This window comes from Oryctolagus cuniculus, chromosome 11 (assembly GCF_051225735.1).
Source record: "Oryctolagus cuniculus isolate XC-2025 breed Fujian yellow rabbit chromosome 11, ASM5122573v1, whole genome shotgun sequence".
Lineage (NCBI taxonomy): Eukaryota > Metazoa > Chordata > Mammalia > Lagomorpha > Leporidae > Oryctolagus > Oryctolagus cuniculus.
Window position 1 is genome coordinate 75,880,527 of NC_142877.1, and position 288,358 is coordinate 76,168,884.

General features: G+C 37.6%; 1 long non-coding RNA gene and 1 pseudogene across 2 annotated transcripts; both read right to left on the minus strand.

Annotated features, from left to right (window-relative positions):
* Positions 1-73,704: 73,704 nt before the first annotated feature.
* Positions 73,705-192,826, minus strand: LOC149123532 (uncharacterized). 2 transcript variants are annotated; one of them, XR_016217148.1, is made up of 3 exons: positions 192,671-192,826; positions 188,936-189,012; positions 73,705-74,207 (listed from the first exon to the last, which is right to left on the minus strand). It is a non-coding gene; the product is annotated as an uncharacterized LOC149123532 (long non-coding RNA). The 2 variants fall into 2 exon arrangements; XR_016217147.1 differs by lacking the exon at positions 73,705-74,207 and adding an exon at positions 94,642-94,857.
* A 12,092-nt stretch (positions 192,827-204,918) lies between these two features.
* On the minus strand, positions 204,919-224,286 carry LOC100352751 (alpha-ketoglutarate dehydrogenase component 4 pseudogene; annotated as a pseudogene).
* Between the last annotated feature and the right edge of the window lie 64,072 nt (positions 224,287-288,358).

Consider the following 288,358-nt stretch of genomic DNA (forward strand, 5'->3'; position numbering starts at 1 on the left):
AGGATCACAGTAGCAACTTCCATAACACAGGTCCTTTTGACTACTTAAAGAAGGTAGATAATGTTCAATGACATGAATGGTTTTCCCACTCAAGTTGACCCTCTGGGCAATGGCTTTGTTCATTCACTCAATAAATGTTTATTGATCATTCACAGAGTGAGTCAGAGAGGGGTCTGCTAGAGAGAGTGTGCAGAGTAATGATAAACCTCCTCATAGGCCTCTTTTTTAATGGAAGAAAAACACAATAAAATGATATGTAAGTTAATGATGCACTAGTTTGAGAAAAAAAGTGAAGTAGAAATTTTGGGTGGGACTTGATTGGAAATTTCAGATACGACCTAGGGTTACTTCAATGAAACATCTGAAGTTCATTCTTAAAATACCCACAACAGCAGGGGTCAAGCCAGGCTGAAAGCAAAAACTGGAAACTCAATCTGGGTCTCTCATGTGAGTGGCAGGAACCAGTCATTGAGCCATCACCTGACTGTACTTGCCCATGCACTCTGATATGGGATATGAACATCTTAATAGCTATGCCAAACTGGACCCAAAGCAGTTGTTTTTTTAGTCAAGACTTAGAAAGAAGGGAAGAAGAAAGGTATGAGGATATGCATTTCTTGTAGAGAAAACCAGCACAAAGCCTTGGAAATGAGAGTATGACAAGGTGTTCAAAAGAACATAGAGAAGGTGTGGTACAATTGACAGACATAGGAAGCCAACCTCCTTAAACATTGCTTCCTTTCATGCCACATCGGTTTACAGAGGAAGCTCTGTGGAGAATGGCTGTGAATATTCCACGAGACAATTGTTACAAGTAGTTGGCATGATGCCAGGCATGTAGTAAGTACTTAATGAATGTTAGGCTTTTGTGTGATGCTTCACAGATATGGCACTGAAGGGTTATCAGTTCCTGAAGTCACCTGTCAATCTTTAACTGAGTTCCCTAACCCTATGCCCACGATTGCACCATTAGACTATAACTTCATTTTCTATGTGTCTCTGCCTACATGAGGTGGATATGGCAGTGTCAACTAGGTGACTGTAAGAGTTCTTTCTCTGAACTGACAGATTTTTGACTTTGCCACTGTGAGCTTAAGTGATATGAGGTTGTCTATGAGAAACAATCTAGTTTCATTCATTTTACTTGCAAAATCTAGTTTCTAATTCAGATCATCAGACTCTCTGCCATAAAAAACCCCCTAAGGTGATTCAATTCTGTGAGGCAGCCTGGGGGAAAGTTAGCAAGACTCCTGGCAGCACTATCTTACCTCATTTTGTATTTGAATATTGGGAACACCTAGCCATCATTTGCCCTTACTCCATACTCTTGCATAAATCATCTTTTTGCATTCGCTACATATTCTTTTGTGAACAAGTAGAAGAACTGCTATGACTCTTACTGTATAAATGCAAAAGTATGATCTAAAGAGTTCAAGGGACCAACCTGGTTATATGAACCCAGGTATTCTGTCCCCTCACCATGCGCTCCTTCTTACTGGAAACAGGAAAATGGAGCTCTAACCGTAGATTTTCAACTCTCACATGTGTAATCTTGAAAGAGCCTTCCCCGTTGAGTCCCAGTTTCCTTTGGTAGTTGAACTAAAACATGAATATATTACCATTTAAAAAATAATAGTGATGTGAGCAGATTAATAGAACTAGTGAGGAAGAAATTCAATGAGACCAGGGATTAGCGAAAGAATATAAGTGCATGCTAAATGTGAGTAGAAACGCCTCTGCCATATATTTCAGTTGGAGGTGGGAAGAAAGGGAAAGCAGGCCCTAAACACTTACCCTGGCAAAGAGATCCCAGACACAGGGACAGCTACCGCTTAGTGTTATGTGTGTTCCTTGGAGTTATTTCATGGAAAAAGAATTTTAACAAGACTGATACATGCTAATGAGAAATCTAAAGCTGATCTGAGCACAATAAAATTACCTGTTTTTAATTATTTGTCCATTTTTTTTTAAAAAAAAAGCATGTATACGGAGGCCATCATGAAACCTGCAGTGATCTGTTCATGCTGGAGACTCCAGCCTGTTATCTCGTGGATCATTGATCTGTGTTTTATTGGATGCGCAGGGCTCTGGCAGCCCGACCCCCCCTAGCGATGTTCTACCCTGTCCTCTTAACAGAGAACTGCGCTGCATCATAGGAAGTCACCCTCCCGAGTGCAGGGAAGTGACAGAGAAAAGCAGGGCAGTCGACTCGCCTCAAAAGAGAGAGAATGTGTTATGGAAAATTGCCTGCCTCATTTTCTTAATTTTCTTGATGAACCCATACCAGCCATCTGAATAAAACAGAGGTTTCAAGAAACTACAATTTTCCTGCTACACACTACACTGATACTTCTGTTATAGGCACGCATTTGGGGCAAGAAAATTGAAATGATCACAAATTAATTGCACCTGTTTCAAGCCAAGAAGAACTAAAACCTCTTGCATATACTATGCATTAAAGTGTCATTTCTCACAGAAAATATACCAGTGCACTTAAAATCAGATTAGGACCCTCTTATTGGGGTAGGGAGACAGGGAAAGAGGTTCACTTACTTCTTAGAGAATAGATATTTCTGTAACTGTACACAAAGCAATCTTGTCTTTTGGTAGCACACTTTTAGTTATATCCAAGGGAGAGAGAGACTTACATTGATTATTTGCTGGTGGAATGCTGGGAGCATAAAAGAATGTGATTCACTTCACTCCAAAGACCAACAACATTCAAGCCTATTTATTCTGGCATTTGAAAATTTCCTCCTTACCCTTCTTAGGAAGCAAGATTCATTAAAGCATCATTTAAGGATCCCTCACTTTGGATAATCAAGACAGATTTAAAACATTCCTATAATAAATGAGCATATGGAAGTCACAGAAACTAAATTAGTCACATCACTGGATTCTACTACTCTATCTACTGTGGTTTTCTGAAAATGTAATCTTATATTTTGCCACAGCTTGAATTCTTATACATTACTTAAAGGTTTCTACTACAACTAAATATCCATAAATGTTATTACACCTGGAATTCTTCATTGTTCTATTTATTTAAATAAATGATGGTTATTTTCCATTGAATTTCATTTGAAATGCATTAATAAGATAAATGGGAATAAAATGTGTGCACCAAAGTAAAACAAATAAGTTTAAATAGCTTCATAATTTTATTTACTCTTCATAAAAATAAATGAGGGAATTGCAACACAATAAAATAAATCTGTCATCTTAGGTCTGGAAAACAAGAATGAAATGGTATTTACAAAAGCCTCTATATAAACATAGAAGATATAAGTGATCAAGATATAAGTAAGTGACACAATCAAATCACATTTGACTGAATATGGCAATATGAAATTGTACAAACATTGGGTAAAAAGGGAGACTTAGAAATGCGATGTTGATGATAATGCAGGCATCTGTGTGTAAATCTTATTTTCGGGGGCTGGTGTTGTGATGTAGTGGATTAAGCCACTGTCTGCAGTGCCAGCATCCCATATGGGTGCCAATTCATGTCCCAACCCTTCCACTTCTGATCCAGCTCCCAGCTAACTGCCTGGGAAAAGCAGCAGAGAATGGCCATAATGTTTGGACCTCTGCTACCCACTGGGAGACCTGGATCAAGTTCCTGCCTTCTGGCTTTTGCTTGGCCCAGCTTTGGCCATTGAGGTCATCTTGGGGTGAAGCAGCAGAAAGAAGATCTCTCTCTGTCTCTCCCCCTCTCTGTGTAATGCTAACTTAAAAGAAAATAAATAAATAAATAAATAAATCTTTAAATCATATTTTCAATATTTTTATCATTACAAAAACAACAGATTTCAAAGTTCAGTGCAGTGCTTTTCATAGGTAGAACTCAATAGATGTGCATACTTGGCACCACACCCTTTCCTATTCTACACTGAGGACGTTAAGTGATGTATCTACTGGTGGGACAGGCATTTGGCATAACAGTTAAATGCCATCTGGGACACCTGCATCCAATATCTGTGCAGCTGAGTTTGAGTCCTGTCTCCACTTCTGATTACAGCTTCCTGGTAATGTACACCCTCGGAGGCACAGATGATGGATGGTTCAAGTGGTTGCTTACCTGCTACCCACTGGGGAGACCTGAACTGAGTTCCATTATCCTGGCTTCAGCCTGGCCCAACCGGTCTTTTGCTGGCATGTGGGGAGTAAACCAACCAATAGGGAACACCTCCCCCTCTCTCTGTCTCTCTCTCTACCCTCCTCCTCCTCTCCTTCTCCAAGTAAATAACTTTTTGAAAACTTTTCAAAAGTAGGGGCCAAAACTGTAACTTGGTAAGCTAAGCCTCCACCTGTAGTTCTGGTATCCCATATGGGCACTGGTTTATGTCCCAGCTGCTCCTCTTCTGATCCAGCTCTCTGCTAATGCACTTGGGAAAGCAGTGGAAGATAGCTCAAATGCTTGGGCCCTTGAACCTGCATGGGAGACCTGAGAGAAGCTCCTAGCTTCTGGCTTTGGATAAGTTTAGCTCTGGTCATTGCAGCCATTTGGGGAGTAAGCCAGCTGCCAGCTCTATCTCTCCCTCTCTCTGTCTGTAACTCGGACTCAAATAAATAAAAAATAAAACAATAAATAAAAAAACTTTACAAAAGTAATTTGTTCAATACAAATGTTATTAGAGAAAAGATTAAAATCACAGAATCACACATTTCATGGTATCAAAAATGTAGAATTGATAGTTTATGTGGAATAGCTTTCTAAATCGTGAGTGGTATATTTTGTTAGGGGAAGAAAGACAGAATTGTATATCATTTTTCTTTTGAGCTTCAATATTTAATATTCAATCCTTTGAGCCAGGAGAAGAACAATTATGGTTTATATAAATGCTTACCAAATTCTTTAGAACTGAGCCCCATTACTGTTTACTAGATCATCCCCTTCTCTGACAAGAACCATTTATAATGCCTGTTACAAAATACATAGGGAATTAAGCATATTTGTTTTGAGTATTTGCAATTTATTTTAGGCACTTTAGGAATTAAAAAAAAAGATTACTCTTTACTATTTTATTACCTTGAGACATTTCAAAATATTTATACCAAGGATAAAAATTAATCCTGTCCTACTGGATTATCACTCTAAGAATCTCTTGCTTTCCATTGCAAACATGTTTGTAGGACACTAGATACTTAGTGGTATATTCTTTCCTTGGGAGATCATTTTTGGAAAACTGAAATAAAATGTTCCTTGATTTTTCTGTCTTTAAAAGCCTCTGTTCACAAACCACAAATCTAAAGGGAGTGAAATCAGCTGAAGAGAAATATGTGCTACAAAGTGAGCTTTAGCTCATGTTCTGGTCATTTACACAAGATTTAATGCCACCATTGATTTACACCATGCATTGTAGTTAAGGTAGTAATTGCTACATCAAACACTTTATAGTATCTATAGTACCTCTGAAAGATGTTCTTTAAAAACACTGCAGAACACTAATAAGGTATTAGACCATTACTGCTTTTGTTGTATTTTACTTTTTCACACAGCACCTTTTTAAAAATACAGTGCAAGCATGTCCCCTCCCCAAAGTTTTAACAATCCAAATCCTTCTATAAAATCCTTTCATGGGCTCACTAAAATTTTACATTCTAAATATGGTTTGAATCCAGTATTTTAAATGCTAAGTATGTCACTGAAGAGTCAGAAATGAATAAGACACAGCCTCTGCCCTTGCAAAGATTATAGTCCCTTTGACGGTAAGTACAGATGAGTTACCATGTGGTTACATTTTAATATGATAGTAACGCAGAAGTACAGTGGGTCGTAGAAGAATGAATGGCAATATCATGAAGAGTTATGAATTGATCACAGAGACTCCTGAGAGAGTTTATTGATAGGAGTTAAGTTAAGAGAAAAGGAAAGTGAAGAATATTTCTGAAACATTCAAAGGTGCAGAGTGAAAAGACTATAGCCATTTGAGGAGTCACAAGTAGTTCAGTTTTGCCAGAGCCTGTAGCATGGTGCCAAGGTGCCATTGGATGAAGATAGACAGGAAAGAGAGACCCAAAACATAAAGGGTCAAGACTTGATAAGGTGATGCGGAACAAGGAAGGGGTTTTTATATAAGACACTTCCTAGGCACCACTACTATTGACTCTTCACAAGACTTGCCTGGTGCCTCTGCAGGTGCAACTCAGGAATGTGAAGAAGTTTAAGTCTATTTATCAAAATCAAGGGCAGAAGTGGATGCATCATTTCAAGTATCTATATGTGCTCAACGTTAAGATTTGACTATCAATCCAATAATCGCTTAAAAAAAAAACAAAAAAAAAAACCATGTTCCAGCACATTACCTTGATAGCCATCTACAAGGCCAATTTGAAATTAAAACATTCAGGAGCTGGCACTGTACCACAGTGGGTAAACCTTCTGCCTACAGCGCTGGCATCCCATATGGGCACCAGTTTTAGTCCCGATTATGCCTTTTGATCCAGCTCTCTGCTATGGCCTGGGAAAGCAGTAGAAGATGGCCCAAGTCCTTTAGCCCCCTTCACCCATGTGGGAGACCTGGAAGAAGCTCCTGTCTTTGGATCGGCTCAGCTCTGGCCATTGTGGCTATTTGAGAAGTGAACCAGTGGATGGAAGACCTTTCTTTCTGTCTGTTTCTGTCTCTGTAACTCTAACTCTCAAATAAATAAATAAATCTCAAAAAAAAAAGAAATTAAAACATTCACTCTTTGTTGCTTTATGTATGTACTTTATTGCTTTGAAATAAACACTCAAATTTAGCAGTTTAATAAATAAGTATTGTCTCACTTCAAAGAGAAATGAAAAATTCAGAAGCAGCTTATTTGAGGGGCTGTGGTTTGAGGCTAAGGATCTTTCATAGATTATAGTCAATGTGTCAGTTTATGCGGTAGGCATTTGGTGTCATGGTTAAGACACCGCTTTGAACTCCCACATGTCATAACCAAGTACCCAGGTTTCAGTCCTGGCTCTGCTCCTGATTCCCAGCTTCCTGCTAAGGCACACCCCAAGAGGCAGCCATGAGGGCTCAAGTACATGGATCCCTGCCACCCTTGTGGGAGACATGGGTGGAGTACAGGGCTCCTGGCTTCATCTTGGCCCAGTCTGGGATACTGCCAGTATTTAGGGTGTGATCCAATAGGTAGAAGGTCTCTGTCTTCTGTTTCTCTCTATCTCTGTTGCTTTGGAATAAAATAAAAATACTGATTGAAGTTTAAAAAAAGGGAAGGTATCAGCCAGAGCTGCACTCTTGTGAAAGCTCAACTGGAATTGGAAGATCCACTTCCACTGTAGCTCATTCAATGGTTATTCACTAGATGCATGGAGTCCTGGCTGATTTTTGGTAAGAGGACTTAATTTCTTGCCATAAAGATGTCCCCATACCGCTCGATATCCCTGTCACATGACAACTGACTTCACCCACAGCAAATGATCCTAGAAAGAGGCATTGAGGAAAATACAAAACATTTTGCATATGGATCTCTGAAATCCCACAACATCACTCCTACCACTTTCTGCTTATTAGAAATGAGTGCCACTAAACCCAGGCCATGTTGAAACAGAAGGAGAATTAGTCTCTCTATTTTAAATAGAGAAATATCAACAAATATTTGAGCCACCATTCTATTAAAAACAGTGAAAATGCTGGTTGATGGCTCATGAGCTAACTCATGTTCTCTCTGCACCATAAGTGTCCTTGTATGTACCTCCTTGAACATCAAAATTACACATTCAAGCTTGGTCAGTGTACATATCCCCAAGAGCTGGCTCTTGGCTGATTCTCAGTCTTGGCAACACAGACATCAATGTTGTAGTCTGACATGGGAGGGAAGACTAGATAAAGAGGCATGTGTATCCTTAGGAGAATTCCTTGAGATATTTGGGAAGAGAATTGCAGTGTTCCTAGTATCCACAGTGTGATCAAGAAAGGTAGGTATGAATTCTGAATAACGAGCATTTTGGGTAGTGAAGTTGCCCTGGTCCTGTGTACCCCTCAATATGTGGGTAAAGATGCAGCCAGAGAAGAAATAAATAATGTAGAATCCTACAAAGTTTGGGACCCATAGAATTACCTCTTGCGCTTGTGTCTGAGAGGAGTATCATGGTAAACTTTGATCAGTGGAATACAGGAAGTCAAAGATAAAGTGTTCTCCATTTGTTGCCCCTGGAAGCACAATCCTGAAACCCATAATTCATGCAGCCTTTGTAAGTCATGAAGTAGAGCTGACAGTTGCTATTGATACCAAATGATAATCAGCTTTCACCCTCATTTGCCTCATCTTTCTTTGCTTACTTCCTATAATTTTCCCTCGCCTGAGCTTGCCTATGGTTGTGTTCCTTAATATGGTAATAGCAGATTACTTTGTGCCTCCAGCTTGCTTTCTGAAGTCCCAGGTTAAAACAAATTTTAAGCAGAGGAATGCATAAGCAGATTTTTCCTAATAGTTTAATGCATCCATCTAACAAATATTCCCTGGGTACTTTATAGGATAAAGGCAATGTACAAGGTGATGAGGACAAATAAATAAGACAGATATGGTCCCATCTTCATAAATCACATAAGGTAAGGAAGAAACAAAGAGGTTACCTGGCAAGTACGATAGAATGTGCTATAGTGGAAAAGTATTAAGATTTCATGAGAAGCAAAAGAAGGGTTTCTATCTCATTATTTTAGCCTGATGGAAAGTTTCTCAGGAAATAAAAGGGTGTTTTTAAAAATATTATTTATTATTTGAAAGACAGAGTGAAGAGTGATATAAAGAAGATAAAGAGGTGGGGAATGGGTGGAGAGAGATCTTTCATCTGCTGGTTCACTCCCCAAATGGTCGCAACATCCATGTCTGACCCAGGCTGAGGCCAGGAGCTAGCAACTCCATCCTTGTCTCCCACATGGGATGCAGGGGCCTAAGTACTAGAGCTATCTTCCGCTGCCTTCCAAGGAACATTATCAGGAAACAGAATTGAAGGCACCCAACTAGGACTTGAACCAGCCCTCTGATATAGGATGCTGGCAATGCAAGTGGCAGCTTAACCCATTGTACTGTGATGCCAAACTCAACAAGAGATCTTGATTGTGAAAGCCTTCCCTTCCCCTTCTTCTTTTTCTATGCATACATATTTACCTTTTGTTATATTTTCCCGATGTCTCTATTGCTTTCTTACACACACACACATACACATACATACCCCTATATAATTTCCTTGATCTGAAATGGTTTTGGACCATGCCCTATCCTCAATGGCTAATTCCAGTCCACGTGTTTGATCTCTAGAGTGCTAATAAAAAATATCAGAAAATGGACAGAGGCCATGCCACAGAGGGGTTTCTGTGCCAATGTTAGGTGTTTGGACTTCTTCCAGAAGTATACATGAGGTTGGAATATGAGGTTTGGACTTTGGAAGGATGAGTGTGACTGTAGTCGAGCAGAATGGGGTAAGAGATGCCTGCAGGCAGAGAAAGCGTCTAGGGAGCCAATAGCAACAAGGCCAAGTGGCAGATCATGAAAGTTCGATTAAAGGTTTTCATGATGAGAGAGCAAGATTTGAAGATGTTTGAAAAACATGTTGATGGCATAAACACCAAGAATAAGCAAAATAAAAGTAGAAAGCAAATAATAAGAAAAAAAGTCATATCTGGTTTGTAATTTAGGAATCAGGGTAGATATTGGAAAATTTAATGGGGTTTTCTTTGCCAGATGAATTATTTCTCTTATCTGACTATGGCCACTCAACTGAAATTGAGAACATAAGTCTCTAAGAAATACTAAAAGGAACTGGTACCATTTCTACCACCATCCTGAGCTGCATCCAGAGGAACTGACTTTTAAGTTTGGAAAATTTGGCAAGTTTATAAAATGTTACTAATGTCTCTAAATGTTAGATAACTAAAGGCAAAAAAGAGCTAACAGAAGATTGAAGTATGACTTATTATTAATTTATGAATTATGTAGTACAATATATAGTGACAACTAAGTTTTAGACAACTGAGGACTAAAATAAGAGCTAGCAGAAGATTAAAGTATGACTTCTAATTTATGGAACTGTGTAGTGTAGAACACAGTAACTCCAAAAGTATGGGCTTCTTAGGGAAAGAGGCTAAATTCTGAAGCAAGAAGAAAGAAAACAGCACTTCTTACCCAGTTTTTTAGTCCCTGGCTATTCTCTAGCAAACCTTCAAATCTGGACCTCAGAACCCAGGCACAGAGAATGATATCTTCACAGTGGCTGGAGAATAGTTACTATTGTGTATGATCAACATAGAGAAACACACACACACACACACACACACACACATCCATAATCAGAAAGATGATATAGCTGTGATAATGCTTTATAAAGAAATTAGACTAAAAAACCAGAGAGAACTTTTATAACAAGATAGTATTCAGACTCAAATTAACCATGGGAGTGAGAGTATTAATTAGATTTGAGGCAGGTGGGATTGATAAGTCTCAACATGTGGCTAAGAGGACAGAAAATCACCAACTGTGTCATGGATAGGAGCATGAGAAAAACAACAAAAGAGATGCTGGACAACAAAAGAGATGGAAAGACAAATTCAGTTAGCTTCAAGGGGACCCTACTTTTAAGATACATCAGGGACAATCAAATGAAAATGAAGCTATCCAGGTCATAGATGGCATGGGATTGTGAGCCTACGAGCATCTCTCTGTGGTGTGTGTGTGTGTGTGTGTTTTACAATGTAGAGATGCAGCTTGAATTAACTGCAGTCATATTTGTTATAAGCTCTATCTTACTCATTAGGTGACCCATAACTTGTCACAAAAATATTGGACAACAAAATCCTGAAGCTAGTCTACCGAACGTCTCCAGTCAGGCACAGGCACCTGGAATGTCCCTTAACTACCAACCAGTTAATATTTTTTGATACAGCCCCGCTGCACTCTGGTTCACAGTGGGCCACCATTATAAATTCTACCATTAAACCCCTTCCTACTGCCTCTGGGTGCAGAAATTTGTCTTTCTTGTTGCCATCCATGACTACATTTTTTGCTCGAAAAACACCCCCATTAAATTACACTTGTAAGCCTTGATTTATTTCCCTCTTTCTTCAGTCTAAAATGGGGTGGGGAAACTTTCTTCTGCCAAATGTGATTTAGATATTTATAACCTCATTCATAGGCCATTCAAAATTTGTAACTTAAGTAATAGTCTGCAAAGTAAAAGAATAGGTGAGGGAGATGGAAGAAGGGTGGAATGAAGGTGAGAAGGAGGGTAGAATGGGAAGAATCACTATGTTCTTATATTTGTGTATATGAAATGCATGATGTTTGTATACCTTAAATAAAATTTTTAAAAGATTTAAAAAATAGCCTGCAATAGATTTACTGAATTTCAGGTACCACCTGCAGTTGCCTTAGCAGCACTAGACCAAATGATTTCATGGGAACTTATATAATCTGTAGATTGGATATTCCCCAAGCCTGTAAGAACTGATATTCAAGAACGAAAAGTCTAAAAGAAAAGTAGTATTAAGAAGTAACCAGGCTGGCGCCGCGGCTCACGAGGCTAATCCTCCGCCTTGCGGCGCCGGCACACCGGGTTCTAGTCCCAGTCGGGGCGCCGGATTCTGTCCTGGTTGCCCCTCTTCCAGGCCAGCTCTCTGCTGTGGCCAGGGAGTGCAGTGGAGGATGGCCCAAGTGTCTGGGCCCTGCACCCCATGGGAGACCAGGAGAAGTACCTGGTTCCTGCCATCGGATCAGCGCGGTGCGCCGGCCGCAGTGCACTGGCCGCAGTGGCCATTGGAGGGTGAACCAACGGCAAACGAAGACCTTTCTCTCTGTCTCTCTCTCTCACTGTCCACTCTGCCTGTCAAAAAAAAAAAAAAAAAAAAAAGAAAGAAAGAAAAAGTTAAAAAAAAAAAAGGAAGTAAACAAAGAAATAAGAAGACCCAGGTAGAATGCAACATCATTGACTCTCCTGGAAGAGAGCATTATACAGAATGGAGAGGGCTTCACCAAATCAAATAGTCCAGGGAGCTCTGGAAAGAAAATTCAGGGGGTTTCCAAAATGGCTGAAGAGGGAAAAGACATGCTGATTTTCATCAGGGGAAGATTGCGGAAGAAGAGCAGAGGGAGTGCATTCCCAGGGAAGAGCTGGAGTGGAAATTCTACAGTAGAAGAGGGATAGCACGGACAGTGCAGATGTGCAGCAGTCCACGGGGACTCCCACAGCTGGAGGCTGGAGGAGCTGACAGCTTTTGAGAACGAAGTGAGGGCAGACTGTGCACCCTTGGCACTGGTGATACTGCCTGAGGGGGAGCCTTGTGGACTACACTGACTTTGAGTCTGGCCTGGAGCCAAGGTTGGGGACATGGTACCCACCTAATCCAGTGAAAGAAAAGAACATTTCTTTCCCGCCCCCCGTCCCCTGCTCCCCGACAAAGGTACTCAGCAAACAGCAGGGAGAAGGCACATTTTGACATCAGTAGAGGCTGTGACAGCTCCCGTACATGCGTGACTCGGGGCTTTTACCAGAGGGAAAAATCTGCATTCCTCCCTGACTTTGAGTCTGGCTGGGAGGGTTGACAGGGGGCTGAGTATCCACTTAGGACTGTGAGGTGCTTCCATCCTCTCAACCTATCATAGGCTCCAGTGCCAGACTGCGAAGATGGAGCACCCGCGGTGGGCAGCTGACTCCAGGAACTTCTCTGTTCTCTCCATGGACAGAGCAGGCTCACAGGGCTAAGAGTATATCCTCTGCACTCCATGACATTGAGTGACTTGCACACTGTAATTATGGGAATTCTGTGACTGCATGAAACGGCGTAGGGTATAGCCAGGTCTCTGGGTAATCGCTATGTCTGACATCAGAGGCTCAGAGCTACTTGACTGGAGTGCATAACTGCAGAAGGTTCCATGCTCACACGGAGGCCCACACAGATGCTTTGTGCAGTTCGTGGGTGGGGATTGTACCCACTGTGAATTAACCCCAGGCTTTGAGCATCTTGGAAGAGAGGTGAGGTTGTGATTACACCAATAGGCATGATCATGCCACCCACCCTGCTGACAACAGAGGAGATCAACCACGCCCACCTTGGGTGTCACCCAGAATTCTCTTCCCACATATGAGTACTGACCAGCGCACCCTTGGCCCCACCCAGCACATGCCTCTGGTTATTCACTGAAGCAGCAGGCACTCTATAAAGCAACAGAGGCATAGTTAAAAGATAAAACCCATCAGAGGAGAAAACCAACAAATGTTTCCACAAATGTCTAAAAATAAATGCAGAAATGCAAGAAACAAGAATAAGGAAGACAACATGACTCCCCAAAAGGAACAAAGCAACACTTCAATATTAGAATGTGAAGAGAAAGAGATTGATGATGTGTCTGAAAGTGAATGCAAAAGTATAATCACAAAATTACTCAGAGAGAAACAAATCAGGAATTACTGCAAACAGCTATATATAAATCAAATAAAAATCGCAATGAGATTTCAGCTCATCCCTGTTAGAATGGCTATCATATATAAATAAATATGTATATTTATACACATATACATATATATACTCACACATGCATGTGCTCACACACACACATTATATATATATATATACATATATATATATATACACATATATATATAATGACAAAGATATGGGGATAAAGTTTCCTAAACCACTATTGGTAGGAATGTCAACTAGTACAGCCAATGTGTAAGAAACTATAGAGAGTCCTCAAAAATCTGAAAAGAGATCTACCATAAACCCACTCCTCTGAAAATAGATCTATCACATAACTCAGCCATCCCATGTCTGGGAATTTACCCAGATGAAATTAAATCATCATATGTAAGAATTATCTGTACCCCTATGTTAACTGCAGCTCAATTCACAATACCAAAGATTCGGAATCAATGCAGATGCTCATCAACTGAAAACTAGATAAAGAAAATGTGGTATATATACAGGATGGAACAATACTCAGCCATAAAAAAGAATGAAATCTTATCTTTTGCAACAAAATGCATGCAACTGGAAACCATCATGCTTAGTGAAATAAGCTAGTTCTAAAAAAGAAATAACATGTTTTTCCCTTATCTATGGAAACAAATAGAGTATCTGAAATGTAATGTATGTAAGTGAAATTGATATTTTGAGATTTGATTTTTTAGAGCCTTCATCTACTGTTGAAGAACAGTTTTATTTTTCTTCTTATTATTTGTTGAATTCTTTACTTATTGGAGGGTTAAACTTATGATTATAAAATAAACTGAAAAAGTCATTGTAAAAATTAAAAGAGAATAAGAAAGTAAGGAGGAGGGAAGGTGGGAGTATGGGGGAGGGAGGATATGGTGGGAAGAGTCACTATGCTCCTAAATCTGTATATATGAAAATTTTCTACCTTATATGCATAAAAATTATAAAAAATTAAAAATAGCTTGTTAGGAAAAACAGAATGCTGAGATTATGTTTCAAATGGTTCCTTATCCCTTGCACCTGCCGGCTGATGAGGGGATTATCTCTGATATTAATGTGAGAGCCTGATTATGTTCCTGGAGATAAATTTCACAGAACTGTGGGATTTTCTCCAGGACTGGGTCTTCCTAAATTATTTAACTCTTAGTATTCCTTATTTAGCTTCAAACACTCCATCAATTAGAGTTTTGGTTTTCCTGTATCAACATTGTTTCCTGTGGTGGTTTTCTACTCATGAATCTCTGCTTTGATAAAAAAATGACTTAATGTACTGTGTTCTCTCTCTCTCCTCTCTTTCTCTCTCTCTAAATTTTGGTAGAAACCATCTGCCCTATGTCTTTGTTTCTTGTGGATCCTAGAAAGACTAGTGAGCTTTCAGTCTGTACAACTGTTAGGTGTTGTTCAGATGGAGTGGCAACTTGCAAGCCCCTTATGGAGCTAGTCATGCTCAAGATTTAGTAGCAAGATCATTCTATGTTCACATAATAAACCTATGTTTCTTTTATTTATTTCCTGAAATAATTATTATAAAGTTGGTATTTTTATCCAATTATTTTGTAGAAAATTCATCTGATGTCATCTAAACCTGGAATTTTCTTTGTGTGATGAAATTTATCAAGTTCAATGTTTTATAAATTAAAAACCTTGAGATTTCATCCAACTCTGCATGCCATTTTGGCAGAAAATGGTTTTTCATGACTTTTCTGTTTCATTTAATTGTAACTGAGGGTTTTTCTTCTGCTTTATACTTCTAAAAGCTTTTTTAAAACACTTATTCATTCCACTCAGGTAGTAGCCTTAGTTGACAGCTGACTCTGCTATATAATTACTCCCGAAAGAGGAGCTAAAGTTCAACTCTACAAGTCAAATAATCAATTTGGATTGAGGGACACACAAATTCACTGGATTAAGCTTAAAAACATTGTATAAAACAAAATAACTAATTTGGTTACTCACCACTTTGCGACTAGCCTATCCCCCAAGGGATTCATTTAATTCTGTAAGAAAACATATTGCATGGGTATTTCATTGAAATTTATTATATGTGTGTGTGACTATTTTGTTATCCTTCCAATAAAATATTCCCAAACTGAAAGCTACATTCTAGAAAACAAACCTTAGAATCTTGAGCTTCAGTTCTTATACCTACATGTGTCAATTATTTGAATGGGTTAAGGAAAGTGATCTTTTATTCAGGTATAAATCTTTGTTATATTTCTAAGTTTTAGTGTTTTTTTTTAAGCTTTCTAGAAAGAAATGTGTTTTGTCTCTTGCTTTCCCAAATTGGGAAGAATGTGGCTATTTGTGTTCCTTGGTTTTCCTGTTAAATGATTTAACTTTATTTTACAACTATTTATATAGTTTTTTTTTTTTTTTTTTTTTTTTTTTGCCAGAGTGTCTTGTCTTTCCATGCCTGAACTATTCTCATGGGCTCTTCAGCCAGATCCGAATGCCTTAAGGGCTGATTCTGAGGCCAGAGTGCTGTTTAGGATATCTGACATTCTATGAGCCTTCTGTGTATCCCACTTCCCATGTTGGATCGTTCTCTCCCTTTTTTATTCTATCAGTGAGTATTAGCAGACACTAGTCTTGTATATGTGATCTCTTTAACTCTTAGACCTATCATTATGATCAGTTATGAACTGAAACTGATCACTTTGACTAGTGAGATGGCATTGGTACATGCCACCTTGATGGGATTGAATTGGAATCCCCTGGCACATTTCTAACTCTACCATTAGGGGTAAGTCCAATTGAGCATGTGTCAAACTGTACCGGCATATGACTGGATTTCATTGTTTTTTACTGTTGTATGGTATTCTATAGAGTACATATCCCATAATTTCTTTATCCAGTCTACTGTTGATGGGCATTTAAGTTGATTCCAGGTCTTAGCTATTGTGAATTGAGCTGCAATAAACATTGAGGTGCAGACAGCTCTTGTATTTGCCAATTTAATTTCCTTTGCGTAAATTCCAAGGAGTGGGATGTCTGGGTTGTATGGTTGGGTTATATTCAGGTTTCTGAGGAATCTCCAAACTGACTTCCATAGTGGCTTTACCTGTTTGCATTCCCAAAAACAGTGGATTAGTGTCCCTTTTTCCCCACATCCTCTCCAGCATCTATTGTTGGTAGATTTCTGAATGTGAGCCATTCTCACCAGGGTGAGGTGAAACCTCATTGTGGTATTGATTTGCATTTCCCTAATTGCTATTGATCTTGAACATTTTATCATGTGTCTGTTGGCCATTTGCATTTCCTCTTTTGAAAAATTTCTATTGAGATCCTTGGCCCATCTCTTAAGTGGGTTGTTTTGTTGTTGTGCAGTTTCTTGATTTCTTTGTAGATTCTGGTTATTAATCCTTTATCTGTTGCATAGTTTGTAAATATTATTTCCCATTCTGTTGGTTGCCTCTTCACTTTCCTGACTGTTTCTTTTGCAGTACAGAGACTTCTCAGTTTAAAGAGGAGAGAACTACCATTTTGACTATGACCTTGTCTAAATAAGATCGGAGGGTGAACTCAAGAGGTTTCCATAGCCTTGGCAACTCATGACAAGAGCCTTGGGTGTTTACTGATGCCATAAACAAGAGTGTCAATTGTTAAATCAACAATAGGAATCACTGTGCACTTACTCCCCATGTAGGATCTCTGTCCTTAATGTGTTGTACTATGTGATTTAACAGTACAACTAGTACTCAAACAGTACTTTACACTTTGTGTTTCTGTGTGGGTGCAAACTGTTGAATTCTTTACTTAGTATATACTAAATTGATCTTTTGTATATAAAGAAAATTGAAAATGAATCTTGATGTGAATGGGATGGTAGAGAGAGCAGGAGATGGGATGGTTGTGTGTGGGAGGGAGGTTATGGGGGGAAAAAGCCACTATAATCCAAAAGTTGTACTTTGGAAATTTACATTTATTAAATAAAAATTAAAAAAAAGATAAATAAATCTTCAAAGATAAAAAAATCTGTTTATCTAAAATAAAATCCATAGGTAATAAATGCAAAATCTCTTGAATAGTAAGCAATGTAATCACCAATATGCCTACCATTCCAGTAAGAAAATAGAATAGTTCCATCACCCACAAAAGTCCCCTAATAGGAGTTGCTGCTGTAGTGTAGTAGGTTAAGCCTCCACTTGCACTGCCAGCATCCCATATAGGCACCGGTTCCAGTCCTGGCTGTTCCATGTCTTTTTCAGCTCCCTGCTGATAGCCTGGGAAAGCAGTAGAAGATGGCCCACGTCCTTGGGCCCCTGAACCCTTAAGGGGGACCTGGAAGAATCTCCTTGCTCCTGGCTTCAGATCCACCCCGCTTTGGTTGTTTCGGCAATTTGAAGAGTGAACCACCAAATTGAAGACCTCTCTTTCTCTGTCTCTTCTCTCTGTCTATAACTCTGACTCTCAAATAAATAAATCAATCTTTTTTAAAAAAATATCTAATATACTGTTTTTAAAGGTTTATTTATGTGGAAGAAAGATTTACAGAGAGAGGGAGAGAGAATGAGTGAGAAAGAGAATCTGCCAACTACTGTTTCACTCCCTGAATGGCCACGAGCTGGAGCTCAGCCAGGCTGAAGCCTGGAACTCGGAGCTCCATCTGTATCTTCCACATGGATAAAGGAAGCCCTAGCATTTAGGCCATCTTCCACTGCTTTCCTAGGTACTTTAGCTGGGAGCTGTAATGGAAGTGATGCAGCTAAGAATTGAAACGACTTTCCTATGAGATGCTGGCTTTGCAGGTGGTGGCTTAATCTGGTATACTATGATGCTACCCCCCCATATAATTTTTATTCAACCCATCCAATTATTGCTCTGATTTCTATTCTTTTATATCAATTTTACCTATTTTTATAAAAAATTTATTGAAATACAGAGTGATGCAGAGCCAGGGAAAAACTGAGAGGGAGGGCCTTGAACCAGTGCTCCAATATATGATGTGGATTATCTCAAGTGTCAGCTTAACTCTCTGTTCCACAACACCTTCTACCTAATTTTAAATTATGTGTAAATAGAATAAAATGATAAATACTCATACAGCATCTGGATTTTTTTTGCTGTAAATTTCTGTTGAACTTTTTTTTAGTATTGTATGATTATTCCATAATTTTATATAATTAGTTATATTATGAATGAAGCTGTTATGAAAATTATATATATAATATATATATTCCTTAAAGACAGCACATTTTATTCAAAGTACAAATTTTTTGCATGCCACATATTTGAATATAGGATCATTTTGCTTTAGAATATCTAAAAATTATCTATCTATATAAATATATATTATATATAAATATATAATATATAAAATATATATGTAATATATAAATATATATTGAAAGGCAGAGGGAATGAGAGTTTCAATTCACTGATTGACTCCCCAGATTCTTGCAATAGGCAAGGTTGGGCCAGGGCCAAAAATGGAGTTGAAATGCAATCCAGGTCTCCCATGTGGCTGGAAGGTACCCAATTACTTAAGCCATTACTGCTTTTTCCCAGGATCTACATTAGCAGAAACCTGGAATTAGGAACCAGTGCTGGGAAGCAAACACAGATATTCTGATTCGAGTTGTGGGTATCTGAACCACTAGGCTAAATATCTGCTCTGATGCCTTCTGTTTTCCCTTTTTAAACAAAATTGTGTTTATTATTTCTCATTTTATTTTATTTGAAAAAGAAGAGGGAGGGAGGGAGGGAGGGAGAGAGAAGAAAGAAGGAAGAAAAAAGAAGGAAGAAGAAAGAAGGAAGAAGGAGGAGGAGGAAGAGGAAGAAGAAGAAAGAAACAGCAGCAGCAGAAAGGTTGGAAGGATGGAAGGAAGGAAGGAAGGAAGGATCCTCTATTTGCTGGTTCACTCCCCACACATCTGCAAAAGCCAAGGCTGGGACAGTCCAAAACAAGGAGCTAGAACTACATCCAGGTCTCCTAAACGGGTGGCAGGAACGCAGGCATGTGAGCCATAACCTGCTGCTTCCCAGGATGTGCATTAAAAGGAAACTGGATAAAAAGCAGAGGAGGGGCTGGCCCTGTGGTACAGAGGGTTAACACCCTGGCCTGAAGTGCCAGCATCCTATATGGGCACCCGTTCTAGTCCTGGCTGCTCCACTTCCAATCCAGCTCTCTGCTATGGCCTGGGAAAGCAGTAGAAGATGACCCAAGTCCTTGGGCCCCTGTGCCTGCATGAGAGACCCGGAAGAAGCTCCTGGCTCCTGGCTAAGGATTGGCACAGCTCCGGCTATTGAGTCCAACTGAGGAGTGAACCAGCGGATGGAAGACCTCTCTCCCTCTCTCTGCCGCTCCTCTCTCCATGTAACTCTGACTTTCAAATAAATAACTAGATCTTAAAAAAAAAAAAAAAAAAAAAAAAAAAAAAAAAAAAAAACAACAACAGGGAAGTCAGAACTTGAACCAGGCCCTCTGATGTCGCTCCCCCTCTGCGGAGGAACGACACAGGACCCTGCGCTGTTCTTTTGTCTGCTCGGCCCTTCCCAGGTTTGCTGCTGGTTCTTCCTGGGTTGGCTACCGACCCTTCCACCTCCGTGGAAGGGCGGTTCCCCCTGCCACTTTCCCCACTTCCGCGGGGGAGCAGCACACCGCCGGCCGGCTCTCTCGGGGGCTGCTCAGATGTTCCTCAGGTGTTCCCCTTAGATGTTCCTGGTGCATGTTGTCTCTCTCCTCCTTTATAGTCCTCTTCCACCAATCCCAACTCTGCTACCCACACGCCGAGTACGCTGTTCTCCTCCAATCAGGAGCAGGATCAGCTCCTGCAGGTCATCACTCAAGTTGGCGAGAGGCAGCTGCATAGAAGCTGTTTACTCCTCTCCCAGCGCCGTATTGTGGGAGAGCAGATGCATAGAATGTCTTAATTCGAGTAACTTAGTCTAGTCCGAGTTGCTCCCCACACTCTGACATGTGAGGGATGTGAGGGTCCCAAGCAGGATATTAATTGCTGCTTAATCCTGCCTCTGCTTCCTATTTTCTATCGTCATTTCTTTGATCCATGACTTTCTTTTCTTGTTTTGGAACATATATGAAATTTTAGTAATTCTTTTCTGCTGGTATTATTTTCCTTGTGAGAAAACTTAGATTATTTAGTGTGTATTTTCTCTTAAAATTATTTAAATATTGCTCTATTTGACAATGATGCATCAATTTAATTCTTTAAAAATATATTTTAACTACATAAGGGATTTTAATTTAGTAGAGTTTTTAATCATCCTTCCAGAAATATGAATCCATTTTTTCTGGCTTCCATCATTTCCATTGGTAAGGTAGCTTTAAATTATGTTCTTATATGGAAAGATAATTTGTTAGTTTAATTTGATGCTTTAGTAACTTTGTTTTTATTTCTTTATGAAATATCATTTAGATCAGATGTATATGGAAGTTTTGTGTGGCAGAGAGAGCTCAAGCTCTCCTCAAATATGGAATTTATAGACCCTATTTAAAAATACCACAGTATTTTCTGTCTTTTAGCTTGTCCCCAGAAACTGCAATATTACTCAATGTTTAAAGTGCTATAATAGGCCGGCGCCACGGCCCAATAGGCTAATCCTCCACCTAGCGGCGCCGGCACACCGGGTTCTAGTCCTGGTCGGGGTGCCGGATTCTGTCCCGGTTGCCCCTCTTCCAGGCCAGCTCTCTGCTGTGGCCAGGGAGTACAGTGGAGGATGGCCCAAGTCCTTGGGCCCTGACCCCATGGGAGACCAGGTTAAGCACCTGGCTCCTGGCTTCAGATCAGCGTGGTGCGCCAGCTGCAGTGCGCCAGCCGTGGCGGCCATTGGAGGGTGAACCAACAGGCAAAAGGAAAACCTTTCTCTCTCTCTCTCTCTCTCACTATCCACTGCGCCTGTCAAAAAAAAAAAAAGTGCTATAATAAAGATATAGTTAATCCTTACATTTTATAATAATTTGAATATAAAACATAAGTTAGAATAAAGATTCTTAGAAACAATGATAATACCTTTGGTTTTCATATATGGAATTTAATAGTGCTACACATACATTAGGCATATAATATATTGTGAAGAAAATTGCACTTGTAAATGACAAAATATCAACGTATATGTGAGCTAGACAATTAGATTTACTTTACATATGAGGAATGCACAAATATATTTTTAGCAACAAATAGTGTGGTTAATGTTTTCCAGTACTATAAAACAATAAATTCTCACATCATTTGTTAGCTTAGAAATGTACCTAATAATGAGAGCTTTAGGAGGGATTTTGTGTTATGTTTAAATTGAAATAACTAATGATTATATCTTCTTCTATTCAGAACTAAATAAGTATTATATATGCCCTTACATTTTATAGAAGAGCTTTAGAAGTTAGAGAATACAAAATGATGAGCATGAAAACACTTTCTCATCTTAGTATTGCTTTCTTTAGGATTTCATTTCGACAGCAGTGTTAAAATGCAGTGGATAAGTGTAGTGGCATTTAATAAACTTGTTAAAGTTTGGGGACTATTGATGCTATCTTCCCACAACACATAGTAGAATTCTTCATCTTTGCAAACCTAATTCTGATTGGGGCTATATATAAGTGGTTATTTAATCATTACCTTTCATTATTTTTAATATTATCCAATTTTCTTTATCCACTTTATAACATTTAACACCTTTTGGTACTTTATTTTTTTAAAAGATTTACTTATTTATTTGAAAGGCAGAGTTACAGAGAGGCAGAGACAGACAGAAAGAGAGAGAGAGTCTTCCATCCACTGGTTTAGTCCCCAAATGGCTACAATGGCTGGAACGGGGCCAATCCAAAACCAGGATTCAAGAGCTTATTCCATGGCCAGCGCTGCAGCTCCCTGGCTAATCCTCCGCCTTGCGGCACCTGCACACCGGGTTCTAGTACCGGTCAAGGCGCCGGATTCTGTCCTGGTTGCCCCTCTTCCAGGCCAGCTCTCTGCTATGGCCCGGGAGTGCAGTGGAGGATGGCCCAAGTGCTTGGGCCCTGCACCCCATGGGAGACCAGGAGCAGTACCTGGCTCCTGCCATTGGATCAGCACGGTGCCCCGGCCACAGCGCGCCGGCTGCAGCAGCCATTGGAGGGTGAACCAACGGCAAAAAAGGAAGACCTTTCTCTCTGTCTCTCTCTCTCACTGTCCACTCTGCCTGTCAAAAAAAAAAAAAAAAAAGAGCTTATTCCAAGTCTCTCATGTGGGTGCAGAGGCTCACGGACTTGGGCCTTCTTCCACTACTTTCTCCGGCACATTAGCAGGGAGCTGGGCCAGAAGTAGAGGATCCAGGACTTGAACCCATGCCCATATGGGATACCAGCACTGTAGGTGGTGGCTTTCCCCACTATGCCACAGTGCGGCCCCACTTTTGGCACTTTGAAATTCATAATAAATAAGTTTTGGAGACAAGAAAAATATTTGTCTCATCCAATCCCGTATCCAACAGCTCTAATAAATGATTTGAAAGTGGAGTTGGGAGGAGATATAGCTTCAATATAACACAGATTCAATCTGCAAACTATATAATACTTTCTTTTTTTGATTTTACCTAGGGTTGTAGGGTTGGGGCCTTTCTATCAGCCAGTGAATTATTTGTTGTCAGTGTCTCACACATCTTGCAAATGCTGGCAGGATAGATTCTTGCTGGAACTTCAAAGGGATGATAGGAATTGTAAGCCATAAAGCTAGGACACTAGAGTTTTTTCTCTTCTTATAACAGTTCAAATTTAGATATTTCTAAAATGTATTAACATTAGATTATCACTCCATACAAACGGAATTAGATTGCTGAGAGATATTATTTTAAATGCCATAGCAGAAATAAATGCATTACAATTGAAAACTGAATTTAGTTATACAAAGTATTCTATTACTTAAAAGTTAAATATAAAGTGACATTTAATATAGAAATGTGGGTATGTAATTTATAACTTTTATAACAGTAGTCATTTTTCAGAAGTCTATTATTTACCATACTTCTAAATGTAAATATTAATTTCAAATTATGTTTTTTGTTAATTGTCTATTAGAATGTTTCTTATATTTCGTTTCACTGACTGGAAGAAAGTATTTATTCTCAATTATCATACCTTAATGTTTTTTATTCTAATTGGAATTTAATATACCAGAAACATCTTGATTCTCCCTACACATTTTGTAAATATTTTATATTACATATTTTTATAATCTTTTAGGAATCTGTGATTATTATATATCAGATTCTGATTGCTATCAAACAATATCCTATGGGGAAGAGTGCTATCTGATGAATTTATTTAATAACAGACAGAAATTTTCCTTCTTTTACAATTTTAGCAATCTCTTTTCGTGTAATTGCAATTTTTATAATACCAAATTATCAACGAAAACTTCAGAAATGAATTTTACATAATTAACTTAGTAAAAATTGTCTCAAATTTCCAGTCATTGTTACACTTAGAATAAAAGTCATTTTGATTAATATTCTGTTTAATTAGCAAATATGTTTGAGTTTCTACAACATATTGGTTAACTGTTTCATGAGTTAGGGAGACAAGGAGAACAATACATGGGTAATAGGTCACATTTTCACATCAATATATTTTTCTTAATACCTTTAAAATAAATTTAAATTTAAATTTAAATTGTCTTATAATAATAGGATTTTCATGAAAAGAAGATTCAAAAGTATTCCACAATTATAGCCTACTTTATGTGGATTTCTCCCTGACATTAGGTCATATTTCTCTAAGGTTAGTAGCTGCTTTATATATTGGAGCTTTTTGAGCTGCCTTAACTAGCTAATGTAAAATAAACTAAACAAAAAGTCATAAGTAATAGCTGGAATGCATACATCTTTATTTATATATTAAGAGTATAAATCCAGATTTATATCTTAAAATAATGGTCCAAATGATCTCACCATAGTTTCTCTAGTAAACTTCACTTCAATCCTCTAAAATGCGTCTGTCAATAAAAAATCATAACGTGATGTCAATTAGACAACAACATGGCATCCTCCTTACCTGGGTGCCCCTGCATGTGAAGTAATTACAATGATCATTGCTTCTCTTCAACTTTAAAGACATTCAATTCCTCAGTAATTCACTTAGTCAATTTGTTTATGAGATCGTTAAAATAAACTTTCAACAGTTGGAAATTTATCTAATCAAAAATGTATTAGCCACAAAGTAAAATACATTAAATTGCTAATTTGTGACTGATTAGTAAGAAATTTTGGTGTTAAATTCACATGTTCTAATGTAAATTTTTCCTTAGATTATATTATGGAATTTTGTTTGAAGTACTGTTCAACTTGTAACCATTTAGTGATATTGATTTAGCTATTTCTGTTAAAAATAAAAATAGCTTCTTAATCTTTTATTTCTTTTTATGGGAGGTCAAATTTCTGAAGAAAGAATACCAAGAAGCTAAAACATACATCCATTTCTACATCAAACATAAATTATTTTTCCTCAGATTAGATCAGATGAGGTAATAACCACAGACTTTTATCAAAACAAGATTTTTAATAATGAAAGACTTCGGGCATTATTAAGAAGTTAAACCTTAGGAACGAAGTTTGGACATTTAATAAAAATCAAGTGCCACTTTGTGGACTGAGTTATGTAAGTGGACCCTGCTGTGGCTTGAATTGAGCCCCTCAGACAGATATGTAGATGTCCTAGCCCTCAATTAGTGCCTCAGAATATGAACTTATTTGGAAACAGGGTCACATCAGATGAAATTAGTTGAGTGAAGTTCAGGGTTTACTGGAGTAGGGTTGGCCTTGAATACAATACAGCTGATAGGTGAAGAGGGAAGATAATGTAAGTGCAGAAATGCAGGAAGAAAACCGTGTGTCAGTGAGGCAGGTTAGAGTGATGCATCTTTGGGCAAAGTGTACCTGGGGTAGCAGAAGCTGGATGAGGTAAGGAAAAATTCATGTCCTAGTGGTTTCAGAAGAAGCATACCTCTGCCAGGGCATTCATCATGGGCTTCTGCTCTTCAGAATTTAGAGAGAATCAATTTCTGTTGTGTTAGGCCACTCCGTTCCAGGCACTTTGTTACAGCAGCCTCAGGAGTCTAATGTAGAGACACTAAACAGATTCTGCTGCCAGAAGAAGCCCTTGTCCCAGTGTGATACTGGGGTAACTAGTACTGCTACTATTTATCCTCGGGATGAATACTAAGGCATACTCTCCCTTAACTAGCTTAACTCCCTTAACTCTTTAATAATGAGTTAATTTGGTCTGAAACATGATTCACCACCCTTGTCTCCCAGATTCCTAGCTATTAATGCCCCTGTTTACATTGAGAGCTTTCACCATCAACTACCCCACAATCGAATACTTGCATGTGCTTCCCCTTGTAATGCATGCTCATCCCAATCATACAAACTGATGCCACAAACCTTCGCTACAGACTCACAAGCTTTGCACGTTTTTCCAATGGGACAGGGTGCTTTTTTTAGAGATTAAAAGTAAGTTTGTACTTATACATGATTTACCATAAAAAATATCAGCAGAATTGATGACTAGTAAACCTATTCATTCCTGAAATTCTAAAAAGCTCTGCACAGCCTTAACATGTAGGAAATTTACCATAGCTAAAAATTTGCATTCAGAAGCCAGTGTTGTGGCATAGCAGGTTAAGCCACCTTTAGAGACATGTGCATCCCCTATCAGAGTGCCAGGTTAAGTGCCCAGCTGCTCTGCTTCTTTCAGCTTTGTGCTAACACATCCTGGGAGGCTGTAGATGATGGCCCACATGCGTGGGGCTCTGCCACCCACAAGTGAAAACTAGTTGGAGTTCCAGTCACTTGGCTCCAGATACCCAGCTCTGGCTATTGCACACATTAGAGTATGAATCAACAGCTAAAATCTCTGTGTATTTTTTTTTTGTGGTTCTGCCTTCCAAGAAGGTTAAAATAAATAATAAATATTTTTAAAATATGCATTTATTAGTCCTAGCATAGTCACCTAGAAAACAGAATAAAGCCAATTAGGCTTTGGTAGTGCCCATTTTCAAAACTCATAGATAATCTCTTCTGGATTCTTTTGCATTAATACTCTCATGATTCCATCAAATGTCATTCTTATCTCATGATCTTTAAAATTAAATGAATACATCCCTGACCTACAACATAGTACTTTCTATTATAAGCTAAATGTGACTCTGTCCTTAAGGACAAACATTAATAATGGGAGAAAAAACATAGTTAAATACAAATCATGATCCATTAAGAAATTAAAGACCACACAAAATATAAAGCAATAGGTTCACCGGGAATAGAAAAAGAGGTTACAGATGAGGATTGGTCCTGGCCTTGAATAAAAGATCAGACTTTTAAAAAATAGAATTCTAAAATAAATAAATAAGGAAAAAAAGAGAAAAAAGGAAAAGATCAGACACTGACCGGTAAGTATGGGTACATAGAAATTTAGATACAGAGTTGATCATGAGAAAAGTCACAAAAATGGAGGTTAGCAATAATTATGTGAATTGCTAACTTTATTGTATCTTTCCTGAAACAGGATCCCATGTTTACTAAATAATCATCCAAATTAATAATAGGTCTATTATTTTCTTTGTTTAAGCGTGACAATTAAGCTATAACTTGTTGAGGTTTATATGAACAAAAGAACGGGGGTACATAAAGAGGACTGGTTTAACTAGGTGCTGATTGTGGAAGAAACAAAAATTCATAAATAAAATAACAGTCAGGATATAAATCCTCCTATCAAAATAAAGGTTTACTTTCACAAGTCTTTGAACATCACTGAATGTTTTTGTGCAGGTGTATGACAAGCTACAATTCTGCTTGGAAAAGATTAATGTAATATCTAGCAGTTGAGGTTAAAGAACTAAAAATGTAAGACTGGAAGACCAGTTAGGACACTGGTTAGATCCTTTCCCTCCACTGTCAGTGCATTAGGACCAGTCCTTATCTTTATCTGACTGGTCTACAGAAACAGACTCAGGACCAATCTAATTCCAGCAGCTTCTTTCTTTGATGTCTACTACTCATGTCACCAGAGTTAACTTTGTCAAACAAGATCCCATTTTGTAACTCCTATTAAAAGTTTCAATGGCTTATATTTAGGAAAAAATAACCCTTAGCATAGCTTATGATATCCTTTATAATTTAAATAGCTTCCTAGCCCTTTTTCAAGCCACTTTCCAATCTCCATCCCAATAGTATCTGTACATCGAAGCATACTAAATGACTCTTTCCTAACTTAGCTCATTTAAGTTGTAATATTTCACATGTTCCATAAACCTGGATTGTTTTTTCCCAAATTTTGGTAAGAATTTATCCCTACAGATCTCCATATTTACCTTAACCTCAGTGCAAGGAGACATTCTATTCTCTGGCTTTCATTTAGCATGCCTACCTTTCACTGTTATGACATTTACTACATTTCATTTGAACACTGCATGTATATGTCTGTCTTATTACGTTAAAATATATAGAAAGAAAAAAATATATAGAAAGAAGGGAAATATCTCTGGTATGGCAGGCATATATCCTAGCAGTTAAGACACTGGTTAAGATGGCTGCATTCCATCCAGGAGTACCTGAGATTAATTTCCTGCTCTGGGTCCTGATACTATCTTTCTCCTTGGCGTGCTCCTTGGAAGGCAGCAGGTGATAGAGCCAGTACTTGGGTTCCTGATACTCACATTGGAGATCTGAATTGTATTTTCAGATCCCAGCTTTGACCTGTCGCAGCCTTGGATGTTGTGGGCCTTTGGGGAGTGAACCAATAAAGGGGACATTTCTGTTTCTCTGTCTTCTTTCTCTCCCCCCCTTTCTCCTTCTCTCTTCCCCCTTCTCCCCCTCTCTTCCCACCCTCTTTTCTCCCATTCCCTCTCTCCCTGCCCTCCTCTCTTTCTCCCGGACCCCCTCTCTTTCCCCGCTCTCTCCTCCTCCCCCTCTCTTCATCTCCCTTTCCCTTTCTTCTCCCTTCTTCCCCCCACTTCCATCTCTCTATATATACCCTCCTTCTCAAATAAATAAATTAAAGCAAAATATGTCCTTGTAATTAAATTTTGGAATGTATTTCTTATCAGCAAAAATGCTCTACTCAGTCTTTACCATACGTCATCCAGGAACAAAAGAAACAAAACTCCCCTGTCCCTTGCACTTAGCATACCTCAGATCACACAGACTGATCAACCACTCTGCCTCTTTGATACTCCATTTACAAAAACTTCACATGGGAAGAATTAGCATCTTAAGAATAATCAGGAATATATGATGTTTTCCTTACAGAATGTATTTAACCATAATGTTTTCACAGCACAACATCATCCTGATTTCTTTAACAAGTGTTAGAATTCTGTAGGAAATTTAGAAAAGTGATCCATTCGGAGTAAATTTTGTGAGTTTTCCAGGACACAGCCAAGTTGAAATAATTTTGAGAATCTGAAAGAAACTTTATTTAGAAGAACAAATGAAAACTATGACATGAAGAGTGGAAGTTGCTATTGTGTTAGTTCAGATTTCAGAAGGAGGTGAATATCAAAGTGCAAGCAGGGTTGAGGCACAACAGCAATGGTAATTCTCTAAGGAAGCAAAAGTAACAGGAGACTGCACTTAGCGAGTACTCTTGTGGCAGGTAGGTCCATGTGAAAGATACATTGACCACCACACTCCTTTGAAGCTGGCATCCTTAGATGCCACACTGAAATGCTTCCTTATTTTCTACAAACCAATAGACAAATCACATGGCACACACAGACACACACACACACATACACTCTGAGTCTATTTAAAGTGCTCTAATAATTTACAAAGATTGAATAATTCAAAACTGTATTAAACTTAAAAATCTCATGAAAGGATATCCCCAAATAATAAAGCTCCACATTTGCTTATTTAATGATGGATTTTATAGTTATTATATTTAAATGCTCAAGATTGTTTCAGATATTTATTCAAAGTTTTTTTGATACAGATGTACTTATAGTTAATAAATTACTGACTTATAGTTTAAAAATTTAGTTACTCTAAGGGCTTAGAAGTAGTAATACAACTTTGAAAGCTGTACTCTATACTTCCTTTGTACTTGTAGCTTTAGCTTAATATTACTTTTAAATAAAGAAATTGCATTCATTTTTGTGTGAAATGACAGCTTTTATTTTTTGTACTCATTAAATATATATTTATTCAGAAAAAGATTGTCACAACGTAGAAATATACACATACATATTTTGAAAAATTTCTAGTGTTTTATTCATACCATGAAAAATATCATAGAATGGGGGAGGTGGATTAGAAGATTTATCAGTCTTTAATTAAGCTATAACCATTCCTGTCTTATGAATAAGAAATTCTCTTTTATTTTCAGCTTAGTCTTAGGGAATTTTTCTAATCCACATATGCACCTCTTTATCCTTACTCCTACTACACCTCATCAGCATTACAATCTACTCCTCAAGTATAATGAGCTGTGGTTCACTGCACAACATACATATTCTTCCTAGCCTGGAATGTAGGTCTCTCCCTGAACAACCTAAGTGTGCCCTTCAGAACTCAACTACAACCTGTACCTTGTAGAAAACATCCCTCTTCTACTCAGGGCTCAGGTAAATAATTTTCATATACCTGGGGGTTGTGGCACAGCAGTTTAAGCTGCCAGTTGGGATACCTGCATCCCATAACTAAGAGCTGGCTCAAGTCTTTGCCTCCCCGTGCTTCTGATCTATCTTCCTGCTAATGTACCTGGGAGGTAGTAGATGATGGTCCAAGTACTTGGATTTCTGCTATACCACTATGAATATAATATAATTTCCTCTTATTTAAATTTCTTTTTGTCATTTTCTTTATTTAGAATATCTTTGTCTTTAAAAACTCAGACCATTGTCAAACTCAGAGATAATAGTACTATCACTTGTTTAGAAAGCACTCCAGGACTGGACATTTGGCCTGGCAGTTGAGACACTCTTGTCCCATTTCAGAGTACCCAGGTTCAATTTCTGGTTCCCAATTTCAGCTTTCTGCTACTGCAGACCTTGGGAGGCAGCAAGCAATGATTCAACTAGTTGGGTTCCTGGTACCCATTGTGGGAGACCTGTGCTGAGTTCCCTGGCTCCCCACGTCTGCCTAGCCCAAGATTGAATACTCTTGCAGAGTAAGCCAGCACATAGGAACATTTTCTATATGTATGGCACCTGTCTCTTCCTGTGTCTCTGTCTCTGTATCCATTCATATTGAACTGGAAAAAGAAAACCATTGACTCACCATTGCTTATTGTAGGGGTCTGAACACTTTTCTATAATCAGCTAACTAGTCAAGAATCAAAATGATACTTTTTGGTACTAATATAAGATGAATGAAAATAAGTTTCCATGATTTTTGACTGATGAAACTTAAAAATAATAGCAACAAAAACAGAAAATTGATCATTTTTGTAACATAGGCCTACTAATAAGAAGATATGAGGATAATAAAAATTGGAATTCAAAACTAGAGTTCCCCATCATCAAGTCAATTATAAATGTTTGCATAAATAATTCTTAGCTTATAAAAACTGTGCTGTATAAAAACAAGCAATGGGTAGAACTTGATCATAATCCATTCAAATGCTATTCAGTGTCATATTGTCTTTCATAAGGTTTGCCTAGCCATCTTCCTGACTTCATTACATATGCCTTTATAGCTCATCTTACATGAAAACTGACTGGGAGAAGATTCAAATTTTATGACGTAAGCAGTAATAGGGGATTTGGAGGAGATTTCTGAGGAAATAAAATTGCAAGTAGGTATGAAAATGATATTTACAGAGAATTAAAAAAAGAGTCAATCGAAAAGGTCTCTGATAAATCTCACAAGAGACACCAAAAATACTGGGAAAAAAAACCCTAACATTTATGTCATACTTTCATGTTGTGACTTAAGATGGTTCTGTGGAATGGGCCATCAATACCCTTGGAAGCTCTTCCTACCCAAAATGATTGACAGTTACCTAACAATACACAAAAATGACTACAAATTACATAACGTGTCCCATCAAACAATATGTACTCCCATGTCGCTCCCCCATTCGCAGAGGAACAACACAGGACCCCGCGCTGTTCTTTCGTCTGCTCGGCCCTTCCCGGGTTAGCTGCTGGCCCCTCCACCTCGGTGGAGGGGCGGCACCCCCTGCCACTTTCCCCGCTTCCGCGGAGGAGCGGCACACCGCCGGCCGGCTCTCTCGGGGGCTGCTCAGATGTTCCTCAGGTGTTCCTCAGATGTTCCTGGTGCATGTTGTCTATCTCCTCCTTTATAGTCCTCTTCCACCAATCCATGCTCTGCTACCCACACTCCAAGCACGCTGCTCTCCTCCAATCAGGAGCAGGATCAGCTCCTGCAGCTTATCAGTCAAACTGATGAGGCAGCTGCATAGTTGTTTGCTCCTCCCCAGCGCCATATTGTGGGAGAGCAGATGCATAGAATAAGTCTTCATTCCAGTAACTTAGTCTAGTCTCAGTTGCTCCCCACACTCCCATTATATACTTCCTGTTATTCAAATAACGAAGATGACAATTGCTTATCTAGCACTATCTAGCAAAAGGAAGAGTGACACAAAAGATAGATTCAGAGTATGGGGAAAACAATGATCTGAACTGACTCTATTCAGATTATGATGATTCTGTAAATTTTACAAAATATAAGACCACATGACTATAATGTGGTGTCTTCAGGAATCTTGGGTTGGTCCTTAGACCAGTGAAGATCGCTGAATTGGAAGCTTTTTTTTTAAAAAAAAAAAAATCTGAAAACTAAAATCTCCCTCCCATAGAGTCATTCCCAAATAATTACCATCCATAAATACATCCTATATTCCCGGCAATGTTGCCTTTGCTTTTGTTTCGATTTTTTCTTACAACTTGTGTCATTTAAAAAACACCTACATATGGGGGCTGGCGCTGTGGCGCAGCAGGTTAACACCCTGGCCTGAAGCACCGGCATCCCATATGGGTGCTGGTTTGAGACCTGGCTGCTCCACTTCCGATCCAGCTCTCTGCTATGGCCTGGGAAAACATTAGAAGATGGCCCAAGTCCTTGGGCCCCTGCTCCCACTTGGGAGACCTGGAGGAAGCTCCTGGCTCCTGGCTTCGGATCAGTGCAGTTCCGGCTGTCGTGGCCAATTGGGGAGTGAACCAGCAGATGGAAGACCTCTCTCTCTCTCTCTGCCTCTCCTCTCTCTGGGTAACTCTTTCAAATAAATAAATCTTAAAAAAAAAAAAAAAAAAAGAACCCTACATATACTTTAATACTTAATTCAACTATGTCACTCGATTTGAATTTTAGGAAATATTTTTATGTTTCAGAATTTATTCTGATGGTCCTTATTCTCTTTCAATACTGTGTATATAGTTTTTATTGTCCTTGAAGCATAACAGCCACTCAATGAATGCTTAATTTATATACAAGTGTTGTTGAACATTAAGTATGAAAGCATTAAAGAGGAAAATCAAATGAAAAGTAATTGAACTGATTGCAAAGTATCTTTGAATAGCACTGTATTCAATGTCTAAATTTTGAACATGTTCATTCAATGTTCTGTCAGGGTTGCAAGTGGGAGGGACGTTACTGGGGGGAAGCCATTGTAACCCATAAGCTGTACTTTGGAAATTTATATTCATTAAATAAAAGTTTAAAAAAAAAAAAGAACAACACACACAAAAAAAAATTAAGGAAAGAGTATTTTCCTGCAAATAAGTAGTATGTAAATATTCTATAAGATGTAGGAATATGTCTTCTATTGATGATTGTAGAAGAAAATCATTTTTAGACTGGCAAGTTGAATCTTGTTTTTAAATCTAATTCATAATGCAGTCTATAATTCACTAATTTGATTAATCTAATGTTATATTTTAAACAGACTCACTTTTTTTCAAATCAAGCTGAAAATCTTTTTTTTTCAGTTCAATAAATGATATTTGGCAATTTGAAAAACCATTTCACAGTTATGCATAAAAACATGAAAAATGAGAGAAGTGTACTTCTTACAAGTCTCTGTTGCTGTTATTTCCTTTTTATTATCTAAATTTCACTTTCAGTAAATTAAGATATTTTAGTAAAGCTATATGAACTTCATACTTTCAGTAAATTTGGTAATAGTTAACATTTGATTGTAAAAAAGATGGTTAACAAATATTTTTATTTCTATAACATCCATCACAATTTATATATATTTCAACAATGTGAAATTGAGATTTACAAAGGTTAGATAATTTGCTCCATTCACACATAGCATACATGTACTAACAAGGATTTTTTAAAATTCAAATATTATATTTGCACTCTTTAAAATATACTTTCTCCTTTAATGCTACAAGCTAGACGTGTGTGTGTGTGTGTGGTTTATATGTGCGGACATGGTTAAAAATAGGCACATTAACATGTGGGAATTATATGCAGTTACTACACAACTACTGAAAAGAATATGTATTTGATTTTTTTCACCAGGCTCATGGCCAGGAGTCAGGAACATGTAAGAATCACTATCATATTTCTGCATAGGTTAATTCATGAGAGTACACCTCTTAGTGTGCATCTTGTAATCACACCTGGCTGGAAGAAGTCATCATCATTGAATACGCAAACAAAATCAGGTCTGCCTATGCCATTTTCCTCCTATTGACGTTGAACTAAGTACTTAGCCTCTCAGGTCCTCAGATTTTTTTACTTGTAAAATGAATAATAATATCTGCATTATAAAGTCAGTTTTAAACCAATAGATAACACATAAAACACTAAGACAACTGCCTAGAATAATCCACAGGAATGCCAAACTCAGATGAAAGACAGCCTGGTTCTTCACAAAATAGGATGCTAATCTCTCTAACAAAATTGAAAGACTTTATTTGTTTATCCTTAGATTGCATCTTCCCCAACTGGGCAAAATTGATTACTGGCTTTAAGAAACACTATAAAAATATGACTTAAGAAGATATTCTATAAAGATATTCTTGGCTGTAAATTGATTTCTTATTTTTTTCTGTGTCACTTAAAACAATTTGCAAGAGCTGAGACCTCACTAACTTCAAAGGAAGTGTGTAGTTACATGAGCTCAGCAATGTACATTAGCAAGCAATGACTCCTTTCAGTCTACAAACAGAGATGTACAGACAGCCACACAAGCTTAAAATTCCTCCATTTATTTTTTAAAAAGTCTTATATAAAGATTCAGTACTATTAATATAAATATGTAAGTATTACTCACATGGGAAAGACAAATATTTTAATGTCCTCAAGTGGACAAAATTAAAAAGTTAAAGTTAGTTCTAATATTGTTGTCCATTATATGTGAATTGCAGGTATCATGAAATTGTTAGTGTAATAAACAGAGTACTATTCTTGATAAGGCCTTATCATCTGAGTGAACAGAAATTAATGATGTATCTTTTCAGAAATTTTATATGTAGAACCCTTTTACCAAGTTGACTTCTTGTATATTTAATCCATGAAAGATACAATGAGAAATTACTAACTTAATCTGATAAATATTGCAACACAAGGATGTACCCTTTGGAGAAAGCTAGCCCACTCTCTACTAACAAATATAGGGAGAATATTAATATTGAGATTAACTGCATTTTTCTCAATAGCATATCTGTAGGAAATTAAGACAAAATTATGTCTATAACTATACTGTACACACACACACATACTAGTAAGCTTTCAGTTTAAGGAGGAGGCTTCCTTAGATTGGAACCTATATATTTTTATTGTTCAGTGATTTTCCTTTTTGCCCTTACATGTAGCCAGTACAAAATTTTTGCACAAATATGTGTATTTCAGACTTTTACTTGATCCAATTAGAAGTTTGCAAAAAATATTGATTTAGGAAATGAGTTTGGCAGGAATATGCAATTCATGCTCTAGCCCAAAATTCAGATCCTCTTTTGATGCCAAAGTACTCATTCTTTCAACTATAGCTGCTGACAGCTCACAAATGAATCCTTCTCCAGGAACAGGCCTCACTTGGAGTTAACTGCCTCATTCAAAGCCATGTTCTCCCTGAGAGCAGCTTGCACCCAGTGACTGATGAAAAACAGTCATAATATAACATCCTGATCCCCTTGTCTTGACTTAGAACAGCTCTGAAGGTCCATCTCTACTCCAGTGATCTTTACAACATCAGCTGAAGTCTGTTGAGTTGTGTCTTGCAACTGTTCCACAGCTTGCCAATGCAGTTTCTCTCACATCAGTTCAGATAGTATTCCAGAGACAATCACCTAGTAATTGACGTGCAAACCAGTCTCGTTCTCAGAATCTGTTTCTGTGACAAGCTGAATTCAGACAGGTGGACTATTTTGGGTTTTACTCTGATGATGCCATTATGTCAATAAATATTATCCTCTAGCATTTTCAGCCAGTGATTATCTTTGATAAGAAATATTTTAGGATCATCTATATCTTAACATTTTCAGGGGATAGCAGGTGTGAACTTGTAAATAAGGTCATAACTAATTTATAACTTAATAAATAAGAGAGAATTTATCAAATCCTTCCTCTGTGACACATGGTTATACATTATCTTCATTCATTGCTCATTATAAACTTCTTGTGATGAGAAAACCATGATTTGTGTTGAGCTATTTGTTCAAAATAATTTATTAAGGCTAATAATTTATACTGAGGTTTGTCTTACCTTGAAATCTTATACTGTGAACATTCTGCTATAAAAACTCCAAAGCTAAGAAAAATTCAGCAGGTACTTATTGGAAACACTGCTGAAGTATGTGGAAAAAAATACTAGATTCAGGTAGGCATTGTGGTGCAGTGGGTTAAGTTGCCATTTGGGATGCCTTCCCTATATCAGAATGTCCTACCTTCACTTCCAATCCAGTGTCCTATTATTGTGTACCCCAGGAAGCAGCAGATGGTGGTCAAGTTCTTGCGTTCCCTGCCACCAACATGGGAGACTTGAATGGAGTTGTAGGTTCCTGCTTTAGGTAGGTCCAGCTCTGGCTGTTTGACTGTTGCTGGCACTTGTAAAGTGAATGAGAAGATGGAAGATATCTAGTTCTCACTCTCTCTCTGACAAATGAGAGAGAGAGACAGAGAGACAGAGAGACAGAGAGACAGAGAGAGAGAGAGAGAGAGAACTACAACTCTGCCTTTCAAAACAAATAAGCAAAATATTTAAGAAGGAAATAGTAGATCATAAAACAGAAGCGCTGTACTGGAAAAGTGGGATCTACAAGGAAAGCATTTGCTAGGAGTTCCAGAAGAAAAGGTATCCTGGTAAAATGATTCACATGAGAAAAAGTGGTACAATTTGTGGAAAACAGCTCCCAATATAGGATTGTTCGTTGGTAACTTTAGGGCCTCTTCCAAGTGTTACAGGAATCTGAATAATTTTCACAGCTAATGTTAACTATTGCTACTTTTTCATAGTTGCAAAAAAGTCACTTTAGCTACTTTATTGTTGAAGATTGTCTAATTGGTAAACAACTCTAATGTTTAGTAAAAAATAATTTCTGTATTCGGGGATCTGATTGAAAAGAATCATGGTATTCTCCCAATTCATATATTTCACACATATTTTAAGTGTATTTAATGAAGGTCATGTAGATATGAGTTATGTTGTTTTTCTTCAATTTACATATCACTTTAAGATATTTAAAAAGCACCATGGTTAAGATGTGGCGAGTTATGCCACCTCCTGCAACACCAACAACCAATATCAGAGTGTCAGTTCAAGTCCCAGCTGCTCTGCCTCCAATCCAGCTTCCTGCTAATGAGCCTGGGAAGGCAGTGGAATATGGTCAAGTACCTGGGCTCCTGGAGCCCACACGGGAGATATGTTTGGATTCTTCTTGTCTCAGTCTTGGCCGTCATAGCCATTTGGAGAGTGAACTAGCAGACAGAAGATCTCTTTTTCACTCTCTCTCTCCTTCTTTCTCTGTGTCACTCTGCCTTTCAAATAAATTTTTAAAAATAATAAATATTTTAAAAATTGTTAGGATTAGCTAATCTAGGTCCTTTTTATAATTTAAACATCAGTAAGGAAAAGGATTTTTTTCTATGAATTAACATCTTGGTGTGTTCATGAGCCATTTTAGAAAGGGTATCCATATTATACATGTCAGAAAATAGTGAGCAGGGTTGAGAGGGGGTTTCCTGAGAAATTTCCTGCATTTTGTGTCAACCAATCAAGCATAAACACAATATCCTGTTTCTATTAAAGTACTTCAGATTTAATTTTGATGCAAACTACTTATAAAATATCCTCTGTAGGATCCCAGACACTTAACAATTCAGAGAAACATGAGTCTGTTATAGACAAAATTGAAATGCAGAAGAATATGATTCGCAGATACCAGGAAAATGTTTTTTTAAAGATTTATTTATTTACTCAAAAGTCAGTTACACAGAGAGAGGACAGGCTGAGAGAGAGAGAGGTCTTCCATCCACTGGTTCACTCCCCAGACGGCCACAACTGCTGGAGTTGTGCTGATCCGAAGCCAGGAGCCAGGAGCTTCTTCCAGGTCTCCCACATGGGTGCAGGGGCCCAAGGACTTGGGTCATCTTCTGCTGCTTTCCCAGGCCACAGTAGAGAGCTGGATTGGAAGTGGAGCAGTTGGGACTAGAACCGGCGTCCATATGGGATGCAGGCACTTCAGACCAGGACTTTAACCCGCTGTGCCACAATACCAGCCCCACGAAAATATTTTTATTATGGACATTTTGCTCATGTAAATTACATCAGAATCTGTAAGATTGATAATCTATCATTAAAATAAAAGCAGTACTTGTTCTAGAACATGTTTAAGAACAAGCTTAGGGTTGAAGACAGGTGTATGGTGTGAACTCTGTGGTCAATTGTCAAAGGAAATTACAAATGTTACTGAGATAAATTCATGCTTTGAAGTTTTTGCCAAGATTATTAAATGATGAATAGTTCATTCTCAAGATTGGCTGAAATAAAAGAGGAAAGAACTTGCCAGTAAGGAATTCACTTTGGAACAGGACCTGGTTACTCTGTGCATGGTTTTCATCTTTATTTATCAAGTCCATAAGTTAATACTCTTGGGAATAATTGTTTATGCTAAATTATTGCTGTTAGCTCATGAATTCTTTTATTTTCAACAGATACATAGAAATTGTTTATATTTATTGAGTATCATACAATGTTCCAATACATATACATGCTGTATGATGTTCAAATCAAGTTCAGCACATCTCCTCAAACATTTATCATTTTTTGTCATGGAAACATTAAAAATCCTTTCTTCTAGTTTTGCTGAAATATATATTATTATTATGTATAGTCAGCCTATTGTGCAATACAACACCAGAATTTACCTTTGACCCATCTCTCCCTTCTCATTTCTCAGACTCCAATAATCACTAATAGGGTGTCAACTTCCATCAAATCAACTTTGCAGATTTCACATACAAATTGGATTATGTGGAAATTGTCCTTGTGTGTGTGCTTTTTTTTTTTTTACTCTACATATTGTCCTCCAGTTCCATCCATGTTTCATAAAGGGAAGGATCTCATCTTTTCTGTTGCTCAATAGTTTTTCATGATGCATATATACCACATTTCCTTCATCTATTTGTCAGTTGATGAACACTTAGGCTGATTCTCTTTGATTCTTGTGGATAGTGCTGCAATGAACATGAGAGTGCAGATATCTTTTCCATATACCAGTTGTATTTTCTTTGGATATGCAATTATACTCAGTAGTGAGTTTGTGGGATCACATTATATTTTTTTAACTTTTTGAGAAACTTTTGTACTCTTTTACATACTGATTATACTAATGTACATTCCCAGCAACAACGTGCATGAGCTCCTTTATCACCACACCCTTGACAGTACTTGCTATCTTTTTTCTTTTTTTGTATTAGTCATTCTAACTGGAATAAGGTAATAGCTTTCTGTGGATTTAATTTGCATTTCCCTGATATTAGTGAAGTAGGGCCTTTTTTCATATATGTGTTGGTCATATACCTAGTTTTTTTTTTTTTTGATAACACTGATTAGTGTTATTAGAAGGTTTTTTTTTTTCCTGAGAGGGCCATTTTAATATTTATAACATCATTCATAACCCATACAAAATGATCAACTTAAAAATGAGCCTGCTATAGACTTACTGAATTTTGAGTCCTACCTACATTTGTCTTCGCAGGCCAGATCAAATGATTTTACAGGCCTTATACGGCCCAAGAGTTGGATGTTCACCACTCCTGCAGACATGAGACTCTGTTAATATGCAAGGGCTTCACAAAGAGACCATTTTAGGATAGAGCTCCATTCTAAAATAATTAAGACAAATGGGAAAAAGGTAAGCCTGACAAATAATTTCCTAGAATGAAGGTGTCCTAGATGATGTAGCAGAGTTGATATGGAATAGAGGGTATAGTTTGTAACCGGATTATATACACACTGGACACTCCCAGCAGGATCACAGGGGGTCTTTAACCACAAAAGCCAAAGTTTCAAATATGTGGACAGTAGTGAAATATGTAGCAACAGATGACTGAGAGAGAGATTTTACAGGCAGTAGAAATCTGAAAAGGAGTAGAGAGATGCACGTTAGAAACTGCTGTGGAACCAAGATGACTGACTGAATGCAGCACTTATATACATTCATTTGTCTCTTCATCAAACTAGTATCAAATATTTACTATGTGTCAGGCACTGTTACATAGTAGGGGCACAAAAAATTTTCCTCCCCTCATAAAGCTTCTATTGGAGAGAGGGCTGGAGGGAGGGAAAGAAAGAGGAAGTAAGTAAATACATGCATAAATATGTTTTGTTAGATCATGATGAATGCTAGTGAGTAAAATAAAATATAGAAAGTAAGCAACAAGTATCATAGAGAAATATAGTTTTGGTTGGAGTGGCCAAAGAATATCTCACAGAATAGTTGACATTCAAACAAAGATCAGGAGTTGAAAGAGAGCCATGCTATTTCTGTAGCAAGAATATTCCTATTAGAACTAGTAGTTCTATCTAGAACACCTAGTTGTATAAAACACCTAAGGCAAGGCACACCCTGGTCTATTGTGACCATGAAAGCATCAGCAAAGAGAAAAGCAGAGGATGAAGTTAGAGTTTAAGAAGATCATTCAGTTCTTAAAGATCTAACTGAAGGTTTTGGATTTTGATCATTTTAGAAAATTCAACAAAATATTCATGAATTTTGTGATTCTGCACAAGTAGTTTTAGATTTGAAATCTATATTTTGAGATTATTTTCTTTCAAAAGACATATGTTACGCTCCAAGCATAATAAATATTTCATGAACAACAAATACTCACTGCCTATCACTCAGCAAATATGTGAGTAATGCTGAATTCATTCTTTAAAAAGCCTTAAAATGCAGTATTCATTCTCCCATGTTTTTTTCTAGACTATCAGGAGGTATGATATAACTGCTTACCAAGATTCAAGGAGCGTCTCTGCCTCTATGTGCCAGCTATGTGACTTTGGGTAAGTACCTCCTTAGCTCCATCTGTAAAATGAAAAAAATATATATATAACACACATTCAATTTTGAAGATTAAATTGATAAAGTATGGAATCAACCCAGATCTTTCACACTGTAAATATCCAGCTAGTTTTGATATTATCATATTATCATTAAAGCATTAACAAATCATCAGATATGTGCATATATGCAAATGATACCTCTACAACTGCTGGCATATCCTAATCAGCTGTGCTGTCATGGCATATTTCTTAAAAATTAAAAATAAAAACAAACTAGGGATACAGGAAAATTTTGTTGACTCGAAGTTCCTTTGTACTCAAAACAGACTTGTCCATGTCTGCAAAAGACATATTTCTTGCAAACTCCTCTTCCACACTTTCATAATTCAGACAGACTTCCTTTGGTTTCTGGCCTATGTGCATGCTCCTGCAAACAGAGCTACAGATGGTTATGACAAGTTCTTGTTTGTGAATATTGGAGGACATGCTGGGCAGCAAATTGCATTCTTGTTTTTCTCTAGTAGATTTCAATGAATATCCTTCCTCTTTCATTTTTCCCCATGATAGGAAATCATGGGCCCATAGTGAGTAAATACAAATCTAAAGAAGCATGGCACAAAATAAAATGCCTACAAAATAACATTTCTATTGTATCAAGATTTAATAAGGCTTACATTTGGCTTTGTTACCTGACATAAGGGTCAGTGAGAAGAAGGTTGAGGGTAGTTTAGATGCAATTAAGGAGATTGTATAGAGAACTCCGGGTAGTGAATTTGTTATTAACACAGAACAAGAAGTAAAGATGACATGTCACTGGTACTAGTGCATACTCATTTGATCTGAAAGCTTAATTTGTTCTAAGAGCCAATATGAAGGAACTACTCTCAAGCTTATAAATTTAAAATAACCTCAGCACAAATGAGATGGGGTAGAAAATATATTCACAGCTCTAGGATTATTGTACTATTGATACTGATATCAATACCACATTTTACTACCAACTAACCTGCAAAAACATATAAAATCAGAAGACTCCATAGAGTCATTTAAAGGCTAACTAAATTCTAGCATAGGACCACCAGGTAGTATTTTTGAAAGAGCTTAACTGTGTATTTTGCTGACAAGGGAATATTAAGAAACAATCTGTGGCAAACTCAAAACTCCTTCCCTGTATTGGTCCTTCTCATCCCAGTAATTTCCAAGTCATTCCTGCCAGAATGGACCTAGAGTAGATCAGATTCAGAAAGCATTGTTATCAACTTTAAAGGATAACAGATGGAAGACTTTATTCCCAATGTACCATACAATATTCCCAGTGCATGCAACAGGGTATCTAAATTAAAAGCAACCCCCTTCTGCACATCCACTTTATTTCCTTAATGTAGTTTACACACAACTTCTTAATGGAGCTCAGCAAAGTTCATATGCATGTCAGTCCTCAGAACATCACCCCATTCAGACCAGTGCAACTACTGCTATTTTCTCTTCTATGTTGTGGAGAAGGGACTGAGAAAGCAAAGGTAAAAGATGTTGATAATTAAGGCGAAAATTAGAACTGAGAATTTCTAACGTTGATTTTGTATTTAGTATACTAATCTACAGTGACAGTCACTGGAGAAATTGAACAAAAATCCATAAACAGTCCACAAACTATTATGTATAAACCATTATAACTTTCAAAAACTTAATTTATAAATTTATCTGGATTTTTCTTGCACATTAAGAAGGTCCCTTTAAAAATTAACTTCTCTTGAATAATGTGAAGGCAAATAAATGCTGGAATGATTTTGTCAGAATGGGAAATTTTAGTTTTTTGTTCTTATATAAGTACAAGAAAAATAAAACTAGCTAATTGATTTAGTCCAAACATTCCAAAGTATTCAACTTTAGGCTGAATATAAAGGTTTTTTTTTTTTTGACGTTTAACAGGGGGAAAGGGGTGAGAGTAAAGCTGTAAATCATTTTCAAACTTAAATTCAATGTCCACTATTCCGAAAGCTGATATCTTAGAACAACACTTTTTATTGACTTCTGAAATAATAAAATGAAAGAAAAAAAGACAATCAATCTAAAAAACTCAACAGAAAGTTTGAGCCAGGATGATGTTTTCAAAAGACAGTATGTGCTAACTAGATTTGAGAAGGGTTACATAACCGGAAGAAAGTCTGAATATTTAAAAGAAAATGTCATTTTTACTGGTAAGAATCTATGGTAAATAATAGGATCACTAGTCAGTTTTCATTTCAATAACTCAAAATCTCATATATCAGTCACTGGTTGCAAGACACTAGATGAGACACAAAAAGTCTCTAAAGTACAGAACACTTACTCTGGTAGGAGCTTTGCTGAGTATGGGATATTAGGGAATATGGATTAAAAATGAAATAACCACAGCTTTAAAAATTAAATACCTAAAGTACTATATGCACAGACCCATGAATAATGGAATTATAAGGGACTTCAAAGACACTCAAGTTCAATGGTTCTGAATACAGTGTTCTTGGCATTTTGACTAGGCTCTTATTACATTCTCTGTTTTATGGTTAGGAAAATAAGGCATTATAAAGTTAAAAGAGATTGACAGAAAATATGAAATCATCCATTGGGCAGCACCATCTTCCACATTGCAAGTGTTGGTGGCCCTAGTCCTCTGATAGAAATGTCAATAATAACTTACTAGTCATAGAGACAACAACAAACAAAACAGATAGGCTCGTCTTCTGTCAAAATGCCACAGTGCAACACATTTCTCTCGGTGTAAAAGCTGTTGGAGCTAATTCCTTTCCTTAGTTGAGGAAACTGAATCCCAGAAAATTGGACTTCTGAAAGCTATTTTAGTACTCCCAAATCTAATAACACTTTTATATTTAGATACTAAATAGGTTAATTATATTTCAGATTTTCTTCAAATCCTGAGTTCCTTGGTTTAGAATTATTCAGCCTTTATTTATTCATATTTGCCAAGGTATACCCCATAAATATGTAGAAATAATAAAAAGAATAAGCTACAGTGAAAATGAACAAAAATATTCATTTACATTTGAATTTTATTTTTATTATTGTTAACATTAAACCTGCACTTTTTTAAAGATTTATTATTTTATTTATTTGAAAGAGTTACAGAGAGAGGTAGAACCAGAGAGAGAGAGATGTCTTCCATTTGCAACAGCCAGAGTTGAGCTGATCCAAAGTCAGGAGCCAGGAGCTTCTTCTACTCTCCAACATGGGTGCAGGGGCCCAAGGACTTGGGCCATCTTCTACTGCTTTCCCAGGACACAGCAAAGAGCTGGATCAGAAGTGGAGCAGCTGGGACTCAAACCAGCACCCATATGGGATGCCGGTGCTACCCTCTGGGACTTTAAACCACTGTGCCACAGCATCAACCCAAACCTTCACATCTTGAGCAGAGCATAAAGCAATTTCAAATGTGTACTTGGATGTGCTTTTTAAAGTGTAAAACATCACATAATTATAAGATATCTTATAATGTAGAAGACGATGTAAGTATTTAATTAAACAAATTGGTATGTTTTGAATCATCAGTCAGTTTCAAATCCCCTATGAAAACAAAGAAGTCAGTGCTGAATTAAAAGCAGCCTAGGAAAATCTGGTATTAGTCTATACCCAGAATTCACAGCATATTAATTATCTTCATTTCCTGTGTCAAACTCCCTGGACCAAGACTCCAGATTTCTGAGTTTGGGGAACACTGACACATAAAGCTTTTTGAATTTAGAGAACCTATGTTTTGGTATCAGTGATAAAGATTATAATTTGAATGATTTGGGGGTGGATTTTTAGTGTGGCATTATCCTCCTTTTTGCTAGTGTTCCTCCAGCTCTGTTATTTAGGGATCAAACTATAAAGTTTCTTGATATTCAGTTCCACATATTTCCCTTTTCATTGTCTTAACACAGAGAGAGAAATTTATTCTACATTCTATTGAATTTGTAGATAGGACTCTGACCAGCTGAGAACTCCTCCCCATGTCATCTGTTTACCTCATGGATTTTATTGAATATTGTGTGCTTTGCTATCTCTTTGGATATAAGCAATTGCCAAGTTATTCTTCATGTGAATCACTTAATTCATTTCTTAGAATATCATCTAATATCACCAAATTATTCAGGTCTTTCGGTGTATTCCATTAGCTATTCCAGACTGCCTGTAACTAATAGCTGAATCCATTTTTCCAAAGATCATTTCCATTTTTCGTTTGTGTACTATTATTCTACTACGAGAGACTTTCCTTTCTCAACTCTTTCACACTATTGTCCTCTGGAGTTCAAATTCTGTGTTTTGTTGTTGTTGTTGTTACTAAATCGATGGTGGGATTAAATTCTCATCCTAAAACTTTCAGACTGATAATGCAACACACACATGAATACACACACACATATACACATCAAGAATGTATAAAAAGGTTTACTTCTCATTTGATGGAACATTTTGGGAAGAGTAGGGCAGGTAACCAGCTATTCTTTTTTTTTTTTTTTTTTTTTTTTTTTTTTTTTTTTTTTTTTTTTGACAGGCAGAGTGGACAGTGAGAGAGAGAGACAGAGAGAGAAAGGTCTTCCTTTGCCGCTGGTTCACCCTCCAATGGCCGCCGCTGCAGCCGGCGCACCGCGCTGATCCTGGCAGGAGCCAGGAGCCAGGTGCTTTTCCTGGTCTCCCATGGGGTGCAGGGCCCAAGCACCTGGGCCATCCTCCACTGCACTCCCTGGCCATAGCAGAGAGCTGGCCTGGAAGAGGGGCAACCGGGACAGAATCCGGCGCCCCAACCGGGACTAGAACCCGGTGTGCCGGCGCCGCAAGGTGGAGGATTAGCCTATTGAGCCACGGAGCCGGCGGTAACCAGCTATTCTAAAACAAACTGAGAGTACATCAATTGAGGATTTGATTTCTATTGTGATATGTGGACAGGGCTGATTAGAATCCTAATGTGTAGGATCAGACAGTGTAATGTAATGGGTTAAGTCGCTGCTTCAGACAGTGCACATCTCACAGTGGAGAGCCTGATTGGTTTGCAGCACCTCTGCTTCTGATCCAGCTCCCTGCTCATGTGCTCGGGAAGGCAGCAGCTGATGACTCTGGTAACTTGGTCCCCTGCCATCCATGGGAGATGGAGATGGTGTCCCTTGATCCTGGCTTCTGCATGAATGAGCCCCAGCTGTTGTGTCCATTTGTGGAGTGGGCCAGTAGATAGAAACCCAAACTCTCTCTCTCTCTCTCCTTCTCTCCCTCTCTCTCTCTCTCTCTCACACACACACACACACATACTCCATCTCCCAGTAACTCTGCCTTTCAAATAAAATAAATGTCAGACTTTTTGTTCAAATTGCCTCAGATATTTGCAATAACAGAAACATATAATTGAACATATTATTCATACAATTGAATTGCTCTTAAATATGTTAAAATGTTGTATGAAGATTACAGACTAAGGATGGTAAAGATAGTGAATTTTTAGTGCAATAAATCCGTGAATATAGTGAATATCCTCTGTAAGAGCCCAAGTGTATTTTGAAAAGTGAGAAATGAGTGCCCTAATCTATTGTATAGAACTCCAAAGGGGTTAAGAATTATCTTGTGTAGTGTTGCATATTGTGACTTTAATAGATAAAGAATCACGTGTGTTAGTTTCTTGCTGCTAAAGAAAAAAAGAAGAAAACTTACCACCTTAGTGTTTTAAAATGCAAAACAACTATTATCATACAGGTCTTTTTTTAATTTGTTTTTTTTTTTAACATTTTATTTATTTATTTGAGAGGTAGAGTTCCAGTCAGTGAGAGAGAGGGAGAGAAAGAGAAAGGTCATCCATCTGCTGGTTTACTCCCCAAATGGCCACAATGGCTGGAGTTGACCCGATCTGAAGCCAGGAGCCAGGAGTCTCCTCTGGGTCTCCAATGTGGGTTCAGGGGCCCAAGGACTTGGGCCATCTTCCACTGCTTTCCCAGACCATAGCAGAGAGCTGGATCAGAGGAGGAGCACTGAGAACTCGAATTGGCGCCAATGTGGGATGCCCGTGCCGCAAGCGGAGATTTAACCTATTGTGCCACAGCTCTGACCCCATCATACAGTTTTGTACATACAAATTTCAACATAGATCTCACTGGGAAAACATCAAGGTGTTAGTGAGGCTGTGTTCCTTTCTAGGTGCTCTGAGGAGAATCAGTTTCCTTGGTTTTTCCAGCTTTTGGAAGCTGCCCATATTCCTTAGTTCTTAAAACTCTCCCTGTGTTCCAAGCCAGTAACATTACCACACTCTGCCCATGCTTTTTTAGTTAGATCTTGTCTGATTCTTTGTTTGTTTGTTTTCATTATCCATTTGTAAAGAACTTTTGCAATGTCATTGGGACTATCCAAATAATCTAGTATAATCTCATTTTAAATCTATGGAATAGAAAATTTAGTGATTTCCACAGCCTTAATTCACCTTTTCCATGTTGCCTAACATATACATTTTCTTTGGATTAAGACACAGAAATCTTAGAGAACCATTATTCTGCCTGTCACCTAATGATCCATTTTTCATTTTTTTTTTTTTTTTTTGACAGGCAGAGTGCACAGTGAGAGAGAGAGACAGAGAGAAAGGTCTTCCTTTGCCGTTGGTTCACCCTCCAATGGCCGCCGCGGCCGGCGCGCTGCGGCCGGTGCACTGCGCTGATCCGATGGCAGGAGCCAGGAGCCAGGTGCTTTTCCTGGTCTCCCATGGGGTGCAGGGCCCAAGCACCTGGGCCATCCTCCACTGCACTCCCTGGCCACAGCAGAGAGCTGGCCTGGAAGAGGGGCAACGGGGACAGAATCCGGCGCCCCGACCGGGACTAGAACCTGGTGTGCCGGCGCCGCTAGGCGGAGGATTAGCCTAATGAGCCGCGGCGCCGGCCCCATTTTTCATTTTTATAATAAAAATATTTGAGGCATACTATTTCCTGAAGAAGAGAGGCTTATTTTGGCTCTTAGTTCTGGAGATTATGAGTTCAAATAGTGTGATATAGACTTGACAAGCCCTCCATTCCCATCCCCTTGCTCCTGGCTATCCCACATCATGGTGGAAGTGCACTCTCTTGTAACTTTGTGGACTCTCTGTCCATCCTTATAATGCTAGCAGGATTTGATCCTGGAGGCCCCATTCTATTGTCCTAATCTAGTAACTCTCCAAAGGCCTCACCTCAGAACACCACAATCAAATTACATTTCTACCCTCTTAATTTCATTAATATAATCTTTCAGGATTTAACTTCTACGAGTTCATGGAGATAACTATATTCAAATCATGGCAGTATCTGTCAGGTAATAAAGTCCCAGAATTTTTTTTTTTACCCCAGAAGGGTTGCATTGGATAAAGAATTGTGGCCACTGGTTGGACCAGAGGTCCAGACTTTAGCAATGATCCAAGAGTCTACGTCAATATGCAGATAGGGCAGATGGGGGGCCAGTGTGGTTTATGTTGCTATAATGGCTGCCTAAATTGAGCCAATCAGCTCGTGTCCTTGATCAGGCACATCCTGGTTAGGAGACAGCAGCAGCACTCCAGTGCAGTATATCAAATATGATGATAGTGTTGCCGTTAGCAAAATATACCAATGAGCTCTTCACATTACTCAGGTTATACTGAGAAGATCCCTGTGTTGCCATCGATCAGAGATGACTGACCCTTTCCATCACTGTTTTATCTTAGGAAAATTACTTTATCTGTGAGTGATAGAAGTTGAAGGGGTCAGATTTGGCCCTATTTGTTAGGAGCAAGTTCATTTCAACAAGGAGATTTCATGTTAGTATCTGCAGATTCTACCTTCATAACTCATGTCATAATGAGCAACTAGATAATATGGATTACAGACTTAGGGACAGCTCCACCTCCACAAGGGTCCATTATTTGGTTGTACTACTACCACTGCTTCTACTTCTACCACCACCATCACTACTACTACTACTACTAATAATAATAATTACTCTAATCATATGCATCAGACCAAGGGGTCTCATTATCACAGGGCCAAGGAAAGTGATATAAGGTAAAATACTTGTATTTTAATAAAATGTGGTAGGTTGATCAGAAGTAGAGTCAAGGTTGCAGGTATTGCAAGTAGTGATTTAAATGCTACACCAAAACCCCAGCTTCAAAGAAGCCTAATTTTAAAAAACATAAAAATATTAATACAAAATTGGTAAAATTCATATATGGCATACAGTTTAGTCAAAAGTATTTTACTAATAGGCCAGCGCCATGGCTCAATAGGCTACTCCTCTGCCTTGCAGCGCCGGCACACCGGGTTCTAGTCCCGGTCAGGGCGCCGGATTCTGTCCCGGTTGCCCCTCTTCCAGGCCAGCTCTCTGCTGTGGCCAGGGAGTGCAGTGGAGGATGGCCCAAGTGCTTGGGCCCTGCACCCCATGGGAGACCAGGAGAAGCACCTGGCTCCTGGCTTCGGATCAGCGCGCCAGCCACAGCGCGCCGGCTGCAGCAGCCATTGGAGGGTGAACCAACGGCAAAAAAGGAAGACCTTTCTCTCTGTCTCTCTCTCTCTCACTGTCCACTCTGCCTGTCAAAAAAAAAAGTATTTTACTAATAAATATTTTTGCTGTTAATTGTACTGTGAATATAAAAGATTTCCACATCAGGACAAGTAGGGCAAGAGGCACAGGGAAATTGTATTACTTCTGTGACTTTTTGTAAGTCTAAAAGTATTTCAAAATAAAAGGCATGAAAAAATGAGATCAGATTCCATTACATAAGATCTGAGAATTTATCTTTTGGAGCTGCCCAGATGGGTATCTCTTCTTTCAACTTCCCCAGAATAAATTTTTTTTTCTAGATAAAAGCATCAATCTACAAACCAGTGTCCATAGAGAGAAAGAAAAAAAAAATGGTTAACTCCAACACACTCCTTCCTCCTTGCTGAGGTTAGCTACAAAGGACGGACCCTCAGGATGACTGAGACAAGAAGTTGTTTAGCCTAGGAACATCAAGAGGGGCTCCCACTTCTTTCTGGAGACTCTTAGTGCCAGAATATAGTAAATAATGTCTGCAGTTTTCTGATAAAAAGATTATAATAAAAGTACCAGGCAAATGTATGACATAATAATATTTAATTAATAATAATAATATGGAAAATTCTGGGAGATATATGAGAACACCTTCTCTAAAGCCAGTTTTGTTCTTTTAAACTTTCATTTATTTATTTTCATTTTTTAAATTTCAGAGAAACAAACAGACCCAAGAAGTTTTCATAATTGGAGGAGCTACATATTTTTAAATAAACAGCAATCCAGAGAATAAAACCAAGAGTCCAACTTTTAAAAAAAGTACTGGGGCCAGTGCTGTGGGGTAGTGAGTAAAGCTTCAGCTTGCAATGCCAGCATCCCATATAGGTGCCAGTTCGAGACCCAGCTGCTCCACTTCCGATCCAGCTCTCTGCTATGGCCTGGGAAAGCAGTAGAAGATGGTTCAAGTCCTTGGGCTCCTGCACCCACGTGGGAGACCTGGAGGAAGCTGCTGGCTCCTGGCTTTGGATTGACACAGCTCTTGCCATTTTTTTTCAAGTATCATTGAAAAAAATCTCAATATTCAAAAGATGAACCAAAATGGTATTCAAAAGATGAATCAAAATAAACAGATCTGGAATGAGGAAAATAAAATTTTAAGATAGGACATAAGTATGTAATAGAAGGAACTTTGGAAAATTTTGTCCATAGATAAATACAAATATAATTTTTTACCTTTTATTTTTAATTAATTTTAATTTTTTAAAGATTTATTTTATTTATTTGAAAGACAGAGTTACAGAGAGAGAGGTAGAGACAGAGAGAGAGAGAGAGGTCTTCTGTCCGCTGGTTCACTCCCCAATTGGATGCAACAGCCGGAGCTGCGCCTATCCGAAGCCAGGAGCCAGAGCTTCCTCAGGGTCTCCCACGTGGGTGCAGAGGCCCAAGGACTTGGGCTATCCTCCACTGCTATCCTAGGCTACAGCAGAGAGCTGGATAGGAAGAGGGGCAGCCAGGACTAGAACCGGCGCCCATATGGGATGCTGGCACTGCAGGCCAGGGCTTTAACCCACTGTGCCACTGCATCAGCCCCTACTTTTTTTCTTTATTTTTAAAGATTTATTTATTTATTTGAAAGTCAGAGTTACACAGAGAGAGGAGAGGCGCAGAGAGAGAGAGAGAGAGAGAGTGAGAGAGGGAGAGATTTTCCATCTGCTGGTTCACCCCCCAATTGGCCGCAATGGCCAGAGATGTGTCAATCTGAAGCCAGGAGCCAGGAGCTTCCTCTGGGTCTCCCATGTGGATGCAGGGGCTCAAGGACTTGGGCCATCTTCTACTGCATTCCTAGGCCATAGCAGAGAGCTGGATCAGAAGTGGAGCAGCCAGCTCTCGAACTGGTGCCCACATGGGATGCCAGTGTTTCAGGCCAGGGTATTAACCTGCTGGCCACAGCTCTGGCCCTATAAATTTTCAAAAGGTATTTCAAAATACCTGTATGTTAAATAGAATGTAGCAGGTAGAACAAGGAAATATGTAATATAGAAGATAACGTGCTGGTATTCTTTTAGTTACAGCACAGAATCAATAAGTATTGTAAAATTTTAAATTATGACTTAAAAGTCAAAACTATTACAACTTGTAATGATACATGATCAGAAGAACTTTTAAGTACCTGTATTTCTTTTTAAAACTAACTTATTTAGTTATTTGAAAGGCTGGATGACAGGGAAAGGGGTTCACTTCCCAAATAGCCACGACAGTCAGAACTGGGAAAATGCAGGAGGCAGAGACTCAGTTAGTTGAGCCGTCCCCTCCTGCCTGCCAGGTACATCAGCAGGAAGCTGCACTGGAAGTAGAGTAGCCAGGTTTCAACCCAAGGATTTTAATACGGAGTCTGAGTGTCCCAAGAGGACGTTAAACTGACTGAGACACAAGGTCCGCCCCAGAAATTAGTATTTCTCAGATGAATTAATCTTTATTTGATATTCAACATTGCCTCATGTTCTTGGTTTTTGTTGAATTCAAAACCATTTAAATTTAAATTTTTATTAAAATACCATGTATAATCTAATTCAATTTTTATGTAGAAGCAAATCACATCCACCAACAAACATAAATGAAAGATAAGTATCCAGAATCATGATTATAAAAGATGGTTATTTTTATATTATGGAATTTAATTCGTATTTAATGTTCTCTGCTTTATTTGTTCAGCTTAAATTTTTATGTTGTCTGAATCATTTTATAAGAAAAATACAGTTGAAAAAGTTTGTCTTTATTTAATATGGCATTTTAGTAAAAATTGAATGTAAATAGTTTTGAACTCAACAAAAAGAACAGAACATGAGGGAATCCTGAATCCCAAATAAAGATGAATTCAGCTGAGAAATGCTAATTCCCATCCTAGCACGAAATTTGTGCTGAAGTATGTGACCAGTGTCTCGGGATTTGTGTTGAGGCACAGTTCCTATTGAATAACTTCGAGAGAGTGACAGTAATTACCAATTACGGCTACTTATTATCACAAATCCCTTGGGTTACTTACTTAATTTTTAAAGGACAATATCATTAGTTCTTGAGTTTGATATCTGATATGGACAAACTCTCTCCTGCTAAAATTTGCCTGTTGAAGCCTCAGTAACCCAGAATGTAATTGTATTTGGACATAGGGCTTTTAAGGAAGTGATTAAGTTAAAACGAAAGTTATTAGCATGTGCCCCCAAAACCTTTAAAATGTTTGCAGAAAAGTAGAATTAAAAGATAAGTATATTTAGGTGCAACTTTTGAATAAAATCATGTGTATTTTTTCATCATATGCATATTTGATGAAATTTTTGAAACCCCTCCACCCCACCCACCACCCCATACAATCTGACCAATTCTTTATAAGCAAGAAATTTGGACACAGGGATGTGGGTGCACATGGGACAAACCATGTGTGGGTGCATTAAAAAGGTAGCTATCTCCCTGTGATCATTGGTTTATTGGTATTACATGAGAGTCATTATTAGTTCATGAAGAACAGGATTATTTTGTGATCTGCACACAAACGGATAACACGTAAATGAAAACTGGGGATAGGATGGGTTTCCATAATATTTTATTATCTTATTTTGTTTATTTGTATTTTCTTATCTACTTGGAAGGCAGTGGGGGAAGGAGAGAGTGAGAGAGCTAAGGCTTCCATCCACTGGCTCACTCCCCAGACGCCCATGCTCACTAAAGCCAGAGCCAGGCCAGGCTAGGCCAAAGCTGGAATTCAGGAACTCCAAATGGGTCTACCACATGGGTGGCAGGAACCCAAACACTTGAACCTATATCCACTGCTCTCAGGAGCATCAACAGCAAGATGGATGGGCAGCACAGAGTACCTGGGACTCAAAGTAGACTCTAATACAGGGTACAGGTGTCCCAAGCTGACAGCTTAACCTGCTATATCCCAGTGTCCCCCCTCTTTACAATATTTTATTCTATCACACAGCCAGCAGATAGTTCTAATGAATTGCTTCATATCTCAAAAAAATCCGAAATAAACACAGTAAATGATACATTGCCAGTCATGGGGGAGAGCAGGATGGAGTTCCTGGCTCTTGGCTTCAGTCTGGCCCCTACCTGGTTGTTGCAGTCATTTGGAAAAGTGAGCTAGCAAATGAAAGCTCTCTTTCTTGCTCTCTCTCTCCCTTCTCTTTTACTTTTCAAATAAATACATATTTTAATAAAGAATCTTACTAGTTTTTTTTAATCTGCACTTAATAAATGCACATCAGAAAATTTTCATATTTTAATTTAATGGCAAAAAGCAATATAAAATTCTATTGAATCATTCCAAAACAAATAATGCTAAATGTTAAAGACAACATATTTTAGTCCAACATGAATATTTTATTATCCTTACTTTAAAAACAGGCACATTGGAATGAAAAAAATGGAATCAAATTGCATTCTAATCAGATTTGCTTAGCATAATGTCTAGAGACCACCAAAAAACCACTACCTGAAAGGGTTGTTAAAAGTAAGGATTCTGAGCCTCATCAAGAATACATCAGTGTCTCTATGGATGACCCTGTATCTACACATGTTAAACAAATCCCTTTTGTGATGGTTACACACATTAAAATCAAAAACTACTGTTTTAAGTGTTATTTTTATCAAAAGTTAACTTTATTACAATTCACTGGGAGTGATGAGGAAAAGCTGTGTTTTGGGTGAGACAGAATACAGAGAAAAGAAATGTTAATTCAATTTATAAAACATTTTTGCATGCATTAAGTTATTAATTCAAAAGTCCAGGTATTAGGTAATGCACATTTAATTATCATCATTTCACAGATAAGATTATTTTTTTTAACTTTTATTTAATGAATATAAATTTCCAAAGTACGGCTTATGGATTACAATGGCTTCCCCCCCATATCGTCTCTCCCACCCGCATCCCTCCCCTTTCCCACTCCCTCTCCCCTTCCATTCACATGAGGATTCATTTTCGATTCTCTTTATATACAGAAGATCAGTTTAGCATACATTAAGTAAAGATTTCAACAGTTTGCTCCCACACAAACATAAAGTGAAAAATAATAGATGATTTTTTAAATGATGATGAAATCAGATCAGACCTCTTGTCATGTTTAATCCCAGTGAGAGTCAAGTTGGGAATTGATAATTACTTCTTCTTTTTTTTTTTTTTTTTTTTTTTACAGAAGATCAGTTTAGTATACATTAAGTAAAGATTTCAACAGTTTGCACCCCCATAGAAACACAAAGCGAAATATACTGTTTGAGTACTCATTATAGCATTAAGTCTCAATGTACAGCACATTAAGGACAGAGATCCTACATGAGGAGTAAGTGCACAGTGACTCCTGTTGTTGACTTAACAAATTGACACTCTTGTTTATGGCCTCAGTAATCTCCCTATGCACCAGTCATGAGTTTTCAAGGCTATGGAAGCCTTTTGAGTTTACCGACTCTTATCTTGTTTAGACAAGGTCATAGTCAAAGTGGAGGTTCTCTCCTCCCTTCAGAGAAAGGTACCTCCTTCTTTGAAGACCTGTTCTTTCCACTGGGATCTCACTCACCTCACTCAGAGATCTTTCATTTAGGGTTTTTTTTTTTTTTTTTTTTTTTTTTTTTTCCAGAGTGTCTTGGCTTTCCATGCCTGAAATACTCTCATGGGCTTTTCAGCCAAATCGGAATGCCTTTAGGGCTGATACAGATAAGATTATTGAAGGGTAGAAAATTTCAGGAAGAATTCTATATAAGTGTCCAAAAATATCTACTTGTCTTTTCTTCTATAGTGATAAAATTGTGGATGAGTTCATAACTGTCTAGCTAGACCACAATTTTCTTTCTTATGATAATCTGTGACCATGATACTAATTTATCAACTATGAATATTTGAGAAAATTATATGCAATGCTGACAGTTCCTGAAAATAGATATTATGAGGCACACACTGTGGTAAAGTGAGGTAAGCTGCTGCTTGGGACTCCCACAACCTCCTTTGGAGTGCCTGGTTCAAGTAGTGCCTATTGGCAACTCCAACTCAGCTTCTTACTAATGTACCTGGTAGGATGCAGATAATGCCCCAGGTACTTGGGTTTCTGCCATTCACATGGAAGACCAATATGGAATTCCTTGCTCATAGCTTCAGTCTGGTTCAGCCTTGGCTGTGGCAGGCATCTGGGAGGGAAACAGTAGATGGAAGGTTCTCTCTCTTTCTCTCTCTTTCTCTGATTCAAGAAGATGAAAAATCAAATAAATAAATATTAACAAAAAGAAAATAGATGTAGTCATGCATGAGGTAAGCTTTTTCTTTGTCTTTCTGGCTTGCACCACTTATAGAAGACATTAATTTCAACATGGAAAGTGATGCTCAACTTTGTATTTTTTGAAAAAAGTGAAACAAACACCTATAATCCTTAGTTCATTGTATTTCGAGTATTTTAGGAAATATCTTGGCTTTTCTCTATTGAAAACAATCTGATTTGTCAAAGTCCAGTTTTTTTATGAATTATTTAGTTATTTAAAAATCAGACTAACACAGAGAGACAGAGGGAGAGAAAAGGAAGAAAGATCTTTCACCCACTAGTTCACTCCCCAAGTGGCCACAATGGCCAGAGCTGAGTCAAGCCGAAGCCTAGAACTTCACGTGGGTCTCCCACGTGATAGGGGTCTAAGTACTTGGGCCATCTTCAATGCTTTTCCCAGTCCATCACCAGGGAGCTGGATCAGAAGCGGAGCAGCTGAGACATGAATCAGTGCCGATATGGGATGCCGGCATTGCAGGCTGCAGCTTTACATGCTACACTACAATCCGGGCCATGGCCATAGAGTTTTTAAATGGTACACATTAACATAGGCTTCAGAGGTATTTCTGTTTGACTATGTGGCTTGCTAGAGACCTGAATAAAGATTTCATTATCTGTCACAGTAATTACGACAAAAACAGCAATACTGCTTACTTTCACATTTTCAGTATCAAAATAGGCTTTATAATTATGTTGCTACTTCAAAATGTGGAAAATGGAATTCGAAGATGTTTCTTTTGTGCAACAAGTTTTTGAAATCTATACATGTGAAAGGTCCTCAAAAAGTTCAGGATATGTATATTTTGAAAAAAAGTATTCATTAAAAAAAAGTCTGCACTAAAATAAATTTACGTTTTAACTTCACCAAGAAAATTTTGAAGTGCCTTTGTAGAATAATTATACATCAAGTTATATAAAGTTCATGTTTATTAATATGGATTGAGAGTTAATCTATGTGAAGCCGTGTATGATTTTGGCAACATTGTAATATGAGAATTACCTCAGGTATATTTTCTTTAGGTTTCTTGTCTTGGTCATATTACTTGACAAATATACCCAAGATTCTGAGACAGGAAGTTGATAAAGCCAGATTTTAAAAAAATGCCCTCACAACGTATTATCAAATGGATTTTACATTTTTTTTTCTGAATGATGATGGCAGAATACAATGTGCCCTTGGCCAGCACTGTGGCACAGTAGGCTAAGCTTCTGCCTGCGGCAGCATCCTATATATCTGTATGCTTGTATCCCCGCTGCCCCTCTTCCAATTCAGCTCTCTGCCTACGGCCTAGGAAAACAGTGGAAGAAGGCCCAAGTGCTAAGACCCTGAATCCATATGGGAGGCCTGGAGGGTACTCCTTGCTTTGGATTGGCCCCGCTTTGACCATTGTGGCCAACTGGGGAGTGAACCAGCAGATAGAGGGTCCCTCTCTCTCTCTCTCTGTAGTTCTGCCTCTCAAATAGATCTTATAAAGGAAAAAACAATAGAATGTGCTCACTTACTAACTTGCACAATAATTTGGTTTGAGGAGTTCAGCAATGGGCCATGAGGGATAAAGGATTATAAGCTTGCTTAAGTCTTGTTTATATGTTCATGGTGACATGAATTGCTTCTCTTTATGTCATTTCTATTTCCTAACCTTTGTGCTTCTGATTTGGCATAAGTGGAACCCAGATTCATATTTTGAATAATTTTAAATAATTTTGAGAGCTTTGATAAGTTCTTTCTCATAAATTTTTAGATTTAATAATTTAAAAAGCATTATTTAAAATAATTTATACAATTCAGGTTAAGAGGTTAAAATGATCAAATGGCAAATGTATGCACAATACATAGATATTTAATTTTCATCATAAAAACTGATTTATGATTACAAATAAGTGAAGTAAAATCTAGGAAATGAAATTTGAGAGGAAGAAAATTGAGGAAAAGAAAAATACAAATATATCTCCTAATATTAGGTCACCAAAAGTTCTTCTTTATAACTGTCAAAATTGGAGACACATAGTCATTCACACAGAACATAAAATTCAACAGTCCACACATTACTATAAAATATACAAGTTGTCAAATTTTTTGTCACAGAATAGAGACTAAAACTGGAAGGCATGATAACTGAAGAGAAACAGGCATATTATTATTATTATTGAAATCTCCAGCTGTTGAAATAACCTATTTATTCCTGCAATTTTGTTCATCTCTGCTTCATGTATTTGGGTCCCTTGTGCTCAGTGCGTATTCATTTACGATTTTTGTTTTACCTTTGAATGAAACTTTAATCAGCTTAAATCCTCTTTCTGTACCTTGTAAAAGCTTTCATCTTAAAGTTTGTTTTGTCCGGCATCAGTAAAACCACTTCAGATCACTTTTGACTATGGCTTTTGCTTGGTATGTTTTTCCTATCCTTTTATTCTTAGACAGCTGTGTCTTAGAGTATTAAATGTGTCTCTTGTACACTAGATGTAGTTGAATACTGATCTTTTAAATCGATCTCTGCCTTTTGACTAGTGTTGATTCCATCTGCACTTAATATGATTCCTGATAAGGGGGCAGTTATACCTTTTGTATTTCTCAGTTTTGTGTACATCTTACTTCCCTTCATCTCATCTTCTACTGTACCCGTTGTTGAGTGTGTTTAAGGGGTATTTTCTAGCACAACACTCGAATGCTCTGTTACTAAGTAGTTTCCGTTGGGATTACAATGAGCCTCTAGTACATATTAGTACCACCCTAATTTCAATAATATATATTTAAAAGCACTTTAATGCAAAATATCCCCTGTCTTTGATATTTCTTTGTGCTAATATTTTCATGTAAAATATATCTTCATATATTATGATCTCATCAATATAATTTTATAATTGTTGCTTTAGGCAGTTTTTATATAAGAGAATAAAGGAGTTATAAACAAAATTATACCATCTCTTATATTTAATTATATAATAAACTTACCACTCCTATTTCATCATGTGGATTCAAATTCCTGACAGGTGTCTATTCTTGGAAGCCTAAAGTGCTTTTGTGTTTTTTGCAGGCAAAGTTTGCTAGCAAAAACATTTATTTTTGATTAGGGTCCCATAATTACTCTTTTGTTTTTTGAAGAATAATTATTGCTATTTATATAATTCAAAGTTTGTGGTTTACAGTCATTTTTTAAAAAAGGTTACAGACAGAAGGAGTCACAGAGAGAGAGAATTCTTTGAGCCTTTTAGATAAAATAGCTTAATTTTTTTAATAAAATTTGGGAAGTTTCCAAAAATTATTTTTCCAAAAAATATGTATGGTCCTCTTTTTTCTAATTGTGGGAATCTTTTGCATGTGTTGGTATACTTGAATGTGTCCCACAAGTGAGATGCCGGTGAATTTTAGTCATTCTTTTTTTCCTTCTAATCCTTAGACTGAAGAATCTCAATTTTCTGTCTTAAAATCTGTTGTTTCTCGTGCCTGCCCAAATATTCTGTTGAAATCCTCTAGTGAATTTTTAATTTCATTTATTATAACTTTCAACTCCAGGATTTCTATTTGGTTCTTTCTTTTTAATAATTCTATTTCTTTTAGGGCATTTGCTATTTGTTTGGACTTTGTTCTCATACATTCCTTGAATTTGTTAATCATACTTTTAATTCTTTTAAAATCATATAAATAAAACAATCATTTCCTAGTAAGTACAAAATATTGGCTTTCTCAGGGTCAGTTGCTATGGAATGCCCCCCCTTTCCTGTTTATACATGCAGGATAGATGTATAAAATTTCCTGTTCCCAGTGTCTCATAATTTTGCTGCTGTTGTTGAAAACTAGATATTTTATGTAATGTAATATGGTGACTCTGGAAATCAATTCTGCTATTCCATCCAGAAATTTCTGAGGTTGATGTTGTTTTGTTGCTGTTATTTATTGAAGAACTTTACTGGACTATGTCTGTAAAATCAGTGTTCTCTGCATAGTTAGTTTTGTAGCCAGCTAATGCTTATATAATATTTATGTAAATTTCTTAAACCTATACCTCTTATCTTCTCTTGAAGGTCGCTGCTTATGTGTTGGAGCAAAAATGCAATGCTCTTACCACTGGTTTAAAATTATGTTCCAGCCCACATTCATCTTGAGCAAATCCTTAAGATCAGCAAAACTGGAGAAACGAATGCCTTGTCAGGTCTTTCTCAGGCACGTGTGTCGCTTTGAACATGTGTGTGGTCTAATAGTTCCCCAGAATAAAACAGGGCAATCCTACGTCCTTATTGGCATCTTGTACCCTTTGTAATGCTTTCATTTTAAGGTTTTTGGGCCAAATTCATTTTCCCCAAGTGGTTTCACTACCTCAGACAACTGCAATGGTATACAGTTTCTGTTGATTATTTTCAACAAACATCCTGAGGATAGAACTTTTCTCACGTAGACTAACCAAGTCTAGTCAAATGAAACTTGTTATGTGAATGGAGTTTTCCCAGAGAGATGTCAGACAGGTCCAATAGTGACAATTTTGGGGGGATGGAACACATGTAGAGCAACATATTCTGACATCTCCAGTTGCCATAAGGCTACTGCTTTTCACAGCCATTGTGGTTGCCAAGTGGAAAGGATTGAGTAGGAGAAAATGTGATAAAGCCCACTATCACTGGATGGAAGATCTCTCTCTGTCTTTCTCTCCCTAGCCCATCCAGTCACTCTGCCTTTTAAGAAGATGAAAATTGGCCGGCACCGCGGCTCTGTAGGCTAATCCTCCACCTTGCAGCGCCGGGACACTGGGTTCTAGTCCCCGGTCAGGGCACCGGATTCTGTCCCGGTTGCCCCTCTTCCAGGCCAGCTCTCTGCTGTGGCCAGGGAGTGCAGTGGAGGATGGCCCAAGTACTTGGGCCCTGCACCCCATGGGAGACCAGGAGAAGCACCTGGCTCCTGCCATCGGATCAGCGTGGTGCGCCAGCTGCGGCGGCCAATGGAGGGTGAACCAACGGCAAAGGAAGACCTTTCTCTCTGTCTCTCTCACTGTCCACTCTGCCTGCCAAAAAAAAAAAAAAAAAAGATGAAAATTAACACATAAATTTTAAAAAATAAAATGCTAAATTATCACTAGAAAAATCAAGATATCATGTTTAATTTGATTTACATTTTGATACATAATAATACAAGAAAAAACACTTTCTAAATCTAAAGTTAATGGATGATTGGATTATTATGCTAATAACTATTTTAGATACTTCTATATTTTAAAATTTTTATTAATTTTACAATGATTAGTAAACAAAATATTAAAGTGTTTTAAAGTGCTGGACTACAAAATATGCGTAGTATTTTTAACTCAGTTGACCTTACACTTTTTACCTAATAAGTAATTTCTTTACCTAGATACATACATAAAATACAAAATTAGATTGACCATAGATGTCTTTTGAACTTTTTTGTTTACATACAGGCAAAACTTTTAAAACTTTAAAAACATTTTTATAGTCATGATGCCTCTCTGTCTTTAAAATACCAACTTTGTAATATTCCTGTTTTTGGTTACAGACTGTGGTTCACCTTACAAGAAGTGTCTGTAGGAACAGCTGGGCACAGAAGCTTTTGCATCTGTCCTGGAAAAACCTAATTTTAAAGCCAAGATTTCTAAAGCAGCTTGTGTGTTTACCAGAGTTTTAAAATTAGAAGATTTTTCAAGGAAGAATGATTTTTTAAAAATTCTTTATGTAGATTTTAATTTATTCAAGCATGTCTTCTCCAGAGGTCATTTAAGCCTTCATAAAAATCCTTTCTATATTTTAAACTCTTTTTGGGGAATCAATCTTCATATTGAACTTAAATCCTTCGTGCAATGGTTAGAATTGCTTCTTATTTTTATCTCCTCTGGTGAAGATTCTCTATGTAAGCGCCTTTTAAATGCAGAATTTTTCTAAGAGTTATTCTCCTAAAATGTAAGATAAACACTACGGATAGCAGGCTTTTACTTTTGAGTTCTGAAATGTAATATAATTATTATCTATTCAAAAAATAATATTGAATGGAGAATTGATAAGTGAGAAAATATTTGATCTAGTTTCATAAACAGATATTTAGAATTTTTTATTACTTCCATTTTTAATAATTTATCTACTTTGTTGAACTCTTTACTAAAGGGTTAATCTTATGAGTATTAGCAAGATGAAAATAGATCTTTATAAAAATTAAGAGTAGGAATAAGTCAGGAAGGAGGAGGAAGTGTGGGAGTGTGGGTGGCAGGGAACGTAGGGTGGAAAGAATCACTACATTCTTAAATCTGTATATCTGAAATGCATGAAATTTGTATACCTTAGATAAAATTGTCTAAAAAAAATCAAAAGAGAAACTTTGATCTGCCTGGAGGGACACTGGTTGGCACAGATGCTGACCATTATTTCAAGGTCATCAGGCTGAAGCGGACTCCCCCACGACAGATGCTGAAGGGCAATAAAGAGGCAGGACGCTTTGTTCTCCCCTTTCATTCTAAATTTAACAAAATCTATAAATAGAACATTTTCTTAAAGAAGAGATAATGGGAAAGAGAATTCCATAATTACAAAGGAAAGGGGATATGGTATTTTAAAATACTTTGGAGATGTTATTAAAGAAATGGACAACTTCTGCATATACAAGGAAAGTTCCAAAATTTATGGGCAAATTAAATTAAAATCTGTTTAATTTTGGTGTGAATTTTTTTGATCTTTTATTTATTTATTTATGTTTAAACTTTTATTTAATGAATATAAATTTCCAAAGTACGATTTATGGATTACAATGGCTTCCCCCCCATACCGTCCCTCCCACCCACAACCCTCCCCTTTCCCACTCCCCCTCCCCTTCCATTTGGTGTGAATTTTTTAAATATATGCACAACATTCTCATTGTTTACATTTTCCATGAACTTTCTGTTAAAGATTTATTTATTTTACTTATTTATTTAAAGGCAGAGTTTATTTATTTATTCATTTGAAAGAGAGATGTTCCATTCTCCCGTTAACTCCCAAAGAGCCGCAACAGCCGGCTTAGGCCAGACCTAAACCAGGAGCCGGTAATTTCATCCAGGTCTCCCATGAAGGTGGCAGGGATCCAAGCAGTTGGACTGTTTACTGATGTTTTCCCAGGTGTATTAGCAGGGAGTTGAATCTGAAGTGGAGCCACAGGACTCAAACTGGCACTCAATACTGGATGCCAGTGTTGCAGTGGAAGCTTAACCTGACATGCCAGCACCTTCCATGAACGTTTTAAATTACTTTGTACAATGTTTAAGAATCTCAAAAATTATGCTAAATGGAAGAAACCAGATAAAAAGGGTTCATATTGTGTGACCCCATTTCATATGAAATATTCAGAAAGACAAGTTTATAAAGGTAGAGCAAATATTATCAGTTGTTCAGAACAGGAGTGGAAGGGAATAGGGAGTAAAAAGTTATGGGAGGTGTTTTCCTCAGATAATTTAAAATTTTTAGAATGTGAGAGCTGATGGTTCAACAACATTGCTAATAATGCCACTGAATTAGATATTTTAATATGGTTAATTATGTGTTATGGGAAATTCACTTCAATAAAACTGTAAATCCTCTTGTATTATATATGAATATTTGAATGGTGAATAATTTCAGTTACTCTTTCACTACTCACTGAGCATTTCTTAACCTCTTTTCTATAGAAGGGGGTGAGCAGTGAGAGGGTGAAATCAGCTGGAATTGGACATTATTTTAAGGAAAAATAGTTTCTAATATAAAGCATCCCATTCTTTTATCAAATTATAGAAAAATGGGATATTCTTTAAAATTTTTCCCCAGGCCAAGCCGGCGCCGTGGCTCAATAGGCTAATCCTCCACCTTGCGGCGCCGGCACACCGGGTTCTAGTCCCGGTTGGGGCGCCGGATTCTGTCCCGGTTGCCCCTCTTCCAGGCCAGCTCTCTGCTATGGCCAGGGAGTGCAGTGGAGGATGGCCCAGGTGCTTGGGCCCTGCACCCCATGGGAGACCAGGAAAAGCACCTGGCTCCTGGCTCCTGCCAGGATCAGCGCGGTGCGCCGGCTGCAGCGGCGGCCATTGGAGGGTGAACCAGCGGCAAAGGAAGACCTTTCTCTCTCTGTCTCTCTCTCTCACTGTCCACTCTGCCTGTCAAAAAAAAAAAAAAAAAAAAAAAAAAAAAAAAAATTTTTCCCCAGGCCAGAAACATGCTATCTTATCTATATTCTTCTTCTTTTGGTCTGTTTAGTTTCTCTTTATAAAGAGCTGGAAACCACACCCCAAAACTATCTTACTAGTTTGAAGTAATGAGTGGATATGAGAAATTACTTTTGGATTCAGCCCTTCAATACGACCCACCTCCTTCTGTTCATTTTGTGGTCATCAGCTCATCTTCTCTCCCTTGTTGAAGATGGAGGATGTGGTGAATGGAAAGAAAATCACTAACATCTCCCACTTATGGTCTCAACGAGACATTTTAGCCAGGTAATCCATTTGTTTCAAGGTAATGTGATAGATTTCCTATTGATTTGACACCACAGTGGTACAAATCTTTCTCCAATCTTATGTTCTTACATTTTATGACTAATGAAAGAAAGTATGAAATTTAAAATATATCTTGGATATGCTAGCTATACAAGTGGTATGTTGTCCCAGGAGAGGGAAATTTTGTGATTTATTCTAGTAACAATAGGCCTGTTACAGTTTTCAGAGATTATTCTTCTAGCACACATTACTAATGACTCAATGCTACTAGGTTTTCTGAGTGAACATTTGAATTCTTCAGTTTAATAATAGGTTGGAATTCCAAACATTTTTCCCTATAAATTTACATTGATCTTGTAAATCAGTTTCTCTGTTCACAGATGGCTCCATCTCTTAGGGAAATGATTTGGAGGATTTTACTGATAATTAAAATGATGGTGTCTCCATTGCCATTCTGCTATTTGTGATGCATACCAAGCATTTAAGAATTTTCCCTCATTATGTGTAACTTTTCAATGAATCATAGAGAATGTATAGATATGGAAAATGTAACTATTTGAGCCTAGAATGTAACTGTACATTATAAATGAGCACATTTTTTTTTTTTTTTGACAGGCAGAGTGGACAGTGAGAGAGAGAGACAGAGAGAAAGGTCTTCCTTTGCCGTTGGTTCACCCTCCAATGGCCGCCATGGCTGGCGCGCTGCAGCTGGCTCACCACGCTGATCTGATGGCAGGAGCCAGGTGCTTCTCCTGGTCTCCCATGGGGTGCAGGGCCCAAGCACTTGGGCCATCCTCCACTGCACTCCTGGGCCACAGCAGAGAGCTGGCCTGGAAGAGGGGCAACCGGGACAGAATCCGGTGCCCCGACCGGGACTAGAACCTGGTGTGCTGGCGCCGCAAAGTGGAGGATTAGCCTAGTGAGCCTCAGCGCCGGCCAATTTTCTGCAAAGTGTAATTTATAACTAAATTTCTAGGGTTGAAAATATACAGTGTAAAAATCAAAGAAAGAACAGACTTTGTTCTTTGTGAAAATTAACCAAAATTTGTTTCTTTTGCTACTGAAATGGTATCACCTATGATGCAAATCATCATAGCAATAACCTGTCTTCATGAAGTTTGTGACCAAATTTTTTGACATTTTTGCATATTCAACACTCTAAGATTTTATTTTATTGAAGCTCACAGTACAAGGATAAAGAAGAAAAACAGAAGATAGAGATCTTCCATTCCAAATGGAAGATCACGCACCAAATATCAGTAACACTGGAGCTCTGCCAGGCTGCAGCCAGGAGCTTGGCATTCCATCCAAGTCTCCCACCTGGATGGCACAGGCCCCAACACTTGGGTCAGCCCAAACCTTTCTATGGCACATAGTATGCAGTGGAACTTGATAAATATTAATTAAATAAATAATGTTCAACTACAAATAATATGTATTATATTACCTTCAATCAATATACTTAGCTCTAGGTAATTTAGTCATCAACTATCTGTTTCATGCTTACTATGTGATAATGAAAGTTCTAAGTATTAAGAATGTAACAATGAACAGAATGAAAAAAATTATATTCTTATTTAGTTTATATTATAGAGGGAAATGTTTTATATATAAATTGAAATTTAATATATCTGTATATATATATATTGTTATTTCATTAATGCATAGTGATATAGAGATCAATATATATGATGCTGATCATATATATGATTACACCACATACTATAGTAGATGGTATATACTATACATGAAAATAAAACCCAAGTAGGAGAGAGTTAGGGAGTTTAGGTTGTGGTGAGATTATAGACTTTAGGGATATTTTAGTACAGATCAGAAGGAGAGGAGGACTGAGGGAAGAGTTAACGCCCAATTAAGGGTTTAAGGCAAATATAAAGTTGAAAAGGAAAAAAAAAATAAAGAAAGATAAATCAAAAATTGGTCATAAGAATTGGTGCTATATTCAGCTTAGGAATGAGTCCTATAGATCTGCAGATAGTCTGTTTAGAAATTCCTGGAGGGAAAACTCAAAGAAATATTTTCCAAATTGTTGATTCAGATGCCTTTCATGATACAAGTGAAAAGAGTGAGTTCATTTTTCTTAATACTTTGCACGCCTTTCTATTCCATACTACTTCAGGTCTTCACCTACTCTGTCCTGAGCCATTATAGTTAACTTCTTTCTACAACTCCCCCAGGTTCCAACTCTAATAGTCTGATATGGTAATTTCTTCCGTACTAGATATGTGCTATTTGCTTTGTTTTTCTTTTGATAGTGAGCCTCTCTGAAATATTGTTGAGAGTACAGTTGGGGTGTTGCAGTTCCAGCTCATTCCAATCCAACCTGCCACAGACTCAACGTGAGTCCTCCATCTGCCAGCGGTCTGACTGGCCCTTTGCTGACATAGCAAAATCAAGCTTCAATTCTTTAGAACTGACAGCAAATAAGTGTTCTTCCTTGCAGAAGTCCCATAGACCACAAAAACAAAATTTATCCCCATCCCTCCTAATGTTCAAAATGATTTATTTGCTATTGAACTACTTTGATATTACTTTTTACCACCTGTGTTGTAAAGAGCCTTACCAAAATCTGTGGATTCTCAAGTTCCTTATTTAAATGGCATAGTATTTTCATATACTCTATAAAATCCTCTCAAATATTTTGAGTTCTCTATGGATTATTTTATGATACGTAACACAAAGTACTTTGCAAATAGTTATTTGTACCATTTAGTGAAAAATGACAAGAAAAAAAAGTCTGCACATGTTCAGTATAGGCACAATTTTTCTGTTTTAAAAATATTTTGGATTAATTGTGAACTAAAATTGATCACTTGGACTACTGAGATGGAATTGGTACATGCAACCTTGATGGAATTGTATTGGAATCCCCTGGCACGTTTCTAACTCCACCATTGGGGCAAGTCCAATTGAGCATGTCCTAAATTGTACATCTCCTCCCTCTCTTATTCCCACTCTTATATTTAACAGGGATCACTTTTCAGTTAAATTTAAACACCTAAGAATAATTATGTGTTAATTACAGAGTTCAATCAATAGTACTAGAACAAAAAAAAAATACTAAAAGGGATAAAGTATCACACTGATAGGTCTAAGAGTCAAAGGGATCACACAAACAAGACTAGTGTCTGCTAATACTAACTGATAGAATCAAAAAGGGGGAGAATGATCCAACATGGGAAGTGGGATACACAGCAGACCCATAGAATGGCAAATGTCCTAGCAGCACTCTGGCCTCATAATCAGCCCTTAAGGCATGTGGATCTGGCTGAAATGCCCATGAGAGTATTTCAGGCATGGAAAGCCAAGACACTTTGGGGGGGGGGGTGGGAACCTAAATGAAAGATCTCCACAAGTGAGATCCCAGTGGAAAGAATGGGTCATCAAAGAAGGAGGTACCTTTCTCTGACCCTGTCGGAATAAGATCCAAGTCAGCGAACTCAAAAGGCTTCCATAGCCTTGGCAACTCATGACTAGAGCCTGGGAGATTACTGACGCCATAAACAAGAGTATCAAATTGTTAAGTCAACAACAGGAGTCACTGTGTACTTACTCCTCATGTGGGATCTGTCCTTAATGCGTTGTCCAATGTGAAGTAATGCTATAACTAGTACTGAAACAGTATTTTACACTTTGTGTTTCTGTGTGGGTGCAAACTGATGAAATCTTTACTTAATATATACTAAATCGATCTTCTCTATATAAAGATAATTGAAAATGAATCTTGATGTGAATGGAATGGGAGAGGGAGCGGGAGATGGGAGGGGTGCGAGTGGGAGGGAAGTTATGGGGGGGAAGAAGCCATTGTAATCCATAAACTGTACTTTGGAAATTTATATTTACTAAATAAAAGTTAAAAAATGCAAGCAAAAAGAAAAAAATAAAGTAAAAATTTCCCCCCAAAATATTTTGCATTGGTAGTTAGTTGGATCTATGGATGTAGAACCCATGGATAGAGAGGGCTAACTCTAAATACAATGTCACTCATAAAACTTCACTGAATCCCTATTACCTAGAAAATTGATTTTCCAACTTTTTTTTCTGGCTTTCAAATTTTTATGCACAATTTATGCAAAACTTACTGAAATGATGCAGAATGTGTTGAGGTAAGGAGACTGAGACTGCATTTTCACTGCAGGCTGACTTTTCTTTTGCGCCTGGAAGTGGTCCCATATGTATCGTCTAAGAATCCATTCCCTCCATGGAGTATAAATATGGAAAATAAAATTCAGTAACTTGATTCAAAAATTCAAATTTACCCATAATCTGAGTTCAAAGTACCTCTTGCGTCCTGTGTTCTCCTTTTACATGTGTTTTCCAATGAAAATGGATTGACAAAAGTCATTGCTTATTCTCAACTCCCACAATTACTTACATATTTTCACAAGTGATTTCATTAAAACAAAATTCTATTTAACTTAAATTTCGTTTATATGTAGCTATCCTTAACATCTTAACAATTCTACTTTAACACCATATCACAGCAATATGATACACTACTTTACCTTATATTGCACACACAGTTCACTTATACATCAATTTTATACTTAGCATTTTCACATCTGATTTTTGACTGTCATGAATATTTTCATAAAATATAATATACAGAATATACAGAATATTTCTGTCCTGCCACTCTGCCAAAAAATTCATATGTTGAAATTCTAATCCCTGTTGAGGTGACATCTGGAGTTGGGACCATGAGAAAATAGATCTTAAAGGTGGATGTTTCAAGATAAAATCAGTGCCATTAACTTAGGTACAGCATGAGAGAGCTTACTTTCTCTCTCTCTCTGCTCTCCTCTACCATATGAAGACGCAGTGCCAGGGAGCTCGGGGCTCCTCACAAGAATCCAATCATGCTGCCACACTGATTTTGAACTCCTCTGGAAGAAAGAGATTTCTATTTTTTAAGATAGTCTATGATAACTTATTTGTTTTCATAGTTTTCAGGATTAATATATCATTTCACCCAAACTGAATAAGCAATTTAGATATGAGTTGTATTGATATTTGACTTATTACAATACCATGTTTGTAGTAAAATCCCTGAAAAATTAGTATGTAATAGGAAGAAATCCATTTATTCTGAAATGTAAAGCAATAAAAATCTTATCATACACAATGACAAAAGCTATCCTATTTATAATCCTGATTTTATTTTTTATAATCAATTATTAAGACTACCAATGAATGCTTGAATTCAATTTGAAAAAATAACACTAAACTTTTGACAGATTTTCATTACCACATTTATGTACTAAATACAGCACTCCCAAATCTTTCTATTTACTGGTTGTGCTCACATTTTTTACAATGGGCAGTTGATGATGAAATTTCCATTGAGGCTGCAAATCAAAAAGGAGTAGAATCCTTTGAAATATGTTTAATAATATAAATATACACTATTTCTCTAAACACTGGGTACATTCTTTCTGATTCTTTTAAAAACAGGCATCTTTCCACATCCCTCATTTTTTAGAACACATATGTTTTCTTGAAGTTATATAATTATTTTAGTGGAGTCCCCCTTTGCAGTAGTTAAATGACCATAGTCTGTCTTAGAATATTTTTGAAATTTAAAAATATTTCAAAATTAGTAAATAATGACTTACAAAGCATAAGCCTAACAAATAACCCATAGAATTTTTGACTTTGTGATCATAGATCCCTTAACTTTTTCATGTTAAGCTTATTCACTAGAATTTTCATTTTTATGATTCAGTAAGAACAATGCTAAGTTTATTATGTTCTATCCAAAAAAGCACATATTGAAACAAACTATTCAGAGGAAGATCTAAACACTATTGATAGAATGAAATCCATAGAAGAGTATCACTGATGCAATTGAGGGGGAAAGCCAAATTCATGCTGTTCGATTAGCCAATGCAACAAATAATGTTAACATAATGTTAACATAAACTCATGATCTCTTAACTACAATGTCATGACAGTATATGAAGTTACTCAAGTAAGCAAATTACCTAAAAAATCAGCTGGAAGTATTAATGTAGAAACTAAATGCATCTGGTTAAAGGAACAAAAATGTATATTCAGAATAAATGTCAAATTTACTAGAGGCTATCAATCAACTATCAAAAAGCCAAACGTCTACCAGCAAATGAAAAAAAATTTTAACTTTAAAAGTTCGAATTTTCCCAAATTTGAACTGAGTAAATAGGTTTTTATATAAAGAGAAAAGACTATTGAACTCAGATATCTAAGAAAATTGATATTTTTACCTTTAATACATAACTACATTAATAAACAAATGACAGGCTAGCTGTGTTAAGCCACCACCTTTGATGCTGGTATGCTATATGGTCATCAGTTTGATTTCTGGCTGCTTCACTAATGATCCAGCTCCCTGATAATGTGCCTGGGGAAGCAATGGAATATGGCATAAGTATTTGGGCTCCTGCACCCATGTGGGAGACCTCAATGAAACTCCTAGCTCCTGGCTTCAACCTGGACCTGCCCTGACCATTACAGCCAATTGGGTGAGTGAACCAGCAGATGGAAGTGTATGTGGGTACTCTCTCTCTCTTTCTACCTTTCAAGTAAATAAATAAATCTTTCTCAAAAATAAGCAAATGAGCTAACACAATAAATTACTAGAATGGTCTTTCAAATTCACAGATTTTCAGGGATGGCAGTGTAGCGCAGTGGATTAAAGCCCTGGTCTGCATTGCCAGCATCCAATATGGGTGCCGGTTCGATTCCCAACTGCTCCACTTCTGATCCAGCTCCCTGCTAATGTGCCTATGAAAGCAGAAGAGGATGGCCCAAATCCTTGAGTCCCCAAACCCACATGGGAGACCGGGAGGAAACTCCTGGCTTTGGAGGTATTTGCTCCTGGCTGTTGCAGCCATTTGGGAAGTGAACTAGTGGATGGAAGATCTCTGTGTCTCTACCCTTCTGTAACTCTTTCAAATAAATAAAATTAATCTTAGAAGAAATTCACAGATTTTCTACAAATATGAGTATTCAATAGTTATAATTAATTACTAAAATAAATATTTGGAATATAACATAATTTTATAGTTGCACAGATTATTCCAAAGTCCCTCTTCAGCTAACTCATGGAATATCTTCAGCATAGTTATAGTATAACATGAACATTAACAACTGAAGCAATGCCAAAGCAAACATGAGAACTCATAGCATCTTTAGATTCTCATTGATAGAGAGCTATGTTTTATCAGATTTTTTATTTTGCTGGAAGTTCCATAATCCAATTACCAAAAATCTGGAGATTTCACTGTAAATAATCCCTATTAATCACAAATCTAGTAGAAAACCATAAGCATCCCTCATCAGCATTTGCTAATAGGTAGTAGTGTTGCTTAAGAACAGATTATCTGTTGCAATTCAGACAGGAGAGGTTCACAGGAGAATATCATGGGATACCTCTTCTTGTCTAAGAAAAGATAGTACAAAGTATCTGTGGCAATACAAATTCATATTGCTAGAACTTCAGGTCACAAGTCCCAACACTCAGAAAATACTGACTCTTGGACAGAAGTATAATTACTCATCATAACCTTCAAAAAATCTACAGCTTTGCTCCTCTATCTCCACCTGTTACCACTGAGACCTCAAATACTCTCCTTTTTCATGAATCATTACTGCGATATCTCTAGTTGTATCCAAATGAAACTGTTTCAGGCTATTCATTTCATGTATTCACTTCTTTCATTTATTTCTCCTAAAATATCTCTATTATCATAATTTCATTTACAAATTATTTCTTTCATAAAGTGTTCCAAAGAGGCTGATTGTTCATTGTTCCTACTATTATTATTTACATAATACCACTTAACTTGTTTATGAAACCATTATCCACTATCTTAACCACTAGATTTTTTTAAAGGAAATAAAATGGTTAATAGAATACAGTTCCTATCCTCATTAAATTCATAGTCTAGTGGAAAAGAAAGATTAATGTTTATAACCACACAATGCTAGCTATCTACTGAGTGATAATAATGTTGCATTGCAAACAGACAACAAAGCACAGTGGGGCAAAAAAATAAGGGATTATTACTCACTCCTCTAAGATGCGTGAGTAGGTACCTTTGATCCCCAACTAGACAAAGTTCTCTGCTTTATGGACTCAAGGAATTATGTTGGGTCAACTTACTTAATGTTGATAATCTTATTTTAAGGTCCATGCATTTTATTACATCAGTAAAGTCCTATTTGCCATGTAATAAGCACGTTCACAGAATCTGGGTATTAAGGAGTGATCAGCTCCTATTGACTCTTTGAATATAACTATCTATATGCTGATTTGTGTCCCTCCCTAATGTAAAATGTCTTTTTTTTTTCTTTTTGACATGCAGAGTGGACAGTGAGGGAGAGAGACAGAGAGAAAGGTCTTCCTTTTGCCATTGGTTCACCCTCCAATGGCCGCTGCGGCCAGCGCGCTGCAGCCGGCGCACCACGCTGATCCGAAGGCAGGAGCCAGGTGCTTCTCCTGGTCTCCCATGGGGTGCAGGGCCCAAGCACCTGGGCCATCCTCCACTGCACTCCCGGGCCATAGCAGAGAGCTGGCCTGGAAGGGGGGCAACCAGGACAGAATCTGGCACCCTGACCAGGACTAGAACCTGGGGTGCTGGCGCCACTAGGTGGAGGATTAGCCTATTGAGCCACAGCGCTGGCCTGTAAAATGTCTTATTCTAACTCAAATTCCCTAAAAGTATTCTCCTATTAGAGTATCTACCCAAATTTGAAATCTCATATCAGCTCAGAGGGCCCGATCTCCTTCTTTAAATCATGAAGATAAATTCTTGGCTGTTTAATTAATTAAATTCAACTCCTTAGACACAATGTTTCTCTGTCTGTGAATCTATGAAACTAAAACATAAGTTAACTTCTCAACATACAATAGTGGAACATGCATAGGTAATATTCAGTATATAGATCATGGACATCCTTGTTGAAAAAGTGAGAAAATGGAGTCAATATTACAAGGTTACTATTCAATTTTTCATTATTAGAGTAAAATATCTGAGAAAGATACATGATGAAGAAAAAGGGTTCATTTTGACTCATAATTCTGGAGATGCAGGGTTCATAGGCCGTCCCTGGTGATGGCCTTCTGGCTGGCAGAATCCCAAGGCAGCCCTGGGCATCATGTGGCAAGACACAGGAAGCCTGAATGAATGTATCTGTGGCAACTCTCTGCCTATTCTAATAAGGCACCAGGATTCGGTCGGTGAGCTGCAGTCTAGTGAATTTATCTAATTCTAATCACTTCCTCAAAGTTTTATTTCTAAATGCTCCAGTTGCATTAAGTTTCTGCCCTGTTACTGCCTCATAATGGTAATTCAATTTCAATGTGAATTCTGGGAGACAATTCATATACACAGCATAGAGCTAAGCATAGAAACAAAGATGAAGCTAAACAAACACCACTTGGTTATAAGGAATTGTGTAACTCTTAATCATTCAAGATACACTCTGATCTCACAGCTCCACATTTGCAGTGGTCATTCCTTCTTCATGAAAAGTAGCTTCAATTTACTGTTGAGTATTTTTTTAAAGATTTATTTTTTTATTTGAAAGTCAGAGTTTACAGAGAGAGGAGAGACAGAGAGAGAAAGAGAAAGAAAGAGAGAGAGGGAGAGAGAGAGGGAGAGAGAAAGAGAGAGAGAGGTCTTCCATCCGATGGTTCACTCCCCAGTTGGCCGCAACGGCCAGAACTGTGCTGATCCTGCCAGGAGCCAGGAGCTTCTTCCTGGTCTCCCACGCGGGTGCAGAGGCCCAAGGACTCGGGCCATCTTACACTGCTTTCCCAGGCCATAGAAGAGAGCTGGATTGGAAGTGGAGCAGCCGGGTCTCGAACCAGCACCCGTATGGGATGCTGGCGCTTCGGGCCAGGGTGTTAACCTGCTGCATCACAGCGCCAGTTGGTATAATATTGTGCACCCATATTTGTTTTGTGTTTCTGTTAAAACGACTAAAGACAATGCCATTAAACTCTCAGAGGATCTCGGCTTGGTTGAACGGATCTGAGTAACATCTGTTTTCTCTTCAAAGATGGTTTGTGTGATTGAACACTTGTACCTCTTCCTATCTTGAAAGGTTAAAAATTATCCAAATATTCATATCCTTCTCTTGCATTTTCCTGTAAGAAGAAAGTATGACACAATTTGAACATGTTGCTTAGTAATATCCTCAGCCAAATATCCAAGTTCATTATTCACAAGTATCAACATAAGTGTGGTACACCATTCCACTAAATTTTCTGCTTATAAACAACAGGAATCCCTCTTTCCCACATTCCCAATAATCTATTCCACAACTACTTGAGTGCTTACCAGTGATATCTTTGTAGTTCAGATTTCCATCAACTGTTAAAGCAAGTTTTCTCTATGATAGATTTTCAATTTCTTCATAACACAATAAAATCCCTCATATTCTTAAAAGTCTTCTTAAAAAGATTTATTTTATTTATTTGTAAGGCAGAGTGACAGGGGAAGACATTAAAAGAGAAGGGAGACACAAAGAGAAAGAAATTTCTAATCCACTAGTTAACTCCTCAAATGACAATGGCTGGAACTTGGCCAACTACAGTCAGGAGTGTGGAACTCCATCTGGGTCTCCCAGGAGGGTGGCAGGGGCCAAGTACTTAGGCCATCTTCCATGCTTTCCCAAGCACATTAGATGGGAGCTATACCAGGCAGGGCAAGCCTTGAACTGACACTCCGATAAAGGATGCCAGTGCTGCAGGTGGCAGCTTAACCCACTGTGCCATCATTCTGGGCATTCTTAAAAGTATTTAATGTCCTGCCTTTCTCTGTGTGCCTCTCCTATCTGTGTGTAAATCTGACTTTTAAATAAATAAATAAATAAATACATAACTATATAAATAAATAAATAAATAAATAAATAAGGGGCCAGCGCCACGGCATAGTGGGTATAGCCACTGCCTGCAGTGCCAGCATCTCATACAGGTGCCGGTTCGAGTCCTGGCTGCTCCACTTCCGATACAGCTCTCTGCTATGGCCTGCAAAAGCAGTAGAAGATGGCCCAAGTCCTTGGGGAGGGGGGAGGGTAGGAGAGAGGATGAGGGAGAGGGAGAGGGAGGGAGAGAGGGGGGAGAGGGAAGGAGAGAGAAGGGAGAGGGAAGGGAGGGAAGGAGGGCGGGAGGGTGGGCACACCATGTCCCAGGCTTTTAATCCACTTCCAAAGGTTGAGTAGTTAATTAACCTGATTGGCTGGTGGGTGCACAGGTGTGGCCAGGTAGGAACATGAGGTCACACAGGGGTGTGGTGAAAGCAGCTCACAAACCTAATCAATTTTAACCTTGTATGCCTGCCTACAACATTCCTGACCTAATTTCATTTGTGGCAAATAACCCCAGTGAGATGAAACATTTCTGCAGCAGTGAGGAGTTGCCTAGTACATGACCTTCTCTGCCAGAAACTTCTGTATTATGACCTGTTGGGGAAAATGAACTAGGAACTTATTTTCTTTGTATGTTTTTGGATGTAAATCTACTGGTTCTTCATCTAAGAGGAAGTTAGGAAATAGTCACTCAATAGGTATGAAAATAGAACTGAAATTGTTCATTTGTTCCACAAGTATGTGAGGGAAACCGCATGGTTGTATATTCAATAAGTGAATCTTTTCTCACGAGTAATATAGGTAAGAACAACCAAGCAACATAAAAAGGATCTGTCAGCTATTGTGTGGCCGAGATAACATGTTCCTCAGGTAAAGGCACACATCTCTGAGAACGCGAAGTTAAGCACATGAGGAAATGTAAGGTGTTGGGCAGAGAGGAAGAGATGGGTTTTAGTTTTTTTTCTAAATTCCAAATAAATAATGAGTGTAGAGATGAAGATGGAAATCAACAATTGTCAATCAAACAGCTGTTGCATCAAACACCTCTGCATTCTCCAAAACTTTACCATTTCAATAAAACTTTTAGGAATATTATAGAAATATAGTTTACAATGAAAATAAGCTAATTATATTTTTCATGGTAATAAGCCACATAAAATGTTTTTGTTTATAAATAATATCATGAAGAACTCTTGAATAATATATAGGCTGCTTAAGGAAAAATCTCAAGACCAAACTATTTGATGATTGACATACAAATAGTTTTAAATTTATTCAATATATAGTTTTAAATTTATTCAATTTATATGATATTGTTACCCATCTGCTTTAAATAATATATCTGTTTATAAATAATATCATAAGGAACTCAAATAATGTATAGGCTGCTTAAGGGAAAAAAGTCTCGAGACCAACTATTTGACAATGGACTAAGGAAGTTAGTTTTTTTTGAAATGTATTCAATTTATATTACATTGTTACCCTTCTGCTAAGAAATGCCTGGTGGTCCCCTTTGCCTATAATATAAACTCCAAGGTCCCAACCTTTACTGTTGCCCAGTCTGGTGCTGAACTTTACTTTCTGATATATCCTGTCAAACAGCTGCATAAGACTTTATTAGTTTCATAAACAAGGCATTTCTCTTCCTGGTAATGTGCTGTAATTTGCATGGAATGCTGTTCTCAAACCAACTACTTTAAGACCTATATTAATACCCCACCCCTAAAATTTCTTCAATAATCTCAAACTGAATTAATCATTTCTGTTTCTCTGCACCTTTATCATATGTTTTCTATCTTACTTCTGGATATAATGCATATTTTAAAGATGCATCATAAAGCAAACAGGAATGAACATTCCCTTTGAAGTCAGACTACTTGGTTCAAATATTGGTCCCATTATTAAGTTCCTTTATACCATAAAAGCATCTTACTTGTATTCTGTGTAAATATTCATGATTTATAGAAATATTAGGAGTATTAAGTGAAATATATATAAAAGTCACAATACGTAACTGTTGGTATACACTAAATGCATTTGCTTTTCATTTAAAAAAATGCATTTTTTTCAAACTTACAAAAATATAAATAATTATTTGAATATAAAATAAACTCACACTTTGTTTTTTAAACTTGTGATTTGCTTACTTACTATAAATATTCCTATGCAACCCCTCACTCTATTACTTCCACAAGGCAATGAATGAATGAATTAAGCATTTATTCCACATTGATGGTAAGTGTCTTGGCTATATAACTTGTGTGTATTTGAAAACAGTGGAAACCACTGCTGAGTGGCATTTGATAAGTACAAGACATATGGAGACATTTGCCATTTATCTTAAAGGAGTAGGTGGGCATCCCCTTGTGCACCATGATTGGTCACAGTAAAACACTTCTTAAGTAATCACTTGGGAAATCTCTGAGAATTCTAGTTTCCTTTCCTTTATGTTGGCTTCAGTCCTCAAAAGCATACAGAGAGGATTAATTTCATAAGTGTACAAAGGATGTTTGAGATCATCTAGCAGTTTAATAGAATATTTTTATAAAATGTCAGTTGAAAGATTTTCTGTATTTATGTGTTACAACTTGAATTGCTTTTTCTTTGTGTGATCAACTTAAACAAAACCCAATAAGAAGTCTCAAGATAGGTAAACTATATTTTCAGAAATTGAGTAAGTTGTTAGTAGGAGGAGTCGTTTGTGTTAATAGGCAGTCAGGGTGGTCCCGATAGAATTTGGGGTGTAAAATATTTGTTCCTTCTCCAAAATGTTATCTCTAGCAGGAACAAACAGGCCTTCCTCCTTCCTTCGGAATCTCCAAACTTACCGTGAGAATAGCAAGAACAGCTTATTGTTAAAACAAGTTACCTACCCAACCCTTCTGGATGGTTTTTTGTTTTATCCTGAACAGGCCGGACAGGATAGAGAATTGTCAGGACTTTTGATGGTTTTTGTCCCCACCTGGTAACTGACTACCAATCTGATTGTCAAGTTTTTTTTTTTTTCCTTCAAAATTGTACTTAAAAAAAACCCAGTACCAAGAGGTTCTTTGGGTTTTTTTCCTCTCTTGGAAACCCCTCTTCATGCCACTCAGGCTGGAAGTCTTTGACTCTAATAAATCTCTTTAAATCTCTCTGCTGTCCACTTGGAAATTCTTCTTCCATGTGAGACAAAGAACCGAGGTAATAATAATTTCTCTACCTCCATTTTCCTGTAACATTTCTCGAAAGAGGAGGAGAAGGAGAAATAGATATAGAAATTAGGAGAAAGTAAAATATAACCAAAAGTTTACTTCAGCATATGTCTAACCTACTCTCTCTTACCTGTCCTTTTCATTTCTTAGGGACTACAGTCATAACTGAGACATAATTGAATCATTCATTACCTGTCATCTTACCAATTCCCTCCCCTCTTTCATTTCAAAGCTATTTAGATTATAACTCACTGACATTTAGTGTATTGCTTAGCTAACAAATTTTAACAACACGGGTCACTCTGGGAATATCTTTCAGCCTAATTATGTCCTTTCATTCTCATATTTTATTTTCTTTGATTCAAAACTGCCACAGATAAGCTAGCTGTCATTTTTTTACCACAGTATACATTTTTCATGTTTATTTCTGTTTTATTACATCTTAATAAAACTGCCACATCTATGTTAAATATAATTGTTCCATTAGTTATCAAATAGTCTCCTACTATGGCAAATAATCCCTTTTCAGTCATTGTCAAATTTAATTTATATTTTTCTATATTCTTCCATGATGCTTAGTCTCCTCTTTGGGATTTTCTTATCATCCTTTCTCAAGAATATCGAACAACAATGAGAATTAGAATTAGCACTTTCCTGAGATGTGGTATAAACAGATTGTCAAGCTTAAACTGGCCTCCAGGCATATTTCACATCATTATCTATGAAATATCAATATAGGAGGGCTGGAAATTTGCAAAAGAAATAGGAATCTCTACCAGTCTCCCAGAAGATCAAATCATATAAAGAAAGATACATAACAGAGATAACTGAACAAACACATGGATGATTCAAAAAAAAGCCAAGATCTTCCCTAAATAAAGACAACAGGATATGGCTGCATTAACTCTCCCTTTCACAGTGATTTTGTGGGATAAATATGGGATATGTGAAATGTTTTCAAAACATTTATAGAAAATGCTAAATGATACACAGATTTTTTTGCAGCAAAATAAACAAATTTTGATACTTTCCATGAACTTTTTTTAAAAAAGGTTTATTTATTTGAAGAGCAGAGAGGAAATATTGATTGGGAGAAGAGGAAGAGAGAAATATCTCATCTGCTAGTTCACTACCCAAATGCTTACAATAGCTGTAACTGACCTAGGCTAATACCAGAAGCCAGTAACTCCATCAGGGTCTTCCACCTGAGTGACAGGAACCCAAATAACTGGATCACCATCTGACACTTCCCAAGTGCAGTAACAGGAAGCTGAATGGGAAACAGAGAAAGACCAGGATCTCAAGCATTCTAGTATGAGAGTGTCTTAAGTGGCACTTTAACCTGCTGTGTCACAATGCCTAATCCATCCATGAACTTTTGAAGTGGGCTTGTGTTTCAGATAATTAAAGGAAGAAGAGAATGATAAATATTTTTAAAAAATTCATAGAGAAAGAAAACATGACTTGTCCAGCTCTGGGGCTAAAAAGAAATAGAGGTTAAAGTTTTAGAAGAATCAGAGCTCAAAAAGAAAAAAAAAATTGGAATCAGATTATTTATTATAGATGGTCAGTGAAGGCCTACTGAGAATGTGACACATAGTGTAACAGAGTTTTCTGATCTTTGAACCAGTATTCTGGCAGAGCTTCTAAAACCCCTAGAACCTCCCAAGTGACAGGAATGTATCTCTTACAGTAATGAGGTGATTCATACAGGGGACCAGACAGTTTCAGAATAGTTTCAGCTGGTCAATGGAAAGACAGTCCTGTGATTAGAAGGTTGACTTTGTAGACCAGTGTTGTGATGCAAAGAGTTAAGCCAGTGCTTCAGATCCTGGCATCCCAAGTCAGAACACTAGTTTGAGTCCCTGCTGCTCAGTTTTCAATGCAGCTCTCTGCCAATGCATCTGGGAAGGCAGCAGCAGATGGCCCATGAGCTGGGAACCCTGCCACCCTTATGGCAGACCCAGAAGGAGTTCCTGGCTCCTGGCTTTATCCTGACTCAGCCCTAGCTGCTGTGGCCATTTGGGGAATGAACCACTGGATGCAAGATATTCATATTCTCTCTCCTCTCTCTGCTGCCATGCCTTTCAAAGAACTAATGAAATTTTCTTTAAAAAGAGAAAATGGTTGAGACTTCGGTCTAGTTTGATCTCTATAGAAAGCAGGAGATTGAGTCCAATCATATCACGCATAATTTCATCAATTATATCTATATGCAGAAGTTCCAGTAAAAACTCTGGACAGTCAAATTTAGTAGAGCTCTCTGGTTGAGGAACACATTGATGAGCTGGGAAAGTGATGTGCCCTGATTCCACTGGGAAAAAGCATGGAAGCTTCGCACCTCAGATGCTCTGGGTGATTAGCATAAGGACTGTATTGCAATAGACTCAGTTGTTGTGAGACCTTCAGTTATTTATTTATTTTTAGATTCACTTATTCATTTGAAGAGAGAGAAAGAGATCTTGAATCTACTAGTCCACTCCCCAAATGGCTACAACAACCAGGGCCAGGTCAGGCTGAAGCCAGGAGCCACAAACTCTATCCTGCTCTCCAACATGGGTGGCAAGGCCCCGAGCACTTGAGGCTCTTTCGTTGCTTTCTCAGGTGTATGAACAGGGAGCTGCATAGGAAGTGGAGCAGCTGGGACTCCAACTGACATTCTCACATAGAATGCCAGCATCACAGGCAGCCGCTTAGCCAGCGGCACCACAACGTGAGCCCCAGTCATTGGGTTTTTTACCCGATTATGAGGAGATAACTTTACACAGGAGAAAAGAGAAAGAGCGTCTCAAGCAAAGGGAACGAGAAAGGCAAAGAACTTATGAGTGTGAACTAGTTAAAGCAATAGCGAGCAAATCACTAGATGTGTGTGAGAAAGAGGCAGGCATTTGATTCGGCAGCTGATACTGTTTGGGAACCGCATCCCATATCGAAGTGGTTGCTTCTTGGCCCCAATCTTGATAATGGTTTCCTGCGTATACACAATTTGGGAGGCAGCAGTAATGGCTCAAGTAATTGGGTCCCTGCCTCCCATGTGGAAGACCTGGATTCAATTCCAGGCTGCTGGCTTCAACCTGGTCCAATCCTGGATGTTGTACACATTTGGAAGGTAAACCCAAGGATGGAAGTTCTCTCCATCTGTCTCTCTTTAACATATAATGAAAAAAATAAAAATTTGAGGGGATGATTTTGTGGTACAGAATATTAAGCCACTACCTATGATGCAGGCATCTCCTAGGAGGGACTATTCAAGTCACAGCTGCTCCACTCCTGATCCAGATTTGTGCTAATGCACCCGGGAAAGCAGCAGATGGCCCAAGTGCTTGTGCCCCTGCCCCCCATGTAGGAGACCTGGATGGAGTTCCAGGTTCCTGGCTTTGGTCTGCTCCAACCCTGACCATTGCAGCCCTCTGGGGCATGAACCAATGGACAGAAGATCTCTCTCTCTCTCATTCTTGCCCTCTGTATTGCTTTGCCTTTCAAATAAATGCAATTTTTTTAAAAAATGAAAGCACATATGAGGAAATTAGATGAATGGTATATAAAATCAGAGAGGTAGAATGGGATCAGAATATAGAGGACTTTATGGGCCATTGTAAGGGTTTTAGCTTTTATTTTGAATGATTCAAAATAGTTTGAGCAAGAGAAAGAATATAGCCTGAAGTAAATTACAAAATAATTACTGTGTTTGGATTTATTTGTGGGAACTGAGAAAGCAGAAATGTCTTTTAGGAGGCTATTGTAATAAGTAGACAAGGGGAATAACTTGATCAAGATTTAACTGCTGTGGCAAAGAGTTTAAGTTCCAGAAGAATTTGGAAGGTAGAAGAGAAAGGGGACAATTTCTGATGTATTGAAAGTAGTGTGTGAATGTGAGTGGAGTTCAAGATAAAGACTCTTTGCTTTTTCTAATTAAGGCCCAGCTGGAGTTGCGTGGTGGCTTCATCTTTCAGAGGGGACCTGCAAGCTGCAGTCTCATCACAGGAACTTGTATCAGCAGCCTGGCCCATGCAAGCCTTGGAATGCCAATCCTCTGATCTAGACTCATAGCATGAATCTGCCATTTATCCACGTGGTCCAAATTCAGGAATATAATGGACAGTCTTGTGTCCTAAAAATGTGTACACATGTTATACTACAAGTTAAAGTTTCCCCCTCCTTGAGGACATATTATAAAGTGAATCTCACTTCAATATTAATTAGAAAAAGAGTTAATCATTTTACTATTGAAATCAGCTTTGTGTTTTATGTATCATTGTAAAAACCACTGCATAGTAAAAAACTTATTTTACTACTGACATAATTCTTTAGAGCGTTTTGGTAACATTAAATATATTCTATTCATATTTTGGAAAAATTATCTTTCCTGAACCAGAATACTAATATTCTACAGTATCCCAACAATATGTTCAAACTACTTATGTAAATTTCAGTGAAAAAAGTAAAGTATTTCTAGGTTATAAAATATTATTTTAACTTTTTATTTAATTTCTATTCATAAGAAACTACTTAGCACTCTCAGTTCTTTTAATTTTTTATGTTGTAAAATACAGAAATTTATTTTATCAATGACTTTGGATATTTACCAATCCAGACCGGCGCTGTGCTGTAGTGGGTATGGCTGCTGCTGTGGTGCTGGCATCCCATATGGGCGCCGGTTCAAGTCCTGGCTGCTCCACTTCTGATCCAGCTCTCTGCTATGGCCTGGGAGAGCAGTAGAGGATGGTCCAAGTGCTTGAGCCCCTACACCCACAAGGGAGACCTGGAGGAAGCTCCTGTCTCCTGGCTATGGATCTACTCAGTTCCAGCCATTGCAGCCAATTCGGGAGTGAACCAGCATTGGAAGACTTTCTCTCTCTGCCTCTCCTTCTCTCTCTGTCTAACTCTGCCTTTAAAATAAATAAATACAATTTTTTTAAAAAAAATGATGTATTTAGGCCAGCGCTGCAGCTCAATAGGCTAATCCTCCACCTGCGGCACCAGCACACCGGGTTCTAGTCCCAGTCGGGGCACCGGATTCTGTCCCGGTTGCCCCTCTTCCAGGCCAGCTTCTGCTGTGGCCCAGGAGTGCAGTGGAGGATGGCCCAAGTGCTTGGGCCCTACATCCCAAGGGAGACCAGGATAAGCACCTGGTTCCTGCCTTCGGATCAGCGCAGTGTACCGGCTGCAGCACACTGGCCGTGGTGGCCATTGGAGGGTGAACCAATGGCAAAAGGAAGACCTTTCTGTCTCTCTCTCTCTCTCACTGTCCACTCTGCCTGTCAAAAAAATGTATTTATTTATTTGAAGGGCAGGGTTACAGAGAGAAGGAGAGACACACACTCACACACACACAGGTATCTTCCATCCACTGGTTCACTTTCCAAATGGCCACAGCAACCAGGGTTGGGCCAGGCTGAAGTTCCACTCCACCTGGAATTTCCTCATGAGTTTAGGGGCCCAATGACTTGGGCCATCTTCCACTGCTTTCCCAGGCATATTAGCAAGGAACTTGATCAGAAATGGAGCAGGTGAGACTCAAACCTGTGCTCATATGGGATTGCAGCATTGGGGGGGGGGGTGCCCAACACACTGTACCACAGTGCTAGCCCTCTTTTATCCTCTTGTCTCCAACCAACAAACATAGACATGCTTACACCCACACACATGCATACACAGTTAATAAACAGAGGAGAGATTCTGGTTCAGTCAAATAATTTAATGCCACCGAGATATCTCAGTGAAAAATTAGATGTTAATTTGTCATGTCTTCTTAAATGCTAAGAGCAAGAACCAAGCTAATATATTCTAAGCCCTATTATTTCATGATAATTGTGCTCACATCTATTCTCCTTTTGGAATCTTGAAGTGGTTATGAAAAGCATTATCAAGTGGAATTAAAAGAATAATAATAATTACAATAGAAAATTTACATGATTTATAACATGACAAATTTTCACATAAAATTCTCATTTTTGACTTTAAATTTGCTCTAATGTTGTGTTAATATTACATTTTATGTGCATAATTTTGACATTTTCCTTCACCTATGCATACAAAGAGGACTGCTTGTCTGCTTAGAAGACTCATAATACTCAGTTATAGATATTTATAGCATCTTTTTACTTGTAACATTTCTTAATTTGAATAATAGCTTTGAACATTTTTAAAAGAAAACCTGGAAGTTAAATAAGATGGAATAAAACACCAATGTTTTTAATTATTTGTGAGAAATACAAAATTTTAAATAAAATAAACTAGGTAGTTTTCAAAGTAATGACAGCTCAAAGGAAATACACAAAGTCAAGAAATCAGAACTGGGTATGCAAAGTCTCTTTTATTCAAACATATTTTTCCTTTATACAGGAATGTTAGAATAAAATGAATTACATTTGATAATGTGTGAGACCTTTTTGAAACTAAATTGCCACATGCCTGCATTGTTTAATTACTTGAATCAATATTTAGGAAAAACTTTTAGTCAAATTCTTTTTAAAAATTTAGCAAATCTGTTACATCATGTTTAGGTAAAGCACTGGATAAAGGTACTTTAAGAAACAAAAGATAAACAAAATGTCACACTTCCCCATAAGTTATTCACAATCAAATGAAAGACATGTATCAAGTTAACATTGTGAAGTCAAAATTAATTGCAAAATTTGAAATAAAAAATAATAGAAGTAATTAATTTGGAGTGTAGCATCAGTGAAGTTTCATGGGAAAGATAAGGTTTAGAGTGTGACATTAAAAATTCCTTTACTGTCAAAAGTTTTAAAAAGCAACCGTGTGAAGTATGTTTTTAGGCACATGTGACTACTGAGGTGAATAATACTGTCAATATGCCAAAAACGGGGAGGTTTTGGATTTTCTAATTTTGGAAAACTAACAGATTGCATTGCAATAATTTTAATAAGGCTGGCAGAATACATGGACTCCTAGGTCAGATACAAAACACTTTATTACTCATGGCACAGCAGGAGGCATGAGTTTCATATTCCTGTTAGTTCCCTTCATTCTCTCTGTGTTATGGAAGCAATGGAGAGCAGCCCAACACAAGTCAGCATTTGTAGATTGACATCCCAGAAAAGGAATCATGAACTTAGGAAACATCTCATTTTATAATGGGCTGCCCACAAATCTATCCAAACATAGCCCCAAATGATGATGCATCTTTGGTTGTTTTAGATAGCAAACAAATTTGTCTTTGCTCCCTAGAGACACTGTCTGTATTACCTTTGGTTGTTTGTTGTACCAACATCCTTGAAAATATAGTCCAGAACAAAAGACAAAAGCTATCTTAAGTTGTGCAGAGATGTGAGGGACGCATGGAGAACTGTCATTTAAACACATACACACACAGTGTAAATATGCAATAAGCATGCATATTTACTGTTAAGCCAAGTTTATGAAGATGATGAGATGGAAGAAATGCAAGATACTGATTTCAAAAAATTTATAACAAGAACAATTAGAAGTTTTCAAAAACAAATGATTCAGCTACGGAAATCCTTACAGGACAGGACAGAAAATCTCCTTTGAGAAAATGAAATCTTAACGAGGAATCAAAATGAAATGAAGAATTCAATAGAACAAATGACAAACACATTAGAGAGCCTTAAAAACAGAGTCAGTGAAACAGAAGAGAGAATATTGGACTTAGAAGACAGAGGACAGGAAAGTATACAGTCAAACCAAAGAAAAGAAGAGGAAATTAGAAATCTAAAAAATATCATTGGGAATCTACAGGATACTATTAAAAACCCCAACATTCAGGTTCTAGGAGTTCCTGAAGGCATGGAGAGAGAGAAAGGATTAGAAGGCCTTTTGAGTGAGATATTTGCAGAGAACTTCCTGGGTTTGGAGAAGGACAGAGACATCCTAGTACAGAAAGCTCATAGAACCCCTAGCAAACATGACCAAAAGAGATCCTCACCACGACACGTTGTAATCAAACTCACAACTGTGAAACATAAAGGAAAGATCCTAAAATGTGCAAGAGAGAAACGTCAGATTACTCTCAGAGGATCTCCAATTAGACTCACAGCAGACTTCTCATCAGAAACCCTACAGGCTAGAAGGGAATGGCGAGACATAGCCCAGGTACTGAGAGAGAAAAACCACCAGCCCAGAATATTATATCCTGCTAGCTCTCATTTGTGAATGAAGGTGAAATAAAGACCTTTCACAGCAAACAGAAATTGAAAGAATTTGTGGCCACTCGTCCAGCCCTGCAAAAGATGCTTAAAGATGTGTTACACACAGAAACACAGCCATCAGTATGAAAGAAGGTAAAGGAAGGAAACCTCACAGCAAAAGATCACAAGAAGTTCCAAGCATATATTAGAAATATCTTTGGCAAATTGTAGGGCAAAATTACTACTTGTCAATAGTCCATTGAATGTTAATGACCTGAAACGTCCAGTTAAAAGACACCGATTGGCTGATTGTGTTAAGGAACAAAACCCATCTATTTGCTGCTTACAAGAAACACATCATTCCTACAAAGATGCATGCACACTGAAAGTGAAAGGCTGGAAAAAGATATACCATGCCAACAAAATGAAAAAGAGCGGGTGTAGCCATCTTAATATCAGACAACATAAACTTTAACACAAAAACTGTTAAGAGAGACAAAGAGGGCTCTATGTAATGATTAAGCGATCAATTCAACAGGAAGATATAATGATTATCAATGTATATGCACCTAATTACAGGGCACTGGTTTATTTAAAAGATTTGTAAAGGGACTTAAAGGGAGACTTAGACCCCAATACAACAGTACTGGGGGACTTCAATACTCCACTCTCAGAAATAGACAGATCAACAGGACAGAAGATCAACAAGGAAACAGTAGATTTAAATGGCACTATAGCCCAAATGGATCTAACAGATATCTACAGAACTTTTAATCCTACACATAAAGAATTTACATTCTTCTCAGAAGTACATGGAACCTTCTCTAGGACTGACCACATACTAGGCCATAAAGCAAGTCTCAGCAAATTCAAAAGAATTAGAATCACACGATGCAGCTTCTCAGACCATAGAGGAATGAAGTTGGAAATCAGCAACTCAGGAATCCCTAGAGCATACGCAAACACATGGAGATTGAACAACATGCTCCTGAATGAACAATGGGTCATAGAAGAAATCAAAAGAGAAATCAAAAACTTTATAGAAGTAAATGAGGATAACAACACAACATACCAAAACTTATGGGATATGGCAAAAGAAGTGTTGAGAGGAAAGTTTATAGCAATAGGTGCCTACATCAAGAAATTGGGAAGGCACCAAATAACATAGCTTTCACTGCATGTCAAGGACCTAGAAAAACTGCAGCAAACCAGACCCAAATCTAGTAGGAGAAGAGAAATAATTAAAATCAGAGAAGATATCAACAGGATTGAATCCAAAAAAACATTACAAAAAATCAGCCAAACGAGGAGCTGGTTTTTTGAAAAAATAAACAAAATTGACACCCCATTGGCCCAACTAACTAAAAACAGAAGAGAAAAGACCCAAATCAATAAAATCAGAGATGAAAAAGGAAATGTAACAACAGACACCACAGAAATAAAAAGAATCATCAGAAATTACTACAAGGACTTGTATGCCAGCAAACAGGGAAATCTATCAGCAATGGATAGATTCCTGGACACATGTAACCTACCCAAATTGAACCATGAAGACACAGAAAACCTAAACAGACCAATAACTGAGTAAGAAATTGAAACACTAATAAAGGCCCTCCCAACAAATAAAAGCCCAGGACTGGATGGATTCACTGCTGAATTCTAGCAGACATTTAAAAAGAACTAACTCCAATTCTTCTCAAACTATTCAGAACAATCGAAAAAGAGGGAATCTCCCAAATTCTTTCTATGAAGCTAGCATCACGTTAATTCCTAGGCCAGAAAAAGATGCAGCATTGAAAGAGAATTACAGACCAATATTCCTGATGAACATAGACGCAAAAATCCTCAATAAAATACTGGCCAATAGAATTCAACAACACATCAGAAAGATCATCCACCCAGACCAAGTGGGATTTATCCCTGGTATGCAGGGATGGTTCAATATTTGCAAAATAATCAACGTGATACACCACATTAACAGACTGCAGAGGAAAAACCATATGATTATCTCAATAGACACAGAGGAAGCATTTGATAAAATACAACACCCGTTCATGATGAAAATTCTAAGCAAACTGGGTATGGAAGGAACATTCCTCAATACAATCAAAGCAATTTATGAAAAACCCACGGCCAACATCCTATTGAATGGGGAAAAGTTGGAAGCATTTCCACTGAGATCTGATACCAGACAGGGATGCCCACTCTCACCACTGCTATTCAATATAGTTCTGGGAGGTTTAGCCAGAGCTATTAGGCAAGAAAAAGAAATTAAAGGGATACAAATTGGGACCGGCGCCACAGCTCATTAGGCTAACCCTCCGCCTCGCGGTGCCAGCACACCGGGTTTGTGTCCCGGTCAGTGCCGGATTCTGTCCCAGTTGCCCCTCTTCCAGGCCAGCTCTCTGCTGTGGCCAGGGAGTGCAGTGGAGGATGGCCCAAGTGCTTGGGCCCTGCACCCCATGGGAGACCAAGATAAGTACCTGGCTCCTGCCATTGGATCAGCGTGGTGGGCCGGCCGCAGTGCGCCAGCCGCGGTGGCAATTAAAGGGTGAACCAATGGCAAAGGAAGACCTTTCTCTGTCTCTCTCTCTGTCACTGTCCACTCTGCCTGTCAATAAATAAATAAATAAATAAGGGATATAAATTGGGAAAGAAGAACTCAAACTATCCCTCTTTGCAGTTGATATGATTCTTTATATAAGGGATCCAAAGAACTCTACTAAGAGACTATTGGAACTCATAGAAGAGTTTGGCCAAGTAGCAGGGTATAAAATCAATGCACAAAAATCAACAGCCTTTGTATACACGGGCAATGCCATGGCTGAGGAAGAACTTCTAAGATCAATCCCATTCATAATAGCTACAAAAACAATCAAATACCTTGGAATAAACTTAACCAAGGATGTTAAAGATCTCTATGATGAAAATTACAAAACCTTAAAGAAAGAAATAGAAGAGGATACCAAGAAATGGAAAAATCTTCCATGCTCATGGATTGGAAGAATCAACATCATCAAAATGTCCATTCTCCCAAAAGCAATTTATAGATTCAATGCAATACCAATCAAGATACCGAAGACCTTCTTCTCAGATCTGGAAAAAATGATGCTGAAATTTATATGGAGACACAGGAGACCTCGAATAGCTAAAGCAATCTTGTACAACAAAAACAAAGCCGGAGGCATCACAATACCAGACTTCAGGACATACTACAGGGCAGTTGTAATCAAAACAGCATGGTACTGGTACAGAAACAGATGGATAGACCAATGGAACAGAATTGAAACACCAGAAATCAACCCAAACATCTACAGCCAACTTATATTTAATCAGGGATCTAAAACCAATTCCTGGAGCAAAGACAGTCTATTCAATAAATGGTGCTGGGAAAATTGGATTTCCACGTGCAGAATCACAAAGCAAGACCCCTACCTTACACCTTACACAAAAATTCACTCAACATGGATTAAAGACTTAAATCTACGACCTGACACCATCAAATTATTAGAGAACATTGGAGAAACCCTGCAAGATATAGGTACTGGCAAAGACTTCTTGGAAAAGACCCCAGAAGCACAGGCAGTCAAAGCCAAAATTAACTATTGGGTTTGCATCAAATTGAGAAGTTTCTGTACTTCAAAAGAAACAGTCAGGAAAGTGAACAGGCAACCGACATACCTTTCTTTGAAGGGAGGAGAGAACTTCCACTTTGACTATGATCCTGTCGGAATAAGATCCAAGTCGGCGAACTCAAAAGGCTTCCATAGCCTTGGCAATTCATGACTAGAGCCTAGGGAGATTACTGACGCCATAAACAAGAGTGTCAAATTGTTAAGTCAACAACAGGAGTCACTGTGCACTTACTCCTCATGTGGGATCTGTCCTTAATGTGTTGTCCAATATGAAGTAATGCTATAACTAGTACTGAAACAGTATTTTACACTTTGTGTTTCTGTGTGGGTGCAAATTCTTGAAATCTTTACTTAATATATACTAAATTGATCTTCTGTATATAAAGATAATTGAAAATGGATCTTGATGTGAATGGAATGGGAGAGGGAGCGGGAGATGGGAGGGGTGCGAGTGGGAGGGAAATTATCGGGGGGCTTTTCTATATCACACCTGATCCCACAAATTTGTAAATATTTGTAACCCTAATTCTGCAGGTGAAATTCAATAAAATTAAGGTGTGATTTCATGTTTATATGTATCTGTGTGTGTGTGTATGTGCATTTGAGAAAGAGAGGTAGAGTGTGTGTTTGTGTGTTTGAGAAAGAGAGATAGAGTGTGTGTGTGTTGTGATCAAATTCAAAAAAATGATTCAAATCAACGAAAGAAAATTGGACATAAGAAAACTGGAATGTGAAGCCCCTTTCTTTACAGAAAGCAGAACCTGACCTCCTTGCCCTTTTGAGAGGGGAAGATAGATATCTCTAAAACTAAGCCTTGTTCTGGTTGTGTTCACCACAAGGCTTGCCCTTCTGAGTCTGCTCTCAAGATTGATCTAAGAGATCAAAGAGAGGGCCTCAGGAAAAGTATATCCATGTCACACACGTATCACAGAATTAGCAACTCTGAATGCCCAAAGGTACTTAGGAAAATTTTAAAGAAACCATCTGAAAATAAAAATCTTAGTGCAGTGGCAATGAAAAAAGTTTAGTTCATATAATGCAAAAAAAAAAAAAAAAAAAAAAAAAAAGTGGTGTTGCAAAGTCTATACCTGGAATGGTGGTTCTGTAAGCTGGAATGCCTGCATCTCATATCTGAGTACCAGCTGAAGTCTAGCTTCCTGCCAACATGCCAGGGAAAGCAGCCGCAAACGGCTCGACTGTCTCTGCTCCTACTCCAGATGCGGGAGACCCACAAGGAGTTCCTAGCTCTTGGCCTCAGCCTGGCCCAGATCTGGCTGTTGTGTCCATTTGGGGAGTAAATCTGTGCCTGAAACACATTCATTCATTCATATTTTCTCTTTCTCTTCTGTCATTATGCCTTTCAAATAAATAAATAAATATTTTAAATAGGGGAAATGTATGTCAAAAATACATTTTTTCCCAGATAATTTCAGCCTTTATTTCATTGGCTAGCGCAAAAGAGCCTTAGCTGGCACAGTTCCACTGAATAAAACTAAAATTTTTCTTGGTCAGGACAAAAGGAAAATATGAAGTCATTAGCAATGTCTACCAGAAACACCTTTTCTAAACCCACAGCAAAATTTTTGGTTTTGCCCTAAGAAAGCTAAAGGCATACAGCAATTGATGTAACTTGAGAACAAAATTACTTTAATAATTTCAAGATGAAAGGCCAAGTGAAAAATTATTTTGATATTTTGTTCTAGAAGGAATCAAGTGGATATTTTGATATCCCCATTCAGCAACATTTATACCAACATTCTCCAATTTCCTGCTTCATTAATTATTTTTAAGTAATCATTTTCTTTATTTGAAAGGAAGAGAGACAGACTGATGGATCTGCTATCCAGTCTTTACTCCTCAAATGCCTTAAAACAGCCAGAGCCCAACCAGGCCAACAGCAAGATCTAGGAACTCAATTCGGGTCTCACAGGTGGGTGGCAGGCACTATATTACTTGAGCCATTGGTGCTACTTAGCAGAATACATATTAGAAGGAATCTTGCATCATGAGTGGAGATAGGACTTGAACTCAGAATTAAGGCGAACATAATAATTCATCTAAGTCACGAGTCAAGGGACAGGCATTTGGCTTAGTGGTTAGACACCTTCATCTCCTAATGGAGTGCCTGGGTGCAAGTTCAGTTCTGCTCCCATTCCAGCTTCTTGCTAATGCACAGCCCAAGGGGTAGCAGGTGATGGCTTAGCTGATTGGCTTCCTTTTTTTTAAGATTTTTATTTATTTATTTGAGAAGCAGAGTTACAGAGAAAGGGAGAAACAGAGAGAAAGGTCTTCCATCTGTTGGTTCACTCCACAAAAGGCTGAAATGGCCACAGCTGAGCCAACTCAAAACCAGGAGCCAGGAGCCTCAGGGTCCAAGCACTTGGGTCATCTTCTGCTGCTTTCTCAGGCCATTAACAGAGCACTGGATCAGAAGAGGAGCAGCTGGGACACAAACCGGCGCCCATATGGGATGCTGGAGCCACAGACGGAGGCTTAGCCCACTATGCCACAGCTCTGGCCCTAGATTCTTGCAGTCTAACTTTGAAACCCAGACTGGGTTCCTGGCTCGTAATTTCAGGCTGGCCCAGCCCTGACTGCTAAGTAAATGTGTGGAATAAATCAGTCAATATGAGATCTGTTTTCCCCCCTCCCTCTCTTCGTAGTTCTGTCTTTCAAGGAAATAAACAAATAAAACTTTAAAAATGCAATAAATAATCTCAATTTCACTGAGGGCTAACATTTTAATATTCCCAGTGCTCTACCTGGGATCTTGCATCTTATCTCCTCTGACATCCTTTCTCACTCCTGCTCTAGCCAGATAGGCCTCCCTGCTACAATTTGGATTTCTCAGGCACATACATTCCATAACAACTTTTCATTGACTATGCCAGAGGCCTCAAATGGTTTCTCTTCAGGCATATTCAGAACACTCTTTCACTTCCTTGAAGTAGTTGTTCAAATTCTCTCTTTTCATATTTAAGCATAAACCATATTCCAACTCCAGCACTCCTAACTCCCAGAATTGCTTTCTGATTTCTTCTTTTTCATAGTACTTATTACAGTTTAGCATTCTATGTAATCTCTTACTTATTGGGTTTGTAATGAATAGTCTCATCCCACTTAATATAAGCTTGAAGTTGTTATATTATTCACTGCAATATCCCTAGTATTTAGAGGCTGACATTTTCTAGACTTTCCAAAAGTTTCTTGACTTGAATGACATTAAATTTGGAATGTGATTTGAAATAATGATCTGAGTTACCGTCTTGGCTCTGGCACTAAATATCTACGAGGGCTTGAGATCATTTATATTTGTTGTTGTTGATTTCTTTCCCAAAATGTGAAATTTAGCAAGTTTATGCCCTGGAGTCACATTATGCAGGCATCAGAACTGATTCCTGATTTGAAAACTTGGGATAATAATGAAAAATCTTATCTGATGCTTATTTGAATGTACATTTACCGAAATTTAGCATAAATATAGTAAAAATCCACAAATATCACCTATTATGATGATGATTAGTGTTTTTCTAGGTCTGTACCATATATTCCTGGTAGTAACTAGACACATGTAACCATCTGGATTTAAATTAATTAACATTAAATAAAGTAACAACATTGAGTTCCTCAGTCACAACAGCCACATTTCTACTTCTTAAGAGTATCCACAGGGGCCAGCACTGTGGCTCACTTGGTTGATCCTCCGCCTGAGGCACCAGCATCCCATGTGGGTACCGGGTTCTAGTCCCGGTTGCTCCTCTTCCACTCCAGCTCTCTGCTGTGGCCCAGGAGGGCAGTGGAGGATGGCCCAAGTGCTTGGGCCCCTGCACCCACCTGGGAGACCAGGAGGAAGCACCTGGCTTCAGATTGGCGCAATTCTGGCCGTTGCGGCAATTTGGGGGGTGAACCAATGGAGGGAAGATCTTTCTGTCTCTCTCTCTCACAGTCTAACTCTATCTGTCAAATACATTAAAAAAAAAAAAAAAAGAGTACCTACAACTACTGGCAAGTGCTGTCTTAGCTAAGCCAGTGTTTTGGGCTAAACTGTGTTTCCCTCCCAATTCATTGTAACTCAGAATGTGATTGTATTCATGGAGAAGGTCTTAAAAAAGGTAATGATTTAAATAAGATCCCACAGGTGGGTTCTAATCCAATCTGCCTGACCTGCTTATGAAGAGAGCAGATTCGGATGCTCACAGAGAAAAGCCCACGTGAAAACACAGACGTGGGCATCTAAAAGCTGAGAAGAAAGGCATCTAGAAGAGGGTAATGCTGTGGGCAGTGCCCTCAGGCTCACAGCACCTGCAATCGTCAGAAAATGAATTTCCGTGGTGTGAGCCACAGTTTGCGGGACTTTGTTAGGACAGACCCAGCCAACAAATACAGCCAGATAGTTATTGTCCACAGTTGTCTGGAATATGGTGAAGAAGACATTCGCTCCATCTTAGTGACAAGAATGAAAGAGAGTGTAGTATGGAAGAGCCCCTGGTTGTCATGGTAACATCACAAAAGAAGTCTACTTTGTGTTGAAATCTGCCCCATGACAGAATGTAGACAGAGGATGTAGCAGGTCTACCTGTAAATATTTAAACTGTATCAGCCAATAAATTCCAGCTAACACACATGACATGACTGACATTTGGCTGTATTTTAGTATAAAAATGTAAAATACAACTTAATTTATTGCTTAATCCAGAAAATGTTACAGCTAATAAAACTCTTTATTATTTTTAAAAGGTTTATATATTTATTTATTTGAAAGAGTTACAGAGAGAGAAGGAAAGGCAGAGAGAGAGAGAGAGAGAGAGAGAGAGAGAGTTCTTTCATCCATTGGTTCACTCCCCCGATTGGCCAAAATGGTTGGAGCTGGGCTGATCCGAAGCCAGGAGCCAGGAGCCAGGAGCTTCCTCCAGGTTTCCCACGTGGGTACAGGGGTCCAAGGACTTGGGCCATCCTCTGTTGCTTTCCCAGGCCACAGCAGAGAGCTGGGATGGAAGTAGAGCAAACAGGACTCGAACCGGCTTCCATATGGGATGCTGGCACTGCAGGTAGCAGCTTTACCCGCCATGCCACAGTGCCAGCTCCTTATTATTATTATTTAAATATTTACTTATTTATTAGAAAGTCAGAATTACACAGGAAGAGAGGAGAGTAATAAAACTCTTAACTGAAGGGATGATAACATTTCAGATTTCTGAAAATTTTTAACTCATGAAATTGCTAGTCACAAATTAAGGGAATATATTAATTATTCAACAGATATGCTAATACTCTTGGAATCCCTGATGAAAGATCTTGGATGGAAGTCTGAGTTTGGATATGGAGAAATAAATTTAATCATAGGTACATCTACAAATAAATTTATTGCTCTCATCATAAACTTCATTTTTTTTCCTTCATATCAGATGACTGTCTACCTTTCACTCATCCATTCACCCTAATGGATATTTAGTAACTTTTCCTATGTGTAAGGCACTGAGAAACAGAGTTATGGAGAGCACACAATCCCTGGCCAAAGTTTCCTTATTGCTTAGGTGAGTGGGATGTTAAAGCAAATGATGTAAGCATAAAACCTCATGCAGGAAACAATCCTTTAGCACTGAAGGATCTCTCCTTAACCTAACTCTGATTCAATAACCTTGTGGTGGGTACAGTACTCAGAGAACCCATGTTGTTGTTCACAACAGTCCCCCCTGGGTGGACATGTGAAAAAAACTAAAGTGGCCTAAGTCCTCTCCACATCTTTACTGGAACCAGTCAGTCATCAGAAAACATCATTTTCTTAGTACTTTTGCTGTAATGATAACATATACAATGAGAACCGCTTGTAAACATATTAAATGCCATCAAAGGAGATCTTATAGGAGTTTAAACTCAATTCAAAAAAATTCTAAAGTGAGAACAGAGGGGCCAGAGCTGTAGTGGAGAGGTTGAGCTGTATCAGTTTCAGTCCCGACTGCTCCATTTCCAATCCAGCTTCCTACTAATGTGCCTAGGAAGGCAATGGAAGACAGCCCAGATACTTGGGCCTGTGCCACCCATAATAGAGGCCCAGATGAAATTCCTGGCCCCTGGTTTCAACCTGGCCCAGTCCTGGCCATTGCAACCATTTGGGAAGTAAATCAGCAGATGGAAATGATCTTTCTCCCTCTCAAATAAATATAAGATTTCTTTATTTCAGAGGGAGAGAAGAGTAGCGAGTGCTACCCTCCACTGGCTTACCCCTCAAATGCCCCCATCATTCCTGGAGTGGATTAGACAGAAGCCAGGAGCCAGAAACTGAACCCAGGTCTCCCACTTGCATAGCAGGAATGCAACCACTTGGGTCATCACTGTGATCTCTCATAGTTTGAATTATCAGGAACCTATGGTTAAGGAGTCACAGCCTGGTATCAATCCTAGGCACTCTGATATGGGAGTGAGCATCATAATTGTGTTAACTGCCAGGCTACACGCCCACTCTTTCTCACCCCCCCTTCCCTCCCTTCCTTCTTTTCTGCCTTGCTTCCTTTCTCTCTCCTCTCTCTTCTTCCTTTTCTCTTCTGTCTCTTTATTTGACCTAATTGTACTTATGTTTCTGTTACTCGGATCAAAACTATTGTCGTTCTTCACTTGGGAATCTATACAGCATGTTTCAAAATACTTGCCTTCAAAATTTTATGTTCCACTAGCATCCTACATTTAAGTTTATAATTGAATCCCTCAACTTATAATACTTATCATCTCTTTCTTTTTTATTGGAACTTGAGCTCTTTGAAGGGTGCAAACTCATTTATCTTAAAATGCATGGTGTGTAGTAAATGCTAATGCTTATTAAAGGAAAGTATAATTTCTCAGAACATAAAATATGTGATTACTGGCATACTTATTGACTTAACATACCATAAAGTAAACCATTCAAATTGGAATTTAATAAGAAAATAAAGGGGAGCTCAAATCGTAAAATTTATAAGAGGCAAAAAGTGTTGATTCTATGATAATATATCTTCAAATTTGTCTGCATCTTCCAGTTTTCAAATTCCTCTCATAATTATTTTTCCTCATTTGATCCTCACAAGAACCCTGTGAAATGAGAGTGGTTACTATTTTCACTTTGTAGAATCAGAAACTGAGATTTAGTGAGATTGGGTGATTTCATCAAATAAATATCTCCAGAACACATCTAAGACAAAGATTAGATTTATTACTTATTTATAAGATATCTTCAATAGTTCAAAACTAACTTGGTTATTTTGTTTCTTTTCTTTTCATGGTTTATACCGCTACTGGCATTTGGTGAATAATTAAATTTCTTCAAGTATATGGGTAGCATGACCTTTTGAATAGGTTAGAGACTCAAATACAAATAATATCTAAATATCCCTCTTATTGTGGTATTTAGCCTTATTGCATGATTTGCAGTAACAGCAAGATTTCTATAAAAATACTTGAATTAGAATGGGGTTTGGTGAAATGATTAAGACATGTCTTGGTATGCCTGCATTCCGTATCAGAGTTTTAAGTCCTAGCTGTGCTTCCAATCCAAATTCTTGTTAATGCATACTATGGGAGTCAGCAGATGATGGCTCAAGCCCTCCAATCCCTGCCACCCACATCAGAGACATGAATTAATTTCCTGGCTTCTGGTTTCAGCCCAGCTCTGTCCTGGCTTATTGAGGGCATTCAGGGAGAAAATCAGTGGATGGATGATCTCGCTATCTGTCAAATAAAATCAAAATTAAAAAAAAACTGAATAGTTGTCTACACAGCTTAGATATAGACTTATCTTACAGAAAGAGTCAATATTTTCCAATGGTAATTAGATAATAGGACCACAAGTCCTTACCGGGGGCTGGGAGATGGCAAGAAGGAGAGGAGCGAGTGTGAGAGAGATAGATATGAAAATAAAGAAAAATGAATGGGGAAGAAGTAGAAGTAAGCAATTCCTCAAAGTAAAAAACATTCACTGTCCTCACCCTCAATTTCTTATTAGGCACTGAAGAGAAGCTGGCATGCCACAAAAGTGAAAGAACAGCCATTGCTAGCACTCCACGGGAATTGTCTGAGGATCCTTGCACTCTTTACTTCCTTCCAGCCTTAAAGAGCGCGGTGAGCAGTAGAGGACACACCGCTCCTCACTGTGCTGTGTTTATCTGTGCAGTGTGGCAGTATTGCATAACTTACACTAGGAAGCTGGGGATGCAAAACAGAAGATGAATCACATGGGACAATACCAGGCAGATGAGCAGTCCCATAGCATGGCGAGGGGAAAGTTTACTAGAGCTTGTATTGGATATTGGACCAGCCACTCAGACAGCAGCCAAAAAGCATTTTTAAATGAGGAGACAGTTTATTTCCTACTCATGTCTGTGTAGGAAGTCTAGAGTTTGAATGGTGATTCTACAGAACAATTAAACAAAATCCTGTGATATGACTCTGCAGTCCTTAGGATGTTGCCTTTAGCTATATAATCCAGAAAGCTCTTCAGTTCTTCTACAGTTTAACTAGATCGTGGGGAAAGGGGAGAAGGAAGATACAGGTAGACCTAGAAATGTTAGTATATTTCTTTTTGTTTTTTCTTTTTCTTTTCTTTTTTTTTTTTTTTTACAGGCAGAGTGGACAGTGAGAGAGAGAGACAGAGAGAAAGGTCTTCCTTTGCCGTTGGTTTACCCTCCAATGGCCGCCGCGGCCGGCGCACCGCGCTGATCCAAAGGCAAGAGCCAGTACTTCTCCTGGTCTCCCATGGGGTGCAGGGCCCAAGCACTTGGGCCATCCTCCACTGCACTCCCTGGCCACAGCAGAGAGCTGGCCTGGAAGAGCGGCAACTGGGACAGAATCTGGCGCCCCGACCGGGACTAGAACCTGGTGAGTATATTTATTTCACTAATCCAACTGCCAAACCTTAGACTATGCAAACACACAGGTGAAATAGAAAGAAGGAAATGCAGACTTAATTCTGGGCAACAATGAGGTTCTGCTAATAACTGAAGATGTTATTGCAGTGACAGTGACGGGAGAATAGCTGCCCCAGTGCACTTAGGGAAGCAGCTCAAGAGTGTTGACTGGAGCAAACTGCTATAGGTACCTCAGTGGGAGGAGACAAAGGCTGAATGAGTGGGCAGAGGAAGTGCTAGAACCGAAATCTGGCAAAGAGGATGTTTGCTGCACACTGTGCATGAAACAATTCTGCCTTTAGGATTAGCCCAGTAAAACATTCAAAGTGAATGTGGCAAGTGGCAAGTAATATGCCACTGGTCATTGATATTTAGGCAGCTCAAGCGGCACACTAGCTTTCACAAGATAACCATTCCAAGGTATCATTTTACACACATGAGCATTAGAATTGTAACAACATTTGTGTATGTAGGTACACAATATTTACATGTAAATCAAATCACTTTATAAGTATATTTTTGAAGTGCTATAGGTGATATATATAGGGAGAAAAATATAAAATATATATTAAATCCTGAATGTACAAATATATTTTTAATGTATTATTTATTTATTTATTTATTTTGACAGGCAGAGTGGACAGTGAGAGAGAGAGAGACAGAGAGAAAGGTCTTCCATTTTTGCCATTGGTTCACCCTCCAATGGCCGCCGCGCACCGTGCTGATCCGATGGCAGGAGCCAGGTACTTATCCTGGTCTCCCATGGGGTGCAGGGTCCAAGTACTTTCAGCCATCCTCCACTGCACTCCCTGGCCACAGCAGAGAGCTGGCCTGGAAGAGGGGCAACCGGCACAGAAACCGGCACCCTGACCGGGACTAGAACCTGGTGTGCCGGCACTGCAAGGCGGAGGATTAGCCTAGTGAGCCGCGGCGCCGGCCCAGAAATATAGTTTTATATTTGAAAGAAAGATTTGTCTAAAGGTTCATGAAAGTTTATCTGAACATAAAGAAAATTAATTCAAGATGAATCTTGAAGAATACTTTTGAAATAGACTTTAAACTGGACCTTTTAAAACTTGGTAATCTTAGGAAAATTTGGGATCTGAAATTCATGGAAGATAAAACCATTGACTGACATCTTAGGTGCATCCAGAGATAAGATTTGACTTGACCTTTCAGTTATACCTTAGTCTCAGCTACTAATCCAGGTAATTTTTTTTTTCAGTTTCTAGAAGACATAACATCACCTGAAAAGAAAATGAAAAAGCAAGGAAAACTGAGTTCAGGATTCAGAGTTTAAAATAAACCAAAATAATGAATTAATTAAAAAAACCCACTTTATATCTATGCTGTCATATTTGTACCTAAATTTTATATGATTTTTACTGACTAAAAATGTTTTATATATATATATATATATAAAATATATGTGATGTATTAAAAATTTCAGTACAAAGACATGTAGAAGAAAAGACAGTACAAGCTTCCAACCAAAATTTCAATGGGGTAAAAATCAGCTCAACTTTTATAAAAAATATTTAATTATCTATTTATTTGAGATTGACAGAGCGTAGGTGAGAGCAACAGTGAGAGAGTGAGCGGTACATTCAATCCACTGATTCACTCCCCATATGCTGTCAATAACCAGGGCTGAACGAGGCTGAAGCCTGGAACCTGGAACACCATCCAGGTCTTCTTCATGTATGGCAGGGACTCAAGTACTTGGGTCCTGACTCATTGCCTCCCCAGGTGCATTAGTGGGCAGTTGGGTCATAAGTAGAATATCCAGGAATCAAATTGGTGCTGTACAACGGGATGCAGGCATTTCAAGTGGCACTTAACCTGCTGTGCCGTAATGCCTGGACCTGCTCAAAATTTTTCAATCCATACATATAAGGCAATAGCAGTTCAGGAAGGATCATCCTTGAGAATGCTCATGGATGCTTCCAGAATTTTGAAGGCCAGATAAGTTTTATTTCCATAACAAAAGTCTGTTCTATGGGCCAGCGCTGGGGCTCAGTAGGCTAATCCTCCACCTGCGGCGCCGGCACCCCAGGTTCTAGTCCCAGTTGGGGCACCAGATTCTGTCCCGGTTGCTCCTCTCCCAGTCCATCTCTCTGCTGTGGCCCAGGAAGGCAGTTGAGGATGGCCCAAGTGCTTGGGCCCTGCACTCACATGGGAGACCAGAAGGAAGCACCTGGATCCTGGCTTCGGCAGCCTTTACGGCCATTTGGGGGGTGAACCAACAGAAAAGGAAGACCTTTCTCTCTGTCTCTCTCTCTCTCACTGTCTAAATCTGCCTGTCAAATAAATAAATAAATAAATAAAATTAAAAAAATTAAAAAAATAAAAAGTCTGTTGTAAGCCTTGTACTATTAGGTGTTACCATATAACATGGTAGTTAAGAGGAATGTATTATGGGGTTTTAGCTACTAGATTTGAAATATATTTTCGTTAGTTGACTGTAACATTTAAGTTATTTAAATTTTCTAGCCTTTATTTTGTTTTCATTTTAAAAACAGATTCTAAATTCAAACTTTCTTCTCAAGATTGTTGATAAGATTAATGAAATAGCACAAATTTATTGATCATTGGTTAGTTATGCTACAAACACTGTTTCCATGATCACAATACCATTATTCTCATATTCTCATCAACAGTGAATGGAGCTCTGTAATATAGGAAGTAAGAGTCCTGCAGCAAGTTGAATCCAGAATGAAGAACTTCCATAGTCTCATTTCCCTCATTAGAAAATTGTGTTGTCTTCTAATCAGCAGTGTCTAGTCGCCCATGGCTACTTCTGCTCTGGTTTGGGAATGAGTCCAGGAAGTTGGCAATTTTAAGCTGTGTCCCATTTTCCTCTTTTTTTAAGATTTATTTATTTGAAAGCCAGAGTTACACAGACAGAGAAGGAAAGGCAGAAAGAGACAGGTTTTCAATCTTTGGGTTCACTCCCCAAATGGCCGCAATGCCTAGAGCTGCACCTATCAGAAGCCAGTAGCCAGGAGTTTCTTCCAGGTCTCCCACACTGCTTTCCCAGGCCATTGCAAAGAGCTGGATCAGAAGTAGAGCAGCTGGGACTCGAACCTGCCCCCATATGGGATGCCAGCACTGCAGGTGGTGGCTTTTACCCACTACACCACAGCGCTGGTTCCCCATTTTCCTTTTTATCTAGAAATTCTGGGGCTGGTGCTATGGCATAGCAGGTAAAGCCACTGTCTGCAGAGCCAGCATCCCATATGGGGGCAGGTTGGAGGTCTGGCCGTTCCACTTTCAATCCAGCTCTCTGATATGGCCTGGGAAGACAATGAGGGATGGCCCAGGTGTTCGGGCCCCTGAGACCATGTGAGGGACCTAGATAGAAGCTCTTGGCCCATCTCCAGCTGTTGAGACCATTTAGGGAGTGAACCAGCAGATAAAGACTCTCTCTCTCTCTGCTTCTGCCTCTCTGACTCTGCCTTTCAAATAAATAAATCAATCTTAAAAAAAAATTCTGAGATGGTTTATGATATTTGACAGTTTGAAATATTTTTAAAAAGCCAGTGTTGTATATTTTTGAACCAACGATTACTACCTAATTCTTAAACTTTATTTAAGATTTATTTGAAAGGCATAGTTCCAGAAAGAGAGGAAAACAGAGAGAGAGAGGGAGAGAGAGACAGAAATTTTCCATTCACTAATTCACTCCAAAATGAGCCACAGTGACCGAGGCTTTGCCAGGCCAAAGCCAGGAGCTTCATCTGGATCTCCCACATGGGTTGTAGGGCCCCAAGCACTTGGACCACCTTCTGTTGCTTTCCCAGGCACATTAGCAGGGAGCTGGATCAAAAGTAGAGCAGTCAGGATTTGAATCAGTACCCATATGGAATGCTGGTGTCACAGGCTATAGCTTAACCTGTTGCACTATAATGCTGCCCCAAATTCTCTGGCTTAAATTGAAATTTTTCTACTTACTCCTGTTTTTGATTGGAGATTTTTAAATATATATATTTAAATGAGCAGTATATTAATTTTCTCGGGTGGTTCTAATAATTTAACTCAGATTAGTGTCATAAAACAATAGAAATTTATTTTTCACCATTTAATTAGCAGAAATATGAAATTCATCAGGGCTGTGCTGCCTCTGGGAGTTCTACCCGAGAATGTGTTCATGCAGCTTCCAGCCCCTGGCTGCTGCCCTGCAATTTTTGTATTTGTGGTTATATCATTCCAGTATCTGACAATGCCTTCACATTGCCTACTCCACTGTGTCTGTGCTATATCCCTTTGCCTCGCTGTTACAATTATTGTAATGGAATTTAGAGCCAGCTCAGTTAACCCGTGTTAACTGCTTCAGCTCAGAATCCCTAATGTAATTACATTGGTAAAATTCCTTTGTCCAAATGATGTCATGTTTTCAAATTTCAGAGTTTAGGGTTTAATGTCTTTGAGCGGCTATTGTTCAAATTACTACAAATTGTTTACCTTCTATGCTTTCCTTGGACGTACTTCCTCTTCAAGGTTAGATACCCCCGTTCTGTTTTCCTATGGCACTAGGGATGAATGGACTGTGTTTGTTTGTCTTAGATTGTGGGAATATTTGAAGTGCATACACTCTTGGGAGTAGGTATTGCAAAAGCGAAATTGCTTTGTAGCAGCTTCATTCACCACTTGTACACCTGAGCTATGCTTTCAATATTAAGGTGCCTGAGGAAATTGCTTAAAGTACTAAACAAGACATTGGGACATGTTATGTCAGGTAAATCCACAAAAATGCCCGCCAATCTTCAGTCCAGTCTACACAAGTAGAAAAAAATTAGTGGTGGAAAAATGTGGGAGATACAGAGGAATGACTTGCAGTACAAAAGCTAATATGCTGACTTAAGAGGAAATTCATATTCACAGAAAGATAGAACTGTTGATCTGGATGTCACTTAGAGAACACCTTCTTCCTGGAACTCGTCAATTTAGGCCTGAGAAAGCTGAAGAAATGGTTGCAAAAAGATCCTATTCCCAATTGAGAGCAACCAGAACAGAAACCAGCCTTTGTTCTAGTAGGTTGGTGCTTCATACAACTCTTGTTGACAAAGATTGGTGCTCTATTATACCAACTTTTGGATTCCTCTAATTTTTTGACACATGCAGTAATAAATAGGCTTATTATTTACAAAATAGGTTAAACATTTCATCATTTTCCCACCATTTTAAGAAAAAAAATGCTATAAAGAAGAAAAATGAAAGAAAATCAGACATGGGTAACATGGCACAGCGATTAAACTGCTGCTTGGGATACCCACCTCTCATATCAGAGGGCCTGGGTTTGAGTTCTGGCTCCACCTCTAATTCATGGTTGTGCTAAAATGCTTGGAAGGCAGCAAGTGATGGGTCAAATACTTCGATCCCCGACACCCATGTGGGAGACCCAGAAGGTGTTCTGGGCTCCTGGTTTCAGCCCTCCTGTTGCAGACATTTGAAGTGTGAAAGAGCACATTTCTCTCTCTACCTCTCACTCTCACCCTGCCTTTCAAATAAATATGTAAAACTTAAAAAACATCATCAGAAATCTTCATTCAAAAGCTGCAGAGAATACAAGGAAAAAGATACCTGTACCAAAATAGGGGAAAAAATAAACTAAATGTTCCCATTGTCATGGTAACAATGCACTGTTTCGTCTATTCTTATCGAATGTATGAATGCAAAAATCCTGAGTAATCCTTAGCAATAGATGAGGGCACAAATCTCCTTCATAAAGGTTACTATAAATGGGCTGTGCAAAGTATATTTCACCTCTTACTTGATTTTTTCCCTCCATTGAGTTAAACAAAAAAAGAGAAATTCTCTATTTCGTGTATTTGTTTAATCCAATGGGAGGAATCCCGTTATCACTGCAAAAGAAGTCAGTTGCCCTCATGTCCCTAGGATTGTATTGTTCCCGCTGACACACTATAATGTTGTCACTTAATAGACTAACTAGTTGTGACCTCATGAATCAGAGACAAAAGGCCTATGGAATTAGGACTCAAAAGAGATGTGTGACGGGGATGAAGGAAGAAGTGACAGACAGCTCCTGGCAGTCTTTCTTGGGTTTTGAGGTGCACAGGACTAACCTGTAGATGTTGTTACAACACAGATTCTGCTCCTGATTCTGGGATGGGGTCTGAGAGTCTGTGTTTCTAACCATTTCCCAGAAAATGGTGATGCTTGTATCTGATGAGCCAAGTCTCAGCTAATGAGGTGGAGATTTCCACAAAGTGATGAGAAGCTGCACAGAAGTATGTGTGACCATAACACAGAATTCTTCCTAGAGTTAATATGCTGTTCATCACAACTCTACTGATGAGCAGTTTGCTATATTCACAATTGTGCACATCAAATACCTCAAGTCTGGAGCCGGCGCCGTGGCTCAATAGGCTAATCCTCCACCTTGCGGCGCCGGCACACCGGGTTCTAGTCCCGGTTGGGGCGCCGGATTCTGTCCCGGTTGCCCCTCTTCCAGGCCAGCTCTCTGCTATGGCCAGGGAGTGCAGTGGAGGATGGCCCAGGTGCTTGGGCCCTGCACCCCATGGGAGACCAGGAAAAGCACCTGGATCCTGGCTCCTGCCATCGGATCAGCGCGGTGCGCCGGCTGCAGCGGCGGCCATTGGAGGGTGATCCAACGGCAAAGGAAGACCTTTCTCTCTCTGTCTCTCTCTCTCACTGTCCACTCTGCCTGTCAAAAAATAAAAAAAAAAAAAAAAAAAAAAAAAAAAAATACCTCAAGTCTGAACTAACGGATGGAACTTCCCTGGTACTGATATGGAATGGGTAGGCATCTAGTTAGGTCTACAAAGCTGAAGGCAGTAGCCAGGACCTAGGTCTCCCATATGGGTGGTGGGAATGCAAAGACTTGAGTCATCACCTGCTGCCTATCAGGGTGCACACTAGCAGTAAGGTGGGATTAGAAGAGGACACAGGAGTCAAACCCAAGCACTCTGATGTGAGATGCAGGTACCCCAAAACACATCCCTGCCACTGTGCCAAATACCCACCCCATTGCAATTCTTAAAAATAAATAATCTGAACAAATACCTTCAGAAATGAAGTTACACAGATGGCAAATGACCACAGAAAATGCTCAAATTCATGTTAGTAAACTTCAAGTTAAACACCAATGGTACCTTTGTATATACCTATTGATTAGCTTAAAACAGAAATATCAAATACTGACAAAAGTAAACACTGAAGTGGAAATTGAGCAACACTAACCATCATTCATTGTGATGGGGATCCAAAATGGCATACTAACTTTGGAAGATGGGGTGATGGTTTCTTTTAAAGTTAGGGTAAGCTAGCTGGCACCGTGGCTCAATAGGCTAATCCTCCACCTTGCGGCACCGGCACACCGGGTTCTAGTCCCGGTCGGGGTGCCGGATTCTGTCCCGGTTGCCCCTCTTCCAGGCCAGCTCTCTGCTATGGCCAGGGAGTGCAGTGGAGGATGGCCCAGGTGCTTGGGCCCTGCACCCCATGGGAGACCAGGAAAAGCACCTGGATCCTGGCTCCTGCCATCGGATCAGCGCGGTGCGCCGGCTGCAGTGGCGGCCATTGGAGGGTGAACCAACGGCAAAGGAAGACCTTTCTCTCTCTGTCTCTCTCTCTCACTGTCCACTCTGCCTATCAAAAAAAAAAAAAAAAAAAAAAAGTTAGAGTAAGCTTAGCATGGGATCCAGAAACCATGCTCCTGAGTATTTATCCAATTGAGCTGAAAAACTATATCCATACAAATAGCTGCATGCAAATGTTTATACAACTTTATAAACAATTGGCAAAAAGGATAAAATCTTGATGTCCTTCAGAAAGTGAATGAATAAATAACTTGTGATAATCCACACATTGGAACACTATTCAGCAACAAAAAGAAATTGCTGTCAAGTCATAAACCACAAACAATATGGAGGAAAATTAAATGTAGAGTTTTAACTAAAAGAAGCAATTTTACAAAAGTTTCGTACTGTATGAATCTAAATATAGGACATTCTGGAAAAAGAAAAAATATGTAGACTGAAAACTCAGTGGTTCAAAGCATGCAAGGCAACAGGGTAGGAATGAAGAGATGAAGGACAGGGAATTGTTAAGACATGGAAACAACTCTGTATGATATTAGATAATTCATCGAAATCTACAGAACTGTGCAACACAAAAGTGAAAATTAATGTAAACTGCAAACTTCAGTTAATAATATTATGTCAATATTGGTTCAATTATTGTAATACAACACCACACAAACGCAATGTGCTAATAATGGCAGAAAATGGGTTTGTATATAGAAACATATCTGACAATTCTCTGTACTATTTTAGAAATTATTTAGCAAATATAAATTGTTTAAAGAAATTAAAATATTTTAGCTTGATAAAATGAATATTATTGACAACAATGTTCTCACTATCTGACCATTGAGAGCTGTATATAAACTTTTGTAGGGCCAGTTATAAACTCATTTTGTATGACTAAGGTAAAATCCCCAGTGTGAATTCTATTAGTAAGCAGTCTGCTATATTAAAATCTGTGGTGACACTAATATTTAGAGCCAACAGTGATAGTAAAGGTAAATAACAGAAAATGAGAATGTACATTCTGAATTATTTCATATTTTTATTTTAAATTAGTTATATATGTTATACCATTTATGGCTGCTAGGTAAATTAATAATTTCTCCTAAAAGAATGTTAAGTGTACAATTTAAATTTTCTTTAAAAAAGTATGTAGTTATTTATTTCAGAGACAGAGACAGACATCAACCTCTGACTCACTTGTTCAATCCCTGCTGCCTCAGCTAGGTTGGGGCGAGGACTGAAGCCAAAACCAGGAACCAGGAAAGAATCCAGGTTTGTGATGTGGGTGGTAGGAACCCAACCACCTCTGCCTTCCAGGATCTGTCTTATCAGGAAGCTGGAGTCAGGAATCCAGCTGAGTATTAATCCCAGGCACTCTTAGACAAGGTATGGACATCCCACCTGCAGTCTTAGCTGCTAGGCCAAACACCCAACTCTAAAGAAAAATTCTAAGGCTGCAATATGTAAAGAGAAAAACACACAGATATTTAATTTAAAAGCTTCATCTTCAACCTGACAAATATGTTTTTTTGTTTGTTTGTTTGTTTGTTTGTTTTTGACAGGCAGAGTAGACAGTAAGAGAGAGACAGAGAGAAAGGTCTTCCTTTTTGCCATTGGTTCACCCTCCAATGGCCACCGCGGCCGGCGTGCTGCGGCCGGTGCACCGCGCTGATCCGATGGCAGGAGCCAGGTACTTATCCTGGTCTCCCATGGGGTGCAGGGCCCAAGCACTTGGGCCATCCTCCACTGCACTCCCTGGCCACAGCAGAGAGCTGGACTGGAAGAGGGGCAACTGGGACAGAATCCGGTGCCCCGACCAGGACTAGAATCTGGTGTGCCGGCGCCTCAAGGAGGAGGATTAGCCTAGTGAGCCGCGGCGCTGGCTCGACAAATATGTTTTATTTGACTTGCTGGCAGGATGATCTGGGGCCAGTTACCTAAACTCAAAAGTAAAAGTGTAAAATGGAGATAATAGTGTGATTATTGCATATTACATACCTGTAATAGCTAAATGAGCTAATGTATGCTAAAGCTACCTGGCGCTTAATACATTCTCAATGACCAGTAATTGTGGATATTTCTGATATTATTGGCAATATTTTTGCTTACCTGAATGAAAGTAATATCTGAGATCCAATTAGTTCTGCCTCTGATTCATGGAATTTCATGAGTTAATGACTGTTACAAAAATACTTCTCTTTTATAGGTGAGAAAATTGAGAGTCCTAACTGATCACTTTCTCAATACCAAATAGCTAATTAATAACTGCTGACTCTTAACTATTTAATACCTAACTCCCTGTGGTATGCCTTGATTTGACAAAGGTTTAACCAAAATAATCCTCTGCCACAAGGTTTTACTGAAAGGGCCATTTTTTTTTTTTCCTCGTTAGGCCAGTGTAGCAGAACAATACTATAAGTTCCTACAAGGGAGCCCAGCTACAGTTCTGATTATGCCACTTTCCCAAAAAAAAAAAAAAATGTCTCCCAGGAAGGAGAATACCAAGGCCTCATTGAATCTTGGATTTTTTTGGATGTTTAATGGGTGACACTACAGAAAGTAATAGTAAGGACATTTTATATTGTTATTGCAAATATACAATAAACTGTGTCTAAAAGTGAAATAAAAAAAATCACAACATGCTACATAAATAAATAGAGTCGCCATCATATCTGTGATACCATGTGAGAGGACTAAAAGCTGATCACCATAAAAGGGATTTGTTGAGCTCATAATCACAGCCAACACAAGTGCACACTTGCCTGAGAAGTGGGAGGTGTTTGGGCTTGTTTTTCTTTTTTCCCTAGTAATATGAGCAATGGATAAGACTTAATTGTCACTTTAATTAAACAACATAGTAACTTATGAGGATATTGTCAGGATTAGTGTTTGACAGCTCGAGTTGAAAAATGTGTCTTAAGCTCCTGGGAGTCATACAATAAGCACTGATAAAAATAAAAGTATGCATTTTAAACACCTTTCTGTTTTATAGCTCAATGCTGAAAGACAGGTTTAGCTCTTTTTTAGCCATAATATATTTCAACCTGAAATCAACCTTCTAATGCAAAAATATATTAAAAGTTTAAAATCAAAACAAACATGTATCTTGAAAGTTATAGGGTCAGTGTGAATTCTATATTATTAAAATCTAACTATGAGCACATTTTTTAGTAGTGGGAAATACATTTTGGAGTTGCTAAGTATGGATTCTTTTTAAAAGCTTGTTCTAAGTCCTGTAAATAGAAATAGTCTTTGTTTGAAGTAGATATCCCTCAAAATCCCCCATCAACTTAATTTAAATGTGTTACATAAAAGCTATACTGATATGGTGATTCTTATACTTGGCTGTGATGAGAAACCCTAACATTGTTTAAAGAACTGGGAAGAAGGAATAAAAGCTAAATAATCTCAATTATTTCCACACAGGATAAAATATTTCTATTTATAAAAATTTTTAGCAGATGATGATTTGGCAAATACATGGGCAGATTGTTTTCAAAGATCCTAGAAAATGAATCAATATATTTAGAAAGAATTCCCTTGTTACCTATAAAAATATCACTTTTTAACAATATTTCAATTAAGGGATTAAGTCTAATGACTTGTCTAAATTATAGCTAAATTTCAAATGACAAGCTCTCAGGTCAGAGAATGGGAAGGCATAACAATTAGAAAACCATTAACTATTACAATATTTATTTTCCAGTTCCAAAATTTAAAGGGTCATAGACACATTATGCTCATGCCCTGATTAAGGCACTTCCATATGCATGAGCAGAGTGAAACAAGTCTTTGTAATGGCATGTGTAAGCTTGATAAATAAAAATATAATGGAAATGCAGTCAAAATTTAGCTCATTTTTTATGCCCAATAGCCTGTAATGATAACATAACTGTAGGTGAAAAACCTAATAAAAATTATCTAGCTAGTTAAAAGTACAGAAAGAAGAACCTAGCTCTTGATGTTCTTCTACACTGAATTTGTTTCTGGTCTATAAATTCAGAGTACTGGATTATTTTATCTTTCTAGTAAGGTTTTCCTCTGTGAAGATAAATGTCTTTGCAACTAATGCATGTCCATACTACAAAATAATTGTCTAAATTTCAATAAAGACAGAATAATTATGGAGCACTGCTAGGTTTAAAATTTACAGTTCAACAGCATCTTTACTGGGACTTGACTTCTTCCTTACATTTCCTCACTGGCGAATAATTTTCTTTTACATTCTAAAATTCTTCATTTATGTAACTAAAGATCAGTTTTTTGTTGGCATCTATGGATGATTTCCAGACTAATATGTAATACAAATACAAAGTTATTATCAGCATTCATTAATGACTATTTAAAAATAATGCATGCTTAGCGGGGTAAATGAATTCTGGTGAGCTCTCTGGAGATTTACTTTAGCTAAATTTGAGAAGGAGTGGGAAGGGTGTGATTTAAGCATATGTAACTTTAATTTTGGTAGGTTAATTTCATATATAAATAAAATGCTTTACATATATATAGTGCATATATATTCACAAATTTATTTATTGAGCAGTCATTTGGACCCCAGTGTCCCACTGCACTTACCAGCAGTTTATTCAAGTCAGTCATCAAACGTCAGCTTTCTTAAAGGTGATAATGTATCCTCCCACAAACCTAACATTAATACCAAAAGTCCTTACTGCTTTACTGTTTTCCCAGTTCAAATAAACTTAGCAATAAACATTCCTAAACTAGATGATCGATAGAGAGTTGGTGATAAATAATACAGAGCCTTATATAAATTATGGCCAAAGAAAAATACTCTTGGAAATTAATAGATGTACTAAGAAGTACTATATAGGCCATTGCAGTATGCTGCAGAATTTACTATTGAATGCATGTTATAAATTTGTCAGTGAACAGGGAGAAATATGGAATCAAGCTTCTGGAACTATAGGCCCCAGGATTCGTTGTGAAAATGGAAATTTTCAAAAACTTTTTACAGCAGTCTAGGCAAAGTAAGAAAAATTCTGTATACTTACATGAAACATATTTCCGAACATACAAATCAAACTCTGAGAGAACATTCATAATGGAGGAAGAAGGTCACAACAACAAATGGCTCATAAAAAGAACCAGGATTTTATAAGGCAAAAGTTCATTATTTCAATAGGATTAGTTCTTAATTTTTTTATTGTTATTTTTTTTACCTGAAGTTGGAGATTATCAAAACTTTCTCAAGGCACTATTTTAATGAGAAAAGTGTTAAAAAATGTTATTGGTCATGTTTCTTATACATACTATAGTTTAAGAAATGTGTTTTGTACTATATTTTTACCTGTGTTTCATGTAAAGCTATTACCTCAAGTATATACACCAAAAATCTGGTGTATATAGCATATACACCAAAAATCTGGCATCCACGGTTTACCAGAAATAAGAAAGAAAAACCTTTCTTTTAAAAGATCACCAAGGGGCTAGTGCTGTGGTATAACCGGTAAAACCGCCAGAATCCCATATGGACGCTGGTTCTAGTCCCGGCTGCTCCACTTCCAATCCAGCTCTCTGCTACGGCCTGGGAAAGCAGTAGAAGATGGCCTAAATTCTTGGGCTCCTGCACCGCATGGGACACCTAGAAGAAGCCCCTGGCTCCTGGCTTAAGATCAGTGCAGCTCTGGCAATTGCGGTTGATTGGGGAATGAACCAGCAGAAGGAAGACCTCTCTCTCTCTCTCTCTCTCTCTCTCTCTCTCTCTCTTTCTTTCTCTCTCTCTCTTTCTCTCCCCCCCACCTCTCCTTCTCTCTCTGACTTTCAAGTAAAATAAATATATCAATACATGTTTTTGTAGAATATGCACACCTTCCCCCGAATGTCAATATAATAGAAATATATTTAAAAAATAAAGATAATGGTGATAGTTTTCTAGACTGCTATTAAAAATTACCACAGTCATATATGACTTAAAGCAAAAATTTATTATCGTTTTGTTCTGTGGGTCAGAAGTCCAACAAGGGTCTCACTAGGCTAGGATCAAGGTGTCAGCAGTGCTGCTTTCTCTAGAGAGGTTTTAGGGAAAAATCAGTTTTTTGCACTAACCAGCTTCTGAAGAATGCTTGCACCTCTTGATTGTGGCCTCTTCCTCTTACTTCAAATGCAGTGATGGCAGGTCAATTTCATCTTACACAGAACCATTCTGACCTAGCTTCTTCCTTAGGCTTCTGCTTTCTCTCTCTCTCTCTCTCTCTCTCTCTCTCTCTCTCTCTCTCTCTCTCTTTTTAATTTGAGAGACTGAAACAGATAGATAGAGAGATCTTTCATCTACTGGTTCACTCCCGAAATGGTCACCACAACTTTGGCTGGACCCAGGATGAGGCCAGGAGCCCAGAACCTAATCTAGGTCTCCAATACAGGTGGAAGGTATCCAGGAATTTGAGGTGTCATCTGCTACCTCTTAGTGTGTGCCTTAACAGGAAGCTAGAATCAGGAACAGAGCTGAAACGCACATCAGGCATTCCAATAAGGGATGTAGGCATCCCAAGGGGCATTTCCACCATTTTCCCAAATTTCCTGTAGCTTCCACTTTAGGAACCCTTGTGATTACATTGGACCCACTTGAATAATTCAGGAAAATCTTCCTATTTTGTGATCAAATGATTAGCAAATTTACTTTCATTTCCAACAAATTCTTTGCAATGTAACCCAATATATTTTTATGCTTTGAATTGGAATGAAGATATCTTTGGTGTTGCTCCCCCATTCGCGGAGGAACGACACAAGACCCTGCGCTGTTCTTTTGTCTGCTCGGCCCTTCCTGGGTTTGCTGCTGGTCCTTCCCGGTTGGCTGCCAGTTCCTTCACCTCCGTGGAGGGGCCGGCACCCCCCGCCGCTTTCCCCGCTTCCGCGGTGGAGCGGCACACCACCGGCCGGCTCTCTCGGGGGCTGCTCAGATGTTCCTCAGGTGTTCCTTCAGATGTTCCTGGTGCATGTTGTCTCTCTCCTCCTTTATAGTCCTCTTTCACCAATCCCAACTCTGCTACCCACACGCCGAGCACGCTGCTTTCCTCCAATCAGGAGCAGGATCAGCTCCTGCAGCTCATCAGTCAAATTGGCGAGAGGCAGCTGCGTAGAAGTTTACTCCTCCCCAGCGCCATATTGTGGGAGAGCAGATGCGTAGAATAAGTCTTAATTCCAGTAACTTAGTCTAGTCTCAGTTGCTCCCCACACTTTGGGACGACCTTTTTCATCACTAATATATATAGAGAGAGAGATACAAAATTTACAATGTTTCACTTACAGAGGCAACCTTCCTCAAAAACATCCAAATCCACAAACTCTGTTGTAATCACAAATGAAGACTAAAAAGACAGAAAACAGCTTTATTCTTGTGCACCATACTATTCCCTTTATTTGGACAATCACTTTACTTTCCTATTCCTTGAAGATTTACTTTACAAAACAAAACCAAAAGTATGAGAATGCTAATACAAAGCAAGAAGATAGAAGTGTGGTTAAAAATTATGAAAGATGCAGAAAAACAGCATTCTACAATCTTCTTGAACTGCACATTGCCTTTTACAAATCCATAAACCTGAGGATTTATTCATTCTATCCTGCCCTGGTTCTCTCTCAAAATCCGCACAGTACTATCCCCTTATCATTTTGTAGCTGCTGCTGTTCTTCACTCTGTGTGCCAAGTTGGGAGATCAGAGGTCTAGGTCTTACACAAACATGGAATAAATCAGCTGCTTTCCTCAGAGTACCCTAGAGTCAACTATGTTTTAAAGAAATATAATTATGAAATGGCATGCTGAATTGATGTATTTAATATATTATACTTACTTCTCTTTCCAGTAGTATTGTCATTTCTAAATATATCAAGATTGCTTCCTTGCCAAAATGTATCCTCAAAAACCTCAATATTTAAGATTACGCCTGTCTGTAAGAAGATAAGACTATCATTTTGAGTGGGGAATATGTGCATGAACATATATATATATATATATATATATATGAACTATATATATATTGCTTAACACATTGCTATTTGCAACTATTATTTTAAATATCCCATAAAGGTCATCCTCATTCCCTGATGGTAAGGTAAAATAGAAAACAGTGATTTAACATATGTAGACTAAATTCTATATCATTTGTTAAAACAGTGAAAAATTTCACCTTTTTCCCTCAGTGACTTGCAAAATAGTGCAGAGAAAGACAACAATGAACTGACTAAATGGGATGTAAAAATGGACATTCCAAATGGGAGTGTGGTAAAAAGTTCAGACTTGAGGTCTGGAGCTAAATGTAATTACACAAAAGACAAGTAAATAAAACACTTAAAAAATCCATCAAGTCATTCATCCACCTACCCATCCATCATCCCATTTATTTATCCATCTCTATCTATGACACATCTAGTTATCTACGGTTTTCTACATTGCCAAAACAACTTTTAAAAATTTTAGTCATCCGTAGTCTCCAATCTAACTTGTAAATACATCCTGACTGTTCTGTTATCACAATGGTTAATTTTAGTATAAAGTTACTGAAACCACTTGCTTAGTTACCTACTACACTTAATCCCTCTACTTTTTTTTTTTTTTTTCAGTCTTGGAGTAGTACTATGTACGACAAAGAGGAAGCTGTATTTTTCTACCAATTTCATTGATGATCTAGGAGTTGTAATAACGGTGGACAGTATAAAGCTTCTTTTAAACTTTGCAGTCAAATTTTAAGTATTGAATAGGTAAATTATTATATAAACCACAAGTAACCTAAGATATCTCCTCTTTATGAATTTTTGAATCTATCTGTTTAAGATATCACTACTGGGGCCGGTGCTGTGGCTCAGCGGGTTAACGCCCTGACCTGAAGCGCCGGTATCCCATATGGGCACCGGTTCGAGACCAGGCTGCTCCACTTCCCATCCAGCTCTCTGATATGGCCAGCGAAAGCAGCAGAAGATGTCCCAAGTCCTTGGGGCCCTGCATCCAAGTAGAAGACCTGGAAGAAGCTCCTGGCTCCTGGCTTCAGATCGGCGCAGCTCCGGCCATTGCGGCCAATTGGGGAGTGAACCAGCGGATGGAAGACCTCTCTCTCTCTCTCTCTCTCTCTCTCTGCGCCTCTCCTCTCTCTGTAACTCTGACTTTGAAATAAATAAATAAATCTTAAAAAAAAAAAATATTGGCCGGCACTGCGATTCACTTGGCGAATCCTCTGTCTGCGGTGCCAGCACCCTGGGTTCTAGTCCCAGTTGGGGCGCTGGATTCTGTCCTGGTTGCTCCTCTTCCAGTCCAGCTCTCAGCTGTGGCCCAGGAGTGCAGTAGAGGATGGCCCAAGTGCTTGGGCCCTGCACCCCATGGGATACCAGGAGAAGTACCTGGCTCCTAGCTTCGGATCGGCGCAGCGCTTAACTTAAACTTTTCAGTAATTTTAACAAAAATAAATTACAGAGAACAAATATATATATATATATATATATATGTAAAACACATTGAATGTGACGGAGGTGTAATATATTTTGGTAAATTTTAGAAGATTATATGTGGTAAAAATATTATTAAAAAGTCAGATCAAAGGAAATGAGAGACTTAATTTAAACAGATTCTGAAGCAGACATCCTTGAGAGGCTATTTGAAGAAAGCCTTGCAGGCATCCTGGGAAACTGCGCACAAAGTTACTAAATCAAGGACTTACTCAGCGGGTGTGAGGAACAGCATGAAGACCGGCATGACTGGACTAGAATATGTGAAAGAGGGATTTGTTTAAAAAAAAAAAATGAGGAGAAAGACATATTATGTTTTTGTGAAAGGGCTATGAGTGTGTATTTTAAACAAGAAAGCTTATTCTGAACCACAGTAAGAATTGAGAAAGGAACTCAATGTGTTTTATTGGCGTTCTCCAGTAATGAATACTGATTTCAGTTTGCAAAAGCAGAAGTTAATATTACAAAGAGATGAAAGAAACATTGAATGACATAGAGATATTATTAAAAATGAAACTTTTTGAGTTACAAAACTGATATAGTACAAGAGGTAAATCTAGTAGACCTTCTCTGAATAGTTAATCCAAAGTGGTTCAATGATGTCGGAAATGAGTATACAAGAAACAAATCTGAAGGAAAACTTTTGGAAATGTGTGTTACCTCCTGAAAAAATCTAACATTTATAATATCCTTTCAGTAACTATAGATATTTCCACATTTATATTTCATCAATGTTTACTTGGGGTTTTGAACTATTTTTTAGAAACAATTGCCCTGCTATAGATTTGAGTATTACGACCTGTCAACTGAAGGGTAAATTTTTAAGTATATTTTCTTTTTTTTTTAAAAAGATTTATTTATTTATTTGAAAGTCAGAATTATACACAGAGAGAGAGAGAGAGAGAGAGGTCTTCCATCCACTGGTTCACTCCCCAGTTGGCTGCAACGGCCAGAGCTGCGCTGATCCGAAGCCAGGAGCCAGGAGCTTCTTCTGGGTCTCCCACTTGGGTGCAGGGCCCCAAGGACTTGGGACATCTGCTGCTGCTTTCCCAGGCCACAGCAGAGAGCTGATGGGAAGTTGAACAGCTGGGACTAGAACGGGGGACCATATGGGATGCCGGCGCTTCAGGCCAGCACACCAACCCGCTGCGCCACAGTTTCGGCCCCCAGGTATATTTTCAAAATTCATCATTTAGTAAAGCCTGATCAGAGGTGTCTATTCTGCCTTAGGAATTAAGGAAAGTATTTATGAAGTGGTACAATGTTATCTAAATATTTTTGATGAGAATTCAAACTGTGGAAAAGAGGAGGCAGGTTGTTCTAACAGAGTAAACTACCGTGACTAAGGGCATGAGAAATTCCGTTCCATTTGGATCACCATAATTCATACAACAAATTTCATTTGATGTGTAGGGCTTGTGTGTGAGGCAAGAAAGATGATCTTGAAAATATTCATAGAGATCATAATATTTGATATTATTTTATAGATAAAAATATTGAAATTTTTTAAGCAAGGCTGTGACATAAATAGATTTTCATTTTGGTGAATTTACTTTCATAGACTACAGATAATGGAGTAGCTGGGTTAAGGTTAGAAACAGAGAAATCTACATATAAATTGTAAGTGAAGTTTAGGTTGAGAAGATGGCCAAAAACAGAGCTCAAAGAGAAAACAATATTTTGGTTATATAAGAAAAGATGAAAATTAAAAATCTTAGCCATTAGCAAGATCAAACTGAGAAAATGATGTGAAAGACAAATAAGCATTTAAAACTTTGTATTTGAATATAATCCTGAGGGAATGATAGGCATATAACCCAGAGTGGGGGTTCTGAGACCTGAATGGAAGGGGCACTGCAGATAATCACCTATGCTACCCAATAAGCAATGAGTCAAACAGTGAAAGAATGGAGGATGGATAAATGTACACATTGATTGATAACAATCCATTCTAATGGTCTTCTTTCCTCTGAATACCTTACTTATTGACTTAGCACATCCCCATGCCAGAAACTACCGCAGATATTTGGGGTTATAATATAAACAACACGAAGCTCCAAACTTAAAGCACTAAAGAGCTTCATAGTACGATGTGTTAAACGCTCTTCAAGGTACTTCAACTGTAGTTCCCCCAGCAACAACAGTAGTTACTTATGCTAAAAGTCTGAAAGTGATGAAGTCCATTGTCTCTCAGCAATGTAGCAGTTACATTTTGAAGTGTCAAGAGTGGAAGAGACAAGTATCTGCAGTTAAACATTTATGCTTGCCTATTTACAGAAGCAAAATAAATGTCTATCAATGATATAATGTATATAAGACCATCCATAAAGGGTGAAAAGATAGAATGGAACAGCCATGATTAATTGGTTATTCCTCAATTCATCAAGCAGTAAAATAAATATTCTTCAATTTAGCTGCTGACACATCCAGATAAGGAATGGGATATTTGTTGGTTCAAATTGTGTGTGTTACTAATTTCAAAAGTGAAAAAAAAAATCCATCAGTGACATACCAAGTAATTGAAAATGCTTTGGAGGATTTGTCCAGAGATTTTACTTTCCCAAATTGAATTCCTAAAATCTAAAATCTAAATCTAAAAAAATCTGCTCCAGTTTGTTGATACATAAAGTTTTGTAGGGAACTAATTATGGGCCAAATATCTGCACAACTGTTTTTATATTATATAACAACAAACCTAGTACAGACCCACTGCCATCACATGATTTATAAGTAATTTTACAGAAAACTGTATCTTCAGAAGCCACCATCTGTTAGAATATTGCTAATCAGAAAATAAAATGTGGTTTGAACGTTTATGGAGGATCTTTTCATTTTACATATATGCAATGATTAGGCAATGATTAAGCTCTTCTTTTAAAAATATTTATATTTTTCTTTATTAAAAAGAGAGGGAGTAGCACTGTAGTGTGGTGGGTTAAGATACTGCCTGCATCTCATATGGGTGCCAGTTCAAATTCCAGTTGCTCCACTTTGGATCTAGCTCCCTGTTAATGTGTTTGGGGAAGCAGAAGATGGCTCAATTGGTTTGGCCCCTGCACCCTCATAGGGGACCTGGAGGAAGTTCCTGGCTTCTGGCTTTGGCCTGGCTCAGCCCTGGTTGTTGTGGCGATTTGGGGAGTAAAGAAGCAGATGGAAGATCTCTCTTTCCCCTCTCTTTCTATCTCTCTTTCTCTCCCTCGCTCTGTAACTTTGCCTTCTCTGCCTTTCAAATAATGTTAAAAAGGGGGGAGTGGGAAGAAGAGAAGCAGAGGGGTATAGAGGAAGAAAAGAGGGGAGGAAGAGAGAGAAAGAGGAGGAAAGGGGCAGAAGGGGAGGAGGAGAGAGGAATTCTCCCCGGGGGCCAGGCTGAAGCCGAGATTCAGGGACTCAGTTTAGATCTGCCACAAGGATGGCAAGAGCTCAACTACTGGAGCCATCACCTCCTGCCTCCTGGGGATGCATATTATTAGCAGGAAGCTGGAATAAAAAGCAGAGACAGGACTTGAACCCAAGCACTCCAATGTGGGATGTTGACATCTTAACCTGTGTCTTAACTGGTAAGCCAAACATCAACTCCTTCACATAGTTTTCTTGCACTGTAAACTACATCATTATATTTTATGTATGTTAAATTAAAATTGCATAGTTTCTCCCAAACATTCAATAATGCAAAGCTTTATGATATTTTCAGTCCATTCTTGAAATATCTGTCTCATACGAACAATATTTCATGAAAATTTTATCTTACTTTACATGATAGAGTTTAAAATAGATATCTTTGAAATTATAGCTTTTGATTAGAACATCAATGTTTTACCAATGTTTATTCTGAAATAACTATATTAAATAAAAATGAAATTTTGGAATATTATAATACACATATTTTCCCAAATGTAAGATATTCAAATATCCATGATTTGTCATTATGTGATATATATAATACAAGTATATGTGCACACTTTCCAAAATAGACTTTAAGTTACATGACTGCTAACTGTGGGCTAATACAAGCAGTGCAAGCATGTTGAATGTAGATTAAGCTAAACCATGATGTTCATTATTTTGGATGTATTAAATGTATTTTCAACTCATGATATTTTCAATCTACAATTAGTTTATTAATACATAACTTCATTGCAATTCATGGGGTATCTGGATAGTTCTTCTCCATAATCACAGCCTAATCCGGTGATTAGAAAGTAGAAAATCTGGAAATTTTTCACTATACCAATATCAATAGATTATATTCTTTTGAAAATGAAGAGATTTAATATGGACATAGAAATAAATATAAATATAGTATCAATGTAAACATTCCTGTGTTTATTGGAATTATTATTTTCTCTGCTTCTGTGAAATCTGTGTATTCATCAATGAGTTAGTTTCATTAATTTCATAGACATGCTCTTTTCAGAAAGAAACAGGGTGAATGCAAGAGCTAAATTGTTTTGAAAGGAAAGAAGTGGCTAGTTTTTATTTATATGCTCAAAAACTAGTAGCTATAACAGTTTTCTTTGTATAACATCAATATTATAAAAAATCAGAATGAGTAATATTTATATAATTCTTATATGCCCAAATAATTTTAATTCACTTAGAATAAGTCTTTAAGTGATAACGCTTTAAGCAATTAACACTGCTCAGTGAAATCATTTGCACTGCCAGGCCCAGTTGTATAAAACTGCTTAGATATTAGGATCGTGAGGCTACTCATACAGGTATATATAACCACTATTACTGCACTCGGAAAACAACAAAGATGTCAAAAGATACTTGGTGATTGTGCAAATAAAAATTTCGCCTGGTAGAGAGATTAAATGTACCCATCTGCATTTTAGTTATATGTGAGTGAACGCATCTATCAAGTAGATACTTAGTGCTTTACCTATTTTTTAATAAAAACCGTGTCTTTAATAATAATCTTTATAATGATTTCCCCATGCAATAGCTTATGTAAGGGTTATCACATTGCACCCAAGTTGAGATTAAATTTTATTCTAGCCAAGTAACTCTTCAGGGGAAAGAAGGACGTACAACAGGACTTAACATCACTTAACAAGTATAATTTTTTTCAACTGAAGTGTAAGATTAATTTCAGATTGGATAGGGTAGTTTTAATAACTATGGACTAGAACAGCAGGTAGCAGATGTTAGACTACCCACATTGCTCTAATTTTAAGAATGCATATTAGATTTATTTTTTTAAGGCAAAGGTATTTAAAAATCTTACATTTAATCTCTTCTCCCACACAGGTTATATTACAGCTAAGACATGACATATATTTCTTCTCAGATGCTATAAATATTGTATTATTTAAATAGATTTTTCTGACAGATATTCCTGTTTTTAAAGCAGAACCCTTTTCCAATCATAATGTTTGTATTTTAAAAATTGCATCTTCTCTAGTTTAAAGCCTTGCTTGCTTGTTCAAGTCTTTAAGTACATCTGATTTTATTGCAGTATCAAAGAAAATGTTTTTACTAAAGTAAAAGTCAACAGTTCACAATATGTTTAAGAGAAGCATGGCACAAAGTCTCATCCTGGTTTTATTGATGGTATGAGAAATAAAATGAACTCTTCTTGAAAAATAATAGCAATTCTATCTGGCTGCCATCCTTCATTTCTTAGCTAAAATTAAATTTCTTCTTGGAGAAAGCAGGCAATATAAACACGTATCTGAGAAATATAGTTGGGGCAATAATACTCACTGAACAATTAATTTGCTTTCTGTTTTTCAATGAGTGAGGTTTGACAGTCTCTCACAGAATATTGAAATAATTGTGAACTAGAATCCAAATGGAACATAACTTTAACCACAACCCAAAATAGTGAAAGCATTAAAGATATTTAGAAAAGTCTTAACTTTGGTAATACTCATTCCCATCAGCATATTTAGTTTTTCTTTAAGGTTTTTATTGTGACTGACAGCCTACTTGTTCATCATACTCAACCTTTAGGCTTATAGGATGTCATCACACCTAGCTCTTTTATGAAATAAATATATTTTTATTTCACTTAGAAAAAAAATCTTTCCTTGAAGGGCATCAGTTGTTTATGTGTGGACTTTTCAGACAAAGTACAGCATCCTCTTCCACTCACCTATCATACTCACAATCTTCATCATGCCTGTCTTTCCTCTTCTAACCTGTGCTCTATTCCTGCTTTCTTCGATTTCTTAGAAACTCTTTCTTATCCACTCACACTGATGTTTATTGGTATGGTGTTATATCTCATTTCAGGACTTAAACTTCTTGATACAATAAATGAAATGGTTATCATATGAGATATTCTTTTAAAAGTAAGGTATATTTTAATGTTGGATGATAAATAATTTATTACTATTAAGCTTTACTTTTCTTGTGTAAAGAGCAATTCTTTATGTCTAAATTATAATAGCAGTTGTTTTTTCATTAATGAAGCATTTTTTTGAGCACTAACAATTAGGTACTGGGGTAAACAGTAAACATAAAATTATTGATAAGTACCCTGTTTCAAAAAATTCATGCTCTCCTATAATAATCAACTTGTGTAGAAGCTTCTACAGGGGCAGACATTTGACCTAGAAATTATCACTTGGGGCACTCACATTCCATATCAGAGTGCCTTGGTTCAGGGAAGGCTCCATCCCCAATTATATCTTCCTCCTAAGAGGAGGCGGCGGGTGTTTATGGCTCAAGTACTTGGATCCCTTTCAGCTACATAGGAAACTCTGATTTAGTTCCAGACTCTTGGTTCCCTTTGGTCCCACTCTGAAAGTTGTGAGCCATCTGGGGAGTGAAGTACTAGATGTGAGATCTCTCCCTATTTTTCCCTGTCTCTATGTTTGTTCCTCTGCCCTTCAAGTAAGTAATTAACTAAATAATGTATAAGGTAAAGTGAGATAAAATCTTTTGTTCTTTTATATCCTCAGGTAGTTTTCTTACTAACAATATACAACTGTATTCTGCTATTTAATAATGTCATTATTTCTCAGGTATTACTATCTCTGTATATTCTTTCCCTGTGTTTAAAACATCTATCCTATTCCTTTTTATCCCAGTAAAATCTTGTGCACCCCTTCAAAAACATTATGACTTGGGTCAAAATTAATTTAAAATATGAATTTTTTTTTCTTATTCTTTCCACTCCTAACATAATTGAATTTGATACTTTTTATTTTACCACTTATCATACTCTCATCAATGAACAAGTTTGATTGATGGAGTGTTCCTCAGCAATTGTGGCCACTTTGTCTTACGCAGCTTTATATACAAATACCTAATATAGCGCAGATTCCAGTGTAAGCTTGCTTAAGTAATTAATAAATTGGCAGAGAAAATTTCTTACATACTTTCTGTGTTAGCAGAAAAATTACATGCAATAAAATTCCAAATTGATATGGAAAAGTGTAATAATATAGTTTATCCCCAAAGACTAATGATTTCTTGCTGAAATATGATGTTTATGCAATTGTTCAGAAAAAGTAGGAAAAGTAGTGATATCTTTTTGAGTAATTTTCCAGCCAAAAGTTAAGAGAAATGAGATTGCCTGAAAATATATAAAAGATTGATGGTTAACTTTATAACCAAATTAATATTAAATGTCATATGGTTTTAATAAAGTCAATCAAAATGTATGTGACATTTTCCCTACCTGGGCAGAAAATCATTGAGAAGGTAGAAGTATATAAATGAATGGATTGATTTAGGGGTGAAGAATTGCCGTGAATGTGAGAATATTTTATGAAGGTAGGAAATCCTGAAGAAGCCCTGAACACAGTACTGTGTGAATGAATAAAATTATTGTTTATTTATTTATGACATATAGGAAGTAAGGACAAGGCAAAAAGGGGTACAGAGACTTGATTAAAAGAAAGGAACAATTAAATATAGATCTCCATGACATAAAATAATATTATGTTTGAATATGGGATTGAAATTTTCAGACAGATGTGCTGTTTGGTCAAATGGAATAATATTATCATTTGTTAAGTAAAAGCACAATGTGTGGTTCCACGATCATGGCAGACTAGATTTTATATAAATATCTCCCACCACAAAACGGCTATAAATGGCTTTAAATGTTTTGAACGTAGTTCTGGGCCTCTAGGCATATGTGGACAACCGGCAGACTGCCACCTAGCCCATTTCCCCAACCCACAAACACTCAAGGGAAAACGTGCATGCATGCGCACGCATACACACACACACAAACACACACAACCCCAAAACTGATTCATAATCGGATCTTACTGGTACCAGGAGAAAACAGAAAGTAAAAAGCAAAATACAAACAAACAAAAACCCTATTGTGCAACTCAGATTTGGGCACTGTTACAGAGCCAGGAAAAATTATTCTTTTGAAAACTAGTGGTAGTAACACTTTGTTAGAGATTTTAGCCTCTGGGGCAACCACAGAATAAGAGGCAGGAAACTCAAGACACTTCCCTTAAGCCATGAGTTTAAAGGGATCTAGAATAGTCTTGAATTGATAAGCGTGTCCACAATTAATAAGAATCATGCACATATAAATTTGAGTCGACAATCAAGGGTGACTAACCAACAGGAAATAATTCATTATTAAGTTTTGATATCAGTAATGACAACCATTTTAAAGCTGCATGTTTTGCCAATGTTGGAACTGATAAAGACAATGCACTGATTAACTATATTTGAAAAGAAAAAAGAAAAAGGCTGAAGTTACAGATATGAGCACACTATAAAATGTTTTCGTTAATGACCAGTCATATCTTAATTTGATCTAATAAACTAAAAACTGAAACATGGGACTGGCCCCATGGCGCAGTGGGTTAATCCTCCACTTGCGGTGCCAGCACCCCATATGAGCACTGGTTCCAGTCCCAGCTGTTCCTTTTCCAATCCAGCTCTCTGCTATGGCCCAGGAAAACAATGGAAGATGGCCCAAGTCTTTGGGCCCCTGCACCTGCGTGAGAGACTCAGAAGAAGCACCTAGTTCCTGGCTTCAGATCGACACATCTCTGACCATTGTGGCCATCTGGGGAGTGAACCAATGGAAGGAGGAGTTTTCTTTCTGTCTCTCCGTCCCTCTCACTGTCTATAACTCTACTTCTCAAATAAATACAATCTTTCTTAAAAAAAACTGAAACATAATTATTGAGACTAAATACAAATGCAAGTTTTCACCATCAATATAGAATAAAATAAATAATTTAAGAAAATAAATATTTTATCTAGGATATACTTTAGAATGCCAGCCCAAAGAGAAAAAGAAATTAAATATATGAATGGTAATTTAACGTTTATAGCAGTGGACAAGAAAGAATAAATGATTTTTTTCAATTCCAGGATAAAAGTCTAGAGGCAGTTCAGGGAGGGAAAAACTGAAGAATAAATGGCTAAGAATTTTCTAATATTAAAATAACACAAAATTATCTGGAAGTGCAATATATCCAAATCAGCATTATTAAAGTCCATGATTATACATACCAAATAGAAGGCTCATAAGAAAAAGAAAGCATGTTTAAATAAAGGGACAGGAGATATGTATCTACAAAAATTAATATTAAGTTAGCATGAGACTTCCAAATGCTATCAATGGCAACAAAAAAGTAGAATTTTCAAGGGCATTGAGTTAAATTAACCCAAACACAATAGTTTACCTGTTAAAAAATGGTTTTCTTTGTGGTAAGAGTGAAATAATTGGCCATGAGTGGATGGAAAGGATATTTTTAAAAATTGGCAGGTGCCGCGGCTCAGTAGGCTAATCCTCTGCCTGCGGCGCCGGCACCCCACGTTCTAGTCCCAATCAGGGCGCCGGATTCTGTCCCGGTTGCCCCTCTTCTAGTCCAGCTCTCTGCTGTGGCCCAGAAGTGCAGTGGAGGATGGCCCAGATGCTTGGGCCCTGCACCCACATGGGAGACCAGGTGGAATCACCTGGCTCCTGGTTTCGGATAGCGCAGCACGCCGGCTGTAGCGGCTACTTGGTGGGTGAACCAACGAAAAAAGGAAGACCTTTCTCTCTCTCTCTCTCTCTCTCTCATTATCTAACTCTGCCTTTCAAAAAAATAAAAAATAAAATAAAGCTGCTTATAGGAATAAAAAACGATCAAAGAAACAAAATGTGTGTGGGTAAGTTTGAAGTAAATGGAAGCATTAGTGATTAGGCCTATGTTTGGATTTACTTTTCATTTGAAGCATTTTCACTGAAGCAGTTGCTGATTCTTAGGTTAGGATCTTTTTACTTGTTGAACTCTTTATTTAGTGTAGGTTAAGCCTTTGACTATAATGTAAGTTTAAAAATTTTTTTCAAAAATTGAAGGAAGGAATGATGGATGGTCAGATGAAGGATCATTATATTCTTAGAACTGCATCTATGAACTACATTCTATGTTAAATATGTTCTCTTTGTACTATTATCATATTAATTGAGGCCAGCGTTAGAGAGATTCCAAGATGGCAAAATAGGGAAGGGTATACTGCTCTAGGCTAGGGGTAAACAATAAACACAAAACCAAAAAAAGAAAAAGCAGCAGAGGAAGAGTTAAGTAGAACATGGCAGTGGAAGTTCTGTGGAGGGAAAAGGAACACTATGGATTGCTGTGGCAGGTGTGAGCATGCAACACAAGCATGGACAGAACACATGGCCCCAGCAGCCGAGCCCCAGAGAAAGCACCAGCTTTGGAGAGGTGAGATCAGACAACAGCAGCCCAATCCACTGGTGATATAGCCAAAGGGAGAGCTTGGAGTGAGTCTGGCCTGAAGCCCTATGGAGGACAGGCTACCTGCTGGCTCAGTGGGAAAAAAGGGGGCATGATTCTCTCCTCCCATTCCCCCACATCCTCTGTCAGAAATGGGTGCCATTTGGGGCATAAGCAGCAGCTGCAGAAGCTCTTGTGTGCATGTCCAACAACTGCCTAGGACAAGATGCCATCTTATCAGTAGCTCAGGCGCATGCATCTGCAGTGAGCAGGGAAAAGGAAACATTCAGCCAATGGCTTTTATGCACGGGTGTGATCCAGAGAATCTAGCAGATGAAAACATCCATGTTCCCCACTGTCTTTGAGTCTGGCTGAGAAGATTGACAAGGAACTGGCACTTATGTGGGACTATGAAGTGCTCCCAGCTTCTCAACATATCACAGCCTCCAGAGCTCAAACCACCTAGGTGGAGCAGTCACTGGCAGCTGGCTCTGGGAGTGTCTCTGACCCTCTGTGGATGGGAAAGGCTAGCAGGGTGGAACAGATCCTTTGTACTCCAAGACTGTGGGAGCCTTGTGTACTAAGACTGTGGGAACTCTGTGACTGCATGAGAGAGCGCAGGGTCTACCTGGGTCTCTGGACAATCACTGTGTGCAGCTCCATATGCTCAGAGATCTCTGGCTGGCTGTGGTGGGTCATGGCAATGGGATCTGTGCTCACACTGAGAACTGCACAAATCCTTCCTCCAGTTCATGCTGAAGTGTGAATGAGTATTGCCCCCACTGTGGGCTAACACTGGCACACTGATCACCTTGGAAGAGAGGAGGTGAGGGTATGGTTACACCAACACTGCTAAAAAGAAGAGATCTACCATATTCAACTTGGGTGTCACCCTGGATACTCGCCTCAACCTGGAGCACTGACCAGAGCTCCCTGGCCACACCTAGCACATGGCCTCTCGATGTTCACTGAAAGAGCAGACATCCCAATAAGCCTCAGAGGCATAGTTCAATGACAAAACACATCAGAGGAAAAAAAAAAAGTATTTCTACAAATGCCTAAAAATAAAGTCAGAAATTCAAGAAGCAAGAATAAGGAAGAAAACACGATTCCCCAAAAGAAACACATAAACACTTCAATGTTAGAATGTAAAGATGAAATGATTGATGAAATTAAAAAGATTAGTTATAGGATTACTCAGAAGAAATGAGAAGTAAACCCAAGAATTACAGAAATCCATACATGACATGAATGAAAATTTTTTCCGTGAAATTGAGATTTTAAATACAAATCAAAATGAAGCATTAGAAATGAAGAATTCAATAAGTCAAATAAAAAATGTGGTGGAAAGTCTTAGCAACAGATGTGGTGAGGCAGAAGAAAGAAAATCTGACCTAGAAAACAAGTCTGGAAATTTTTCAGACCAGATAAAAGAAGAAATTGGAAAAATTAAAAAAAGTGTTGGAGATTTATGGGATACGATCAGATGATGCAACAAATGGGTCTTCGGGATTGCTGAAGGTGTGGAAAGATAGATTAGAAGACCTATTCAGTGAAATAATTATCAGAAAACTTCCCCAATGTGGAGAAAGAAAGGGATGTTCGAGCACATGATGTACAAGGAACTCCTTAAAGATGACCAGAAAAAGATGTTCACCATGACACATTGTAGTCAAGCTTTCAACAGTAAAACATAAAGAAAGGATTCTAAAATGTGCATGAGGCCAGCGCTGCGGCTCAATAGGCTAATCCTCCACCTAGTGGCGCTGGCACACCGGGTTCTAGTCCCGGTCGGGGCGTCAGATTCTGTCCCGGTTGCCCCTCTTCCAGGCCAGCTCTCTGCTGTGGCCCGGGAAGGAAGTGGAGGATGGCCCAAGTCCTTGGGCCCTGCACCCCATGGGAGACCAGGAGAAGCACCTGGCTCCTGCCTTCGAATCAGCGCGGTGCGCTGGCCACAGTGTGCCAGCCGTGGAGGCCATTGGAGGGTGAACCAACGGCAAAAGGAAGACCTTTATCTCTGTCTCTCTCTTTCACTATCCACTCTGCCTGTCAAAAAATAAAAATAAAAAAATAACATAAAATGTGCATGAGAGAAATGCCAGATTACTTTCAGAGGCCCTCCAATTAGAATCACAGCTAATTTCTCATCAGAAACTATGCAGGCTAAGAGAGAATGGTTAGACATAGTCCAAGTCTCAAGAGAAAAAAAAAAAATATCAACCCAGAAAACTGTACCCTGCAAAGCTCTCATTTATGAATGAAGATGAAATAATTTCCACAACAAACAGAAATTGAAAGAACTTGTCACCCTTCATCCAGTCTTACAAAAGATGAATAAGGATATGCAACACACAGAAGCACTGAAATTTAGTCATCATTATGAAAGAATGTGAATCTCCTAGCAACAGTATAAAGGAAATCCAAAGCAAACAATAGGAATATTTATGTAAAAATGGCAGAGCCAAGTCATCATTTATCAATAGTAAACTTGAATGTAAGTGGCCTAAACTCTCCAATCAGAATATAAAGGCTGGCTAAATGGATTAAAAAAGACCTATCTACTTGCTGCCTACAAGTAACACACTTCACCAACAAAGATACACACAGACTGAAAGTAAAAGGAAGTGAAAAGATAATACATGCTAACAGAAAGTAAAATGAGCAGGTGTAGTCACCCTAATATCAGACAAACTAGACTTTAACAAAAAATGTTAAAAGAGACAAAGAAGTGTACCACGTAGGGATCAATTCAACAGGAAGATGTGACTATAATAAATGTATACGCACTGAATGCTAGGGTGCCTGGTTATTACAAACCAATGTTAATCGATCTAAAGGGAGACACAGTCTTCAATGCATTACTAATAGGAGACTTCAATACCCCAGCTACCTGCTAATGTGCCTGGGAAAGCAGCAAAAGATGGCCCAAATGCTTTGGAACCTGCCACCCATATGGGAGACCTGCATAAATCTGACCCCTCACTTTGGCCTGGCCTAGCCCTGGCTGTTTCAGCCATTTGTGGAGTGAACCAGCAGATGGATATGCACTCTCACCTTCTCTTTCTAACTTTCTTAAAAATAAATAAATCTTTAAAAACCAAACAAAAACATTCTAATAAAAATTAAACCATTTTACTAAAATATGCAGTCAAAAAAAGAAATATACATGCACAACAACAGAGATGCATTTATTATTAGCCAAATACTATTTTTTAAGTCTTTAACTAAGAGACCTCTGAGTGTTGGATATTATTGTTACTCCCTTTTAAAGATGAAGAAAGTGAAATAGATTCATATAGTTATTTAAGATCACAAAACTTAGAATCAATGTCTGAGCCACAACTCTAACCAAACTGTCACTGTCCTCAGAATCTGTACCCTAGATCACTTTGCCATATTCCTTTTCACTACAATTGTCTAGGCCACAGATGCCGAGCACACAAATCAGAATAGATATTCCTTATCACCACAGTAACACTTGCCACAATGGCTTGAATGGAAGGAAGGCGTATGCACAAAAAGATAATGCATAGGTTATGCATTTTTATGGATACTATTTAGATAGAAATATAGGCATATATCAGCTTTTAATCACTCAAGAACATAAGACATTTGACTTTATTTTTAAGATGTATTTATTTATTTAAAAGGCAGAGTGACACATAGAGACCATCCATCAACTAGTTCGCTCTCCAAATGCCTTCAACAGCCAAAACTGGGCCAGGCCAAAGCTTGGAGCCAAGAATTCCATCCAGCTTTCCCAGGTGATTGGTAGGGACCAGTACTTGGGTCATCATCTTATCAGGCACATTAGCAGTAAGCTGGATCAGAAGCAGAGTCAGTGAGACTCCAACTGCCACACCATTATAGGATGTCGGTATCCCCAGTAGCAATTTAACCCACTGTGCCACAAAGCCTGCTGCCACCTTTGGTTTTTAAAAGAGTAGAAAATTGATGGAACCCCTTTTTAGAAATCATAAAAATCAAAAAGAATATGGAATTGAAGGTGTACAGGAGGCACATATATTGCCCCCTTTATTTTCCAGGATACCATCCGGAATCCCTGCTTAAATAAATGATTAAAAAGAAAAATATGGAAATTTATTAATAAGTATAAATGGGAGATACCATTCTCTGCCAACAAAAGTCTAGTGATTTAGAATAATTTTCCTCTTCAGGGTGCAGAGCCCTTACAAATTAGATATTTCTGAATGTAAATTTTGCTTAAACATGCTACAATCTCTCAAAATAATCAGCTCAAAATCATCTTTATACCAAAGTAGCATATTTGGCAAAGGTATGTAGGTGGTTTCCCACCACCATATACTGAAGTGGAGTGTTCTAGGCTCCCACAAAGGACAAACTCTCATTTATAATGCTCGAGGAACCTGTATACCTAAATGACAGTACACGAGGAAGAGGTATTGCTGGACACAGAGAAGTAGGCAGAAATCTAGAGAATTATTGTGGCCAAGTATCTCAGAAAAGAAACTATATAGTTACTCAAGAAAAGGACATGCCTTTTTAGAAGAATTGAAGACAATATATGTGGATTTGTGTTGGAGAATTCCCCAGATCCGGTTTGTCATCAAGGAGCCTCAGGGAAGGCTGGACTACATGGATAATCTCAGACACACTCCCTATTTCCAGGAGACACCCTGGTGAGCCAGAGAGGAAGAAAACGCTGTTGAAGGGAGTTCTTTGTCTTCAAAAACCTATTAGAAAAGAGCAAGCAAATCTAAAATAAAGCAACACACACACACACACAAAACTCATGAATCTTTGTGTCCTGAGATTTGCAGAAAAATGGCTCAAATATACACCTATCGAAACTCTTGTAAGTAGCTGATGCATATGGCAATCACCTCATTCAAAAATACATAATAATAAAAGAGAAACGAGCACAGGGACTATACAAAGATATTTCAGAAAAAGTGAAGGAGGAGGGCAGAGGGAAGGAAGAAGGGAAAACTAAGGGAAACCCCAATTGAAAATATGGAGCGTGAAAAGATTTTTACATAGAAATCAAAAGCAGGAAATCATTTTTCCTTACTATCAAAGCAGATATTCAAAACAATGGCAAGGAACTAGAAAGAAATAAAAAAGTAGTAGAATTGAAAAGCAAATGTACTCAGAAATAAAGGCCACATTGGCAGCTGAACAAAGCAGATAGAGTCTGCTAAAATGTAAAAAATGACATGGATGTCATTAAGAAAATTGAACAAAGTCAAAGGGAAATCAAAAGAGAATAGGAAGAACTCAGTAAATAAAGAGACCCAAATACACATATTTCTGTGTTTGTAAAGGAGCCCAATCTAATAGAACTAAATAAATGTTAAGAAAATGTTCCAGGGACCAGTAAATATGTGAATCTATGGTTTGAAGGAAAAACATTATTTCAGAGGAAGAATACACACAAAATTTATTAACACTCATACACAAAGGGGATAAACAAAGAATCCTTCTGATATTTAAAATAAAAGATCCTATCAGCTGCAAATCTGCAGCATTCCATATTTGAAAACAGTGGTACAATGACTACCGAATCCTCAAGGAAAAACAACAAAGGTATGTCGCTCTTGTTAGTTAGCAAACCACAACAAAAGAACTACTCTTGAGCAAAGTCTCCATTAAACTGTTCAGCTGACACAATGAAAAGTGACGATGAATACAAGGTCAGCTTCTCTTTGACCAATATGCCATGGTAAAGGTGGACCACGTGGAGAGGCCAAGTGTGGTTCTCCTGGCCGCAGCTCCAGCTCAAGTCTCAGCCAATAACCTACATGACCCTCCACACACGAGCAAGCACACTCCAAGATGTTTCCTGCCCAACTACAGGTTGTTCCCAGTTGAAATACTGTAGTGAGAAAGATGTCATTCCTAATCTGCCCTGTCTGAATTCCTGCACTGAATATATAAGTCTAATAAAATGGTTGTTTTATGACAGTATTGTGAAGATGATTCTCTATGAAGCCATAGTAACTAGAATTAAAGTTAAAAATACCGTGCTGAAAAATATAACCTTCCAAATCATAAAAAGGAACACTCATATACATGCACACACATAAAAACACAGAAGAATATGCCAAATATGTTTTGAAATATTTGGAAATATAAATGATATGAGGGATGCTTGGCATAGCAATTTAGCAATCAGGAAGCTGGTTAGGATGCATGTGTGCCACATCAGGGTGCCTGGGTTCAACAACTAGCTCAGACTCTAGGAAGCAGCAGTGGCTCGAATAATTGGGTCCCTGCTACCCATGCAGGAGACCTGAATTGACTTTCTGGACCTGGCATCAGCCTCAGCTAGAAGTCATTGTGGACATTTGCAGAGTAAATGAGAATATTAGAGTGCTCTCTTACTTCCAAATATATGTATGTACAGATTTATGTGTGTGTGTGTTAAATGATATCTCAATAAAAATAACCAAAAAATAGAACATAGAATTAAAAATAGAAGTCATATACTTGTATAGGAGCAAAAATCACCTTTTAAATAAGCCACTATATTTGTGTGGTAACATAATATTGAATATTCAATGTTCAAATATTTTAAAGTAATAAACTATCTTTATATGCATTCTTATTAATAATTCCATTGTAGAGTAGTGGCCTTTGTAACTCAATATTTGTTTTAAAACAAAATGGCAGGGGCCAGTGCAGTGGTGCAGTAGGTTAACCCTCCACCTGCAGCGCCAGCATCCCATATGGGCACCAGTTTTAGTCCCGGCTGCTCCTCTTTAGATCCAGCCCTCTGCCATGGCCTGGGAAACCAGTAGAAGATGGCCCAAGTCCTTGGGCCCCTGTACCTGCATGGGATTCTTGGAAGAAGCTCTTGGCTCCTGGCTTTGGATAGGCCCAGCTCCGGCCATTGCAACATATGGGGAGTGAACCAACGGAAGGAAGACCTTTCTCTGTCTCTCCCTCTCATTGTCTGTAACTCTACTTCTCAAATAAATAAAATCTTTTTAAAAAATAAAAAAATCTAAAAATATGTATATATAAAAGTGTATATTCAAAACTATATGTTAAGTGATAACAATTGTTTGTTTCACTGGAAGTAATTGGTAAAAAGAGTAAATGAAGGGGAGATTTATTCCTAATGCATGCCTTTTAGTAACTTTTGTGTTGATATGTGTGCTTATTTCTTGTTCAAAGAAAAAGAAACCTAGTTAAGAATAATTTTATAGAAGGAAATTAATGGAATGACAAAGAGATTCACTGTTTAGTACACAATGTGCAAAGTATCCATCCATTGAAAGTGAAATTCAATGTTAGCCATTATATTCAGTTTGATTAGGTAACCTTTTCCAATATGTACTTACTTAAATTTACTTTCCATGAGAAAACCTATACTGGCTGTTTTCTTAAAAAATGAGGCTTACAGGGCCAGTACTGTGGTGAAGTGGGCTAAGCCTCACCTGTGGCACCAGAATCACATAAAGGCACCAGTTCATGTCCTGGCTGCTCATCTTCCAACCCAGTTAACTACTTATGGCCTGGGAAAGCAGTAGAAGTTGGCCCAAGTCCTTGGGCCACTGCACCCACATGGGAGACCCAGGAGCTCTTGGCTCCTGGCTTCAGATACACCCAGCTCCAGCCATTGTGGCCATTTGCATAGTGAATCAGAAGGTAGAAGACCTCTCTCTCTTCCTGAAACTCTGCCTCTCAGACAAAAATAAATCTTTTTAAAAAATTGAGGCTTACAACTCTAAGTCACCTCTGAAAAAAATTGAAGTTGAAACCTTAATTCTTTTAGAAACATTGGTCCTACAAATAGTTTTATGAATGAATGTCTAACTAATAGATGTAGTAAATACCCTATATACAGTAGGGTTATACACTATTATTAATTGTAACATTTCTTAAATAACACTTTATCTTATATCATTAAATAATTATACCATAAACTATTCCATAATTTGTGAAAAGAGTCTGAATTAATTATGAACACAAGAAACTGACATAATAAATATAATGCAATATAATAATGAGTTCATTCACTGCATATACATATTCTCAGGATTCCTAAGAATCTATATCAATAACTTTCTTTGAAATGTTTTAGCTCTGATTGTTATTCATTATGATTATATATCAGACATAATCTAAACTTCTAACATACTAATCATTGCAGATTTTTGATGTTTAAAGTAATTTTGATGGGTTTCTGTCCAACTCAGTGGTCTAGAAAGATGCTTTTAAAAAATCAATAATAAGATGTCATGTAACACATTGTTTCAGGCACTTTGGATTTTTTTGAATGGCAGACTCTCCCCTCCCCATAGAAAAAGGACAAATGGATACTAACTTCTATTTTGGATTTAACAAAGCTCAAGTTGGCTATCTGTTGCCCTTTAACTAGAGTCACTTTATTATCATATTTAGCTAAAGTTTTTTAAAAAAAGGTAATAATTTTCTCTAGTAAGATAACAAAACTTTTTCTCTGAAATGATGAAATCCTCATTACTCAATGAAATTCATTTTAATTCAAAATATTTTCTTTTAAAAGAAATTTCCTTGCTAATTAATGCAATTTACCACTTTGCCACTATACTAACAAGATAAACAGGTACTGATATGATGGTACATTCATTTCTGGTGAATAGCAGTTAATTTTATGGAGCCAAACTTCCACAAAATATAAATTGAAATGTTCATCTCTACAGGAATTTTGCTTTTACCCTGTTCACTCAAAGTAACCTTTTTTATTAAATCTAGCACTGCCTCTTTCCTCTGTATCAGAGGCAAATCTCCACTTTTACTTTCCCTTTCTTTCATTCAGACATTCAGGAAATATGGCAGTTTAGTCCTCACTCTAAAAGGGGCTCTTTCTCCCAACAAGCTGTCATCCATCTTCCCCTAAACCCAAAAGTATAGCAAATGTTCCCCAATCCTGATGAACTATAGCTATAGCTACATAATAACTATAATAGTTTCTGGTAAAAATATAATTTCCTTCCAGAAATTTTATTGTATGATCTTTCTACTCCCTATTCATGTGTATACCAGCCTCTTTAACAGAACATATTTTAGTTGATTATTTTTGTATCATACATCCTATTTTAGTTCTCTATTATAAACTCACTATGAAAAAATAATTTCAAGATATGATATGCTACACTGGTGTTGTTTTTGGCAAGCTACTTGTCTGTGATTCTGCGCACTTTAAAGTACTATTTTAAAACAATAAATCTATAAAATGACACAAATATGTGTATTTCTTCTGTTATAAAGAGTTAGCCAAAAGGCAGCCCTATTAGTAAAATGGATAAGAGGAAGTAATGCTGAGACAAGGAAACTGAATACTTTAAAATGCATCGCTTTTTTGAGGCTGACATTTTAATAATACTTCTTTGCAGTTGCATTGTCCCAATTTTCTTTGCAGTTCCCACAAAGATAGATTATTATCTTAATTAGAGCTGTTAGATCTTAGACAAGAAAAATGTGTGCACAAGCTCTTCCCTTTTCTTCTCTGGAAGAAAGCAAGTCTCCCAAGTTACGAAGATCAAGTCAATAAAGTCGTGCATAGAAGAGGTAATTTTACTTCCTTAGAAACTATTTCATTCTTTAACATGAAACTCAGAATTGATTAATCTCTAACATTTATGTTTGAAAGCTATCTTTGGCTGAAGCTTTTAAGAAATTTTGCCCGATTCAATGAGTCCTTCAGAATAGATATATGGTTGGTCCTCCATCCACGAATCCGACCAACCATGGATGAAAAATATTAGAAAAAAATACTGAAATTCAAAACTTGAATTTACAGTTTTTGGAATACTATAGTGGATTCATATGAATCAACTCATGTGTAGGCATTGTAGGTAATCTAAAGATGGTTTGAAAAATAATGGCTTACTTGCAAATACTATGTTACTTTACATAAGGGAGTCGAGGATCTTTGAATTTTGTTATCTATAGGGGGTTCTGGAACCAATCTCCCACAGATACAGAGGTACACTGTATTCCCAATAGTTCGTTACATTTAAATATATGTACCATAGTGAAAGACTAACAAAATCACTAGTATTCAAACCAAAGGATTAAACAGAAAGTAACTGCTATTATTTTGCACTATAAACCTGTACTTCAGTGTTCCAAGACAATTTACTACCTACACTATGTAAATAACTACTAACTTATATTCACATATTATGTCAGGCTGCTGATTTCTAAAATACAACTCTAGAATAGAAGTAAAAAAGGATTAAAATTATTGTTGAAACTGACTGGTTATTTGTCAGTCTTTTAAATTCACCTAATTTTTAATTGTTTTTCTACTCTACTTATTTTTTGAAATACTGAGGTTTTTTTAAATTTAAGTACAAAAAAATTCTCTTATGTTACCAAACCTTAAAAGACATTCTCTCCCTTACTTCAGCTTTAGTTTATGAACAGATTTAATCTGCCTTTGCCTCTCTGCTCTGCTCTGGTAGGTTCACAAATATAAACATAAAAATATGGCCTCAAACTGACTACTGAACTAAGTGAAAATTATAATAATCAAAACAAATGTTTTATAATTAAGCAGTAATGTAAAAAAAGTCAAGTTTTTATGGTCATCAAGCATTATTCTTAGTAGTTTTTAATCTATATTTTTCACGTATTTTTATGTAATTTATTATTTTATTCCACTATTAGGTATTTATAGTTTAATAAACCATCAAACAACTTATTAGATATGCAGGGCAAATAGAGACAAACTCATGATGTTTCTCAAGGTGCATAAAATCCACAGGATTTCATTGATCAAATTATTGTCAAAAGAAGTCTTATATATTACACTTGCATTTAGCTAATTGTCAGATTTGACTAAATAATTTGCCATCATTCAAAAATGATACAATTTTTTTGATTAGTAAAGTTTTCCACATTAAAAAAACCACTTAATGTGCAAGCATTTAAAACATGTATTTTGTGTTTTAATATGCATTGCTTAAGTAACTTAACTAGCTAAGCATTGATTTAGTCTTTTGTCTCATTCTTCCTTATGATTGCTTCAATATACATTCAGCACATTTTTAGTTCTCTTTTATTAAACACTCATCAAGGCCATAGGTGTTTATTGTGCATCTGCAAAAACAGTATAAGTTAGGAAAAGAGGCGCAGAATAGAGAGGAGACAGTGTACAAATTTACAGCCAGATTGAATTTATTCAGAGAAAATAAATCCACAAAGGTGGGTGACCAACTGCCAGCATGGCGCTCCAGGGGCCAGGCCTTTTTATATTTTAGGAGCTCTGGGGATGGGGGTGGGGCAGGGGGCAGCAGGCAGAGGGGAATTCCTGGAACTGGTCTTTCAGGTGGCCCTGGCCCGTGGGATATGAAGGTATTAGGATGTGAGGCCCAACTGAGATTCAAGGGCAAGGAATAAATTCCAACATTTATCTATCTTTTGGGCAGTGAGTGAGAAGGGCTGAGGTTTATGTCTTTGTTCCATTAGTATGCACCTTCAAAAACAATCAAGCTTAAGACAAAGGTAGCTATCTATATTCTGAGTAGGGGAAGTGAATTTAAAATGACTTGGAGTGAAATAAATACACAATATTTGGTGAGAATATTATCAAAAAGTACAATAGGTTTTTAGAAGCTTTTGTGTTCAATTAGCCTTATGAAGTCAGAAGAGGTTTCAGGACTGATTGATTACTTGGAATGGCTCTTGAAAAATAACATATAAGAGAAGTCATTAGAAGAGTGCATTTCAAGTCAACGAAAGGACACCTTGAAATCTTCCTCAGTGCTTTGAATGACTGTGTGATACTTATTTCCTTGCATTACATCTCTACAATGCTTTTTGTTTCTTGAGGCTGAAATCTAATAAAATATTTCAGACCCAGCACGAATAATCTGTGGATTTATAGGAATAGTATGTTCAGAAAATGATGTGAAGATAATAATTAGAAGCCAGGGCCACATATGAGGTAGCAGAAACAGGCTTTTCAATATCATATGAAATTATGAAGAAACATGCACATTTAAATATGGGGTTAAAATATCTCTTGGCTGGTAGAACACAACTGGGGCATCTTACATAGTTCAGTAATATAAACAAACATTCATTTTTAAAATTTTATGTAAAGTATACAAATTTCATGTGCTTCATACATACAGATTTAAGAACATTGATACTTCCCTCCCACTCTCCCTGCCACCCACCCTCCCACATATCCTCCTCCTTCCTCACTTATTCCTACTCTTAATTTTTACAATAATTTATTTTCAGCTAACTTTATACACATACAACTTACCCTACACTGAGTTCAACAAATAGTAAGAAAAAAAAAAAAACAAAACACTGTTCCTCAACAGGGGAAACAAGAGCTGAAAACAATCATAGAATCTCAAAATGTCAATTTAATTTTTGGTACTCTGTTAGTTAACACTGATCAGGAAAAACATATGGCATTTGGCTTTTGGGGACCAGCTCATTTAAATAAGTTGATTTTTTTCTAGAAATTTATTCATTTATTTGAAAGGTAGAATGACAGAGAGGCAGGGGCAGAGAGAGAGAAAGAGAACTTCCATCCACTGTTTTATTCCCTAGATGGCCAAAATGGCTGGAGCGTGCTGATCTGAAGCTAGGAGCCAAGAGCTTCTTCCAGGTCTCCCATGCGAGTACAGAGGCCCGAGGACTTGGGCCATCTTTTATTGTTCCCCATGCCATACCAGAGAGCTGGGCTGAAGATAGAGCAGCCAGGACATGAACGGGTGCCCATATGGGATACCGGCACTGCAGGTGGCGGCTCTACTTGCTATGCCACAGCACCAGCCCCCTCACTAAGTTTAATGGTTTCCAATTGCATTCATTTTGTAGCAAAAGCCAGAATTTCATTCCTTTTTTATAGCAGAGTAGTATTCCATAGTATATAAATACCATAAGTCCTTTATTCAGTCTTCAGATTATGGACATCTGGCTTGATTCCATATCTTTGTTATTGTGAATTGAGCTGCAATAAATATGGGGGTACAGGTAACACTTTCACATACTGATTTCATTTCCCTTAGGTAAATTCCCAGGAGTGGGATTGCTGGGTCATATGGTAGATCTATTTTCAGATTTCCGAAATATTTCCATATAATCTTCCACAGTGGGTGCATCAGTTTACATTCCCACCAACAGTAGATTAGGTTACCTTCCCCGCCCCCCCATCTCTCCCACCCCAGCATTTGTTGTGTATTGATTTCTGTATGAGAGCCATTCTAACTGGGGTGTGGTAAAACCTCATTGTGGTTTTGATTTCCATATCAATGATGGCTAGTGATCCTGAGCATTTTTCATGTATCTATTGGCCATGTTCATTTCTTCTTTTGGAAAATGCTTGTTTGGGGCCAGCGCTGTGGCGAGCAGGTTAAAGCCCTGGCCTAAAGAGCCGGAATCCCATGTGGGCACTGGTTCTAGTCCCAGCTGCTCCTTTTCTGATCCAGCTTTCTGCTATGGCCTGGGAAAGCAGTAGAAGATGGCCCAAGTGCTTGGGCCCCTGCACCCACATGGGAGACCTGAAAGAAACTCCTGGCTCCTAGCTCCGGCCATTGCAGCTATCTGGAGAGTGAACCAGTGGATGGAAGACCTCTCTCTCTGTCTCTACCTCTCTTTGTAACTCTGTCATTAAATAAATACAATAAATCTTTAAAAAAAAAAGAAAAAGAAAAATGCTTGTTCAAGTCCTGTCCTCATTTCTTAACTGGATTGTTTGTTTTGTTGTCCCTGAGTTTCTTGAGCTCTTTATGGATTCTGGATGTCAATTCTTTATCAGTTCCATAGTTTTCAAATTTATTTTCTTCCATTCTGTTGGTTGCCTCTTCATTTTACTGAATGTTTCCTTTGCAGTGCAGAAGCTTCTCAGCTTAATGAAATCCCATTTGTCAGACCAGGAGAAGCACCTGGCTCCTGGCTTCGGATCAGCGCGATGCGCTGGCAGCAGCGCACCGGCCGCGGCGGCCATTGGAGAGTGAACCAACAGCAAAAAGGAAGACCTTTCTCTCTGTCTCTCTCTCTATCCACTCTGCCTGTCAAAAAAAAAAAAAAAAAAAAAAAAAAAAAAAAAAAAAAAAAGAAAGAAATCCCATTTCTCTATTTTGGCTTTTATTGCCCATGCTCCTTGGCTGTTCCAAGAAGCCTTTGCCTATACCAATGTCTTTCAGGGTTTCCACAAGTTTCTTCTCTAGTAATTTTATGGTAACAGGACATAGATTCAGATCCTTGATCCATTTTGAGTTGATTTTTTGTGTAAGGTTTAATTTCACATGTGGGAATCCATTTTTCCCAGCAACATTTGTTGATGAGACTGTTCTATCTCCAGTTATTGATTTTTAGTTCCTAGGTCAAAAATCAGTTGGTTGAAGATGCATGGATTGATTTCTAGGGATTCTATTCTTTTCCAGTGGTGTACATGTTTATGTTTTTGCCATTATTAGGCTGTTTTGATTATAAATACCCTGAAGTATGTCAGGAAATCTGATATTGTGATGCCTCCAGATTTGTTTTTGTTGTACAAGATTGCCTTAGCTTTCCAGGTCTCCTGTGTTTCCATATGAATTTCAGCATCATTTTTTCCCTAAATCTGATAATAATGTCCTTGTTATTTTGATTGGGATTGCATTGAATATGTAAATTGCTTTCATTTTTTGTGACTTCTATTTCTTTAATGTTTTAAAATTTTTATCATAGAGATCTTTTACCTCAAATTTATTCCAAGGTATCGATTTTCTTTTTTGCTACTGTCGGGCTTAATCATAGAAGTTTCTTCTCAGTCATGGCATTGAGAGAGAGACAGAGAGAAAGGTCTTTCTTCCGTTGGTTCACTCCCCAAATGACCACCATGGCCAGCGCTGTGCCAATCCAAAGCTAGGAGCCAGGTGCTTCTTCCTGGTCTCCCATGCAGGTACAGGGGCCCAGGCACTTGGGCCATCCTCTACTGCCCTCCTGGGCCACAGCAGAGAGCTGGACTGGAAGAGGAGCAATCGGGACTAGAACCTGGAGCCCATATGGGATACCAGCACCACAGGCGGAGGATTAACCAAGTGAGCCATGGAGCTGGCTATGTCTTTTAATTGGAGAGTTCGGGCCACTTACATTCAAAGTTACTATTGGTAAGTGATGACTTGGCCCTGCCATTTTTACATAAATATTCCTATTGTTTGCTTTGGATATCCTTTGTATTTTTCTGGGAAATTTTCTGTCCTCACATTCTTTCATACTGATGACTATCTTTCTGTGTTTCTGTTTGCAGTGTCAGAGGCTCAGAGCTCTCTTACTGCTTCGGGTGGGTCATCGTCGTGGTTTCCATTCTCAGAGGAGGACTGCACAGATCTTTTGTGCAGTTCATGAGGTAGCATGGATAATGCACCTACCATGGGCTATGCCATGTCATTGATAACCTGGGAAGAGAGGAGGTGAGGGGGTGATACACAAACAAAAATTGATTTTAGATAAGAGACTTTGGAAGTGATACACTGAATTTGCTGAAGAGACTCAAATTCAGAGTACTGAAATGAAATCCAACTATCAGAGAGAATGAGATGGTAAATATGGGAGATGAAGATGGCTTATTGATGGCATCTCTGGATTGCGGAGAGGAGAAGGATTTGAGACATACATTAGAATTAGAGTAAACAATACAAACTGAATATTAATGATGAGTGAGAGATGTTTGTCTCCAAAAGTGAGTTTCAGGACTGCGAGTGAGTGAAGATGTGTGATTATTTAGGGTACAGTAGGCACTGGTGATTTAGCAGGAAGGACATGGGGACATCAGCAGCATCCAGAATAGTTGACTAGAGTTCCAAAGGTCATACTGGAATATCTAGGAATGGTAATGAAGGTTCAAGCTTAATAATGACTCAACATTGATTCCTCTTTTATCCATGATTTTAAAAAATGTGTCTCAATCATGGCAAAGCAGTAGCTGTGCTCTTCAAAAAGCCCAAATTGACACCAAAAATTTTAATATTTGTTTCAGATCTTCAAACAAGGAGTCACTTTCCATAGCATCCTTATCAGGAAACCATGGAATAATTTTCAGCATGAAATATCCTCTCCTCTACTTCTGTTACACAGTTGCAAACACTATTTTCACAGGAGACTCTGGACCGAATATGGGGCCCACCTGACAATTTTACATTACGGCTCACTATCCAAATGGAAGTGCAAGTTTTGAGGGCTATTGAACAGTAAATGTTCCCCACGAATCACATTAGAGAACACAGACCTGAGTTAAAGAATTTGATGCCAACTTGCTGTGAAAATGCAGTGTTCAATTGCCCAAAAAACTTCCAGTTCTACCTGTAGGAAGAGTTTTCTAGTGCTTGCACAATGAACTACACAAAACAGGCAACGCACACCCTTGAAATATATATTTAAGGATATTACCTATTCTGGGTTATGCACATTCATCTCTTCTTCCACTTGTCTTGGATTTGGTTTAATGTTACATTCAGACACATTTAAGGAAAACTGTAAGATATATTAAGGTAGAAAAATGCCATGGTAAAAACATAGGGTCGCCATACAAGTATAACAAAGCAGCCACAAATCATGTATCTATTGTATACTAAAGGATGATGCTAAGTTTTCACTTTAAAGTGTAGAATATATTAAATTGAGAGAAGAGAGTTGCATTCAGTCTTTGTTGTAATAGTTTTTTTCCCCTAAATTTATCAATTTATAATCTCACTTTAAAGACTTCACCATGTGTTCATAGAATCTTGGTCTTCAGTGTCTTCAGAACTCAACATCAACACAAATACGCCAGACACCTCAAAACATTTTGCCATACAGAGATTATCAGAGAAATGAGGTAATTCTAAAAGGAAAGATAAAACTCAATGTTCAACCAAATGTGTGAATGCAATTATGGATACAGACAATCATAGAAATAGAATGCTAATGGCAAAAACAAGGTTACAGGACCAGAAAGAAAGAATTTACTTAAAAATATGGAATCACAAATGAGTTTTCAGTATGATGAGATTTAGATAAAATGTTTATATGATTTTTTTCAATCTTCTTGTAATATTGAAACTGTCTCCATGGAGAAGGTATGTAGATATGTACTATTTCACAGAATTTGACTACAAATTCTTATTTCACTCCACATGTATTTTGAGTAATTTAAATTGTTATCACTAAGGAAAAAATATAAAATAATCACTGTTAGTAACCAATGGAATTTAAGAGTATTCTGTGTTTGTGTGTGTGTATATATATACATGCAAGTGGTTTAATCAGAATATTTTAAAGTAACCTGCAGTTATTATTACAGGTAATTGTCTAGCATTAACTCATGAATAGATTAATATGAAAAATGTCAAATATGAAGCCTATGTTAATGGAAACATACGCTCTGGCTTTATTTTCACTGTTAGAAACAATTTAATATAAAAGCCACATTGCCTATTCTTTTTCCATTAAGAAGTGAAGACAATCAAGTAAAAAGATAATCATATATCTACATAACTATAACTATGCCTTTTGTCATAATAGGACTATTCTAGAAAATTTTAATTTTTCGGTAGCACATATTTCATCTTAAGGGATCACACAAAAATCTTCAATGTATTACTAAGTAAAAAGAACCGACAACCAAATTATTGAAGAACATTTGCTCAGTCGTCAACGAATCTTTATTTTGTGTCATAAAGTAGATGAAAAGTAACATGAGAACATCTTCAAAAATTAAAAAATGTTTTCTTAAACGAAGTTACATACACAGAAATGCACAGATAAGATATGTGTCACACAACTTTGTAACCACTACCAAAGCTGAGAAATAGAACATTGTCAGTGGCTTCCTCACATGCTTCCCTCCAAACCAATCCTCCTGTTCTACTCAAGGCATCCACTATTCTGACTTCTAATACTGTATTTTATTAGGTTACTGATTTTTACTATTCATGCAAATATGACAATACCACAATTATTTTTACTTGTAGGCTGATTACATACTGTTGTATATAGTAGTAGTTTTTTCATTTTCAACAATTCTTAATAACCCATTGAATCATTATATTAATGTATATTTATTTTTCACTTGATAGACACACGGCATGGTACAGATTGAATTTGTCCTCTAAAGATTCATATGTTGAAGCCTTAACTTCCAATAAGAATGTATCTAGAGATAGAGTCTTAGAAGGTAATTAAGGTTAAATGAAGTCACAAGGGTGTTGTCGTAGTTCAATAAGACTTGTTTCAAAAGGAAGGAAGTGATAGATAACTCCTCTTTTTCTCTCCCTCCTTCCCTGTCTTTGTCCCCACCCCTACTTCTCTGCCTCACCATGTGAAGTCACACCAAGAAGGTAGCAGTCTGTAAGTCAATAAGAAAGTCAGGGGGCTGGCTCTGTGGCTTAGTGGGCTAAGCCTACACCTGCAGCGCTGGCATCCCATATGGGCACTGGTTCAAGTCCCAGCCGTTCCTCTTCTGATCAAGCTTTCTGCTATGGCCTGGGAAAGCAGTTGAAGACGGCCCAAGTGTTTGTGCCCCTGTACCCACATGAGAGACCTGGAAGAAGCTCCTTGCTCCTGGCTCCAGATCAGCCCAGCTCTGGCTGTTGTAGCCATCTGGAGAATGAACAAGTGGATGGAGGGCCTTTCTCTCTCTCTGTAACTCCACCTCTCAAATAAATAAATAAAATCATCTCTTTTTAAAAAGCCAGAAACTGAAACCTACTGGAACCTTTACCTTGTATTTTTTAGCCTCCAGAACTATGAGAGTAAATTTCCACTAGTCCATGATAGTTTTCTTTATGGCAATCCAAGTGACTAAAACAGACATATAGGTTGTCTCTAATTTGAGACTACTCAAAAAAAAAAAAAGTACCACGGACATTTTTGTACATTTCTTTTTTTTTTTTTGACTGAATTATGTTTCCACCTTTAATCCATTATTCCTTAACACACAAATCATAGCACATTATGTGTACAAGATTTTTTTTTTCAGGTACAAGTTTGGGTTAGAGAGGCAATGATTCGGTTTCCATATTGATTTTCTTTTTTTCTTTAACTTTTATTTAGTGAATATAAATTTCCAAAGTACGATTTATGGATTACAATGGCTTCCCCCACATACCGTCCCTCCCACCCACTACCCTCCCCTTTCCCACTCCCTCTCCCCTTCCATTCACATCAAGATTTATTTTCGATTATCTTAATATACAGAAGATCAGCTTAGTATACATTAAGTAAGGATTTCAACAGTTTGCTCCCACACAGAGACATAAAGTGAAAAATAATAGATGATTTTTTTTAAATGATGATGAAATCAGATCAGACCTATTGTCATGTTTAATCCCAGTGAGAGTCAAGTTGGGAATTGATAATTTCTTTCTTTTTTTTTTTTTTTTTACACAGGATCAGTTTAGTATACATTAAGTAGAGATTTCAACAGTTTGCACCCCCATAGAAACACAAAGTGAAATATATTGTCTGAGTACTCGTTATAGCACCAAATCTCAATACACAGCACATTAAGGACAGAGATCCTACATGAGGAGTAAGTGCACAGTGACTCCTGTTGTTGACTTTACCAATTGATACTCCTATCTATGGCATCAGTAGTCTCCCTATGCTCCAGTCATGAGTTTGCAAGGCTATGGAAGCCCTCTGAGTTCTCCGATTCTTATCTTGTTTAGACAAGGTCATAGTCAAAGTGGAGGTTCTCTCCTCCCTTCAGAGAAAGGTACCTCCTTCTTTGAAGACCTGTTCTTTCCACTGGGATCTCACTCGCAGAGATCTTTTGCCAGAGTGTCTTGGCTTTCCATGCCTGAAATACTCTCATGAGCTTTTCAGTCAGATCCGAATGCCCCTAGGGCAGATTCTGAGGCCAGAGTGCTATTTAGGACATCTGCCATTCTATGAGTCTGCTGAGTATCTCAATTCCCATGTTGGATCACTCTCCCCTTTATTTATTCCATCGGTTAGTGTTAGCAGGTACTAGACTTGTTCATGTGCTCCCCTTGACCCTTAGTCCTTTCATTATGATCAATTGTGAACTGAAATTGATCACTTGGAATAGTGAGATGGCATTGGTACATGCCACCTTGATGGGATTGAATTGGAATCCCATGGTATGTTTTTAATTCTACCATTTGGGGCAAGTCAGCCCGAGCATGCCCCAAATTATACATCTCTTCCCTCTCTTATTCCCACTCTTATGTTTAACAGGGATCACATTTCAGTTAATTTTCAACACTTAAGAATAACTGTGCATCAATTACGGAATTAAACCAGTCATATTAAGTAGAACAGATAAAAAAACTACTAAGAGGGATAATGTATTAAGTTGTTCATTAACAGTCAGGGCTATGCTGATCAAGTCACCGTTTCCCATAGTGTCCATTTCACTTCAGGAGGTTTCCTTTTTGGTGTTCAGTCAGTTGTCACCGATCAGGGAGAACATATGGTATTTGTCCCTTTGGGACTGGCTTACTTCACTCAGCATGATGTGTTCCAGATTCCTCCATTTTGTTGCAAATGACTGGATTTCGTTGTTTCTTACTGCGGTATAGTATTCTAAAGAGTATATATCCCATAATTTCTTTATCCAGTCTACCGTTGATGGGCATTTAGGTTGGTTCCAGGTCTTGGCTATTGTGAATTGAGCTGCAATAAACATTAGGGTGCAGACCGCTTTTTTGTTTGCCAATTTAAATTCCTTTGGGTAAATTCCAAGGAGTGGGATGGCTGGGTCGAACGGTAGGGTTATCTTCAGGTTTCTGAGGAATCTCCAGACTGACTTCCATAGTGGCTTGACCAGTTTGCATTCCCACCAACAGTGGGTTAGTGTCCCTTTTTCCCCACATCCTCGCCAGCATCTGTTCTTGGTAGATTTCTGAATGTGAGCCATTCTAACCGGGGTGAGGTGAAACCTCATTGTGGTTTTGATTTGCATTTCCCTGATTGCTAATGACCTTGAACATTTTTTTCATGTGCCTGTTGGCCATTTGCATTTCCTCTTTTGAAAAATGTCTATTGAGGTCCTTGGCCCATCTCTTAAGTGGGTTGTTTGTTTTGTTTTTGTGGAGTTTCTTGATCTCTTTGTAGATTCTGGTTATTAACCCTTTGTCTGTTGCATAGTTTGCAAATATTTTTTCCCATTCTGTCGGTTGTCTCTTCACTCTCCTGACTGTTTCTTTTGCAGTACAGAAACTTCTCAATTTGATGCAATCCCAATAGTTAATTTTGGCTTTGACTGCCTGTGCCTCCTGGGTCTTTTCCAGAAACTCTTTGCCTGTGCCAATATCTTGAAGGGTTTCTCCAATGTTCTCTAGTAACTTGATGGTGTCAGGTCGTAGATTTAGGTCTTTAATCCATGTTGAGTGGATTTTTGTGTAAGGTGTAAGGTAGGGGTCTTGCTTCAGGCTTCTGCACGTGGAAATCCAGTTTTCCCAGCACCATTTATTGAATAGACTGTCCTTGCTCCAGGAATTAGTTTTAGATCCTTGATCAAATATAAGTTGGCTGTAGATGCTTGAGTTGATTTCTGGTGTTTCAATTCTGTTCCATTGGTCTATCCATCTGTTTCTGTACCAGTACCATGCTGTTTTGATTACAACTGCCCTGTAGTATGTCCTGAAATCTGGTATTGTGATGCCTCCGGCTTTGTTTTTGTTGTACAAGATTGCTTTAGCTATTCGAGGTCTCTTGTGCCTCCATATAAATTTCAGCACCAATTATTCCAGATCTGAGAAGAAGGTCTTCGGTATCTTGATTGGTATTGCATTGAATTTATAAATTGCTTTTGGGAGAATGGACATTTTGATGATATTGATTCTTCCAATCCATGAGCATGGAAGATTTTTCCATTTCTTAGTATCCTCTTCTATTTCTTTCTTTAAGGTTTTGTAATTTTCATCGTAGAGATCTTTAACGTCCTTGGTTAAGTTTATTCCAAGGTATTTGATTGTTTTTTAGCTATTGTGAATGGGATTGATCTTAGAAGTTCTTCCTCAGCCATGGCATTGTCTGTATACAAAGCCTGTTGATTTTTGTGCATTGATTTTATACCCTGCTACTTTGCCAAAATCTTCTATGAGTTCCAATAGTCTCTTAGTAGAGTTCTTTGTGTCCCCTAAATACAGAATCATATCATCTGCAAAGAGGGATAGTTTGAGTTCTTCCTTCCCAATTTGTATCCCTTTAATTTCTTTTTCTTGCCTAATAGCTCTGGCCTGAACCTCCAGAACTATATTGAATAGCAGTGGTGAGAGTGGGCATCCCTGTCTGGTACCAGATCTCAGTGGAAATGCTTCCAACTTTTCCCCATTCAATAGGATGTTGGCTGTGGGTTTTTCATAGATTGCTTTGATTGTATTGAGGAATGTTCCTTCCAAACCCAGTTTGCTTAGAATTTTCATCATGATCGGGTGTTGTATTTTATCAAATGCTTTCTCGGCGTCTATTTAGATAATCATATGGTTTTTCCTCTGCAGTCTGTTAATGTGGTATATCACATTGATTGTCTTGCACACATTATACCATCCCTGCATACCAGGGATAAATCCCACTTGGTCTGGGTGGATGATCTTTCTGATGTGTTGTTGCATTCTATTGGCGAGAATTTTATTGAGGATTTTTGCATCTATGTTCATCAGGGATATTGGTCTGTAATTCTCTTTCAGTGCTGCATCTTTTTCCAGCTTAGGAATTAAGGTGATGCTGGCTTCATAGAAAGAATTTGGGAGGATTCCCTCTTCTTCGATTGTTCTGAATAGTTTGAGAAGAATTGGAGTTAGTTGTTCTTTAAATGTCTGATAGAATTCAGCAGTGAATCCATCTGGTCCTGGGCTTTTCTTTGTTGGGAGGGCCTTTATTACTGTTTCAATTTCTGTCTCAGTTATGGGTCTGTTTAGGTTTTCGATGTCTTCCTGGTTCAATTTAGGTAGGTTGCATATGTCCAGGAATCTATCCATTTCTGATAGGTTTCCCTGTTTGCTGGCATACAAGTCCTTGTAGTAATTTCTGATGATTCTTTTTATTTCTGTGGTGTCTGTTGTTACGTTTCCTTTTTCATCTCTGATTTTATTGATTTGGGTATTTTCTCTTCTTTTTTTAGTTAGTTGGGCCAATGGGGTGTCAATTTTGTTTATTTTTTCAAAAAAACAGCTACTCATTTGGCTGATTTTTTGGAATGTTTTTTGGGATTCAATCCTGTTGATTTCTTCTCTGATTTTAATTATTTCTCTTCTCCTTCTAGATTTGGGTCTGGTTTGCTGTAGGTTTTCTAGATCCTTGAGGTGAATTGAAAGCTCATCTATTTGGTGCCTTTCCAATTTCTTGTTGTAGGCACCTATTGATATAAACTTTCCTCTTAACACTGCTTTTGCTGCATCCCATAAGTTTTGGTATGTTGTGCTGTTATCCTCATTTACTTCCAGAAAGTTTTTGATTTCTCTTTTGATTTCTTCTATGACCCATTGTTCATTCAGGAGCATGTTGTTCAATCTCCATGTGTTTGCATATGCTCTAGGGATTCCTGAGTTGCTAATTTCCAACTTCATTCCTTTATGGTCTGAGAAGCTGCATGGTATGATTCTAATTCTTTTGAATTTGCTGAGACTTGCTTTATGGCCTAGTATGTGGTCAATCCTAGAGAAGGTTCCATGTACTGCTGAGAAGAATGTAAAATCTTTAGCTGTAGGATGGAAAGTTCTGTATATATCTGTTAGATCCATTTGGGCTATAGTGTCGTTTAAATCTACTGTATCCTTGTTGATCTTCTGTCCTATTGATCTGTCTATTTCTGAGAGTGGAGTATTGAAGTCCCCCAGTACTATTGTATTGGGGTCTAAGTCTCCCTTTAAGTCCGTTAACATATCTTTTAGATAAACCGGTGCCCTGTAGTTAGGTGCATATACATTGATAATTGTTATATCTTCCTGTTGAATTGATCCCTTAATCATTATGTAGTGGCCCTCTTTGTCTCTCTTAACGGTTTTTGTGGTAAAGTTTATGGTGTCTGATATTAAGATGGCTACGCCCGCTCATTTTTCATTTCTGTTGGCATGGTATATCTTTTTCCAGCCTTTCACTTTCAGTCTGTATGGATCTTTGTTGGAAAGATGTGTTTCTTGTAAGCAGCAAATAGATGGGTTTTGTTCCTTAAACCAATCAGCCAATCGGTGTCTTTTAACTGGACAGTTCAGGCCATTCACGTTCAATGTGACTAATGATAAGTAGTAACTTTGCCCTGCCATTTGCCAAATATAAGTTCTAATATATGCTTTGAATTCCCTGTGATCTTTTGCTTTGAGCTTTCCTTCCTTGGTTTCCTTCCTTTACCTTCTTTCATATTGATGACCATGTTTCTTTGTTTCTGTGTGTAACACATCTTTAAGCATCTTTTGCAGGGCTGGACGAGTGGCAACAAATTCTTTCAATTTCTGTTTGTTATGAAAAGTCTTTATTTCACCTTCATTCACAAATGAGAGCTTTGCAGGATATAATATTCTGGGCTGGCAGTTTTTCTCTCTTAGTACCTGGGCTATATCTCGCCATTCCCTCCTAACTTGTAGAGTTTCTGATGAGAAGTCAGCTGTGAGTCTGATTGGAGATCCTCTGAGAGTAATCTGACATTTCTCTCTTGCACATTTTAGGATCTTTTCTTTATGTTTAACTGTGGAGAGTTTAATTACAACGTGTCGTGGTGAGGATCTCTTTTGGTCGTGTTTATTAGGGGTTCTGTGAGCTTCCTGAACTAGGATTTCTCTGTCCTTCTCCAAACCTGGGAAATTTTCTGCTAATATCTCACTAAAAAGGCCTTCTAATCCTTTCTCCCTCTCCATGCCTTCAGGAACTCCTAGAACCCGAATGTTGGGTTTTTTAATAGTATCCTGAAGATTCCCGACAATATGTTTTAGATTTCTAATTTCCTCTTCTTTTCTTTGGTCTGACTGTATCCTTTCCTGTTCTCTGTCTTCTAAGTCCGATATTCTCTCTTCTGCTTCACCCATTTTGTTTGTAAGGCTCTCTATTGTGTTTTTCATTTGATCTATTGAATTCTTCACTTCAGTCACTATCCCAGTTTCCTGTTGTACTAGTTGTTTTGTTTCATTTTGATTCCTCCTTAATATTTCATTTTCACGAGAGAGATTTTCTATCTTGTCCATTAAGGATTTTTGTAGTTCAAGAATTTGTTCTTGAGAACTTCTTAATGTTCTTATCAATTTTTTGAGATCTGCTTCTTGCATTTCTTCTATGTCATCATCCTCATAATCTTGAATTGGGGTGTCTTTTTCATTTGAGGGCTTCATGGTGACTTCCTTGTTTTTATTACCTTGGTTTTTGCGTTTGTTATTTGGCATATTGGAGATATTTGGTTTCTTCACTGTGGTGCTTTTTCTTGTTATACTATGACTCTAGATTAAGTGGACTATCTGTTTTTGATGGAGCCTTAGGGCTTGAGATGGGTGTGGCCTGAGAGCTCTGTTTGGTGTGCCAAAGGTGACACTCCCAGGTTAGGCGTGGTAAACCTCTCTCTCTCTCTCTCTCTTTCTTTTTTTTTTTTTTTTGATTCAAAAGGGAAGTTATTCTGCACAGCTGAACGAAGTTGGAGGTAGTTAGCAGGCAAATGATATACCCACAGGAGCCAGAGATCAGAAGCTCTTTCCCAAGGACCACACAGGGAATCTGTTCGGCCCTCAGAGTGGGCTCAAATTCTCCTTCAGTCTCCCACTGGGTTGCCAAAGTTACGGAATTGTAGCGTCTCTGGAGAGTGCTCACGTGAATTCCGTGAGTTCTCTCCCCCCACCGTCTCTTTTTTCACAGTCTCAGTTCAGTAGCACCACAAATTTACTAGGTCCTAATCTCCTGTTAATTCGCCCCGCCCAGAGTCAGGTTTTTCTGCTAGGCTCAGGGCCGGTGCAGACCTGAGGTCGCTCTGCTTATGACGTATGTCCAAGATGGCGCCTGCTCTTTGTCTTGCTCGCCCTTGAGAGGTGAGTGGAGAGAGAGAAACCCGTGTCCGTACCAGTCACCTTTTTTTTTCTCTCTCTCTCTCTCTCTCTCTTCCAGTTAGCCTGGTGAAGTTCCCCCCCCCTCCCGGGGGTCGTTCCCTTTAGTCTCCTCTTTCCGCTTGCCTGCCGGTGTTTCGGGCTATTGAGGTTCGGCTCACCTCGCGTTCCAGTGCTGGTGTGTTGAGTCTGCCGCTGGTGTCCCGAACTGTGGGCTCCCACGCTCTCCATGCAGGTCCGCTCCCCTTCCAGCGCCGATGTGTGGACTCGGAGCCCTGGACGTCCCAAGTCTCCCCGCTGTTGTCTGTGTGGCACACACTCCCCTTCGAGCACTGGCGCGCAGACCCTGCGGCTTGCGTAGCTCGGTCCCCCGGCTCGGCTTCCGCGGCTAGGTCCCGCGGCTCGGCTTCCGTGAGGTGGGCGACCTTGTTCTCCCAGTAGGTCCTCCGATTCACGGCCACTCGATCCAGAAGAGTTTCCTCTGCAATATTTTCCTGGTTCTTTTTTCTGAGGCTACCGTAACTCCCCTTTTATTAAACTAAATTTTCCCGGACTATCGGTGCGCGCCCTCACTATTCCGCCATCTTGGCTCCGCCGACATTTTTGTACATTTCTGTGCTATGGAGCACAAGTATGCAAACTTCTGTTGGGTATGCTTCAGAGGATATACATATGTTCACATTTAATGGAAAATAACACCTGTTCCAAACAAGATTTAATTCCTCCAGCAACAAATGTGTGGTCCAGTTCAAATCGATCTACATTCCTATCAGAACTTGTCACTGCCAATCACTTTAGTTTCAGCAGTGTGTGTGTGTGTTTGTGTAGAGGTGTCTTCAATGATTAACAGAGTGGTGTACTTTTTAATAATTATTGGGACTAGGATAATATTTTACTTGAGATATTCAGACTTTCAACAATTTTTCTATTGAAGTGCTACTAGCAGTTCCTGGTATTTTCCTGTTGAAAAAAATAGTTTGCACATTTATTTGAGAAATTATAAAGGCCTGGGCTACACAAATATAGAGAAAATTGTATTTAAAAAAATCTAGGAACATGCCGTATGGCACAGTAGGTTAAGATACCTCTTGAGCCAACTATATTGGAGTGCTGGTTTGAGTTTTCAGCTTCTCTACTTCCTATCCAGCTTCCTGTTAATGTATCCTGGGAGGCAGCGAATAATGATGGCTCAACTCTTTGGGCCCTTGCCATCCATATGGGAGACCTGGATGGAGTCCATGGCTCTTGGCTTCAATCTTGCCCAGCTCTAGCTGAATAGAGTTCCAACCTTTGTCCATAGGCAGAAGACTTGAAACTTGGCAAGACATTTGTATTATTTAAAAAAAAAATCCTTCTCTAGGATACATTATTTCCTCTTTAGTAGGCATTATAGACAAAGACTTATCCATGCTCAAACTCCAATAGAGAGAGATAACTTCTTAATGGAAGCAACAAGCTGGAACTTTGAAAAGAACTTTTGCTTTTTTATGGAAAAAAAATACTCTCAGAAATAGTAGACAGAAAGGAGTTCATTCACTACCAGGCTTATCTGGGTTTTAGCTATATGATTCAATCAAAGCCTTGTCACAGTCATAATGGATGTTCCTGAAAATAGGACCTATTTTCCCTGAGTTCTCAGTTTGAAAGGTAAGATTATGGATAGAAAAGTATGCAAAATTTTCAAAATTACATGAATTATTTCTGTAGGCTGGAGTTGAGAGTGACAAAGATTTGCCTGTTTCATTGAAGGCTGAAATTTTCAGAATATTTTAAACACTTCAGAATTCTTTTGAAGGTACTTCTATTCTAGTAAACTTGCAATCATCATGAGGATTTTTAATTTTTTTCCAAAGCAACCAATAACAATGTAATAATCTGTATAAGGATGACATAATTGGATTGAGGACAAAGAAAAACCTCCTAGTCAATTTAAAAAAGCTTTGGAGATTGCTGACATTTTTCTATCTGAGCCAGTCAACTCCTAACACTGGGAACCAAGAGAGAACTGATTATGGAGAATTAGTGTTTAGTACTAACTACCAGCAAAACAGAAAGTTGAAATTATTTGATTTCAAATGATTATTATTTATGATGCCAAATTAAAGGTCTCACCATAATTTTAGCTGTGAATTCCATTAGAACTATGAAAACTTCCTGATTTAAATTTGTTTTTAATTGACTTAAGTCCTATTTTTGAGTCCTTTGTAAAAGCTATAGCTTTGAAAGAATTATAATGCTGTTTTTTCATGAAAATGACAGTCTTTGTAATGATTATTTTATATTAGATGAAATTATTTATGTAATGAAATATTTTGGAATAGTTTATGAGAAAGACACACCACAATCATTACATTATTGACCTTCAAAGAGAACACATGAATCTAATAAAGCAATATTTGTTTTGTAGAGCAAATAAAAATTTTTACTTTTTATATGGAAGAATTTAAAACTACTGATAAAATCTTAGAGAAATATAATCTTGTACAAGGTTTCCGAGATTCTGCATGGCTGTCTTCTAAAAGACACTACTCTTTAATTCGGCTCATTGGTTATCTTAATGGTATAAAAATACTGGAAGGGGATTAGAAGGATAGCTTGATCCTGAATTATGCTACTAGAGCAAATACTATCATTAGGTATATAGTCAGGATACTACAGCTTAAGATTTTAAATGGGGAAAGGAGTTGTAAGAGAAAGTTGTGCATGAAATAAAATACAATGTGTTTCACAGGATCAGAAATAAGTCAATATAGGGTTCAGATATAACTTATTTTGGATACTCTTCACTGCTTTTCTTGCATCTTACCTGACACTGTGATATTATCCTTACTGACCTGAAGACATGTTTGTAAGTATGTTTTGAAGCCAGTTTCCCAGGGTTAAGAACAAAGGTGAATGAGCTACAAGTTCAGCTATGCCTGGGTTTAGATATGGTTAGAAAAATAAAATGTAATATACTGGCTCATTGGCTACACATTTGCTCTCTTAATTCTGTTTCTTTTTTATACTTTGGAAGAAAGATTCTTTAGAACTCAGACATTTTAGGACATAATAGTGAAAACTTTTTACTTTCCTCCAACCTCATTCTCACCTTTCTAAATATTTCCAGAACTTATACCAAGAGCTCATGCCCCTGGAACTCCTAACCAAAGCTTTCCTTAGCAAGAATACACACACACACACACACACACACACACACACGAAGAAAGTGAGGGAGAGGAATAGAGACAGGGAGAGGGACAAGGAGGGGGAGGAGAGAACTGCTATTGGGATTTTAATATATAGCAGGCACCAGGTCATAACTATGACTCAAAAGTCCCCCATTTTTCCTCAGATCCCCCCTTTTATTATAAATACTATTTTAAAGCCATTTCTAATTGATTGATAATTCTTGAGAATTTACCATAAAGCTATCTTCTAAACTCTGATTACTGAAATCCTCTCACCAGCTCATATTATACTTACTGTTCACTGATTCAGCCATGCGTAAAACTGGGCCTTCTGTATTCTTCATGATGGCTCCCTTGCATCTCCCAGTTCCAAAATCCTTCACTTTCAGTGCGAGGCTTTGAAATATCCAGGAAGTGACCTCCAACTCATGATAATACCAAAATGCTCAGATTATCATCAGTTGTCACCTCATTCTTAAATTTATTGCTAATCTCTCTACCCTGTCCTCAGCTTAGTGAGTCTAGAACTGTGAAAAAGAAATTGTGCATTTTCCCCCAAATTAAATCTAGCAGAAAGGCATAGGCCAAATGTAAAAACTTAAAAAGTTAAATCTATGTGCTAAGAATAATGGTGCAAATTTTATCAAATATTTCTTTTAAACATTTTGTTCAGTGAATCTCAAAATATAAAACAACAATACAATGAATCAGTTCATTAAACATTTTGTAGAAAAATATAAATTTTCTTAAGTGGATCACTGTTTTTAACACCATGTCTTTACAACCCTCCAAGGCTTCAAAGGAAGAGAGGCGAAGGGAGTGCTTAAGACAGAAGGATTCTGCTCTGTTTTATGTATTTAAATTTTCTGGGCCTGCATTGTAGCTTAGCAGCTTAAGTCACTACCACCAGCACCAGCATCCCATATGGGTGCCAGTTCCTGTCCTGGCTGCTCCACTTCAGATCCAGCTCCCTGCTAATGTGCCTGCGAAAGCAGCAAAAGATGGCCCCTGCACTCACGTGGGAATGCTCCTGGCTCCTGTCTTTAGCGTGGCTGAGTCCTAGCCATTGCACACACTTGGGGAGTGAACTAGTGGGTAGAAGACCTCTTTTTCTCTATCTCTCCCTCTCTCTAACTCTGTCTTTCACATAAATAAGATAACTCTTTTTAAAAAAAAAATTCCCAGAGCCATTATATGACCAAGAGTGTTGTAATATGTGTTAGTCAATGTGCTCCAGAGAAACAGAAACAGTAGTAGAAAAATGTAATTAAAAGATGATGCATATTTCCATGAAGTGTTTGAAGACATACATATATATACATACTTGTACTTTGTGCTATTTATATATAATACTTATATAAACATACTTGTAATATTTATATATATTAATTCATATATGCAAAGGAATTATACATACAAAAATACATATATTTCCTTTATATTTAGAAATATCTTTCTGTCTATTTCTATAATCATTTTGTAGAAACCTTGGCAGGTATAAATGTGATATGACTTTAATTTTTTTTATTAAAATGACACCTTAACCTGTGTTATAGCTTTTTCTATTTGCGTGTTAAGGCATCATTAGTTTTCTTTTACAAAGGACACTGGGACTAGTGAGCATGGAAGAAGGAAACTATAAAAGCGTAACAATTTTCTCAGTCACAACCATGGAACGGACTTGGTACTTCTCAAGCCCCACAACTGTGGGAGGCAGTTCCTCATTAACTATCTCCTTTCTTGTATTACACGCCCACTATCTGCACGCTAGAGCTTCATGAGAGCCAAAGGTGTAACTCAGTCTGAGACAGAAGGCCTGAGACCCTGGGGCGTGTCAGATCTGAAGCTCCCAGTAAAAGAGAGGTTCTGGCTCAAGTACTGGGACAGAAAAAAATGGGGCAAAATTTCCTTCCTCAGTTTTTTTGTTTCATTCAGGCCTTCAGTGGATGGGATAACACCCAGCATATTGAAGACTGCACTCTCCTGGGTCTACGAATTCAAATGCCAATAAGGTCCAGGAACACCCTGACCGTGGATTTCTCATGGCCCACTCAAGTTGACACATAAAAGGAATCATCACATAATGCTAGTACAACATTGAGAGAGATACATGATATGACCTTAAAAATGTAGCAGGTGTACATCACGTCTTATCCTTATGACTACATTCAACGTCTCTACAGTAACACAACCTAGACAAAATGCAGGATAAAGGCAAAAACACTCCCCTTGACATGTAAAATTCACACGCTTTGCAAATGTTCAAAGTCCCAGCACCTCTCCCATGCTTCTTCTGAGAAGCAAATGCCAAGACGGCAAGGATTTCCTCAGGGGAGAGTGCTTGTGAGGGAAACATGTGGAGAAAGCCAGCAAGTCTATAAGCACAGTCCAGCCCTCGCTGAAGCATGATCCAAGTGGAAAAGGGAGGAAAGCAAGACTGATTGGAAGCATTCCAGCTGGCCACACAGTCTACGCAAGTTTCAGCAAGGCTATTAGGTAGCCATTAAACAAACAGTACTGTGTTTTCCAGAGAAGGCCTTGCCTTAGTATCCTTGCTATGTCCAGTTATTAGGTGCAAACAGCATGGGAAAACCTAATCTAAGTACACATTGGGTGTTGGGTTTCAGAACGGTGGTGCTGTGCCTCCCAGAAGTTAAGCACCCTATTGCTCGAGGTCTGCAAAGGCACATTCTCATGGCCATCACAGCCAGTTTCAAATAGTATCCTGTGAAAATTGTATCACTCATTCCACGCAAGGTAATGAACAGAGCATTATGATCCCTATCTTTGTTGACAAAGACCCCAGAGTTGACAAAGTTGACAAAGACCCCAGAGGTACAGAGAGAAGGAGACATTAATTATACTAATTACAGAATGTGCAGAAAAGGAAATTCTGTGCAGAGGAAAAACAAAAGAAAAAGAAGGTCTTTCAAGGAATAAAGATAATGACACCAGAATGCAAAATAAATTGTACATATAGGAACCAGGCCACACTGGTCTTATAGTCTAAGATAAAGTTTTCTTTGTCATCACCCCCTCAAAAAATGGGAAGCTTCTGTGTATATTTAAAAATTATGAGATATAATATGTTTAAGATTTGAACGAGATCATATCTGATGCATGGAGAATAAATTGGAATTTAGTAGAGAAATACTAGTTTGGAGATATTTAATTTGCAAATAGGATATATTATTGCCACTTCTCTTTTTTGGGTTATATTTGATGACAAATCATTGAGATTTTGTAAAATGCTTTTTATTCAACTTATTCTAAGAATATCCCGGAAAATGATGTTACTGTTCATATTTTAGTCAATCTAATGTGTTTTACTTTTGTATAGGGTTTATGCTTTTTAAAAATTGTCCTCTTTTATATATGTATATCCTTAGTGTCTCTTGATATAAATACATAGTTTCTATTTTGGAGTGTCATCTACTCTTTCTTATTTGCATGTCTATATGTTCTATTGAAAACTAGATAAGTAAGATAATGAGACAATTATAGCAATCAGATTTCACCTCTCCCCAGGGTTTTTTGTGGTTGGTTATTTAGTGGCATTTTTGAACTAATTCTGTGATAGCTGTATTTTTTTTCATGCATGTAACTGAAATCTCTTCAGTTAGGTTTTGATAGTGAACAATTAGTCAAACTTCACTACATATCTCGACTCAATAAAAATCTCAACTCCAGCAGAAGTGAACTGTGTGATAGAGCATGACTTCAAGACTCAGTTAGGCAGTTAACTCTGCCTTAGCCTTCACTTCTGCATTCTCAGAATCTCCTGTTTAACTAAAGAAGAGAGCTTCGTATTTTCAGATTTTCCTGATAATGCACTTAGCCCTAGGCATGTGCATGGTTCTACACATACGTGATCTTCCAGTTTCTTAAGAGTATGCAGTTTTCCAGATCACAGGAAAAAGATCCAGCCATCAAATCACAAGATGTCCATTTCACTCCTATGCTTTTTTTTATATTCTATATTAATTACCATATATCAGAGAAAACATGATATTTGTCTTTTGGGGACTGGCTTATTTACTAAGCCTGTTTCTAGTTGCATCCATTTTGTTGCTAAATGTAGCCCTTGTTTTACTCCTGTGTAACTGTGTTCTTTCTACATTATACTTGTTGAATATTATGGTTAGTGGTGCATTAAGTCTTTGGTTACGGAATGAATTGAAATTATGCTTTTGCAAAAAATGAAAGGAAAAACAAACGAAGGAAGGGGGATTGGAGAAAGAAGAGAGGGATGGAGGAATGAAATACATAAAATCTGTTCTCTTTATCTCAATAATTTTTTTAAAAGAACATGCCATTTTTTCAAAGTACCTTAGGGCATCTGATTCCTCAATGGTTATTTACCATCTCAGAAAGCTCCTAATTTTTTTCTGACAAATTTCTTCTGCTAAAGAGTTATATTTGCACTAGATGAATTTAGACTTAAATCAAAAAGAGACCAGGAGGTCTTCAAGGGGGCCACCAGACAAACCAAATAATGGGAAACCTCCAGGAATGAGGCTTTCAAAGAGCTCTGAACCGATTCGACCTCCTCCAGTGACTTCTAGGCTGTTGATTGTGAAGGCTCTAATGGGCTGATGAAAGGACAATACCTTAAAAGCTCTCTGCTTTTCCTTGTATTCAGCTGCTTTCCTCGATTCCTATGAGACATTTATAAATTTCTGGAATTCTGAAAAATCAAGTCTTTTACAGTTTTCTTGTTTTTATGGAGGTGAGAAATTTTGAAGTATCAATTCTACTTTTTGCTAATGTCACATGTATCTTGTTATATAAGATATTTCTCTGTTTATCCTTTCTATGTATGTATGTATGCATGAATTTGTGTGAAAGAATGGATGCATATAGTTATTCTAAATGTTATTATAAAAATTATGAATGATTGTCAAATTTCCGTACTAATCTTTCAATTATATTTTCCATGAACTTTTTGAAGTACCCTCCCATAATATTTATTTTTAATTTTAATTATATTTGTTTTTAATGGCTATGAGATTTTTTATTCTTAATTTTTAGCTGCTTATATTTTTAGGCTCTCAATATTCCTTTTTATTTCTCTAATTTTAAAAGCACTTGACATATAAAAATTGTACATATGTGATGTTCTCATACTGTATCAACTTCTTACTATTGCTATAACAAATTACCACAACCTTCTGTGATTCATAAACAAATTCATTCTCAGACAGTCCTGGATATCAGATCTATAACATGAAGATTCTGGCAGTACTGTATTCCTTAGAAAAGATTAAGGGGAAAAGTCATTACTTTTCCTTTTCCAGCTTCTTCAAGGGTCACCCATATACCTTGCCCATAAATTTCCTCCACCTTCAAAACCAGAAAGGGTTAATTAAGCCTTTCTCATATTGCATCACCTTGACATTTTATGTTATTCTCCCTTTGCCCCACTCCAGTAAGGACCTCATGATTGCATTGTTTCTACTCAGCAGATTCAAGGTAATCTCCCCACTTTAGGAGCATGGCTTAATCACATCAGCAAAGCCTGGTTTACCAGGCAATGTTGTGTTTTCACAGGTTCTGAAACATCTTTGGGAGAACTTTATTCAGGCTACCAGAATTATCTTTATAATTTTTAAGTATATAAATATAATATTTAAGTATGTAAGAATAAAAGAAAACAATAGAATATGAGCTATGTCTAATTAAGTTAGGAATTTGACATGTAGCTTTGCTGATTTCTTTGTAAGATTTATTTGAAAGGCAGAGTTACAGAGCGGGAGGAAGAAGAGATCTTCAATCTGCCTGTTCACTCCCCAAGTGTTCATCTAGGTCTCCCACATCAATGGCAGGGGCCAAAGCACTTGGGTCATCTTCCACTGCTTTCCCAGGCACCATAGCAGGGATCTGGATTAAATGGGATAGCCAGGATTTGAACCTGCTTCCATATGGGATGTCCCAGTGTTGCAGGCAGCAGGTTAACCTGCTAAGCCACAATGTCAGCCCCTTGGTGTTTTCTGACACTTTACCCTGGCCTTTCCCTCCCACAAACTTAAGCCTTAATAATTCTTAGCCCCAAAGTTATAATTAAATGTTTGAATTACATTATTTGAGGGTACTTTAAAAAGTTCATTGAAAAATAGAAATGAAAAACGTTTGTTTTGGTGCAAAATATTTTGAAATCTAGGTGGGCATCTGGCCTAGTAGTTCAGCCACTGGTTTGTGTGTCAGTGTCCCATGTCAGAGTGCCTGGGTTTGAATCCAAGTTCTGCTCCCCATTCCAACTTCCAGCCAGCCTGCAGTCTGGGAAGCACCCAGTGCAAATGGATCAAGCAGTTCCCTGTCCTTGCTACTCAAGTGGGAGAACTGGATGAGTTCCTGATTCCCTGCTTCAGGCAGTCTGGCATTACAAGCATTAGGGGAATGAACTAGCAGATGATAATTTTTCCTTCTCTCTCTCTCTCCCTCCCTCTTCCCCCTCCCTCTTTCACTCTTTCCCTCTCCTCTCTCTCTTTTCCTCTGTCTCCCTCTCCCTCTCCCTTGCTCTCTCTTCCTCTTTTCCTGTCTCTCCATCTTCCTTTCTCTTGCCCTCTCTCCCTCTTTCTCTTGCCCCCCCTTTCCCTCTCCCTCTCTCCGTCTTTCCCCCCTTCCCCCTTTCCCACCTCCCACTCCCCCTGTCTCCATCTTTCATCCCTCTTCCCCCTCCCTCTTCCCCTTCCCTCTCCTCCTCTTCCCCTTCCTCTGCCTCTTCCATTTCCCCTTCCTCTTCCTCCTCTTCCCCTCCCCCTCACCTTCTTTTCCTTCCCCTTCTCCTCTCTCCCCCTCTCCTCTCTCTTCCTCTTCCTCCCCCCTCCTGTCTCTCCCTTTCCCTCTCTCTCCTGCTCCCACTCTCCCTCTGCTTCTCAAATAAAAAAGCTTTAAAAAATTCTTAAATGAGGTCATATAACAGGGGTGTATCTTCAAAAGGTTCATGGAAGAAAAAGACTCCCTAGCTCTCTGCTGTTGCCCGGGAGTGCAGTGGAGGATGGCCCAAGTGCTTGGGCCCAGCACCCGCATGGGAGACCAGGAGGAAGCACCTGGCTCCTGGCTTCAGATTGGCACAGCACCGGCCATGGTGGCCATTTTGGGTGTGAACCAACGGAAGGAAGACCTTTCTCTCTGTCTCTCGCTCTCATTGTCTAACTCTGCCTGTCAAAAAAAAAAAAAAAAAAAAAAAAAAGACTCCTGGATTTTAAAAAAAATAAACTTTTGCACCAAAGTAAACTTATATTTCATTTCCATTTTCCATTAATTTTTGAGTTACCTTCATAATCGTGCAATAATTTGTTGTTACATTATATATAGCATTATATATACATAGAACTGCAAATAAACAAATAGCGTAGTTGTGTACAAAGTAAAAGAGAACAGGGTTTTACCACTCCCACAGTCACAATCTCAGGATTTCTATCTATCACTGTTTTTGTTTTGAGCTCTTTTAGTGATTTTCACATAAACCTAAATGTGTTCATACTCTAAGTATTAATATATTAACTCAAACCAGTATTTACTGTGCTTTTGTCATAAACAATGAGAAATATTCCACTTTTAAAAGCTAGTTTTGTTAGGTATGAGAGTCTACTGTCATGTGATTTTCTTTAAACATATTATTTTACTTCACTCCCTTCCTGTGTACATGTTTTCTGAAGAGAAGTCCACATTCTGGCTGGCATTTGGCTCAGTGGTCGAGAGGCACCTGGAATGGCTGCATCTCCCTTCAGAGGGCCTGGTTTGAGTTCTGGCTCTTCCATGTTCCAGCTTCCTGCTTAATATATCTTAGGAGGAAGAAGGTGGTGGCTCAAGCATTTGGGTCCCTCTCACGCACAAAAGATGCTGGTTAAGTTTGGGTCTCCTTCCTCCAACCTGGCCCAACCCTGGAAAATGAATCATTAGATTTAAGATCTCTGATTTTTAAATAAAATTAAAACAATTAAAGAAATGCACATTAATCCTTATCCTTGTTCTATTGGTAGAAGACTCCACCTCCAAACTATATTTTTGGTTTCTTAAATATTTTCTTGTTCTTCATTCTCCGAAGTTTGAATATCACGTGACTAGATGTGATTTTGTTGTTGTTTTCGATCCTGTTTGGCATTCACTGAGCATCCTTGATCTGTGGTCTGTGGAAAAGTTCTTGTCTATTATTACCACAAATAAGTCCTCTGCTTTGTGCTGTCTTCTTGTATTACAAGATGCATAATTTTAAATTTTGAAATTATTCCACAGTTTGTAGATACTTCATTTTTCCTCTAAGCATTTTATCTGGGTTACTTTATGTTGACTTATCAAGATTTATTATTAATTTATTTGAAAGCCAGGGTCACAGAGAGAGTTAGAAAAGGTAAATGTCACAGTACAATAAGAGGAGAGAACGTGCCCTTCCTCAGTGTTTGTGTTCTAGGTGGCCTTCAGCAGACTGGGGGATGCATGCCATCCATACTGGGTGGGAGGGGACTTCTCTATGTAGTCCACCAATTCTAATGATACTCAATCTGGAAACATCCTCATAGACACGTTTAGAAGTAATGTTCCACCAGCTCCATGGGCATCCTTTAGTCCACTCTACTGGACATGTGAAAATGATCCACGGGGCAAGCATTTAGCTTAGCAGTTCAGACACTGGTTAGGATGACTGTGTCCACATCAGAATGCCTGGCTCTGGTTCAGGAAGTCAGATTCCTGCCAGGAAATTCCCCTGCTTCCCACAAGGGAGCCCTGGGCTGTGTTCCCATCTCCTTCTTTTGGCTGAGCCCTTCCCAGCTATTGTAGGGATTTGGAGAGGGAACCAATGGTGGAAGTGCTCTCTGTCTGCCTCTGTCTCTCTCAAGTAAGTGAATAATTTTTAAAAGATTAACCATCGGCCGGTGCCTTGGCTCATTAGGCTAATCCTCCACCTGCGGCGCCGGCACCCCAGGTTCTATTCCCGGTTGGGGTGCCAGTTATATCTTGGTTGCTCCTCTTCCAGTCCAGCTCTCTGCTGTGGCCCGGGAGTGCAGTGGAGGATGGCCCAAGTGCTTGGGCCCAGCACCCGCATGGGAGACCAGGAGGAAGCACCTGGCTCCTAGCTTCAGGTCGGTGCAGTGTGCCGGCCTTTGTGGCCATTTTGGGGGTGAACCAATGGAAGCAAGACCTTTCTTTCTGTCTCTTTGTCTAACTGCCTGTCAAAAAAAAAAGATTAACCATCACAACTTCCTTTGTAAATGAACCCTCTTCTAATTGCCTACAAGTGAATGTGCCCATCTACTAATATCTTGGTACACAGAACTTGCATGAAATTATTTCTCATGTACTTGATATACCTTGAATGGGCAAAGAATTCTGGATTCAAAAATATTTCTATGAGAATATAAAAAACTGCACTATGGAGCTTAAGTTCATCATCCTTTGTTTTTAGTATGAAGCTTTGTATGAACACACTTATTAATTGTTAACTGCATGTTTCTGAAAAATATAGGCATCTTTCCTTATACTTGTTATTTGGATATTATATGAGGGAGAGTCAAGGTGTCAAATTCTCATTACTTATTTTCTTCAATGCTTGGTAAGATTTTTTTTTTGAAAGAAGGAATTGTTTTGAAAGTCTGACTTACAGAGAGAGAGGCAGAGAGACCAATCGATCTTACATCCACGGATTTATGCCCCAAATGCCCACAATGGCCAGTGTTGGACCAGGCCAAAGATAGGAGCCATCAGCTTCACCAGGGTCTCTCACATGGGTGGCAGGGTCAAACACTTGAGCCATCTTCTGCTGCTTTTCCCAGTACTTTTGCAAAAAGGTGGCTCAAAAGTAGAGTAGCCAGGACAGAAACGGAGCCCATATGGGATGCTGGCATCACAGGCGGCAGCTTAACCAGCTATGACACAACACTGGCCTCTGGTAAGATTTTTCTAACTTACGCTTATAAATAAAATGTGTCTCACATTTGAGAAATATTCTAATACTTCTTTGCCACCTCCTCCAAACATACATGTGCTTTTTTTCCTATAACTAATTTGATGAGTGTTGGCACCCCTGGGTTGCTTAACACTTCCCTGATGTTTAGCACTTCTGATATTGTTTTACCTGTGTGAGAAAATTCTTTATCTGTGATTTTTTTAAAATATTTATTTGAAAGAGCTGAGGGAGAGAGAAGGACCTTCTGTTTTATTTTTATTTTTATTTTTTTCTTTTTTCTGACAGGCAGATTTAGACAGTGAGAGAGAAAGAAAGGTCTTCCTTTCCATTGGTTCACTCCCCAAATGGCTGCTAGGGCTGGAGTGCTGCGCCAACCTGAAGCCAGGAGCCAGGTGCTTCCTCTTGGTCTCCCATGCGGGTGCAGGGCCCAAGCACTTGGGCCATCCTCCACTGCACTCCCGGGCCACAGCAGAGAGCTGGACTGGAAGAGGAGCAACCGGGACAGATTCCGGCACCCCAATCGGGACTAGAACCCTGGGGTGCCAGCGCCGCAGGCAGAGGATTAGCCAAGTGAGCCTCAGCGCTGGCTGAGAGAAGGACCTTCTATCCACGAGTTCACTCCTCAAATGGCCATAATACCTGATGCTGGGCCAGGCCAAAGCTAGGAGCTTATTTTGGGTCTCTAACTTGGGTGCAGGGGCTCAAGCACTTCAGCCATCCTCTGCTGCTTTCCCGGGTGCATTAGCAGGGAGGTGATTGGAAGTGGAGCAGCCAGAAAAGGTACAGGTGCTCATATGAGATGTTGGCATTGCAGGTGATGGCTTAACCCACTACATCACAACATTGGCCTGCACATTTTAGCATTTTTAATATTTCATTTTAAATTATGGAACCTTTACAATTTCCATCAATTTATCATTTATCAATTTTATCAATTTATCAACTTTATGACTTGTTTTTCCGCTTTATTACTATTTTTAAAAATTATGTATTGTATTGTACAGTTAAATATTTTTGAAGACAACAACCTGAAAATAAAAACTACTTTAATAATTTCAGAAATATCCTATTAATTTTTCCATTTGGTTATAAACTGTCATGTTTTACAATTGTATTCCATTCCTGTTCAGAATTAATAAATATCTACTATTTGGAATATTTAAAATTTTTATTACTCTAAATATTTATATATTTAATTATTCATTTGGAAGAATTACAAGAGAGGGAAGGAAGGAGATACCTTCTATCCACTGATTCTTTCCCCAAATAGCTAAAACAGCCATGGCTGGCCAGGTTGAAGTCAGGAGCCTGGAACTCCATCTGGTCTCCTACATGGGTGGCAGAGGCCAAGGTAACTGGGCCATCATCTGCTACTTTCCCCGGCAGATTAGAACTGGAAGCAGGGCAGCCAGGGCTGGAACCAGTGCTCTGATATGGGATGCTGACTTCGTAAGTGAGCTTAACCATCTGCACCACAACTCCAGCCCCTCGAAATATATATAGATATCAATTCTACTATAGGTCAGTATTCTAATTCACATATACACACATTTAAATATCACTTCTGTGAATTGAGAGTGTTGCTACCTTATATAGCATCTCTTCCCCTCACACACACACCCCAACACAAAGCTACAACTGGCAGTTATCTCAATGTATCTTCATATTCTCATGTGTTTCTCAGAACTGTGGCTTCTTTTGATTAAACGTTTGGGAAAATGTTGCTTTTTCCCTAGAGCAGGGAACTATCTGATAATCCTGCTCTTGTGGGGCAGTAGTTTGTTCTAATTATATTGTGTGACTTCTCAGATGAAGCAATGTTTAGCATCTGCACATCCAAGCACACATTCCTGTCAAAGGTTTGCCTACACCCTGTCCCTTCCTTCTGTGAGTGGCAGTTGTGAAAACTATAACCACAGGATTCAAAACATTCCAAAGCATATTTGTTTCCTGTTTTATTGTTTACTGAGAGAGTCACCATCACTATATTTAGGTACAAAGATGTCCAAAGCAGGTGACTGGGTAGGGATTAATTATTTTGAATTTTACCCCTCGTGATAATGCTACATCATCATGCATGAAGATTGCTACCATATTCATAAAAAATAAGACTTAATAGTTGGAAGAAATCACCTTATGGTTTCCATTCTGATTCTATTCCAGAGGATCGCATGTTATATATTTAGTCAGGAGGAAAAATATATAACCAATTGGAGGAATAAAAATAAGGTTCAGGGAGGAACTATAGGAGCTAATTTACACAGGGTCAATTTTCTTAATATGGGGTTCAAAAGTTTTTGAATTGCATTTAAAAAGAAAAAGAAATATATTCTTTATAAATTGAATTTGTTACATCACAGATGTTTTGATGGGAAATTGCAAAGAATCAGGGGAAAGTAGAACATCCTATAATTGTAATTTATTGTATCTTTGAAAGTGTTTGCTCAGAAAGTTGAGATCTTTGCCTCTAGTCTCTTAGTAGGGTAATCCCAGCGAGGATAGAAAGCAAGTCTCTGCCTGTCAGGTGGAAATTGGAAGCAGAACTAATCATTTCAGGAAGTCTCAAGACAGCCTAGTTTTTTTTTTTTTTTTTTAAAGCAGAAAAATATCTCAAATTGTGTCCAAGAGAGAAATTTCACACCTATAATGAAAAAGTTTTGTTTCAATAGCAGCAGCATTTATCCTTTTTTATTAAAATTGATTATCTTCTTTTTTTTATGTGAATGAAAGTTTTAGGCATTTTCTTCCATTGATTGCTTAGCGAAAGTATTTAGTTCTACTAGATCTCCCTGAGTCTTTCTTACTGCTGTTGATCAATAAGTACATTGGGATGAAATCAGTCATCTAAATTTCTTTAGACAAGTATTTATCTAACAAATTATATAGGACAAGGAAAGTTTAAATGATTTTGCAAATTGTAATTTATCATATTCAGCAATATTGATTGGTCTCAAGATAATATAAATTAAGCCTTTACCCATTTTCTTTTAAATCTTATCATTTGAACATAGATTGTCAAAACAATTATCATAGTTTTTCTTAAAAACAAAAATGGACTATGAGTTCTGCTCCATTACATACTACTTTAATTGTAATTAATATATATATATATATATATATAGGATAAGCATATGGAATCCTAGCTTTGAGTGTTTTTTTTAAACAAAAGGAATACAGAAAGGATAATAGTTAAAAAGTTTTCAGCCTTTATAAGTAATACTAAGATAGTATGACAATAAAATTGGAAGGTAACATTTACTATTTAATGGGATCATAGTCAGTGTATTGTATTTATTTGTATAAATTCATATGCAAACAAATAAGAACAGCTTACATAAGATGAAGAACTTTTGTGATTGTCTGCACTTTACAGATAAGAAATTTGAAATAAAAAGAACTTGAGAAATTTGTCAATGGTCACTTATTCTGTTGCTGGCAGAATTAATCCCTACCTGATCCCAAATCCGAGTGTCTCATTCATTTACCTCATTCATTCTTTCTCCCTCATTCTTCTCTTCTCCCTTCTTTCTCCATTTACTATTGAATACATATGCTAAAATGAGATTATGATTCAGGTCTGAGGTCAAAAGCAGACAGTGTGCAAGCCTCTACAATTAGAAATGAGGTACTAAATCTTGAGCCAACTAGTACGTTAAAGTGACAAATCAGAGGATGAATACAATGAATGTAATGAGGAGTTTGTAGATGACATGATGGAACTCCTGGCTTCAGCCTGGCCCAGTCCCGGCCATGGCAGTCATGCTGCAAAGGGAAGTAAACAAGCAAAGGGCAATCGCAATCTTTCTCTAACATTGCCTTTCAAGTGAATAAATAAATCTTACAAGAGAGACAGGGAAAGAGAGAGACAGAGAGAGAGAGGGAAAAATGAGAATGAGAACTAGCCTGAAGTGATCTAGTTGTAATTTCCCCAAGAAGATCTTGAACAAGAGCAAGATGGTGATAATGAGTGTTGAAGATAAATCTGCAAGAGTGATGTACTAAAGGGCAATATGTAAGAAAGCACAGCCAAAAGGAAGTCACCAGCCGTATCCCAACACTACAGGTGCCATCTGTCCTGGCTGCAGAGCATTCCTCAGAGGTATTCCTTGAAGACTCTCCCAAATCACTTATCTTGGAATTACACTGCAACAAAAAGTTTTTAGGTCCCAAAAAAAGACCAAACACTAAAAAGTGTCAGTCCTGTAAGATACGTCTAGCCCTTAACAGTCCATCTTCTACTTATTTCAATCTTTAAAGGACCAGAAAGAATCGATGGTAATCAAAGAGAAAGAGGAGACAAGCACAGGTCAGGAACAAAGACAAAAAGCTAATCACAACCTACTTTTCTCATGATTCCCACCAACTCAGGCCATGGACAAAGGAGAGGGAAGGTCTAAGTGAAGTTTCGATTTTTATGATGATGCATGTCTAGATGATTTCTCAAAGGAAGCTATTTTTTATCACTGGAAAAAAAGAAAAATTTTTATCTGAGTGTCCCCCAAAATTCACAAGTTCAGTTCAAAATTTTTCCAAATGGTGAGAGCAAACCAGTCTCACAGACTGGGTTTGGACAAAATTGGTTGAGGAAGAACAGTCTGTCACAACTTACAACCCACTTGGCCCATTCCGACATTAAATGAATATGCCATCCATCATCTGTTACTCTTGTGTTATCATATATGAGAATCGTTCTTTGCAAACACTGAATAACTTCCTGCCTATGCCAAGTAGTTATCTGGGCTCTAGAATGGGATCATGAGTTGCAAGCAAATATGAAATAGACACACAAAAAATACAAAGTGTAACTCTAACCTGTAGCTATGAATATATAGCTAGGTAGCTTTAATTGTCCTGTAATATACGAGTTTAACTTATGCCTCATTGGTTATTTAATGGATTCCTTGGTGTTTGGCTTTTTTAAATGGTACTAGGAAGGTGGAAATTTAATCCAATAATGACATTTAGAGGAGAGGCTTTTGAGAATTGATTAAATTTAATTAGTTCCTTAGGACAGATCCCCCCTGATTGGATTCTGATGGCTTTATAGAAAGGCAACTACTCCCTGAAGGATACAGACGGAGACAGACACAACACAGCATGAAGGGATGCAAGCAAGGGAGACCCTGGCCAAAGCCTGTATCGTGCAGTTTGGATTTTGAACCATCAGAACTGTGAGCCAATAGAAACCTAATTTCTCTACAAATAACCTGAGTCAGGTATGTTATTATAGAAATTACTGAAATACGCAAGTGACATGGAAGCTGGAAGCTGAAGGTGAAGAGGTAAATGATGAGAAATTAGGGGCTGGCATTTTAGCAAAATGAGTCAAGCTGCCACCTGTGACACTGGCAACTCATCTGAATGCCAATTGGAGTCTTGGCTGCTCCGCTTCTGATTCAGCTCCCTGCTAATGATCCAAGAAAGCATCGTAAAATGACCCTGGAACTTGGGCCCATGCCCCCAACATGGGAATCTCAAATGGATTTCCAGGTCCTTGGCCATTTGGGGAGTAGATAGAAGATCTAGATCTCTCTCTCTGTCTCTGTCTCTCTCTCCCTCTCAGCCTCTTGCTCTGTATCAGTAATTCTGTCAAATAAAAATAAAATCTTTTTTTTAGATTCCCTTATTTATTTGAAAGGCAGAATCACACAGGGAGAGGCAGATTTCCATCTGTTGGTTCACTTCCCAAATGACCACAACAGCCAGAGCTGGGCTGATCCAAAGCCTGGAGCTTCCTCCAGGTCTCCCAAATGGGTGCAGGTGCCCAAGCATTTGGGCTATCCTCTGCTGCTTTCTCACACACCCTAGCAGGGAGCTTGATCAGCAGTAAAGCAGCCAGGACCCAAACCAATGTCCAGCACCGCATGAGGGTGGCTTTACCTGCTATACCACAGCATCAGCCCCATAAGTCTTGTTTTAAAAGATGAGAATTTAAGGATAGAATGAAAACCACGTATAAAATTGATGTTGTGGTAGAAAACATGTAGAACAAAAAGAACTAGAGAAAGATCATTGGGGCTGGAGCAGAAAAAGTGAAGTGTATGAGATTAGAAGAGTGGAAGTCAGTAGAGGCTAAACCATGCAGGTCCCTAAGGACCTCGTGCAGGACTTTTATCCTGAGAGAAAGGCACTGGAAAGTCACCAAGATGTACATATCAAACAGCGTTACATAAACCATAACATGTTTCCTCTCTCCCCGGTGAAATGGCTGTCAGGCATGGAACTGAGAAGAAAATTAAATCCAAAACCCTTCCTTTTTTAAAGGTATCCCTTTGCCTATTAATTAGTTTCAGGAGATGCTCTCAAATTGCACCATGTTCAAAGATCTTGCTAATCTCTTGATCACTTCAGCAAATCACTGTAGTATTGGCAATTAAAAACGCAATTATAATTTTTATTGTGTCAAAAATTAACTGCTGGTCTTTTGTTATTTTCTAATTTCATCTATTGATGAATAGTATATAAAATCAAGCCATCTAGACTGAAAGTCGCATAAAGAAAAAAAAGAGAAAATGGGGCTATTATTTTTCCTTTCTATATAACCATCTTCTTTAAAATGGCTAGACAGAATTTATTGAAGTTTTGGAAGGGGAAGGAAACTATGCTATTTGCAGAACTTAGAAGATTTATCAAATGAGGAGGGAGCTATTTGAGGAGTAGAAAGAAAAATGTTGCTTGTCTGGGGAGATCTTTACAGAGAAGATCCTCAGAGTACACCGATACATGCATCAAATACATTGATAGTTTGGGATTTGCTAAAAATAGAATATTGCTACTATGCAACCTAAGATAATAGTTTGTGTATGTGAATTGTCAGTAGGGAAGAACAGTGAGTGCTCTATTGTCCCCTGATGTGATCTTAAGCCTTCTAATTTCTGTTTAATCTACATAATCAGGCTTTTAAACTCTCACCACTTATTTAAGGCATATCTAATCTGCACAAGTTTAGGGCATGTTAAATCACTGAGATGCCCATTTATCACTGCTTAGAGAAAAAAATAAACTTATAGAAGGAAGATTCCTAGTGTACTGTTAGAAATAAATCAACAAACTCAATTAAATTCTCAAGACATACAAAGCACAATCAATTCCCCAGTAATGATATAACACCATTTCATCAGTGTGATTCATTTCTCATAATAAAAAATCCCAGTGAACATATATATGGTATATGGTCTACTTGTTTAGAGAGCTATTTTTAAGTATCTATTAAGTTAAGGAAAAATGGCATTTCAAATTCTCAAACTCTGGAAACTTATTGTTGCAGAACAAGTGGTAGGACCCTAGTGTTGATAATCAACCCCTCCTGATAAGTCTCCCATAATTTAGTGATATAAGACACTCCAGGGAGTCGCACAGAATGGCAGATTTCATTGCCTCCATTGTATCACCACCCACTGAGAAATCCTTTGTATTCCCTCATACCAGGATGTACTATTATGTTTATATGTGGTAAAGTTAACAAGTAATGTACACAAACATACAGTAAATATTCAAATAATTCGATACTAACACCTGATAGCATATCCCATAATAATATTCTCACACTTTTATAAAAGAAACCAATCTTTCCTTATTAATTGTTGAATAGTTGGTTGGTTCATACAAATGTACCAGTATATTGCTTACAGAAAATGAGCTCATGAAGACATAACTTGATAAGGATGTTTACCTATTTTGTCCACTTAAGACAGTATATTTTTGATAAGTAGAAAATAATTCACCATAATGAGGACTTTAAAAGTTCAGACTTAAAGAATATAATAAAACTATCATATCTGAAATTAAAATATTTAAGAGTATTATTCAGAGAAATTTTGATATCTACTTCCAGTTCTTCCTGAGGGTTTGTTAGTGACCATTGTCTAACATTACCAAAGAAATAATTTTAGTGGTTAACATTTCTGCCTCTTTCAATTCTTTTTAATACATTTTTCAGATATCAACTTTCCCTATTTGCATTGTACTGGAATATCACATTCCCTTTTCCAGGGCCCTTAACATGGCTTAATATTTGCATCTGCAAATTTTTAATTTATTTCATACTGAATGATAAATTAACTGATTTATGCATAGGAATTTGTTTTCACAAGCATTCTGTAAACTGCTGATTGCCTATTTTGTTTGTTAACTAGAGTAACTCTCTCATACTGTTGTTCTTTGTAATTCTTGACCTGAATTGACTGAATCAGAGTTTTCTCTGTTTTTATTTTCAAGCATCCATGGTGGTAAAATTTTTCTTTATGTATTGAATCAGAACAAAAATAATTTTAGTACTATGGGGCTTCTTTGTGTGGTGGAGATTGTTATATGTCCACCAGAATCCATTCTTGCCTTTTTTATTTAAACACATTATTGAAGATTAATTCAACAAATGGCCACCTTCTGCAGAGTGTGTTTGTGTGTGTGTGTGTGTGTATAATACCCAAGTGAGTTTTAAATAGTGAGTTAAGTTTTACAATAACAGCATATATGCTATGAAATTGTGAATGGAATTAAACTTCACTATGTGTTAAGAAATAAAAGTAGTAAATCATATCAAACTTATATAACCAAGGATGAAAATTGAAATTTCCATTAAAATGTAATCAAGAGAATCATGCTTGTTATGGTATACTAATATACATGATTTATTGTTTAAAAAACCCATAAGGTTTAAAAAGGTGAGAAAAAAAATAGAATATTTGTTAGAAAAATATGAAATCCCTGTAAGTACCCACAAATAGAGCTGAAATTCTTAAGCATCAGAAAGCACATTCTAAAATTAATAGTGAAATTCTCTCACCCATGAATTTAGCAGCCAACCAAAATATCTGTATACTAATATTTGGGAAGTCAACCAATATTTCTGGAGTGTTGAAAATGCATTTATTCAAATTTAGAAGCAAATATCAAATATAATTCCCTTATCACAAATATTCATGTGTTATAAAGTTAGCCACTATTCTTATAATAGTTGCTTATGCCAAAACAAATAGGAATATAGTGCTAAATTATAGCATATCAAACCTTATTAATGATTTTGTAATACTAAGGACCACCGTATGTTAAAGTAGAAACATGCACACAGTTCAAAACAAGTAAATGCAGCAATTTAACTTAACTGCCCAGAGTTAGCTATACTCTGAAAGACATAACTGCCAAAAGTAATGATTATTTTGCCCTTACTTTTTGCTATCTTGGAAGTGGATGCCTTGTTCAGTGACTACTTGACAGATTGCTGGGTTTCTTGGTGCCTAGAGAAGTAGCCTGTTTCCCCCAGGCTTATTGCTGGTAAACTGGCACCCATCAATCTTCCTTTTCTATTTTACCATCAGTTTTTATTATACTGAAGTCTTACTTTTCTTTAGTTTTCTATTAATTTTTTGGAAATGTTTCTTATCTGTTACACAGTTAAAGAACACTTTTTCCTTGTCTTTGCTTATTCACTTCTCTTGCCTGCAATGCGATTTTCTTTTAGCAGTTCAGCTCAGAAATCAGGAACGCTCTTTTATACATAAGGTGAATATTTAGGAACTTGTAAAGCTAAGAATATTCAGGAATATTTAAAATACTGTTCTCTTTGCTTGATCTTCCTATCTTCACTTATTTATCATTGTAATGTTTACCACTCAGTAAATACTGAATGCTTATTAAACCGTAAGGGGAAAATAAATGTTCAAGAATTTATACAACCAAATATTTAATCATTCAAAGACAAAATGAAAGTCTACATTTTTCAATTATGCTGCTACTATTTATACTGTTTTCATCAACTTCATTTTGTAATGTTTCTAATGTTATTTTTTCCTCATCACAAAACACAGTGGGCAATGGCAAAGTAGTTCAGACGCTGCCACCCATGTCAGGAGACAGGGATAGCATTTCTGGCTCTAGGCTTTGAAGATTCCCCACCACCACCACAATCATTGCAGGCATTTGAAGAGTGATCCTTCATTTATGAGTTTTCTCTCTGTTCCAAACAAAAAATGTTTTTTTTTTTTAAATTTTTAGGGGCCAGTGCTTTGGAGTAGAAGGTTAAGCCTCCGCTTCCAGTGTAGGGATCTCATATGGGTGCCCGTTTAAGTCCTGGCTCTCCATTTCCATTCCAGCTCCCTGCTAATGTGCCTGGGAAAGCAGTAGAAAATGGCTTGAGTACTTTGGCCCTGAACCCATGTGGGAGACTCAGAAAAAGCTCCTGGCTCCTTGCTTCAGCCTGGCCAACCTCTGGCCATTGTGGTCATTTGAGGGGTGAACCAGCAGGTGGAAGATTGATCTCTCTGTCTGCCTTTCAAATAACTAATCTTTAGTTTTTTAAAAAATGAGCACATCACTGGATACTTTTATTACCCCTTTGCATTTTCCCTATTCTGATGTTACCTCTCAAGCAAGCAGAAAATTCCCTTCCTTAGGAAAAGTATGCAATAGAACTTAATGAGAATTTAGGCCAGAATTTTAAGGCAGACTTTTTGAAGACCAGAAACATATCATAAATTTCCCTAAGTTGGAAGGAGCAGAAAGCTCAATAGTTCCAGGAAAAAAACAAACAAACAAACAAACAAACAAACAAAAAAAACAACCATTCAGTTCTTTGATTCTACATAGTTCTCCCAGGGAAGAAACAAACTTTGGACAGAAAATGACCATCTTGTTCATTTGAGAGCGAAGAGACAGGACCTTATCCAGGATTAGCAAAGTCATCAAAATTTCTGTGCCCCAAACTTGATATTTGCCAATAAAACAAAACTGAAACTTCTCGAACGTATGTTTATTTTATTTTATTTTTTTTTTAACTTTTATTTAATGAATATAAATTTCCAAAGTACGGCTTATGGATTACAATGGCTTACCCCCCATAACGTCCCTCCCACCCTCAACCCTCCCCTTTCCCATTCCCTCTCCCCTTCCATTCACATGAGGATTCATTTTCAATTCTCTTTATATACAGAAGATCAGTTTAGCATACAGTAAGTAAAGATTTCAACAGTTTGCTCCCACACAGAAACATAAAGTGAAAAATAATAGATGATTTTTTATTAATTTCTCTAAAATGTTTAGTTATTTTCATCTAGATAAAGGTAGAACAAAGATGAAGATTTTTCTATCCACTGGAAATACATACAACGCCAAGATTGGGCCAGGTCAAATCCAGGAACACAGAACTTCATGTAGGTCTGCCTACACGGGTCTTCACATGGGTGGCAGGGACCCAAGTTTTTGAACCATTGTCTGCCACCATATAGGATGCATTAGCAGGAAAGCTGGATCAGAAACAGAGTAGCAGAGACCCAAACCAGCACTTTGATATGGTATGTGGGAAGCCCAATGGTGGCTTAATCTGTACCACAAGGCCAATCCCATGTTGATCCTAATTTTTAACTACTAGAAACCTAATTTATAATCAAATGAAAAGAAACATTCTTTTCTTCAATTGAATGAATATTTAGAATGGGGCTCTAATTTTTTCTGAAATACAGTTAAGGACAATTATATAGACAATTGTACTGGCCGTTATTCATATTCCTCTCACCTTCTCCCTTGAGGAGCCCTTCCCTGGTGAACTGTGTTGGGCTGTGTGACTCGTTTTGGCCAATGACAGAAACCTGGAAAAACAGCAGGCCTGAAAATGTACTTGAATGCCAGGATCCCATTTGGGTGCCAGTTTGAGACACGGCTACTCTGCTTCTGATCCAGCTCCCTGCTAATGTGGCTGAGAAAGCAGTGGAAGATGGCTCAAGTGCTTGGGCCCCCCTATCCGAGTAGGAGACCTGGAGGAAGCTCCTGGCTCCTGGCCCTTGGCTTCAGCCTGCCCCTGCTCCAGCCATTGTAGTTATTTAGGAAGTGAACTAGGAGATGGAAGATTTCTCTTTTTCTCTTTTTCTCTCTCAACTCTGCCTTTCAAATAAATGAAATAAATATTTTTTAAAAAAAGTATGCTTGAGATTTGTCCCTTATTGCTCCTCTTTTGAAATCTGGCACCTCCCTGTGTAAGTGGCTAGGACAGCCTTCTAGACAATACGTGAGTGCATCGAGCAGAAGTGTACTAACCTAGAGGAGTCATACTCACATCAGCTATGCGGGTGAGACCACCTTGCATCATCCAGTTTCATTTGCCCAGACTATAAAAACTGCTGAAACTACAAGAACCATCAAGCCAATGAACAGAAGATGAGATAATACATTACGATTCTTCGAAGTCACTACATTTTGAAGCAGTTTTTATGCAGCCAAACTAACGGATACAATATTTTATAGTTACTGGAAAGGATGGTTAATTATTAATAGTTCTTGCCATTTTCAAATATCTAGGCTTGACTGGTAAATTATGTGGCCACCCTAATTAAAAATCAAGATGTGATATCCCAAGATGTAATCAAAAGCAATTTGGTATGTGTGGAGTTTGAACGGTCCCTGTACAAAGCTGTCTTCTTCATGAATTAAGAACTAATTAAGAGATAAATGTAGATATCAGAAACACCAAAATAAAAATATCAGCTTTGTCATTGGTCAATTCATCACTTTACAAAGTCTGGCTTAGGAATTTGAAAGCAGCGTACTGGCTAACCCCTCACCCCAGAATTAAATTTACATGTTCTATCAGAGATAGAGTAGAAAAACCACAGAATCACACAGTTATAAAGTAAATAGAAATAAAATCAAAGACAGAACATGATCCATGTTTATAGTTTGCCATCAACAAAATTAATCCAATTAATTCTTTGTCCAACTAAAGATACTAATAATTACTATGAGAAAGAGCCTTTAACATATACTACCTGGCACATAACAAATATTCAATTATATTATACATTGGTTATACCTCCTGAAAAGGACATCTCCTTGTGAGGGCACAAATATTAGAAAATTCTATGAAGTGAATAAAATGAAAAACCTTGGTAAACAAACTTTGTAACAGAGTCACATACAGGAGACATTCTTGCTATAGTCTCCGGTCTATTAACTTTACTTTGAAAAACTTTATTTTGTTTACACAGAACTATTTTTGCTCTCTGTTCTACTCCTTGCCATTTACCTGAACTTTAATGATCTTTACCTTTATTGGACTGCTATAATCCAATGCAGTTGCAAAACAGTTTTGTAAAGTCACTAGGGTTATCCACGTCCAAGGTTTAGGAAAAAATAAACAATTCTCATTTTGATATCAAGTTTCTTTTCTAATTTCTTACTTATTTCATTATACCTATTAGTCTATCTTTCAGCCTAATTGCTCTACCAAACTGTAATTGATAAAATTACTAGACTTTTCCATCAGTGAAGCTAACAAACCTCTACCACTCTCCATTTTTCCTGATCTCTGAGCAGCATCCATTATTGTTGATAATTTCTACCATCTTGAAGGTTTCTTTTTGCTATGATTCAATGTGCAATTAATTTCTCTTGCATTTGTGACTTCTTTCAGTCATTTGAACATTCATGCTCTTCTGCTCCACCCTTAAATATTAACATTTCTCATAGTGTTATAGGCCATCCCTCTTACTATGGTTAAACAATTCCCTCCATGTTTATGCATAACTTTACATTGAGAAAATACAAATACAGATTTATATATCTCTCTAAACCTTTCTTCTAAACTTCAAGCACCTATAAATTAATATTTTCTAGACTGTGCACTTAAAAATTCTAATTCACTGGGAGACATTGTGGTACGGTGGGTTAAGCTGCTGTCTGAGACATCCACAACCCCTATCAAAATGCTGGATCTGAGTCCGCCTCTGCTTCCAATCTAACTTCATGCTTATGTACAGCCCTGGAGGCAGTAGATGATGGCTCAAGTATTTGAATCCCCTACTAATGTAGGAGGCTCAGAGAGAGGCCCTCGCTCCTGGCTTCTGCCTGGCCTAGTGCTGGTTGCTGTGGACATTTGCCAAGCGAACCAGCTGATGGAAGATTACCCTCTTTTTTATTCTAAGATTTATTTTATTTATTTAAAAGACAGAGTTAGAGAAAGAGGCAGAGACAGAAAGAGAGGTCTTCCATCCACTGGTTCACTCCCCAGATGGCTGCAACAGCCGGAGCTGTGCCGATCTGAAGCCAGGAGCCAGGAGCTGTGTCCGGGTCTCCCACGTGGGAGCAGGGGCCCAACGACTTGGGCCATGTTCTACTGCTTTCCCAGGCCATAGCAGAGAGCTGGATCGAAAGAGGAGCAGCCGGGACTAGAACCAGCACCCATATGGGATGCTGGAACTTCAGGCCAGGGCTTTAACCTACTGTGCCACAGCTCAGACCCCAGATCACCCTCTGTTTATGTCTGTCTCCCTATTTGTCCCTCTTCCTGTCAAACAAAATCAAATATTTAAAAATCACCAATCAATTGAGCTCCTAGAGACTCAAAATCCATTTCATAGTTTTATTCAAAACTTGTCTACTATTCCCAACCCAGTAAATGCATCCCTCAACCACCAAGCTTTTAAGTAAGAATCTAAAAGTTATCCTCAACATATACCCATCCTTCACCATTCTTTTTTTAACTTTTATTTAATAAATATAAATTGCACCATTCTTAATTATTTCTACTGAGCTTAATAAAAACATTTAAAATTTTTTATTGTCATGTAATACTTATATATTTTATAAATTGTAATATTTAAACAGATGTATACAGTGTAAACTGATCAAATTAGTAATTAGCATCATCATTTCCCTTTCTTTTATGTTTGTAGCCTTGTGTTACTACCTTGTAGTTCTCCATATCATATATAATACATTATTGTTAACTATATTTTCCTGCGTTATGGAGCAAAACAACTTGTTACTATTTGTATTTGTTATAAATTATACATATTTATATTATATACTTATATATAATTATAATATATGATACATGTAAATACATAATATATGTACATATATTTCCAATATAAAATGTATAAGTATATAATTACATATAATTATAATTTTTTATAAATTAACTGTTTTGGTACTCAATATCCTACATTCATCTATCCCCTCAGCCATCACCTTTCACAGCCCCATAGTAATCACCAAGTGGACCTTTATTTTAAACATCTACACAGGAACAAGAACCTAATGTATTTGTCTTTCTATATCTGCATTATTGCATTTAACACAATTAAATCTAGCTCCATGCATTTTGCTACAGATACCTCCTTATGGTTTGGATTTCTATTCCCCTAATTGCTAATGATATTGGACATTTCTTTATATATTTGTTGGACATTTTTGTCCCTTCTTTTGACAAATGTATATTTATACCCATCCACTATTTAAATAGGATCATTTGGGATTTTTTTCTTGTTTTTAGTTTTTTCAGTTTCATATATATTCAAGACATGAATCTTCTGTCAGAGGAACAATTTGTAAATATTTAATTTTATCATCTAGTTTCTCCCTGCTTGATTCCTACCCCTCTAATCCAATCTCAGTTACAAAAATAGTACAGAAAATACTCTTATAAATTCTAACGGAATTGTGTATGTGTGCTTAGTTGTATTTCATATTTGTAATTTTAAACTGTCCAAGTGATAAGTGGAATTCTAAGATAATCCCGTGTTTATATAACATAAGATTCTTGTCCTGTATACTGCTTCCCCTTGATTGTGGCAGTTCATAACTTGTGACCAATAGGATACACAGACCTTAAGAGATTTTGTGAATGTAAGGACCTTAAGAACCAGGCTTATTTTTAGTTAACAAAAAGGAAGGGAGTCTTTTATTGTGTATCTTAATCAGATGAAACCCCTTCAAATGGGGACTAGTCAGTTAAAGTGGTTAGGATAATTGAGTGATTCTTTTTACAAGCTTAGTTAATTAAGGAGCTATGCTGATGAAGTGTGTCTGGCAAGGAACTGTGAACGGCTTCTCAGACCCCAGGACTGCCTTCAGCTGACAACCAGCAAAAACACTAGGTTTCTTAGTGTTGAAATTTTATGGGAACAATTTTTTTCCAATATCAAAAGGACCTTGCAAGTAGAATCTTCCCCAATCAAGCCTCCAAATGAAAACACAGTTTGAATTTAACCTCAATTGCAGTTTTTGGAGATCCATCTGGATCCATCTGGCTATTTCTAGATGCCTAACCCACAAAAACTGTGAAATAATAAACGTGTGTTAATTTAAGCTTCTCCATTTTTCATAATTTCTAATGCAGAAGTAGCAACATAATTCAGTGATTATTTTATTATTCATAAGTAGATCTGAATAGCCCAGGTTTGGCTACAAGACAAACAATCTTTAATCTCAAGGGTTTAACACATTACAAGCTTATTTTTTGCTCAAGCTCACTAGTTTGCAAGTTCAGGGATACCCATACCCATGCTGATTTTGAACTTACCCAGGAGTAGGGACAATTTATCCCCTACTATAAAAGATAGAATATATATAAATATATACATACACACACACACACAGAAAAAAGTAGCATGGTTGCTGAGAATAAGTTATTTTTAGATAACTATATTTCATAAGGAAATTAGAAGCAAGCAAAGATGTATGTGTAAAACAATCATTAAGAGAGTAAGACCGGGCCAGCGCCGTGGCTCACTAGGCTAATCCTCCGCCTTGCAGTGCCGGCACACCGGGTTCTAGTCCCGGTCGGGGCGCCGGATTCTGTCCCGGTTGCCCCTCTTCCAGGCCAGCTCTCTGCTGTGGCCAGGGAGTGCAGTGGAGGATGGCCCAAGTGCTTGGGCCCTGCACCCCATGGGAGACCAGGAGAAGTACCTGGCTCCTGCCATAGGATAGGCCGGTGTGCCAGCCACACCGCGCCGGCCGTGGCAGCCATTGGAGGGTGAACCAACGGCAAAGGAAGACCTTTCTCTCTGTCTCTCTCTCACTGTCACTCTGCCTGTCAAAAAAAAAAAAAAAAAAAAAAAAAGAGAGAGAGAGAGAGTAAGACCGAACAGGCTGGGGAAATACTGTAGTAATGACAAGTAGAATCCTTCTGTCACCATAAAGAAACAAATAATAAATGAGAAATATCTGCATTGATTTGGACATTAAACTATATATATATGTATATATATATACCCCCTCCACACACATGTGTGTGTATTGAAACATCAGAGTAGCCCACAAATAAGTGCAATTTTTGTTAAAAATAAGTAAAAAATATGAATAAAATTTCATTTTGCATGGCCATTTATTTTTCTACAGCCATGTTCAGCTACTTTTGTGACAACATGGAGTAAGCTAATCATGTATATTAAAACATACCCACTATTATTCCACTAAAGAATAATGAATGTGGAGTTGGTGCTGTGGCGTAGTGTGTATAGCTCTCACCTGCAGTGGAGCATAACATATGGGTGCCAGTTCAAGTCCCTGCTGCTCCACTTCCAATCCTGCTCTCTGCTAGGGCCTGGGAAGGCAGTGGATGGCCCAGCTCGTTGGGCCTCTGAACCTGTGTAGGAGACCTGGAAGAAACACCCAGCTTCAGATCCACACAGATACAGCCGTTGTGGCCATCTGGGGAGTGAACCAGCAGATGGAAGCCCTCTTTCTCTCTGTTTCTCTTTCTCTTTCTCTCTCTCTCCCTCCCTCCCTCCCTCTGCCTCTCTGTAACTCTGCCTTTCAAATAAATAAATCTTTAAAAAAATGAATGAAAAGAAGGGAATTAAGATGCTGTGATTTTAGTGCTATGACATGAAGTGCAGTTAGGTAAAAAAGGAAAATGAAGATATGAAGGAGAAAAATGGAAGCAAAAAAAAATGAAGGCTGGGGTACCAGCAGAGCTGAAGAATTTTTGGATGAGGGGTACAGGAACTATTGTGCTGAAATTTTAAGAAGGTATGCCCATAGAGATCGATGTTAGAAATTCAGGCTTACATAAATGATACCATTTGTGATAAAATTTGACAGCATGGTTATGATGGTAAGGGGAGAGAATGGAGTGGAGCATAACAAAGTTATTTGAAGTAAGGAAGTTGTACATATTTGTGTAATACCACATACCAATGTTATAATACAGGTATATATTGTGTAATGTGCTTATACTAATCTAGGGAATTAGTACCCAAGGTTTGGATATTCTGATACAAGCTACTGCTCTACTTTTACTTTATTCTCACTCATGACTTCACTCAGTTCCCTGAGTTCATACTCTTACGCTGGGTGACTTTCGCTTCTGTTCTTCCTAAAGCCTAGAATTCCCAGTCAGCTCTAATTCATGAACTCACTTTTTTGTAATTGCAAAAAAAAAAAAAAAATAAAAACAGTGGCTTCTCTACATTGACAGAACCCTCTGGAAATCAGATTCTTGAAAATATTACTTGTCTACCTTCTTCTATGGTAAGCTTCATGAACATCAGAAGTCCCTGTCGTCCTCATTGAGCATCAGCGGCTCTGCAAAAGCAGCTGGATCACAGTAGCTAATAGTTGTTGCAGAAGCAAAAAATAGACTAAAATGTTCACAAATGAACCTTTCAGAAGACAGAATCTAAGTAGTTATTGACTGTATATAGCCAGTGGGTAAAAGGAAGGCAACATGATTAGCCTTAAGTCTTTTGATCTGGACAACGAAGTGGATCATGGCACCAGTAACAGAACTAGAAACCAGGAGAGAGAACTGGCTAGGGATTTTAAAGTGATTGATTTGGAATATATTAAGAGTCAGCCATCAAGACATATAGAAGAAGGAGTCAGTGTATTTGATATGAAATCTTTGATATATGCAAGTTATTTTTAAGCAATGGAGCAGAATTTCAATAATACAGAATACTAGTTTGATGTTATTATGACAGAAAACCATCAAGAAAGTCAAAAAGTGGTGAAATATATTTGTTTGCTATATAGAAGATCATTAATAAGCTAATGAAAATATCTCAATGGAATAAGTGAAAAATTAATGGTAATAGGTTGGAGTATGAATAAAAGGATAAGGATTAGAGATTGAGTATAAGCTACTCGTTCAAGAAGACTGAAAAATATAATAAACATAAAAAAACAGTACATTTAAAAGAGGATTATGAATCCAACAATTTGATGTAGAATATAAGAGTATGGGAAATAAAGAAATAAAATTATCCTGCATTCACTACTAACCTAAATTAGAAGATGGAGAAGATGGTAGCATCTCTAAATATGAGATGCCAGGAGTATGATGAAGAAAAACCGTTAACTACTTAGGAAAGTTTAAAACAATATTATCACTGTTTATAGCAATATTTAATAAGTCTAAAACATGCTTGATGCTTACACTATCAAAAGTGATAAAAACAAATAGCTAGTTGAAAATAATTTATCTCAGAGCTGACACTGTGGCATAGCGGGTAGAGCCCCCACTTGCAGTGCTGGCATCCCACTTGGGCACCAGCTCGAGTCCCGGTTGCTCCACTTCCAATCCAGCTCTCTGCTATGGCCTGGGAAGGCAGTGGAAGATGGCCCAAATCTTTGGGCTCCTGAACCCACATGGGAAACACAGAAGAAACTCCCGGCTCCTGGCTTCGGATAGCTCAGCTCTGGCCGTTGCGGCCATTTGGGGAGTGAACAAGCTGATGGAATACTTCTCTCTCTCTCTCTCTGCCTCTCTCTCTCTCTCTCTCTCTCTGCCTCTCTGTAACTCTGCCTTTCAAATAAATAAATAAATCTTAAAAAAATAATTTATCTCTGAACTTCAAAAAAATTGTTATGAAATTTGCATTAAAATTTTGATTTTAAAGAACAAGGAACAGCAAGTCAAAGCAGAGTTGGGACAACCATCAAATATCTCATGAGCCATTATGTCATATGATAAAAATGCTTATATTATTATTTGATTAAATTAATAAATGTAATGCTAGATCGACTGTACATATACACAAAGTCACACAATATAAATGTATGAAAAATAATGTATTATAACAACCACAAGCTTTATAATTCTGGAATATAATAGATATTTTAAATAGGCTGGGATATTTATCACCTTTGGTTATTTAATATTCTCAGAGAGGTGGTTAGCAAGGAGGAACTGAGGTCACCAATTCCCTAGGAACCTACTTCCTCTACCCAAACCCTCACCACCCCTTACCACCCCCTTTTTCCACTACAGAAAACTGCAATTTGCATGAAATCATCTCTCAGAACACCTGCCAAAAAGTAACAAACACAGCTTCTGACTGGATCCTCATGGTTATCCATAGATAATTGTAATGTTATAATATTATTTCATGGCTGACACTTCTATCATGTACCTGATGCCATGACACTTCTGAGACTTCCAAAAAGGGGCAAAGAAAGCGGTGGTATTCAAGCCTCACCTCAAACAGAGACCTCAGTGAGTATTCACTTAAACCTTCCCCCAGGCTCTAACCCCTATGCCTCCAAAGAACATACAGGAATAACCTCGAACTTCGTTGAGCACAGTACACTCTCTGGAATTCCCCTACTACCTCTCAAGTGTGTACTTTCACTTTGCATGCAAGTAAATCTTGTTCCTGTGCTAACATTTACTTATATCTCATCCTCAAATTCTTTTTTTGTATTGAACACCAGAACCTGGACACCAGCCATTCCATTGATCTCAATTTGTTCTCAATCATTCAAAGAGCATTCATTGCTGAATTGCCCCATTTATAATTTACAAACTAAAGGAGACGATGAGAAAAATAATAAAACTAGCTCTCTGAGATATCCAAGAGAATAAAGAGTGGGGTTGTGGGAGGAAGAGAAAGACATAAAACATTAGAGGAGAGTGGAGAATGGATAGACATGAGCTTATTATGTTCTAAGGTTTGTTATCCTTACCAGGTTATAGCCTAGAAAATTAACCCCCAGGTTATGATATTCTAGGAGGAGGGACGGAGATTAACAATAGAGTAAGGACAAAGATTTTTCTCAGCTTCTGAGTTTTTCCCACACAGAAATTGTGGGCAGAGTGGTTCTCTGGGCTAGATCACCCTTTACCTTCAACATGGAAATACTCCTGACTCATGAACTTGTGTATCTTTATTTTGTCTCAGCTATTGTAACTCACAAATTGTAACAGGATAGTGATATCTACCACAGACACAGGAATGTGAAGTGGTGGCATGCCGAACACATATTGTTTGTTTGAGACAATGGTTTTTTTTAAAAAATAAAATACACAGAATGCCCTCTCTGTGCCTTTATCTTCTTATATGTATACCCCCAGTGTAAAGGAATCCACCCTACATAACCCCAAAGGATGTTTTGAGAATTGAACAAAGTAGAGTATAAAGAACAAGCTATATAGACTATGAAGCAATTTAAACATATCACTATGTCTATTTAATAAAACTCATTTATATGATTAATATGAATATGGAACAACAAAAAGGGGGCATATTTTATTATTTAGATTCCAAAATTCTTGTGTTACTTGTCAAAAATTTTTAAATCTATTTGAGAAACACAATGAGAGAGAGAGAAAGATACAGGCAGACAAAATCCCTATCTGTTGGCTCACTCTCCAAATGCCTCAAAATTGCCAGGATTGGGCCAGGCTGAAGCTAGAATCTGGTAACCAATCTGTGCTTTCCATATGGGTGGCAGGACAACTACCTGAGCCATCACTACTGCCTCCCAAGGTCGACATTACAAGGAAACTGGAATCAGGAGCTGGAGGTGGATATGAGAACCCAGGAACTCATACATCTTAATCCATGTTTATCACTCAATCACCCGCCCACTGCTGCCTTAAAAAAAAAAAAAAAAAAAAAACACTCACCTCCAGGATATTGACAGAAGTGCGGGGATCAGTCCCACTCTGAGTTGCTGCGTTTATGGATACACTTAGTCTTGCCTCTATAAATTTTGCTGAGCCCAGGGTTGCCCTGGCTTAATGCAGTCAGTATAGTGTTTAGGAAGGGAATAGATGTCTGAACTGCAGTTAGCCTAAAAGCAATCCTTTCACCAAAATCAATGCACATCACACTCCATTGGCCAGTCATCGGTTATGAGGAAGAAATCCCAACTTTCTCAGTTAAAAAGTCAAAGTATAGAAACCACCAATGTACAGATGGTAGTGAAATGAGGCTTTTGAAGCATGAAAAAACTAACAGTACTAAGAAGACTGATATATTTGTTACTCATTTTTAGGTAATAACCCTCAACATTTTTCTAACATGGGCATGATACAGAGTATACATTTACTATTGTTAACTTGAAAAAATCAATTATTGTGAATGGAAATTGTGATTAAAGCTTTTCAAAAAAACTGTACACAAATAATGTAAAAATATCACACAAGCCATCAAATTACACTTTCAGTAACTTAATTTTGGTTATTAAATAGAAATAGCTAAGATCATGAAGTTCATACCAAGTTATGAAATTTTATTTTTCCTATGACTATTTTTCTGAACATCTTACAAAAAATATGAATAGGAAGCCAGAGAATGGGTCAAATGCTAATCAAAACATAAGAAAAACACTGTGATAGTTTCTTTAATGACATACATTTGAGTAACCTAACCACTATTATTATTTTACTTATAAATAAAAATAAAAATATATTATGTGCTCCATAATCTATTAATGGGCAATAACTTTTCTGTTTATATTGAAAAATTACTACAGAACTTGGAAAACTATAAAAATCACTTCATGTGAGAAAAAGCAAAAATTTCCCACGATATTGGCTAAAATGTCACATATACTTCTGAACACAAAACATACACAAAATGTCATTAATGGTAGACAAAGAAATGCCAGACTTTTTTGCTGACACCGAACTTCAGAATTACTTAACAAAACTTTTCAAAATTAAAAACATGTTTCAAAATCTAAGACGGTTTGTGTTTGAATCATATAGTTTATTGCTCACAGATGCAAATTGCAATAAACTGGACACAGAAAGACAAATGCTGTATAATATTGCATAAGTCCAGTTACACGTAGTACTTAGTGTAGTCAAAATCATAGAGAAAGAAAGCAGCACAGTAACTGCCAGGGTCTCATGCCCACGGGCCATATAAGGCCCAGAAAATCATTTGGTCTGGTCCACAGGCAAGACTCAGAATTCTGTAAATCTACGGCAGGCTAATTTTTAAACTGATAAGTTTCTATGACCCGTTTGTAATGTTACATATATCCAAATAGCCAGTGGCAGAGAAAGCTCCCAACCTCTGGGAGAATGGGGGTCGACTGTTTGGTGAGAATAGAATTTCAGTTTTACAAGATGAAGAGACGTCTGGAGATGGATAGTAGTAGTGTCAAACAATAGAAATTTATTATCATTGAATTTCGTGCTTAAAATGGTTAATATATAATTTTTATTTCATGTCATTTACCACAATTTGAAAATTTGAAAATAAATCCATCCGTTTTTTAGATTTTAGATGTAATTGATCAGTTCAAATTATATAAAATACTTATAATTTACCAGGTTGGTTTGTGGACTTAGACACCAACTGCTGTGACTGCTGGGCTCAACTAATCACAGTTATTGTTTTCTCTAAAGAATTATCCTCGCCCAAAACGGATTTGCTTAGTTGTTCATCTAGGAGATTGCAAGCCCCTGAGTCACCGACAGGTAACTACATTCGTACATGACAATATCTTATGAGAGAAGACTGGCTCGCTTACCTCAAAGTGGAATCAATTCTGTGGTTCAACTTGTAGTGCAAATGTCCCTGTGAGATCTTATTGAAACAAGACTCCAACTGAAAAAAAAAAAAAATCACATTCTTGCTTGTGTTTTCCCCATATCAGTTTTCCTCCCTCCCTCTTTTCTCCTGAAAGTTCTCCTAAATAAATAACTTACCCAAATGTTGCCTTTGGTTCTAGGGATACAACCCTCCACAAAAACAAACGTCTTGCTAGTTAATAAAATATCTTTGAAACAAAGGATCATCAAATGAAAAATACACAGACCTCTCTCTGTTTCAATTGGATTCATTTTCAGCATATTCATTATCTTAAAACTCAGGTTAGAAATCCATTGCTTTAGACATACCTATGGCAAATTCATGTGTAAGACTCTTAACTTTGGGAGTCAGGCTATTTCAGGTCAGGGAAAAACAGATTGTAACCATTCATAAAATTTTGCCTAATACAGAAGACAAGCCCAGATGGATGGCACTGGAAATAGCCATGGACCTGATGTTAACATGTTAACAATGTATTAATTTTATTATGAGTAGGTTGGCAGAAAAAGTAAAAAAAAAAAAAAACTAAAAAAAAAGAGGGTTTATGGGCAGATGGGCATATGGGAACATCGGGGCATCTCTCACAATGGTGAATGAGGGTTTGCTGAAAGATGATTGCACAGCTATTTCCAATAACCTTTGCCAGAAAGTATTAAACAGAATCCATCAAGGCTATTTGAGCTTCGAAATGGTGCAAAAGAAGAGAGTGGGCTACAGCACGCTGGCAAGAATTCAACAAAGAAATTGATGAAAAAGTAGCTTCTTGTTTGGTATGCCAGCTCTTATAACATGAAAATATGAAAGAGATACTAATGAGAAGACCAGCAGCTGTCAAACTGCGGGAACAAGTTGGCAGGTGAAAAAAAATGGTTATTACAACTATTAGAGACTTGGAACTGATATTTCATGGTCTGTAACCACCAACACAAAGAGGTAAAAATGAAACACAATGTAGTCGAAATCCATATACAGTTAATATTGAAGACTTCAAAAAGTATAATATGATTTAACAAAATGTACTGTTAAAATCCATACATATATGCTTGAAATATGCATAATTTCCGAATTATTTTATGCAGAAAATTCAGACAGCTAACTCACTGAAAGCATACCCACTGGGGAACAATGTTTGCTAACTGTAAGTTCATCTAATTAATAATATGCAATATATTCATTCTGTTAAATGATCTGCCAATGACAAGTTGCATCCTGGCAAAATACAGAGAATTCCATATAAGTGTTCAAAATTAAGAAAAATTGCAGTTTTTAAAATATATAATGTCCTCAAGTTAAGGGTATCAGACCAATCAGAATAGATAAAATTTAAAAAAAAACTTCTAAAACATTCCTCATAAATTTAGACTGATTATTTTGACAGGATATCTGGAAAAGAGATTTGTTCATTTATCCTCACCCTGTGGAGAAATTAAATTTCATGTTTTCAAAGATGTACATCTTTCTTATTGAGTAAGGAGTTCACATCTGATCTTTTGCACACATCTATAAATGGGCTAATTTGTCTACAGGTAAATTATAGCAAGCCCTGTATATATTACATATTGATGTTCATTTCACATTTGAGGATTAATTTTGCCATGAACATAAGATCAATGTATACTTTTTACTGATATCACCATGGTCAATTCAGAAACTTTTTTTAAAGATTTATTTATTTATTTGAAAGTCAGAGTTACACAGAAGAGAGGCAGAGAGAGCGAGTGAGCGAGATCTTGCATCCGATGGTTCATTCCCCAACTGGCTACAATGGCTGGAACTGCACCAATCCGAAGCCAGGAGCCAGGAGCTTCTTCTGGGTCTCCCACATGGGCACAGGGGCCCATGGATGTGGGCCATCCTCTACTGCTTTCCCAGGCCATAGCAGAGAGCTGGATCAAAAGAGGAGCAGCTGGGACTAGAACCAGTGCCCATATGGGATGTCGGCACTTCAGGCCAGGGCGTTAACCCACTGTGCCACAGCACCAGCCCCAATTCAGAAACTTTTAAATATGGCACATAAATGACATTAAACCGAACTCACCCCATTTCTGATTAAATAGACAATAAAACTTGGGGAGGTGTTCATTTATTTGTGTGACATAGTGGTTCATTTTGCTTACTGTATATTTTGAGAATATAAATTCCACTACGGAATGTGTAGAATGCTGCTCATGTATACCTAAGTGTAACAAAATCCAATTGCAATATGAAGTTACAAAATACTGGACAGTTTTCTATTGTCACATTAAAGCTTTGATACTGTGATTAGCATTAAACTATTTTGGGGCCTGCTCCGTGGCTCACTTGGTTAATCCTCCACCTGTGGTGCCGGTACCCCACGTGGGTGCTGAGTTCTAATCCTGACTGCTCCTCTTCCAGTCCAGCTCTCTGCTGTGACCCGGGAAGGCAGTGGAGGATGGCCCAAGTGCTTGGGCCCCTGCACCCGCATGGGAGACCAGGAGGAAGCACCTGGCTCCTGGCTTCAGATCGGCACAGCGCCAGCTGTAGCGGCCATTTAGGGGGTGAACCAACAGAAGAAAGACCTTTCTCTCTGTCTCTCTCTCACTGTCTATAACTCTACCTGTCAAATAAAAAAGATAAACTACTTTAAAATCCATTCATGTGAAAATAGTTATAGTGGAACATCATATGGCATGTGTAATATTATAGTACTTAAATTGATCTTGATTTGAGGATAGGATTTTATAAATGATAATAAACAAATCACATAATCTTTGTTTTTACATTGATAAAACATGAAATTATTTGTTGCTATGTTGCTCTCAGAGGGCTTCCAAAAGCATAAACATGTAAAGCACAATACATATGAAAGAATTTATTAACTTTCAGCAAACCACAACTTTAAGGGCACATTCTCAGCAAACATCTGATGAATCTCAATAATAAACTAATTATTATATATTATCCCTTGGAGAAATAACCAGATATCATTAAATCATTTTCTCTATGTATCTTCTTTTTGTTTAACTCAAAACCCAAATTGAAAACTGAATGACCAAGTGACAAAGATCATTGACAAGCCTAAAGTGTTATGCTTCTCTCGGTCTTCCAAATCTTTGTCCCCTGTAGAATAGTGGCTATTTGGAAGAGACAGAGTTGTTTATTTCTATTCTTCTTTCCAAGATCTCATTAGAAGCCGTGTGTCAAGAAAAGTCCTAGCCAAAAGCACACACACACAAAAAAATGACATTTTGAGGGGAAAAAATCTATCACCTATAGTAATGTAAGAGGATAAACTCCATGAGGGCAGAGATATTTAAATAAACAGTTTGCTAATTTCTGCAATCCCATGAATGTAAAAAGAAAAGAAAAAGCCAATACAAGCAGGATGTGAAAAGAATATTTGGTAATGCTTGGGCTCAGAAAACACTCCCTTAAACACAGCACCTTGAAGGTCACAGAAATTAGAATTCTTCACCCTCCCTGAGGAAACCTAGAAAAGGCACTCTTTGGTCTCTTTCTTGTGTCCTATGACAGGTGCCCTGTGTTATACCAGGTGGGGAGAGGGGACGGAGGAACACAGAGACACCATGGGAGAGAATCTAAGCAAATGTGCCCTATGGAGTTACCCCACCACCACCCCTGCCCCATTTACCACCACCAGGCATACTTCTTTCTGTCCAATCCTGTTTCTCCACCACTATCCAATGCTTACCAGACTTAGCATAAAAACACAGTCGTCGAACTGGACATCTCCTCCCTCTCATAGTCCCAGGACAGAGTGACACACATAGTGGGTAGTGTACAGCAAGCTATTTATTCCCTAGCATGCAGGTCCCTCCCCTAATTCCTCATTGTCTGGGTTATAATCTTCCCTGCATTTGCTTCAGCTGTTCTGGCCATTAACAGCCTGTTTGCCTAAGAACTTTCAGGTGCATGTAACCTAGCTGTTGTACTAGTCATTGTAAACATCTTTGAAGATGAACCAAATATTTAATTCTCACAACATGAAACACATTTAATTTCTTTAATTGAAATCTTATTAAGTTGTTTAATTCATGAACATAATACACCTCTTCATATATTTCGGTCATCTTAAATTTCTTGTAACTTTTTTTTTTTATTTCAAAACTACACAGCTTCATAGTCCCAGGTGGTCTCCCATCCAATTAAAAACCACATCTTAGCCCTAGTTAGCTTCTAAGAAAGGCAATTAGCCTGATGGGTAAGACACCAAGGTCCCACATTGCAGTGCCTGGGTTCAATTCCTGGCTCTGGCTCCTAATGCCAGCTTCCGACCTGTGCAGCACCTCCCTGTGGAAGCAGCATTCATCGCTCAAGTTATTAGGTTTCTGTCATCCACCCACAAAATCTGGATTGCATTCCCAACTCCTTACTCTGGCCCCAGCCCAGTCCTGGCCATTGAAGGCATTTGGAGAATGAACCAGTAGACGAGTCTACTATCTCTCTTTGTGGCTCTCAAATAAAATAAAAACAAAAAAGGATAAATTTTAAAATAAAATTTTTTAGAAAGATTTCTTTTGTTTCCTCTCTGCCCTGGCTTTGGTAGAAGCTAAAATCTCTTCCTTAAGTCTACCAGGTTTTTTATACTTTTTGCACATGGCTCCTTGTAATATATGCGGCTTAGGAAGTAAGTCATGGCTTCAAGAGGATCTTATAGATATATTTTTGGGGAGGCCTTGCTTTGATTCTTCCTTTCTGGGATTAACTTGCTTAATTTCCATCCACTCTGGTTGCCTAAAATTCTGTTCTGTGAACTCTTAAACACAGCAGCTTTTGCTTGAGGTTTTCTTTCCATTCTCATAAGAACTGGGGATGTCTACAGAGGAAAGGTATGTGTACCTGGATCTCAGGCAGTCGACTTACACCGTGTGGGACTGAATCCCCTGAAGTTTATTCCAGATTTGGATAGCTCTCTGGCACTCATATATATTTTTGTTTCCAGAGTTAATGTTTGCTACTTCTAAATTCTTTATTTTAGTGGAAACTACTTCAGCATTTTTGTAACTGGAACTCACTAATTTCTTTTAAATGTATTATTGACATAACATTTACTTACCATATCTCCAATTTATATTTTTTACTAGACATTTAGACTTTTATACACCAGTAGGAACATATATTAAGAATTGAATTTCAAGAAAATGCTCAAACATGTGTAATTGTAATGCATTCCATTATTCTTTGACATATATGTAGCTGAATTCACTCAATTCCTCTAAAAGACGAGCTAAATTTTTTTATTTTAAGAGGCTCACTCTTTCAAATTTCATGAAATGAGATCTAAATTTTAAAATACCAAAAAAGGACAATAGCTGGTTTTTCAGTATGTTGGGTATTTGTTGTCTCCTACATACTTGAACCTCACATTCACAACACATCCAGAAAGGATTTTTTTTTAAAGATTCATTTATTTATTTCAAAGATACAGTCACAGAGAGGCAGAGACACAGAGAGAGAGTGAAAGAGAGAGAGAGAGAGTCTTCCATCCGTTGGTTCACTCCCCAAATGGCCGCAATGGCAGGAGGTAGGCTGATCCGAAACCAGGAGCCAGAAGCTTCTTCCAGGTCTTCCACATGAGTGCAGGGGCCCAAGGACTTGGGACATCTTCTACTGCTTTCCCAGGCCACAGCAGAATGGTGGATTTGAAGTGGAGCAGCCAGGACTGGAATGGTGCCCATATGGAATGCCGGCACAGCAGGTGGTGGCTTAACCTGCTATGCCACAGTTCCAGTCCTCAGAAAGGATCTTAAGAGAGTGAACTGATATGAAAAACAAACAAACAAACAAAAAACAGGATACAATAAGACACTGTAAATAGGTTTGCTAAACACAATAGGACTACTAAATATCTGTAATATCCATAACATAATTGACCATATATATCTGCCTTTAACACAGAAAAATACATTTCAGCACCAAAAAGTGCAGATCACTGACATTTTCATCTTAAGATAGTGAGCAGGTGTATACAGTTATAATTTTTCATGCAGTAAGGGTATTGTCAAACATAAATATTCCTCCACTAAAAGGCATCAAAAAAAGTATGAAAGGTGATAAACGTGGTTTTAGGAAATTTTCTTCTTGGTATCTCTCCAAATTGACTTTTTTCCCACACAGACTTTCCTCTCATTGCTGCAAAATTGCTGTGGAAGCTCCAAATCTAAAAACATTTCACATTTTCAGGCAAAGTTATTGATTCTGATTGAGTCTGATTTGTAACAATAAGCATCCTGTTTTAGTCATAGAAGTCAGAAGTATAAAATGGCTTGATTACAAGAGATATGGTTCACATAAACTCTTTCTTGTTGAAAAAGATGTTGAGGCCAGAGCTGTGGCATAGCAGGTTAAAGCCACCACCTGCAGTGCAGGCATTTCGTATAGGCTCTAGTTCAAGTGCCGCTGCACCACTTTCAATCCAGCTCCCTGCTAAGGGCACCTGGGAAAGCAGTGTAAGATGGTCCAAGTCCTTGGATCCCTGCACCCACATAGGAGACCCAGAATAAGCTCCTGGCTTCAATCAGCCCAGAGCTGGTTGTTGCGGCTATTTGAGGAGTTAACCAGCAGATGGAAGATTTCTCCCTCTCTCTCTCTTTCTCCTTCTGTAGCTCTGTCTTTCAATAAATAAATAAATCTTTAAAAAAAAAAAAAGAAAGAAAAAGATATTGAACCCACACTTAATTCCCACTTCAAAACAAACACAGCTTAGCGTAGGTACAGATATGCTTTTCTTGAAGGAAGGTGGTGAGGATAATTTTTATTGGAAGGCCGTAGGGTAACTGTTATCCACTTCATAGCCCATTCTAGTTTTCTTTTGTCTTTAAACCACACCTTGGAAGCTTTATCACCAATCATATCACAGATACGATTTTAGTTGGAATGCATTCTCACACCATGGATTCTACAAGTAAGTCTACCAAGGTCTAATCAAATTCATGTTCATATTCCAAACAAAAAGGAAAAGAAAAAAAAAAAGCATCACCCCAACTCTCATAGCCCATGAGGTAAAGTAGACACATTCTAGTAATAACAGAACTCACATTTCATTATACTTAAGCTATTTTCCTTCTTTCATACATATTAAGCTTCTCAAACTGTGCACAACAAAAGATCCACACAGCAAAAATGCAAGTAATAATCAATATGCAGTTCTCTTCCGTGTTCCTTTTCTTTGATGTGTGCAGGTTGCACTGGGGGATGGAGAAGCTCATAGTAAGGTTATTTCTAAGCACTTTGAGTTGCTTATTAGCAGGTCCTTATTAGCAGCTTTTTATTACCAGCTTTCCCAGGCAGTTGTGACATGTTTTGAAGATAACTCTTTTGTTCCACCGAAACCATAATGCCTACTTTCATCTGCAATGAATTTTAAAAAATAGAAGAAAAGGCCAATTAAGTTATAAAATACCTCAAAAGTTCCTGCTATACATCACTAGCTTTTACACCTTAGACAATATTAAATTATAGAGACTTTGGTGAAAAATTATATTTTGCTTTGAAACCAGTCTGGCAGCAGTAATATGTGTTTCCAATAATGCTAGTCACCAGAAAAGTAAGCAATAAAAGAAGCCCACAAAAGAAAGAACATTAGAGACCAATATTTACCACAAGTATCCTAGCTAAATGATAGATCAAATATCAATATGTCAAACAATTTAATGACAATTTACTGTGTGCAATCAGTTCACCAGGTATAATGGAACTTTATTTTCTTTCCTCTTGGTTAACCATTGTATGAGACTAACTATGCTCCACTTATTGCTTTATAAGTGTTGTTTGTAATGTTACCTTTAATTCCTAAAATGAAGAAAGTACTGCTACCATTCCTATTTTACCATGAAGAAAGTGAAACATGAAGAGGTGAAAGACTTACCCAGTCTTACACAGCAGTTTCAAAATAATGACCTGTATACAAAAGAATACTGCTTACCTTCAGTTTCTAGGCTATTAACTCCAGCCTACATTAACTTTACTTAAAGGGTAATATATATATATATATATATATATTTTTGAATGTTCTTTGGTAAACCCTTACAAATCTCTTAGGTAGTACTCGATTTCTCCAGTAAGTAATATATTTCTTTAATATGGCCAGGCTTCTTTCTATTACCTCCACACGAATTTTATGTTCTTTTCCCCCTTGTCATATGACTTTGGTTGCTCTATTCTCTACTATTGAATCTTCTGAAATTTTTATTTATTTGTTTTCCTTTTGGTGGAAAGGCACAAACACATACACTTATACAGAGGAAGAAAGAGAGATCTCCCATGTGCTGGTTCACTCCCCAAATGCCTGCTTCACTCCCCAAAATGTCTGCAACAGCCAGGGGTGGGCCAGGTCAAAGGCAGCAGCCTGGAGCCCAATCTGGGTCCACACCTGGGTGGCAGGGCACCAAGTACTTGAATCATCATCTGCTGCTTTCCAGGTTGCTTTAGCAGGAAGCTGGATCAGAAGTGCAGCTGTGACCAGATCCTCTGAATGTGGGATGTGGGTATGCCCAATATCATCTTTTTTATTAAAAAATATTTATTTTACTTATTTGAAAGACAGCGTTATAGGGAGAGGTAGAGACAGAAAGAGAGAGAAGTCTTCCATGCACTGGTTCACTCCCCAAGTGGCCACAACAGCCGGGGCTGAGTCGATCCGAAGTCAGGAGCCAGGAGCTTCTTCTGGGTCTCCCACATGATGCAGGGGCCCAAGCACTTATGCCATAATCCACTGCTTTTCCAGGTCATAGCAGAGAGCTGGATCTGAAGTGGAGCAGTGGGGACTTGAACTGGCGCCCATAAGGGAAGCCAGTGCTGCAGGCTGGGGCTTTAACCCATTGTGCCACAGTGCTGGGCCCCCCAATATCATCTTAACCACTGTGCCAAAAGCACATCTCACCGTTTGGCACACATTTAATAAGTCCTTATTTAATAATTCAGTTGCTGTGGAACTCCTATTAACAAATATCAGCTAGTTTCATCTGTCAAGATTTGGTTTAATATTCATTGTATCTAGAATATATTATTTACTCTCCTTCTTCTCACATAGTGTTATAATTACAACACACATTTTGTATTGTGGATTTCTGTTAATTCCTAATATGTAGACTCATAAGGGCAGGATTTAGAATAAAATAAAAACCAAATTAGGTAGTACTGATCTTGACATTCGTCATAGCTGAGACATTTTTTCTTGTTATCAAAGAGTTATATTAGTAATATAATTCAATTCATGGAATTATAAGAATCCAATATGATGGTCCAAATAGGCATACTTTATAAACTCTATTATACGCATATTTTGGTTTTGTAGTCCTACCCTAGTACCACCCACATCTACATTGCCTTCAATATTTAGCCAGTCATTTGCAGTCAGATATGCTCAGTCCATAAATCAGTGTTGCTTCAGCCTGGCAGACATTTAAGGGGCACTTTGTTAACTTTAGTTAGTTTGGTTTGTAAATTACTCCCGGCTGTCTATGTCAGAAAGCTGACGAGGGGACTTTCTTAAATGGGTAAAGCAGTGATCCAGGCGTCACAGCTGGTGGGGCAGCTCCTCTGTCTTGTTGCCCTCCTTCTTCTTTACAGATCTATTAAGGTAAAATTGCTGCACACTAAATGGTGCACATTTAACATATACTTTTTTTTTTGCTATGATACATACAGATCTGTCAAATCATCAGCCTCATAAGTTGCTTTGTTGTCCATTCCTCCCATCTCAGTTCCTCTGTATCTAGGCAATCATTGACCTACTGTGTATATATATATATATATATATATATACATTTTTGCATTTTTCTAACATGAATCCATACTAAATTTACTATTTTATATCTGGTACCTTTCACTTAAAATAAAATTGTTTTGGAATTTATTTACATTGTTGTAAGAATTATTACCTAACTCATTTTTATTGTGGAGTAGATGCCCAACTTAACTAGTATGCCAAATGCTCACCTAATATATTTTTATTGTTATGTCATTTGAAGAAGTAACATTCATCCAATTCTTCATAATTTGCATGAACCAATTCTAGGAGGAGCATTGAAAATAATTCAAAGAAATGATTTTTAAATGAAACATTGCTTAGTAGTATTGCATTGTGTATGTATACTACATTTTCTTTAGTCATCAGTTGATGGATATCTAGATTGGTTCTACATTTTTGCAATTGTGAATTGGGCTGCTATAAACTTGGGCGTGCAGGTGTCTCTTTCATATGCTGAATCAGTTCCTTTGGATATATTCCCAGAAATGGGAAGCTGGGTCATAAATATATATGTATATAACAGAATATTAATCATCCATAAAAATAAAATCCTGAAATTTGCAACAAAATGGATAGAACTGGAGATCATTTTGCTAAGTGAAAAAAGCTAGATACAGAAAGACATCACATGTTTTTCATGCATAGAATTTAATGCATATAGAATATAAAATCGGCCAGCACCGTGGGTCACTAGCCTAATCCTCCGCCTGCGTCGCTGGCACACCGGGTTCTAGCCCCGGTTGGGGTGCCAAATTCTGTCCAGGTTGCTCCTCTTCCCGAACAGCTCTCTGCTGTGACCCAGGAGTGCAGTGGAGGATGGCCCAAGTGCTTGGGCCCTGCACCCACATAGGAGACCAGGAGAAGCACCTGGCTCCTGGCTTCGGATCAGCGCGGTGCGCCGGCCGCAGCGGCCATTGAGGGGTGAACCAATGGAAAATGGTAGGCCTTTCTCTCTGTCTCTCTCTCTCACTGTCCACTCTGCTTGTCAAAATATATATATATATATATATATATAAAAGTGTGTGGATGGCATAATATTTGGTAGACAGTTATAAACATTGTCTTAAGTAAAAAAATTAAAATAAAAGAAGGATTGCTTGATTAATCAAGGGCTACAATTTCCCTGAGCTAAAACAAGAGTAAGGAGAAGCTCTCTGGAACAAGCTGTACACATCTTCCCTGTTCTCATGCATTTGCATATTGGTAAAGTGACTGAATGGGTACTCATGCATTGGGGATATTCTCTTTGCCATTTAAAAGTCACAGCAGGTTTTCTTTGTATGTGAATATATGTTCACCTTTGAGTACAGAATGTGGCATGGTTTTGAGAGAGACAGACAGAGAAAAGGACGATAGCAAATAGCCAATAACTTTTGCAAGTAACAGATTAAAAGATTACTGACTGCTATGGTCACAAAACTATTGGTCTATGTAACTCAACACATAACTCTCAGGATGAAAAAAAAATACTTCTGGAAACTCAGCAATTGCATGGCACCTCCAGTTGCCAGGATATTATGCATTAAAGCTGAGGAGTTATATCTATTAGGTTTTTCCTCTGATCTGCTTCCATCAGTTATCTTTCAAATTTTTGGTCTTTGACATCAATAAATATTCTGAACAGCAAACCCAGAAGTAGAAGGAACTGTCCTTAATACTTTGAGACTGGCTTACTTTAATCTCTTCCCTCTTTTATCATTTTTTTTCTTAAATTTCCAGAAGTACAAATTCCTTCTTTCTGCTATGTTATGAACACTCCTATTTCTTGACTGTCAACTCCGCTACTCCCAGAATACCTTGGTACTAGTTAATTTTGCTGTGCCCTGTTGCAGTCCCCATTCAGCTGTGAAACTCTGCATCCTGGAATCCTTTCAGATCTTAGGACTTCCTCAGTAACCTGATATATAGATCTATAAAAATTTATCAGAATGTCTTCTCTTGAATTTTGATTTTTGATTTGAGATGGAGTGAAGCGTTTGAGTATGACTTGGTCCATACATTTTTTATTTTTGCATTGCAGTCTTAAGAGAGTTGAGCATTTTTTCCATTTGAATACTCCACTGACAGGATTTGTCAGAGTGTATCATATTAAAGCACACAAAGAACTATGAGTTGAATGCTTGAACATTTTCCATTATTTTGATTTTAAAGTATATCTCTACATGTAGATAACATATAACAAACTTCATAACAGTTATTTTTCTTAGTCTTTAAATTAATTTGAAAGGCAGAAACAAAAGAGATATAGAAATTGAAAGAAGGAGATCTCTCACTCACTAGTTCATTCCCCAAATGCTTAGAACAGCCAGGGCTTAACCAGGCTGAAGTCAGCAGCCAGAAACTCAATCTGTCTCCCACATAGGTAGCAGGGATCCAAGTACTTGAGCCATCACCCACTGCTATCCAGGATGTGTATTAGCGGGAAGGTTGAATCTGAAACAGATCAGAACTCAAACCCAGCCACTCCAGTATGAAACAAAGGATCCCAAACAGCATCTTAACAGCTATGCCGACACCAGTCTCCATATCACAAATATTTTTAAATAAGCTTGTATAATAAATATTTATTTTTAGGAATATTGTGCCTAAGTTGTTGCATGTCACATCTCAAATTTAACACATGTAGATGAAACATTGCTATTAGTTAAGATAATAAACACCAGAGAGAGTCATAACTTAGAAAAAACCATGTTCTATATTAATACTTAACATGTATGTGGGATTTTTCTTTGTTCTTTTCCTCAGATAAATTTACATAAATGCCATTGAAGACATGTTACTTTACTTTATGTACTGCATCATGATAATTGCCTGATTTTAGCACACAAAATTGATAATCCTATTTTAAAGCTTAGTACTTTTGTTTCATTTAAAAAGGAATGTTAAATATTTCTTTTGACCATTTAAGGCTTCCATACTTTTTTCCTGAGCATTTAACAGTGATTAGTTGGTAATTGCAGTGTCAATCATACATAACTAGCAGGTTTCACTTACAGTATAGATGTTGATTATTAGCAAAAATATTTTAAAAATAAAAGCTTAGGGGAAAATAAAGTTAAAATTAGGACTTTTGTGATTTATAAATCTAACATATTAATTACCATCACATTTCTGTTACTTATCATTATGGTAATAGTTTTTGAAGTAATTGTTCATTTTTACCTGCCTCTCTATTTCTGAGTAGCTATGCAACAAAGGTATCAGAAACTCAATGAGGCTCTTACTTCCAGCCAATCCAATCCAATGCTATTCATGGAAATATTACATATTCTAAAAGTGTATTATAACTTACAAAGAAGCAACTTAAATTTTCTTTTAGTTTTCTGTAAGTTTCAGGATTTTCTAAGATGTAAGTATGATGTTGTAAGTTTACATTGTGTTCCAAAGCTGAAAATCAAGTAAATATTCGTACTTCCTTTGAAATTGTGGTCCTAGGCAATGAGGTGGTAAATTCTCAAACTTAAAATATATCATCTTTATGGCATCTTGCCATTCATTTTATATGCCAGTGTTGATTCTGATCAAAAATATGATTGTGTTTAAAAAATATAAATCACTTTTTAGGACCAAGATTTTGAGCTTGAATTGCTACTTGCAGATCTCCTGAAAAAGTGTGATCGGAACCTAACCTCAGAGTGACTTATAAAGTGAAACATGTAGATGCTGCGTGATGGAGTGCAACATAACCCTAGAAGTGGGTCACTCGGCTCAAGCACTGACTCCGTTAGGCAACCTCTTAAATACTCTATGTTCTCCATTGCTCTAGCCCAGCTTTATTCATTCCCGAGATTATGCATGTACAAATAAGAATCAGCTTGTTAGCTAGGTAAATTTATTTTAGTTGCTTATTGGTAGTTCAGTGGGAATGTGTACCCTTTAACATCCAAATTGGAATTTTTAAAGGGATATTCTACATGAGTATTTTCAAGTTTTTAAATTTTATTATTATAGAAACAGATTTCATGTATTTCATAGATACAGTTCTAAGAAGATAAGCATACTTCCCTCCCTTTCACTCTCCCTCCCTCAATCCCCCTCCTATATTGTTATCTTTCTGATTTCCCTAAAAAGAGGTAAACACACTAATATTTTGGCCTGGCTGAATTATATTTCTCTGTGTATTCCCCTACATGATCATAACTTTATATTATAAAGTACACTTATGTGTTTTTTCAGAGAATATAGACTAAAAACATAATTTGCAAGTGCTAGCTTGAGAGATTTAAAAATATATTTGAAACCCAAGGGAGATAAAAAACAATATTAGGATAGTCCATTATTTGACCTTGTAACTTTTATATAAAATTATCAATCCTACTTTTAAAAAAACTGCTAATATATACTTCCTAATAAGTGTTTTTAAAAGAAATTACAGGCTCTCTCTGTAGGAGCATCCTTAAATTTTTGATACTTTTCTAGCCACACATTTATATATATATAAATATATAAGTCTATATATACATATAAGTATATTTAGAGCATATATACATTTGCACATGTTGATTCCACATTGTTAAATCCTATCAATCTTTCCACCACTAACTTAGATACACTGTGCTGCCTGAAATGCTCTTTAGAATCCTCCATTACAGTTAATTAATTATTCCTATAGAATTTCTTATCTAAATTTTAACTATAATCTCACTTTTCCTCAGATACTCAGCTCTGTTTGTCTGTCATGGTGACTTGAGGGCAGAGTTTTTTCATGTCCCCAATGGATGGAAAACATTACATTTATCTTCTTTTATCTGTGGGTGATAGGATTCAAGGCTTCATTCTATGGAATATTTCAGAAATTAGGGATAGTAGCAAGCCATATATATATGTGTGTGTGTGTGTGTGTGTGTGTGCAATTTTAACATAAATATATGTACATTATATACATACACTGTTTATAGAAATACATATTATATATTTATATATAAAGTATATATTTTATAAATATATATAAAGTATATATTGTGTATATATATTTATATATAAAATATAAAGTATACATTTATCTATAAACATATATAAAGTATACAGACACTTTTAATATATTTTATACAAATATGTATATGAATATATGAATAAATATGAAGCACATATTTTATATAGATAAGTATATACTGTATATATATTTATGTAAATATATAAAAATGTATATAGATAGACTGTGTTTCTTCTTATACACATACATGACTATTATAAAGTTGAATTTATAAATTTGGCATGGTAAGAAATTAACAATACAGAAAATGTATAGAATGAAATTGACATTTTGTGATTTGATTATTTTACACAGCCTTCTACTGTTGGGAAAAGTGCTTTTTTTTGTACTATTTGTACTATTTTGTAGTACTATTTGTACTATTTTGTACTATTTGTGGAGGGTTAAGCTCATGATTATAAAATAAACGGAAAAATGTCACTGTAAAATTGAAAGAAAAAATAAGAATGGAAGGAGAATGCGGGAGGGTGGAAGTGTGGTCAGGAGGGAGGTTAGAGTGAGAGTTTTCACTATGCTCCTCAATCTGTATATATGAAATACATGAAATTTGTTCACCTTATATTAATAAATTATTTTTTGACAGGCAGAGTAGACAGTGAGAGAGAGACAGAGAAAGGTCTTCCTTTTTCCATTGGTTCAAGGCGGAGTGGACAGTGAGAGAGAGACAGAGAAAGGTCTTCCCTTTTCCATTGGTTCACCCCCCAATGGCTGCTGCGGCCGGCACACCGCACTGATCCGAAGCCAAGAGCCAGATGTTTCTCCTGGTCTCCCATGCGGGTGCAGGGCCCAAGCACTTGGGCCATTCTCCACTGCACTCCCGGGCCACGGCAGAGAGCTGGACTGGAAGAGGAGCAACCGGGACTAGCACCTGGTGCCCCAACCGGGACTAGAACCCGGTGTGCCGGCACCACAGGTGGAGGATTAGCCTATTGAGCCGTAGCACCAGCCAATAAAATTTTTGAAAGAATTTTTTAAAAATGTATGCTTTAATAAGCATAAAGTATATAAACAGGTAAGCTTATAGAGAAGCTGACCAAGATACATAAATTAGGAGATGCAGGAATTCATCTAAATTTTCTATATTTCATTATTTTTACAGAATATTTATTAAAATTATTTAATATACAATTTGTCATTTTGGGAGTCCTTTACTATAAAGACAATTCTGTCTGATGACAAGCAGCAGCTACAGCAGTTACTTGGGACTTCCACATTGGTTAAATTCCATTTCTTTTTTTTTTTTTTTTTTTTTTTTTTTGACAGGCAGAGTGGACAGTGAGAGAGAGAGACAGAGAGAAAGGTCTTCCTTTGCCGTTGGTTCACCCTCCAATGGCTGCCACGGCCAGAGCGCTGTGGCCGGCGAACCGCACTGATCCAAAGCCAGGAGCCAGATGCTTATCCTGGTCTCCCATGGGGTGCAGGGCCCAAGGACTTGGGCCATCCTCCACTGCCTTCCAGGGCCACAGCAGAGAGCTGGCCTGGAAGAGGGGCAACCAGGAAAGAATCCAGTGCCCCGACCAGGACTAGAACCCAGTGTGCCGGCGCCGCAAGGTGGAGGATTAGCTTAGTGAGCTGCAGCGCCGTCCCCCATTGCTTCTTGAGTACAGTTTTCTGTCTGTATTTCTGAGGTAATTATTTAATGATTTCGGCAGTGTCCAGTGGCCCCTCATACATCAGCTAATATGGTGATTTACTTCCCTTAGCATGCTGTTCAATTGCAGAAGTTTGAGATGGTAGTCCAGCTGATCTCAAAGCTTCAGACACATTGGCTTTAGGATTGTCTCTTCTGTCAGGGAACCTTATTAATGGGGTATGTGGTTTGACTACCTGAACGACCTGGCTGGCAGACTTACTTCCCGGGCATCTTACTGCCCATCGTAACCCCAGGAAGGGCAAAAGAATTTAAAAAAAAGAAATTAACAATAACGAATAAAATTGAATATTTATAATGGTGTAGTGTAACAATAGTTTTTGTTAAACTTATGGGGGCAAGTGTTTGGTGCAGAGGTTAAATCATCATTTGGGATGCTTGCATCATCCCATATGACAGTACCTCCTTTGATTATCAACAAAATCACTTCTGATCCAGATTCCTGCTAATGCCCACATTGGGAGGCAGCAAGTGATGCATATACTTGTGTCCCAGGCACCCAAGTGGAAGAACCAGGCCGAATCTCAGTTCCTGGCATCTGCCTGGCTCAGCCTGCTTACTGCAGACATTTGGGGATGGATGAATCAGCAGGTAGAATATTTCTCTTCTTTCCTTCTGTCCATCTTTCAAATGAAAATAGAAAAGAAAAAATTTATAAATTACTTATTTTACACTGAAATTTTCCATTTGATAATTTTGGACCCTGATTGACTGCAGATAACTGTAAACACAGAAAGCAAAACCAAATATAAAAGTGACTACTGGGGAGGTAATCAGTACATGGTAAATTGTGTTCAGAAATAATTTTAATGTGATATAGTAATCTACAGGAATCAAAACTTCAAACTTTAGTTTCTTCCTTTCCTCCATCCTATCATTCTCCATTCCTCATTTTTTTCTTTCTTGATAGAGAATTTTTCAATAGCTTTGTTAAGGTATAATTTACATGCCATGATATTCATTTAAGTGTGTAATTTAATTATTTCAGTAGATTTATATTCAGCAAACTTAATTGTGTAGTCATCACTAAAATGCATATTTAATTAATTTATTTTTATAATGTTATTTATTTGAGAGGCAGTGATAGAGAGAGAGAGAGAGAGAGAGAGAGAGAGAAAGGCAGAGCCCATCCACTGGTTCACTCTGCAAATGCCCACAATGATAGGCTGGGGCAGAGCTGGAGCCAAGAGCCAGGAATGCAATCCAGATTTCTCCAAGTGGGTGGCAGGAACCTACCTGAGTCATCATGGCTGGCTCTCAGCATGTGCACTGCAGGAAGCTGGGATCAAATCAAGGTACTCTAAAGGGGATGTGGGTATCCTTCCTGCTAGGTTAAACATCTACTCTAGCAGTGCAGGTTTAGAAAGCTGTCGTAATATCAGCACCAAATTCTCTTGCAATTTTACAATAAGTCTCAATTAACTTCCACATGAAATGCCAATGAATCATATGCTGATCATCCCTTGTTATCCAGGACCCCTCCATGGATATAAAAATTTGTGAATTCTCTCCAGTTCCTTATATAAGATCATGTCATATTTGTATATAGCCTACACGGATTGTCTTGTTTATTTTAAATCATCTTTGAATGACTTATGCTACTTATACAATGTTAATGCTATGTGTAAAAATGCTATGCTATATTGTTTGGGGAATAATTACTAGAAAAAACAGTCAGTACATGTTCAGTGTTTTTTTAAATAGTGTTGCTCTATGGTTGGTTGATCCTTTAAAGAAAGAATCTACAGGTACAGAGAATCAACTATCTGAATCTTATCTCTGTAATTTTATATTTTCTAGGAAATCCATATAAGTGGAATACAATATTTATTCCTTGATTTGGCTTTTTCATTAATATGACAATGATATATGTTATTGTATGCACTAATATTTCTTTCTTTTGTTAAGTAGCACATCTTTTTGTTAATATACTACATTGTCTTTTTGTTGTTTTGTTTTTTTTTTATTTTTTAAATTTTATTTAAGGTATAAAAATTTCATGCTTTTCCTATACAGATTTAGGAACATAGTGATTCATCCCATCATACCCTCTCTAACCCATGCCCTCACCCTTTTCCCTCCTCTCTCTCCTATTTCCACTGTTAATTTTTATAAAAATCTATTTTTAGTTTACTTTATACTAATAAGATTAACCCAAAGAATTCAACAAATAAGGATGAGGGAAAACACTGTTCCTTAACAGTAGAGACAAAGGTTGTAAACAATCATTGAATCTCAAAATATCCATTTCACTCCTATACATTACATTTGAGGTACTCTATTAGTTACCCCAAATCAGGGAGACTATATGGTATTTGTGTTTGTGGGACTGGCTAATTTCACTATGTACAAATGGTTTCCAGTTGTATCCATTTTGTTGGAAAAGACAAGATTTTTTCTTTTTTTACTACTGAGTAGTGTTCCATTATGTATACATGCCATAATTTCTTTATCCAGTCAACAGTTGATGGACATCTTGCTTGATTTCATATCTTAATTATTGTGAATTGAGCTTCAATGAACATGGAGGTACAGATAACGCTTTCATATGCTGATTTCATTTCCCTTGGGTAAATTCCCAGGAGTGGGATTGCTGGGTCATATGGTAGATCTATTTTCAGATTCCTGAGATACCTCTATACTGTCTTCCACAGTGGCAATGCTAGCTTACATTCCCACCAACAGTGGATTGGGGTACCTTTTTTCCCACATCCTCACCAGTACTTATTGTTGATTTCTGTATGAGAGCCATTCTAACTGGGGTGAGGTAAAATCACATAGTGGTTTTGATTTGCATTTGCCTTATTGTTAGTGATCCTGAACATTTCTTCACATGTCTGCCATTTGAATTTCCTCTTTTGAAAAATGCCTGTTCAAAGTTCTTTGCTCATTTCTTAATTGGATTGTTTGTTTTGTTATTGTTGAATTTCTTGAGCTCTTTATAGATTCTGGATATTAATCCTGTGTCAACTTAATGCAAATATTTTCCCCCATTCTGTAGGTTGCTCTTCACTTTGCTCAGTGTTTCGTTTGAGTGCAGAAGTTTCTCAGCTTGATGTAAGCTTGTTTTTCAAGTTTGGCTTTGATTGCCTGAGTTTCTGTGTTTCTGGGATCTTTTCAAAGAAGTTTTTGCCTATTCCAATATCTTACAGTTTCCCTAGTGATCTCTAGTAATTTGATGATATTGGATTGTAGATTCAAGTCTTTGATCCATTTTGAATGGATTTTTGTGTAATGTGTAAGGTAGGGGTCTAGTTTCGTACTTCTACATGCAGAGATTCAGTTTTCCCATTTGTTGAAGAGACTGTCTTTGCTCCAAGGATTGATTTTAGCTGCTTTGTCAAAGATAAGTTGATTGTAGATGCTTGAATTGGTATCTGGAGTTTCTACTCTGTTTCATTGGTTTCCATTTTTTTTTTTTTTTTTTTTTTGCCAGTAATAGGCTGTTTTGATTATAACTGCCTTTTAGTATATCTTGAAAACTGGTTGAATAATCTAACTAGTGTTTCTGAGAATGGGCCTGAAAGTCAAAGGTTTTCATCAAGTATGATACAAAGTTTTGAAGCATTATTTCCTCAAAAATTTATTCCCCTTCCTATTTTACCTCTTTCTCAGAAATCCCCATTATGTACATACAATAAAATGGCTACATTGTTCCAAAGATCTCTAAGTATGGCAGCCAAATGCTACAGCTATAATTACTTGTAATTAACCTAATATAATAATTTCTTTTTCTGTAGCAAATAACTTAAAGTACAAAAATATTTATTGACGCTATGTTTTTTTTTAGTTTTAAGAATGTTTGATTATCTCTAAAGCATTTCCATAGTGATCTGTTTTCATTTCTATTATGTTAATCATTCTTACATTATGATTAGTTGCAAACATGTCTCTTTATTTCATTTGAATTAACTTCTTGAAGCCCAATATATTCTGTTATTCATGCTTTTTTTTTTCCTTTTCTAAAAGAGTGGCTTTCAAAATGAAACACTTGACCATATACAAACTACTGAATTTGTATACTCTACTAGCCCTTCAACTTTATTCAAAATGTTTCTTTGAAGAAACAACATAGAACAAAATCAAAATTTGTTTTATACTAAAAGGGATGCATTCTGTTCAAGAGGTGGAACACATCATATTTCAAATATGCGGTATAACTATACACAAAGAGGTAGGGTTTCCAAATAAGAACTTTAAAGTTAGAGTTTAGGTCAAGCATGAAAACAGGTGGAATGGGGAAAGGGATCATTGTGATAAAAACTGAATTTATAATTACATAAAAGAACATAAATGATTTTATTACTTAGAAAACCTCTACTTCATCTTACCCAACTGGATATATTTGGAAAACTGACAAATAATAAGTATATACCAACGAACTTTTTTTCTTGCCTCTGCTCCTCTTTTTTTTTCGCAGTGATAACTGTGGCCTGCAAACACAAAAGACAAAATACTCAGATATTGCAGACACATGAGTTAAATGAAAGATATGCCACTTGCTTTCACAAGACATGCATTTTTAACTTTATAATATTATGAGTTTTGCAAACTTGAAAGACATGTTAATGAAAATTTTCTTTCCCACTGCAAAAATTTATTGGGGTAAAATGAAGGTTCACCATGCAAAAATGTCACTGAGCCAACTACAGATTTTAAAACTAACTGAACCTTGCTAAGGAAGACTAAATTAAAAACCAATTTATATAATTCTTTGATAACTCCTCCAGAGCCTTACCAGGCACTGTAGCTTATTAAAAGGTGTTACATTACTCAAGCAGCTGCCAATACCTGCTGTCATACTTTAGACACAGAAATACAGCAGATATATTCCTGATATCCTTCACTATAATTTTTTGAAGTTAGATAATGTCATTTTTTGATAACCTATTGTCCTGATTCATTATTCCAAATGGAGCTGTCCAAAAGTCACATTTTTTAAAGTTGACTTTTCCAGTTATTGTTATTGTTAATAACAACTGGCAAAATGCATTTTTAGACAGATAAAAAGATGTTCCTTGCTATGCAAACAAAAACTTTTAATGAGTTTTTTCACGAGTTAAATCATGGGGAAAAGTATCACAGAATTGCATTTATTTTCACAGTGTGATTTCTTCTTTTCAGTTGCACAGTTTTCTTTGATCACTGCCTCTTTTGCAAGACTGTAATTCAACTCTCCTTCTCACCTTTTCTTTTTCTCAATTCTCTGTAAAGAATATCTTTTGAATAGATGTACTAAGAAATAATTAAATTTAGAACTCTGATGGATTATTTGCCTTTCTAGCAGGTTAAGTCGCAAAGAACTATTTAAGATCTTAAACTTTCTAGATTTTATTTATTCAAAATTGACTCACATATTGTCAAAACTGCTAATTTCCCCGAGCTGTTTTCATTTTCCTTAGATCTCCCACAAGGAGTTTCTCCTAGTTTATTTTTCAGCTGGCACATGCTTACCTATCTGAATTCCTTTCTTGACAGTTAAACATAACATTATGATTAGTCCTACTCAACTGATCAGAATTTCCTCCAACCATATCTTTAAATTCATGTCCCCCACAGGAATAGACTTGAAAGTAATATTTCTGTAAGTGGTGACTTCATACCAAAGTCAAGTTCTTTATACAAATTTTGGCTCACACAAGTCAAGTTCTTTTTGACTGATTGGTCACTTAGGATGCACAAAGGTTCAGCAATGATACTTGAACAGAATACATTCCAGGGAAAATCTTAACAAGTAATCCATTCTACTTCCAAAGTCAAGTCCTTTCCAGTGTCAGACTGTTCTCTGTAAGATTTTATTACATCGGCCAGTTTCTACTGGAAACAAAAATAGGTTTTTTTAAAGTGTTTTGAGCTTTATCTCACTCTCCATCTGATAATCAGATATCAAAGATTTATGTAATCATACATCTGGAAGGGATTTCAAACTACTTTATTGTTTCTGTTGTTTATTCCCCAAGTGCTTGAAAAATATGTAGTCTCTCAAAAGACAATTTATGTTCCGGTTTTGACATATAATGTTAGAAATGAGAAAAAGTTTTTAAATTCATCTCATCTGTTTTATCAAGTAAAAATGCTATAATTTAATAAATGCTTAAGTTTATTTGATTTGTTCTCAAGGTAAAACTGCTTGTACTTAGCTTCCTTTCTCTCAACAAAGAAGCAGGAACCATTTAGTAATCTTATACATTGGTCAATTAAAATCTTTTGCTTCTTTTTTTTAAATTTTAGGTAAATAATGTTAACCCCATATTTCATGATACTCAGGAGAAGATATTTAAATAATTTGTCAAGATCTCAAGGTCTAAAAACTGTATCACAATAAGTCTTTAAAATATAGTTTAATTGTCATTCTCTCTCTGATAAGCCTAAGTTTGTGTCACAGATATAACCCTGTAGCCTGTACCAGCATAAAGACAGTGCAGAGACAAAACTAAAGTTACACAGGAAATTTCAGTCACTGACTTGGATAAGTTAGTGGGTTACATTTTTCTGAGTCATAGGAAAAATGACATAAATAATGTTAGTATAATAGTCCTATTAGAAACACTACATCTGAGAATCATATTAGTACCACAGAGATGTTAAATTATAGTAGTGTATGCCCCTGGATGGAATTTTGTATATCTTATTCAAATAATGCTGCATATGTCATCACATAGCATCAAGTACATATCTTTAGCTTGTTACATGCAAGGTGCTGTTTGAACACCATTCACTGTTAAAAATTATTTTGTATGAGAAATTGTGTTTATAAATATTATAGTCATGTGTCAATGTAGTATATGTGAATTTATGTAGCATTTGACTTATAGACTATTTTTAGAATGAGCAGCAAAATAGCATTTCTTTATCTTTGCTCACAAAGTGCCAAGTGGTTTACACAAAACGCATATGAATATAAATGTTTGTGAAAATGGGAGTAAAAGATGAATTTATTGTGTTGTAAAAATTTGAGAAATCTTTGCATAGTTTTCCTTTAGGGTGTATTTTACATGAACTTTTTAGAAAATCTTCGTAATTTCCACTTTTAGCTTTACTCTGATTTCAGGTCTGATTAATGTAATCATTGTTTATGAAGTTGTCTTAACATTGTTTTATCACATACCATTTTAAAATAGTTACATTATTTTCAGCCAGCGCCGTGGCTCACTAGGCTAATCCTCCGCCTTGCGGCGCCGGCACACCGGGTTCTAGTTCCAGTCGGGGCGCCGGATTCTGTCCCGGTTGCCCCTCTTCCAGGCAGCTCTCTGCTGTGGCCAGGGAGTGCAGTGGAGGATGGCCCAAGTCCTTGGGCCCTGCACCCCATGGGAGACCAGGAGAAGCACCTGGCTCCTGCCATCGGATCAGCACAGTGCGCTGGCCACGGCGGCCATTGGAGGGTGAACCAACGGCAAAAAGGAAGACCTTTCTCTCTCTCTCTCACTGTCCACTCTGCCTGTCAAAAAAAAAAGTTACATTATTTTATCATACATGTAAATTATTTTACCTCAAATAATTTAACTTTGCATTATTTTGTCTACTCAAATATGGTATATACTCATGCATGCTCATAAAACCAGATTATATGGATAATAAATGATGCCTACCATTCCATCCACTAGAGAGGTAGGAATTATGGTATAGTGGTTTAAGTCACTACTTGGGCTGCTCATATACCATATCAGAGCATCAGTTTAAGTCCCAGCATCTCTGCTGCTGATCCAGCTTCTTCCTAATTCATCATGGAAGAAGCAGATGATGACTCAAGTGCTTGAGCCCAAGCCATCCATACGAGAGAACAGGATGGAGTTCTGGCTTTGGCCTGGCCCTTCTCTAGCTGTTGTAGGCATTGTTGTCTTTCTCTTCCTCTTGGTCACTCTCTTTCTCTCTCTGGCTCTTCACTGTTCTTCCTTTCAAAGTAGATGAAAATAAATAAACATTTTTTAAATTTATTAGGTATCATTAGTTTTTTTTTTTTTTTTTTGACAGGCAGAATGGACAGTGAGAGAGACAGACAGAGAGAAAGGTCTTCCTTTGCCATTGGTTCACCCTCAAATGTCTGCCACGGCTGGTGCACTGCGGCCAGCACAGTACGCTGATCCGATGGCAGGAGCCAGGTACTTCTCCTGGTCTCCCATGGGGTGCAGGACCCAAGCACTTGGGCCATCCTCCACTGCACTCCCTGGCCACAGCAGAGAGCTGGCCTGGAAGAGAGGCAACCGGGACAGAATCCGGTGCCCCGACCGGGACTAGAACCTGGTGTGCCGGCGCCGCAAGGCAGAGGATTAGCCTAGTGAGCCGCGGCGCCGGCCATCATTAGGTTTATAATCTACTATTTGATGCAGTAATACCCTACTAAGGAATAAGCACATTCACACATTTACATTTTTTTCTGCATTATATTGATTTTGGATAGTTTCCACAATAAAATTTTATCAGAAGTTTTGGCAACTTAACATGAAATGAAACTTCCTAAAAATTTTTTTAAGCGCACAATATCATTTCTTTGACTATGGGCACTCTATTGTAAAGAGACTCTCTAGAAACTATTAATCCAGTAGAAAAACTTTTTAATCATTGATTAGTTAATCTCCATTTTTTCCAGCTAATGGAACCATGGTTTATTTTCTGCTTCCGTAAGTTTGACTACTTTAGAAAACTCATCTCAGTGGAATTAGGCTTTGTTTTTCTTTTTTACAACTGATATGTCACATAACATGTCTTCTAGGTACTTCCACATTGTTGCAAATGATATTTCCCTTTTTTAAAGGTCAAATAATATTCCATTATTTAGATATGTCACATTTTCTGTCTCCATTTGTCTGTCAAAGAACTATGTTCATATCTTTTGGCTACTGTGAATAAAGCTGCATGAACATAAGAGTGCAGATATTTCTTTAAGATCCTGATCTCAATTCTTTTGGATGTTTATCAAGAGGTAGAATTGCAGAATCCCAGGGTAGTTCTATTTTTAGCCTTTTGTAGAAACTTTATGCTGTATTACATAAAAACTGTATAATTTTACATTTCTACCAACAAATTACAAGGTTTTAAATTTCTCTACAACTTCATCAGTATTTTTTCTTTGTGTTTCTTGTTTTTTTGTTAACAGCCATCCTAACAGGTGTGAGGAAATACCTCATTGTAGTTTTAATTTGTATTTCTCTAATCATTAGGGTTGCTCAGCACCTTTTTGTATACCTGTCAGCCACTTGTATGACTTCTTTCGAGAAATGTCTGGCCAAGTCCTTTACCCTTTATTTAATCAGGTTCTTTGTTTTTGATTTACTTTCTGGTTTTTGAAAATTGAATTGTGGGAATCCTATTATAAATTTTTGACAGTAACCTCTATAGGATAGATGATCTGTCAATATTTTCTCCCATTCCATAGGGTTCTTGTTCACTCTGTTGATAGTTTCTTTTGCTGTGCAGAGATTTTTAGTTTGATATATACTTGTCTATTCTTGTTTTTGTTGTCTGTGCTTTTGGTATCATCATCTATGAGAGCACTACAAAGACCAGTTTTATGAGGCTTTCCCTAATTTTTTTTTCTTCTAGGAGTTTTTCACATCTTCTGTTAACGTCTTTAATATATCTGGTGTTGACTTTTTCATGTTGTATAGAATGGGGTTCTTTTTCATTCTTTCACATGCAGAATTATTAAAATTTGGTGTGCGTGTGTATGTTTGCATGTTCTCAGCCCTGTGGGAGCAGTAACAGGAAATATTTTAAGATTATAGTCTTGTTCACTTGGGCTTAAAAAGAACATCAACAATTTTGAAGAGTTGAGGCTTGGGGATGATGAATATTACTAGAGGGGCAAGTCATTTTCACCTTTCTTGTTCTTTGCCCTACTAGGGATATGACTGTTTTCATTTTATATTTCTCCTAATAGCAAAAGTAAAGGACCAGACTTTAATTCTGATGTAAGCTTTTTCTGAGCTTTCTGGAGGGTCATAATTTAAATATCTAGTCTATGGACACTGTCACAATTCTATAACTAATATGAAATGTTTCCATATGGGTGAGAAGGGGAATGCATTCAAACATATGATTTTACATTTAATTTCAGAGATATCAGAGACCCAAAAACCCATCTTCAGACCGTGGTTTCAGAATGAGTAATTTTAATCCTTTTCACTTTTAAATATCAGGGGACTTCAAAAAATTTATGTTCATGCCAGCATTGTTGTATAGTGAGTAAAATCGATGCCTGCAGCACCAACATCCCATATAGGTCCTGGTTTGAGTCCCAGTTGCTCCAATTCCTATTCAGCTTCATGCTAATGTGCCTGGGAAAGCAGTGGAAGATGGCCCAAGTCCTTGGGCCCATGAACCCATATGGGAGATCCCAGCTGGAGTTCTTGGCTCCTGACTTTGGCCTGGCCCAGCCCTGACTTTTGTGGCCATTTGGGGAGTGAGCCAGTGGACGGAAGATTCTTTCTCTCTCTCCCTCTCTCTGTCTGTCTCTCTCTCTCTCTCTTTCTCTGCCTCTCCTTCTTTGTAACTCCCTCTTTCAAATAAAAAAATAAAACTTTAAAACAAAGTTTATGGAAAAAATGAATTAAAAGATAAGTTTATTTGGTGCCCAAAACTGGTGAATTTATTTTGTTTCATAATATACATTTTCCTTGAACATTTTGAAGACTCCTCAGTCTACAAACAGTAGTAGTTGCCACATATTTATTAAAATATACTTTATAATACTTAATGTTTAAATTTCAGAAAATAAGAAACTGACATTTGACTAGGAAATCAGCTAATAAATCAGAATTTTAGTACTATTATCACATAATTCAAAAACCAATAAAAAGTATTTAAATCAGGAGTATGTTTTTCTTAATATTTGTTTGATAGGCAAGAGACACACACACAGAGACACACAGACACACAGAGACACGCTCAGAGAGAGAGAGAGGGAGGCAAAGAGAGAAATTCCCATTCACTGGTTTATATCTCAGATGCTCACAAGTGGCTGGGACTGGTCTGGGCCAAAGCAAGGGTCTGGAAACTTAATGCAGATCTCCCACATGGGTGTCAGTGAAAGTTAGGAACTAGAGCCAGGTATTTGATCCAAGTACTCCAGTGTGGGACCCAGGTGTCTTAACTATTAGGTCAAATGCTAATCATTTATTTTTCTTATGAAAAATGCTAGAGAAATTATGGTAAATAGTATTTAATTTTGGTGAAATTATGTACTAATTTTTCAAGAACTTTAGGAAAATCATTATTACTGTTACAATCCTATTGTAGTTTTTTGAGCTGGAAGCAGGAATGCCTAGCAACATAATTCCTTCTGATTTTTGATATTTAAATTTTCATATAAAATTCAGAAACAACATTGAAAAACATTATTTGTATGCATGGGTTTCAAAAGTTTTTCTGCCCCAAAATAAACTTATCTTTTAATTCTACTTTCCATAAACTGTATGAAGGACCTTCACACCTTCTGAAAACACTTACTTCTTTACTTAAGTTCAGCACATCCTAATCCAGTAGCTTTTATACCTTTCTTTTTTTAACTTTTATTTAATAAATATAAATTACCAAAGTACAACTTTTGGATTATAGTGGCTATTTCCCCCAATAAGCTCCCTCCCACCCGCAATCATCCCATCTCCCGCTCCCTCTCCCATCCCATTCACATCAACATTTGTTTTCAATTATCTTGATATACAGAAGATCAATTTAGTATATACTAAGTAAACATTTCAACAGATTGTACCCACACAGAAACACAAAGTGTAAAGTACTCTTTGAGTACTAGTTATAGCATTAATTCACATTGTACAACACATTAGGGACAGAGATCCTACAAGGGAGTAAGAGCACAGTGACTCCTGTTGTTGATTTAACAATTGACACTCTTGTTTATGGTGTCAGTAATTACTGCAGGCTCTTGTCATGAGTTGTCAAGGTTACAGAAGCCTTTCGAGTTTGCCAGCTCCGATCTTATTTAGACAAGGTCATAGTCAAAGTGGAAGTTCTCCTCCCTTCAGAGAAAGGTATCTCCTTTTTTGATGGCCCATTCTTTCCACAGGGATCTCAGTCAGAGATGTTTCATTTAGGTCATTTTCTTTTCTTTTTTTCTTTCTTTTTTTTTTTTTTTCCAGAGTGTCTTGGCTTTCCATGCCTACAATACTCTCATGTGCTTTTTAGATGGATCCAAATGCCTCAAGGGCTGATTCTGAGGCCAGAGGACTGTTTAGGACATCTGCCATTCTATGAGTCTGCTGTGTATCCCACTTCCCATGTTGGATCATTCTCTCCTTGTTAATTCTATCAGTTAGTATTAGCAGACACTAGTCTAGTTTATGTGATCGCTTTGACTCTTAATCCTATCATTATAATCAATTATGAACTGAAACTGATCACTTTGACTAGTGAGATGGCATTGTTATATGCCACCTTGATGGGATTCAATTGGAATCTCCTGGCCTGTTTCTAACTCTACCATTAGGGTAAGTCCGATTGAGCATGTCCCAAATTGTACATCTCCTCCCTCTCTTATTCCCACTCTTATATTTAACAGGGATCACTTTTCAGTTAAATTTAAACACCTAAGGAAAATTGTGTGTTAATCAAAGAGTTCAACCAATGGTATTAAGTAGAACAAAAAAATACTAAAGGGGATATAGTATTAACTTGTTCCTCGATAGACAGGACAAGGGCTGATCAAGTCACTGTTCACAGTGTCCATTTCACTTCAACAGGTTTCCCCTTTGGTGCTCAGTTAGTGTCGCTGATCAGGGAGAACATATGATATTTGTCACTTTGGGACTGGCTTATTTCACTCAGCATGATGTTTTCCATATTCCTCCATTTTGTTGCAAATGACTGGATTTCATTTTTTTTTACTGCTCTATAGTATTCTATAGAGTACATATCCCATAATTTCTTTATCCAGTCTACTGTTGATGGGCATTTAGGTTGGTTCTAGGTCTTAGCTATTGTGAATTGAGCTACATTAAACATTGAGGTGCAGACAGCACTTGTATTTGTCAAATTAATTTTCTTTGGGTAAATTCCAAGGAGAGGGATTGCTGAGTTGTATGGTAGGGTTATATTCAGGTTTCTGAGGAATCTCCAAACTGACTTCCATAGTGGCTTGACCAGTTTGCATTCCCACCAACAGTGGGTTAGAGTCCCTTTTTAACCACATCATCACCAGCATCTGTTGTTGGTAGATTTCTGAATGTGAATAATTCTAACTGGGGTGAGGTGAAACTTTATTGTGGTTTTGATTTGAATTTCCCTGATTTCTAGTGATCCTGAACATTTTTCTTGTGTCAGTTGGCCATTTGGATTTCTTCTTTTAAAAAATGTCTATTGAAATCCTTGGTGCATCTCTTAAGTGGGTTGTTTGTTTTGATGTTGTGGAGTTTCTTGATCTCTTTGTAGATTCTGGTTATTAATCCTTTATTTATTACATAGTTTGCAAATATTTTCCCATTCTGTTGGTTTCTTCTTCACTTTCCTAACGGTTCCTTTTACAGTACAAAAACTTCTAAATTTGATGTAATCCCAATTGTTAATGTTGGCTTTGACTGCCTGTGCCTCGGGGATCTTTTCCAAGAAGTCTTTGCAAGTGCCTATATCTTGCAGGTTTTCTCTGATGCTCTCTAATAATTTGGTGATGTCAGGTCGTAGATTTAGGTCTTTAATCCATGCTGAGTGAATTTTTGTGTGAGGTGAAAGGTAGGGGTCTTGCTTCATGATTCTGCACGTGGAAATCCAATTTTCCCAGCACCATTTATTGAATAGACTGTCCTTGCTCCAGGATTGGTTTTGGATCCTTGATCAAATATAAGTTGGCTGTAGGTGTTTGGATTGATTTCTGGTGTTTCAATTCTGTTTCATTGGTTTATCCATCTGTTTCTGTACCAGTACCATGCTATTTTGATAACTGCCCTGTAGTAAGACCTGAAATCTGGTATTGTGATACCTCCGGCTTTGTTTTTGTTGTACAAGATTGCTTTAGCTATTCGAGGTCTCCTGTGTCTCCATATGAATTTCAGCATCATTTCTTCCAGATCTGAGAAGAAGGTCTTTGGTATTTTGATTGGTATCACACTGAATCAATAAATTGCTTTTGGGAGAATGGACATTTTGATGATATTGATTCTTCCAATACATGAGCATAGAAGATTTTTCAATTTTTTGGTATCCTCTTCTATTTCTTTTGTTAGGATTTTGTAATTCTCATCATAGAGTTCTTTGACATCCTTGGTTAAGTTTATTCCAAGATATTTGATTGTTTTTGTAGCTGTTGTGAATGGGATTGATCTTAGAAGCTCTTTCTCTGCCATGGCATTGCCTGTGTATACAAAGGCTATTGATTTTTGTGCATTGATTTTATAACCTGCTACTTTGCCAAACTCTTCTATGAGTTCCAATAGTCTCTTAGCAGAGTTCTTTGGATCCCCTAAATAAAGAATCATATCATTTTCAAAGAGGGATAGTGTGAGTTCTTCCTTCCCAATTTGTATCCCTTTAATTTCTTTTTCTTGCCTAATGGCTCTGGCTTAAGCTTTCATTACTATATTGAATAGCAGTGGTGAGAGTGGGCACCCCTGTCTGGTACCAGATCTCGTGGAAATGCTTCCAGCTTTTCCCCATTCAATAAGATGCTCGCCATGAGTTTTTCATGAATTGCTTTGATTGTATTGAGTAATGTTCCTTCTATACCCAATTTGCTTAGAGTTTTCATCATGAACGGGTGTTGTATTTTATCGAATGCTTTCTCTGCATCTATTGAGATAATCATATGGTTTTTCTTCTGCAGTTTGTTAATGTGGTGTATCACATTGATTGATTTGTGAACATTGAACTATCCCTGCATACCAGGGATAAATCCCACTTGGTGTGGGTGGATGATCTTTCTGATGTGTTGTTGCATTCTATTAGTCAGGAGTTTATTGAGGATTTTTGTGTCTATGTTCATCAGGGACATTGGTCTGTAATTTTCTTTCAATGCTGCATCTTTTTCAGGTTTAGGGATTAAAGTGATGCTGGCTTCATAGAAAGAATTTGGGACGATTCCCTCTGTTTCGATTAGTTTGAGAAGAATTGGAGTTAGTTCTTTAAATGTCTGATAGAATTCAGCAATGAATCCATCCTGTCCTGGGCTTTTATTTCTTGGGAGGGCCTTTATTACTGTTTCAATTTCTGTCTCAGTTATGGGTCTGTTTAGGTTTTCTGTGTCTTCCTGGTTCAATTTAGGTAGGTTTCATGTGTCCATGAAACAATCCATTTCTGATAGATTTCCCTGTTTGCTGGCATACAAGTCCTTGTAGTAATTTCTGATGATTCTTTTTATTTCTGTGGTGTCTGTTGTTACGTTTCCTTTTTCATCTCTGATTTTATTGATTTGGGTCTTTTCTCTTCTTTTTTTTAGTTAGATGGGCCAATGGGGTGTCAGTTTTGTTTATTTTTTTCAAAAAACCAGCTCCTCGTTTGGCTGATCCTTTGTAAGGTTTTTTTGGATTCAATTCTGCTGATTCTACTTCTAATTTTAATTATTTATCTTTTCCTACTAGTTTTGGGTCTGGTTTGCTATAATTTTTCTAGATCCTTGAGATGCATTGATAGCTCTTTTATTTGGTGCCTTTCCAATTTCTTGATGTAGGCACCTATTGCTCTAAAATTTCCTTTTAACACTGCTTTTGCTGTATCCCATAAGTTTTGATATGTTGTGTTGTTATCCTCCTTTACTTCCAGAATGGTTTTGATTTCTCTTTTGATTTCTTGTATGACCCAGTGTTCATTCAGCAGCATGTTGTTCAGTCTCCATGTGTTTGTGTATGCTCTAGGGATTCCTGAGTTGCTAATTTCCAGCTTCATTCCACTGTGGTCGGAGAAGCTGCATGGTATGATTCCAATTCTTTTGAATTTGCTGAGTTTGCATTTTGGCCTAATATGTGGTCAGTCCTAGAGTAGATTCCATGTACTGCTGAGAAGAATGTAAATTCTTTATGTGTAGGATGAAAAGTTCTGTAGATATCTGTTAGATCCATTTGGGCTATAGTTTCAATTAAATCTTTTGTTTCCTTGTTGATCTTCTGTCTGGGTGATCTATTTCTGAAAGTAGATACTGAAATCCCCCAACACTATTGTATTGAGTCTAAGTCTCCCTTTAAGTCCCTTAACATATCTTTTAAATAAACCAGTGCCCTGTAATTACGTGCATATACATTGATAATTATTATATCTTCCTGTTAAATTGATTGCTTAATCATTACATAGAGCCCTCTTTGTCTCCCTTAACAGTTTTTGTGTTAAAGTTTATTTTGTCTGATATTAAGATGGCTACGCCAGCTCTTTTTTGGTTTCTGTTGGCATAGAATATCTTTTTCCAGCCTTTCACTTTCAGTCTGCATGCATCTATGTTGGAAAGATGTGGTTCTTGTAAGCAGCAAATATATGCGTTTTGTTCCTTAATCCATTCAGCCAGTCTGTGTCTTTGAATTAGAGTGTTGAGACCATTAACATTCAATGTGACTATTGATAAGTAGTAACTTTGCCCTGCCATTTTCTCAAAGATATTTCTTTTATTTTATTTTTTATTTTTATTTATTTATTTTTTTGACAGGCAGAGTGGACAGTGAGAGAGAGAGAGACAGAGAGAAAGGTCTTCCTTTGCCATTGGTTCACCCTCCAATGGCCACCACGGCCGGTGCGCTGCGGCCGGCGCACCGCGCTGATCTGATGGCAGGAGCCAGGAGCCAGGTGCTTTTCCTGGTCTCCCATGGGGTGCAGGGCCCAAGCACTTGGGCCATCCTCCACTGCACTCCCGGGCCACAGCAGAGGGCTGGCCTGGAAGAGGGGCAACCAACCGGGACAGAATCCGGCGCCCCGACCGGGACTAGAACCCGGTGTGCCGGCGCCGCTAGGCGGAGGATTAGCCTAGTGAGCTGCGGCACCGGCCCAAAGATATTTCTAATATATGCTTGGAACTTCCTGTGATCTTTTACTGGGAGGTTTTCTCCCTTTACCTTCTTTTGTATTGATGGTTGTGTTTCTGTGTTTCTGTGTGTAGCACATCTTGAAGCATTTTTGCAGGGCTGGATGAGTGGCGACAAATTCTTTCAATTTCTATTTGCTTTGAAAGGTCTTTATTTCACCTTCATTCACAAATGAGAGCTTTGCAGGATATAATATTCTGGGCTGGCAGTTTTTTCTCTTAGTACCTGGGCTATATCTCGCCATTCCCTCCTAGCCTGTAGGGTTTCTGATGAGAAGTCAGCTGTGAGTCTGATTGGAGATCCTCTGAGAGTAATCTGACATTTCTCTCTTGCACATTTTAGAATCTTTTCTTTATGTTTCACAGTGGTGAGTTTGATTGCAACGTGTCGTGGTGAGGATCTCTTTTGGTCATGTTTACTAGGGGTTCTATGAGCTTTCTGTACTAGGATGTCTCTGTCCTTCTCCAAACCCAGGAAGTTCTCTGCAAGTATCTCACTAAAAAGGCCTTCTAATCCTTTCTCTCTCTCCATGCCTTCAGGAACTCCTAGAACCTGAATGTTGGTTTTTTTTAATAGTATCCTATAGATTCCCAACACTATTTTTTAGATTTCTAATTTCCTCTTCTTTTCTTTTGTTTGACTGCATACTTTCCTGTGCTCGGTCTTCCAAGTCCAATATTCTCTCTTTTAACTCACTGAATCTGTTTTTAGGGCTCTCAAATGCATTTGTCATTTGTTCTATTGAATTCTTCATTTCATTTTGATTTCTGTTTAATATCACAATTTCATATTCTACTAAATTCCTCATTTCATTTTGATTGCTCCTTAAGATTTCATTTTCATGAGAGATATTTTCTATCCTGTCCAGTATGGATTTCTGTAGTTCATGAACTTGTTTTCAATAACTTCTAAATGTTCTTATCATAAATTTTTAAAAATCTGTATCTTGCATTTCTTCTATCTCATCATCTTCATAATCTTGTATTGGAGTGTCATGTTCATTTGGGGGCATCATAATGTCTTCCTTGTTCTTGATTCCTCAGTTTCTGCATTTGTTGTTTGGCATTGTAGAGATATTTGGTTTCTTCTTTTTTTTTTCCTCGCTGTGGTGGTTTTTCTCATTATACTATGACTGTAGATGATTAAGTGGATTGTCTGCTTTTGGTGAATCTAGAGGCTTGTGGTGGGTGTGGCCAGAGAGCTCTGTTCAGTTCTTCAGGGTTAAGGGTATGCCAAACGTGACACACCCAGGTTGTTGTGGTAAATCTTTTCTCTCTCTCTCTCTTTTTTTTTTTTATTCAGAAGGGAAGTAATTCCGCTCAGCTGAGCTCTTCTCCTTGATGGCAATCAGTGCCTGAGTGCTAGCCCCAGTAGGTATTATATTCATCTGCTCTGTCTCAAGGACCACACAAAGAATCTGTGCAGTCCTCAGTGTAAGCTCAGATTCCCCTGTAACGTCTCCCACCAGTTGCCAAGGTTACCAAGTTTGTGGCTTTTCCCACCGAGACTACTCACATCACAGTCACACTGTGAGTTCTCCTACACACCCTCAGTTTGTTTTTTTTTTCCTCAGTCCCAGTTCATATGCTCCACACATTCACTAGGTCTTAACCTCCTGTTGTTTCTCCCCACCAGAGTCAGGTTTTTCTGCTTGGCGAGGGTGGGTACAGCCCTGAGCCGGCGCAGCTGTTACATATGTCAAAATGGCACCTGCTGTATTGTTTTCCCCACCTTTGTTAGGTGAGTGGAGAGAGAATTGTGTCAGTACTGGTCCCTTTTCTTTATTTTTTTCTCTCCTCTAGTTCGGCCGGTGAACTTTCCCCCACAGGGCTTCAAGCCTTGTTCCCTCTAGGCTCTTCCTGCCACTTTCCTCCAATGTCTCAGGCTACTGCGGTTTCGCCTCACCTCCCTTTCCACTGCTGCTGCATAGACTCAGTGGCTGGGGTCCCGAGCCTTGCGTGCCCATGCCCGCCACGTAGGTCCACTGTGTCCCACTAGTTCCGGAAGAGTTTCCTCTGCAGTTTTTTTCCCTAACTCTTCCCTGAGACTACAGTATCTCCACTTTTATTAAACTATCTTTTCCCGGACTATCGGTGAGCTCCCTCCCTATTCCGCCATCTTGGAACTCCTCTCTATACCTTTCTATCTGGCTAATTCTTAAGAAGTTATCAACGTTACTGCTATAAACACTGTCACCTCAGTACTTTAAAGTCTTAAAAAATTTTTACTCATGTAATCAATAACCTTCATACAAAAAAGTTCTTGTTACCTGGTGATGGCTGATCAATATCTCCTGAGTTGAGTATCATAGTCAGATCTACTCTGTAACATAACTAATTTTGTGAGGCATATAAAATCTGAGGTCTTTATACTTCAATTCAAGAGGCATTCTAGTTCCTCTCCTCTTTAAATCATATACAGAATTTTACTAAAAATATGACCTTAGGAGTCTGAACTTCTGGGTTTGAAACTTGTCTCAACATTCATCAGCTATGTGGCTTTGAGTAAGTTACTTGAGTTGTTTTTTAATCTGACTCTCTTAAAATGTGAGTTATAATTTTGTCTATTCCTGGAACTGTTGTTATGATTTAATGAGAAAATTTATGTAAAATGCTTAGGCAGCACCTATTAAATAGTGATGACTGCAAGTATTATTTTGTGTTTACTAACTCCTTATTTACTAAACAAAGTTTTAAATGACTAACAGGCTCTAAAAATCTTTTAAAAGAATCATTTTTAATAATTCTCCTTCTTCATATATCATCTCTTACAAATTCTTCCATTCCAAAAGTGTAAAATCTTTGGAAGTGTATTCAACAGTATATCTCTTACCTATTTGCAAACTTTGTACATTTTGAGTTATTATAGGTGAGAAACATGGCTAAGTCCTATGAAATATAGGAAAACAGGAATCTATAAAGAGATAATCACTACTTCCCCAAGAATAAAGTAACTATCTTTAAATGCTTCTCACCCCTCAATAGATATAAATGATTGATTATGATGATGATGATTATAGATAGATAGATGTAGATAGATATAGATATAGATAGATGATAGATATGATGTACATATAGAAAAAGGCATACACAAATACACATAAATATTTCTATGGGAATAAATGAATTTCTGGAAGTATCAGTGAGTAGCTTTAGATGTTTTAGGATGTACTCTCATTTTCTCACTCAGAAAAAAAAAATGTTACAACCTTTTAGCAGAGCCAGAACTTTGGCTTAATAACTACTATACCAGATAGGACTCTGATATCCAATATCAGATTACTTACATTGGATACTTGGATCTAGCTCCTGACTCTAGCTTCCTGCTGATGCAAACCATGACAGCAGTGGTGATGGTTCAGGTAATTTGGGTTTTTACCATGCATGCTAGAGACATGGATTGAATTCTACCTCCTAGCTTTTGCCCTGGCCCAGGCCTGGCCATTGTGGACATTTAGGGAATAAGCAAGTGGATTAGAGTGTGCTCTCACTGCTTCTCAAGTAAATAAATAAATAAGTAAATAGTTTTTCAAAACCCTTCAGCAATACATATTTGGATAACAGATATAAAGTTAGTATAAAAAATAGCTTATATTGGGGCCAGTGCTGTGGCATAGCAGGTAAAACCGCTACCTGCAGTGCTGGTATCCCATACGGGCACCAGTTTGAGTCCTGGCTACTCCACTCTCTGCTATGGCCTGGGAAAGCAGTAGAAGATAGCCCAAGCCCATGGCCCTTGCACCTGCATGGGAGACCTGGAAGAAGCTCCTGGATCCTGGTTTTGAATCAGCCCAGCTCAGGCTGTTGCAGCCATTTAGGGAGTGAGCCAGAGGATGGAAGACTTTCTCTCTCTCTCTCTCTCTCTCTCTCTCTTTCTCTGCCTTTGCCTCTCTGTAACTCTGCCTTTAAAATACATAAATAAATCTTTAAAAAATAACATATTTTACAATAGCACAAACATGGAGAATAAAGGTTATGAATAGGTGCTACCAAATAAATAAAACACCCAGAAAAGTATTATTCAAACTTCAATTAATTAAAAAAATACTACTTATAAAATAGTATAAAGCACTGGCACCAAACAGCATAAAATTGATGGAAGAGTCTCTCATTCTTCTGTGTAAATTTGTCCCTGTGGCCAGCGTTTCTTCTGAAATCGTATTCCTAGATCTTTTTTTTTTTTTTTTCTCAAATTGCCAGCAACTCTTTATGTGTACCTAAATATTATTGACAACCTATGGTTCCCCTTTCTCTCCGGAGCCAACCTACTCAATTTCACTGCATCCTTGTAAAGTATATTTACCAGGCAATCCATATTTACTCATGTAATTGCCTCACCTCACTTTTGGTCTTTATTGTACTCATCCTCTAAATCTGAGTATGCCAAGACATGTGAATGGCATTTCATTTTCTTCACTCCAACTACTAATTAAATGGTAATGAGATGGGGCAACAGTGTGACTGCAAAAGAACTTCCAGATACAAGTGAGTATAAAGTGTTTTTAAAATACTAGAATAATGTTGCCAATAAATCAGATGTATTCAAATGGTCTAGGCTAGCATGGGATAAGTAGAAAAAAAATAATGGAAAAATGCAAAATGGTATACTACATCCTGGGCACATTCTTACTTCATTTATTCAAGAAATGTCTATTAGGCCACTACTGGACAGTGTACTGCAGTTTCATCAGTGTATGGGATGATGTATGCAAATAGATATGTAAAGAGATAATTAATGAAAAGCAACGTATGATCAAGAGTTACTACCTGGGCACTCCAGTGGTGCAACCAGTAGCACGTGAATCTGTATATATGAAATGCATGAAATTTGTATATCTTAATCAAAGAACAATTTAATAAAGAATAAGCAAGGGGAAAAAAGAGCAGAAAAAATGAGTAGAAAATGTTCATCTGAAAGAGACAAACTAGACTATTTGCAGCATATGCAGTTGATTCCCTGCCCAATTGGCTTTCACATTGTCATTTTACTGTGTGGTGCTTTACGTCCAGCTACCATAATCTGAATCTCTTTACCAGGAGACTTTTTTGTGAGGAGACGAAAACCTCTCTAAAGAGCCTGGTAAGCCAAAAATACCAGAGAGTCAGTAATACTCTACCTCGTTCTGCCAGAGGCAACTCTCAATGAATGACTAACAAGAGTTCAGGGTCAAAGACTCAAACTCACTTGTCTCTTCTGTGGATTAACTCTGAGATGCTCATTTTATATCATTTCCCAGTGTTCTCTGCAGCTTTAAGCTCCAGTTACTCACAAGAACTGCTGATTTGATAATACTCCTTTTATGTAATGCCTCCTTCCTTTACTCACCATTTTCATGCAAGTGTTTCTTGTATTTCCCAAATAAATAATTTTCCTCCAATATTCATTTGTAATTTTTATTACTTTTATTTGAGAGGCAGACACATGCACACAGTCACACACACACACACACACACACACAAAGAGACAGGGGGTACTTCCATCTGTTCCTTCACACTGCAAATACCATCAATAGTCACAGCAAGGCGGGGCCCAAGGCAGGACATGGGATCACAATACAGGTCTATCATGTAGGACCCAACACCATTGTCTTTCAATGTCTACATTGGCAAGAAGCTGGAGATTTAAGGCAGAGTCAGGAATCATACCCATACACTCAATGTGAGGTTCCAGCATCTTAACTACCAGGCTAAATGCCCACTTTTTTTTTTTTTTTGGACAGGCAGAGTGGACAGTGAGAGAGAGAGAGACAGAGAGAAAGGTCTTCCTTTGCTGTTGGTTCACCCTCCAGTGGCCGCCACGGCTGGCGCGCTGCGGCCGGCACATTGCACTGATCCGATGGTAGGAGCCAGGTACTTATCCTGGTCTCCCATGGGGTGCAGGGCCCAAGCACTTGGGCCATCCTCCACTGCACTCCCTGGCCACAGCAGAGAGCTGGCCTGGAAGAGGGGCAACCGGGACAGAATCCGGCGCCTCGACCGGGACTAGAACCCGGTGTGCCGGCGCCACAGGCGGAGGATTAGCCTAGTGAGCTGCGGCGCCAGCCTAAATGCCTACTTTCAATCTTAATTTTATGTCCACTGCTGAGGAACATAAATTAATGCATCATCTAATCCAATAAGTTTGATAGTGGAGGATTTGCTACTGCAATGAGCAGACACTGATGAAGAATCATATTAAACATTTATATGATGTAAAGTTAACCATCTCTGCTTCTCTTTGTCTTGTATCCTGAGTCTACCAACATTTCCTCTTACTAATGTGCAATAATGAAATCTGGGCCAAGAATACATCATCTTTTTGGGAGTTAGAAACTCATGAAAAGTGAATCTGGGTCATTTTTAGAAATAATTTCAACAGTTGCTAGAATTTTATCCCAATTCTATAAGTTCCACATAGAAATATTCTTGATTTGAGAATTTTAAAAATAAGAGCTTTAATTTTTATCCTTTTAGCTAAATCACCAAAGCCCAGTAACTTTCAATAATGATATAGGGACACCAAGAGTATATTTTGTTATCTCAAATGATAACACAAAATACATTGATGGGAGGGTAAGCAAAATGTATTCAAGTAGATTTCTAAATATTTGGGTTTAATAGACACTTCAACATCAAAGGGGAGAGGAAACGTAGATATTCTTTGGTTCTACCCTTACTTCTTCTGCACTCCTGTAGCAGCAAGCATTTGAGAAGTACAGAGATTTTGATTCTGTATCTTTATATGCAATTTTATTATCAGAGAGATAAAAGTGAATTGTTCACTAATTGGTCCCACCTTTTCTAAAACAAGCCAAAATAAATAGTGTATCTATTTTTCTAGCATTACAACTCATTCCACTCTAAGTTATTTAAATTCTGTAGGATATTTTGGGGCAGACTAAAATATTAAAAAAAAATTAAAGTTCGAAAATGTTGAGAATCATAGACATCAACACCAAACATATTTTTTTACCCAGCCTCCAAAGAAAACAATATTCCATGATTCAATGGAAAAACTTCTAAAAGTCCTGGTTGAGCTGAGGATCATGTATTTGCAAAAATATAATTTTGAAATTTTTCTATAGTATAATTGCAATTTCCGAAGTTCCCATAGTAAAGTAGAGGCTCCAGTAATTCCTTTTGCACATAATAAGGGACATAGAAATAATAAGGAACACAGAAGAAAATGTAGGGAAACACGGGCTTTCCATTACCACCAGAAAATTTTTTAGAATGGAAAAGAGACTTACCTGCAAAGATCCGCCCCAACTCTAAAGTGGGATGAGAAATATTTTTCTAGGTAACTTAGAGGTTTTCTACATTTGTCAAGAATTTCCTTATTATCAAATGGCACATGGGGGCTGGTGTTGTGGTGTAACAAGTTAAGCCACTGCCTGCTGTGCAGGGATCCCATTTGGGGCACTGATTTGAATCCTGGCTACTTCACTTCTGATCCAGCTCCCATCTAGTGTGCCTGGAAAGGCAGCAGAAGATGGTCCAAGTGCTTGGGGCCCTGAAACCATGTGGGAGACCCAGAAGAAACTCTAGGCTCCTGGCTTGGGTCTGGTCAAGTCCTGGTCATTGCAGCCATCTAGGGAATGAACCAGCTGATAGAAGACCTCTCTCCTTGTGTCTCTCCCTCTTTCTCTCTCTCTCTCACTCTGTAACCTTGCCTTTCAAACAAATAAAATAAATCTTTAAAAATAAATAAAATGACACATGGATTCTGAATGTTCAAGTAATAAATGCAACAACAGTAAAAGTGACTACCATTTCTTAAACTCTGAGTATGTGACAGTCTTCTAAGCCCAGTACATCTATATGCACATTAACCTGTCTCATCTCCTCAACAGATAGAACCAATTAGTATCTGCATTATGCATGAGGAAACTGAAACACAGAAAAAATCATATATTTTTCCAGTGTCACACAGATCCAAGGGGTAAAGCTAAGATTTGAATACCAAAATATAAATTATTACAATTATGCTATACTAGGCACAGTTATAATAATTAGCTCAATGGTATAAACTTTATAACAAAAAATTTTCAATAAGGTGTAAAATTGAACAATGTTGTTAATGTTCATCCATTTTCCTTAAAGGGTCTCAATATGAAAATGGGAAGAGAATAATACAAATGTTTAGAGTAATTTTAGAAGGAAAGAAATATGTTTTTTTTCTTGGCAGAATACCATGTAGGCATATACTGAAGACACAAGAGAACAGTGGACTGGTATGTGGAAAAATATTCTGCTTTTGGATTCATATATATATACATATATATATATGTAAATTTTATTTAAGTTATACAAGCTTCATGTATTTCATATATACAGATTTAGGAACATATTTTTTTTTTATCTTTTATTTAATGAATATAAATTTCCAAAGTACGACTCATGGATTACAATGGCTTCCCCCCCCCATACCGTCCCTCCCACCCACAACCCTCCCCTTTCCCACTCCCTCTCCCCTTCCATTCATATCAAGATTCATTTTCGATTATCTTAATATACAGAAGATCAGCTTAGTATACCTTAAGTAAGGATTTCAACAGTTTGCTCCCACACAGAAACATAAAGTGAAAAATAATAGATGATTTTTTTTAAATGATGATGAAATCAGATCAGACCTATTGTCATGTTTAATCCCAGTGAGAGTCAAGTTGGGAATTGATAATTTCTTTGTGTTTTTTTTTTTTTTTACAGAAGATCAGTTTAGTGTACATTAAGTAAAGATTTCAATCGTTTGCACCCCCATAGAAACACAAAGTGAAATATACTGTTTGAGTACTCGTTATAGCATTAAGCCTCAATGTATAGCACATTAAGGACAGAGATCCTACATGAGGAGTAAGTGCACAGTGACTCCTGTTGTTGACTTTACAAATTGACACTCCTGTTTATGGCATCAGTAATCTCCCTATGCACCAGTCATGAGTTTCCAAGGCTATGGAAGCCCCTTGAGTTCTCCGACTCTTATCTTGTTTAGACAAGGTCATAGTCAAAGTGGAGGTTCTCTCCTCCCTTCAGAGAAAGGCACCTCCCTCTTTGAAGACCTGTTCTTTCCACTGGGATCTCACTCACAGAGATCTTTTTGCCAGAGTGTCTTGGCTTTCCATGCCTGAAATACTCTCATGGGCTTTTCAGCCAGATCCGAATGCCTTTAGGGCTGATTCTGAGGCCAGAGTGCTATTTGGGACATCCGCCATTCTATGAGTCTGCTGAGTATCTCACTTCCCATGTTGGATCACTCTCCCCTTTATTTATTCTATCGGTTACTGTTAGCAGGTACTAGACTTGTTTATGTGCTCCCTTTGACTCTTAGTCCTTTCATTATGATCAATTGTGAACTGAAATTGATCACTTGGAATAGTGAAATGGCATTGGCACATGCCACCTTGATGGGATTGAACTGGAATCCCCTGGTATGTTTCCAACTCTACCAATTGGGGCAAGTCAGCTTGAGCATGCCCCAAATTATACATCTCTTCCCTCTCTTATTCCCACTCTTATGTTTAACAGGGATCACATTTCAGTTAATTTTCAACACTTAAGAATAACTGTGTGATAATTACAGAATTAAACCAGTCATATTAAGTAGAACAGACAAAAAAAAATACTAAGAGGGATAATGTATTAAGTTGTCCATTAACAGTCAGGGCTATGCTGATCAAGTCACCATTTCTCATAGTGTCCGTTTCACTTCAGGAGGTTTCCTTTTTGGTGTTCAGTCAGTTGTCACCGATCAGGGAGAACATATGGTATTTGTCCCTTTGGGACTGGCTTACTTCACTCAGCATGATGTGTTCCAGATTCCTCCATTTTGTTGCAAATGACTGGATTTCGTTATTTCTTACTGCAGTATAGTATTCTAAAGAATACATATCCCATAATTTCTTTATCCAGTCTACCGTTGATGGGCATTTAGGTTGGTTTCAGGTCTTGGCTATTGTGAATTGTGCTGCAATAAACATTAGGGTGCAGACCGCTTTTTTGTTTGTCAATTTAAACTCCTTTGGGTAAATTCCAAGGAGTGGGATGGCTGGGTCGAACGGTAGGGTTATATTCAGGTTTCTGAGGAATCTCCAGACTGATTTCCATAGTGGCTTGACCAGTTTGCATTCCCACCAACAGTGGGTTAGTGTCCCTTTTTCCCCACATCCTCGCCAGCATCTGTTGTTGGTAGATTTCTGTATGTGAGCCATTCTATCTGGGATGAGGTGAAACCTCATTGTGCTTTTGATATGCATTTCCCTGATTGCTAGTAACCTTGAACATTTTTTCATGTGCCTGTTGGCCATTTGGATTTCCTCTTTTGAAAAATGTCTATTGAAGTCCTTGGCCCATCTCTTAAGTGGGTTGTTGGTTTTGTTTTTGTGGAGTTTCTTGATCTCTTTGTAGATTCTGGTTATTAACCCTTTATCTGTTGCATAGTTTGCAAATATTTTTTCCCATTCTGTCAGTTGTCTCTTCACTCTCCTGACTGTTTCTTTTGCAGTACAGAAACTTCTCAATTTGATGCAATCCCAATAGTTGATTTTGGCTTTGACTGCCTGTGCCTCCCGGGTCTTTTCCAGAAATTCTTTGCCTGTGCCAATATCTTGAAGGGTTTCTCCAATGTTCTCTAATAACTTAATGATGTCAGGACGTAGATTTAGGTCTTTAATCCATGTTGAGTGGATTTTTGTGTAAGGTGTAAGGTAGGGGTCTTGCTTCAGGCTTCTGCACATGGAAATCCAGTTTTCCCAGCACCATTTATTGAATAGACTGTCCTTGCTCCAGGAATTAGTTTTAGATCCTTGATCAAATATAAGTTGGCTGTAGATGTTTGGGTTGATTTCTGGTGTTTCAGTACTGTTCCATTGGTCTATCCATCTGTTTCTGTACCAGTACCATGCTGTTTTGATTACAACTGCCCTGTAGTATGTCCTGAAATCTGGTATTGTGATGCCTCCGGCTTTGTTTTTGTTGTACAAGATTGCTTTAGCTATTCGAGGTCTCTTGTGCCTCCATATGAATTTCAGCATCATTTTTTCTAGATCTGCGAAGAATGTCTTTGGTATCTTGATTGGGATTGCATTGAATCTATAAATTGCTTTTGGGAGAATGGACATTTTGATGATGTTGATTCTTCTAATCCATGAGCATGGAAGATTTTTCCATTTTTTGGTATCCTCTTCTATTTCTTTCTTTAAGGTTTTGTAATTTTCCTCGTAGAGATCTTTAACGTCCTTGGTTAAGTTTATTCCAAGGTATTTGATTGTTTTTGTAGCTATTGTGAATGGGATTGATCTTAGCAGTTCTTTCTCAGCTATGGCATTGCTTGTGTATACAAAGGCTGTTGATTTTTGTGCATTGATTTTATAACCTGCCACTTTGCCAAACTCCTCTATGAGTTCCAATAGTCTCTTAGTAGAGTTCTTTGGATCCTCTAAGTACAGAATTATATCGTCTGCAAAGAGGGATAGTTTGACTTCTTCCTTCTTGATTTGTATTCCTTTGATTTCTTTTTCTTGTCTGATGGCTCTGGCTAAAACTTCCAGAACTATGTTAAATAGCAGTGGTGAGAGTGGGCATCCCTGCCTGGTGCCAGATTTCAGTGGAAATGCTTCCAACTTTTCCCCATTCAATAGGATGCTGGCTGTGGGTTTTTTATAAATTGCTTTGATTATATTGAGGAATGTTCCTTCTATACCCAATTTGCTTAGAGTTTTCATCATGAAAGGGTGTTGAATTTTATCAAATGCTTTCTCTGCATCAATTGAGATAATCATATGGTTTTTCTTCTGCAGTCTGTTGATGTGGTGAATCACATTGATTGATTTGCGAATGTTGAACCATCCCTGCATACCAGGGATGAATCCCACTTGGTCTGGGTGGATGATTTTCCTGATGTGTTGTTGTACTCTATTGGCCAGAATTTTATTGAGGATTTTTGCATCTATGTTCATCAGGGATATTGGTCTGTAATTTTCTTTCAGTGCTGCATCTTTCTCTGGCTTAGGGATTAAGGTGATGCTGGCTTCATAGAAAGAATTTGGGAGGACTCCCTCTTTTTCTATTGTTCTGAATAGTTTGAGAAGAAATGGGATTAGTTCTTCTTTAAATGTCTGGTAGAATTCAGCAATGAATCCATCTGGTCCTGGGCTTTTCTTTGTTGGGAGGGCCTTTATTACTGTTTCAATTTCTGTTTCAGTTATGGGTCTATTTAGGTTTTCGATGTCTTCATGGTTCAATTTTGGTAGATTGCATGTGTCCAGGAATCTATCCATTTCTGATAGGTTTTCCTGTTTGCTGGCATACAGGTCCTTGTAGTAATTTCTGATGATTCTTTTTATTTCTGTGGTGTCTATTGTTACGTTTCCTTTTTCATCTCTGATTTTATTGATTTGGGTCTTTTCTCTTCTTTTTTTAGTTAGTTGGGCCAATGGGGTGTCAATTTTGTTTATTTTTTCAAAAAACCAGCTTCTCACTTGGCTGATTTTTTGTAATGTTTTTTTGGATTCAATCCTGTTAATTTCGTCTCTGGTTTTAATTATTTCTCTTCTCCTACTAGATTTGGGTTTGGTTTGCTGCAGTTTTTCTAGGTCCTTGAGGTGCGCTGAAAGCTCATTTATTTGGTACCTTTCCAATTTCTTGATATAGGCACCTATTGCTATAAATTTGCCTCTCAATACTGCTTTTGCTGTATCCCATAAGTTTTGATATGTTGTGTTGTTGTCTTCATTTACTTCCAGAAAGTTTCTGATTTCTCTTTTGATTTCTTGAATGACCCAGTGTTCATTCAGGAGCATGTTGTTCAGTCTCCATGTGTTTGCATACTTTCTGGGGTTTCCTGAGTTGCTAATTTCCAACTTCATTCCTTTATGGTCTGAGAAGCTGCATGGTATGATTCTAATTCTTTTGAATTTGCTGAGACTTGCTTTATGGCCTAGTATGTGATCAATCCTAGAGAAGGTTCCATGCACTGCTGAGAAGAATGTGAAGTCTTTAGATGTAGGGTTGAAAGTTCTGTAGATATCTGTTAGATCCATTTGGGCAATAGTGTCAATTAAATCTGCTGTTTCCTTGTTGATCCTCTGTCCGGATGATCTGTCTATTTCTGAGAGTGGAGTATTGAAGTCCCCCAGTACTATTGTATTGGAATCTAAATCTCCCTTTAAGTCCCTTAACATATCTTTTAAATAGACCGGTGCCCTGTAATTAGGTGCATATACATTTATAATAGTTACATTTTCCTGTTGAATTGAACCCTTAATCATTATATAGTGTCCCTCTTTGTCTCTCTTAAGTTTTTGTATTAAAGTTTATTTTGTCTGATATTAATATGGCTACACCTGCTTTTTTTTGGTTTCTGTTGGCATGGAATATCTTTTTCCAACCTTTCACTTTCAGTCTGCAGGCCTTTTTGTTAGAGATATGTGTTTCTTGTAGGCAACAAATAGTTGGGTTGTGTTCTGTGAGCCAGTCAGCCAAACGGTGTCTTTTAACTGGAGAATTCAGACCATTAATGTTCAGTGTGACTATTGATACGTAGTGACTTTGCCCTGCCATTTTCCCGGAAATATTTTCTAGTATATGCTTTGAGCTTCCCATGCTCTTTTACTGGTAGGTGTTCTTCCTTTCCCTTCTTTCATATTGATGGCCGTGTTTCTGTGTTTCTGAGTGTAGCACATCTTTAAGTATCTTTTGCAGGGCCGGACGAGTAGCCACAAAGTCTTTCAATTTCTGTTTGCTATGAAAGGTCTTTATTTCACCTTCATTCACAAATGAGAGCTTGGCAGGATATAATATTCTGGGCTGGCAATTTTTCTCTCTTAGCCCCTGTGCTATGTCTCGCCATTCCCTCCTAGCCTGTAGTGTTTCTGATGAGAAGTCTGCTGTGAGTCTGATTGGAGATCCTCTGAGAGTAATCTGACGTTTCTCTCTTGCACATTTTAGGATCTTTTCTTTATGTTTCACTGTGGTAAGTTTAATTACCACGTGTCGTGGTGAGGATCTCTTTTGGTCATGTTTATTGGGGGTTCTATGAGCTTCCTGTACTAGGATATCTCTGTCCTTCTCCAAACCTGGAAAGTTCTCTGCTAGTATCTCACTAAAAAGGCCTTCCAATCCTTTCTCTCTCTCCATGCCTTCAGGAACTCCTAGAACTCAAATGTTGGTTTTTTTAATAGTATCCTGTAGATTCCCAACAATATTTTTTAGGTTTCTAATTTCCTCTTCTTTTCTTTGGTTTGACTGTATGTTTTCCTGTGCTCTATCTTCTAAGTCCGATATTCTCTCTTCTGCTTCACCCATTCTGTTTTTAAGGCTTTCTAATGTGTTTGTCATTTGATCTATTGAGCTCTTCCTTTCATTTTGATTTCTCTTCACTATAACACTTTCCTGTTCTACTAGTTTCTGAGTTTCATTTTGACTCTTCCTTAAAACTTCATTTTCACGAGAGAGATTTTCAATCTTGTCCATTAAGGATTTCTGTAGTTCAAGGATTTGCTTTTGAAAACTTCTAAATGTTCTTATCATAAATTTTTTGAAATCCGTATCTTGCATTTCTTCTATCTCATCATCTTCATACTCTTGGCTTGGGGTGTTTTGCTTATTTGGAGGCATCATAGTGTCATCGTTGATCTTGTTCCCTTGATTTCTGTGTTTGTTACTCGGCATAGTTAATTCTTCTTGTGTCACTGTGCGTTTTTTTTTTTTTTTTTTTTTTTTATACTGTGTCCGTGTTAAGTGGACTGCCTGCTGTTGGAGGAGCCTTGGAGGCTTGAGATGGGTGCGGCCTGAGAGCTCTGCCTGGTTTTTCCTGGTTAAGGGTGTGCAAAGGTGACACCCTCAGGTTATGCGTGGTAAATCTCTCTCTTTTTATTTATTTATGTATTTTATTTATTCAGGGGGTAAGTAACACCTCATGGCAAGGCTGTGCAGAATTGATGGTATTTTGCTTCCAGTCTTTGGCTCCTCTGGACTCCCACTGGGTTGCCTAGGCTACTGAATTGTAGTGACTCAGTTCCTTAGCTCTCCCCCCATTGATATGTAAATTCAGAGAGGAGGCCTGCTCTTTGTCTCTTGGGAATTCTTCAAGCCTGGCAGCCTTGTAACCTTTGCAAGGTTAGGGGGAAGAGAAACCCCGAAGCTTTTTTTTTTCCTTCTTTCCGGTAGTGAGTTTGCTGCACTTTCCGGCCCCCCTCTAGATTCTGACCCCCGTTTCCCCACCAATGTCTCGGGTTATTGAGCTCACCTCCCCTTCCAGCGCCGATGTGTGGACTCGGAGCCCTGAGCGTCCCAAGTCTCCCCGCTGTTGTCTGTGTGGCATGCACTCCCCTTCGAGCACTGGCGCGCAGACCCTGGGGCTTCCGCGGCTTGGTCCCGCGACTTGGCTTCCGCGCGGTGGGCTACCTTGTTCTCCCAGTAGGTCCCCCGATTCACGGCCACTCCATCCAGAAGGGTTTCCCCGTTGTCAGAGCAGATTTAGGAACATATTAACACTTCCCCTCTACCCTCCCTCTGGCCCACGCCCCAACCCTTCCTCCTCCTCCCTCTCACACTCCCATTCGTAATTTTCAGAAAGGTTGATTTTGCTTACTTAATTATTTTATAATTAACCCTACACTAAGTAAGAGTTCAAGAAATAGTATGATGAAAACAAAAAACAAAAACCCACTGTTCCTCAATGGAAGAGACAAAGGCTATAAACAATCATTGAATCTCAAAATGCCTATTTCACTCCAATACATTACATTTCAGGTACTCTTATATTATAAATAAAAAACATGAAATTTTGAAGTAGATATTCAAACACAGAGTAAATTCATGTATCTTAGATTTTACATGATTCATTAATGATGAAGCAAAGCCACTGGTAGGAAAGATGTTCTTGTACAAATTATCAGAAGTAAGAAACCTAAGATCACAAATACAACTCCATTCAAAATATGACAGAATCTGGAAACATTTCATGAGGCAAACAAAAGGGATTTTATTAAAATTAATGAGTCTCATCCCAATGTTGAAAGAACTGAGGTTTTGTCTGTGTTAAAGTTATAGCTGAGTTGATCTATTCTCTCTCAACTCATAAATAATAACAGTTACCATGGCTAAACCAGTGATGTGGTTAATAGCATGAAAATGCATCCCCACACACATCCTTCCTCACATTTGTGGATCCACTCCACCACAGAGAAATCGACAGTCAACTCTGATGTGTGCCAAATGCTGAACCTTTAATTGAAAGGAAAAAAATTAAAATCAAACATTAACAACATTGCTAATGTTTCTGCCCTAAATATTTTCTTTAAGGAAAAAGGACATATGTCATAACAATCTTCTTTTTCCTCTTCAAAAATAATACATATTGAAATAACAAATTCCTATGAGGCAAAGGTATGAGAACAAAACAGAAAAGCATATGAAAGGGTAACACAGAGTGCTGTGTTCAGAAGTCAACATTGTCTGTCACTCAATGTGGATTTATTATTTAAGGAATCCTTAAATGAATGGTATTAGGAGAAATAACTGCCTATTATTTTGAATGTAAAATGAGTTAATTGTCTATAAATCCAAGGGACCTTTGACAACTCTCATTTTTAGTCCTATCATTATTCTGTACTTTGATTTCAGAACAAGGTGTGTGTTCCTTTTGGGCAATGTTCAGATGCAGATATATGCACTAAGTGTCTCTGTTAATCTGGCATAGCCCAGTCTGTATTTACTATAAATTCTTCTTTAAAAAAGAATTGTTTTATTTATGTGAAAGACAGAGGAACACACACACACACACACACACACACGGGGTGGGGGAGGGGAGAGAGAGAGGGGGAGAGAGAGAGAGGTCTTCCATCCCCTGGTTCACTCTCCAGATGGCCACAATGGGCAGAGCTGAGCCAACCCTTAGCCAGCAGTGCAGGGGCCCAAGGACTTGGACCACCCTCTGCTACTTTCCCAGGTGCATTATCAGGGAGCTTGATAGGAAGTGGAACAGCCGGGATTCCAACTGGCACCCATATGGGATGCTGGTGCTGCAGGCCAGGGCTTTAACCTGCTGTGTCACAGTACCAGACCCTACTATAAATTCTTGATTTCTTTTCCAAGTACTATATATTCCTTGGTGAGAAAGCTCATTAAACACTACTAAAACTGACCTAAATTGACTTTAAAGCAGGAAAAGTACAGGTACAATATATTAGAAATGCTATGAGGTTTTTGCTTTCAGACTAGGATTTCTTTGTCATCTTGAGTTGGTTATTTTGCCACAGGTTTATGTGTACTCAATCAGAAAATAGAGGTAATATCCATATCAAAGTCACTGTAGAGACCAGGTGATGCTCATACACCACTGTATGTATGTAATGCCTCTCTTTTTATAGTATTCTTGTGGTTAGGCATTCAACTTAGACTTGTGAAGGATGTAATATAAGTTATCCTCAAAAAGTTCATGGAAAATGTGTATGGTGAAAACAAGTTAATGTATGACAATTTCTTGCACCAAAGTAAAGTTTTTTTCAGTTTTACTTTTCCATAAACTTTCAAAAGTACCCTCATAGATAATAATCCAATAATCAAATGAAAATAGAGGGATTTTTTGTTACACTCAGTGTAGAGTATTTTAGCTCACCATTCCAACATCTGTTTAATGTTTGGAAACTCAGTTCTACTAAATCCACTCAAGAGAGCATCTTACCAAGCAGGTTTCCTCTGTTCTACAACAGAGGCTTGGACACAGCACACATTAAACAAATCACTGAAGATTCAAAAGGATATATTAATGAATAATAGAATGCAAAATCGTTCTGAATGTTGCTCTGAGCACTTCACTTCATTCTAAACAGAAGGAATTCTTTAGGAGAAACTATATCAATTAAATAACCTACATGTCAGGACAGTTATTTGGTGTAGCAGTTTAGATGCCACTTGTACACCTGCATCCCACATTACAGTGTTTGAGTTCAAGTTCTTCCTCTGCTTCTGATTCAGCTTCCTGCTAATGTTCACCCTGAGAGGCTGTAGGTGATGGCTCAAGTAGATGGGTTCCTGTTGCCCATGCAAAACTTGGATTGAGTTCCAAGCTTCCCAGAGCCTTGCTTTGGCCTGGCCTAGCTGTTAACAGGTATTTAGGGAATGAACAAGTTGATGGAAGAGCTATGTCTGTTTGTCTCCCAGTCTCTCTGTTTCACAGCATTTCAAATATATCATATATATACCCACAATAGCCGAGGCTAGGCAAAGCCAAAGCCAAGGACGTGGAACTCAATTCAGGTCTCAGGTTCCACTTGGGTGGGCAGAGACTCAACCACTTGGGCTACCATCTGCTGCCTCACCAGGGTACATATTATCTTTTAAAAAAATGAATGACTATTTATGTAAATATACTTAACCCATATATTTTAAAATAACACTGCAAAGCTAACTCCATAGAGGAGAAAAATAGCTTTCAATTACATATCTCAGATTTGCTACCATGCTACCAGTTGTCTTGTATCTTCAGTTTGTTGAGAATTCCTCAGAACAACTCTTTCCTTATTCTTCAATCCTGACCCACCTTACTTTCAGCATATTTTTCTCAATCACTCAGTGAAGTCCTGCATATAATTAACACATCTATTGCAATCTTGCTGTGGCTAGTGAGCCTCAGATTTTAGTATGATGGACAAGACTTCTCTCAACCAAAAAATATTAAACTCCTGAATGACATATCCCTACCTGTTCTATGGAAAATTTTTCTTTCTTCTGCTATTTCACCAAGGATCCAACCAATTATGATGTCTAACTTCTAGAATGGTATTACACATTTTTGAATTTCAATTTATGTAATTTCTTTTTTCTCTGTTTCAGCTTTCTGAAATATTTTTTAAAAATTAGGTTGCAGCTTTTCCATACATTCTTCCATATTAGCAAACTGGATGCTTTCTTACAACTTTCTATCTACAACCTAGCCAGAAATAGAATCAAATCTTCACCTTTAAAGATTATTTCCCCTGAAGGTAGAATTCAAATGTAACAGCTGTTTTATTCTAAAAATTTACCATGTGATCATTCTGTTTTTCAGTTTTCATATTTATTGTGACAGATCACCTGTGATTTCTCTCCATCCCTCTTTTATTGACCACTTACAAGGGTTCTTATCTTCTTTATTTTTTTTGGCAGTTCTATTATAATATGCCTAACTGGTTTTCCTTTTTTTTTTTTCTTGCTGCCATTGAACTACAGACATTCTAGAATCTGTGGGTTAATGTCTTTCAGCAGTTTGACAATTTTCAAACATTTAATGTGCCCTATTTTCTCTCTCCCTTTCTTCCTGGGATATTTTCACTATGAGATTTTATATATATATATATATATATATATATATACACACATATATGTGTGTGTGTGTGTGTGTGTATATTTAACTGTTTCCCCCATTACTCTTTTTTTTTTTTTTTTTTGACAAGCAGAGTGGACAGTGAGAGAGAGAGAGAGAGAGAGAGAAAGGTCTTCCTTTTGCCGTTGGTTCACCCTCCAATGGCCGCCACGGCTGGTGCGCTGTGGCTGGCACACCGCACTGATCCGAAGGCAGGAGCCAGGTGCTTCTCCTGGTCTCCCATTCCCCCATTACTCTTAATCTTTCTGTATTTGCATTTTTCCCAGACTTTTCAAATTTAGCACTTACACTAATATGTCTTTCATTGTACCAATTCAATCTCTTCCCATAGATAATATGCCATTAGTGATTGTGGTAATTTTGCTTACTGTATTTTTCAAGTCCATAATTTCCATTTGATCAATTTTTTATATTAAAGCATATAGTGGAAAGCTGCTGCCTGCAATGCCAACATCCCATATGAATGCTGGTTCATGTCCGGGTGCTCCACTTCTGATCCAGCTCCTTGCTAATGGCCTGGGAAGAGCAGAAGAAGATGTCTCAAGTTTTTGGACCCCTGAAACCCACATGAGATACCTGGAAGAAGCTCCTGGCTTCTGGCTTCAGCCTGGCCCAGCCCCAGCCATTGCAATGGAAGATATCTCTCTCTGTGTCTCTCCCTCTCTCTGTAACTCTGACTTTCAAATAAATAAATAGGATGGGCACCAAGATGGCAGAATAGGGAGGGAGCTTACTGATCTAGTCTATGGGAAGATAGTTAAAAAATTAACATGGATAGAGTGCAATCTCAAGGAAAAGTTAGGGAGAAAATGGCAGAGGACACTCCACGCAAATTAGAGGAATACTGTGGATCTATGTGGAGGGTGTAGACACCTACAACTCAGGACCCAGCAGACAAGAGCCACAGCACCAGCTTTGGAGAGTGAAGTGAGGCCAGGATGCAGTAGCCCAAGCCACTGGCAATAAAGCTATTGGAAGAGCCTGCCATGAGTCAGGATTGGAGCCTTGTGGGGCCCAGTATACCTGCCAATATAGAGGAAAAAGAGGAGACATTTATCTCTCCCTAAACACCCGGTACCAGTGTCCTATAACTAGCCAAGAACAAGTGGGCACCATTTTGGACACACATAACAGCTGGGCCAATCATGTCCACATGCCCAGCTGCCAGCAGAGAAGAGACACCTGAGTCTGACAAGGAGAATTGACAGCGTGCTCGAGATTGTGGAAGACTTGTGTGCTGGGACTGTGAAAATACTGTGGCTGTGTGTGAGAGCACAGGGTATGGTTGGGTCTTTGGGCAGTCACTGTGGGCAGCTTCAAATGCTCAGGGGTCCCTGAGTCCCTGGTGAGGAACATTGCTGTGGGATCTGTGCTCACACAGAGCACTGCCTGGATCCTTTGTGTGGTCTTTGTGGGAGCATGGATGAATATTGTACCCACTGGGGCTAGCACCTAGGCCTTGGTCTCCTTGGAGGAGAGGAGGTGAGCATGAAACTATGCCAACAGAGCTGAACTAACCTCTCTACTTATAAAAAGATTTACCATGCCCAATTTGGGAGTCACCTTGGACTCTCCCCTCACCCTGAAGCACTGAACAAAGCTCCCTGACCACACCCAGCACAAGCCTCAGGTATTCACTGAAAGAGCAGACACTCCACTAAGCCACAGACATAGTCCAAAGATAAAAGCCATCACAGAGAAAAAAATTTAAACCAACAAATATCTCCACAAATGCCAAAAATAAACACAGCAATTCAAGAAACAAGAATAAGGAAGACCACATGATGCCCCCAAAGGAAGACAACACTTTAATACTAGAATGTGCAATGAAGAGATTGAAGTAATGCCACAAACAAATTAAAAAAATTGATCATATGAATACTTAGAAATAATCAGAAGCAAATCCATGAATTGAAGAACTCTGGACATGACATGAAAGAAAAATTTTCTTTTAAATTTTAAAAATAAATCAAAATAAAATATTGGAAATGAATAATTCAATAGAATAAATAAAAATGCAGTGGAAAGCCTTAACACCAGAATGGTGAGAGAGAATATCCGAGTTAGAGGACTGTGGGGAGCAACTCGGACTAGACTAAGTTACTGGAATTAAGACTTATTCTATGCATCTGCTCTCCCACAATATGGCACTGGGAGAGGAGAAAACAGCTTCTACACAGCTGCCTCCAGTTCAACCAATAAACTGTAGGACCTGCTCCTGATTGGAGGAGAGCAGCATACTCAGCATGTGGGTAGCAGAGTTGGGATTGGCGGAAGAGGACTATAAAGGAGGAGAGAGACAACATGCATCAGGGAACATCTATCTGAAGGAACACCTGTGCAGCCCCCGAGAGAGCCGGCCGGCGGTGTGCCGCTCCCCCGCGGAAGTGGGGAAAAGTGGCAGGGGGAACCGCCCTTCCACGGAGGTGGAAGGGACGGTAGCCAACCCGGGAAGAACCAGCAGCAAACCCGGGGAGGGCCGAGCAGACAAAAGAACAGTGCAGGGTCCTGTGTCGTTCCTCCACGAAGAGGGGGAGCGACAGAGGACAAATCTCTGGAAATTTTACAGTCAGACCAAAAAAATAAAAGAAAAAAAAAGAGGAAGAAATTAGAAAACTAAAAGAAAACAAAAAACAGTGTTGGAAGTCTATTGGATACTATCAAATCACAAACATAACTAAAAACAGTGTTGGAGATCTACAGGATATTATCAAACAACAAACATACGGGTCTTAGGAGTTTCTGAAGGCATGGAAAGAGAGAATGGATTAGAAGGTCTTCTTAGTGAAATACTTACAAAAAACTTTCCTAATTTGGAGAAAGAAAATGATGCCCAAGTAGAGAAAGCACATAGAACTCTTAATAGATGACCAGAAAAGATTTTCCTCACGACACATTGTAGTCAAACTCTCCAGGGTAAAACATAAAGAGAAGATTCTAAGAAGTATACTAGAAAAATGACAGATTACTTTCAAAGGATCTCCAATTAGACTTACAGCTGAGTACTCATCAGAAACCCTACAGGCTAGGATAGGATAATGAAATATATCCCAAGTCTGAAGAGAAAAATACTGTCAACTCAGAATAGTGTACCCTACAAAGCTCTCATTTATGAATAAAGGTGAAATAAAGACTTTCCATAGCAAACAGAAATTGCAAGAATTTGTCACTACTCATTCAGCATTACAAATGCTTAAGGATGTGCTACACACAGAAACATGGTCAGCATTATGAAAGAAGGTGAAGGCAGAAAATCTCCCAGTAAAACTACAAAGGTAATCGAAAGCAAACAATAGGAATATTTGTGGAAAAATGGCAGGACCAAATCATTATTTATCAATGCTAACCTTGAAAATAAATGGCCTAAAATCTCCAATTAAAAGGTGCAGGCTAGCTGAATGGATTAAAAAAAAGACACATCTATTTGCTACCTACAAGAAACACAACTCACCAACAAAGATACACACAGACTGAAAGGATGGAAACAGAAAGCAAAAACAAACAGGTGTAGCCCTGCTAATATCAGACAAAATATGCAATGTTTAAGGGATCAATTCTACAGGAAGATGTGATTATAATAAATGTATATGTACCTAATTACAGGGAACCTGGCTATTTAAAAGAAATGTTAATAGATCTAAATGGAGACAGACTCCCATACAATAGTAATGGGGGACTTCAGTACTCCACTTTCAGCAATGGACAGATCGACCAGACAGAAAATCAGCAAGGAAACAACAGTTAATCAACACTACAGACTACATTGACCTAATGGATATCTACAGAACTCTTCATCCTACAGTTGCAGAATATACATTCTTCTCACCAGTGCATGGAACTTTCTCTAGGATAGGCCACATGCCAGGCCATAAAGCAGTTCTCAACAAATTCAAAAAACTGAAATACTACCGTGCATCTTCTCTGAGCAAAATAGAATGAAGCTGGAAATCAACAACTCAAGAATCTCTAAACCATATGCAAACACATGGAGACTGAACAATATGCTTCTGACTGAACAGTGGATCACAAAATAAATCAAAAGAGAAATCAAAAAACTATTGAGGAACAGTTTTTTTTTTCATAATATATGTTGAGCTCTTTACTTAGTATAGAGTTAATCATCTGTGTATAAAGTTAATTGAAAATAGACCTTAGTAAAAAATAAGAATGGAAATAGGAATGGGAGAAAGAACAAGGACGGGAGTTGGGGAGGGAGGATGGTATGGTGGGGAGAATCATTATCAGAATGTTCCTAAAGTTGTATTTATGAAATGCATGAAGTTTGTATACTTTAAATAAAAGTTTTTTGGGGAAAAAGATAAAGAAAATGTAAATAAAAATAAATAAATAAATCTTTTTTAAAATAGCAAAGGGGCATAAAAAAGCGTCTAGTGCTACTCTATATTTTTTTCTTTTTCCTTTTATTTCCCTGGCTTTTAAAATATATTAGCAATTCTAAACAACTTTGGTTGCTAACTTATTTTATCATGATTAACTGGTTTTTATTGAAATACAGTCATATACTTCTTATTCTAGGCAATTTAGTTCATTTGTATTAAAATTTGTATTTAAATTTAAAATACAGGAATGGGTGTTTGGAACAGAGGTTAGGATGCCACTTTTGGATTCCTACAACCATATCAGAGTACCTGTGTGTGAGTCCAGTTCTGCTTCTGACTCCAACTTCCTTCTATTGCACATCCTAGGAGGTAGCTGTGATCACTCAAGCATTTCAGTCCCTGCCACCTATGTCGAAGATCTGTAATGAATTTCCAGCACCTGGCTTTGTTCTGGCATAACCTTGGAGGTTGTGGGCACTTGGAGAATGAATCAATAAGGTGATAGGTCCTCCCTCCCTTCATCCCTCCCTCCCTGTCTCTTTCACTTTTTCTCTCCCTCTCCCTCCCTCCCTTCCTCTTGTAAATAAAATAAAAATAAATTTAAAAAATTAATAATTTAATATAAAAACTAATATCCTTAAAATTCTATCTTCTCCAAAAGAAAATTTCTCTAACCTATCCCAGAGCAGGAGTTCATTTCTTTAATTCAAGCCAGCACTAAAAAAAAAATCTTTTTTTTAACTTTTAGTTAGTAAATATAAATTTCCAAAGTACAGTTTATGGATTACAATGGCTTCTTCCCCCCCATAACTTCCCTCCCACCCACACTCTTCCCATCTCACGCTCCCTCTCCCATTCCATTCACATCAAGATTCATTTTCAATTATCTTTATATAAAGAAGATCAATTTAGTATATATTAAGTAAAGATTTCATCAGTTTGCACCCACACAGAACATAAAGTGTAAAATACTGTTTCAGTAGTAGTTATAGCATTAATTCACATTGAACAACACATTAGGGACAGAGATCCTACATGAGGAGTAAGTACACAGTGACTCCTGTTGTTGACTTAACAATTTGACACTCTTGTTTATGGCGTCAGTAATCTCCCTAGCCTCCAGTCATGAGTTGACAAAGCTATCAAAGCCTTTTGAGTTCGCCGACTTGGATCTTATTCCGACAGGGTCATAGTCAAAGTGGAAGTTCTCTCCTCCCTTCAGAGAAAGGTACCTCCTTCTTTGATGGCCCCTTCTTTCCGCTGGGATCTCACTCTCAGAGATCTTTCATTTAGGTTATTTTTTTTTTCCAGAATGTCTTGGCTTTCCATGCCTAAAATATTCTCATGGGCTCTTCAGCCAGATCCAAATGCCTTAAGGGCTGATTCCGAGGCCAGAGTGCTGTTTAGGACATCCGCCATTCTATGAGTCTACTGTGTATCCCGCTTCCCATGTTGAATCGTTCTCTCCCTTTTTGATTCTGTCAGTTAGTATTAGCAGACACTAGTCTGGTTTGTGTGATCCCTTTGACTCTTAGACCTATCAGTATGATCAATTGTGAACTGAAATTTATCACCTGGACTATGAGATGGCATTGGTACATGCCACCTTGATGGGATTGTATTGGAATCCCCTGGCATATTTCTAACTCCACCATTTGGGGCAAGTCCGATTGAGCATGTGCCAAATTGTACATCTCCTCCCTCTTTTATTCCCACTCTTATATTTAACAAGGATCACTTTTCAGTTAAACACCTAAGAATAACTGTGTGTTAATCACAGAGTTCAACCAATAGTATTAACTAGAACAAAAAAAAATACTAAAAGGGATAAAGTATTAAATTGTATATCAACAGTCAGGACAAGGGCTGATCAAGTCACTGTTTCTCATGGTGCCCATTTCACTTCAACAGGTTTCCTTTTTGGTGCTTGCTTAGTTATCACAGATCACGGAGAACATATGATATTTGTCCCTTTGAGACTGGCTTAATTCAGTCAGCATGATGTTTTCCAGATTCCTCCATTTTGTTGCAAATGACCAGATTTCATTGCTGTACATTCTTTAGAGTACCTTCTCATGTTCCGCTGCGAAGCTCTCCACGGAATGAAGTTTGCTGAGAGAAGAGTTTGTGACTATTTGGAACCTGCAGTCTGCCTCCTAGTCTTCACTTGCGATACGAGAATCCTAGAATCCTCCGCCCTGATGGTCTAGACGATCATTATAGGACCTGCACTTGTCTCTGCCATGCATCAGAAATTGAACAGGGAGACCATCCACTGTCAAATGTGCCCCTAAATCCAAGGAGCAGCTTTGGAGGGTGTAGGTAGCATTTGAACCTGAGACTTGGGGTGTTCAATGAAGTCACTAATGGTGATAAATAAGATTTTTTCTCTGATAATGAGCTAAGAAGAAAAGAGGATGGGGAATTTGGAACATGTTGTTTGGGGGCCCAGAGTTACTGCTTTCTGGATGGGCAAATTCTGGTATAGAACACCAAGGAGATTTATAATTCCTAATACAATCCTAGTCTTCCAGAACACTATGAAGTGTATACGTCAAAATGGAAAGAAAGAACACCGTTTATTGGACAGTTGTTTCAGCTTGATGTGTTACTTATTTAGATTTACATCTTCACTGTTGTTCTGAGCTCCACAGATAGCAGGATAGTATTGCTGTGTATATTGTTTAGGCTCTTTTTCATTCTCTTCAAGCATTGTTTAAATGTGGACCGTATAAGAAGAAATGAGGAAAGCATTTTGGAACTGAATCTACCTGTTCGGTAAGCTATAAAAACTCTTTTCTGGCACTCTCACACAACTTTATGAAGTCTATTTCATTTATGCAAATCTGTGTCACTGGGATCTGTACAAGTTTTGGAAATACAGAGCCTTGCAAGTGCCCCAGTTGCCTGAGGAACTATAGTCTTTTATTGTACACTCTTTTAACTTACCTTTCCCAAATAACCATTTATTTTACTTCTGAAGTTACACAGAGAGTAACCAAAATTTTTGGTAATTAATCTGATATGAGTGTATTCCAGTTTGGAATAGCCATGTTTACAGAAAAATAAAACTTGTACATCCTCCAGATGAATCAGATATAAATAACTTACTGAATTTTTTATTTTATTGGTTTTTCAAGGTTCCCCAAAATCCATACACTAATTTTTGTCAAAGTATCTCACAGAACTGAATTTAACTATGTTTTGCTTGCTATCCATTGGCAGGATTAATGATGTAGGTTCATATCTAGAAACAAGTTTCTTACTTGTCGCTCCCCCTCTTCGTGGAGGAGCGACACTGAACCCTGCCTAGGCTTCATATCCGAGTCACGGCACCATTATGTCGCTCCCCCTCTTCGTGGAGGAACGACACAGGACCCTGCACTGTTCTTTTGTCTGCTCGGCCCTCCCCGGGTTTGCTGCTGGTTCTTCCCGGGTTGGCTGCCGTCCATTCCACCTCCGTGGAAGGGCGGTTCTCCCTAGCCACTTTCCCCACTTCCGCGGGGGAGCAGCACACCGCCGGCCGGCTCTCTCGGGGGCTGCACAGGTGTTCCTTCAGATAGATGTTCCCCTTAGATGTTCCTGGTGCATGTTGTCTCTCTCCTCCTTTATAGTCCTCTTCCACCAATCCCAACTCTGCTACCCACAAGCCGAGTACGCTGCTCTCCTCCAATCAGGAGCAGGTCCTACAGTTTATTGGTTGAACTGGAGGCAGCTGTGTAAAAGCTGTTTCTCCCTTCTCAGCGCCATATTGTGGGAGAGCAGATGCATAGAATAAGTCTTAATTCCTGTAACTTAGTCTAGTCCGAGTTGCTCCCCACACTTACTGGTATACAAAAAACAGTGTTTTGTTCTGTGTTTCAGATTCAAAGCATTTCCTCATTTTGTTTATTAATGATTAGTTTTGTTTACACACTTTGTGTCTGTTTTCTGGTATTATAATCTCAAGCAATTATATGGCTTAAAAACAATATTTTTCTTGTAATGTTACCATATTTTACTATTGCTTAAGTTTCACAACTACAGTTTTAATTGGGAAAAAAAAGTTGTAATAGAAGCCCAAACTTTATTGGCTAAATAAACTCCTTTAATAAGGTGAAAAAATGCTTAAGAATAATTGTGATTGCAATTAGTCATATATTAAGTAAATAAACTGAGACAAAATTTATTATCATGTTAGGTAAATAATTCAGAGATATAGTTTCTTGTTAAGTTTGGAATGTGTTATTATTATTATGACGTCTTAAATACTTAAAATTTATTTACTTACCTATGAATTTTCTTCTTCAAATAGAAGACCAAGAGAAAGAATGAGAATGAGGGTGAAAGAATTCTCCTCCTCGGGTTCCCTCCCCAAACACATGTCTGGGGCTGGTCCAGTCCAAAACTGGAAGCTGGGAACTTAATCCTGGTCTCCCACAAGGAAAACATAGATCTGTCACCTGCTGTGGCATTCTGGAGACAGAATAGGGATACTGAAAACAGAAAGGGAGCTGTGACTCAAACCCAGGAACTCTAATATGAGCCCTAGGTGTCAACTGCTATGCCAGTCGTTGATCCCTAGAACAATTTTTTGAAGTCTTATGAATATATATTGTTTTGAAATGCTTTAAATGAAAATATGTTCTAAGTATCATTTTTATAAATTTTACAAAACAAATTATAAAATAGTTTCATAATTTCTGAAGGTTTTTCACAGTATGGGAATAAAAGGCATCATTGTAAACTTAAGCAACAGTTGTACTGGAAACTGAATTACATTTAAAGCCATATGTATTCAAGTTTGATAAAACTTGAGATCCTCAGAAAATGACTTTAATACATTTAAGTTGGGCTTATCTCTTTCCTATAGATTTTTCTAAAAGTATCAAGGAACATAATTCTGTGTTTTTCCAGCCTCTGCCCCTATAGCTACAAATTCAGTGGTACTTGGTGTGACACCCAGTTTTCACTACAGTTCACCAAATGTGTTTCAACAGGACAACTGTCACAAGCATAACACATGATAGACCTCTTCTAAGGCTGGGTACCCAAATGCCAAGAAAATACCATATATTTTTCACTTTTTAAAAAGTAGGTTCCTTTCATTTCACTCACATTTCCCAGTGTCCTATAGTCAATGTTGACTTGTGTCTATGTCTACTTTCCAGAAGAGAAACATGAATAGGGACATCCATGCTGATGCTCCACGTTTATGTTATGATAAACAACATAATTGTTCATATAATCCCCTTGCTTGGCTTTGGCATTTCCCATTCCATCACATACAAGGCCTTTAAGCAGCTTTCTAGTTCTCTGATAACTGGTTAGCCACTATCCTCATCTCTGAAATAATTTTTATTAGCTCTAGGAAAGATTTACTCATTTCTCCCTTTGTGTGTTTAGCCCAAGATTCAAGTACAAAGATAAAATGCTTCTTTGGAATGTACCAATAATATGAAGAAATGATGTCAATACTTATTGAAAAGATGTTCCCCTATGAAAGAAATAATGGAATTTGTGGGAAAACCACATTGCTCGAAAGGGACAAGATTCATTCCAGATCAGCATTTAACTAGTTCTGTGATTGTGGCCAAATAACCCAATGTTTTGCATTGCAACTTCTATTACAGTTATAAAGTCTAACATCTCTCTCAACAGAGAAATTTTGTAAAGGTAAGTCTGTGACAATTTCATACAGGTTACTCATTTATATCATTTGGGATGTTTAATAATATACTATTTCTTTGTGAAGGTTCATAGTACATATTAATAAACTTCAGATGTATTGTGTTTGTCATATCTGATAGTGCTGTCATGACTATCAATGAATACTACTATCAGTAAACTAACTTGTAATAAAGATGCTTAACTACTTCTTCCATGGGCCTTAAGAGTAATAAGAAAAGGGAAATTTGCTGATTGGTTTCATTAAATAATACACTTCATGTTTCTTTTACTAAATGAGAAATACTCTGATGGAGCGAATAGATCATAAACTGTGATCTAAGGCTCAACCAGCTCAGAATTTGTAAAACTAAAATGGCACCAATTGTACATATATCACATACTAATTCAGCACTTTTATGCAGAATAATTAATGTAAAATTATATGTTAAGGTTATTTGATGTCTAATGTGCTCTTCAGCAATAACATTCTATGATTCACACTTCAAATAGTACAAGTTTCTTTATATTTCTAAACATTAGTGCTATGTATTCACCATTTTTCCAGTAAATTAGATGAAACCTATAACATAAAGTATAATATATCTTTGCATTTAATTTATATTCTGGATATCTTTTAAAAAACACATTAAAAATAAAATTCTGGAGCTCAGTGATTGTTCTACAAATATTAACTATCCATGTTGGAAATAAAATCCGGTGCTTCTACTGCCTTCAAATGATAGATATTTATTTTCTGCCTTAATGCTCTGAAAGCATAGTGGTTCTTTATCTACAATGACATCTGTATGGTGAGGTAATAATAGAATATGCTATTTGTGTTTTAACTTTCTACATATTTATAAGGAAACTTTTCTTCACTTGCATTCCTATATGCTCCTACTAAATGTATTGATGACTGATATCAATTCATAAAGGTGATGCTTTTTTAATTTTAGAAATTAGTATCATACTCAGAATGAAACACAGTTGAAAAAATTAAGACTGTACTTGATTCATGTCAAGAAACCTGAATCAGACAGTTAAATAGTTGCTAACATTCAGCCACTGATTGCTAACCTGCATCTTGAGATGTTGCCTATCCTGTATCATAAGTTGGTTCTTTGTCTGTCCTTTAGCTCTCCAAGAAACTACACATTTTTTTAGTCAGAATTGAATCTTTGACCTGTAATGAAACTCAAACTAATCCAATATTTTTATAAGTTTCAAATATGAGGATAAAAAGATAAACTTTCTTGCAAGTTAATGGGCAAATCCAAGGCAGATGAAGATATGAGAAACAGTGACTTGATCAGCCTTTGTCCTGACTATTGATGTGCAATTTAATACTTTATCCCTTTTAGTATTTTTTTTTTGTTCTAGTTAATACTATTGGTTGAACTCTGTAATTAACACACAATTATTCTTAGGTGTTTAAATTTAACTGAAAAGTGATCCTTGTTAAATATAAGAGTGGGAATAAGAGAGGGAGGAGATGTACAATTTGGGACATGCTCAATCGGACTTGCCCCAAATGGTGGAGTTAGAAACGTGCCAGGGGATTCCAATACAATCCCATCAAGGTGGCATGTACCAATGCCATCTCATAGTCCAGGTGATAAATTTCAGTTCACAATTGATCATACTGATAGGTCTAAGAGTCAAAGGGATCACACAAACAAGACTAGTGTCTGCTAATACTAACTGATAGAATCAAAAAGGGAGAGACCAATTCAACATGGGAAGCGGGATACACAGCCAACTCATAGAATGGCGGATGTCCTAAACAGCACTCTGGCCTCAGAATCAGCCCTTAAGGCATTCAGATCTGGCTGAAGCGCCCATGAGAATATTTTAGGCATGCAAAGCCAAGACATTCTGGCAAAAAAAAAAAAAAAAAATCCTAAATGAAAGATCTCTGAGAGTGAGATCCCAGCAGAAAGAAGGGGCCATCAAAGAAGGAGGTACCTTTCTCTGAAGGGAGGAGAGAACTTCCACTTTGACTACAACCCTGTCTAAATAAGACTGAAGTTGGCGAACTCAAAAGGCTTCCATAGCCTTGTCAACTCATGACTAGAGCCTTGGGAGATTACTGACGCCATAAACAAGAGTGTCAAATTGTTAAGTCAACAACAGGAGTCACTGTGTACTTACTCCTCATGTAGGATCTCTGTCCCTAATGTGTTATTCAATGTGAATTAATGCTATAACTACTACTGAAACAGTATTTTACACTTTATGTTCTGTGTGGGTGCAAACTGATGAAATCTTTACTTAATATACACTAAATCGATCTTCTATGTATAAAGATAATTGAAAATGAATCTTGATGTGAATGGAACGGGTGGGAGGGAAGTTTTTTGGGGGAAGAAGCCACTGTAATCCATAAACTGTACTTTGGAAATTTATATTTACTAAATAAAAGTTTAAAAAAAAGAAAAAAAAAAAACAAAGAATGTACAGCAAGAATCCCACTGCTCTGGCTGAAGGGTAGAAAGTTTCTATGGAATATTCATTGTATCTTAAAAATTCTTTCAAGATATTTAGACTCTAGATGTTATAGGATATTGGTGAAGATAAATCAATTTTTAATCTTCTTTTGGGCACCGAAACCTAAAATTTTTTGTTACTCATCAAGAGTATATCTTAATTCAGGTCAGTATTTTTTTTGCATTATCTTGCAAGTGGGAATTCTATTCATTCAACTCCATCTCTTCTCAATGACACTACCTGTATACACTCTGGAAGATAATGTTGATGATTGTTTGAAGTCTGGGCAACCCTGTTTAAAATTCCACCTTTATATCTGTGTGGCCTTATACAAGTTCCACAAGTAGAGAATTTGAGTAGTAACAATAGAATTCTCATTTTTATTAACAAAAATAATACATACTTATTGACAGCATCATTTGATAATCAGATCATAATTATGAGATATATAATAAACTGTTCTAAATATTGTTGGCACTTAGTAAAGCATTCCTGTTTAAAATTAATATTGCAGGGGCCGGCGCTGTGGCACAGCAGATTAAAGCGCTGGCTTGAAGCACCGGCATCCTATATGGGCGCCAGTTCTAGTCCCGGCTGCTCCTCTTCCAATCCAGCTCTCTGCTATGGCCTGGGAAAGCAGTAGAAGATGGCCCAAGTCCCTGGCCCCTGCACCCACCTAGGAAGCTCCTGACTCCTGCATTTGGATCGGTGCAGCTGCATCCGCTGCATCCTTTGTGGCCATCTGGGGAGTAAACCAGCGGGTGGAAGACCTCTCTCTGTCTGTCTCTGCCTCTCTCTGTAACTCTGTCTTTCAAATAAATAAAATAAATCTTTAAAAAAATTAATATTGCAGCCCTTCTTGTAATAATCTAGGAGCAGCCCAATTAAAGTAGGAAATTCCTGTCAACTCTTAAATTTGATACAGTTCCTTGATTATATTTTACAATTGCCATTATTTGTTTTATTTGAAAATATTAAATCTGAGTTTTTCACCACCATTTGATAAAGCTTTCATAACTCAGGTGGTTTCACCTACTATGCTAAAGTTCATATTCTAATAAAATATCCCTGACTACAGGTTTTTCTATCATATATATGAGAAAATATATTCTAACTTGTGAAATACTGTGCAAATCTTAATTTTCCATCAATTTTTTCAATTATATAAATTAGTATGTGTTTCCCTATACTATCTTGTCATAAAAAATGTTTTGCAATAATGCATGAGTTCATATTTTTTACCTTAATTTTAAACATAATTTAAATATGTGTTTATTTTAAAATATGCTGTATAGGAGTGAAGTGACTATCTTTTGATTATTTATGTAATAAAATATAATAATTATAATATTGTCCTTGTTTTTATTCCCACTGAACTAAGGTCTTTTAAAGTTTACTTCTTGAATTCTTTACTTGGTGAAACATTAAATCCTTGACTATAATGTAAATTTAAGAAAGGAAGTAACAAAGGAATGAAGAAAAGAAGAAAGGGAGGAAGGAAAGAAGAAAGAGAGAGAGAGAGATGGGAGGAAGCAGGGAGGGTGGAAGAGAATATCATTATATTCTTAGAATTGTTTCTATGAAATATAATGAATCTGGTTCTCTGTAATTAATATCACATTAACATGAAAAAATATACCAGATAGTACAAAAAATAGAGTAGTTGTCTATGGGTAAAGAAATAGTTGTCATTTCTTTAATAGTTTGCGATAAATTTTGAGGAACTTTCAGATGAAGTTTTAAAAGTGATAGTCCATATAACATGGCGAAAGTAACTTCAAATATCTTCTTAAACACAGCAAGGGACTCGAAATTTTTATGTTCACAGATAAAAATACACAGTCTTGTATACACTGGGAGAGAATTTAGAGTGGCATCTCATTTAAAAAAAAATCTGATTTTGGATTTTCAGATTGAAAGTAAAAGTGGTTTGCTTCTCTGCTAGGATTAGTGAATATGGCATTGCTTTTCCATTAGGATTAGCTGTCAACCATAAGCTGCAAAACCAGAAACATCACAGCTCTACTCTGAGCAAACCCAGAAGATGATGCCAAGAAGTTTCTATCAGCTTCTATCCTGGTATGCAGAGTCAGCAAATTTATACAAAGGCAAAGTAAGTAATGAATATTTAGTAGAAAAAAGTCTGCATTTCATGCCCAGTGAGTTTCTTATTATTTATTTAATCATTTAATAAAGAATTGCTGGGATTTTTTATTCTCATTTACTTGAATTTTGTTCTGTCAGAGATAACATCTAGGGTAGCATCAGATGTCTTTTCTATCTCTGAAGGAACAATGCATAAAATTTAAGCATAAATTTCCATCAACCCCACTGTTGAATATTTTAAATGGATATTGAATGTCACATCTAAGAAGTCTAAGAAGAAATAACAGCTTTGTTTTGGGGAATTTTTTTTTTTTTCTGAATTTGCAACTTAGCATGTGATTTAAAAAGCAAATACCTTTCTAACATGATATTAAATTATGCATATTAATCAATTGATATCAGTGATATATACTAAATACCTAGATAACTTTACCTGTATACACACATATTAAGACACATATCTGTATATATATTTTTAACATATATTTTCCATGCGAATTATTCAGAGGAGGTTTGCTGAGTTAGAATTTTCAACACACTGTGCTAGGAAATGAAGAGAATAAAGATGAATAAAACAGGATGAAAAAATGGGATTTTACTTTCTAGAAGAGAACAGTGGCATATGCATTGGAAATGAGATTCATAAACAAGAACAGACTAACACCCCGCCTTGGAAGAAATGTATTTAAATTCTGACTCAGCAGGTCCGTAATAGGCAAACAGCCCTATTATATCTGATATGGTCAAAATGGAAACTTATGCTTAAATTATTTTCATGAACACCATTTCCAGGATTGGGGAGTTACAATATCAGTCAAGTGGCTATATGTAGCATAAATTATCTTGAAGGGAAATTTTCTAATACATGTATAAATTCTTAAAATGTGAACAATCTTTGATATAACAAATTTACTTTTATGAACCACTTCACACCTCTCAACTAAGAAAAAAATGACATATTTCCCCCTTTTGGGAAAACTCAATAGGGCAATGCTACAATATAAGGAATTAGAAATCAATTACCCAACTTCCCAAGGAGATGAAAATTGATAAATGACATGTATTACAATCATATAATTAAACAGCAAGAAAAAATAAAAGATCATATTAAAAAGTTTGCTACTGGAGGTAATCATTGTAGCACATGCACTTGCCACACTGATATCCCATTTCAGAGAGCCAACTGGAGTCTCAGTTGCTCTGTTCTGATCCAGCTTCCTGCTGTTACACTGTGGAGGCATCAAGTGACAGTTTCAATTCTTAGGCCTCTGCCATCCATGTGGGAGATCCAGACAAGTTGCAGGTTTCTTGCTTTGGCCTGGCTCAGCCCTAGCTGTTAACAGGCATCTGGGAAGCGAACCACTTAATGAGAGATATTTCCCATCTCTCTCCTTTCAAAGTAGATAAAAATAAATAAATAAGCATTTAAAAATGTATACTTATTGGGATGAGCATTATGGTGTAGTGGATAAGCCACTACCTGTGATGTCGGCATCCCATATGCGCGCCTGTTCATGTCCTAGCTGCTCCACATTCAATCCAGCCCCCTGCTAATGGCCTGGGAGAAGCACCAGAAGATGGCCTCAGTGCTAGGGCCCCTGCATCAACATGGGAGACCCAGAAGAAGCTCCTGGCTCCTGGCTTCGGCCTGGTGAAGTGCTGGATTTTGTGCCATCTGAGGAGTAAACCAGTAGATAGAAAATCTCTGTCTCTCTCACTGTCTCTTGTAACTCTGACTTTCAAATAAATAAGTAAATCTTTTTTTAAAAAAAACTTAAGTCTTTTTGAAACTTATCTGGTATTTTTTTAAAGATTTATTTATTTATTTGAAAGTCAGTTACACAGAGGAGAGGCAGAGAGAGAGAGAGAGAGAGAGGTCTTCTATCTGATGGTTCACTCCCCAATTGGCCTCAACAGCTGGAGCTGCGTCAATCTGACGCCAGGAGCCAGGAGCTTCTTTCGGGTCTCCCACATGGGTGCATGTGGGGAGCAACTGGGAGCAACTCGGACTAGACTAAGTTACTGGAATTAAGACTTATTCTATGCATCTGCTTTCCCACAATATGGCGCTGAGAAGGGAGTAACAACTTCTACGCAGCTGCCTCTCGCCAGTTTGAGTGATGACCTGCAGGAGCTGATCCTGCTCCTGATTGGAGGAGAGCAGCGTACTCGGCGTGTGGGTAGCAGAGTTGGGATTGGTGGAAGAGGACTATAAAGGAGGAGAGAGACAACATGCACCAGGAACATCTAAGGGGAACATCTATCTGAAGGAACACCTGTGCAGCCCCCGAGAGAGCCGGCCGGCGGTGTGCCGCTCCCCCGCGGAAGTGGGGAATGTGGCAGGGGGAACCGCCCTTCCACGGAGGTGGAAGGGACGGTAGCCAACCCGGGAAGAACCAGCAGCAAACCCGGGAAGGGCCGAGCAGACAAAAGAACAGTGCAGGGTCCTGTGTCGTTCCTCCATGAAGAGGGGGAGGGACATAATGGTGCCATGACTCGGATATGAAGCCTAGGCAGGGTTTAGTGTTGTTCCTCCACGAAGACGGGGAGCGACAGGTGCAGGGGCCCAAGGACTTGGGCCATCTCTATTGCTTTCTCAGAGCATAGCAGAGAGCTGTATTGGAAGAGGACCGGCCGGGACTAGAACCAGTACCCATATGGGATGTAAGTGCTTCAGGCCAGGGCGTTAACCCACTGTGCCACAGCGCCCGCCCCAAAAAGTAAATCTTTTTAAAGAATGTACTTACTAAAAAAAAAGTATTTAAAATAGAATATTCTAGAATAAAGCTTTACATGGAATTAGCACTCAGTCAAGAACACTGGGTGCTCCTAAGCATGACTTCAAGATAGATATATTTTTAAAAAATTATTTAAATTCGAACTGAAGTACTACCTACTGAATTTTTCATTGTTGATAGAAGTTAAGTATAATATACATGTGTCTGGGGTTAATATCTCATGTATAATATTTCACAATGGATACTTATTTTTAAACTCCATTGAATCCCATAATAAAGTGAGTTAAACATGATCTCAAAATTAAACCACAGCTATAGATAGCAAATGCTTGTCAAATAATGGCTGTTATCCCAAACCTCTAACACAACTGTGTGTGTATGAGGAATATTGGAACCCTTTCTAAATTCAGATTAGATTTCCACTATGGTGAGTTGATTATTTGCAGCAAAGTACTGTAAGAAGAAAGTAGCTGCAGTTAAGCAGAATGTCATAGCACTTTTGTAGCTCATTAAAATGCCCAGGTACTGAAGAAGCTAATTGAAGTTGTGATTAGCCTCTTCTGTTCTCTTAAAATAATAATAATAATAATCTCTCTTGAAAGTTTTTCCTTCAATTTTGGACCTTTTTATGCTTTCCAAAGATTTATTTCCTCTTGCTGTCTCTATCAGTACCTAAAATCTTTGAGCTGCTTTGATAATGGGGGGTTGGGAGGGCAATATAAGCAGCAATATTTTGCAACATAAGGGATAAGTGCATTATAATTTTTAAATGATAAATTATATTTGAAAATTATGCAAGATGTTTCATTTTTGGTTTATTGATGCATATTTCTATAACCCTAGAGCCCTCCTTTAGGCAAATTTGCTTTTCACTACAAATAGTGCTTTTGTTTTCATACTAATGCAGATCTTTCTTCAAATGTCCTAAATTTCCTTTCACATGCTCAACAAATAAATTCATCTGGCATAGGTATAAAACAGCATCAAAGTGAAAATATCTAATTGTGACAGTAAGTTGTCACTCTTCAGTTATTTATGTACTTCCAGTGCAATCCACTTTTAGTTTAGAGAAATAGTTAACTTGAGTTCCTTTAACTGAAAAATCCCTGAAATGCAGAACCAATGCTAAATTGCCCATTGAATTTACCTGTGTTTGCGTTTTGTTCCCCTTGTCATTTTGAGTGTTACATAGACACTCTATGACATTGACCAGTAAAGCTGGGTATCTCTGATCTAACATCAAAGCAAGGCATTTGCTAACTTTCTTAAAAATGTTCTTCTGAACCTACCTGAAACATTAGATGCAGCAAATGATTTCAGTGGATCCTGGACATGGCTGGAAGTTTATCTTTCCTTTCATATGTTTTTAATCATCCCAACTTTTCTCATTTTATCTAAGAAAGAAAGGAGAGAATACAAGGGTGAGCCACTTTGTACCTGCTAGCAGGGGAATGTGGAATAAAGCCAGATTCAGTCGGGAGTTTGCAGGTTCCTTTCAAATCCTTCAAACTGAATGAGCTTCTTATATTTACTTCAATTCCCTCTGTTCCAGTTTCCTTCCAGGTAGGTATCTTTCATAATGTATTTAAAAAGGACAATAACTTTATCAAATAATTGCTACTAATTAAAAGGCATAGTTTTCCAATTCTTCCCTTCAATAATTTCTTCATTTCTAGTTGGTCTTTTAGGTAACCCCATTAGCAGCATGGCTGAAAATTCAGTTAGGAGTCTTGTTCAGCCAAATTAATTAAGTACCATTTACCTTCCAGGAGGAAATTAGCTGTTCAGATAAATATATTAATTAGTGTTTGTTTCTATTTATTGTAATCATACTCAGGATCCCTTGGCATAGATACACCTTCTTAAAAAAAAAACCTTTTAAATATTTCTTTCAAATATTTCAGACAGCTTTTTGAAAACGCCTATAATTTCTCATCCACAAAAAATAATTTATGATATACATTTCTCCAAACTTACTATGGATTTACCAGCTTTATATCACTTCTCACCTTTAAAGTAATTTCGCAAGACCATTGGTCTCAGGGTGATTCTACAATCATTCATCCAAAGCAGGACTTGGCTCAGTTCCATTAGTTCCTCGAAATCTGGTGACCAACATTACTGACTTGAGTTCATAATGATGGTCTCAAGAGAGGCCTACCACTGGCACTGCACACAGAGATACAAAGTGTACAAAGAAGGATTTGGCATGACTGTTGCCTTCAATAGAAATACACCACAATAAAATGAAATAGCTGTGAAGGGTACATTGAGAGGGAGAAAAATGTTTTACAGGAGCACAACTAAAATTGTAAATTTGCGTGGATATGTGAGACAATGTAGTAACTGCACTCAAAATGCCATGAAGGGTGAGAAACACATGTAGAAGAAATGGCAAAAATCGAATTTGGCTAAAATGTCTGTCCTGAGAACTTAAGCATATACAATAACCATTACCAATGATGACTAGTTAAACTTGACCCTGGAAACTTTCAGTTTGAATTTTAGTACTGAGTGAGAGTCTTAGGAAGTTTTTAGCACAGATCCATGTTTTGGGAGAAAATCTAAATGACCTTCTAATTTGTTTTTGGTAAATGCAAACAGATAATTTCCTGGAAAATAACTATATTTGCTTCACCTGCCATCTTTCATTCACTGAGTCATTCAATCATTTAAAAAGTGCTTAATAAGATCTAAAGAAAAATATCAATTACCTAATCCAATATGCCATATTCATTACCATGGGATACAGGGAAGAATCAGACATGACGTTATTATAGTACAGAAGACAGAATAAGAAGGTACATCAATAACTATAGAATGAATTTTGACAGAAGTGGACAATCAGGGAAAGAATCATCCAAACAATCAAAAGATGACCTGCACTTGGACTCAATAAGTCATAGCTTTATGAGTGATTTCATAGGTCATTTTATGGAGATAGACACATAAATAGAAAAAATAATAATTCTAGGTTAATTAGTACCCCAAATACCAGCTAAAAGATCACTAACATCCTGTTTATTCTTTAGTAGTTTTTTTTTCTTTTTTTAACTTTTATTTAATAAATATAAATTTCCAAAGTACAACTTTTGGATTACAGTGGCTTTTTCCCCCCATAACCTCCCTTCCACCTGCAACCATCCCATCTCCTGCTCCCTCTCTCATCCCATTCACATCAAGATTCATTTTCAATTATCTTTATATACAGAAGATCAATTTAGTATATACTAAGTAAAGATTTCAACAGTTTGCACCCACACAGAAACACAAAATATAAAGTACTGTTTGAATACTAGTTATACTGTTAATTCACATAGTACAACACATTAAGGACAGAGATCCTACATGGGGAGTAAGTGAATTGTGGTGCAATGAGAAAGCCATGCTAAGATGGCTGCTGGCAAGCAAGCGTCAGTAACTTAGGAATGGCTTCAAAACCCACCTGGCAACGGAGCCTGCTTGGCAACAGGCTGTGATTGGATGGTTTTGGAAACCACATGGCAAATGGAGCCTTCCTGGCAACAGGCTGTGATTGGTAGGGCATAAACTGCCCCTTGATCAGATTGGCTGTCTTGGCTATATAAGCTGTTGTACCAACTGAAATAAAAGAGTCACCTCTGGCCGCTTTCACCCAACTCCTGGGGTCTGTGTGGTGACTCTGAGCCTCTTGCCTCCACCATGTTCCAAATCTCAGAACGAATCCACTACAACAGTGCACAGTGATTCCTGTTGTTGATTTAACAATTGACACTCTTATTTACGACCTCAGTAATCACCCAAGGCTCTTGTCATGAGCTGCCAAGGCTATGGAAGCCTTTTGAGTTTGCAAACTCCGATTTTATTTAGACAAGGTCGTAGTCAAAGTGGAAGTTCTCTCCTCCCTTCAGAGAAAGGTACCTCCTTCTTTGATGGCCCCTTCTTTCCGCTGGGATCTCACTTTCAGAGATCTTTCATTTAGGTCATTTTTTTTCCCCAGAGTGCCTTGGCTTTACATCCCTGAAATACTCTCTTGGGCTTTTTAGCCGGATCCAAATGCCTTAAGGGCTAATTCTCAGGCCAGAGTGCTGTTTAGGACATCTGCCATTCTATTAGTCTGCTGTGTATCTTGCTTCCCGTGTTGGATCGTTGTCTCCTTTTTAATTCTATTTGTTAGTATTAGCAGACGCTAGTCTTGTTTATGTGATCCCTTTCACTCTTAATCCTATCATCATGATCAATTATGAACTGAAACTGATCACTTTGACTAGTGAGATGGCATTGGTACATGCCACCTTGATGGGATTGAATTGGAATCCCCTGGCACGTTTCTAACTCTACTATTAGTAGAATTTTATTGGATTATTGTATTGCATTTTAGTTGAAACTGAGTTATATCATTAAATGCAGTTTGGATTAGGTCAAGAAGAGATGTGGCTCACTAATATGTTCCTCACTTTCATAATATCTTAGCATATTAGTTTATCAGATCACATTGTTCCATGAAAGTACTTTGAGACAAAAGGAAATTTGAATTTTGAGAACATTAACCTGTCAAAATACAATGTGCATCATCAAGTCCAAATCAGAATGATTATGCAGTGAGTAAAGCTGAAAGGCCAGAGGTGTGAAGGTGATAGACAGTGGCAGAACAGTTGTCATGGGCCAGGGATGAAAAATGCAGGGGAAAGTGTCATGAACACAAAAAGAGGGAAATCTTGAAAATTAAGCGAAGTCACTTCAGTTTTGCTACACTGATATACTTAGGACTAACATCCACAGGACAAGTACCAGCTCAATTGTCCACTGCCAGCATGTGTTCTGATATCTGTTGTTAGATATTCATATTCTGCTCCTACTTCAAACGCACATGAAACCTGTGATTTATTTGTTACCTTTGATTAAACACCTGATTCTATTCAAACTCACGTTTAAATTATTCAGGCAAAAAACATTTTAAAGTACTATTGTCTGTCTGATTAAGTCTTGATATTTTTTCCTTGAAATCTTCATTTGGTTTGATGAAATTACAGAGTAAAGCTCACTATGGTGACTGGATTTAGTTTCTTAGTCCATCCAATCTTTTCCTTCTGCAGCATGGCTCATTTCCCTGTTTCACAGTTCATTGAAGCCCTATGTGGTCACTAAGTCTCATTCATCTTATTTTGGGTTGACTTTGTAGAAGATCGGGATGTATAGAAACTGGGAACAAAGGTCTCACATTGGATAGGCATGTGACATCTAGAAGCAGATTTGACAAAAAGGAAAGGATACATCTTTGAAATGATATAAATGATGAAGATAGCTCATTCTGTGATCTTACAAAGAAAATTCATACTTTCTTTTGCAGTATGATTATAATGATGCATATTCTCAGACTGTTATATTGAATTGATACATATTAACATCATTCAAAATATGTTTGGTTTCATATGTGTGTTTGAAGTTAAATTTTTTGCAGTTCCTCACCCCGGTCCTTTATATCTTTCCAAACTTCAGCTTCCATCACTCTTACAAACATAGTTTTCTCCTTTCATCTCTCTGACTTTTGTAACTCTGACTCCATCTCTTTTGTTTTGTATTTTATACTTAGCACTTACTTGAGGCTTTTAATCTTCAAAGCTCCTGAAGAACATTGCCTAATTAATCCTCCCTACAGTTTTGCAAAGGAAAGCCATCATTTGAACTACTTCTTACTTGTGAGAAAAACAAGGCATAGGTTAAGTGGTTTACAAAAAATCACATCTAGTGAGTTCCAGTCTGTACTACGACTCTTGTGCTTAATCCACTTGATGACATTGCCCCGTTTCTTACTTTTGATAGCTTGCCTCTGGTGCTTGTATAATTTATTTACTTTGATATTGAGAACTTTCTTCATATTACAGTTTCTCACAGTAAGTAGTGAACTTATGTCTTTGAAAAATAGTTTTTTTCTGTTAATTATACATTTTTTTCATTTTCTCAAAGCTAGTTTTTGGCTTATGCAATTTTGGATTTATTTGATTTTTATAAGTCTTTTGTGAGGCCTTTCATATTTCATAAAACTCATAATTCAGACTGAAGACTTATTTTTCCATTTGTTATATATAAGTTGATCAAGTAAATTAATGCCTTTCTGTATGATATCTTTACACATTAGAAAAATAAAACACAAATTTCACTTGGCTACAGTAAGGATAAATAGATCATACATAGAAAGCAAACAAACTACAGTTGTTTCAATTGTTTGTTTTCTAATCTCCATTACTCTCTTAAATAAAGCATATTTTGCATTAATTTAAAGGCTAAGTTCTTCAGTATACAATTTTATGAGTTTTGACAAATGTAAACACCATCTGGATCAAGAAAAAAGGCATTTCTATTCTTTCTAAAGTCTTCCCAATGACTGATTCAAGTCAATACAATTCCTGAGGTAATGCTATTCTGAATATCTTGACTGTTGTGAATATTATAAAATGAAATCAATTAGAGTGTATGCTTTTCATTCAATTTTTTGTTCACTCAGTATTGTTTTTGCAGGTTTGCAATGCTGTTGGGTATTGTTTGTCACTTTATTTGTGTTGCTTATTCTTGTTTTGATGGACATTTGGTTGTTTCTATTTTGAGTTAGGTTTCTATGTAAGTTATTGTAAAAAACACTTTTCATTAACGAATATTATTATTTATCTTGGAAAAACAATTACAAGTGGAATTCCTGAATCATAATTTAGGTTTACAACTTCACTTTGTAAGATACCCGCAGTCAGTATTCTGTACGGGTTGTGCCAGCTAACACTAGCACCAGCAATGAATGAAAGTCTTCTTGTTCCATATACTTGCCAATACTTGGTGATCATAATATTTTAAATTTTAGTCATTCCGTTGGGCATATACTAGTATTTTACTATGGACTGTTTTCTTTTATTTCTCTGGTGATTAAAGATGTTATGTTACAAAAAAGTGCAATTCTTTTCCTTGAAGAGTACTGTTTTATCCTTAGCAATACTATTTATTATTCTTCAGCATGCTTTATTTCACATTTTGGAAATGTAATAAAGCATTAAAATTTTTCACTTGATTTTATGATTTTATTTTTATAGAATTTGTCACAATAGATTGTTCTATCAAAAGAAAATACATAAATAATCCTCCTACTTGAACTCTTTACAAAAACCATCAATTGCCTTCTTTATGATAGAACAAACATTGAATTTCTTCTGACGATATAACAATATGTTTTTTCTAGGTTTTAATAGGACGTTTTTGGTGGAAATGAGAAATGGTGGAAAAATTATAATAAAGTGGTGTTCTTTGAAGTTATGGAGGAGGCTGAAAGGCAAGCATATCAAAGTAATAGAATGATATTTTCATATTTATTAAAGTGTATGGATTAAGTTGTTGGAGGAACAGTGACTTAAAGAAAAATAATTTGTGTCTGCTTATTAGAATGTGATTCATATATAGACAGATGCTAGAGGAGAAAAAAAGATCAAGAACCACTCAATTCGTGATCAAGTTTCTCCTAAGAAATCTTCAGTATTTCTTTTATAACTTCTCCCATTTTCCATTGTCCCCCCAATTTTTTTCTGTGGACATATTTGTACCTGAAGTTTTCTTCCAAACTAGTTACACTCACTCTGCTAGTTCTGATTCAGTGTGCAGAAGAAACAGGTCTTTGCCATTGGGACAAAAGCAGTTGAAGATCAAATTTTATCATATCAAAATATGACAAAATTTGCCCCTTATGATCCATAAAATGTATTATTCTCATTAAATATGCACAATATAAGCTTATCTTCATGTGTTTTGTTTCAGTGAATACCTACATATCTTAATTTATATAATATAGAAACAAGTGTTTAATATATACTTGCATATTTGTGTATATTCGTGTGTATATGTAAAGTTCATTGAAAGTAGAATTAAATTTGACTTATTTAGCCTAGCAGTGAAGATACTAGTTAAGATGAGCACATGTCATATCAGAGTAGATGAGTTCAATGCCTGGCTCCAGTGACTGATGTCAGGTTTCTGGTAATGCAGGCCACAGGCGGCAGTGATAATGGCTCAATAAATGGGTTCCTTCCCATCCATCTAGGAGGTATGGATTGAGTTCCCAGCTCTAGGATTCGGCCCATCCCAGGTCTTACCACTGAGAGCATTTGGAGGAGTAAATCAGTAGATAAGGAGTTTCTCTTTATTTCATGTGAAAAATAAATTAATTGAAAAATAAAAGATACATTTATTATGGTACAACAAAATTTTAAATCCTTGCAAAGGAGTTCTTCAAAAGGTCATTGAAATGCAATTATGAAAAAAACTGTGTGCACATTACAAAGTTGTTTGCACCAAAATAAAGTTAACCTTTAATTCCCTTTTTCCATGAACATTTTTCATATTCTCAATATAAAATCTATTCATTTGCTTTGACAGACTTATTTTCTTATATGATTTTCTTCATGGCTAACATTTTTAGAAACCTTATAGTTAAGACTGCTTAGATGGCAAATAATGTTTGAACTGGTATAATCTATAATAACATAAAGCAATAAGTTGCTAAGCAACAGTCTTTTGCTTCCAAAATATTTGTCCACAATAAATACAGTTACGTCCTTTTCAAAATGCACGCTGAAAAATTAATTTACATTCCAAGGTACACAGGTTGGTTCATCTATTGGGGAAAAAAAACATGTCCCCAAATATATCCACATCCTAATCCCTGGAGTTTCTGACTACATTAGGGCACACAGCAAAGGAAAGTCAACATCACAGATAGAAAACTGTGAATCCAGTGAATGTGAGGTGAGAAATTATTTTAGATGATCAGGATAAGCCCATGGTAATCACAAGAAGAAAATCAGTATCACTGTCAGAGGCAGTGTAGGAAAAGAACTCAAATTTCCAATCAGGCTTTCAAAGTGGAAATTGGCCATGAGCCAAGTCATGTGGGTGGCCTCTGGAATGGGGGTGGGGGCAAAGCAACATATTCCTCCCTGCAGCCTCTGGAAGGAATGTCGTCTTGCCGCCATCTTGATTTATCCCCATGAGACCAATTCAGATTTCTCACCTCCAGAATGGTAAGAGAACAAATTTATGTTGCTATGTCACTAAAGCTGTGACTTGAACAGAAAGCTAAAACAATTTCTTAACCAACTTTTCCAATGTATATAAAGTGATGTTATTCATGAGTATGCATGTTATTTGAGTTTCAAAAACTAAGATTTTTTCACAATTTCTTGTTACAAGGAGTTTCCAAATGATTAATAAAAAAGTATATCATGAAAAAACTGTGCATGGCTTTCTAGAAAAATATTCTGATGTAATAAGACCTAGTGAGAAGGACTTGATTCTTCTTCTAAGAGTTGAGAGGGAAGAAATGCCCATCTTGATCTCAAGCTAGCTGGCTTCATTATTATGATTGAAAGGGAGGGAAATGCTCAAATATTCCTGAGAGTGTCCTTGATTGAATAAGTCACAGGTTGGTTCATCTGTCAGGCTACGTTTCCAGAGAATCAAGGATCTTATTACCAAGGATCTGTTCAGCAAGAGCCAATGCCAGCAATCAAATACCAAGACAGTTTCTGACAGTGGTAATTAATAATACGAATTCGTTTATTGGACTGTAAAATTGTCAGAGTACATGTTCCTTACTGCAAAGGCATCTTTTAAATGAACACACACAAGAGTGTCATTAAATTTCCTACAATATGTCATGATTTGTGGCAAAAGGATTTCACAATTCCAAAAAAATAAATTTAGCTTGTATCCTCCAGTGTACAAAGCAAATAAGACATGGGGATAAGTACAAAGAAACGTTGTGTTCTTTTTCACAAAGTTTCATCTCCTATCTTGCCAAAGAGCTGAGAATATGCCTAGCAAGAGGGATAGTTTATTTTACACAATAAAGCAATCTTCTCATTAGAAATTAACGTCTCCTTCTTCTCTCACTAGCAATTCTGTCTTTACACAATCAGTGATCTTTCAGACTCAGAAGAATGTGAGACTAGCCATCATTAGCGCACATACTCAAAAGTATTCACTGAGCAATCACAGCAGTAAATAGCAATATACATCCCAGGAAAAGGGTGAGTGTTGGATTGGGGAGTGAGTCCAGCAAACTCATTTCCAGATGTTTGTGCCTCCAGGAAATTGTTTTTGTAGTTATCCAAAACACAGTACTGCCTGCCACCTTGCCTTCCTCCCCTGCCCTGTTCTCTTCTCATTAAGCATAATTTTACTCAATAACAGAGACTAATAAAGCAGACCTTTTCATGAACTCTGAATTGGTATTTTCTCAGTAGCCAGTTACCATAACAATTGCACAGTCATAGTGAAAAATTGTAGAGTGGCTAGAAAAGGTAATTATTTCTTTTTTAGTATTACTATAGTGGGACAATTAAGGGGAATGCAGACCCATAACTTTGGCAGATTTAGTATAGATTCCTGTGGAAGGTCACTTTGCTTTATCTTATCTAGAAATTCATTAGGTATATCATAATCTACTATGGCACAGGTAATAAGAGTTGAATAGAAAGAAATTATTTCATTAATAGGTTTTTAAACAGATTTTTAAAAAACATACTGTTGTGTGATAAAATAACTTGTTCAATCCTGCAAAATAGTGGGCATGAATGTAATCTATGGATACTGTACCATAAGAAATTATTTCATTAATAGGTTTTTAAACAGGTTTTTAAAAAACATACTGTTGTGTGATAAAATAGCTTGTTCAATCCTGCAAAATAGTGAGCATGAATGTAATCTATGGATACTGTATAATAATTCAGATGTTTTTATCTATCTATATAGTCAAAAAATATTAGTTTCCTATTTTCTACAAAGAGTATATTACAAGATGCCTAGTAGATGCTGATTTCCATGAATATTACTGAATCATACACATACTAGGTTTTCTGCTATACAGATACAATGATGATAAAATTCACTGTATAAATTAGGCACAATAGAATATTACCATCAAAAACTAATAATAAAATAGAATAATATAACAATATGTTGCAATAAAATTTCTAGCATCACTACTCTTACAAGTTGTATCCATTATTTATGGAAAATAAAGATTACTTGAACACATGCACTGCCATAAGGCCAAAGTTGATCTAATAACCAACATGGCTAACAGGTGACTGATGAGTGGGTAGAATGTACAGTGCAGATACTTTGGACAAAGGGATGATACAGATCCCAGGAGGAATATAAAGGGACAGTGCAAGATTACACTGCATTGTTCGGACTGCTGCACAATTTAAAATTTCAAAAGTGTTTTTACTGAAGTTTCCAATTTAGTGTTTTAGATCAAGTTTGACTATGTATATCCAAAACTGCATAATACAAAATTATAGATAAGGGAGAATTTTCACACACTTAGTCCTATAGAAGAAGCAATAGAGGTTCAGAGAGTTTATACAACTTTTAATATGTCACCTGGCCTGAGAACAGATGCCTCAGAATCAAAACTTGGGGATTTGAGGTAGTGGATATGTTAATTTGCTGGATTAACTCATTTCACATTGTATGTATCTGAGTATTACTGCATCATTTTATACCTCATAAATATATACAACTATAATTTTTCAATATTCATTAAAATTTTTTAAAAGAAATAAATAAGCAAACAACAGAAAATAGTAAATGAGTTAAGATACTTATTCAGGATCCACAAGAATAATCTCTGTTACTTTAAAAGATCCGTTCAACCAACCCATACGGCATGTAATTGATAATACACAGTTAATGATTAATTGTGCTACCTGGTTGCTTGCAGATTCTGATTTCCTAATATTTGGTCAGCTTCCTTATTTAAAAAAAATCCCTTTCTGTTTAGTTTAGTAATATGTGGAAAAACCACTTTTTAATTCATTTTCTCAGCTCTTTCCACCTGCTGGAGATGTAGGTTTTAGGAACTTATGTTGAATATTGGGCTTGATTCTCATTATCACCTGCTAATTATCCTCTGTGAAGAATCTGTAAGCTGATAATGACACATTGTAAAACATCGATCCAAGAAGCTTTTTCTGGCTAACAGAGGTAACAGGGTTTATGTCTTTGTCTTCAGTAACTGCCTTGTCACACAAAAAGCTGGGAGTGGGAGGGTGGTTTAGAACTAGCTCATCCTATAAAACTACAATTGTCTCCTTATTCCTGTGTATACACATGATTTTTTCATTTTTTTTCACCTATAGGATAATGAAGGGAAAAAAATTACCTTCATATGGAATTACTAAAATGCAAAGTAATTAGCCTTAGCCTAGGAAAATCTTGTACTATTTAATTATCCAAAGATCATGAAACTCTCTCTATATAGTATTCACATCTGTCACATGCTGCATACATTTCTAATTTTATATATTATATATATATAAAAGAAGGTAGCACCAGATTGTACCAAAAAAAAAAAAACCACAATTCTACTGAAGCATATCCACATCTGTTGTTTTTGACTTTGAACATAATAGCAATTAAAGACTGTTGCACTCCACTCCTACAATTACAGGACAGAAGGGACCAATATTGTCGTGCAGCAGGTTTAGCAGTTGCATGCAATGCTAACATCCCATAATACAGTGCTTTTCATGTTCTGTCTGCTCTGCTTCTTATTCACCTTTCTACTAATGTGCCTGGGAAAGCAGCAGATGATGCTTCACTGCCACTCACGTGAGAAACCCAGATGGAGTTACAGATGGAGTTACAGGCTCCTTGTTTTGGCCTGGCCCAGCCCCTGCCATTGTGGACACCTGGGAAGTGAATTAGGGGATAGAAGACTGTTTCTCTTTGTGTCTCTTCCTTTCTATGTGTCACTCTGTCTTACAAATAAATAAAATAAACATAAAAAAGAGAGGATATTTTTAAAAGATTATAAAACAGGAAAAGAGATGGCGCCAAGGCTCAATAGGCTAATCCTCCGCCTGCAGCCCAGGCACCCGGGTTCTAGTCCCGGTTGGGGTGCCGGATTCTGTCCCGGTTGCCCCTCTTCCTGTCCAGCTCTCTGCTGTGGCCCAGGAGGGCAGTGGAGGATGGCCCAAGTGCTTGGGCCCTGCACCCCATGGGAGACCAGGAGAAGCACCTGGTTCCTGGCTCTAGATCAGCGCGGTGCGCCAGCCGCAGCGGCCATTGCGGGGTGAACTAACAGAAAAGGAAGACCTTTCTCTCTGTCTCTCTCTCACTTCCACTCTGCCTGTCAAAAAAAAAAAAAAAAAGGAAAGAGAAGAGACTTGTATATAATTTTTTTCTCAACTTTTATTTAATACATATAAATTTCCAAAGTACAACTTTTGGATTATAGCAGCTTTTCCCCCCATAAGCTCCCTCCCCCCAACAACCATCCCATCTCCTACTCCCTCTCCCATCCCATTCTTCATCATGATTCATTTTCAATTATCTTTATATACAGAAGATCAACTTAGTATATACTAAGTAAGTAAAGATTTCAACAGTTAGCACCCACACAGACATTCAAAGTATGAAGTACTATTTGAAGACTATTTTATCGTAAATTCTCATAGTTTTAATTCCAAATTTAACAATAAGACTATACCTAAAACTAGATTGACAGAGTTTAGTATAGTGAAAATGCTATAGAAATGTATTAGAAAACTAATAAACAAAAATTATGGTATTGATTTTTCCAAACCTGTTTATCATATTTTCATCATGAATTATCAATTACCAAGCACACAGCTATCTCAATAAAAACTGTACATGGAAAAACAGAAATAAACCAAAAAATGAATTGCTAAAACTCATATTTTCTATTTTCTCAAATTTTTAATTTTCTGAAGAAAATGGAAATGTTGGAATAAGAGGCAATTTTCATTCAGAGAAAGTACAAGTATTTTATGAATTTAAAAAAATAGGAAAAAGAAATACTTCCTCTTTCCCAGTTAAGGGTTGCGAATCACTGGATACTAGCACACTCCTGCCATCATATGGATAAGTGTGTTTATGGAAAGATTAGTCATACTGAAGTTAAGTTTCCCAACCTGGGGAAATTTTTACAAGATAGAAATGTCTAAGACTTTAAATAAACTCAAGAAGTGTCTATATTGGATTTTATAAATTCCCCCAGGAGTTTGTAGACTTGTGTTCTGTGGAAAATCCATGAATTCTGTATCGTTTTGCTTTTTGCTTTTCTCTGTAGGTATGGCTCTCTCTTTTATGAAAATTATTTTATTCAAATCCCATTCAAAACTTATACTAAATTCCCTTATTATTTTCCACCCAGGAATCAGTTTCAGCCAGTCAGTACTTCTCCCCAACTTCTATCATCCGTGACCATTCCTAATAGTTTAATACACCTAAGGATATCAAACTCAACACAATCTAAAATGATCTAGGCCAGTGTGTTTTAATTCTTCTCATATTTTGAGAAGTAGCTTAAATACTGCTTAATTGGCCCATCACCCAAAGTTTCTGTCAAAAGGTTTGAGGTTATTCTTGAGAATATGCACTCTCTTAAGAAGTTCACAAGGGATTCTAATGATACAAATACTGGAGCACAAATAGAATCTACTGCTTTAAAATATTAGTATTTTTCCTAAGAGAGGAAAAACACAGCTTTGACCAATCATTCTATTAACTAAGTTTCATATTCCTTAAGGCATCATATTTAATTGAAAATGGTATGGATGCCTAACAGAGTAAAACAAGAAATTTACAATGAAATTTACTAAATTAAATTCTCATCAACATAACCATGAGCCTTGATATGGCCTTTTCATCCATACATTGAGTGGAATCAATCATATTCTGTGGTAATCTTCTTTTTCCAGATATTTTAAAAGTGTGAAAAAGACAATGCCAATAGCATCATTTCTAATATTTTTACCAATAAGTCCTTGAAAACTGACTTCCCTTACTAGGAATAGAAAGTCTTAATACTTCAAAATAAATAAGTTTATACTTTGAACATCTCCAGTATTTAAGACAGTGACCTAAGCATTGGTGTCATATCAGAAATGTATTTTTAAAGTTTGCAGGGCCAGCATTGTCACAGAGTAGGTTAAGCTGCCTCCTGCAATGGTGGCATCCTGTATGCATGCCAGTTCCAGTTCTACCTGTTCAGTTCTGACCCAGTTCCCTGCTAATGTGACAGGGAAAGTAGCAGAAGATGATCTGAGTACTTGGACCCATGACACTCATATGGGAGGCCCAGAGGATGCTCCAGGCTCCTGGCTTTGGCCATTTGGACAGTGAACTAGTAGATGTAGGATCTCTCTCTCTCCCTCTCTCTCTCTCCCTCCCTCCCTCCCCCTTTCTTCCCTTTCTCCCATCCCTTCTCCCCTCCCTAACTATTCCTTTCAAAAATAAATAAATACATCTTTAAAAAAAATGATAAAAGTATACATATTATTATGTCAGGATAGGTTTCAATGCATTAATAGACTTGGAGTTCTGGAAATGAAATCAATTTAGATATTAGTCAGTTTAAGAAACCTGAGTTAGAGTTTGGCCTTGTTGGCCATGTCTTGCTGATCTTAGGGCAACATTTACCCTCTTCACACTTTATATTTTAATGATACTTTCATCTCGATCAAAGAGAATATATGTGTGAGTGAATGAACATTTATAAAAACAAGTGCCTCCTGGTAGGCATTTCATAGAACAAGGTAATAATGAACAGAATAGAATAAAATGTTTCTTCTAAATTTTGGTTTGAAAAATTAGGATCATGGCTCCCTTGCATCTCAGCCATATCAGTGATATTTTTTTCTTTTAAATCTTTGGAAATTCAAGATTCTAGAAATTTTCTTATCTACAAGAAGAAACAAGGTATGTTGGATGTAGCATTTGTACCCTCACTTCAATTCAAAGGACTTGTTGCTTCATTTGTCAGTACCTTCAAGAATCATCTCAACTGAAAAATCCTTCTTCCTTATGATTACCCTTCTTCCTGGAGGAATTTTGTGTCCAAAGAGTGGAACATTCAAAAGAGTAAAGATTGGAAATTTCAACCCCATGCTAAAAAAGAAATTCTGAAGTGTCTTAAGCTTTGGAGATCTTCATGTTGGCATGAAGATCTCTCCTGCAATTCTGCTTTCTTGCTTTGTCAAATTCTGCTTCATTCTCTTTCCTTGCACAGGCATTGACCCACAGGAAACTATCTATAACTATCCATAGAGATCTTCCATCCAATAGTTCACTCCACAAGTGGCCACAACACCTGGGTATGGCACATGTTGATACCAGAAGCCAGAAACTCCATCATGGTCTCCTACATGAGTGGCATGGACCAGAGTTTTTGGATCATCTCCTCCTCCCTTCCATGTGCATTAGTTGGAAGGTAGATGAGAAGCAGGGCAACCTGGACTCAAACCAGCTCTCTGATATGGGATGCTGCCAGTGTAAGCATAAACTTAACCCAGTACACCACAACACAGGATCATGTTGACAAACTTGCCGTTTGTGTATGTTTTTATAAATTTTGCCACTGTACCAATGGGCAATTGCAATCTTCTTCATTTATTCATTAAATGAACCAATAAATGTTGTTTCAAAAGTATAATATCCCAGCTTTATTTTATTATTTGTCTAACAGCATAGAGAAAAGAAACATAGCTTCCTGTCTTCATTGAATTTTTGTTTTCATGGCAGAAAATGAAAAATGCCTAAATAAAGAAAATGATTTTGGAAAGAAATGGATAAAGGTAGTGCTAAAATATGTCAGATATGTATTCAGAGTAAAAGAACCATTCACTGGCCGGTGCCGCGGCTCACTAAGCTAATCCTCCGCCTTGCGGCGCTGGCACACCGGGTTCTAGTCCCGGTCGGGGCGCCAGATTCTGTCCCGGTTGCCCCTCTTCCAGGCCAGCTCTCTGCTGTGGCCAGGGAGTGCAGTAGAGGATGGCCCGAGTGCTTGGGCCCTGCACCCCATGGGAGACCAGGATAAGTACCTGGCTCCAGCCATCGGATTAGTGCGGTGCACCGGCGGCAGCGCTGGCTGCGGCGGCCATTGGAGGGTGAACCAACAGCAAAGGAAGACCTTTCTCTCTGTCTTTCTCTCTCTCACTATCTACTCTGCCTGTCCAAAAAAAAAAAAAAAAAAAAAAAAAAAAAAAAAACAAACAAACAAACAAACAAAAAAAAACCTTCACTGGCCACCTGACCAATTACGTGGTGTACATCTTAATTCTGTGATCAAGTCTGATATCTTTAGTCTTATATTGAGCATGCTCTTCCTTTTACAGGGGGAAGGGAATGAGCTGTCCCAATGGCCTGGGTTTCCCTCTTTTTTCACTTAACCCTTTCTATGGGAGGTTAATCAAAACTGCCACAGGGAAGCAATGCTTACTTTAACGATCAGGTTATATTCTCAAAAAAATGTGTGGCCATATAACATTCCTCCTGACTATAGTTTACATTTGTTTGAATATTTATTTATTGCTTATTTTCTTCATGAGACTGCAGGCTACAAGAATGAAAGAGAAGTTTTATCTATTTTTGCTTAACTTCTTATTTCTCACACCTAGGACAGTGCATGGAATATAATAGGAACTTAACTTATTCTGTGCTATACATTGTGTCCAATGCTTGGGATGCATCAAACAGGGAAACAAAACTGAATGTCAAAGCTCAATCAACTCACAGTATAGCATGAATGATCAGTATATCAAGTTCAGCACAACTTAGATGTTCTGTTAGTGTTATAGTTTTAATATCGAATATATTTATGTGCATAATAAATTCTGAGTTATTAGGCATTTTTCAGGGTCCTTAAGCACATATTTGTATGCTCTGCTCTAAGCATTATTATATGATATAGTTACTCAAGTCATTAATTTTTAAAATATGTATGTGGCAATGATATCAGTTGAATAATATAATAATTACACTATAAAGTTTATGCTTATATTTTTGGCTCATTTGTTATTTATTTCATTAGGAAAGGTATTTTAAATAGCAGTGATTCACACAATTAAAGACATGTAAACTTTACCCTTCAAATTGTAAGTGCCATTGTTATTGAGAGAAAGCATAAATAAGTTATTCCTCTATTTTTCAATTGGACATGAAAAAGTATCTTGTCTTCCAGCTGCAAAAAATAAAATAAATCCCAAAGCTTTCCAGCTTCATATATATGCAGAAAGGATAAAATACAGAGGCTACCAAATGCAGACATTAAGAAACCAATCCTACTATAATTTATCCTGCTTCCTTTCAATTGTGTAGCAACTAAATATCACAAAGATCATGTCTTAGAGATGATATATTTAAATTATTCAAGACAATGTTTTTCTAGCTCATATAAAAGTTTAATTCATTTTTCACTAAACACACACATGCACACACATACACACACACATGCTTATTATTTCTAATATCTCTCAGGATTTTTATTTTTCATGGAAACCCTCAGAATTTATCTCTGTATCACTATGACAGTTAATTGTCTTTCTGCAAGTTACTAACAAAAAAAAAATCAAGGGAGTTTACAGAATGCATGATTTACTATTGGTATGTAGCATAAAAAAAAACAAGAAATTCATTTTTAATGAAACATATAAATACTCATGAAGATACAGACTATTGGAATAATAGAGCTAGAAAGCATTGAATATTAGAGTAGTAAGTTTCCTACAGAGAAATCTGCTGAGAGTATTGACTAATTGACTTAACCAGGTTTATCAGCTATTCAATGGAAAAACAGCGTATATACCTAATATATATATATATATTTATTTATTTGTTTATATACCTAAAATAAATATCTCTAAATGTATTAATTTTATGCAATTTTATTAATATTATGGTACACCACAACACTTATTTAATTATATTACAAATATTCTTGAAGCATTTGGGAAAATCTTTTATATTCTTCATGTAAAATGGAATAAACATGAGATAGATTAACAAATCTTTGGGACAGTATAAAACACTATTTTACACTTATTCTAAGAGGAAGTTTACATTCTGTTTTATCTTCTCTCAGCTAGTAGCAAATGCACAGAGAATTCATGTGAAGCACCACTTCTAAAATCATGTGAACTTTTGATGTCTGCATCAGGCAAAAAGTCCATTTACAATTTCCAGGATAAATTAATACAGAAATCCTGAAATCCTAAAAATGCAATTTATAATAAACTATTTCCTTTCTTTTTACCCAAAGACTTATTCTATATTGTCCCATCAGTGCCATCATTTCAAATAGCAAAATCTTTACATTATTTTGAATCTTAAAAATTAGAACACATATTTTAAACAAATACTTTTAAAGTCTTTTGATTAGTTTCTTGGAATTTATGGGGATTGATATCTTCAGACCTACAAGGTGGCATAGTGTCTTAAGCATTTATCCATCAAGAAGTGTTCATTCCAAAGCCTGTTATCCTCTCCACTGACCTGAGAAAACTGTTTACAGTACTGAATTCAAGAATGCAGGTGGATTAATAGATTAGGTTTTCTTTCTTTGAAATGCAGTTGAAGATCTATTTGCTAGGCATGTATCATTTTGACATCATTAACATCTTTAGATTTTCTCTTGACAGTATAATCACTTGAAAATTTAAGTTATTTTATAATTCTACTTCGGAATAGTTTTAAATTTACAAAACAAAAGTGTGAAGTAGTGATACAAAGAATTCCAACAGAGTCCTCATTCCCCTTTACCCTATTATTAATATCAATTATTAGTATATTTGTCACAACTAATGAACCACACCCAGTTTCCCCTATTTTTTTAATCCAAATTCCTTCTATCCCTCCCATTCACCCAAGTGTTGTGTGTCAAGATTGAAGGTTTCTTGTTTTGTTTTCTTTGAGTTTTGAATTTTTTCTTGCTTTTTTGCTTCCATGTGTGAAATACATGTATTATTTGTCTTTCTGTGTCTATTTCACTCAATATGATATCTGGTAATTCCATCCATTTTGCTACAACTGACAGGATTACATTTTCTGATGCCTCAATAGTATTCTATTATGTGCATATGTACACAAGAAAATTCATCTGGACTTACTATAAATATCTGATGAAAGGAAGAGTTAATAAAATGTGAGAAAGAGTGGATTTCTTTATTTATAAATGGTGAACAAATGTCAAGCATCTCATAGAAACAGATTTAGGAGCATGGTGATACTTCCCACCCTATCCTCCTGCCTACACTCCCACTCTCCCAACTCCTTCCTTTCTTATTTTTTCTTTTAATTTTACAAAGAGATACTTTCAGTATATTTTATAAGCATAAGATTAACCCTCCACTAAGTAAAGAATTCAACAAAAAATAAGAAAAAAAGACACTGAGTAAAGACAAGGGCTATAAATGATAATTGACTCTCAAAAATGTCAATTTCACTAATATACATTATTTTGTATTCTATTAGTTACCACAGATCATGGGAAACATATCCTATTTGTCTGTTGGGGGATGGCTTATTTCTCTAAGTATGATGTTTCCATTTGCATCCATTTTGATGCAAAAGATAGAATTTCATTCTTCTTTATGATACATATATACCACATTTTCTTTAGTTGGTCTATGGTTGATGGACATCTCAGTTTATTCCATAGCTTAGCTATTGTGAAGTGATCTGTGATAAACATGGGGGACAGATAACACTTTCATATGCTGATTTCATTTTGTTTGGGTAAACTCCCAGGAGTCAGATGGCTGTGTCATAGGGTCGATTTATTTTCAGCTTTCTGAGAAATCCCCATATGGTCTTCCACAATGGCTGTAATAGTTTGCATTTCTACCAACAATAGATCAGGGAGCATTTTCCCTCATACCCTCACCAGAATTTACTGTTTTTATTTATGCATGAGAGCCATTCATATTTGGTGAGGTAAAACCTCATGGTGGTTTTGATTTGCATTTCCATGATGTCTAGTAATCCTGTGCATTTTTTCATGAATCTGTTGGCCATTTGAATTTCAACTTTTGAAAAAGGCCCATTAAACTCCTTTGTCCATTTTTAACTGGTTGTTTGTTATGTTGTTGTTAAGTCTCTTGAGCTGCTCAAAGATCTTTTATCAGGGGGCCAGCACTGTGGCACAGCGGGTTAACGCCCTGGCCTGAAGCGCTGGCATCCCCTATGAGCGCTGGTTCTAGTCCTAGCTGTTCCTCTTCCAATCCAGCTCTCTGCTATGGCCTGGGAAAGCAGTGGAAGATGTCCCAAGTCCTTGGGCCCCTGCACCCGCGTGGGAGACCTGGAAGAAGCTCTTGGCTCCTGGCTTCGGATTGGCGCAGCTCCGGCAGTTGCAACCATCTGGGGAGTGGAAGACCTCCCTCTCTTCTCTCTCTCTGCCTCTCCTCTCTCTGTGTGACTCTGACTTTCAAATAAATAAATCTTTAAAAAAAAAAAAAAAGATCCTTTATCAGTTGAATAATTTGCAAATATTTTCTACCATTCTGTCAGTTGCCTCTTTACTATAAGTTTCCTTTGCTGTGAAGTTTCTTAGCTCGCAGTAATCCCATTTGTCTGTTTTTGCTTTGATGACCTGTACTTCTGTGATCTTTTCCAAGAGCTCTTTGTATATGCCAGTGTCCTGTAAAGTTTCTCAATTGTTCTCCTATAGTAATTTGATTGTATCAGGTCATAGATTTAGACCCTTGATTCATATTGAGTTGATTTTTGTATAAAGTATGAGGTAGGAAATTTTTCTCATACTTCTGGATTCTGAGATCCAATTTTCTCAGTACCATTTGTTGAAGAGATTGTACTTTCTCTAGGAATTATTTTGGCTCCTTTCAAAGATTAGTTGGTTATAGATGTGTGGATTGATTCTGGGGATGCTATTCTGTTTCCCTTTTCTACATGTCTATTGTTTTGCAAGTACCAGTCTGTTTCAATTATAACTGCTCTGTGGTATGTCTTGATATCTGGTATGATGATGCATGCAGCTTTGTTCCGTGCAGGTGCAAAGGCCCAAGGACTTGGGCCATCTTCCACTGCTTTCCCAGGCCACAGCGGAGAGCTGGATTAGAAGAGGAGCAGCCAGGACTAGAATTGGTGCCTATATGGGATGCCAGCACTGCAGGCGGAGGATTAACCTACTGCGCCATGGCCCCTGCCCCTGTTGTTGTAATTTTAATAGAATTTCTACGTTCACATTCTTTCCTAAAGACTATCTTTCCATGTGTCTGTGTGTACCACATCTTTAAACATCATTTATAAGGCTGGAGGGTGGAGTTTCTTGATCTCTTTATATATTCTAATTAATCCTTTATCAGTTGAATAGTTTGCAAATAATTTCTCCCCTTTTGTTGGTTGCCTCTTCACTTTTCTAAGTGTTTCATTTGCAGTACAAAAACTTCTCCTGTGAAACAATGTCATTTATCAATTTTGGCTTTGATTGCTTTGCATGTTTCTGTTTTCCTGTGTGCAGCACATACTTAAGCATCTTCTGCAAGGCTGTATAGGTGGTGACAAATTCTTTCAATTTCTGTTTGTTATGGAAGGTCTTTATTTCACTTTCATTCATAAATGAGAATTGTGTAGGGTACAATATTCCGGGTTGATAGTTTTTTTTTTTTTTCTCTTAAAACTTGAAATGTGTCCCGCCACTCTCCTAGTCTTTAGGGTTTCTGATGAGAAGTCAGATGTGAGTCTAATTGGAAATTCTCTGAAAGTAATCTTGTGTTTATCTACTACACATTTTAGGATCTTTTTTATGTTTTACTGTGAAGAGTTTGACTACAATGTGTTGTGATCAATATCTTTTCTGGTATGTCTATTAGGAGTTCTATGTGCTTCCTGTACTTGGATGTCCCTTTCTTTCTCCAAAAGATGATTGATTGGATTCACATGGAACAGGTAGGGAGCTTACTGCTCAAGTCTGGCAGAAGATAGTTTAAAAAAGTGGAGAGAGGGGGCCCAGCACCATGGCTCACGTGGCTAATCCTCTGCCTGCGGCGCCAGCATCACATATAAGCACCTGGTTCTAGTCCTGGTTGCTCCTCTTCCAGTCCAGCTCTCTGCTGTGGCCCGGGAGGGCAGTGGAGGATGGCCCAAGTGCTTGGGTTCGGGCACCCGCATGGGAGACCAGGAGGAAGCACCTGGCTCCTGGCTTCGGATTGGCGCAGCGTGCCGGCACTGGCAGCCATTTGGGAGGTAAACCAACGGAAGGAAGACCTTTCTCTCTATCTCTCTCTCTTTCATTGTCTGTAACTCTACCTGTCAAATAAATAAATCTTAAAAAAAAAAAAAAAAGTGGAGAGAGTGCAGTCTCACGGAAGAGTTATGGAAAAATTGGCACAGGAAATTCCACATAAATTAGAGAGACACTGTATGCCTATGTGGAGGTGTGGACATGCACAACTCAGGACCCTAGAAGCAGAGAACTTCAGCTCCAGTCCTGGAATCAGGTGAGACCAATCTACAGCAGCTCAAGCTATTGCTGATAAGGCTGTGGGAAGAGTCTGAGGGGAATATTCTTGGAGCCCTGTGGGGGATATTGACCTGCCAAACTAGAGGAGAAAAGAAGAGGTGGACATGTTTTTCTTCCCTGATCACCTTGAATCAGCATCCTGTAATAAGCCAATAAAGGGTGGGCACCATTTTGGATATATGTAATAGCTGTGCCAGCTCGTGTCTGTGAAACCAGCAACCAGCTGAGCAGAGATGCATTAGTCTGGCAGGGAGAACTGACTGGGGGCTTGGTGCTTGTTACTGTGGGAGGCTTGTGTGCTGGGACTGTGAAAACAGCAAGGCTGCATGGGAGAGTTCAGGGTGTGGCTGGGACTTTGGTTAGCCACTGTGGGAGCCACATGCTCAGAGCTGCCTGATTCCTGGTGATTGCTGTGGAATCTGTGCTTACACCAAGAACTGCACAGATCCTTTGGTTCTTGTGGCAACATGGATGAATATTATACCCACTGAGACTAGCATCCAGGGAGTGGTCTCTTTTCAGGAGAAGAGGTGAGCGGAGACTACATCAACAGAGCAGAACAAACCTCCCCTCTCATAAAAAAAAAAAAAAAAAAAAAAGATTTACCACACCTAACCTGGGTGCACCTTTGACACTCCCTTCACCCTGGAGCACTCAACAGAGCTCCCTGGCCACACCCACCACACACCTCTAGGTATTCACTGAAAAAAACACTCCACTAATCCACAAAGGCATAGTCTAAAGACAAATGCCACCACATCACCACATGAGAAAAAAAACAAAGAAAAAGCCAATGAGTATCTCAAAAAATGCCAAAGAATAAAGAAACAAGAATAAGGAAGACAACATGATGCTCCCAAAGAACACAACACTTCAATAATAGAATGTGAAGATAAAGAGATTATAGAAATGCCAGCAGTGGAATGCAAAAAATTGTGGGATTACTTAGAAGTAATCAAAATCAAATGCATGAACTAATGACGTCCGTACATGACATGAGAAAAAATTTCTCCCACAAAATTGAAATCTTAAAGAAAAATCAAAATCAAATCTTAGAAATGAAGAATTCAATAGAATAAATAAAAGATGCAGTGGAAAATCTTAACTTAATCCATGAAGCAGAAGAAAGAATATCTGACTTAGGAGTCAAATCACAGGAAATGATACAGTCAGAAAAAAAAAAAAAAGAAGAAGAAGAAGAAATTAGAAAACTAAAAAACGTTGTCGGAAATCTTCATGATACTATCAAATGACCCAACATATGGGTCCTAGGAATTCCTGAAAGTGTGGAAAGAGAGAAAAGGTTAAAAGGCCTTTTTAGTGAAATAATAACAAAGATTGTCATCTAGCTCAGACATTCGTTCTTCTGCCTCACCAAGTCTGTGCTTTCCATTGCATTTTTATTTGACATACTGAATTCTTCATTTCTAATATTTCAGTTTGATTTCTCATCAAAATAAAAATCTCATGGGAAATTTTTCATTCATTTCATCCATGGATTTCTTCAAATCATGAATTTGCTTCTCATTGCTTCTAGCAATCCTATGATCATTCTTTTGAATTCTATTTCAGGCCAGCGCCACAGTTCAATAGGCTAATCCTCCGCCTTGCGGTGCCAGCACACTGGGTTCTAGTCCTGGTCTGGGGCCCCGGATTCTGTCCCGGTTGCCCCTCTTCCAGGCCAGCTCTCTGCTGTGGCCAGGGAAGGCAGTGGAGGATGGCCCAAGTGCTTGGGCCCTGCACCCCATGGGAGACCAGGAGAAGCACCTGGCTCCTGCCTTCGGATCAGCGCAGTGCGTCGGCTGCAGCGTACCAGCCGTGGCGGCCATTGGACGGTGAACCAATGGTAAAGGAAGACCTTTCTCTCTGTCTCTCTCTCTCTCTCACTGTCCACTCTGCCTGTCAAAAAAAAAAAAAAAAAATTCTATTTCAGGCAATGCATCAATATCTTCATCTTCTCATCCTAATACGTTGTGTTCCTTTTCTGGAGTCATGTTGTCTTCCTTGTTCTTATTTCTTTTATTTTTGTACTTACTTTTAGGCATTTGTGGAAACACTTGTTGGCTTTCTACTGTCAGGTTTTATCTTTGAACTATGCCTTTGTGGCTTAGAAGAGTGTCTGTTCCTTCAGTGACTACACATTGGCATGTGATAGGTGGGGACAGGGAGCTCTGGTCAATGCTCAATGGTGAGGCAAGAATCCAGGTGATATTCACGTTGGGCATGGTAATTTCCTCTGCTGTCAAAATGGGAGAGGATGTGATCATACTGCATACCCTATTGTGCTCTCACAGAATTCCCACAGTCACAGCACAGAAGGATCCCACAATCATGGGGTGCAGAGGACCCCCTCTTCACTGCACAATTCTGCCCTTTCCATAGGGAGAGCAGAGTCATTTCCAGATCAGTTGCCTGTGGGTGCACCGCAGAGCCTGTGATAGGTTGAGAGGATTACGGCACTTCATAATCCTAAGTGGATGCTAAGGCCCCAGTCAACCCTCACAACCAGACTCAATCGTCAGTGAGAAACATGGATTTTTCCCTCTGGTTAAATCCCCAAGTAGTGCGCATGAGAGCTGCAGCAGCCTCTACTGGTATCAAGATGATGCCTTCTCCCTATCAGTTGTCAGGTGCCCTTGTTGGGGGATAAGGAGAAAGAAATGTGCCTTTCCATGGCTGGATTAGGTGGGTACCCTGCCCCTCACTAGGGCTCCAGGCTGAACTCAATAATCAGTGTGGTCTGCAAAGTTCTCTCTTATGCAATATCACCAGTGGCACTGGTTGCTGCAGTCTACCCTTACCTTGTTTCAGTTGCTGGTGTCTCCTCCAGCCCCCAGCTATGCAAGTCTCCTGTGGTGTCTCTGCTAGTGACTGTGTGTCTGCTTTTCCAACAATACTCTACAGTGCCCCTCTTTCTGTAGAATTCCACTGAAAACTTCTCTCCAAGTGTCCCCTGGGAATACATTTCCTTGGCTTCTGTTATCTTCCCCCAGTCAAAATCAGCACATCTTCTCTGTATTCGGCCATCTTGGAATCCCTACTCCTCATCAAAAGATCTAAGGAGAAACTACTGGACCAGGGGCTTTTTTACTGTGATTTCATCAGCACCTAGGGACATTAAAAACCTACTCTCGTCATCTCAAGTCTTTAGTGTAGGAGAAGGAAAACACACAAATCTAGCCTACTCTATCCATCCTCTACAACTTAAGAGGAATAAGAAAAATCCTGCCGGTGCTGCGGCTCAATAGGCTAATCCTCCACCTAGCAGCGCCGGCACACCAGGTTCTAGTCCCGGTCGGGGCGCCGGATTCTGTCCCGGTTGCCCCTCTTCCAGGCCAGCTCTCTGCTGTGGCCAGGGAAGGCAGTGGAGGATGGCCCAAGTGCTTGGGCCCTGCACCCCATGGGAGACCAGGAGAAGCACCTGGCTCCTGCCTTCGGATCAGCGCAGTGCGCTGGCCGCAGGGCACCAGCCATGGCGGCCATTGGAGGGTGAAGCAACGGCAAAAATGAAGACCTTTCTCTCTGTCTCTCTCTCTCTCACTATCCACTCTGCCTGTCAAAAAAAAAAAAAAAAAAAAAAATCCGTGAGTAACATTTACAAAGTTCACTATCCAGGGGCACATAAGTAGTAAAATCCTGAAACACAATCATAGGACTGCAGAACATTGCCCTCCCCCTATACCTCACCACCAGGTAACTATATATCACTTTATATGTCATATCCAGATATAAAAAAGAATTACAATGAATACCAAAAGGCTAAATGCACCATTTTCGGCTGATGCCATGGCTCACTAGGCTAATCCTCCACCTGTGGTGCCAGGTCCCCGGGTTCTGGTCCCGGTTGGGGCGCCGGATTCTGTCCCGGTTGCTCCTCTTCCCGTCCAGCTCTCTTGCTGTGGCCCAGGAAGGCAGTGGAGGATGGCCCAAGTGCTTGGGCCCTGCACCCGCATGGGAGATCAGGAGGGAGCGTCAGCCGTAACGGCCATTTGCGGGATGAACCAATGGAAGGAAGACCTTTCTCTCTCTCTCTCTCTCTCTCTCACTGTCTAAATCTTCCTGTCAAAATCAATCAATAAATAAATGCACCATTTGAACAGAGCATCAGAATCAAATATGGCAGAAATGTTGGATTTGTCAGATCTGGGAATTTATAACAACCATGACTAATATACTAAATACTCTAGTGAATAAGTTAGACAGCATACAAGAATAGATGGAGAATATAACCAGAAGAGTAATTCAAAGAAACCAGGAAGAAATGTCAGGAAGTTTTTAAAAAAGGTATATTAGACATGATTGAGCAAAGAATCTTTGACCTTGAGTATATCTCAATGGAAATTTCCAAATTATAAAAGAAAAGAGAAAACTTGAAAACAAAAAAGAACAGAATATCTAACGACTGTGAGACAATTCTATCTGGTGAAAATATCAGGAGGAAAAGAATGACAAGGGAACAAAAAATAATGGAAACAAGATTTTCTAAGTTTTAGCCAAATTTACTGACAGCAAAACACAGATAGAATGATAAAATGTAAAAATGTAAAAATTTGCACCTAGGCATATGATTTTTAAGCTATTTGAAATTAAATATTAGAAAAATATAGGGACAAAGACAGAGAAGAGAGATCCACTAAACCATAATCGACCAAAAATGATATTTATATGTAATTTCTCTTCAGCAAGTAAGAGAGCACCACACAAATTTTATTTTATTTATTTTTTATTTTTTTTGACAGGCAGAGTTAGTGAGAGAGAGAGAGAAAGAGAAAGGTCTTCCTTTTCCGTTGGTACACCCCCCAAATGGCCGCAAAAGTTGCCGCGCTGTGCCGATCTGAAGCCAGGAGCTAGGACCTTCCTCCTGGTCTCCCATGCGGTTGCAGGGCCCAAGTACTTGGGCCATCCTCCTCTGTCTTTCCGGGCCACAGCAGAGAGCTGGACTGGAAGAGAAGCAACTGGGACAGTATCTGGTGCCCCAACCGGGACTAGAACCCAAGGTGCCGGCACCACAGGTGGAGGATTAGCCAAGTGAGCTGCAGCACCAGCACAAACTTTAGAAAATGAAATTAACATGTCAGTAAGTTGAATCTGCAAAAAGAAAGAACATTGATGAAAAAATAAGTGAAGTTATAGTAATTTTTTATTCTTAATTGACATACCAGAATAATTTGTTCATAATAATAATATCAGCAATAGGTCCAATTATCTATGCTTTTGTAGACATCTTATGTATGCATATGAGTACATGTATGCCTAAATGCAGGTAAAATGAATTACTATTGTGATGGATAGAGCAGAAGGAAAACATTAGGATAATTCTGTTATTGTAAGGTAGTCACACTGTCCATGAAGTGGCGTAGTGTTATTTGAAAGTGGAATTGAATTAGCTGTATATATATAATGCAAAATCTAGAGCAACCACTGGGAGCTGGGGGATAGGAAGGATAACAACCATTTTTAAAAAGAGAGAAAACAGAATCATATAAATGCTCAACTAAACCAATGGCAGTGAAACAGTATAACAATAGAGAACATACAAAGAGTAACACACAGTAAACAGTCATATAAAGCACATATTAATCTAGCTATATCAATAATCATTTGGAACACTGAAAATCTAAATGCATCAATTAAAAGGGATTTTCAGAGTAGGTAAGAAAAAAAAACAAGACTATCCTATGTTTTTCTGTAAGAGATCTACTGTAAGACTAAACAGAAACATAAAATAAAAGTAAGGATAGAGAGATATATACCATGTTAACATTTTCATAAGAAGAGCAGCTGTGGTAAATTGCGAGTAGACAGATTTCAAAGAAAAATTTCATCAGTGATAAAGATGGTCATTACGAAATGATGAAAGGGTCACTTTTCAAAAACAGCAGAGTATCAATCTAAATGAGGCAAAAAATGTTAGAACTGTTAAGAATAAATGAATCTACTATCATAGTTGGAGACTTAAATACAACTTTGTCAGGAATGGACATATATACCAAGCAGAAAATCAGTAAGTACATAGTTGAACTCAACATTATCGTGATACTGCATATAACGGACAGACACAAGTATAAACACGTT